The sequence below is a fragment of the Dermacentor andersoni genome, chromosome 2, assembly GCF_023375885.2.
Source record: "Dermacentor andersoni chromosome 2, qqDerAnde1_hic_scaffold, whole genome shotgun sequence".
Classification (NCBI taxonomy): Eukaryota; Metazoa; Arthropoda; class Arachnida; order Ixodida; family Ixodidae; genus Dermacentor; species Dermacentor andersoni.
In genome coordinates, this window is record NC_092815.1 from 233,118,745 (window position 1) to 233,382,035 (window position 263,291).

General features: G+C 47.8%; 2 protein-coding genes and 2 pseudogenes across 6 annotated transcripts in view; 1 reads left to right on the forward strand and 3 right to left on the reverse strand.

The window, feature by feature from the left end:
- LOC126539808 (uncharacterized) overlaps nt 1–40,219 on the reverse strand; it is a 94,664-nt gene extending 54,445 nt beyond the window's left edge. The window contains exons 1-5 of one of the 2 annotated variants that reach the window (XM_055075741.2): nt 40,131–40,219; nt 38,616–38,815; nt 36,100–36,273; nt 27,693–27,899; nt 25,931–26,240 (exon numbers count right to left, since the gene is read on the reverse strand). In XM_055075741.2, the coding sequence (XP_054931716.1) occupies nt 25,931–26,240; nt 27,693–27,899; nt 36,100–36,273; nt 38,616–38,809 (885 nt within the window). In that variant the 5' untranslated portion in view covers nt 38,810–38,815; nt 40,131–40,219. The remainder of the gene's footprint in view (nt 1–25,930; nt 26,241–27,692; nt 27,900–36,099; nt 36,274–38,615; nt 38,816–40,130) is intronic. The other variant, XM_055075742.2, reaches the window with a different exon arrangement.
- A 56,222-nt stretch (nt 40,220–96,441) lies between these two features.
- LOC126539943 (ATP-dependent translocase ABCB1-like) lies at nt 96,442–236,100 on the forward strand. 4 transcript variants are annotated; one of them, XM_050186762.2, is made up of 15 exons: nt 97,171–97,260; nt 105,855–106,029; nt 122,842–122,902; nt 136,563–136,726; nt 140,826–141,053; nt 164,821–164,992; nt 165,668–165,792; nt 168,163–168,358; nt 170,997–171,110; nt 172,040–172,153; nt 198,102–198,227; nt 203,038–203,241; nt 214,665–214,835; nt 215,006–215,170; nt 235,762–236,100. In XM_050186762.2, exons 2-15 carry the CDS (start codon nt 105,899–105,901, stop codon nt 236,023–236,025), a joined length of 2,235 nt encoding a protein of 744 aa, XP_050042719.1. In that variant the 5' UTR covers nt 97,171–97,260; nt 105,855–105,898; the 3' UTR covers nt 236,026–236,100. The 4 variants fall into 4 exon arrangements, with proteins under 4 accessions (XP_054931713.1, XP_050042719.1, XP_050042723.1 ...); XM_055075738.1 differs by lacking the exons at nt 105,855–106,029; nt 136,563–136,726 and having other exon boundaries at nt 96,442–97,260; XM_050186766.2 differs by lacking the exons at nt 214,665–214,835; nt 215,006–215,170.
- On the reverse strand, nt 143,921–144,100 carry LOC126540010 (U2 spliceosomal RNA; annotated as a pseudogene).
- Nucleotides 181,472–184,216, reverse strand: LOC140216225 (uncharacterized; annotated as a pseudogene).
- Nucleotides 236,101–263,291: the final 27,191 nt, after the last annotated feature.

Genomic DNA, 263,291 nt, shown 5'->3' on the forward strand with positions numbered 1-263,291 from the left:
TAAAAGCAGTGAAGAAGAAACTAGGAATTGGCAAGAATCAGATGTATGCCTTAAGAGACAAAGCCGGCAATATCATTACTAATATGGATGAGATAGTTCAAGTGGCTGAGGAGTTCTATAGAGATTTATACAGTACGAGTGGCACCCACGATGATAATGGAAGAGAGAATAATCTAGAGGAATTCGATATCCCAGAAGTAACGCCGGAAGAAGTAAAGAACGCCTTGGGAGCTATACAAAGGGGGAAGGCAGCTGGGGAGGATCAGGTAACAGCAGATTTGCTGAAGGATGGTGGGCAGATTGTTCTAGAAAAACTGGCCAGCCTCTATACGCAATGCCTCAAGACCTCGAGCGTACCGGAATCTTGGAAGAACGCTAACATAATCCTAATCCATAAGAAAGGCGACGCCAAAGACTTGAAAAATTATAGACCGATCAGCTTACTGTCCGTTGCCTACAAAGTATTTACTAAGGTAATTGCAAATAGAATCCGGAACACCTTAGACTTCCGTCAACCAAAGGACCAGGCAGGATTCCGTAAAGGCTACTCAACAATAGATCATATTCACACTATCAATCAGGTGATAGAGAAATGTGCGGAATATAACCAACCATTATATGTAGCTTTCATTGATTATGAGAAAGCATTTGATTCAGTCGAAACCTCAGCAGTCATGGAGGCATTGCGGAATCAGGGTGTAGACGAGCCGTATGTAAAAATACTGAAAGATATCTATAGCGGCTCCACAGCCACTGTACTCCTCCATAAAGAAAGCAACAAAATCCCAATAAAGAAAGGCGTCAGGCAGGGAGATACGATCTCTCCAATGCTATTCACAGCGTGTTTACAGGAGGTATTCAGAGACCTGGATTGGGAAGAATTAGGGATAAGAGTAAATGGAGAATACCTTAGTAACTTGCGCTTCGCTGATGATATTGCCTTGCTTAGTAACTCAGGGGACCAACTGCAATGCATGCTCACTGATCTGGAGAGGCAGAGCAGAAGGGTGGGACTAAAAATGAATCTGCAGAAAACTAAAGTAATGTTTAACAGTCTCGGAAGGGAACAGCAGTTTACGATAGGTAGCGAGGCACTGGAAGTGGTAAGAGAATACATCTACTTAGGACAGGTAGTGACTGCTGATCCAGATCATGAGAGTGAAATAATCAGAAGAATAAGAATGGGCTGGGGTGCGTTTGGCAGGCATTCGCAGATCATGAACAGCAGGTTGCCATTATCCCTCAAGAGAAAAGTGTATAACAGCTGTGTCTTACCAGTGCTCACGTACGGGGCAGAAACCTGGAGGCTTACGAAAAGGGTTCTACTTAAATTGAGGACGACGCAACGAGCTATGGAAAGAAAAATGATAGGTGTAACGTTAAGGGATAAGAAAAGAGCAGATTGGGTGAGGGAACAAACGCGCGTTAATGACATCTTAGTTGAAATCAAGAAAAAGAAATGGGCATGGGCAGGACATGTAATGAGGAGGGAAGATAACCGATGGTCATTAAGGGTTACGGACTGGATTCCGAGGGAAGGAAAGCGTAGCAGGGGGCGACAGAAAGTTAGGTGGGCAGATGAGATTAGGAAGTTTGGAGGGTCAACATGGCCACAATTAGTACATGACCGGGGTAGTTGGAGAAGTATGGGAGAGGCCTTTGCCCTGCAGTGGGCGTAATCAGGCTGATGATGATGATGATGATGATCTGCAAACATGATGCTCAGTAGGGATGAAAATACGGTCCTCCAGTTCATTGGATATGACTTGACGTGCCTATAATAAAGGGCAATAAGGCTTGTTATGGCAAGCTTGCCCACATTTCAATAATAACAAGAAAGTTCACTGCAGAATTGCATCTAAGCTTACTAAAAGTCATGAACTAATTTTCATTTATGCGGTGCGCAATGGAGTTCATTTTGTCAGACTCGACTACTGCTGCAGTTTGAAACCTAGCATTTTACATTGTTGACGGCATGTAAAAGTTTCAGTTAGACCGCAGTTATTAGTTTATCAGACCAACTCTTTTTTTGTGTACGACAGACGACTGGCAACACAGAATTAAAGCAACGTTTTATTTTGATACTTTATTTCTCTACTAAATATATTACAGCGATAAACACAATTTGATCAGCCATGCAGTATCACATGCACACATTACGCTTGTAACCCCCAGCGGAAGGGTGATTTAGCTTTCCATACGACATAACTCTGAAGCGCCAACTCATATTAGCAAATGCACAGGCATGTCCAAAACAATAAGCCTACGCAAGGCGCCCCTGCAATTGTATTTACACACAGCAGCTGTTATGTTCGATGCCGATGAATAACTCGCTGCTGGACAACTCACCGAATTCGTAGACATAAGCACCCTTTCAGATTCGCACCGTGCTCGAAAACCGCAACCGGAGACATAAAATCAGACATATAATCACACCATTTCAATACATGAGCAAGAACACTTCAGTCTTAGGGATAAACACCACGAGAGCGATTTAGTGCGCGACGGCGACGAGCGACAAAACTGGCCATCGCTCGAACAGATCGCTCGGTTCTGGAAATCTAGAAATCGTTGCTCTTCTCCCGGAAGTGTTATGAGCGACTAGCCAATAGCGCGAAGTCTGAAATAGATGTACAGGTGCCGACAAAAGTGGTATACTCCACGCAGCGGGAGCCGGAGCAACGGCAAACTGCATCGCAAAACCATCTACAGGCAGCATCTGGGATCGAGACAGCCAATGGGTGCCCTTTATTATCTGCAGGCGTGTCGCTTGACTCATGTAAATGTTCCGTGCTTCAGCTCGCCAAAATGCCGAGTGACGCCGCTGCTCTAGCTCCCGCAGCGTGGAGTATACCACATTTGTCGGCGCCAGTACATCGCTCAAATACTATCGATTATCGCACGAAACGAGCAAACGATTGAATTGTTACACGTGCAAGGATAAGAACCTACTGCAAGACCTTCGGAAATATTTAATGCTACTTTTTACAGTAAAATACATCAACTTAAATTACTAAAGCACGCGTCACGCCAGTTTCGACGCTTGTTTGCAGCCCTCATACCGGCAACACTGGCGAGGCGTCGCTCAATATCGTCGCTCGGACGGAGTATGACTTGTAGGCGACGAGATACCGCGACAGCCATCTCCATCGCATCGCTTGTAGCTGTCGCGCGCAAGATCTCTTATATGGGATTTATACGTTATTCAGCATAAAACACGGATTCCTCATGCGTTTTCAGTAAGTTCAAGATAACGCGCCCAACTGACCTCATAAATGTCTGCGGCAATGTTTCTAACTAGCACTGGTGCTGCACGTAACTTCAGTGGTCGCAGATTCCCCATGGGCGAGACACCATGAAGCGCGTGGTTTATTTATAAAGAAAGCATGCCGCCAGCAAAATGACGCCTTCTATTATGTGACTCCTTATTTCAACAGCATTCCGTGCACAATAGACTGCCAAATTGAATAAATTCAAACACACAAAGCGCACGCTAAGCACGCTCCGCATAGGCGAGGAATCATGGGCTGATGAAGAAACCATTTTAAGCGTCCTCTCGCCTCGCGTCTTATTCAACATATCATGGTTCTGGCAGAGTTTGCGATTTTCAAAGCTCTTACGGATAGCGGCAAGTGATAAAATTCCATGCAGTTATCGCGACGACTGGCTTTTTCGATTGACATCGAGAGACACAGCGCGCGTTGCCTAGTCCGTTGTCAATCGCGTCGGCTAAACGCCGCGACGGCTTCCTGGCGATAGCATGTCATATACGGAGAATGTGCACCAAAGTCAGCATTCACTTACCGTGAAACATTTGTTGTTATATCCAACGAATGACGAACGAATGTCGCGACGCGAGATGGCTGATACACGATCTCCCTTGGATGGCCTTCGTCGCTGCTCGCTGGACGGATCAGCTTTCTCTGGTGCTGTGTTGTTCCGCGACGTTGAGCGCGCGCGCGGTGCACCAACTCCGAGAGAAAAAGCAGAGCACTCGCTACGCGTTCCTTTGAACGGTGGCTGCATGTTCTCTAAGAAGCAAAACGGTGTGTTCTTTACTCAGCGTGCGTGACTGATGCATCGCCAAGTTCGGGGCCACCTTCCTACAGTTTAAGCAGAAGATTACGCTACGTTTTGTTCTCTATTGCCGCAAGAGTAGAACGGGCATTTTACTCTCACTATGAAGGGGAGAGTGAAAAGCCCATTTCACTCTCTCCTTTGTGACAGGGTCAACAATGCAATTAACTTCACTCGACATTTCGAGAGAGTAAAACAACGCTTTGAAGAGTAAATCGGCCACTTCACTCCTGCGTTACCCTCTCTAGTTTTTTAGTGTGGGGCTGCCATTGTGGTTGCCTTGGCCACAATATTCTTGGTCTTCTCAGGCAGAAGTCCGTGCACCGGAGGCAGCTGTTGAAGACGGCGACTTGCTGGATGGTCCGGGACTACGTTCGTGTTCTCTTTGCGGTCCGGGCTTGGACCACGGCTTGTCGGGGGCGTCCGGTACATGAACGAAAAGCACCTCTACCAGATGTCACGTGGAGTGACGTATGAAGAACACAGTAGCAATACTGTGAAAGACGAAACTAACTTTTATTGGGCGAGCCTGTGCCCACAAAAAAGGCTACACTTAAAGAACGGCGACAACGGCGAACATAATCGGCGATCATCAAAATCTGATGAGCCGGTCAAGCGCCTCGGCTTTTATAGATCAGTCGTCGAATGTTCCGGAGTAACCACTCGGACCCGCGTGCCTTCCACAAAGGTCTACACCATTCGCGTCGCGCATACGTACAAGAAGATTACGTAAGGTTCGGCGACCACAGACAGTGGATAGAAGCATCGATAACATCCTAGAAACTTTCGATACATGTAGAAGCGTTGTGCGCTGAGCGATAACATTTCTCACACGTTAAAAGCGCTCACGCGTAAAAGATAAACGAGTTGACGTGTCAACATGAACTCATTAACGTGAACGAGTGAACAGGAGAAAACAAAGATGTTAGGTGACATGGATCTAAAGAAGGCAGATACAACGGAGCGATAAACCTTCGGGTCATCATCATCAGCCTGGTTACGCCCACTGTAGGGCAAAGGCCTCTCCAATACTTCTCCAACTACCCCGGTCATGTACTAATTGTGGCCATGTTGTCCCCGCAAACTTCTTAATCTCATCCGCCCCCTGCTATGCTTCCATTCCCTTGGAATCCAGTCCGTAACCCGTAATGACCATCGGTTATCTTCCCTCCTCATTACATGTCCTCCCCATGCCAATTTCTTTTTCTTGATTTCAACTAAGATGTCATTACCTCGCGTTTGTTCCCTCAACCAATCTACTTTTTTCTTATCACTTAACGTTACACCCATCAATCTTCTTTCCATAGCTCGTTGCGTCGTCCTCAATTTAAGTAGGACCTATTTCGTAAGTCTCTAGGTTTCTGCCCCGTACGTGAGTACTGGTAAGACACAGCTGTTATGCACTTTTCTCTTGAGAGATAATGTCAACCTGCTGTTCATAATCTGAGAATGTCTGCCATAAGCACCCCAGCCCATTCTTATTCTCCTGATTATTTCAGCCTCATGATCCGGATCCGCGGTCACTACCTGTCCTAAGTAGATGTATTCCCCTACCACTTCCAGTGCCTCGCTGCCTATCGTAAACTGCTGTTCTCTTCCGAGACTGGTAAACAATATTTTAGTTTTCTGCAGATTAATTTTTAGACCCACCCTTCTGCTTTGCCTTTCCAGGTCAGTGAGCATGTATTGCAATTGGTCCACTGAGTTACTAAGCAAGGCAATATCATCAGCGAATTGCAAGTTACTAAGGTATTCTCCATTAACTCGTATCCCCAATTCTTCCCAATCCAGGTCTCTGTATACCTCCTGTAAACACGCTGTGAATAGTATTGGAGAGATCGTATCTCCCTGCCTGACGCCTTTCTTTATTGGGATTTTGTTGCTTTCTTTATGGAGGACTAGGGTGACTGTAGAGCCGCTATAGATATCTTTCAGTATTTTTACATACGGCTCGTGTACACCTCCATTCCGTAATGTCTCCATGACTGCTGAGGTTTCGACTAAATCAAACGCTTTCTCGTAATTAATGAAAGCTATATATAAGGGTTGCTTATATTCCGCACATTTATCTATGACTTGATTGATGGTGTGAATATGGTCTATTGTTGAGTATCTTTTACGAAATCCTGCCTGGTCCTTTGGTTGACAGATATCTAAGGTGTTCCTGATTCTATTTGCGATTACCTTAGTAAATACTTTGTAGGCAACGGACAGTAAGCTGACTGGTCTATAATTTTAGAAGTCTTTGGCGTCCCCTTTCTTATGGATCAGGATTATGTTAGCGTTCTTCCAAGATTCCGGTACGCTCGAAGTCATAAGGCATTGCGTATACAGGGTGGCCAGTTTTTCTAGAACAATCTGCCCGCCATCCTTCAACAAATCTGCTATTACCTGATCCTCCCCAGCTGCCTTCCCCCTTTGCATAGCTCCCAAGGCTTTATTTACTTCTTCCGGTGTTACCTGTGGGATTTCGAATTCCTCTAGATTATTCTCTCTTCCATTATCGTCGTGGGTGTCACTGGTACTGTATAAATCTCTATATAACTCCTCAGCCACTTGAACTATCTCATCCATATTAGTAAAGATATTGCCGGCTTTGTTTCTTAACGCATACATCTGATTCGTGCCTATTCCTAGTTTCTTCGTCACTGCTTTTAGGCTTCCTTCCTTCCTGAGAGCCTGTTCAATTCTATCCATATTAAACTTCCGTATGTCAGCTCTCCTACGCTTGTTGATTAACTTGGAAAGTTCTTCCAGTTCTATTCTAGGTGTACGGTTAGAGGCTCTCATACATTGGCGTTTTTGATGAAATCTTTCCTCTCCTGCGATAGCTTACTGGCATCCTGTCTAACGAAGTTACTACCGACTTCTACTGCACACTCCTTAATGATGCCCATGAGACTGTCGTACCCCGCACCTCTACCAGAAATGTTACGTGTGGAAAGACACAGACGAAATATGCTATTCGACGCTATTTACACTGGAGCCAGGCAGCCAGGCTGACACTCGCTCGTGCCAAGGGCACCGACCAACTTCGTCGTTCTCGCGGCGGCTCGTCTCTTGAGCATCGCTCAATGATATTTTAATAATATCTTCAACACTAAGGTGCTCTTCCCGAGTTAAAGCCGAGTACCTGTTCTGCAGCTTGATCCGGAATTCCTCTATTTTTCCTCTTACCGCTAACTCATTGATCGTCATTTATGTTCAAGTTTCTTCCGTTCCCTCCTCAAGGCTAGGGTAATTCGAGTTCTTACCATCCTATGGCCACTGCAGCGCACCTTGCCGAGCACGTCCACATCTTTTATGATGCCAGGGTTAGCGCGGAGTACAAAGTCCATTTCATTTCTAGTCTCGCCATTCAGGCTCCTCCACGTCCACTTTCGTCTAACCCGCTTGCGGAAGAAGGTATTCATTATCCGCATATTAGGTTATCGCTTTCTCATTTACCGTGGTTATTGAGACTTTGCGCCTCTTTCCGCGCTCGAGAGAGCGCTTGCCCTTCGGCGTCGACTACACCGGGGTTTTTGCGTCGACCTCCATCGTTCTCTCAGAGGCGCTGGAGGACCGAGAGTTGGGCGCCGAGACACGTGTCTCTGGCCTTGGGGTTCGCTTGATCTTAGCGCCCTGCGGGAGTGGTGTCTGCAGGGCCTTCGAAGAGGGTGGAGCAGTACTGCCTGCTTCCACCACGGTGGCGCGAGGGGTCACTGCGGCACCACTGCGCGTGGGCTCGAAGGACTCCGGAGGCCTTTGTGACGCTGCCCCCGCCTGCGTCACATCGGCATAACTTCTTCGCGGAAGGTACGATAGCCGCTTTCTGGCTTCAAAGAAGGAAATTTTTTCTTTCACAGTTAGTGCAATTACTTCCTTTTCCTTTTTCCAGCATGGGCAAGACAGCAAGTAGGCTGGATGGTCTCCCTTGCAGTTAATACAATATAGGGAAGAAGTGCAGTTTTCAGATTGATGATCATTGGAGCTGCATTTAGCACAGGCTGTTTGGCCTCGGCATGCATGTGAAGCATGCCCGAACCTTTGGCACTTGAAACAGCGTCTTGGTTTCGGGATATATGGTCTGACGTTTACTTTTACGCAACCTGCATCCAGAGAGGTAGGCATTACGCTTGTTCCAAATGTAACTATGACATGTTTTGTTGGGATTTCTTGGTCATTTCAGCAGATGACAATTCTTTGTACTTTTGTCACGTTTCGCTCAGGCCAATAAAGTCTTCCTCTGATATCACACCCCGGCTTGTATTCAGTGTTCTATGCAGTGAAAGTGTCAGTGTGGCGTTGCCAATACTGGTAAGTTCCGACAGCTTTTGCGCTTGATCTTTGTCATTTAGTTCGAGGAGGAGGTCCCTACTAGACATTTTTGAAGCTTTATATGTAGTTCCGATTTTGTCTTTCAGAAACTTGGCCACCAGAAAGGGAGAGGGCTTTCTTACGGGTATGGTATTTTCACTGTGGACGACACAGTATTTGGCAAATGACGGGGCGTTGCTCCGAAAGGAGAACTGGAACGGTGCTTCGGTGCGGCACCTTTTCAGACGCCGATCATAGACAGAAGTTTGCGCTGCGATAATAAAATGCGTTTGTTCGGCAACAGCACCGACCGCCCACCATGGAGCCCAACGAAGGGGACGCGGCAGAGCTTGCGGACAAGTCTGCACGACGTCAGTCGTACGCCGTCACTATAACCAAATATGGTGAACCCAAGGTAGGATAGCCACGCAAGGTTAACCCTTGCCGCCAAGGACAAAGAAATGGAAGAGGGAAGAAGACAGGAAAGGCCAGAAAGTGAGAGAGAAAGACGAAGATTCGAGGAGGGAGAGACAGGAAGAGGCGACTGCCGATTTCCCCCAGATGGGTCGGTCCGGGGCTACCGTCTACCTGAAGCAGAGGCCAAAGAGGTGTGTTGCCTCCACCGGGGCCTTAAAGGTCCGAACACCCGGCATCGGCTGAAGCCCCAGGATCCCCCTTTCCGCGGACACGGCTAAGCGGCGCACGGCTACAAGCGGAATGGTCCAACCCTCGTGTGCTCGGGTACGTGGTGTCGCAACACACCAAACATCTGCTGACCCAGACGGCCCTGCGGGGTCGGCGGGAGGATCACAGTGAAGTTTTCTTTTTATGAAATGTGCCGGCAGATAACTGTCTTAGAGTCCTTTTATGTAATTTTCTTTTGTCATTATGACGACCTAACCACCCTTGTCCTCCGGTTTAATAAAAATATCGTAGCCTGTGCTTAGGCGTCAAAGAGCATCAGATTCGCTTGTGGAAATATTTCTCTGGAATGGGGAGCGTGTCTTGTAAATGTCGAGCATGTCGCCAGAAACAGGTTTGGTATACAGGTCTCGGCATTTGTCCCGTTGCAAGGCAGGCGTCCAGTTTGTCGTGCACGGTTTAGCTGGGCGGCCTTGTTCGCTGGTAGCGCTGTAGTGAAAATATCATTTCAGTCTTAAATGTCAGAAGTTTTCAATGTCTTTCAATAATTGGAGTTCGTAAAGAAATAATAATTGCAATTCGAACAATAATTGCAATAATAATTCGTATTTCAATAACTGGAATTCGGACAGAAATTAACGCCTTTTGAAAGAACTCTTTCTTCCGAAGGCAGAAGCGTAACGTGAGAAAGGTTAACTATGATAGTATGCGGACGTCTCTGGTAACGTTTTTGCAATTGGCATTACAGAAGTTGCCGAACAGCTTGGTTTGGTAGAGCCAATTACTACTGGGATACTGTCCCGCAACAGTTTCTGACGTCTTATTTTGCTTAACGCGTTCACTTTTCTCCCTTTGTTAACATTCAGCAAATTTACTTCATGTGGGATAAGTTGGTCAACCAACGTATTTTCCTGTTTTAAAAGTGAGCTAGCCCATGAATCATAGAGATTTAAAACAATACGGTTTCGCTGAAGTGAAGCATCAGCCAGTATTTCTTGCCACGTACGATTGTTTACGGTTGATAGTTCAGAGGTAGCCCGGTTTACATGAACCCGATAACCCCTAGGGATTTTCGAGGCATTAATGTATTCTCTAAGAGTGAACAAATGAAGATCCGTAAGAATGACTTTTTCAGTCACCTTTAGGCACTTCAGAAAACATACAGAAACAGTGCATAAATTTGAAATACCAAACAAGTCTTGTAGTCACTGGTGACTCGGGGTTGGCTTAGTTCGAGACTTGCAGCGCGGGACGTGGGTTGGCGCTCTCTCCCTTCACATCGGGGTTCGCGCAGGTGGCTGTGTGGGATCTTTTGACGCGTGGTCTCACCAGGACGACGAGGCGCCCAGAAGACTTTGCATGTCGTACTTTGGAGTTTGCATGGTGGCACATTTTATATAAAACTTCCCTGTGGTCCTACCGCCGAATTCCTTTCCATAATACAGGACACCATAAATGTATTGGTGAAGCAGCACAAGGTCGACGATAGGACACCGCGCTCCTCGATCTCACTTAGTCCAATAACCGGATGCTTTTACCTGCTGCGCCAGATAAATAAACTAGGTAATCATGGCCATCTCATTGTTTCCGTCATAGAAACCATCACAGAAAACATCTCTCGTTACGTGGACAGTTTAATCAAATTTATTCCATCCACATTTTCTTCTTTCGTCAAGAATGCTAATGCTATTCTTAACGAAAAAGTAGACCGAACCGTTCCTGAAGGCTCGCTTCCGGTGACGATGGATGCCCCTTCGTTCTACACGAATATTCTCCATTGGCATGGCATTCTGGCCGTCTTAAACTCCTATGAACACCTTCAGTGTACTAGGCCGATTGACAGCTCAACCCCCGAGGTTCTGCTGAAGTTAGTTCTCGAGTTTAACAACTTCGAAATTAGCAGTTCTCATTATGTACAAATTAGTGGAACATCCAGAGGAATGAAAGTAGGCCCTAACTATGCCAACATCTTCATGGGAGTGCTCGAAAGCGCATCCTCTAAGTGTACGACTGAAACCTATGTAGTCTAAACGCTACACCGACGATATATTTTGTATTTTGACACATTGGGAAACAGAACTTTTAAACTTCATTGCGGCATTCAACCAGGAACACCCCGCTATCATATTCTCACATCATTAATCACTTTCTTCTGTACACTTCCTTGACGTCACTATTACTATTTCCGATGAACGCATAATTACAAAACTCTGCAAAAAAGCCAACTGATAGTCATCAATTTCTCCATTCTGAAAGAAGCCACGTGCGTCATTTCAAGACTACGATTCCATGTGGCCAGGGACAGCGCTTTAAGCACGTATGCTCCGAATAAGAGGATTTTATTTCTTCTTGCCAGTAAGCGAAAAAGAAATTTCTCAGCCCTTAATATCCGGAAATATTAGCGATGATGCGATACACCGAGCGGCCGGACACGACCGGATGGGCGCTCTAAAGGGAAGAAACAAGCCCAGTTGCTCCCGCGCGGCTCATTTGATACTCACGCAATCCGCGTCTAACACTAAGGTCTCAGGCATACTAAACAAACACTACAATATCCTTGCCTAAAACGACATGTTACAGGCCGTATTTCCTGAGCCACCTCGTGTCGTGTACAGGCGCTCGAAAAACATAGGTTACATACTAACTTCTTCGAAAATCGCCACTTCCAGCCCGACCGGTTGCAGTCGCTGCAAAAAACCACGTTCCACAGTCTGCCCTCATATGACACCTACGTTGACTGCCACCAGCACAGCCATCCAATTCACGTTCACAATTAAAGGCAGTTTCAACTGTGATTCATGTAACGTAGTGTACTTGTCACATGCAATACATAGGTCAAGCCGAAACACCTTTAAGGATCCGGTTTAATCATCACAGATCGCATGCGAAATTGCAAACAAACCAATCTCGAAACTGGTTAACATGCCGGGCCACTCATTTACCAACCTCAAAGTAACGATAATCGAATCTGGATTCCTCACCAGCCATGACCATGAGCTTCGTGAATCTTCCCTTATTCAGAAATTTTGAACTCTCTCGTCTGGAATAAATGAATGCAAAGGAAGGCTAACCTGTCTAACTTGAGAATGAGCACGAGGATATATTTACCACACAGTAGAGAGCATATGTGATTTCATCGCGTGTTGTTATTTGTTACACAAGTGCCTTTTGACGTATGTGGCTAGAAGTTATACGCTTAAGATGTCCATTTTAGATAATTTGGGGTCGCTCTTAGAGCTGCCATGCGCTGACATCACCCCTACGTATGTGTATATGTACGTCATTCTGTTTTCACTACGCAGAATCACGGAAACCACTGCCACTTACCTGAGAGTCATGTTTGGATATATTGCCACGTGGTAGTGACTGTGACGAACACAGTAGCAAATTTAAATGGCAAAACTAAATCTTTATTAGGCGAACTTTTCCGCTATAAGGCAAGTTACGCTTAATATACAACGATAGCGGCGAACGCAGTCGGCGATCATCGAAAATCTGATCAGCGGGTCAAGCGCGTCGGCTTTTATAGGTCAGTTGTCGAATTTTCCAGAGTAACCACTGGGACCCGCGCGTCTTCCACAAATTTCTACACCATTCGCGTCACGCATACACGCAATCAGATTGCACAGGGTTCAGTGGCAGACAGCGGATGGAACCATCGATAACATTCCAGAAACTTCCGACACATGCAGGCGCGTCCTGCGCTGTGCGATAACATTTGTTAGGGGGTGAAACGCGGTCGCCCGATAAAGATAACAAGTATACTTGTCAATACCCCACTCTTAAAAAGCATCGACCAGATCCTGCAAAGAAACGAAAGTAATAAATAAAAACACCCGTAGCAAAGAAGCAACAAAGTAAGAAAGATCGTCAGCGTGCGTAAAAGGGCTTAAGACGCACCACGTGGACCACTTCAGATCGTGCACGGCGCCGTTGTGAATGCGAAATGCCGCTTGGCACGACATCATAGTCCAGTTCACCAATATATCAGCTGATCTTGTAAGGCCCGAAATAGCGTCGCAATAGTTTCTCACCGAGTCCTCGTCGGCGTATAGGGGTCCAAACCAAAACACGGTCACGGGGCTGGTACTCGATGTAGCGTCGTCGGAGATTGTAGTGTGGGCTGTCGGTACGCTGCTGGCTCTTGATCCGCAGGCGGGCGAGCTGTCTGGCTTCTTCAGCGCACTGGAAATAGGTGGCGACGTCAAGATTGTCTTCTTCGGTGACATGCGGCAACACGGCGTTGAAAGTCGTCGTCGCTTTCCTGCCGTAAATCAGCTTGAACGGCGTGACCTGTGTTGTTTCTTTCACCGCCGTGTTGTAAGAGAAGGTTACGCACGGCAGTACGGCATCCCAGGTCTTGTGTGCGACGTCGACGTACCTTGCTAGCATGTCGGTGAGGGTCTTATACAGGCGCTCCATCAGACCATTCGTCTGTGGGTGGTAGGCAGTTGTCCTCCTGTGCCTTGTCTGACTATTGCAAAATGGCTTGGGTGAGCTCCGCTGTAAAGGCCGTTCCTCTGTCGGTGAAGAGGATTTCTGGGGCACCATGTCGCAGCAGGATGTTCTCGACGAAGAATTTCGCCACTTCGGCCTGCGCTACCTTTCGGCAGAGCTTTCGTTTCAGCGAAGAGGGTGAGCTAGCCCGTGACCACGACGATCCACTTGTTTCCGGTTATTGACGTCGAAAATGGTCCAAACAAGTCCATCCCGATCTCCTGAAATGTTCGGCAAGGAGGCTGGATAGGCTGTAGTATTCCCGCTGGCCTTGTCTGTCGTGTCATGCGTCGTTGACAGTCCCGGTACGTCTCGACGTAACGGGCAACGTCGGCGATCAGGCGCGGCCAGTAATACCTTTCCTGTATCCTCGATAGCGTCCGGGAGAATCCGAGGTGCCCAGTGGTTGGATCGTCATGTAGGGCGTGCCATACTATTGACGCAGCGCTGAGGGAACAACAAGAAGGTAGTTGGCGCGGACTGGTGAAAAGTTGTATTTTACTAGTAGGTTTATTTGTAGCGAGAACGAAGACAATCCTCGAATAAATGCCCTAGGCAGAACGTCGGTGTACCCTTCCAAATACTCGACCAGGCTCTTTTAGCTCCGCGTCTGCTCGTTGCTCTTGAGCAGTCTTCCGCGCTTATTATCTCAAGGAAGGCGTCGTCATTCTTGTCATCTTGCGGCGGCGGGTCAATGGGGGCGCGTAGTAGGCAATCAGCATCAGTGTATTCGTCCGCACTTGTAGAATAGAGTGATGTCGTATTCTTGCCGTCTGTGGCTCCACCGCGCCAGCCATACTGAAGGATCATTTAAGCTCGCTAGCCAACACAACACCTGATGGTCGCTGACGACATTGAAGAGCCTGCGATATAGGTTATGGCAAAATTTTGCTGTAGCTCAAATGATGGCGAGGCATTCCTTTTCAGTCGCAGAATAATTGCCTTCCAATTTTGACAGCAACCGGCTAGCGTAAGCTACCAACCGTTCAAGTCCGCATTTCCTCTGGACTAGAACGACACCGAGGCCTAGGCTACTGGCGTCAGTATGGATTTCTGTATCGGCGTACTCGTCGAGGTGCGCAAGTACCGGTGGCGACTTCATGTGTGGTTTGATTTCTTGAAATGCGCCGGCTTGCGGGGCGTTTCCCACTTGACCTCGACATCACATTTGTTAGATGTGTTAGCGGCTCCACGATGCATGAAAGTCCTTGACAAAATGCCTGCAGTAAGCACACATGCCAAGGAATCTACGCACTGCCTTCTTGTCGATGGGCTGCTGGAACTTTGTGATGGCACCTGTCTTTTGTGGGTAGGGGCGGACTCCAGGTTTACTGATGATAAGGCCCAGGAACAGAATCTGATCGTAAGCGAAGCAGCATTTTTGCGGCTTCGAAATGAGCCCTGATGACTTCATGGCCTCGAGTGCTGTCGGAAGCCGCCTAAGGTGATCGTCGAAATTTTTGGCGAGGACGGCGACGCCACCCAAGTAAACAAGACAGGTATGCTACTTCACTGTGTCTATCACACACTGCTACACACTGCTAACACTGTGTCCATGACGCGCTCGAACGAGCAAAGTCCGAACGTCATGACCTTGAACTCGTAGAGGCCGTCTGGCGTGATGAAGGCGGTCTTTTTGCGATCTCTCTCGTCGACATCTATTTGCCAGTAGCCAGACATGAAATCTATCGACGATAACTATTTAGAGTTGCAGAGCCAGACCAATGCGTCGTCTATCCGTGGGAGAGGGTATACGTCCTTCTTAGTGATCTTGTTCAGTCGACGATAATCGACGCAAAAACGTAGGCATCCCTTCTTTTTCTTCACTAAGACAACAGGAGGTGCCCACGGGCTTTTAGACCGCTGGATGATGTCGTCGCACAGCATTTCGTCGACTGCTTGTCTTATAGCTTCACGTTCTCGCGTCGAAACTCGGTAAGGGCTCTGGCGGAGTGGTTGAACGCACTCTTGGGTTACTATACGAGACCTTCATTTGAGCGATCGCCTGGCGTTTGTGCGCAGGTGCGAGTAAGAGCAGGCGTGAGAGAGAAAATTTGGGGGCTTTTGCTCCTTGAATATATGACTGTGCCTAGACACTACGGAGGACGTTTCTCAGCGTGTGTTGTAGGCGTTTATCCCTAGGCGGGCCGGCATTGTGGAGTGTGGTCGAGTTTGTCTACGCTTGGACAGTGGCTGCCGGCGCGGTAAAATAGGTGAAGCGGGCATTGACGCTTGATTTGGCGACCGCTGTGTCGGACAGACAGCTTTCTCGCGCCTTACGGCGATATACCTTGTAAATAATATCACACATGTTTCTGTGTGAGCAGTAGCGACTATAGTGGAGCCCGGGCCGCATATATTGAAAGTCTAGAAGGCAGAATGCCTTAACAACGGCGGTTGAACGCAAGTGGCTGAAAGGCCGCCGGTGACGATGACTGACTCAGCGCCAGCGCCGCAGGCGCGAGAAAGTCTGTCCGACGTACCTTCCGAGGCAATGTTCTGAGTGGTGTTGCAAAAATCGCGGGGCGCGGTAGTGTTGAACTTATCGTAACAAGTTCGCAGCTGGACGTAATTATATTTATTCAATCGTTCTTTTTGCTAATTGTAACAACGTTTTATTATTTAGCATTATTGGCGGCGCCTCCACGAAACAAAAGCGGCAACGGGGACACCAAAGCTAGAACCCGGAGTGGTCCGTGGGTTGGGGCTCGCCGACGCCTGCGCGTGTCAGGGGTGTATGAGATCGGCTGTCTGCGATAGCGGGCAGCCAATCTTTATGCGGACACCCCCTGGCACGCTTCGGCCTCCGCGGCCCCAACCCATGGGCTGCCCTGCTTCCAGCGTTGATCCCCCCGCTGCCTCTTGGGTGCCCTGGAGATCCTGCGCAACCTGCTTTCTTATAATCTCAGGTCGTCTCCTGAGGTCTCCGTTTGCCAGTTACATGTGGCCTCCTGGAGCAGTGCTTGTAAAAAATCCAATCTATCGTGGTGACGAAAAAGGCGACCCGCGACTTATACAACACCAGTTAGAACCTTGCCCCTTCAGACGCAGCGATCACCAAATTGGGCGTCCGTGCCCACGGCCTCACCACGTGTGCAGCGAGCCGCGGTGAGTCGAACTCTACGCACTTTCTCTCTCACTCCCGCTCTTACTCGCGCCTGCGCACGAATGGCTGGCGATCCCTCAAATGAACGTCTCGTGGTTATTATACGATGCTTTGCGACTGGTGTTTCTCGAATCCTCGATGATGTCGAAAAATTGGAGGACGCTTAAGCTTCGCCTTCAAGAGTGGAACGCGATAGCGTTATCGCACCCCGTTCGCCCGGCCTACTCAAACACGCTAAGCCAGCCAAACGTCGCGATCGGCACAGATAGCCGGGCCCCGACGCGCCATGAAGGCGGACGCGATCATGGGGCGAGTGGCGCGCCACGTGTCGGGGCAGCGCCGTAGATTACGAGGAGGGGGTCTTCTGTGTTTGCCGCAAGATGGCTCTGCGTGTGCGCAGAGCTCAGATGAAATGTAGCGGAAACGTACTTCGCTACTCGTGAAACTGCGACTTCTGTAAGTTACATAGTCATAATTACCGATATACACCGCAGTATAACTTTCTACGGCACGTTTCTAAGGCAACACCGCGTTCACTAGAGGCGATTTTGTCCCGTTTTGAAGGAACGAACTCGTGGCTGAGTGGTAGCGTCTCCGTCTCACACTTGCGAGATGCTGACTTGATCTTCGAGCAAACTCAAGGCGTGGCGACTACGACAGCTCTGCGGCGGTATCGCTTGATCTTCCGACATCGTTATTATTGCGAAGCAATACTACTTTAGGTCGCACTTCAGCCCGTTCCGTGGCGAGGCGGTGGTAGGCACCATTGACCTTTAGTGTGACCTCGCTGCGTGATGTCACACCACGTGACCTAGAGTGACGTCACACCAGCTGTGTAAAAACAGGGCCCCATCTCACGCCGTCGCGAGGCGAGGCGGTAGCCACCAACGGCGGCCTAACTCCCGCTCCTCTCACCAGGGGCGCTACGGTTGGTGTGACGTCACACCAGCTGTGTAAAAACGGGGCCCCATCTCAAGCCGTCGCGAAGCGAGACGGTAGCCACCAACGGCGGCCCAACTCCCGCTCCTCTCACCAGGGGCGCTACGGTTGGTGTGACGTCACACCAGCTGTGTAAAAACGGGGCCCCATCTCACGCCGTCGCGAAGCGAGACGGTAGCCACCAACGGCGGCCTAACTCACGCTCCTCTCACCAGGGGCGCTACTATTGCTTTGCAATCACCAGGCTTAACCAAGCTAAGCCACGGCCGCTTTTAACTTCGACTTCACGTCGATGATTGCGCCGTGTTGGTTCAGGAAGTCCATGCCGAGAATGACGTCTCGTAAACACTGTTGGAGGATAACGACTCCCACCAGCCCATCTTGCACGGTGTTTTTTTATTTATGAAGTGCCTTCTGGGATTTATCGCTCACGGCCGACGCCGACGCCGACGACACCGGCTTTTCGGCGACACGAGCTCCTTAACGCTGTCGCGTTAAAAGCAGTCTTTGTATCGTCGAAGCAAACTTCTGAGCTGTTGCTTCATAATCATGGGGAGACTTGGATTTATGTCAAAGTCTATTTCGGGAACTACGGTCGTCGGGCTAGATGAGGCAGAATCGGAAAGGACAAACGCATCGCTGGTTTCCAGAATGTCCTCGATGTATGCGATCGTCGTGCCCTTGTTGATGTGCTTGAACTCCTGGCTGAAGTTTGCCAGCAACACTTTCGATTTTCTTCCGTGCAGTCGAGTGATTCCTCTTGCGACACAAATTTCACGGTCGAATAGCAGACGTTGGTCACCCTCGATGACGCTTTCTACGTCTGCAGGTGGTTTGGTGCTGACGGAAATGACAATGCTGGAGCGGGGCGAGATGCTGACTTGATCTTCGAGCAAACTCAAGGCGTGGCGACTACGACAGCTCTCCGGCGGTATCGCTTGATCTTCCGACATCGTTATTAACTTCGACTTCAGGTCGATGATTGCGCCGTGTTGGTTCAGGAAGTCCATGCCGAGAATGACGTCTCGTAAACACTGTTGGAGGATAACGAAGGTGGCAGGGTTGGTCTAGTCTTGAACTGTAATTCCTGCAGTGCATATTCCAATCGTCGTTATTAGGTGTCCTCCAGCGGTTCGAATTTGAGGGTCTTCCCATGCAGTCTTCACCTTCCTCAAATGAGTGGCGATCAGTCCACCTATGACGGAATAGTCGGCTCCTGTGTGCACTAAGGCGGTGGTTGCATGGCCGTCGAGAAGCATGTCGAGATCGTTGGTTCCTTGTCTTGCATTGCAGTTATGTCTAGGCGTCGGATCACGACTGCGTTGTGTTGAACTGAAGCTGAACGTCGCATCATCAAGTCCTCTTTTGTCGGTGTATTCTTGACTTTATGGCTTCGTCGGTATGGCGGCGTCTCGTCGATGTATCGTTGAGATCGTCTTTTCGGTGCCTTCATCGGCGACGGAGGATCTTCGTCAGTTCGACGAACAGCAACCACACCTCTATAGGTTGCTGCTTAGTTTTCCAGATATGGGCTCGCAGACCGGCCCCGGGCTGAGCCAGTGTGTGGTCGTCGTGGCCGCGACAGGTAGCGGCGTGGTGACGGCGAACGGGATGGTCCTCGAGGGCTACACTGAGTAGCGGCGAGGTAGTCGGCGATATCGTGAGGTCGTTCGCCAACCTGTGGTCGTGGCGCGTTAACGGTGAACCCTCGCAGACTCATCTCCCGGTTTGGGTATCGTCGGAAAACGTGGTAATAGAGGTAACAGAGCGGGCGGTGGTCAGGGGCGCGCCAGACATCTGTCTTCCTTGAGTAGTTCCGCTGGACGACGGGTGGGCGAGCTGGCGGCGGCGGCGGCGGCGGCGGCGGCGGCGGCGGCGGAGGGCGGACGGCGGAACCGCGCCGTTACAACACCCTGTCGCGAGCGCGGAGGGTTAATTTGACGGCGGGCGACGGCGGCGTAGGTCACTGCTTCAGGCTAGGCCTCTGGGGATTCCGGTTGCCTTCTGGAAGTTCCAGTGACCACTGGATTTCTTCTCTTACAACATCAACGATCGAGGCAACCTGATGCTGGGATCTTGGGAACATCCTCTGAAGTTCCTCTCGCACGACCACTAAGATGGTCTCGCGTAGGTCGTCGGTTCCCAATGACCGAACTTCGGCGTAATTCGCTGTGCTTGCGTGGCGGTTAAATGGCCGGTTCCGCATTTCCAGAGTTTGTCGATGCTTGTGGCCTCGTAAAGAAACTCTTCAACGGACTTCGGTAGATTTCGTATCATTCCTGCGAAAAGTTCTTCCTTGACGCCACACATGTGCAGGCAAAACTTTTTTGCCTCACTCATTTCAGGTTAGGCGTGGCGGAACAGGCATGTCCTCTCCTGGGTGAAGATGCCTATGTTTTCATTGGGTAGCTGTGCTCTGGCTTCTAGGATAGCTTCCGCCCTTTCCTTGCGCACGACGCTGGTAAAGGTCCGCAGGAAGCCGCTATGGAACAGGTCCCACGTTGTAAGGGTCGACTCCCGGTTCTCAAACCACGTTCTGTCAGCGTCTTCTAAGGCGAAGTATACATACCGAAACTTGTCGTCCGAGTCCCAGTTGTTGAAAGTTGAGATTCGTTCATTCGTCGCCAGCCAGGCTTCTGGGTCTTCAGACGATGATCCATGGAAGGTTTGTGGGTCCAGAGGTTGTTGCAGGAGAATGGGGGACACTGGGGCAGCCATTGGGGTCGCTGACTTGGGCTTGAATCATCTGGTCTTCTCAGGAAGAGGTCCGTATTCAATTAGCAGTCCTTGCTGCCTACGGCTACCTCCTGGTCCTTGGCGACGTTGGTGTTGTCGTCGGGTTTCGGGCTTGGATCGTGGCTTTGCGGGCGCGCTCAGTACATGGACGCACTAGCACCTCCACCGGATGTCACGTGGTAGTGACTGTGACGAACACAGTAGCAAAACTGTGAATGGCGAAACTAACTCTTTACTGGGCGAACTTGTGCCCTCAAAGCAAGTTACACTTAAAGCACAAGGATAGCTGTGAACGCAGTCGGCGATCGTCGGAAATGTGATCACCGGGTCAAGCGCGTCGGCTTTTATATATCAGTCATCGAATGTTCCAGAGTAATCGCTGGGATCCTTGTGTCTTCTAGAAAGTTCCACACTATTCGCGTCGCGCATACATGCAATCAAATTACACACGGTTTGCTGACAGACAGCGGGTGGAACCATCGATAACATTCCAGAAACTTTCGACGCATGCAGGCACGTCCTGCACTTTGCGATAACATTTGTTAGGCAGTGAAACGTGGTCGGTTGATAAAGATAAACAAGTGCAATTGTCAATGTGTATGTTTGGAACTTTCCCACTGCCCAAATGAGGGAGAGACACTCGCGCTTGGTAATTGAGTAATTGCGCTCGGATGGAGAGAGAAGGCGGCTGGCGTGGGCGATAACGCGGCTGTGCCCACATTGCCGTTGGGCAAAAATTTCACCGATGCCGTAGCCACTGGCGTCAGGGGCCATTTCTTTCCGGAGCGGAGGCATCAAAATGGGCGAGAACAGGAGGCGTTGTGGGTAGCGTTATGAGATGCAAGAAATAAGTCGCTTGTTCAGAGCCCCAGCAGAAAAGAACGTCTTTCTTGAGGTTCGTCAGAGAGCGGGCAAAATGCGCGCAATTTTCACAAACCGGCGGATTTAAGAGCACAGGTCAATTAAGCTTGGTTCAACTTTGGCACAAGTTAGTAAGGGGAAATTCTGCCCAGCACCTTTTTACCGGGGTTGGGGCCAATGCCTGACGAATCTGCAAGATGTGCGATCATGGTTATTCGACGGTGACCGAAGTGGTCCTTGGACGAGTTGAGCTGCAGGCCAGCGGCGCAAAAAACAGAAAGAACAGGTCAAAGTCGTTCAAGACGGTGTGCAAAAGTTGGATAGAAAACGATGACGTCGTCCGAGTAGCACAAACAGATGGACCATTTCAAGAGACGTAAGAGCATGTTCATCATCCGTTCAAAGGTCGCCGGGGTATTGCGCAAGCCAAATGGCATTACCCTGAATTGATTAGGCCGGCTCGTGCGACAAATGCGGTCTTCTCACGGTCCATTTCATCCACGATAATTTTTCAATATCTGGAGCGAAGCTCTATTGAGGAAAAATAAGTGGCATCATGCAGATAGTCCAGAGCATTGTCAATGTCTGGAAGTGGATACACACAATTTTTGCTGATCGTGTTTAAATGACGATAGTCCACACAGAATAGCCGGCTATTATTCTGCTTGACGAGAAGAGGGGAAGCCCACGGGCTGGAAGAGCGTTTAATAATCCCTGTGGCAAGCATTTTGTAACTTCGCTCTGGATACCTTGTCGCTCAGACGGTGACACCCGGAAGGCTCGTCCGCAAACAGGTGCCGCATCGCCGTTATTTACACGACGCTTCACAACCGTAGTTTGGCGGAAAGGGCGATCGTTCAGGTTGAAAATGCAGAGGTACGACTCGATGGGGTCACGGAGCTCTGCGAGGTGTTGGGGCGACAGTTCCGACGCAATTATTTGCAGTCGTTGGGTGGGGCAGATGCATAAGGCGCTGAACGTGCACTGGTCGAAAATGGTACAGCAGATAGAGCGGCACTCGTGGGACGGTGACAGATAGCGTATGGCACTCATGGGACGGTGAGAGCGTGGCAAGATACATGCCTCGAGGAAGTACTTGAGGTTACTGCCCAAAATTTAATGCGGAAAGCGATGCTTGATTGCCCGCTGCAGAAACAATAGTGTGTGGCACGGGGGCACTGTGGGATAGAAGGACTGAAGTAAGGAGTAAGGACAGTCTCTGTCAGCTACAGGTGGGCAGGCTAAAAAACAGTGATGCAGGTTGGTGCTAGAGGTGGGAGGCGAATAAAATCCGCAGAAAAAAGCTGAGTTGGGGCTTGAGCTTGAAGGTCAACGGGAAGAGGTAGTTCAAGGTTTACAACACTGGTTATGAGTCAATCGGCAGAATGGGTGGTCCAAATGTCGAGTCCGAGGATCGCATTGTGAATGCAACGCACGAACGCTCTAAACAAAACGCACGTGCGGTTGCCGGCGACATTGACACGTGTTGTAAACATTCCAAGCAAAGCCGGCGTTCCACCGTCGGCCACCTGGAGCAGTCTAGTTGGAGAGGAGTAAGCACTTTCTTCAAGCGTGTTTGAAGCTCGGCACACTTGATGAAAGTTTGCACTCCTGTGTCAATGAGTGCTGTAATTGGCGAACTATCCACGTCCAGAAGGTTCTGATCAGTTGGCAGGGTCAACAGATGAATTTCAGGTCAGGATGCTAGAGCAGCGTCACCTCCAGGAACTGCCCCGGTTAGTTTCTGGTCGGAGAGCGGCTACGGTAAGCTGGGGACGGGGAGCGACGCAGCTGGGGTGAACGGGAGTGGCGACTATGTGGTGATGGCGAAAGGCTAGTTGGAATGGCTCGAGCGTAGTCATGTGCATCTTCAAGCTTGGTCAAGAGTGCAGGCGGGTGAGCATTCAGTGGGGAGCGGCGGAAATCGGCAATGCTTGGTGGAGACTGGACTGGCCAGGAACTTCGGCAGTGCCGGGAGATGTGGCCCACAGGTCCACAATAAAAGCAGATGGGTCTATCATCATGTGTGCGCCATTCGGCTGGATTGCGATAGCTCGGGTAGGGACCGTACTGGCTCCCGTGAACAGGGGCAGAGGCAGCAGACGACGTAAAGTCAGGATGGTTGGTGAAGCAGATGGACAGCAGACCAACATTGGCAAGTTCTTGGCAAATGACCGACTGAATGAGAGACAATAGCAGCCGGGAATCATCAAAGCACTGCATCACTGGCGTGACAGGACACGCTGCTTCAATTTACCGCCGGACGATAACTACGACGTTCTCGGAGGAGGTGGGCTCACGCGGAGGAAGAATGTCTTCGCACGTAGATAAAGCTGCGGTGTTGGGTAGACGGGTGCTCAACTATGCGGCGACTCTTCGCGTCTTCAAAGCTGTGACATAAGTTAATGATCGCATTGACCGTTGTTATGTTCTTGTAGAAAAGGTTAAGCGCGTCGACTGCGATACCTTTTGAAACGTGGCTGACCTTATCTGCATCTGCCATATTATTATCCACCTTGCGGCAAAGAAATATACGATGTCCTGGATGTACGCCACGTCATATTCAGTGGACGTCTGTGCACGTGTCCCAAAGGTTGTCGTGAGCAGCCCGTTGGCGGCCGACGGGCTTGCCGAGCAAACTTCGAAGCTTCTGTTTGCACTGGTCCCAACTTGTGCTGTTTTCTTTAGTTAGAATATTGTTTTAGCCAACAAAAAGTGTTATCCCACCTCTTGTGTGCGCTGACCCGTTCGTAATTATGCAACCAGTCATCGACCTGAACGCTGTCAGTTCCCGAAACATGCCAGGGTCGCGAGGCTAGGACAGGATGATCGTCGGTGGCGTCGACGAGGCCGTGGTTCAAGACTCCTTCGGATCATATGGCGGCGAGGTTACGCCCGCTGCGGAGCTCTGTCTTGCGCAAGTGATCCACCAGTGATCTTACGGGAAGGAATAAGCGCACGTCTATTTACAGACGGATTTCAATGGCTGATATAACATGCGTAGAGAAGCGATAGCCCAAAATCTGCTTTGTCATCTAGAAGGCCACCATCCATGTTCTCTTCTTCCGTCATTGCAGACTGTTGCGTTAGGTTATAAAATAACACGTAGGGTAGAATTAATTAATATACATGGCACTAGTGAATCTTTGTGAAATGCAGGTAAACAAGAAATAAGAATATGCCGAAAGTCAAATGTGAAGTCCAACTGGAATATGCAAGAAATTGCAATATGCAAAAGACAAAAGAAATTTACTGGTTTATGTTATGAAACCACACGCTCTTTTCTGCAGAGCGAAGCAACCTCGATTAGCTGGTATGTTTCGGTGAAGCCGACACCTTCTTTGAATGGTCACACAACCAGCATACGAAAATAGATGCTCACACGCTATAGATTTGCTGAAATCGACATGAACGCCATCGCATGAACGTCATAAGCGCGCATACTGTGCCACGTCTTTATCAGACTATTATAGTGTGCCTTGAATGACGAGAACATTTCAAGCCTCCGGCTTTGAGCGGCGGTTTGGCGTGTGCCGTGTGGGGTTGGCCGTCAACTCGCGAAAAGGATTAATCGAAAAGGTGTCATCGATTGAGTCAATCGATTGATAGGTGGACATCGATGTTAGCTAATTGTTTTAGGGATACATTTATTCAGTTATTCATTCATCGATATTAGCAACCCTTCGACAGAAATCATGGCACCGGTGCGAGGTGAGATACGCACCTGATCTTCATGTACACTTTGACTACAGTTATGTCGGGCAGTATCGCTTCACCTTCGGACAGCGTTATCGACTTTGACTTGAATTTGTTTACGGCACCGTGCTGACTCAGGAAGCACATGCCGAGAATTACGTCCCGTGAGTATTGTTGCAGGATAACAAAGAAGGCAGGGTAAGTCCGGTCAAGAAATATAACCTAAAAGCACTTCTTGTTGAGCTAGTTGGTAGGTGTCCGTTTATTTGGCGTCTTATATTTTATAATAAATATAACTCTTGCCGTACGGGTTCTGGTCGGCGTGATGAGGTGTCATGCAGCTGTCCGTATTTGAGGGCATTCACAAGCAGTCCTCAGTTTCTTCCCTTTGGCGGCAAACGGTGCGTTGATGACAGAGAGCCTCCTTTGTGGACCAGAGCGGTGACGTTTTGTCCTTTGATAAGAACGTGAAGGTCGGTGGTTCCTGACCTTGCATTGCAGTCAGGCCATGGCGCCGGGTCATGGCTGCGTCCTGCTGTCCCGGTGTTGTTACGACGCGTCCTCGGAATTTCTTGAGGCGACTTTTCCTTGGCTTCCAAGCGTCGTCTGGATCGACGCTTCGATCCAGACGAAACGTCATGGCGGCGTTTCGTTGCGGCGGCACCAAGGTAGCTCTTGCAACGTCGTCGGTGGCGGTGGTGGATCTTCCGCATTTCGACGAACGGCAACCGCCACAGGTTACTGCTGTTACTTTTTCGGGTATGGGCTAACACTAATCTCTAATAAGTATTCGCAAAGCCATTGCAAACTTGCAGGATGACAACATCAATGTGACGTGGTAGGTCTAATAAAACAATCCGGCCAGCCGGGCTGAAGCAATTTATTCTAGTTGATATAATTTTTTAACAACAGCGTCCTTTCACCTATCGGCCTTTATAATAACCATGAACCCAGGGTATGTTGGCGGAGCCCTTTAGAATTACCAAGAATGTCCGGTGAGACTAGGCTAATGCTAATTTCATCGTTTACGCTAAGCGCCCATTTGTTTTTGTTCACCAAGCAGAAGGTGATACGTACCAGCAGCTGCTGTTGTTGACCCGCTGCTGCGGCGGCGACCACGGGTGCGACACCAGCGCCAGCAGCGCCGGCGTCGCCGACATGCAGCTGCTGGTTCTCGAGAATCTGAGCCAGGTTGCGCACCCGTTCCTGAAGCCTGAGAACCCGCTCGAGGAGGCGCAACAGCGGCACATTTCCGCCCTGTGCCTCGAGCAGCGACATCAGCAGCCGAGACATGGCGGGGCTGAGCAGGTGACCCGCGCCATCCTCTGGCTGAGCGCTCACCTGTTGGACGATGGGCAGCGTCAGCTTGATCCAGCGCACGAATGTCCTGCGCACGCCGTGGGGAGGAGCGCGGTATACGCCGCATTTGCTGTACTCTGGCTAAGATGCACCGGCAGAAAAAACAATATGCATGCATGGACAACAAAGCCAGCACCCACTAACTTAATTAGGAGCTGTGGTGGCACATGTTTTAATAAAGGCTGTGAGGGAGAGCATCTCTAGCAGATATACGCAGCTAATAATGGCCCGACATCGAGAACACTCGGCTGGAAACGAACAGCGAAGTGCACGAAATGCTATCCCAATACAGTATTTAGCTAACGATGAGCCGGTATAATGTAAAACCTATTTAAATCTGATTTTATTCCAAATCGGCTACTAGCACTCAGTGATAAGTCCATATGTTTTCGTCTTTGCGCATATGGGCGTAGCACCTACCCATATGGGCTGGAATGGAAGTATCCTCGCCGATCCCGGAGAGCTAGCGGACGATTAGATGTGAAAACAGGTTGGAACAGTTTTATACGTATACCTACCCTGGACAGCGATGTTATGCCGCCACCGCGATGTCATTCAAGTGTGCAATAACATGAACATAGTCAAATTTTCAGAAGCGTCTCCACGGACTGCATCTTTGGACAGATAAAAGACGTCAAGATGTGTTTTCGCATAAGTACTCTGAACAAATCACGCTTTAACGGGTAGTAAACTGTGCAACTAGGCTTCTATTAGGTTTTCACAATCAAGAAGCGACCAAAAACTGTGAAACCTTCTGTGAAGCGCAAGCCTCTTTCTTCACTTGTATTTTCTCTGCGGCGTTTCATGCAAGCTTATAAGAAAAAAAAAATGTTGGTGTCATATGTTTGACGTTTTGTATACTCCATAACGGCATTGATCTTGCCAAAAGTGCACGTAAAGCTTTTCACACGACAGGATGGATGGCAATTTCAGTCGGTAGACGAGTGTGACGTACGTGGCTGATCTTCTACAAAGCGCGGCTGTAGCAGTTCGTTTGAGTCATAAATGTGCTTGGCGCAAGTCAGCGCCACTGAGCCACGCCATGCTCACCTGCCAACCGGGGCGGCACTCCGCCCCGTCGTGCGAATCCCGTTTAAAAGCTGCTTTTCCGGCCAGCTGTAGTCCTACAATGAGAACAGGGCGCACTTCCGTTTCGAGCACGGAACAGCGCATCTGTCTTGTGTTCTTCGGGTGCACTGGTTATATAAGTGAGCGCAATATATGGTGCAGCATAGCAGTGACAAATAAGAAAATTATCTGATGCATGCAAGCACAGAAAGACCAGACATATCACGGGATGCGCAAGCTATCTTTTAAGAGTTGTTCATACTACCGTTATTTTTTGCGAGTCGTTATGCTATAGGAAAAAAATTCATTTGTACATCGGTCGGGCTTCGCTTTATGCACACAAACTGACGGCCAGCATATTACTGCGACGTTAACTGAACAAGGCTCGCTCCTACAGATGACGTACACCCACCAGATCACATATGTATGGTAGAGTAGCGCCAGGGCCTGAAACGACTGGGCCAGCACGAGCACCGGGCTTAGTGGTGGTGGCGGCCACTTGGTGACACTCACGAAGAACAGGCACCACTCGAACGCGTGGTACGCCACGTCCATGGCGAACACGTACTTCCGGCCGGGTGCCGCGGAGTGCCGGTGGCTGCGATCCAAGGAGACTCCCCTGCTCACGTGTTGAGCAGAGGACGCGTCTTTGCACCCGCTTACGCACTTGGCAAGCGCCTCCGCGAGACTCCTCTCCGAAGCTGTGCACTCGTTGACACATTGCTGTCTTCGGTAAGACTTGGTGTCTGAACATTACGATGCTGTAGCCACCTGATGTCTTTAGGTTATACTGTTGTACTGACATCGCCATTATGGTTGCGTTCGATAGTCGTTTCATTTCTTAGTTTGGCCACAAGAGCCGCGATTGCCATCGACAACAGATCGTATACGTCGTGTCAGGAGCCTTCTGCGTCACTAGATCATTATCCGGGTTCATGAAGAATTGTTTTCTGGCGACTGAAAGCCGACAAACATTCGGGCAGGTTAAGGCGGACACAGGCCAAAAAATTGCAAATTTTAGCCGAAAAAACGTGTTTCCTGATTAGAGCGGTTTCAAGTTTCTTTGTTGTCAGAGAATGTTCCAAGTACATTTTTATCCTCGTAGGCGCAGTAGAAATGCACACAACTGCCTTTTTTCACCGGCCGGAGATTGCGCGAACGAGAATGTCCCGATTTACTGCAGCTTCGCCGCGCTCGCGTATACTCGCCGTCCTTCACTCACGCGCAGCGGCAGCGTGGCGAGGAGGAACGACGCGCTCTGGCCGATGCTCGCAGTGATTAGAATCACGCACAACTTCAAAACAAGGCAGCGATGGTCCTTCCTTTTTTTTTTAGCTGCCACAACTTTATCGTGCCACTTCTACCAGTATCCATTTCAGGCCGTTTCTATTAGCGCTCATCTCACTCAAACCGAAGCTCCGCTTTTTGGAGACTTTCTGGCTTTCCCATGCTGGTCATGTAATCGCTCCGCAATTTTTTCCAGCCAGTGCTTGTCACGGGCACTTGACAGCTCAAAAGTGGCTAGGAAAAAAAAAAGAAAGCTTGACGCTATTGCCATGGAACAAAGCCGAGCTTAAGAAGGCCCAACGTGTGCAGCAGGAAAATATTACCGTATTTTCGCGATTCTAAGCACCCCTCGATTCTAAGCACCCCCCTCTATTTTCGCGAGAAAATTGGGGAAAAAGTTTGCATGCGAATCTAAGCACCCCTTATTTGTTAGGAAGAGCGTGTAGCCAAGGCCGCCAAGCGCACTTGCTCACTCTATCATCGAGCCGGAGCCGTCGGAATCCTGAGGAGGCACGGAGTATGCGGCGCGAGTACGCCGCACAGCCGGACTGTACGGCTGTACGGCGAAAGCTGCAGAAAGCGTCCCCATCAACCATGGCAAAGTGGATTTCGGACGCATGGAAGCGGGTCCAAGTGGACGTTGTGGTCAAATCACTTAAGAAGTGCTCGATCCTAAACCACTTCGACGGAACGGAAGACGACCTGCTGTGGGATACCGAGAGCGGCGGTGCAAGCGGTGCGACGAACTCGAGTGGCAATGATAGTAACTGAGCATCCGACACAAACGGCAGGTTCACTGTCTGCACCGATTTTTCCTTTGAATGTTTGCAAAATAAAATGCCATTTCTCGCACCCGTCTCGTCGTGATGTCGCAGCGAAAAGAGGGAGGTGGGGGTCATTCTAGATTTTTCGAATCTAAGCACCCCCCCCCCCTCCCTTTGGGCATCGCGATCGTGAAAAGAAGGGGGTGCTTAGAATCGAGTAAATACGGTAGTTACGATAGATTCAATTTAAATAGGGTGACACACTTCAGAACTTCTGGAACCGTTTTTCTCAGTTTGCGTTTTTCCTCAAATGTTCGCGAGTGCAAAAGTTGTCGTTTTTAACCATCGTTCTTTTATTAAGCACTTTTACCTTGTCCTTGTTCTCGTTTTGCTCATCGTCTTGCATTTCCATCTCCCGCCCTCCCTGTGTTTTCCTTTTTTTAAGAAAAGGAAGACTCATCGCTTGGGAGCTTACTGGTGTAGAATTTTTTGCAAAATGTAACTGTGGACTCAAATTTTCAGATTACACAATTCTGTACGTGAAAATTGAGAGCTTGGTCTGAAGATGGAAGTTCAATTCCTGGTGAAGCCAATAATGTAACCTTAAAAAAAATAAAAACTGCAGTAATCGGACAAAACAACTTCACATTGGTGTAGTTTGGGCCTTTATAAAAATAAGTTATGCATAAGAATTCCAAATTCTTAAGCAATCCAATTTTCTTGTCATTTCAGAACGATAGTTTCTTAAACTGACCACTTCAGCATTTCAACACTTAATGAATTGAACATTTCAAAAATAGTAAGTGTTTGAAATAGTTTTCTATCATACTAACATTTGGCACGCGGCCGTCTAATGTATTCCTAAGCACATCCTCTAATTTTTATAGAAATCGAGTTAGCGAAACAAAAGTTCACTTCCGCGGGCCGTGTCCCCCCTTAAATTGAATAGCTTCTGCAGCGCAAAATTCATAGCGACAGTTTGTTCGCCCCTCCACACTCTACAGCAAAATGCGCAGTACATGACGTCATCGCTATGCCGCCAAGCGAGCGATGATTGCCGAGCAGTTGCAGAGCTTCCCCTTATATTTTATCGCAAGTGAGGCATAAATTCTCGGTAGCTCCTGGTATCGTGTCTCGAATGTTTTACTCTCACCAAAGCGAAGCGAAGCAAACAAGTTCTAATTTGACCAGAATCAATCACGCCCGCTTGGTGTGGAGATAAACGAATGTACGAATGTGATTTAAATTATTGATCGCGAAGGAGACTTTGCATGTGTTATTTATTGAGTCCTATAACATAAAACTATTCCGATCTGTATTTATTCTAAAATTTACGTAACCTCCGACGCAAGCTTAGGCCCAAACAATGAACCGTTCCTTTCCTTCGAGCGCTTCCGAACCTTACGTGAGGCCTCCTTACAGGGAAGGACCGATGGAGGAAGCAAGCGTACTCTGAAAGCTCCCTTCGGCCATCATCACGTAAGGAGCGGTTGTCGCATGCCTGGGTTCGAGATGATCTCTTTAAAGCTTTACGCGAACACCATTATTCTATTAAAAAATGTTGTATCGTCGCACAATATTTAAATTGAAGAGCTAATATAGAGGAACGTGGACGCTTTCTTCTAGTTTTGTTTACTAAAGTTAAAAAAAGTAGCGCATTACAGTGCAAAGCTTGATGTGCTCCAGCAACGCTGGCACGCCGGCGTCGTGCAACGCCTGGCAACGTTTCCATACCGCACGCGTGACTGAAACAAATATGCCTGGCAGGTGGGCGACATCGCGCATGCGCAAGCAAACGTCATGTGCTTAAGCAGTGAGGTGAAGCGCTCGTCCAGGGCCAGGAGCGCCGTAAGGACGCATGAAGGTAGCTTTGGGGCTACCTTATGCTGAGGAAGCACCAAGGAAGCCTTCACCGAGGGCCCCTCAGTAAGGAAGCTTTCAGAGTGACACTAGGTAGCCTCACCGCAATGAAGGCTTCCTCACTGAGGTAAGGAAGATTTCATTGTTTGGTCCTTAGAGCGACGACCCGAAGGGGTTGTTTGAACCACCTGATCAAACGCTCTCCTCGTAATAGGTGGTCACTTTGCTTTCAAGGCGAAGAACATTGCCTACCTTGTATTGTTCTTCCTATCTAATTGTCTGACAATAGCTCAGGAGCACGTAAAAGTGGAGAGGGTTTCACTAGGGCTGAACTAGCTCAGTCAAAGTAGGTAACCGAACGAGGAGGTTTGTGCCGGTGTCTGCAACTGGCCCCCTTCCTGTTGTTTACCTGCCGGTGGCTGTTCGAAAAATGGCGTCGGCGTGTAAGGGAAGGTTAAAAATTCCACAAAGATCGATCTGCACAGAACAGTCGGCAGAGCAATGTCGTATACGTAACGAAAGGCTTCGACAGCATTACACTGCTACGTAAAACTTTTTATTAAACGCAAATAAATTTGTTTTCCTCGGCAGCTCAGAGTAGCCAATGCCAGAGCGATCGGTGGGCAGACATCATCTTGTCTTTTCGGAACGCGGTAGTCTCTGGCTATCCCGAAAAAAAAATCAGTTTTGTTCGGCATAATAATGTGTGTTTATTGAGTAATCGTTATTTCGGCGAGGCGTGTTTTCGCGGTTTGGTGACGTCGCGTGGTAAGAAAGGTGAAGTGGGCGCAGCTCGAAATCTTTTGACGAGCAGCGGTGGGCTGATGGGAAAAAATGAGGAATCAAAAATATCTTTTTTCTTTTCTTCGGTGTAGTCATGCTTAATATATGTGTACACGCCATATCAGATGGGAAGCTTTCATGGTTTTCGTGACCTCGCTTTACAGACAGGCGAAGTAGGGATGGCTACAAAATAATTTAGACCAATAGTGCAAGGATGATTGCAAAAATGGCAATAGTTTGCAATACCTTCATTTACGTTATAACGCCCATGGGTACGACCTATAGATATGAACATACCTTGCAAAACAATGGAGTTAGAAAATGGGTCTTTGTTCATTTCTCTATGGGCTTACGTCAGCGGTACATCTGCGTCATATAAATAATTACGATCGCGGGTGAAACGTCTATTGTAAATGTGTGGCTGACCGACCAACCAGCGTAGGCAGTCGGACGAAGCCAGTCCATGTACTCGTAAGTTCCTGGTCAAAGGCAAAACGAAAACACCCTTTCTTTTGTGTAAAGGAAGCATGTTTTATAATATCTACTATATACGGGCAAGTCATCGGTAAGCTTTATAGAATTTTAAAAGATCGCCTATAGCGAATACCACAATTCTTGCCCTTGAGCTGTGTTGTTCGAAGAGGTGGACATTATTAGCACGAGAAATCTAAACACATACTCAACTAATTAACGAGAATTTACTAATGGACTTCTCGCTTAATTACTTTACGGCACATGCTTTGATTTTCGATTTGCGGATGGTAAGCTAGCACGACGTATCCACTTCAAATGAATTTCCAGGAACACGACAGCTCCGATATATGATTTCCCAAAGTGTGGGGTTAAGTGCATGGTCGTTCCAGTTACACTTGTGCTTCAGTGCATGATAGAGCGTTTTCTTTTTTTTTTCAAAGTAAGTGGAACGACAGTGAAATTTCACGGCGGGTTTGATGGTGCACATCTGAAACTGGTGTCACTCTGGAAATTAATTCCAAATGGATGGGCTTTGCAAGCTCACCGGCTGCAATTCGTAAACTACCATGTCTGCCGTAAAGTACTAATCAAGAAGTTAATCTTGAATATTTGATAATTAGCTGAATATGGGTTTTGATTTCTCGAGCAAGGTTTGCCCGCCCCCATGAATAATCCAGCTCAAGAACTAGAATTATGTTATCTGCAAAAGACTATCTTTAAGAATTCCGTGAAGGTTAAATATTTCACCCTCGTATGTGGTCACAACAGCGTAAAATATACAGACAATGACAGCAAGACCCGCCGCGGTGGCTTAGCAGCCATGGTGTTGCGCCGCTAAGCACGATGACGCGAGTTCGAATCCCGGCTGTGGCGGCCACATTTAGATCCCCAGGTGGTCAAAATTAATCGGCAGTCCCCCACTACAGCGTGCCTCAATATCAATTGTTGTTTTCGCACGTACAACCCCAGAATTCAAAGACAACAAGAAAAGCATAGGCGCAGGCTAACCTTCCCAGGGTAAACTCTAGTATGCAAACATAAATGCCCAGAAAGGTGGACACGAAAACGGCGCCGCGGTAGTTTAATGAGGAACAGCATCGCACGCTTAGTGCAAGGACAGGGGTTCGTATCCCACCTACGGCGAGCAGTCGCTCGCCCACTCCCCTTTTCATTTATTTATAATCTCTATATTTGAATTAAATAAGCATGTGAGTAACCGTATGCTTTCCGTGTTGTTGTTTTTGTCTGTTAGCTTTAAATTGCTGTGACTTCCGACAGCGGGGCCCTTCTGTTCCCCTTCTTCTCGTTCACTGCTGCAAGTACGTCACATGAACAAGGCCGATCTTAGGCACTTTGTGAAAACCGGTTGTTTAATGTATCTAGACCAAAAACACCACTCAGTTTCACTGTAAGGATTACTTCCATTTCTTCTTAGTTTCACTACAACACCCCATTCAAGGTTAGCAATACTGATGCAAAATTACGCCGCACTTTTTAATGAAACACGACTTTCAGTGTCCCACGGTAACTACCGCTTTGCAGTAAAGTCAGCTCAGCCCAAATAAGTAGTCTGCAGGCTGGATTGACAGCGAAAAACGAGCTTTCGGTTGCCGACTGACCATGCTGGCCGACCATTCCCTACTCCTTCGCTTCTATGAGGACGGCCTCATTGTGATTGTCGCGTCGACTTGAGGAATTTTTTAATCTAGGCTGAGATGCTGTGAGAGCGCCAAAAGACGCCGACCGAAGAGTAGATGTGGATTTCATGTCCTGGTTATGTCTTCTTTTCCTCTGCCGCTAATCTAGTCAGCACTACTCATATTTCTTCATCATATATTATACAAAAAACAAAATCTTGTGCAAGAATACCTCTGTTATTTAGTTATGACTTTCGTAAGAATGCTTCCTCATTTATTTGAAAACAAAAACAGGAACATTTTTTTGGTGCACTTCACATTATTTGCCTTCTGCTGTACGCTGGAGCTAAGGAAAGGTGAGCGAGGATTCCACACCCATGCAGCAAGCACAAATCTCATTAGCAGTACTAATTGCGCCAATTACGCTGACACACATATCAGGAAGGTCATTATAATAGTCCTCGTTTTAAATTTAACGCTTGGGTGCAACAACATGCGGTTCCGATGTTCTGTGTTCGATGTACATGCAAAAGAGCAGATGACACTTTTCGCTCCATTTCTCTGTGCCGCTCAAGATAGCATCGGCAGAGTGGAGCAGAGTGCCTTACCGTTCGGCGTGTGTAAGTGTAAGCGGAGACCTCGCAGGAGTAGGACAGCATTGCTTTGCTATTGCAGCTTTGCTTGCCATTAGAATGCAGATACCAAACATGGCGCGCTACGCATTCTGGTGAAAAATCGCTTCTTTTCATTCAGGTAGCACTATTGGTGTATAGTACTAGAAGACTCCATGCAGAAACAATGCTAGGACTATTTTGCCCTTCCCTGTTCTTTGCACGGAGCTACACAGCACGCTGATGTAAATTACCTTAATGCAAAATCTTTCGTTCGAATGGCAAAACATCATCTGTATGGAACTAGCGCAGCCCATCTATCATAGTTATTTTCCCTTTGCCTTTAGGCGTATTGAAAGAGCACCACCAATCCGTGCGCTAAAGAACCTAGTATCATACAATCACGACCGTTCAGACGGTTGACATGAAATCAAAGCAGGAAATGTAAGGTAGGGACATTGAAAATTGCAATATTAATAGGTATGAAGGCAGAAGTATCCATTAGAAAGTACAGACGAGAATTTGATATTCTAGTTCGAATAAAGTGAAGGCGGACTTATTCTTGACCTGAAATACGTAGGACAGGCATCTAAAGGTCAATCATGGCACTGTAATGAGTATCAAATCAAGACACCATAGTCATATTGCACCAAAAATTTGATGGAGTGATACACTCGGCTGACACGGGCAAGCCATCCTCCGAAACTGCTCTAAATACGGGGTCAAGAATCATGGTGACGAAACTGTAGAAATCAAGAGCATTTCTTTACTGCGAGCTGTGCACAGACTTTGCCCTGAAAAATAAGTGAGCTTACCGGACGTCCCGTATAACCTCTAGTTTATGACTACCGAAGAATGAAAGTAATGTTGGAAACGCTTGAGATCTTTTTGATGCCTAACCCACGTTTTTTTTCTCTATTGATTAAAGCATAGATCAATGCTAATTTTTTTCTTCAGGAAGTTCTGATCGGCACACTCAGAAATGCTCGCGCTCTTTATCACATTCTGAGAAAATTCATCCATAAAAAAATGTTTAGTGACGCGTTTTCTTTTTCTGCTTCATAACTTTGAAACAGATAGGGAGAAGCCTCCACTGCGTTCTTCAACATGGAGTTGACAAATCTGCACTGCAGAAGAGCTCTGAGCGACTATGCCGCGCATAGTGAAGCTGAAGGGATGAAGAAAAAGGGTGAATGCATGCGTAACATGAGGAATATAAGACAGCGGTATTCTACTTGTACAACAGAGACAATGAGATGTTTTCCTCATAGCCTGACTCCGTCTTGCCTTTCCGAAGACTCTTGTCGAAATTAAGGCAACAAAAAAAAAAAGTACGCTTTCCAGCGCTTGCGTCTGGTTCCCTGCAAAACGCCTCTGCTGGGAAGTAAAGTTTTAGAACTTACGTCACTAGGCGAAAGTGGAACTGGAAAAGGAAGAATTTCGCCAGTGGTACCCAGTTGGAATGAGGCTTCCGGACCGTAAATGTGAGAAACATGAACAGTGCCTGGACCCCGTGAAACAGCTCGTCGACGTCGCGCATCAGGAACGTCATCATGAATACCAGGCCGAAGCTGTCCCTGCGAGAGCATTATTGCAGCGATTGAAGACGCTCACAGCATTTCAAAATAATAGCATATGCTAAAGAGCGTGACAAAAAGAACATTTGTGAGAAATATCGGCATAACATGGTCTGTCGTGAAACCCAATGGGTTTCTAAACTAATGTGTTATTTTACTTCGATTATCACTGTTATAGCTTTGCAGTTAGTAAATCTCATGAATTCTCTTGCACTGGATCAACGTTACTACGTATTTTATATACTCGTTGATGTGCACTGTAGGTACAAGCTTCTAGTAAATACCTAGTAATATGTGTAGCACAATTTGGTGGAAGGTTTTCAAATAAGTCGATAAATAAAACTTAAGATCATAAAATACTAAAACTATACTAAAACACAGTACTAAAACTTTTGTACTGTGCGAGCCTGACCAAGTCACTGTATTGCTTGCCTTACAACATGCTCAGTGTACGAAATAACTTCATGGTAAGAGCTATTTCTTTAACCTTCGCGGAAAGCTGGTACAGCGCGACTGGGGGCGAGACAAATAAGTACTTGTCGGTGGTGCGTGACAAACACACCTAAGTGCTTGTTGCCAAGTGTACTTTTTATTCAAAGAGCACCAAACTTTCGTGGTCTGTAAAGAACGTACAAGACAATACAAGCGGATGTGTGCACTGCAAGTAGTATATCACGCTCTAACAGACATCTCCCGTTATAATAATGTGGCAACTGTAGGATGCTTGTTTGTTACTTAAAATTAAATTCCGGTGTTTTACGTGCCAGAACCACGACACGAGTATAAGGGACGCCGCAGAGGGGTTAACATCGACGACCAGCTGGTGTTTTTTAACGCGCACGTAATTGGCACGCTCATTGCCGTCGAAATGCGTCCGCCGCGACCGTGCTTTGATCCCTCTGGCTTAGAAAGCCGCTCTGCCACCAGAGCGGGCGCTCACATATTCACCTTCCTGGAATGGGCGTCTCAGCTAGACGTTACGATCGAGGTACACTCGCTGTTAGGATAGCTGCAAGTATTATAGCATAAATTTGCTCGGTTTTGAAATTTTGAAATTTTCTTGTCTGTGGAAAGGGGACTGCACGGACGTGCCTTTAGTGCTTCCAAGTGCAGAGAAATAGACAAGTTATTTCGCACTACATTTATATTCTGCAGAAAAAATTCTTGCAACGCAGTGTGACTGCAGTGTATTTGAATTAAGGAAGCGAAGATATTGAAAATTTAAATATGAGTTTCACTGTCAGAACAAGATAGACATCGTTAAAGTTCTGGCGAACTGTGGGCAGCGGCGCCATCTGGCGTCTGCGTCTACGCATTGTTACGATCGGCCTGCATGGGTACAGCTCTGCAAACCTATCTCAGCCCGCTGCAGTTGTTTCTATCAACCCGCGGGGGTGGCGTGCTTCAGAGAACAGGCGACGCCGGCAACGTTAACTGACCGTGCACCTCCTTCTGAGAACTGGCGACGCCAGCGCAGTTAACAGACCATGCACTTCCTTCGGAGAACTGGCGACTACAGCAAAGTTCAAACATGCGCCTCCTTGGTCGAGTCAACGGCGCCTGCAAGTCAAGCCACGTTTGGCGGAACGTGTATTGTTACCTGGTTCGCTGTCGACTTCATGGTCTATTTGCAGCAAGAGAGCTTCTCGGAAAAGGGTGTTTTGCGGTGCGTTTTTGCGGGCCGCGGAATTCTTCACAGTGTGCTGACAGTCGTCGCGGCTACCGCAGAAGTCAGCTCTGGATTTAAGAGGCGCCGCCTGGGGTCAAGCGTGTCAACCTGGCTACGAGGACCCGCTTAACTCGGTGGGTTCTGGGAAACCAAAGTGCGTACGTGAGTGTGCGAGCTCTCCCCCTCAAAGGCAGGTCGACTACGCCTCCTACGACTGTGGACGGTCTGATTGGACGAAGATTCGACAGCAGTTTTCCCTCACCTAGAATCTAGGGAGGACAGATTGTTTTTAAGCAGCAGTGTGCTCGACAAGCGGTGCTTGGAGGCTTGTGCTCGTGCGCTGTGTGAGCTTCGTGCTCCTTTTTGCAGTCATGCTAGGCTGTTGAAATGTATCTCCTGTTTTAATGTAAATATTGTAATTAAACCCTATACTCCTAGTTCTCGATGAGAGCAAGTTCCTCCCTACAACCACGTCCCAAGCGTGGGTGAGTTGGACGACGGTATGGGCCAGCTACCACATAGTTCATGCCCAACTACAACTCTTACAACTGGATGTCAGCGATGGGTACCTCCCTTCAACTACGTCTAAACCGTGCAACTGGTTGCAAGCGATGGGATCGCCCTCCAAACCTTACAGCATGCAGACTCGGAGCAACTCTAGTGCTACACTCACTTGACAAACAGTACATTCATGATGAAGCGCAGGTTGTACAGCAGAGAGGAGAGGAGCGTGTTTCTTTCCCTGAGAAGGCGCATGCGATTGCAGGTGACGCCGAGGAATTGGCGCAGGATGAAGAGCGGGTTGCGGGCGTGGAATAGCTGGTCGACCTCGGACATGAGACCGACGCTGTCCATCACCGCCTCCATGTTGTGCTGCGAACGAAACGCCTGATGAGCGCGAACGCCAGTGGTCGCCACAGGCGCGAGTTTGTCCTTTGAAAACATTTCCTGCCGAACAGCGGTGCCACAGCACCTCCGCACGAGGGTCACACGCAGAAAGAAAACCTGGATATGGGTGGCAGAACAAGGACGCTCCTCGCTTGGCTTTGTAACGTTGACTCACTTCATAACGAATGCAAATTGTGCTGCCCGCAACCTCGAAGATTTGTGCCCGGTGACGCACTCGCCGCCGGAGTGTTTATACTATAATTGCAACATGTTTTTCGCAAGTCACCTTTTTTACATCGGTCGGATGCCAGTGTGGAAGTGCGAGAAATGGTGAGACGACCTCGCCGCATGCAAATACACAATATGACCGGGAAACTGTTTCCATAGTTTCTTCTGTGCCATGGTTTGCGTTGGAGACGAAGATAGCAAATAGACATTTTCTTCCCCACTTTCATTCCAGGTGTTCAATAAATTGTGATGCTCTCAGGACGCGCCTCACTTGGTCGCCATTGTAAACAAGGTGAAGAACACGAGTGAGTGCAACAAACGAAACTAGACAACTAGAGAACAAAAACCTAGTCATTTATTCGAGAGGCTGTTTCCATATAGCAACGTTCGTCACAACAGAAACAGTGTTCGCGCCTTACTCAGAAAGGCAGGGTGAACCAAGCATACAAGTGATAGATCTCACACCATAGAAGATGAGTTTATCCTGATGGCTCCTACTAGCGATAATCTCATAGTAAATTTGTCAGAAATTAAGTTGGCTTATGCCTAACACCAATCCAAAGGTGGCCATAATTTTGTGTTGACAAGACTGAACTCTGACCTAGTTTGCAAGAGGTTGAAAGAAAGCTTGCATCCGCGTGAAGTATACTTTGCGCAGTCTTTGTATGCACAGGCAAATGTAAATGGGATCGGATTGACACTGTGCTTTAGCACCGTCGAAGAGTTTGGTTTTAATCTTGTATGATGCCTAATTACCAGTAACGAAGGACAAAGTGGTCGAAAGCCTCTATTCCAGCATCAAGTCAAAATCTTGGTGCGCTATAAGAGCTCAGCAGTCTCTGCATCGTCTATTTTTCTTTAAAAGCAAGGCACAAACTCGTCGTAGCCAGGAGAGATCAACTTGTTTCTGCGTCGCCCATCAGCTGCGTTTCATCGAAGGATGAAAATCAGGCATGGGCATTGTTTTTGCTGCTGCACGTGATATTCGAAGCGACTCAGAAGGTCTACGCGCTATCGCTGGCTTGCGTAAGAATTGTTAAATTTGACAAAATATGATATAAACAATCCTCACCTATTTCGTGATTTTTTGTCTTCTCTGAATTTTGACTTCGCCTTGAATTACGGTGCTTCCTATGTGCCAGCCATGATGAACGTCTTCTTGTCCTCTGAAGGCGTGGCTCATACCCACTATAGGGGATCCGCGAAGACTCAGGTGGATAAAGCGTAATTATGCTGGAAATTAAAGTTCACTTGCAATTTGGTGGCAACTGATAAGCTAAACGTGAGAGATGCAAGAAAATAAATGGAATAGCCTGAATTGAAATTGTGCTAAAGAATATGATAAAGAAAGACTATTTAACTGGGCAATCGCTTGGAATAAAATTCCTGGATGGTATTGCAGACATCCGCGTGCCTACTTCCGAGAGTAGAAGCTCCAAATGAAAGGATTGTCATATCCAGGCCTATATTGTGAATAGTAATTTGAGAGCTTGTTTTCTCAACGCACCAAAGCCTCCCCATTACAGAAAATGCAGCGGGGGGACATTCCTCAAACGAAGCTTGTGTAGGCAAAAATTCTGAGAGGGAATCCGACATTGTAACCGTGTGAGGGATACATTTTTAAGCCGGCGTGAATCGAATGATCCACAGCGCCAGGGTTATAGGGGGTGTCTATATTCAGACGAAGCAGTTACCATGGAGTTAAGAAAAAGTACGTGTGGCAAATCTAACCGACGTGAAATAGACCGACAACGGTACCACAGGAAGAACAGGGCAGTTAAGTAATGTCTTAGCCAATAAGTCCAATTTCAATCAGAAACAAACTATTGTGACCAGGCACCTAACATAATCTAGTACATTGCAAAGGAGCAGGGACTAGAAAATGAAATAGTCATAATCGAGAAGCGTTGGTGGATGCGGAATGGAAGAACTATGTAGATGGAGAATTGGTGACAACTGAAGCTGTAGTGTAGAAGCGTCTAATTTATTCAGGGAGAGAATTGCTGCTATGAGCTCTGCTGAAAATTGCTACAAAATCTGGCGGCCAAAATAGAAAGATCAATCAAATTTCGCGTAATGACTAAGTGCCCTTCCACTCTGTGAAGAGGTATGGCCAGCAAAGCTGTGTATGTGGGCCCCTTAACGACGAACTGCACCTCCGCCGTAAGTCGGCCCGGTATTGCACTATCTTCGGCATTGGCCCATTCATAAGGAGTGCTTAACGCCTGCTTCACCTCCGCCGCGGATCGGTGCAGTATTGCACTATCCTCAAGATAGGCCCACTTAAGATAAATTGTTGGTCTACGCGCGGACGCGATCCGCCAGATCCGACCCATAGACATCTTCGATGTAATAATGCCAATGCCTTCTTTTTCTTCACACTGTCATGCGTCAATTGCAATGACAAGGTTTGTCAAAATTTTCGTTAAGATATCTTGAAGTAAGCCATTTAGAGCGTGGCATGGGATTAGCTTAGCATTGTTGGGGGAAATATTATCGGTATATCAAAGGTTTCATGTAACCGGAGTAACAATTAGGCGGATATATTCCTAGACTTTTCCTATTATGTCGGCCTAGTAAGGACTGCCTAGTAAAAATTGCCTGGAATGTGTGAAGTGGAGACCAATGAGCCTGGAAGAAAATGCAAAGAGGAACTCCACTGGGGTTCTCTAAGTATGCGTAAGCATTGTGCCACTTGCTCATCTCCGCGCAGCCCGGTGTCACTACTAATATTATCAATTAGATCTAACTAATATAAACATTGAACAACCCTGATTTATTTATTTATTTCAAAATAGTGCAGGTCAACAGTTATGGCCCATGCAGGAGGGGCTATACAAGGCATGAAAATGCACTGTGACATAAAAAAAATGAACGGCAGTTTAAGAGATTGCCGCTAGCAAACAAGCAGGAAAATATGTATACACATACATATATACATATTTATACGTAAATACACATATAGGCACATATAAAGCATTCATTCACTCAAGCAAATGCTCTTCTAGAGCTTTAACAAAATTAGGGAACTGGAAAATGACCCCCGGAAGACAGTTCCAGTCGGAAACGGTCCTTGGGAAAAACTGTGGTTGAAGGTTTCAGTTCTTGCAAAAATTGGTTCAAGTAAATTACTTCCTGTGTGGTGATTGGATCGGTCGTTATCTACTTTACATTATATCCGACCCTTATCAACCCTTATCGGTTGTTCTCAATCTTATCGTACTCGATGCGATCCTTATCGTAACCCATGCATCTATTTATTTATTTATTTATTTATTTATGTATTTATGCAAGCTACCCCTAAAGGTCTCAGTACGTGGGGTACTAGATAGGGGGCGAGCACAGGCATTGGTCACAGGTTATACTTATCACCATCATCAGCCTATTTTATGGCCACTGCAGGACGAAGGCCTCTCCCTGCGATCTCCAATTAACCCTGTGCTGTGCCAACCGATTCCGAATAGTGTCTGCAAATTTCTTAATTTCCACACCTCACCTAGTCTTCTGCCATCCTCTATTGCACTTCCCTTCTCTAGGCACCCATCCTGTAATCCTAACGGTCCACCGTTTATATGACCTACGCATTACATGCCCTACCCAGCTACAATTATTGTCCTGATGACTATTAGAATATAGGCTTTCCCCGTCTGCTCTCTGATCTGCACCGCTCTTTTCCTGTCTCCTAACGTTACGTCTAACATTTTTCGTCACATCGCTCTTCTCGCGGTCCTTAACTAGTTCTCAAGCTTGTTGGTCAGTCTCCGAGTTTCTTTCCCATATGTTAGCACCAGTTAAGTTATGCCAGCATTTACCTGAACTCAACAGATCAGATATAAATCGTGAAACTATGAAAACTCATCAACAAGCCGAAAATACAGGATATTCGAAATTATAACGTAAGAAAGACTGAGGAAGCAACAAAAAGGGACGCACCATGAAATCAGCGAGAAGGAAACTTGGCTTAGGGCAAACCAAAATGTATGTACTGAAAGATAAGCAGGGTAATCTCATCAGTCTTTCGAAGATATAGTAAAAGCAGCGGAAGAATTCTATAATGGCCTGTACAATACCGAGAGTAGCCAGGACACCTCCTTAGAAAGTAGTAAAGAACATGTTACAGAGTCTCCTTCTATAACTTCTGATGAAGTTATAAGGGCTTTAGAAGACATGAAACGAGGAAAGGCGGCAGGTGAAGATGGAATAACAGTCAATTTAATCAAATATGGAGGGGACATCATGCTTGAAAAGCTTGCAGCCCTTTATACAAAATATCTCACGACTTCAAGGGTCCAAGAGAACTGGAAGAATGCCAACATTATATTAATCCACCAAAAGGCAGACCTTAAAGAATTAAAAAAAATTGTAGGCCGATTATTACTTACCGTAAATATAAAATATTCACCAAGATAAGCTTCAATAGAATAATGGCAACATTGGACTTCAGTCAACCAAGGAAACAGGCTGGTTTCATGAAGAGATACTCTGAAATGGATAATAAGGCAATCGAAAAATTCTTAGAGTACAATCAGCCTCTCTATATGACTTTCATAGATTACGAAAAGGCATTTGATTCAGTAGAGATACCAGCAGTCATGGAGGCATTACGTAATCAAGGAGTACGGATGCTTACGTAAATATCTTGGAAAATATCTGCAGAGATTCTATAGCTACCGTAATTCTCTACAAGACATGTAGGAAGATACATATAAAGAAAGGGGTCAGGGAAGGAAACACAATCTCTGCAATGCCATTCACTTCATGCTTGGTGGAAATATTTAAGCTATTAAACGGGAGCAGGGTTTGGGTATGGGCTAGTTGGTATTCCATAGCAATCATCACTTACAGCTCGTACATAGACAGGGACCAAAAGAACGACGAAGACAAGCGCTTGTGGTCTTCGTCGTTCTTTTGGTCCCTGTCTATGTACGTGCTGTAAGTGATCTTATTAAACGGGGAAGGCTTAGGAGTGAGGATCAACGGTGAATATCCCAGCAACCTTCGATTTGCACATGACATTGTCCTGTTCAGCAACACTGGGGACGAGTTACAAGAAATGGTTGAGGACCTTAGCAGAGAGAGTGTAAGAGTGGGGTTGAATGTTAATATACAGAAGACTAACAGACAGACAGACAAAGAACTTTAATGACAAGGTCCTGAGAAGCTTTGCCCTAGAGCAGAGCTGCGGGCCGCTCCCACGTGGGGACTAGTAGGCCGAGCCTAACCGCCGCATCGTGGGCTCTCTGGACAGCCCAAGTTTGACGTGCATATTCTGAGCTTCGGATGGCAAAGCTCCATTCTTGTTCTGTGATGCGATTGGGTCCCTGTAACGAGGGGCATCGCCAGAGTATGCGTGCGAGATTGCTAACAGCCCCACAGTCGGGGCAAGTAGAGCTGAAAGCCTCTGAAGTGATCGTGTGGAAAAGGGCCAGGTTTGGATAGCACTTCGTCTGAAGCATGCGTAAAGTGGACGCCAGAGGTCTAGCCACTTTGCTGTGAGGGGGAGGATAAGTCCTCCTACCTAGGTGATAGTGGGTAGTAATTTCGCTGAAAGTAATGAGAGTGTCCCGAAACTCGAGAACCCCGGAGTCTGAGCTCGATCCTGCTCCCGTGCGTTGGGTTAGTGCGCACGCTTGGGAGTGGGCGATGTCATAGTGATTGGGAAACGAGTCAAGCTGGGGGTCGAGGTGAGCCGGAAACCACGTGATGGTGTGCGGAGAGATTATCTTGTTCTTGAGAATCTTGTGAGCCTCCTCAGCGATGGATCCTGAAGCGAAAGCCCTGACCGCCGATCTCGAATCAGTGAAGATTTGTGATCTGCTGTTGTCTAGGAGTGCTATAGCAACTGCGACCTGCTCCGCTCTTGTTGGTGTTGAGCACTTCAGGGAAGCCGCATTCACTATCTGTCCATTGTGATCAACGAGGGCAATGGTGAAGTTAGACGACTGTCCATATTGGGCTGCGTCGACAAAACATGCCGAGTAGGGATCGTCCTTGGTACGCTTGAGGAGGGCGAGGGCTCTTGCCCTGCGTCTGCCTACGTTGTTTTGAGGATGAACATTACGGGGAAACGGTGCAACTCGTATGTTGTTCCTTTGATTTTCTGAAATTTCGTATTTACGCTCTTCCATGAGGATATGGTTGATCCCAAGAACTGCCAGGATCTTCTTTCCAGCCGGGGTACAGGATAGACGGTCCAGTTGGGCTGACTCCTGGGCCTCGGTTATCTCGACCAATGTGTTGTGCACTCCTAGTTGCATAAGGAGGTCCGTGCTTACCCGTGACGGAATGCCTAGTACTTTTTTATACTTTTTCTGATGAGCATGTTTAATTGTTTCTTCTCGGAGTTATACCAGTTGTGCATGGCTGCCACATGAACTATATGACTCATGAGGAAGGCGTGGAACAACCTGAGGAGGTTGTCTTTCTTTAAGCCTCCACGCCTATTCGAGACTCTGTTGATGAGTCTCATCATGTTTTCAGTCTTGGCTGTGAGCTTGTTGAGCGTCGTATTGTTACTGCCATTGGATTCGATGAACATGCCAAGGACCCGAATGGCGTCTACTCTGGGGATGGTACAGCCGCTTTTAGTGGGGGTTTGATGTTTATTTAAGACAACGGTTTCCAGCCTCGAGGTGTGGGACCTCTCCTGACTGGTCTGTAGAGGAGGAGCTCAGACTTGCTCGGGGAGCATCTAAGCCCCGTATTTTCCAGGTACATCTTTGTTTGATCTACAGGCTCCTGTAAGCCTAATTCAACAGCTCCTTCGCTTCCTCCGGTGCACCAGATTGTGATGTCATCAGCGTAGAGCGTATGATTGATCCCTTCTACGTTGGAGAGCCTTTGCGATAATTTCTTCATGGCGATGTTAAAAAGCAGTGGTGAGACTACCGCTCCTTGTGGCGTGCCTCTGGGGCCCAAATTGAACTTGTCGGACTTGAGGTCACCGATATTGAGCGTGCCCTTGCGATCCCGTAGGAACGAGCTTATGTATCTGTGGAAGGCGCCTCCCAAATTGAGCTCTGAGATGGAGTTCAGAATATGAGCATGGGATACATTGTCAAAGGCTTTCTCCAGGTCTAAGCCTAGGATGCTTCTTATATCTCTTGTGGTGTTGTCAATGATTTGACATTTGATGAGTTTCATCGCGTCTTGCGTTGACAGGGCCGGACGAAAGCCGATCATGTTGTACGAAAACAAGCCTTGCTTCTCGATGTGCTTAGAAATTCGATTGTGTATGACATGTTCCGCTACTTTCCCCGCGCAGGACGTGAGGGAAATGGGTCTGAGGTTTGAGAGACTGAGACACAGAAGACTAAGATAATTCTCAATAGCCGGGCAAGGGAACAAGAGTTCAGGATCGCCAGTCAGCTTCTTGATTCTGTGAAGGAGTAGGTTTACCAAGGTCAATTACTCACAGGGACCCTGATGAGAAAGAAATTGAATCATAAGAAGAAAAATGGACGAGCATGACGTGGGAATGTAATTAGTGGTGACTGAAATAAATTATCATGACGTGAATAATGATTATAAAGGTTATGGAAAAGTGACAGGTGGAAAATTTTACAGCGAACTGCTAAGTTGTCTAATTTAGCTGTAATGTTTAATGAGGTGACGCTGATGTAACGTAAATATTCTGAAAAAATCAATCGCACGGCATGGTTATGCAAGGCTTCACTGTTTCTAATAATATAAGCTTGTTCGGGATCTGAAAATGGCGGACGTGTATTCTAGTCTGGGATGAATTAATGTGGTGTACGCTCGTTCTTTAATATGCATTACGGCATAACATCGCTAAAGTGCACACTCATCCGTAAACAGCCTTATTTTAAACGTCAAGTAATTGCGTAATTGATTAATATAGGTTATAAAGAGTAACGGTACAAGTTCGCTGCCTTGTGGATTTCCAGACGTAACATCAGCATACCATGAGTTAGGATTGTTAACTGGTGGAAACTGAATTCTAGATTGGAGATAAACAGTGATCCATACAATTATATTAGGGCGACTGTTCAATTGTAAAATTTCAATAATAACGCGATCAAATGCCTCAGAAAAATGTAAAAATATTGCGTCAGCTTGAAACCCAGCGTGTATAAGTGCGGGTATCTCGTTAATAAATCCGGAAGGTTGGGTGTCGCATGAGTAGACCTCGGAAAAACAGTGCTGATGCTTGAAAGGAAAGTTACGGTCTTCAAGGAGGTCGATGACTTGACTGTGTATGATATTGACACGTGTACTTATCTGTATCGGGCAACCACGTTTCGCCGCCTAACAAATGTAATCGCACAGCGCGGGACGCGCCTGCATGTATCCGAAGTTTCTGGAAAGTTATCGATGCTTCTATCCGCTGTCTGTTGTCGCCGAACCTTATGTTATCTGATTTCATCGCGTGACGCGAATGGTGTAGAACTTTGTGGAAGGCACGCGGGTCCGAACGATTAGTCTGGAACATTCGACGACTGCTCTATAAAAGCCGACGCGCTTGACCCGCTGATCAGATTTTCGACGATCGCCGACTGTGTTCGCCGCTATCGTTGTGCTTTAGGTGTAGCCTGTTTTGTGGGCACAGGTTCAACCAATAAAAGCTAGTTTTGTCTTTCACAGTACTGCTACTGTGTTCTTTAACGTCAATACCACGTGACAATATGTTAGAGTAATTTACAAATAGTACTGGCTAAACATATGGGACCATAATTAAGTGCCGAAGCACGATAACCTCATTTGAAAATCGGTATTTAACTATTCGCCAGTCATTGGGAGTGCAGCCGGTTGATAGTGACTGGGAAAACAGAGCGGCTAACATGAAACAAATATTATTGAGCGTATTCTTTAAAATTTTAATATTGAAGCCTAGTTGATCGGCACTAGATGAGGTTTTAAGATTAGTTAGTAAGGATGAAACACAAGGCACACTGAGGACCACCTCTTGCATAGCGATTCCCACTAATGCCTTTATTGTAGGTGATGAGTTAACGTTTTCATAAGCAAAAATTGTTACAAACGTATTACTGATAAGTTGAGCGCAATCTGAATCGGGATTGCGAACACCACTAGAATCAGTGAGACTGTTGTCAGCGCGAATTCAAGGGTTCACTACAAGCATGAAGCGACGAGAATTTTTTAGCATGGATAGCAAGTTGTGAGGAAAAAAGTTATGGCGTGTAGATTTTAGCAATACCTTATGTTTTTCACACGCTTTGTATTTACAATGTGCACTCGCGCTACCAGTCTGTTCTTCCGGCCTGTACGGTCTCTTCTGTTTGTTATTGAGCCGCCGAAGCTCGTTGGTAAACCAGGGAGAACTGCTTTTGTAGGATAAGGATAACATAGGGATGAACTTGTCGACGAGGTGACTGAGGGTGTCTTGAACGAGGATCTAGTTCTGGGCCCGTATAACGTAAAACTATTTCAATCTTTTAATTCCAAGTGCACCATCACCCCTCGCTCGTTAGCCCAAATTTTTCAGGCAGCGCCCATTTTGCCTGCCTGTCAAGCAACGTCAGGAATGCTCAAAAGCCGACACGTCAAAGTGAAGTTTACGCACTCATTGTGCTTAATTATGCCGAACAAACCCGGCAATATCTTCTAATACCTGGTGACTGTCCCGTTCCATTTGGAAAAGAAAATGGCTGGCTTTTAGATATAGCGTCGGCGGTGGCGCCTCTTCAGCTCGGGTGCGGGAAGAGGGAGCCCAATGACGCGTTTGAGGTGCCAGACGACCTGTTTCAGCGGCACTTTAGCCTGAAGAAAGAAACTGTGCGGTAGCTGTGCGACGAAGTGGCGGAGGAACTCGGAGGCGTGAGTGCCAAAGCGCTGTCGGTGGAGCGATAAGTGTTGTGCGTGTTGCGGTTCTTCGCCACGGGGAGTTCTCAAGGCTTGGTAAGAAGTGAGGAGAATATTGACGTGACCCAACCTGTGGTCAGCAAGTGGATGCGACGTGTGGCGGAGGCGGTCGTCCACGCGACGGCCCGCAACAAGTGGGTCCACTTCTCGAGGCCGTCGGAGGAAAAGGCGGCCGTGAAAGAAGAGTTCCTTTGACGCGGCGCCATCGAATGCGTGTACGGAAGCCTTATCGCCATCATTGCATCGAAGGGCGAGCAGAAGGCGGTATTCATGTGCCGCAAGGGCTACTACGCCCTCAACACAATGTTCGTAAGTGTCTTCATTTTTTGTCTGATTTGCCCGTCATAGGAACGCGTGGCTTATGCTGTGCGCGCTCTCGTCAAATCTGCGACGCAGGCATGCGGATTCTCGCCGTCGACGCTCTGCGACTGGGGTGAGACCACAATGCCTACGTCTGAAGAAGTAGGTGGTTGCGTCGTCGGTTCCAGCAGGGACACATTACCAAGGCCGGCGAACACCACTTCGGTGAGCAGCGGGAAAAATTTATGCAGTTGCAGTTCAGGCAGCACGCAGTAAAGTGTGGTCGCGCGGTAAAAGAATATTGAAGCCCGAACTGCTTTTGTTATACTGGCTTGTTAACTATAGGCGCGATAGGGGCTATGTTCAAATTTTGAAATGGTATCTGGGCGAAACCAATTCACAGCACACCTGCGCTGTACTTCAAACTAATTTTTAAAATGTATGTAGAGTTAGAAGTATAGTGCACGTGTGTTGTCACATTCTTTTTTACACTGATATTTATTTATGAATGAGGACCCACAACTCCCACACACAACTCCCACAAAGAGCTGCCTTGCTGAAAATAGGGATGTTGCTATTGTTTTCTGTGATCACAGCTGCGTCAGGTGCTCAGTCTGTACATTCCTTTATTACAGTAGTAATAAAAGAAATCCTTTATTGTGCTGTAGTAGGTGTATGTTACATGACCCATGCATCACTCACTCAAGTTTGTGCAGATTATTTAATACTACTTTTTATGATCAAGCAGGTGACAGCGGCTACTTCCTGGAACCATGGCTCCTGACTTCGGTCCCAGGCCATCCTTGCACGCGCATTGCAGAATGCTGGTACAACACTGCTGACACTACCATGCGGTCCGTAGTGGAGCGGTAAATCAGCCTTCTGAAGCGCCGCTTCCGCTGCTTCCTGCGGTACCACGCCCTCCACTATGAACCGAACCGTGCTGCCAACATCGTTGCAGCATGTGCAGTGTTGCACAACTTGTGCTTTGATGAAGGTGACGACGTAACTGGTGATGTCAGTGATGACAACAACGACAGCAGCAGTGACGATGAGAATGGCGACGCCTTCCCACAGAGAGTTCCCCGAATAAGGGCAGCGCGTATAATGCACTTGAAACGCTGTGCTGCCCTGGACAATGTCATTATATCATTTGGGACGACTCGGCAGCAGCACCAGCACTACCTTCGAAGGGTACGAAGGCGGCTGCGTAGACAGCACCACCAACACCAGCAATAAATGTGTGTCTGACACTGCAGGCAGATGTTTATTACTGTTGTCTATACGCCTAATAGAGGGCAGGAACCAATGTGACGAAGTGTGCGCAATTAGTGGACAGCCTGCTGTATTTTTATCGAATCTGCTCAATCATAACCAGTAATTTCACGTATCCTGGGCCAGTGAGCTGTTACTGCTTGAGATGATTACATCATTCCACTGTGGCACTACATGAGAGCCTTTCATTTAGTAGCTGTGGATAAAACACCTTGCGCTCACCAGCAGAATGTCGTAGCCACTTCTTTGGGCAGCTGAAGTTTTCCAATTGATTTGCTTCTGCTGCTGCTGTTGCTTCTGTCATCTTGACGCCCCCCCCCCCCCCCCCATTTCGCTGCTGGCAGCACCGACACTGTCACCGCCATTTGCACTGTGCATGGGATGGCATCGGTCTTCGTCTCCTCGCTTCCTATTTGGCCGGCAGCAAAGCTCAACACTTTTTGCTCGACCACGTGTACCGTTCTCAGGCAGCTTCTAGACCCTGCGCAGTTTTGCCACACAGCCACCGCACAGTTCCTTGTCAAAAGGCCAAGTCATGCTGAAAACGGTCACCTGGCCTGTCAAACCCATTATTCTTCCTTGGAAGAGTGTACACTTGTAAACAGATGTAAAGCTGGAGGAATGCGAATTGTAAATATTCATTTCAAGTGCCAGTAACATTGTTGAAAATCATTTATCTATATCCAAACTGTAAATAAAAGAATTTAATACACTGTCAATGTCCTCTTTCATCAAAGTAAATGACAGAGAAGTACACAGAGCATGATTTCATGGCGACAAAACGGCAGTATGATATTCACTACATGGGACCCAATACACTGGCAATGGGCCTCTGGCACACATTAAATTACAGAAATATGACACGAGCCCAATGGTGTTTTTTAAGCTCATGCACACCATTTATCTTCATCCAGCAACTTCACAGCAAAAACGTTGTCTTGTCTGTTATGCAGTCAACATGTTTGTTGCACGAAATAGAATTTCTTTTCAATCACTAGTGCCATAATAAGATCACTATATAAAACAGCAGTCACATGTTTTTAAAGAACTACAGAAGTGAAAAAATGCTTGGCACTTCGATGGTCTTTCATATAACAATGGCTGCAAGTGCAGCCTGGTAGTTAATGTCAAAACAGTGGCCACATCGATCACTACGTTAGGCACATCACAAACTCTACTCAACTACAGTGGGGACTAGATTTTATCACTATCATCGGTAAGGACACCTGAAATATCACAACTATTACAAGTAACAGGCGCTTGGTGCTGAAAAAAATTCTAATACGACCAGTTGTGCATTCCGTAGGCACGAAAGACTTGGTTTTGGGAACATTACACATATAGCATGGAAGTTCAAGCAAGAGATTTCAGTACCAGTTATCATAGCAGACTAGTTAAATGCACCTATATGTCTGTGAGACAATGCAGAAGTTGAAATAAAAGTGATCGCATAGTGTACACCTTCCTTGAAAAAATAGTACACGCTGAAACATCGCAGAAACAGCAAAATAAAAGTACGCAACACCAAACCAAAATGTTGAACATATTCGACATATAATTCATACTGCCTGACTGGGAGAAACTCGCACTGCAAATAAAGCTACACATGAAAAAAATGAACTTGTAAAAAAATTACGTAGTAGCCACAGCAATTTTTCAGCTTTTGTGTGTTGTTGGCACTGTTTCCCCAGTGTACGCAAAACAGTCATATCCTTTAGTGCAGCATAGAAAAAACCATGCGCTTCCGTGTTTCAAGTGACATCATAGCACTATCAGGTTTCGCTGCCACGGTCACGCATCACCTGCGCATCATTTCACAAGGCTGACTACAACTCGTCACAAGAGTTTGTGAGGACGTGTGAGCACCACCACCAAATGCTGCAGCGTCGATTTGAATGGAAAGATAGGCCACACATGTACCTGGTCACACTAAAGGATGATATGGGAGGGGAAAGAACAAAGAGACTGTTCCTCATGGCCGAGGCGGCTCGCGGAGGCCATGCGCAAGCGCAGCCAGGAGCTGACGCAGGGTGGTCGCAGTGATGCCATCCCGCAAGACCCGAATCTGCGCTGCCAGCTGCTGCTGCACCACGCGGTATGCCCTCAACTCGCCCATCAGCTGCTGATGATGCTGCGAAACAGATTCATTTATTTCAGCTACAGGTTATGAAACGTAAATGTTTGTTTCGCAATGTTTGCAAGGTGTATAGTTTGAACAAGGTTACTCTAGACGCAGTGAGATCATATACATATGACGTGAGAAATGGCAGAGCAAACTGATACGATCTGTAATGTTAAAAACATGTTAAAACAGCAAATGCTACCAAACCACCTCTGCCCGTAAGAAGTCAGTGTTGGTGACTAGTTGAATTGATATACAAAAGACGATCACGCTGCGGTGGCACATGCAACCATGCAAATGTTTTGTAAGTCGCTATGTGACGGCCTGACATATCGGTTTAAAGAACACCTTAGAGGAGATATATAAGCGCGCATGAGGCAATGAGCCTAATTACTACAGATTCCTCTCATGTATAATCTGCTTGTAGCTTAAATTACGATTCACACTAATCCCCTTCTTAAAAATGACAACATGGTCAAGTTGTACGTACCTGCCTATTTCGCTCCAGCAGCATCTTATAGAAGATGGCGGCATCCGCGTTTGCTAGCTGCCCCTGCCGCGCATACTCATCTGCTGCCCTGCAGGCCGCATCCTCTAGAGGCTAGTTACGAGGTGGCCTGGGGGGCTGCTGCCGAGTTGATGGTCCCTAAAAATAAATCATTAAAAAGGATACAAAAAATTCTTCCGCCGTCCTGCGTAGAGATTTTACTTGTTCATTATCAGTTGGAAGCCCAGGGAAGAGTAATCCAAGCCAAAACCTTTGACAAATGAACACTAAATTTGGATAAATCAACAAAAAGACACCAAAGCATCATAAAATGCTACACTGATAGTAATTTCTACATGGTAACTTGTATGCTGCCGAAGCTGCGTTACAAACGGTATTAATAGTCAACAGTACGTAGTTCCATTTTTCAGTGATATTTAGGCAGGCACTTTGTCCTTGTAGGTAAATAAGATATATACATAATGTCTGTTTAAAAGTTCTTAGCAGACACTGATTTGTTGCTTGTTATCCGTGATCCGTTCGTGTTGCAATAGCTGCTAAAGTGCCTTACGTGCATAGCACAGGAACAGGACGTTCCTCCTCACCGGAGCTGTCCTGCTGGAACAATCAAACACAGTAGACATGATGTGATTGTTGAATAAGTTCCATCAACTGTTTGCAAAGTCTATTTCACTAATATTTATTCAATTTCTACAGAAAATTCTTAATGTAGCATGTGACATACTAGTGACCTAATGCTTTGACTACTAGTTACTAATGGTTTGCGGAGTAACGAGCCATGCAATCAATCACAAGGTGTTTCTTAACAGCATTGGTTTCACAGGTTATTAGTGCTAGTGGGGCAGGATTTTCATTTCTGGAAAGTACGGATATCATGGGCTAGCATGCGTGCTGAATTGCAAGAAAACAAACAGAAGCACACAACACCAAAATATTCACTAGCACCGAACGGTGTAGACGCCCCAAAACGGTACACATAGCAACAAAAATTGCACGCACCTTGGCGTCGCCCTCAATGAAATCCACTGGAGAGGAGTCTGGGCCGGTTCTTCCAAGAACTTGGAGCACCCGGTCCTCCAGCCCGCCCAGCTTTCCATCTCCCGTTTTCCTGCAAATGCATGAACATCGTGAGTTTATACGTTCAGAGCATATTGCTACCCGCGGGCTTGACCTCTTCTCCGCCCCCACCTGTGCCGCAATCTTGCGGTAGTCGTAGCACAGCCGCGCCCAATACAGTTGCCAGCGCCAGGCTTTTTTAACAGCCGGCCTCCGCGCCTTGAGTGTGGCAGCTACTTCGACCCAGAGAGTTTTTTTCTGAGCAGCACTCATACTTGGCGGGAGGCTTGGGGCGCCTCCCGCCAAGCACGGGTGCTGCTCAATAAACTCAATCAGCAAGGTGACCGTTCTTTTTCTTGCTCACAATTTTTGGCGGACCGCAGCGAATTAATACCAGCAAATCGTACCATTCCGCCTATCACCATGCCGTTAAAACATAACAGTTGCAATTATTTAATGTGTTGTTATATAATCATGACATAAGCACTCTCACGTGAAATTTAACACACTTTACTAACCAAAAAAAAAAGCTTTTCTCGTGCAAGTTATATCCAGCAGAAGTATCTGTACAGCCCGCAAGGGGACTTCATCACTGCGCAGCAGTCTGTGGCAGAAAAAAAAAATTCCCCTGTTACGGAGCACACTTTGATTTAAACCAGTACCTACATTTGGAGATGGTTACGATAATTCATACAAAAGGTTCGCTTGCCAGATATCTCTTGAGATGTACTGCCTTACAGTCTTCATAGCTTCTTGCTTATCCTATATGAATAAAAGCGAACGTAAACACCACGTGATCAACGCAGATGTTCAGATGCTACTGTTGAGTCATTAAGCACAAGAGATAATGATGTGTTTACTCACCGAGCACTAGGCTTTCAGTCTGCATGATGTTCGCAACTTCCAAAATTCTTCTCGGGTGAAAGTGTATCTTGCAAGCCAAGATTTCATCTAATCGGGCAGCATTACGGGCAAAAATACTCCAAGTGCGGCCCACAGAACCGATCAGCAGTTTTCACCTAGCCTACATCTTACCTGTGCGTAGCGAATTGGATTGGATGCGGAATTTACGCATATGTGGCTATGACTCGGAAAATTGAGATATCCGTGTTTACTTTCAACTGTGCTTCAACTAATTTTGCGTCAAAACATTATAAAACAATTTTGCATTCAGCAACGTACAAGTGTTCCTTTATTAGGCGTTTATGTCTAAAATATAGTGGCTATACGGGCCCTTTACGAGTTAAAAACAAGCAAAACATGCTTCCGGCAACGGTGGAGGCTGCTGATAGGGCTGATTGAAAAACATAGCGGGTTCCCGCCATCATACGCATAAACAGTCTCGTCATTCTGACTTCCCCACTTAGGAATAATTTCAGTTTGGAATAGTCTTACGTTATCGTGCCCCTATTCAATGGAGAGTGAATGAAACTCCCGCGGAAATTTATCTCGCAAAGCTGGTTATATAGTGTTAATTGGGCCAAAATTGACTTTACTGTAAAATCTTATTTTCCTTTTGGTAATTGTACACTTCCTACCACAATAGCTAATGCATCCGCTGATAACATCATCCTCAGCTATGCCTTCATCATGATTTGTGTCAGAAAATATATGATTTTTATTTAAAACGAAGTTTAGTATACTGTTAGAATTTTCAGTGGGTCGTGTTGTTTCACTAATGAGTTTTCTGTTAATGAAAATTAAGAGAGAAGTGCTGAGAAATGAATGTGCGGCTGCATCTGTGGCCAACACAGAGAGAGTCGACCAGTCTATATTTGTAAAATTGAAATCCCCAAATATGATAATTACTGAGTTCGGAGAGAGCGTGCAGATCTCGGTCAGCCTCCGATGATAGTCATGGGAAAATGCACAAGACATGTCGGCTGGACGACAAAAAACGCCAATGATCACACGAAATGCAGCATACTTAAAGGAAATTCAAGCACATTCAAGAAAAGAATCGGTAATGATGGGTGCGGCGATGAATTCTTCCTTTATTGCGATCAGCACATCACCCCGTCTACGCTGTTGTCCATCACAGCGAAAAAACTTGAAAACGTCATCATCATCATCATCATCAGCCTGGTTACGCCCACTGCAGGGCAAAGGCCTCTCCCATACTTCTCCAACTACCCCGGTCATGTACTAATTGTGGCCATGTTAACCCTCCAAACTTCCTAATCTCATCTGCCCACCTAACTTTCTGTCGCCCCCTGCTACGCTTCCCTCCCTCGGAATCCAGTCCGTAACCCTTAATGACCATCGGTTATCTTCCCTCCTCATTACATGTTCTGCCCATGCCCATTTCTTTTTCTTGATTTCAACTAAGGTGTCATTAACGCGCGTTTGTTCCCTCACCCAATCTGCTCTTTTCTTATCCCTTAACAATACACCTATCATTCTTCTTTACATAGCTCGTTGCGTCGTCCTCAATTTAAGTAGAACCCTTTTCGTAAACCTCCAGGTTTCTGCCCCGTACGTGAGTACTGGTAAGACGCAGCTGTTATACACTTTTCTCTTGAGGGATAATGGCAACCTGCTGTTCATGATCTCAGAATGCCTGCCAAACGCACCCCAGCCCATTCTTATTCTTCTGATTATTTCACTCTCATGATCCGGATCAGCAGTCACTACCTGTCCTAAGTAGATATATTCCCTTACCACTTCCAGTGCCTCGCTACCTATCGTAAACTGCTGTTCCCTTCCGAGACTGTTAAACATTACTTTAGTTTCCTGCAGATTAATTTTTAGTCCCACACTTCTGCTCTGCCTCTCCAGGTCAGTGAGCATGCATTGCAGTTGGTCCCCTGAGTTACTAAGCAAGGCAATATCATCAGCGAAGCGCAAGTTACTAAGGTATTCTCCATTTACTCTTATCCCCAATTCTTCCCAATCCAGGTCTCTGAATACCTCCTGTAAACATGCTGTGAATAGCATTGAAGAGATCGTATCTCCCTGCCTGACGCCTTTCTTTATAGGGATTTTGTTGCTTTCTTTATGGAGGACTACAGTGGCTGTGGAGCCGCTATAGATATCTTTCAGTATTTTTACGTACGGCTCGTCTACACCCCGATTCCGCAATGCCTCCATGACTGCTGAGGTTTCGACTGAATCAAACGCTTTCTCATAATCAATGAAAGCTATATATAATGGTTGGTTATATTCCGCACATTTCTCTATCACCTGATTGATAGTGTGAATATGATCTATTGTTGAGTAGCCTTTACGGAATCCTGCCTGGTCCTTTGGTTGACGGAAGTCTAAGGTGTTCCTGATTCTATTTGCAATTACCTTAGTAAATACTTTGTAGGCAACGGACAGTAAGCTGATCGGTCTATAATTTTTCAAGTCTTTGGCGTCCACTTTCTTATGGATTAGGATTATGTTAGCGTTCTTCCAAGATTCCGGTACGCTCGAGGTCATGAGGCATTGTGTATACAGGGTGGCCAGTTTTTCTAGAACAATCTGCCCACCGTCCTTCAACAAATCTGCTGTTACCTGATCCTCCCCAGCTGCCTTCCCCCTTTGCATAGCTCCCAAGGCTTTCCTTTCCTGTCCGAAAACGTGTGCAATCGCAAAGATGTTATCGTGAACAGTGTCGTTAAGCCCGATCTAGAAATGCTAAATAAGCCTGAAATGAATGGTTGACTGATGAGAGGGCAATACCATAAGCGACAACACTTGTAGCGTTGGTGTATAAAAAGGGGCATTTTTTATCTGCGCTCCAACACAATTTTACTGGGAAACCGGTAGATGAACCTGAGCGTGAGGAAACGAAGGAGCAATATTGTCACGTGGTAGTGACGGTTGAGGACACAGCAACAAAACTGTGAATGGAGAAACTAACTTCATTGGCCGAACCTGTGCCCAGAAAAACAGGCTACACTCAATGCTCAACGAAGACGGCGGACGCAGTCCGCGATCGTCGAAAATTTGAACAGCGGGTCAAGCGCTTCGGCATTTATACATCAGTCGTCGAATGTTCCAGAGTAATCACTGGGACCAGCGCGTCTTCCACAAATTTCTACACCATTCGTGTCGCGCATACATGCAATCAGACTACACAAGGTTCGGTGGCAGACAGCGGATGGAACCATCGATAACATTCCAGAAACTTCCGATACATGCAGGCGCGTCCTGCGCTGTGCGATAACATTTGTTAGGGGGTGAAACATGTTCGCCCGATAAAGATAACAAGTACACTTGTCAATACCCCACTCATAAAAAGCATCGACCAGATACTGGACACAAACGAAAGTAATAAACTAAAACCATACATCTAACGACACAATCGCCCTACAACACGACCTTGACACTATCGCTTCTTGGTGCGAAAAATGGCACATGCCTCTTAACCTCACTAAATGCAAGGCAATATCCTTCACGCGCAAACACACCACCGTACACCACACTAATCGCATTAACTCTGTTCCTATTGACCACACGTGTACTTACAAATATCTAGGAGTTCATATGACGCCATCACTTTCATGGGTGAAACATATTCAAACAATTCGCTGCGAAGCTTCACGCACACTAGGGTATTTAAGACGTAACTTAAAATCCGCATCGTCTGAAATAAAAAAACTAGCATATTTAACGTATGTGCGACCCAAACTTGAGTAGGCATCATTCATCTGGCATCCCTCACAAGCTTATCTCGCCGATGAATTAGAAGCCATACAAAACCGCGCTGCTCGCTTCATTACGTCACAATATTCAAGACATATTAGCGTAACCACCTTAAAACAAACTTTGTCTCTTCCACTGCTTGCTTCACGGCGCGTAACTTCTCGTCTTTGCCTTCTTCACACTTTCTTTTACTTCACCCATTCAGGACACGCCCTCTTAAAACGCCCGTTCAGAACATCATCCCGTTTATCTCACACTCACCCCCTGGCGGCGATAAAGTGCCGGACGACGGCGATGAGCAGCTCATTCTTCCCCCATGCCATAACACTTTGGAACGCACTCCCGGATGGCATTGTCTCGTGCAGCGACCGCAAAACATTTCGCGAAAAACTAAACGATTTTGATAACGCCAACATAACCACATGAACACCACATCTATTTGTTTATTGCCTTGTTGGTACTGTGTATATGTTCCGTTTTCTTCTTTTTTGATATCTTCTTTTGTACCTATTACAAGCAATGTGCACTTTATTATGTAACTTTCTTATGAAGCTGTTCGACTTTGATGCACGCCCCCCCTTATGTAATGCCTTCGGGCCCTTAAGGTTGAATAAATGAAATGAATAAATGAAATGAAACACCCGTAGCAAAGAGAGAGAAAAAATGAAGGAAGTTCATCAGCTTGCATAAAAGGGCTTAAGACGCACCACGTGGACCACCTCAGATCGTGCGCGGTGCCGCTGTGAATGCGAAATGCCGTCCGGCACGACCTCATAGTCCAGTGCGCCAGTACGTCGGATGACTTTGTAGGGTCCGAAAAAGCGTCGCAATAGTTTCTCATTGAGTCCTCGTCGGCGTATCGAGGTCAAAACCCAAACACGGTCACACGGTGCAGTGTCGGCTGTCGGTAGGCTTCTGGTTCTTGATCCGTCGGCGGGCGAGCTGTCGGGCTTCTTCGGCGCGCTGGAGATAGGGGGCGAAGTCAAGATTCGCTTCGTCGGTAACGTGCGGCAGCATGACGTCGGGAGTCGTCGTTGGGTTCCTGCCGTAAACGAACTTGAACGACTTGATCTGCCTTGTTTCTTGCACGCCATGTTGTAAGCGAACGTTACGTACGGCAATATACGGCATCCCAGGTCTTGTGATCGAAGTCGACGTACATTGCTAACATGTCGACGAGGGGCTTATTCAGGCGCTCCGTAAGACCATTGGTCTGTGGGTGGCAGGCAGTTGTCCTCCTGTGCCTTGTCTGACAGTACTACAGAATGGGTTGGGTGAGCTCTGCTGTAAAAGCCGTTCCTCTGTCGGTGATGAGGACTTCTGGAGCACCATATCGCAGCAGCATGTTCTCGACGAAAAATTTTGCCACTTCGGCTGCGCTGCCTTTCGGTACAGCATTAGTTTCAGCGAAGCGGGTGAGATAGTTCGTCGCCACGACAATCCACTTATTTCCGGAAGTTGACGTCGGAAATAGTCCGAACAAATCCATCCTGATCTGATGAAATGGTCGGCAAGGAGGTTCAATTGGCTGTAGAAGTCCTGCTGGCCTTGGTGGTGTGTTGCGTCGCTGACAATCTCGGCAAGTCTAGACGTAACGGGCGAGGTCGGCGGTCAGGCGCGGCCAGTAATAACTTTCCTGTATCCTCGATAGCGTCCGGGAGAATCCGAGGTGCCCAGTGATCGGATCGTCATGTAGGGCGTGCAGTACTTCCGGACGCAGTGCTGACGGAACAATACGAAGGTTGTTGGCGCCGACTGGTGAGAAGTTCTTCTTTACGAGCAGGTTGTTCTGTAATGTGAACGAAGAAAATCCGCGCTTAAATGCCCTAGGTATTACGTCGGTGTTCCCTTCCAAATACTCGACGAGGCCTTTTAGCTCCCAGTCTGCTCGTTGCTGTTTAGTGAAGTCTTCTACGCTTATTATTCCGAGGAAGGCGTCGTCATCCTCGTCGTCTTGCGGCGGGGGATCGATGGGGCGCGTGATAGGCAGTCGGCGTCAGAGCGATTTCGTCCGGACTTGTGGACTTGTAGATTACCGTGACGTCACATTCTTGCAGGCTGAGGCTCGACCTCGCCAGCCGTCCTGAAGGGCCCTTTAAGTTAGCTAGCCAACATAACGCGTGATGGTCGCTAACGACTTTGAATGGCCTGCCATATAGGTAAGGGCTGAACTTTGCTGTAGCCCAAATGATGGCGAGGCATTCCTTTTCAGTCGTAGAATAATGGCCTTCCTCTTTTGACCGTGACCGGCTAGCATAAGATATCACCCGTTCAAGGTAGTCTTCGATCTGGACTAGGACGGCACCGAGGCCTAGGCTACCGGCGTCAGTGTGGATTTCGGTATCGGCGTCCTCGTCGAAGTGCGCAAGTACCGGCGGCAACTGCATGCGTCATTTGAGTTCTTGAAGTGCGTAGACCTGCGGCGTTTCCCACTTGAACTTGACATCACATTTGGTTAGGTGTGTTAGCGACTCAGCGGTGCCTCAAAAGTCCTTGACAAAGCGCCTGTAGTAGGCATACATGCCAAGGAATCTATGCACTGCCTTATTGTCTATGGGCTGCGGGAACTTTGCGATGGCAGCTGTCTTCTGCGGGTCGGGGCTTACTCCAGATTTACGGATTACGTGGCCTAGGAACAGAAGCTCATCGTAAGCGAAGCGGCGATTTTCCGGCTTCAGATGGAACCCTGATGACTTGATGGCCTCTATTATTGTCGCAAGCCGCCTAAGGTGATCGTCGAAATTTCCGGCGAAGACAACGGCGTCATCCAAGTAAACAAGATAGGTCTGCCACTTCAATCCTACTAACACCGTGTCCATGACGCGCTGAAACATTGCAGGCGCGAAGCAAAGTCTGAATGGCATGACCTTGAACTCGTAGAGGCCGTCTGGCGTGATAAAGGCGGTCTTTTCGCGATCTCTCTCGTCGACATCTATTTGCGAGTAGCCAGACTTGAAATCCATCGACGATAAATAGTGTTTTAGTTGAACGTCTTTACGGTACGCTCCGCTCTGAGTGGCCCCGCTAAGCCAAAGCGGAGCGGCGGGCGATTTTCACGTTTTAGTTATACGTTTAGCGTAGCGGAGCGGACCGAAGGTCGATTCAAATAGGTCGCGAAGCTTCGGGCGAAAAGCGGTTCAGTACAGATTGTCACCGACATCAGCATGGGGGGTTATGCGAGCAGCGATTGAAGCGCGAATATGTTTGGAGGGAACAAATATTTGGAAAGAAAAACGCGTTTTTTAATTCAAGCGAGACACAGTTACATTCATTCAACGAAAATAAAATTCCTAGTCAATTTTGTATATTCGTGACGAGTTAAGAAAATACAAGTTTATTTAATTTTACTATTATTAATAAATGCATTTCTTTTCAGCGCCCATCGCTACAGGCGGCGTTGACACCACTATCACTCGCAATGGAATGCAAGTCCTTAAATTGGCGGAAAGGCGCACTCGTAAAGTTCACCTTTTGAAATACGCCCCCCTCACAATTGCGCTTTCTTGCTTGTCGAAGTTTGTCTGAATTTGATGACGCGGGTAGCTTCATCGCTTCTTAATCTCTTCAGTCAAAAGTAGTGAGTTACGACCTACAGATAATTGTGTAGTTGTTTTCGTGCGACTGCGCTGGCCGACGGGCTTGGCATCCGACAATAGGATCAGCACTCTTCACCTAAAGCTTTCGTCGGCCTCCATCCAAAGAAAGTATGTTCTGTGCAGGGATGAGATTTCGACAACGGTACGGCTGGCCTTTTCCTGCATAGCTTTCCACGCTGAAAGCTCGAAATGCCCATCAAGTCGGATGGCGGGGCATTTGAATATATAGCTCCAAAAGAAGGACAACAAAACAAATTTCGCGCCTTCGAAAACAAAATGACGTCACTTCTGCTTTTAACGGACATGGCGTCACATTATTTTTTTCTTCCACCGGAAGTGTTCGCACCACATACAGATGGCGCTAAGCCCCGTGAACAGCCTATGGACCGCCATGTTTTGAACGTATGGCCTCCTATGGAAGCTTCGCTACCAGGTATATTTACCTTGGCGGACTTTTCGTAGTTGCAGCGCCCTCTGGCCAAATTCAGGGTAACGAAAGAAAATTAAAACACCTATTGATCAGTTTTATACAGTAAAACGTATATATGTGTATTATAACTTATTTCTCCATGAAGTATGTAGACGTGCGCTTGTAATGCGTTACCGGTCCATTTTACCTAATGGAATATAAAGCGCCGTCTTGGGGAACGCCACGTGATAGCCAGTGCGCTTGCTTTCTGCATCCAATCCAATCCTTTCTGACGCCAACGCTAGCCAAAGTGCTGCGCAGCAGGGGCGCTATTCTGGGGCGCTATTCTGGACACGCATGGCGGCTGCACGGCCGCCATTATCCGCCATGTTTACTTTCTAATTGGCTGTCGAGAGGTCACGTGTTTTGAAATTTGTGCCGGGAAGCGGAAGTATTGCAACATGCAATTTTGCGTTTTCATCAAGATGACGAAACGTGACGTGGAGCTGCAAATTTTATGGACTAATACATTTTTTTGGTCCTTGGCAGCTATATTGCGATGTTAGCGCTTCAAAAAGAATGTGAGCGGTAGTGCGCAGAAGCCAGTGCAATGCATCTGCAATTGCGCGAATATGTGGTGGCGATCCAAGATGTGCGCCATGCCAGCTTGCTGATTGGCTGAAGGAATATCTCGTGAGGAGCGTCACAGGAAGGGCTGTTTCGTAAACGTCATTTTGACGATGCGTGACGTTGCGCTGGGCCGCCATTGCTGAGATTTTCCGCCATAATTTTTGCTGCGACGAGCCGCGCGAATTATGCTAATGAGCAGCCATATGCAATGGCAGCCTAGAGGAATGCGTATCGCCACATTTTCCCCGTCGTTTGGCACCACGAAAATCTTTTGTTCATAACGCGTGCTCATAGTATTTGCATCGCTCTCGGGTGGTGTTGACATTTGTGTTTGGGGCCATCATTTTTTAAAACAACGCGTTTATACGAAATAATATTGGTTGAACATAGCAAACTTTCGGCAATGTTGTCCACTTTTCACTGCTGCATTTGTATTGTAATCAAGAATAATGCCTTTTTGCACAATCAAAAGTTATGACAACGGCCTCTTTCTAATTTATAAAAAGAAATGTACGCAAGGCGGCGCCTTGAAGTTTCCTCCCTCGGTGCGAGTAACCAGCGAAATGAACAAGAGATGGCAGCGCCGGCGCTTGCGTCGCGCTAGTGGATATCTCTGGCGCGCGCAACGCTATCGGTGATACTCGGCCGTTTCTCAGCCAGCCGAGTCGGGCTGAGTCACTTGCGTTTCACGAGATAGCGATGACGTGGCCTAGAACGTGCGCGCATCCCCACTGGTAGGTCGCGTATGTTGTCTCAAGCAAGAAAACAAGCGCGTTGGCGCCAACATGCGATGACTCATTCCATTTTCCGGGGACACGCATCCCAGCTATTGAAGCAGACGACGGCTTGTACGCAGCAGACGACGGAAGCGAGAAGCCTTTTCGACGGAATAATCATATGCTTTGAGATAGCGGCTTTATTTTTGCTGCGGAGGAAAACTGTTTTGCTTTATCGATAACGCTACATTCAGTGCCTTCATTTCAGTTTCTTAGGCGAAACGTTAAGTTGGCGTCACGTTACGTAAGCAAAACTGGGCCACCAGCGCCATTTTGTTTGCGTCGCGCCTACGTCACGCACCTGAGAAAATGGCGGAATGTCCAGAATAGCGCCCCAGGGGTGCTATTCTCGACACGCATGGCGGCTGCACGGCCGCCATTATCCGCCATGTTGACTCTCTGATTGGCTGTGGCGAGCTCACGTGCCTTGAAATTTGTGCCGGGAAACGGAAATTTTGCGAAATGTCATTTTGCGTTTTCATCAAGATGACGAAACGTGACGTAAAGCTGCAAATTTTATGGACTAATAAATTTTTTGGTCCTTGGCAGATATATTGTGATGTTAGCGCTTCAAAAAGAATGTGAGCGGTAGCGTGCAGAAGCCAGTGCAATGCATCTGCAATTGCGCGAATATGTGCTGGCGATCCAAGATATGCGCCATGCCAGCTTGCTGATTGGCTGAAGGAATATCTCGTGAGGAGCGTCACAGGAAGAGCTGTTTCGTAAACGTCATTTTGACGATGCGTGACGTTGCGCTGGGCCGCCATTGCGGAGATTTTCCGTCATAATTTTTGCTGCGACGAGCCGCGCGAATTATGCTAATGAGCAGCCATATGCAATGACAGCCGAGAGGAATGCGTATCGCCACATTTTCCCCGCCGTTTGGCGCCACGAAAATATTTTGTTCATAACGCGTGCTCATAGTATTTGCATCGCTCTCGGGTAGTGTTGGCATTTGTGTTTGGGGCCATCATTTTTAAAAGAACGAGTTTATACGAAATAAGATTGGTTGAACATAGCAAACTTTCGGAAATGTTGTCCACTTTTCACTGCTGCATTTGTATTGTAATCAAGAATAATGCCTTTTCGCACAATCAAAAGTTATGAGAACGGCCTCTTTCTAATTTATAAAAAGAAATGTACGCAAGGCGGCGCCTTGAAGTTTCCTCCCGCACCAGCGAAATGAACAAGAGATGGCAGCGCCGGCGCTTGCGTCGCGCTAGTGGATATCTCTGGCGCGCGCAACGCTATCGCTGATATTCGGCCGTTTCTCAGCCAGCCGAGTCGGGCTGAGTCACTTGCGTTTCACGAAATAGCGATAACGTGGCCGAACGTGCGCGCATCACCACTGGTAGGTCGCGTATGTTGTCTCAAGCAAGAAAACAAGCGCGTTGGCGCCAACATGCGATGACTCATTCCATTTTCCGGGGACACGTATCCTAGCTATTGAAGCAGACGACGGCTTGTACGCAGCAGACGACGGAAGCGAGAAGCGTTTTCGACGGAATCATCATATGCTTTGAGATAGCTGCTTTATTTTTACTGCGGAGGAAAACTGTTTTGCTTTACTGATAACGCTACATTCAGTGCCTTCATTTTAGTTTCTTAGGCGAAACGTCAAGTTGGCGTAACGTTACGTAAGCAAAACTGGGCCACCAGCGCCATTTTGTTTGCGTCGCGCCTACGTCATGCATCGAAGAAAATGGCAGAATGTCCAGAATAGCGCCCCAGGCTCCGCTCAGGCAGTTTATCAGCGGACCAAGTTCCTCGCTCCACTAGCCCGCTTCCGCCTAAGCGGACGGCGCATGCGCATTCGCGCTTCCGCTCCGCTTAGCTGCTTAGTGGAACGTAAACACGCTCAACTAAAACATTCTAATATATAGAGTTGCAGAGCCGGTCCAATGCGTAGTCTATCCGTGGGAGGGCGTATACGTCCTTCTTAGTAATCTTGTTCAGTCAACGGTAATCGACGCAAAAACCCGGGCATCCGTTCAACAGGAGATGCCCACGGGCATTTAGACTGCTGCATGATGTCGTCGCGCAGCATTTCGTCGACTTGTGGCCCAATAGCTTCACGTTCTCGCGTCGAAACTCGGTAAGGGTTCTGGCGGAGTGGTCGAGCACACTCTTCGGTTATTATGCGATACTTTGCAACTGGTCTTTATCGAATTGTCGATGATGTCGAGCAGTCTTTGTATCGTCGAAGCCGACTTCCGAGCTGTTGCTGCTTAATCATGGGCAGACTTGGATTTATGTCGAATTCTGGTTCGGGAACTACAGTCGTCGGGGTAGATGCGGCAGAATCCGAGAACACAAACGCATTCCTGGTTTCCAGAGTTACCTCGATATATGCGATAGTCGTGCCCTTGTTGATGTGTTTGAACTCCTGGCTGAAGTTTGTCAGAAACACTTTCGTTTTTCTTCCGTGCAGTCGAGCGATCACTATTGCGACAGAAATTTCACGGTCAAGTAGCAGACGTTGATCACCCTCGATGTCGCCTTCTACGTCTGCAGGTGCTTTGGTGCCGACGGAAATGACAATGCTGGAGCAGGGCGGGATGCTGACATGATCTTCGAGAACACTCAAGGCGTAGGGACTGCGACAGCTCTCCGGTGGCATCGCTTGATCTTCCGACAGCGTTATCAATTTCTACTTCAGGTCGGTGATTGCGCCATGTTGGTTCAGGAATTCCATGCCAAGAATGACATCTCGGGAACAATTTTCGAGAATAACGAATGTGGCAGGGTAAGTCCGTTCATGAACGGTAATTCTTGATGTGCAGATTCCAGTCGGCGTAATGAGGTGTCCTCCAGTGGTCCGAATTTGAGGGCCTTCCAATGCAATCTTAACCTTCTTCAACTGGGCTGTATTGGGTTCACTTATGACGGAGTAGTTGGCTCCTGTGCCCACTAAGACGCTGACTGCGTGGCCATCCAGAAGCACGCCCAGATCGTTCATTTTTTGTCTTGCATTGCAGTTAGGTATTGGCGTCGGATCACGGCTGCGTCGTGTTGAACTGAAGCTGGAACTTCGCGTCGTCAAGTCGCCTTTCGTCGGTGTATTTTTGACTTTATGGCTTCGTCTGAATGGCGGCGTCTAGTTGATATATCGTCGAGATCGTCTTTTCGGCGTCTTTGTCGGCGGCGTAGGATCTTCGTCAGTTTGACGAACAGCAACCGCACCTCCATCGGTTGCTGCTTTTAGTTTTTCGAATATGGGCTCGCAGACCCGCCCCGGGCTGGGCCAGCGTATGGTCGTCGTTGCGGCGACAGGTAGCAGCCTGGTGACGGTGAACGAGAGGGTTGTCGAGGGCTCCACCGAGTAGCGGCGACGTAGTCGGCGGTATCGCGAGGTCATTCGCCAAGCTGGGGGCGCGGTGCGTTAACGGCGCACCCTCGGAGTCCCATCTCCCGGTATGTGCATCGGCGGTAGATGTGGCCTCCTTCCCCGCAGTGATAACAAAGTGCACGGCGGTTGGGGGCGTGCCAAACGTCAGTCTTCATTGGAATGCTGCGTGAGGCGATGGGTCGGTGCACTAGCGGCGAAGGCGGTGGTGAACGACGGAACTGTGTCCTCATATGGCCCTGCCATGGGCACCTAGAGGGAACGTGGCGGCGGGCTACAGCGGCGTACGTCATCGCTTGCGGCTGAGGCTGCGGTGATTCTGGGTGTACTCCGAGTTGTTGTTCGAGCTCCTCACGCATGACGTCGGCAATCGAAGCCACTTGAGGCTGTGATGAACGGAACAGCTTCCGTAGCTCCTTCCGCACGAACGCTCGGAAAGTCTCGCGCAGGTCGTCGGTGGCCAGTGACTGAACTCCGGCGTAGTTTGCGGAGTTGGTGAGGTGGTTAAATTGCCGGTTCCGCATTTCCAGTGTCTTAATGCTGGTGGCCTCGCAAAGAAAGTTGTCCAAGGTTTTCGGTGGGCTTCTATCCATTCCGGCAAAAAGTTCCTCCACTCCTTCACACCATGCATGAGTAGGCGTACTTTCTTCTCCTTGGACATCTGCGGGTCGGCGTGGCGGAATAGACGGTTCAGTTCCTCTGTGAAGATCGCGGTGGTCTCATCAGGCAGCTGCACTCGGCTTTCCAGTAGTGCTTGGGCTTGTTGTCGGCGTTCGACGCTTGGGAATGTCGGCAGGAAGCCGCTTCTGAGAGGTCCCACGTCGTTAAGGCGGCTTCTCAGTTTTCGAACCACGTCCTCACGGCGTCTTCCAATGCAAAAAAGACATGTCGAAGTTTGTCGTCGCTGTTCCATTAGTTTAATGCAGTGACTCTCTCATACGTCTCAAGCCAGGTTTCCGGGTCCTCGAATGTTGAACGGCGAAATGTTGGAGGCTCCCTGGGCTGCTGCACGATGGGGGACGCTGGGGCCGCCATTCGCGTTGACTGCGTGACGATCTTCCTGGTTTTCTCGGGCAAAAGTCCGTGCTCCGGGGGCAGTCCTTGCAGCCTGCGGCTACCTCGCTTGTTCTTGGCGACGTTGGTGTTGTCTGCCGCGTTCAGGCTTGGGTCCCGTCTTTGCGGGGGCGTCCGGTACATGAACGCAAAGCACCTCCACCATATGTCAACTGGTAGTGAAGGTTGTGGACACAGCAACACAACTGTAAATGGGCGAAACTAACTTTATTGGGCGAACCTGTGCCAGAAAAATAGGCCACACTCAATGCTCAACGAAAACGGCGAACACAGTTGGCGATTGTCGAAAATCTGATCAGCGGGTCAAGCGAGTCGGCTTTTATATATCAGTCGTCGAATGTTCCAGAGTAATTACTGGAACCCGCGTGTCTTCCACAAAGTTCTACACCATTCGCGTCACGCATGCATGCAATCAGATTACACAAGGTTCGGTGACAGACAGCGGATAGAACCATCGATAACATCCCAGAAACTTCCGATACATGCAGGCGCGTCCTGCGCGGTGCGATAACATTTGTTAGGTGGTGAAACGTGTCGCCCGATAAAGATAAACAAGCACACGTGTCAATATCATTCATCCCTGCGCCGGGAAACAAGAACAGCCTGGCGTTCATCGGTGTTCCACTCTTAAATGTCATTGTTCAAAAACAGTTTGTTGAAAACAAGACGTACTCGATGCCCTTCTTTTTTCTTTATTCGCGAGAACCGGAGAAGTTTCCGTCAGTTATTATGAGCGACTTCAGAGAAATCTCGCGAGATGCTTACTGTTTTTCTGCTTATAGCCTCGGGTCAACCAGTTGGTACCTCAGCTGGTTCGTTATCAATAAGGTTCGATAAGATCTTTATCAACCTTATCGCACTAGATCCGATTCTTATCAACCTCTATCTGTACTTATCAACCTCATCGAATAGGATCCAACCCTTATCAAGTATTATTCATCCTTATCACACTTATGGGACTCGATACAACACTTATGAACCCTTACCTGTCCTAATCAGAATTGCTCCGACCAATATAAGCCCTCGTCACACTTTAGCACCTTATCTATCCGCGTCAAACTATTATCAACCATAATGAGACTAATATAACCCGTCATCACTCTTTTTCATCCTTAACAACTCATTGATTGCTTATCTGTTAGTCTTGAACACCGCGAACCGAGTGAGACCTCAGAGATTGGTGGCATTTCAACGCCCCAACAGAAGGACCACAGAAACGCATCGGAAATGTGGCGTGTTTGACATTCAATTTTCGCAAATTCAGAATTTTCTGGCTGAATAGAGTGCTCCAAGTCAGCTCTACATGTTGTCCTAGAGATGGCTTTTATTCTACCAAAATCAAACCTTTCAACAAAGCCATCACAGAAACTGTTCTCCTTTGACATTTGTTTTCTACCGCCGGAACAACACATCCCTATGGTTGAGACATATTCATTTTCTGCGAGCGTGGGTGTTTAGCCCAGTGGGTTCTGAGTCTGGGGTCGTTAGTTTGAAACTCATAACCGCCAACGTTTCTCCTTCCGAATTTATCTTGTTTTACACAATAATAAAAAAAAATTTCTTATTAGCGATTCGTCTTACATGCCGGACAGACGGGTTTCTTGGTTGCACAGGTATAGAAATGCTTTAAAAAATATAAGTGCCCTGGGTCCGCTATCGGAAGAAGGATGATCAGCGAAGCTGTGTATCTGGGCGCTTTGATGGCGAACTGCACCTCAGCCGCCGGTACTATCCCGCACTATCTCTGGGATCAGCCCACGTATGGGGAGGGCTTAACGCCTGCTTCACCTCCGCCGCGTGTCGGCCCGGCATTGCACTCCAGGATCGGCACGGGGAGTGCACTCCAGGAACGTATGGGGAGTGCTTACCGTCTGCTTTACCTCCGCCGCAGGTCAGTCTCCCCGGTATTACACTATCTTCGGGTTCGGTCCACGTACGGGAGGGCTTAACGCCTGCTTCACCTCCGCCACGAGTCGGCCCGGCATTGCACTATCTTCGGGATCGGCCCACGTATGGGGAGTGCTTAACGTCTGCTTCACCTCCGCCGAGGGTCAGCCCGGCATTGCACTATCTCCGGGATCGGCCCACGTATGGGGAGTTTTGGGCTTACCACGCCAAGTGTGAGTGAAAACTTTATTGTAAATGTCTGGCAATTTGGGCGGGATGGGGCCATAAGCACCCCAGCCGAGGAGACGGCCTCGAGTCCTTGGACTCGTGCGGCTTCCTCGGTGTGCCGGACGGCCCACAGTTGATCAGCGAGGTCGTGACTGAGCAGGGTCGCCTCCCAAAGCGCCCCTCGGTTCGAGACTGCCATTTCTATCGGCACGAACATTTCCTTGGATGGTAGAGGTATACAGCTTCCGCTGTAAAATAAATGAAGCTGCAAGATTAACAGTGTTTGCGACCCGCTCAAAGACGAATTGTAAAGTCTTGAAAAGCATTGCACCGCAGATTTCGTGCTTTTAGCTACATGAGAAGAGATAGAGAGAAAGGCAAAGGAAAAAAGGGGAGGTTAACCAAACATTATCTCTGGTTAGCTACCCTGTACTGGGGGAAGGGCAAGGGGGCCCGATAGGTGAGAGAGAGAAGGATAAAAAAACTAAACACACACACGCACGTACACAGGAACTGTTTCTGTCGTCACTGTCACGTAGCCCGTAATGGCGTTCCTAGTCTTACCCAGTGTCACTGTACAATCATACGTCCCACAATGTACAATCACAATTTCTCAGAAAGTCCCGCGTCTGTTAAGCACCGCAGTAGCGCCTTCATAGCGGATCGCTCTGATTTTCGCGTAAGCCAGTTTCCAAGGATCTTGTTTTCTGTCATTGCGCACTTGTCCAGTTTGTCTAGGGTGGCTGCGAGGACTGCTCTTTGCGGGTTGAAACGAGAGCACTCACAAAGAAGGTGCGCGATTGTTTCATTGCACCCGCAGAAGTTACAAATTTGGCTGTAGGCCATTCCGATAAGGAAAGAGTACGCATTTGAACATGCTACTTCAAGCCATAGACTGACTAGAAGGGTACAGTCACGTCGTGGAAGCTGGGGCGGAATACGAAGCTGTAAATTAGGGTCCAGGGTATGAAGGCGCGGACTTGTGAAATCAGATGAATTCCATTGAGCTAATGTCAGCTCATGCGCAAGTGTGGAAAGTTTTTTTCAATGCGTCGGCTCTTGAAAGAGGAATGGCAACGCAGTTGACGCCATCATGGGCAGATCGGGCAGCAGCGTTTGCTCGATCATTGTCATGTATGCCACAGTGACTAGGCAACCACTGATATATTATATCGTGTCCTTCATTTACTACGCGATAGTGGACTTCTCTGATCTCTGCGACGAGCTGCTCATGTGATCCATGGCGCAGTGATGAGAGTACACTCTGTAGGGCTGCCTTGGAATCACAGAAGACTGACCATGCATGGGTGGTTCCTCCTGAATGAAATGAAGAGCCGCACGCAGCGCTACCAGTGAAGGAGCTGTCGTTGACGTTACATGAGACGTTTTAGGTGTATTTTGACGGATCGTGTTCGTATCACCACAGCGGCAGCTGAACTTGCAGATGTGACTTAGCCATCGATGTAAACCTGTACATGGCCACTGTGAACCTCATGTAAAGTTTTAATGTGGCCTGCTCCAGGGAAAACGACAGCATGCTGGCTTTCTTCATGATTCCTGGGATGGTGAGGCGTATTTCAGGTCTATGCAGGCACCATAAAGGTGAGCATGGTCTTGCTGCAGGCATGTAGTTCGCTGATAATGAGGTACGATTGTCAACAATTATACGACTGAAAGTTGCGTGTGGCCTTTCCGCGGGTAGAGAGGTAAGATTGTGAGAAGGTAGCCGGGCAACGTGCCGAATATGCACCCTGAGAGCGTCGGTTGCCAAGTACGTTGATATTGGGTGATCTCGAGCTATGACAATCGTTGCCGCTGTAGCGCACACCTCGGAACTCCGAGACACGTCCTTGGGGGTTTGAGCTTCTAGTCCCGGGAGCACATGCAGGTTTGTTTTGAAGGTGTTACCAAGCACAGGAAGGCTGTATCTTGCGTAACCGAAGAACAGGGCGTTATAAAGCTGCAGCATTGACCGCACCGATGTGCCCCATGGTTTTCCGCCGAAAAATTTGAGGAGATATATTATTGTCATTAACCTCTTCTTTAGATATTGTCACAGTGGGTAATGTAGGAAAAGGAGGACGATGATGGTGGCCTTGGAGACGACGAAGAAGAGTAGCATTATCGCTGCTCTACGCTTGCTGGCTCCGCCATTAAAAGCCATCTGTAAATACACGCGCGCTTCTTCCTTCCCGTAACATCTTTGGTGGAGGTGCGGGGTAATCACTTGCGCAAGACGGAGCTCCGCAGCGAACGTAACCTAGCCGCCCATTCTGCTCTGATTGACTGTTCCGCCGGCGTTGTACAACTTGACCTACCACTACCTGTCCCCTTGACCTTCCTGCTCAAGCTCCAACTCAGCTTTGTTCCGCGGATCTAATACGCCCGCCATCTCTTGCAGCAACCTGCATCCCTGTCTTAGCCTGCCCACCTGTACCTGACGGAGACTATGTCCTTACTCCCGCGACTTCAGTCCTACTTTCTCACAATGTCTCCTTCCCGCACACCATCGTTTCTGTTGCGGACAATCAGACATGTCTTCCCATCCTAAATTTCGGACAGTGCCCACAAGTACTTCCTCGAGGCATGTCTCTGGCCACGTTGTCACCGACGCACGAGTGCCACACATTTCCGCTCTATCTTTTGCGCCGTCTTCGACCAATGCTCATTCTGCGCCTTCTGCATCAGCCCCGACCGACGACTTTACAAAGATGATTGCACCGGACAGTGGGTCACCGGATTGTGACCCACTGTGTTTATGTGGTATTTCTCAGCGACCTTGTTGGTCAATTGGCTACCGTGGTTGAACAAAACAGATGAACAGTCTAAAGCCAGCACGCAGCTCCAGTTCCATCGATGCATGGTCAAGTGGGACGAGTATACTGGTCCCTCGAGGTAATTATGTTGCTCGCCTAGGCACATGTTGAGGCACCGGCCAGTCTGCTGCATGTACAGGCGCCGGCAAAAGTGGTATACTTCACGCAGCGGGAGCCGGAGCAGCGGCACACTAGAGTCACTGGAAAAAATTTCAGAGTACCGCAAAGGTCGGGATTTGACTGGCAACACTGAGCGGCCACCGCATATACCTTCCAAGCCGACTGCGTCGCGTGGAGGCCGCCGTGTTGGAAGAGCTTGATATTCAGTGACACATCTGGTTGAGTGTTTAACGAAGTACAAATACTTTGTGCCCGGAGATAATGGTTGCTAAGAACGAAAAGAAAACGTTATTTTGTGCGAAGTAATGCAGCCGGCCTCTTCCCTGGAAATGTCCCTACCGTCACTCTTTTATCGCCTTTTACCCTCTCCAGAATTGCTTCCTAGCATTGAGCCACGTTTGAGTCGCCGCCAATAATCACGATTTCACTCTCTCCTACCTCTCCCTGCTTTCCTTTGTCATTTTCCGCGTGATTCGGACTCGACAAGAGGCATTGACCCCTGCGCTCCTGCTTTTTCCGCGTGGCGGCCTCAAGGTCGGTGCAGCTCTTTCCAGCTAACCCCTCACCACGTTGCACGCATTCCACATACTTTGCTGGCACTCCCTCTGCTTTCACGTCAAGGTATTGTGTTCCACTTTCACGTCCATTCTCGTTCACAATGGCGGCCCTGTTCAGGTTTTCCTCGGCTGCTTCAAATCTTTTTTACTCCCTATTTAGCTCATTTTTGAGCTCTTCAGCCTGTTTGACAAGCTGTTTCTGGAAAGCCTCCATTTTCTTCGGCCTAGCATCGACATCACAGTGCGTGTTGTTTGACCCGATTCCGTCTCCATTCCCATCCGTCGCATCATCTGCCTTGAGGGACCCCCCGCACACTGCCCTGTTTCGCGGCTTTCTTGCCATGTATTCCACGGCTTTTTCTAATGCAAATACTATTTTACTATAATAGTGCAGAGCACGTGCCTTCTGGCAAAAACCGATACGCACAGGATCTAAATCCTTAAAATGTCGCAAATAAAATTCTCACCAATGTTTTAAAAGCAATCAATGCCGCAGAGGCTTAAGGTATTACATGTTGTCGCATGTGTTCAAACACGTGCCTACGCTCTAACTTTCCTACCAGAAGACACACAGCAAAACCACTAATAGCTATTAGTCTTGCCACTTCCAAGCTGCTATTTAGAGGCTATAAAGACTTAATGTCCCACCCGGTTGCACGTGTTGAAGCACGAGTCGCGAATGGACGCTCTGACTATCCTGCAAAACCAAATGTACACGACACACACCGACGCACACGAAAAAAAAAGAGAGAGCCAAAAAAAAGAAACCTACCCAATTATTATTTAAAGGCCAAACAAATCTGCAAATCAAGAACAGACGCAAGCTCAAAGCATAGACAAAAACTTATGATTTCGTCGCCGCCACGGAGCCCTAAAAAACCCGTCGATTAGCCACAAAATTCCGAGCCACTCTCCGTGGGACCGACGCCGACTGCGCCGTCTGTATACCTGTGCGGCCGTTGTGGCCACCGTGATGCCTGCACTAATAACCACTACAGCATGTTTTGTGCCATTTTGGGCCCAACTAGATACATACGTTGCGAGACAAAAAAAAGCATTGACATGCTTATATTGTACGCTATAGTTTAGCGCAGACATAAATTACATGACGTATTCTTGCTTTTGAATTGCTTATGCCGCATGCAGTCCGCAAAAGCATGGCCTTCAAGATCCGAGCAAGCTGGCCTGAGAAAGCTATCGCTGGGGTGTGATTTGAGCGTTTTCAATTTCGGTCACTGGCCTTAAAGACCTAAACGACATTATGCGCAGCCATTACCTGCACTACCTGCGGCGTCACTTCGTTTCTCTTTGAAGTAACTTCCTGCTGTCGTTTAAATGCAGCCCAGAAATTATTGACACGATCTCGGAGGTACATGTGTGCAGTGTATGATGTTTCCGTGCGCTTTGTAACTGTGTACATCGCATAGCAGCAAATATACGGTGGTATTTAATTTTGCTCGTGAGGCGCAGGTTACGTCTATGTGGTCCGTAGCTTGCCTTCGGGGCGGTGTGTTTATCGTGCGCAGATCGCGCTGATGTCGTCCATGCCTTTTGTGTGCATTGTGCGACCCACCAGGATCCCTCGAAAAAAAAACTGCACGTTTCTGCAGCGTCCATTTGTCGCTTTCGAGTGGTGTGTGCCTAAAATGTGCTGCGGCGTTCGATGAGTTCCCGCCCCAAGTGCTGCAGTCACTGCATTCCAGCATATAGATATGATGCGGCTGCTTACGCGCAGTTTTGCTTAGTGTTTCTTAGTCATCCTTGTGATTTACCTGCTTGTGCGATAGAAACTGCAATGCGCGCTTCCATGACATTACTTTGGTTGTTCTAATTTCGATTAGTGTCTTGTTCACCTTCGTCAATGAGTGTCTTTTTAAAGACGCTCTTGCTTAATAGTAAAAACCTCCGAAATGGGGTTGAAATAATCAGGCTTTTTATTCCTCGAAAGTGCGTGAGTGGTAATTTTAAAGAAAATAGTGATAAAGCTCAGTACATCGAACTAAAAAGCAAGATATCTAAACGTGCTACAGTGCGTGAATCTCACTACGATGCGTCAATATATCAGTATGGTCTCAGTGTGGTACGCCTCGCACCACATTAAAGGTAAATGCAAATGTCCAATTCACTCTGAAGTAATGTACATCACACTTTCATATTGTCACGGGTATAAAGCTATTTACATGGTGTATTTACAAATCGTATTTACACAGCTGCCGAGAATCCCGGGATGCTCTTGCCACTTCGTCCTCTTCACCGTCGACGACCTTGTTCTCGTTTTCCACCGTAACACGACCCCCGGCAGAAAAAGCACCGTCCCGGTGCTTCAGACGGAGCCGTCGGTAAAGGCATAGTAATGTTCAAGCCGAGAGACGTGTACGACGTCAGGTGATGTGGAACCGGGTGGCATGGTGGAGCTCTCGGGCATTATTACGTAAGTGACATCGGTCATTTGACGAAGAATACGGTAAGAGACTTGTAGCACGAAAGAAGTTTCTCGGAGAGCCCCACTCGGCGACAAGAGGACCAAAGTAGCACGAGAGAGCCTCGTGAAAAATATGTGTCACATTGGCGGTGATTGTAAGCGGGCCGTTGAGATTCCTGCGGAGTCAACAGACGAGTACGGGCAAGCTGGCGGGCATGGTCAGCGTGGGCGATGGCGTCGCGGGCACACTCGGTCCTCGAATCCTGTATCAAGGGGAGTGAAGTGTCCGATGGTATTACAGGGTCACGACCGCAGAGTAAGTAAAAAGGGGAACACCCAGCAATATTGTGGTGTGATGAAATATAGGCGAACGTGACATAAGGGAGTGCCACATCCCAGTCCTTGTGGTCGGGTGAAACGTACTTCGATAACATGTCAGTAATGGCCCGATTAAGTCACTCAGTAAGGCCGTTGGTCTGGGGATGATAGGAGGCAGCCAGTTTGTGCTTGGTAGAACATGAGCGTAGGGTATCGGCGATGACTTGGGAGAGGAAAGTGCGGCCGTGGTCAGTAAGGAGCTGTCGCGGGGCGCCATGTACTAAAATGATATCATCATCATCATCATCATCATCATCATCAGCCTGGTTACGCCCACTGCAGGGCAAAGGCCTCTCCCATACTTCTCCAACAACCCCGGTCATGTACTAATTGCGGCCATGCCGTCCCTGCAAACTTCTTAATCTCATCCGCCCACCTAACTTTCTGCCGCCCCCTGCTACGCTTCCCTTCCCTTGGGATCCAGTCCGTAACCCTTAATGACCATCGGTTATCTTCCCTCCTCATTACATGTCCTGCCCATGCCCATTTCTTTTTCTTGATTTCAACTAAGATGTCATTAACTCGCGTTTGTTCCCTCACCCAATCTGCTCTTTTCTTATCCCTTAACGTTACACCTATCATTCTTCTTTCCATAGCTCGTTGCGTCGTCCTCAATTTGAGTAGAACCCTTTTCGTAAGCCTCCAGGTTTCTGCCCCGTAGGTGAGTACTGGTAAGACACAGCTATTATACACTTTTCTCTTGAGGGATAATGGCAACCTGCTGTTCATGATCTGAGAATGCCTGCCAAACGCACCCCAGCCCATTCTTATTCTTCTGATTATTTCCGTCTCATGATCCGGATCCGCCGTCACTACCTGCCCTAAGTAGATGTATTCCCTTACGACTTCCAGTGCCTCGCTGCCTATTGTAAATTGCTGTTCTCTTCCGAGACTGTTAAACATTACTTTAGTTTTCTGCAGATTAATTTTTAGACCCACTCTTCTGCTTTGCCTCTCCAGGTCAGTGAGCATGCATTGCAATTGGTCCCCTGAGTTACTAAGCAAGGCAATATCATCAGCGAATCGCAAGTTACTAAGGTATTCTCCATTAATTTTTATCCCCAATTCTTCCAATCCAGGTCTCTGAATACCTCCTGTAAACACGCTGTGAATAGCATTGGAGAGATCGTATCTCCCTGCCTGACGCCTTTCTTTATTGGGATTTTGTTGCTTTCTTTATGGAGGACTACGGTGGCTGTGGAGCCGCTATAGATATTTTTCAGTATTTTTACATACGGCTCGTCTACACCCTGATTCCTTAATGCCTCCATGACTGCTGAGGTTTCGACAGAATCAAACGCTTTCTCATAATCAATGAAAGCTATATATAAGGGTTGGTTATATTCCGCACATTTCTCTATCACCTGATTGATAGTGTGAATATGATCTATTGTTGAGTAGCCTTTACGGAATCCTGCCTGGTCCTTTGCTTGACAGAAGTCTAAGGTGTTCCTGATTCTATTTGCGATTACCTTAGTAAATATTTTGTAGGCAACGGACAGTAAGCTGATCGGTCTATAATTTTTCAAGTCTTTGGCGTCCCCTTTCTTATGGATTAGGATTATGTTAGCGTTCTTCCAAGATTCCGGTACGCTCGACGTCATGAGGCATTGCGTATACAGGGTGGCCAGTTTCTCTAGAACAATCTGCCCACCATCCTTCAACAAATCAAAAAAAAAAAAATGATATCACGGAGTAGGAAACCTGACACGTCCGTTGCGCAGCTCGTGGGAAGTGCCCGAGTGATGGCATAGCGCGTCACGTAATCAGTAGCGACAGCGATCCACCTGTTGCCGGAGCTGGACTCGGAGAAAGGGCCAAGGAGATCCAAACCGACGCGAAAGAACGGCTCAGGTGGAATGTCGATCGGCTGTAAGTACCCAGCGGGAAGCGTTGCTGTCTTTTTGCGAAGTTGACAGGGCTTTCAAGCAGCTACATAGCGCCGTACGAAGCGTGCGAGGCCGGGCCAGTAGAAGCGGCGGCGCACGCTGTGGTAAGTGCGAGCAAACCCAAGGTGTCCGGCAGTTGGGCCGTCATGGAGCTCCTGAACCGCGGTTGAGTGGAGGTGTTGAGGAACGACAAGGAGAAGGGGAGAACCGTCAGGATTAAAACTGCGTCGGCACAATAGCTCGTCGTTGAGAACGAACCACCGTAACGATGGATCAGTAGGAGCAGATTCCATTAGGTCAATGAAGGTCCTCAATGTAGCGTCATGGTGTTGCTCGTTGGCCATGTCCGAAAGCTGGGAAATTGAAAGAACACTTGCGGAAGCGTCCATATCGGCATTGGCGGGCGTGTGTACAGGGTAACGGGACAAACAGTCGGCGTCCTTGTGTAGGCGACCAGACCTATACACCACCGAATAGGAATACTCTTGTAGCCGCGAAGGCCATCGTCCAAGCCTCCCTGTGGGATCTTTTATGGACGAAAGCCAACAGGGAGCATGGTGGTCCGTTACAATAGAAAAGGGCCTGCCGTATAAAAAGGGACCAAACATTAGGCGCCACACAAATAGAGGCTACACAACAGCCAAACATTCACGCTCAGTAATAGAGTAGTTGCGCTCCGTAGGTGACAAAAGACGGCTAGCGTACGCGATGACACGTTCATGGCTGTGTTGAAATGGTGCCAAGACAGCACCGATTCCGTGGCCACTGGCATCGGTGCGTACTTCTGTAGGGGCTGAAGCAGCAAAGTGTCCTAGAATCGGTGGGGTGCTGAGCATGGTGGTAAGGCGTGAAAAGGCGGTGGCCTGAGAGGATCCCCATGAAAACGGCACACTTTTCTTCAGGCGGTCTGTCAGAGGGCGTGCTATAGTGGCAAAATATTTAACAAAGCGCCGGAAGTAGGAGCAGATGCCCACAAAACTTCCGACATCTTTTGCGGACCGTGCAACAGGGAACTCTTTCACTGCGCGAATTTTCTCGGGGTCCGGTCTGATGCCAGTCGCATTGACATGTCCAAGAACAGTAATCTCACGATGGCCGAAGTTACATTTGTTGGAGTTGAGCGGCAGACCGGCCTTGCGAAAAACGGCAAGTACAGCTGAAAGGCGCCCAATGTGGGTGCTGAATGAGGGCAAGAACACAATAACATCATCTAGGTAGCAGAGACAAGTCGACCACTTGAATCCTTGGAGTAATGAGTCCATCATAAGCTAAAAGGTTGCCGGAGCGTTGCATAGCCCAAAACGCATAACTTTGAAGTGGTAAAGACCATCAGACGTTATAAAGGCAGTCTTTTCACGATCTAGATCATCGACAGCGATTTGCCAATATCCGGACCGTAGGCTGATGGATGAAAAATACTCTGCCCCGTATAGTCAATCGCGGGTGTCATCGATACGAGGTAGTGGGCAGGCGTCCTTCTGCGTGATGCGGTTGAGGTGGCGGTAATCAACGCAGGATCTCCATGAGTAGTTCTTCTTTTTGATAAGCCCGACAGGAGACACGCAGGGGCTCGACAATGGTACAATGATGTCTTTAGCTAGCATCTTGTCTACTTCCGTTTTGATGACGTGCCGCTGCGAAGCTGAGACTCGGTAGGGTCGCCGATGGATGGGTCGATTATCGCTTGTATGTATACGATGTTTGACAAATGATGTCTGGCCTAAGGGTCGGTTGTTCAGGTCGAATATATCCTTGTAGGAAAGTAATAGACTGCAGAGTTGTTCAGACTCCGCAGGGATGAGATTCGGGGAGATCATGTTCCTAATGTCGTTGTCAGTACGTTTGGCAGACCCGAAAGACTCATAGGAAGTGTCGACGGCAAAAGGCTCAACGCAACTGACTTCTAAAGCAGTGATTGCAGCCATGGTTATATCTTTAGGCAGAATCTGCTTAGCGAGCCCGAAATTCATCACAGGGAGGTACGTGCGATTGTCTGTGACCCTCAGTATTGTAAGCGGGACAGTAACGCTGTGCGTCAGAATGATGACAGTTATGGCAGCGGAGAGGTAATCACCATCGGGAACTGGCGTAGAAGGCGAGATTTCGATGTACGTCAGAACCTGCGGTGGAACGTGAACAAAATCAGTCGGTCTTAGGCGAATTTCGTGTGGTGTTGGAGGAACGTCCATTAGAGGTAGGTCAAGACGCACAGTACATGAAGAACAATCGATGAGCGCTGAATGGGCGGAGAGGGCGTCTAGGCCTAGGATGAGGTCATGGGGGCATTGGTCAAGCACAGTGAAAACGACGACAGTATGGCGGCCGGAAATGCTCACACGGACAGTACAGATTCCGACCACGGTCACCGTGCTACCGTCACCGATTCGTACGAACCGAGTAACGGCAAGCGCAATAATTTTCTTTATATGGTGGCGTAGGCGGCTGGTCATACTCGATATGTGTGCTCCGGTATCTATAAGGGCTATGACGGGTGTACCATCAACGTGGACGTCAAGATGGTTATGCCTTGTATGCAGCGTCAAAGGAGGATTTTGTGGCGAATCCGACATCGCAGCACCACATCGAGGTGCTGCATTGTCTAGTTTTCCTGCTGGGACGGTCCTGCGTAGGTCTGCGACGGCGAGCGGTGAAGCTGGGGCGGACGTGGCTGGCGACGCTGAGGCTAGGGCCAGCGAGCATAGCTGCGAGTCGAGGTAGAGGCGTCGGAAGCATCGTAGATGCGACGGGGTGAGGAACGTTGGGGCGAACTTGAATTCCGGAAGGTGTTTCGAGGGTGGGACCGCCAACGGCTCTGGCAGTGGTGGGAAACGTGACCGATTCGGCCGCAGCAGAAACAGATCGGCCTGTCGTCAGGTGTACGCCAATCCGAGGGATTCCTGGTAGCATAGGGATAACGGACACTCTGAGGTGGACTGCGATAGGACCCAGGCATAAGAGCAGGGCGGGTGTCAGAACGACTCAAGGAGCAGGCACTTGGAAGACCCATTTTAGCGATTTCCTGACGAACCACGGACTGGATCAGCGATATCGTCTCAGCAGTGTTGTTCCAAGACGTCTGTTGAGGTGAGGCAGAAAACGCTTCTTCGAGTTCGAGGCGTACAATTCGGGTCCCGTTTTCGCTTGGTGGTGGCGAGCTAGATTGGTCGGTACAGGAAGCGGGCGCTCCAGCATTTTGTAAACTGATTGTATATACGGTGACTCCTCGCCTGCTCTAAACGGCGGCATTCCTTCATGATGGCGCCGGCAGTCGATACGTTTCTGAATACCAGAAGGTTGAATGCGTCGTCCACGATGCCTTTGATAATGTGTCCAGCCTTGTCCGCCTCTGGCATGGACTTGTCGATTTTATGACAGGGGGCTACGACGTCCTGAATGTAGGAGACATACGACTCGGTAGCACTTTGGGAACGAGTGGCGAGTTGTTGCTTGGCGGCTAGTTGCCGACCGGTATGATTAACAAAAACGTCGGACAGCTTTTCTTTGAACAAGTCCCAGCTGGTTAGCTCTTCCTCGTGTGTATAAAACCACGTTCACAGTGTTCTGGCGACGTAGAACACGAACACGGCCAGCATTTTGGTCGGATCCCACCTCCTCACCTTGCTGAGGCGCACATCTTCAACCATCATTCCACGTCAACACCATCGAGGCCAGTGAACTTGCCGGGGTGTTGCGGCTGAGTTAGAGTAACGTACTGGGTATGCGTAGTCGGCATTGCAGCTGCAGATGCGGTGCCTTCCACTGGAAGCATGGTCCCAGGCACCTCCACCCCGCACCTCGCACCCCGCACCTCCACCAAAATGTCACGGGTATAAAACTATTTACATGGTGTACTTACAAAGCGTATATACACAACAGCCGAGAATCCCGAGAGGCTCTTGCTACTTCGTCCTCTTCACCGTGGACGACTTTGTTCTCGTTTTCCACCGCAACAATATAATTTGTTCAATGTACAAAATTTTCCATGGGTGCACTGTTGCCTTTCAGAGTTAGAAAGACAACTTGAGATATTATTCAGCAGTATTGAACACCTTCTTTTGAATGTTTATAGAGTGCAAATACATATCCATCCTTAGACAGACCGCACTTTAGCTTCTTTATATGTCCTATAAACATTCCTCTATAGATGTCAGTACATATGATGTCATACGATGGCACATTTCGAGAATGGGAATGGAAAGCCAGTCTACAGACTGCCTTTCCAGTCTAGAAGTGCTTAAAACGTTCTATAAACATTCTTCTATAGAATGTTGTACATATGATGACAATAAACTCTCATAGACCGCTTATAGAGGGTCGATCAATGCAGAGTCAGTCTATAGACAAGCCGCACTAGAAGTGTTAAAACGTTCTGTGCACATTATTTTATAGAATTTAGTACTGTAGTGAAGAGGAATGCCCGGCGCTGCAGCCAAATCGCAGTCGTCCGGGAGGCGCGAGCTCGACATTGCCTGAGCTGCTCTGGTTGAGACACGCTGCCTCCTGCTCTCTTGCACTGTACTTAGATTCTGGTGAAGGTGCTGCGGTTTTCCCGAACCGGGAATTACGCACCCGAACTCTGCCATCCGTCAAGCCTAACGACCCCGGCCCGACATCCCCACCGGTTACTCCAGCCATCGTATGTGCCGGTGCCCAGCGTCAGCGGGATCCTGATAACTTCAGCGGCACCAACGAGAAAGACGTTGATTGTCTGGAATCGTATGAACGTGCGAGCAACACCAACAAATGGGACGATCCCCTGAAGCTTGGCAACGCGATCTTCTATTTATCGGGCGTCGCCAATCTGTGGTTCAAAAACCACGAAGCCGAGGTGCGCGTTGTCTACAGGTGTGGCCGCCGCCACAGCGATGCCGACGCTCTTTCCCGTTCGCCAGTGTCAACCGAAAGCGATGCCTGCTTCTCTGCCGTTGACTAAGTGCTTTCGTTCCCAGCACGACGTGGCTTCGGAGCAACGCAAGGACACCTGGATTAGTGCTCTTATCCGCTTCCTTTTAAACCCTTCGACTGTTTCTTCACCTTCTCGAGCTTTGCGCCGTCAAGCATCTCACTTCGGAATTCGGGATGGGCTTCTCTATCGCCGGAATTACGCCTCTGAGGCCCGCAAGTGGTTGCTGGTCATATCTCGACATCTTCGCAGTCAAATATGTTCTGCCTTCCATACTGACCCGCAGTGTGCACATGCGGGTGTCTTCAAGACGTACACCCGGCTTCGATCCAGGTTTTATTGGCGTGGCATGTACACCTTTGTGTGCAAGTATGTTCGGTCGTGCCCTCAGTGCCAACGCCGCAAGGTCCCTGCTCAGCATGTCTCTGGTCCACTCCAGCCAATCCTTGTCCTGCCAGGCCCTTCGACCGCATTGGCATTGACCTGTATGGACCCCTTCCAAGCACGGCTTCCGGAAATCGCGGGATAGTCGTCTCCATCGAGCATTTGACGCGATACGCAGAAACAGCCGCTCTGCCTGCTGCCACCGCTCGTGATATAGAATTCTTCCTCTTGAAAAACTTTATTCTCCGTCACGGTACACCTCGCGAGCGTTTGAGTGATAGAGGACGTGTCTTCCTCTCCGAAGTCGTAAACGAGCTCCTTGCTGAATGTTGCATCGTTCATCGCACCACCACCGCCTACCATCCTCAACCTAATGGTCTCACGGAAAGATTTAACCGCACCCTTGGCGACATGCTCTCCAAATACGTCGCCTCTGATCACACTGATTGGAACCTCATTTTGCCATTCATCACGTTCGCCTACAACACTGCACCACAGGCTACCACAAAATTCTCCCCATTCTTCCTCTTGTATGGCCGTGAACCTTCGACTACCCTCGACACAATTCTTCCGTACAGACCCGACTCATCCGAATGTACGTCCATCTCTGAAGCTGCCCGCCGCGCAGAGGGAAGCCGTCACCTCGCCTGTTCCTTTACAGCCGTCGACCAATGGCAACAAAAATCTTGGCGTGACGATGATCACCCGTATTGTCACTTTCGTCCGGACTCCTTTGTTTGGTTTTGGGTTCCTGCCTTTCCTGCTGGACTCTCATCCAAGCTAATCTTCAAATGTCAAGGACCCTACCGTGTTGTAGCGCGGACATCGCCTGTGAACTATATTGTCGAGCCTGTCACGCCACCTACGGACCAACGCTGTCGTGGTCGTGAAACCGTCCACGTACAACGCCTGAAGCCGTATTACGACCCCGTGATTCTATGTTCACCATGAGTCGCCAGGATGGCTCCTTTTCCTATGAGGGCGGGGGGGGGGGGGGTGAAGAGGAATGCCCGGCGCTACAGCCCCATCGTCAGTCGTTAGGGAGGCACGAGCTCGAGATTGCCTGAGCTGCTCTGGTTGAGACACGCCCTGCCTGGTCTCTCTTGCACTGTATTTATATTAAAGTACATATGATATCAAAACACCCCCGATAGAACGTCTATAGAGGGCGAATGGTGGGCCATTCTATAGACAGGTCGCGTTAGAAGTTTTAAAGACATTCTATCAAAATTGCTTTATAGAATTTATTACATATGATGTCAATACACGCTTCATTGCACATTTATTGTGCGTGAAATGACTGGTTTCTATAGAAAGATTTCTGTAGACTTCTTATAGTGATTTTGCGCAGAAGAAACCATAGATCGCGAGTTCCTCTAGAGTTTGTTTTGACTCCATAGGAACTAATTAGGAGTTGTAAAGGAACTCTAAACCCATTTTCATTATTCGGACAGCTTAAGGACACCTCATAAGGCCGACGGGAATCCGCACGGCAGGAATTACAGTTCAAGGCCGGACCTACTGCAACGCTCATTCTTCTCCAATAGTGGTCGCGAGACGAAATTCTCGGAATGTACTTCCTGAACCAACACGGCACCATCATCAACCTGAGGTCGAAGTCAATAACGCTGTCCACAGACCAAGCGATACCGACGGAGAGGCGTTCCAGCCAGCGTGTCTTTAGTGTACTTGAAGACCAAGTCAGCATTTCGCCTCGCTTCAGCATCGTCATTTTCGTCGGCAGCGAAACACTCCCAGACGTAGAAGGCGTCATCGAGGGCGACCGACGTCTACTGCTCGACCGTGAAGTTTGCGTCGCGAGACAGATCGCTCAGCCGCACGGAGGGAAAGTGAAAGTGATGCTGAGAAACTTCAGCCAGGAGTTCACGCACATCAACAAGGGCGCGACGATCGCATACATCGAGGAAATTCTGGAAACCAACAATGCGTTTGTCCTCTCGGATTCTGCTGCATCTAGACCTTTGACCGTAGTTCCCGAAGTAGACTTTGACATAAATCCACGTCTCCCCATGATTAAGCCGCAACAGCTAGGATTCTAGGATTCGACAAACACCAGTCGCAAAGGATCTGATAATAACCGAAGAGTGCGCTCAACCACTCCGCCAGAGCCCTTACCGAATTTCGACGCGAGAACGTGAATTTATACGACAAAAAGTCGATGAAATGGTGCGTGACGACATCATCCAGCCGCCTAAAAGCCCGTGAGAATCTCCTGTAGTGTTGGTGAAGAAAAAGGACAGAACCCTACGTTTCTGTGTCGATCACGCAGAAGATCATGCAAAAGGACGTGCACCCCCTCCGATGGATAGACGATGCATTGCACTGGCTCTGCAACGCTAAATACTTTTCGCCGATGGGCCTCAAGTCTGGCTACTCGCAAATAGAAGTCGCTGAAAGTGATCGCGAAAAGACCACCTTCATCACGCCAGAGTTCACGGCTATGCCATCTTCACTGCGTTCGGCGCCTGCAACGTTCCAGCGCGTGATGAACATGGTGTTAGTAGGGTCGAAGTACCATACCTGTCTCCTCTACTTAGATGACGTCGTCGTCTTCGCCGGGAATTTCTGCGATGCGGCTTGGGACAGTACTAGAGGCCATCAAATTATCAGGACTCACTCTGAAGCCGGCAAAGTGCTGCTTCGATTACAATTAACTTCTGTTCTTAGGCCACGTCGTCAGCACATCTGGAGTCAGCCCTGATCCACAGATGACATCTGCAATCGCTAACTTCCCACAGCGCACCGACAAGGAGGGATTGCGCAGATTCCTTCACGTTTATGCTTATTACAGGTGCTTCCTTAAGAACTTTTCGCGCATAGCAGAGCCGTTAACCTTTCTCACAAAAACAATTGTCGATTTCAAGCGGCAAGCGCCGCAAATGAAAGCATTCGAAGAGCTTAAACAGCGCCTGCAGTTATCACCATTGCTTGCCCACTTCGATGAAGACACCGACATCAAAATCCACAACGACGCAAGTAGCATAGCCTCAGCACCGTTCGAGTCCAAAGGAAAGACGGAGTTCTAAGATGCACTGCTTGCGCTAGCCGGTAGTTGTCGAAAGTTGAAGCCAATTATTCTACGAAGGAAAAAGAATGCCTTGTTATCATTCGGACTACCCCGAAATTCCGCCCTTGCCTATGGGCAGACCCGTCAAAGTCGTAAGCAAGCATCATGCCTCCTGTTGGCTGGCAAACCTAAAGAACCCTTCAAGACACCTCGTACGATGGAGTATGAGACTCGGGAATTTGACATCACCGTCGTCTACAAGTCGGGACAGAAGCACTCTGATAACGACTGCCTATTACGCTCCCCTATTGACCCGTTGCCGCAAGGCGACGAGGATGGCGACGCCTTCTTGTGAATGATAAGTGCGGAATAATGCACTGAACAGCAACGAGCAGAGCCGGAGCTAAAAAACCTCGACCAAAATTTGAAAGGTAACACCTTCGTTGTCCCTACGTCATTTAGGCGAGGATTGTCTTCGTTTTCGCTGCCTAACAACCTACTCGCAAAGAACAAGAAGGGCGTTGACCGAGAGCGCGATTTTTATTAATCTTATCATAAGAATCCAAGAAATAAAGTCACCAAGGACAACACACGGAAAATTACTTGTACTTACTGATTGCATTAAGAAATGATATATTAATGGAAATGAAAGTGGATGGAAAAACAACTTGCCGTAGGAGGGGAACAATCCCAGTCTTTGTGTCAAGCGTGCGATGCTCTACCAATTGAGCTACCACGACGCCGTTTTCCCATTCACTTTCCGGGGTATTCATGTGTTACTACGGCCACCTTGGGAGTGTTAGCCAGCGCCATCACTCACAAACCTTGGCAGCGGATGTGGAACATCCTGTCTGCCGCAGGCGTCACGAGAACGTGATCGTTTTGGCTGAAGGCAACTGGTCAATAAACCCAGACATGCTATTTTAAGGCATCAATGTTGCCGTATACGAGACCTTCGTTATGTAGTGAACGAGAAGAAAGAGGTTTAACCGAGGGGCCCCAGTTTTGTTAATCATACCATAAGAAGCCGCCAAAGACGCCAAGGACAACACAGGGGATATTACTTGTACTTACTGATTGAATTAAAGAAATAATAAATGAATGGAAATCAAAGTCGTTGAAGAAATAACGTCTCACCATTCCCCACCAACTTGTTCCCACAGCACTGCGTTCTGAGGTAATGCGCTTCGACATGACGATTCGACCGCTGGGTACCTCGGATTCTCCCCGACGCTATCGAGGGCGTTACATTATTGGTCGCGCCTGACCGCCGACGTCGCTCGTTACGTCAAGACATGCTGAGACTGTCAGTGACGCAAGACACCACCGACAAGACCAGTGGGATTACTGCAGCCACTCGAGCCTTCTTACCCATCACTTCAATAGATCTGGATGGAATTGTGGGTCTCCCCGCTCACGAAACGAAGCATGCCGCTGCCTACGTCTCTCCCTACCGGGCCGTACCCACCTCCGACTCTGCGTCTCACCCAGACACCTATGTTCTTACGCAGCACCGTGCAATTCTAGGTCGCACCTCACGCCGCCTTTACCCAGACCTTGCACGGGGCCTCTCTTAAGAGGATGAGCGACTTCAGAGACGCTTGCATACTACACCTTCTTGTGTCTTGGGCCGTCCAGCACATCATGCGGGGCATACACGGCTACTGTGCGCATTGTGGGGTCCTGGCCTACCGCTATCCAGTGATTGCAGTATCCCCCTCCATACCCGTTCCTTTTTCATCCCCCTACCCACAAGAGAGGCTTCGGAGGAGTTCCTGCTTGGCTGCTCTGCACTGGAAGCTCAACGCTCCTACGTGGCCCGCGCCCGAGCGACGATCATCTCAAGTGGACTTCCAGAAAAGGGAGACAACCCAAGTGCTCACGTTGGCGTAACTCTCTGTACTTTTCTGATGTCTGAAATGTTTCTCCACCACCCCCACACGCACCCACACACAAGCACTCACACGCACGCACGCACACGCACATTTATATACCGGTTGTTTCAGCAAACACCTTCAAATTTTTTTATGCATTGCCTGCGGCAGATAGCACAATTCTAGTCCGTGAGCTGGCATACACGAAAAAGATGACATTAGTTGCACATTAAATTGAAATGCATAATCGACAAATAAAGAATCCCCAATTAAGCTTTTAACTAATTACATTATGACACATTGCAATCTACAAGTTCTAACCGGAAAGCACGCAACGCGGATCCACTTGCAACAAATTCTCAGGTTGACACCAGTTCTAGGTATTAATTCCCGAACTTTGCGGAGAAATGCATTGGCGTTCTAGTTGCTCTTGTGCTTTAATGCGTGAAACGATGTTTTGGTTACAAAGTAAGTGGAACGACAATGCATTTTCGCCGCAAGTTTGATTGCACATATCACGTAAATGGTGTAATTCATACGATTCTTTTGAAGTAGACATGCCTTGCAGTCTCACCAGATAGAATGCATAAATTGCAATCTGTGACATAAGGTAATTAGTTTAAAAGTTCATTGGTTAATTTATGTTAATTAGTCGATTAGACATTTCAATTCGTTGTGCAAGTAATGTCCACCTATTCGAGTAGACCAGCTCAAGGACTAAAATTGTGCTACCTGCCGCAGGCGAGTTAAAATTTTTTTGCAAATGTTCGCCGAAACACCATGTATTTGACCACACAGACGTGTTTCACTGGAGATACTTCATTTTTTTGGTTAAGAGAGCTCGCAGAGTTACACTCACAAAGACGCCTCTACATTTTTCTTTTGCATGCACAAAACCAGTAAGAGACAACAGGCCATGGGAAGAGCAGACGAGACGGTAAAGTGATAGCAGACGACAGCCATCGTCGCCAAGCTAGACATGCTTGTTTTAATCCCCAGGCTAACATCAGTCATGGGCGAAAAGACATCACTCACACTTTTCAATCGCATTGTGCACTCTTCCTTCTATATTTTACTCATCTTACTTAAAGGAACTCACAAACAATTTTCATGGTACCAATATTTTTCAGTGCAATGCAGGCTTACCGGTAAGAGTGTCTAATCATGAAGTGCTAACGCAGAAAACGCCATGGAACATTTTTATCAGAATTTTTCGTGCTGCAGTGAGAATGTTGTTCACGAGAAGCATGCTGAAAACGGTGATAGGTGAGTGCGATAACAATTATACGCTGGCATTAGTGGGAGGCAGGCGTCAAGTGTGGCGGTAGCTGTAACAAAGTACGATTTTTGTTTATCAAGTCGATGTTCCTGCGGTTCATGTTTTCCGAATTTTTAGATAATTTCTGCTATAATAGCTACGTGTTTTCGTGACTTCCTGTCCAACTGCTATGGTATTTACCAAGTCAAAACTAAAGCAATCGGATCGAAAACGAAACGACATCTTTATACGTCATATGAAGTTCAGCGAGTTAAGTGCCGTTTATAGTCCGACGTAACGCCCGCGCGCGCGCACGCTACGTCACGTCGGCGAAAACGACCCCTCTATAGTCGGGCGCACCGGCGCAGCCAACGTAACCGGCGGCTTCCGACGCGCCCCGACGGGCCCGGCGCCGATATGGCTCCTGAGCCATTCGCGCGTCGGAGTCGGCGGAACTCTCGCACCACAATGCATTGCGCGCGAAGAAAAAGGCGCCAACACACGGAGGCAGGAAACTAAGGAGAGGCCCTACCCCCTCCGCGCGCTAGGAGAAAAGTGTGGCGGAAATGACGTAGTAGGTTCTCATTTTTTGCTGCTTTTTTATTTTATTTTTTTGTATGGCCACGCCTTTAGGGCCACAGTGGCGGCGTTGTTATGGTTTTGAGCGCTCACACGTGTTGCTCTGGTAGGTTTCGGGCCGTGGCAAAGGCGCTGAGTGGGCGGGTTTGCGTTAGTCACCGTGTCTTGTTGCGCTGTGTTACTTGCACCGTGCTCTGCCAGATGTTGCGCGAGCGCACGCGCTCCGCGCGCGACACCACGCGCAGCGCGGCGTGGTTTCGCGAAAGATGTAAACAAGAGAGGAGGGTGGCCCAAAAGGCGGAGCATCGCCATGAGCAACGCCAAATTCCGGCTTCACTTTTGCTTCACAAAGAGTGACGTCAGGGCCTCTCCTTAGTTTCCTTCCTCCGTGGCGCCAACACAACTCCGCAGACGCCTTTTGCGGACGACGCGCGACTTGGCGAACCTTCTGCGCATGCTCCGAAGATAGCTGCTAACGGTGCGCGCGTTGAAGTATAGAGGGGATGGAATCTCGGCTGGCGTAGCGCAACCGACGCAGCGTGACTGACCGCGAACGACGCTCGCCCGCGCGCCGATAACGTCGGACTATAAACGTGCCTTTACCGTAGCCACGCGTGCGTTTTGGTTTCTGAAACATAGAACCTATCATTTATGCTCGCCCTATACTTGTCATACTATACCGATCCTGGTACATACCTAAGGATAACGAAACGACCATGAGAACCCGCCATGGTTGGTCAGTGGCTGTGGTGTTGGGCTGCTGAGCAGGAGGCCGCGGGTTCGAATCCCAGCCACCGCGGCCGCATTTCGATGGAGGCGAGAACACCCGTGTACTTAGATTTAGGTGCACGTTAAAGAACCCCAGGTGGTCGCAATTTCTGGAGTCCTCCCCTACGGCGTGCCTCATAATCAGAAAGTAAAATTTTGGCACGTAAAACCGCATAATTTATTTTCTTTAACGACCATGAGAGCACCAAGACTTAGGCGGCCGTTTAATGACCTACATGACACACGCATCATGATATTCATGTCATGACCGATCATTTATGTTCGCCATAAACACTTGTCATACTGTGCCAATTTTGGCAAATACGAAGTTAACAAAAGGACTATGTAGAGCACCAAGACGTAGGCGCCTAAATAAATATGTAGACAGATACTGTCAAAGTGACAAATGTTGGCCAAGGAATGCTTCGTATTTAAAAACTGGAGCGTCTCCGCAATAAGGGTCTCTGAGCTGCGACTGAGTTATCTGAACAGATTGGCGTGGAAGAGCTCTACCGATACTTTAAAATCAGCAAACTGCAGCACATCATTCAGGCTAGAGTAGAGAGTTACGCCCATCGTTTCTCCGGTGCAGTCTACTCGACGGCCTGAACCTACGGCTGAACCACGAGCTGAACGTGGCTCCCATGCCTGGCGGCGATGTTCCCCTTTCTGCCCGGATACTACCATAAGAAAAGGAGTGGCTGCAATGTCGTGTGATTGTGATTCAACACCGTTTCAATGCTAAATAACAATTCCGCTTGCTCCCCGAAGAGCGAGCGACGAGCCACTCGGGCTGACCGAGACACTGGCGCTGTGTTTACAGACGCGCCCTGGGGCCCCACGTTCCGCACATCCGTCATCGCATTCGTGGCTTCATTTGGCAGCTGCACGATGCCAGGTCGTCAACCACAGCACACGGCGACAAGATCTTTCGAACTGCAGACGATATACTGGGCTCTTGAAAACACTTCTGTCACTTACTGAGTATCAGCCACGAGATCTATGGCAGTAGTGTGCAGTGTACGCGGACCCGACGGAGACCGTGAAACCTGTGTCTCACAGGTTTCACGGTTTCCGTCGGTCCAACGGTCGTGCCCGTATCTTATCAAACTACAGTCTAGATATGCACCACCTGCATAATATCGAGGTGCGGGTGTACTGCATGCTGCCCACGATGCAATGAGTTAGCTTCAGAGACTCCGCTTGCTCGACCGCGGTTGTTAACGCACGTCAGCTGCTGGTACGGGAGCGGTTAAATCTAGAGGTTAGGCGACGCGTGTGCTAAACCATAGCGCCCCACAACCAGCCGTCGATGTTTACCAGGCGAAGCGCAAGTCCTCTTACACCGGGCACCACCTGGTGGCGCTACACTCTGGCCGTACTGCCAAAATGAAGACACTTTCGGAGGTGTTCCTCCGGTAGTGTCCCTATCGACGGCAATGTTCGCATCATATGGGTGGTATGCTCTACGGACCGCTGCGCGGATATTGGACACTTGTTGCGGTATTGTTTAGGCCTTGATAAAAACTGTGATCAATGCTAGCCCAAGAATGTCCGGGCCTTCAACAACTTTCTATACCCTGTAGACGAAGCACGCGGCGTGCTAATTGCGCTGTGAAAATTTCTTGTAGAGGCTGGCCGGCGGGATCAATATTAGGATTTATGTACTCTTCCTTCCCTCCACCCCCCTAAGTAATCAGCACCCTGCGCGATGAAATATGCGCTAATTCATTATTACACCGTCGAGACCATGGTTTAGGTTAGTTGCTTCCATTCTCGAATAATTTCCAATCGCACAAAGCCTATGTACGTTCCGATAATCTGTTGTACACCAGCAACCTGATCAGCCTTGTACTTGTTCCTGCTGAGCGAGCAGCTGTTTACATAACGCACCATACACTTCTCTGAGCGGAACGGCCGGTACAGGTCCTGCAAAATCAATATAATGCCACTGCAATGCTTTGTTGATGCTCTTGGTAAAGCATAAAGGCCAGAATACATGGAGCGAACTTTCACGACGAAGTTCGGGCGGCAGAAAATCTGCCGCGGCGCGACGCCGTATGTTCGTCGGGCTGCGCTACATGGAGCGAAGACAGGCCGGCCGCCGCCGGCGAGTCGTTGCGTTGTTATCAGTGTGGCTAGACGAGGCAAATGCGCTGTCGTGAAACACATGACAAAAAAAATCCTTTAACGACAATTATTATCGCTTTAGAATTACGGAACAGTCTAAAAACGCGTAAAATATTGTTTAGAAATGATTTCTAGTCTTTTTTATGTGTTTGAGACATTCATGTGCCGATGTAGTTTAAAGAAAGCGGCGATGCTATGCGTTGTGGCAACACTGGGTGGGTAAACAACTTTCGGCTCCTCCGACTTCGCGGCTCTGTTCTGTGGCTCAACGCGCGCGCGGCGGAAGCAAGCAGACCCGAAAGTAGCGCACGTGAGCTTGTCTAACCATGGCTGTTATTAACTTGTTAAATTCCAGCCGCGCCGCTTTGGATGCCATGAATACGAAAAGCGGGAGACCGGCGTGAACGATAGAGCGGGATCGGGATACACGGACAAGCGGGGAAGCCTAGCCGGAAGTCGGGGCGGATAGTGAGACCTGATTGGCTCGCTTTGGGGCGCCGCTCGTTTGCCGCTTCCGGTATCGTCGCCGCCCGACGAACTTTTCTGCGCCAGCTGGATCGGCGGCGAACGACGTTTTCTCCGCCGCCGCGCGTCGCGCGTACGCCGCCGGGCGTTGAACGCCCACTATTCGTCGCATATTCGCTCCATGTATTCTGGCCTTAAAATCTTTCAGTGGACAGAAGGAGGCTGTTCTCCGTCAGTTTCATTCCGTGTGAACGCCCTCCATCTCCCGGAGACGCGTCGATGATTACGGGGCTTCAATTCTGTGCACCAGGGAGTTGAAACGCCGATAACAGCGCTACCTGCGTTCCTCATAGTGCAGTAGCAGTTGTCTGGCGTGTTGTGTCACGCCTTCTCATCTCCGGGATTTGTTGCAACAGTGCACGCAACTATGCTCCACGCTGAGCCTTGCTATGGCTTCCAATGCTTTGCGTTCGGGCAAAATTGCCAGTTATTAACGCGACAGCGTTAAGGAGCTCGTGTCGCAGAAAAGCCGGTGTCGTCGGCGTCGGCGGCGTTGGCCGTGAGCGATAAATCCCAGCAGGCACTTCATGAATAAAAAACAACTTGCAAGATGGGCTGGGTGGGAATCGAACCAGGGTCTCCGGAGTGTGAGACGGAGACGTTACCACTGAGCCACGATATTTTTTTTCTTTATTGCCTCGCTTTTCACAGAGTTTACGAGATCAGAAGAACAGATTAACAAGATAATAGTGCCGAGAACCGTCAGCTGTTTGCTGACTACAAGCCATCAGTATTTCGGCATCTGCTACAACATTTCTAATCTTGGAACCCGCTCTGGTACATACGACTGCACCTTCTGCACTTCGACAAAATGGGACACCGATTCGCAAAAATATTCGCGAACCGGTCTAGCGTCAATATCCGCATTGTACAGCCGTCCGAGTTCGCCATATACTGTGCAGGCCCAGGAGCATAACCAGATCGAAAGGCACACCATCGTCGTTTTCGACCGTGAGATAACGGATTCCGTGCGGACTTAATGGCAACTCTTTTTTTCAAGGTTCTCCGTAAGATGTGCCAGAAGAACACTCCACCCCAGCAATCTAAAACACATGCTCAATTGTCTCTGGTTTTTTGCATAACAAACAATGAGTACCCCACGGAACAAATAAACCCTTGTCTTCTAACCATGTTTTAACAGGTAGGGTTCCTGTGTGCAGCTTAAAAAAAAAAGGTTTTAACCCCTGGCGCAACTAGCATTTTTTTAACGCGTTTCAAAACATCTTTTCCTTTGCCTGCACAGTATAATTCACGATACAATGGCACAGGAAATAACACATCCACAAGGTCCTTGTACAGTTTTTTGCGTGACACATCTGTCAAATATTGCAAAGAAAAACGCACCGATAAGAAGCGGAAAGATGACACCACTTCTTTTAGATATCCACGTACTGGTCCTTGCTGACAAACCGAAGACACAACAAACTCTGGTAGCACGTTACTATGGTATATAATGCAAGTTTTGCATTGCAGCAGGTTAAATGTACAAAAAATGCACAGAGTGTTCGCGGTCTTTATGTGGAGCTCTCTATGGGAAAAAACGAGCCGAACAAATCTGTTTAAAAGAGGGAGTGATGGTGGGCTTGGTCTAGTGCATCTGTATGTTAGACAACTCGTCAGTCGATTTGTTTTTCTCAGAGATGTAGATCATACCTTTCTCAGAACTATGATTCCACTGAGCCACGAGTTCGATGCTTCAAAGCGGTAGAAAAGCGCCTCTAGTGAACGCGGTGTTGCCTTAGAAAGGAGCTGTTTCTAAGGCTCAGGCGTGCGTCGCTTGCTCAGGCGCACATTTCGTTGTCGCGCCGAACGCTGCGTTGCTCGACGCTCACCGCGTCCGATGCGGGGCACGTAGTCGCTGCACCGTAGCCCATTGTCTTACACCCCTTGGCGGGTCGACGGGAACGTTGTCGCGTTCCACTCTTGAAGGCGAAGCTTAAGCGTCCTCCAATTTTTTGCTACTTTCTCGAATTTTCCGCCAATGGAAGGCGGTTCATTCTGCTGGGGGGAGGGGGGGGGGGTTTATGCGTTGCTCGGTTGCTTCGTCAAGTAGCGACGCTATTTCTAGCTCCGAATGCCACTCATGTGCGTGCGCACCGAAGGCTTCCACGGACTCGGTAATAACCCCTGTAATTTAATCATCCTCATCGCAGGTCAGCCCTGAGTAGAGCGGAGCGATTTAGACCGCCATGCCTTCTACCAAGATTTAGCCAGTTTTAGAAGTTTGATTACTGGCTTGATTTGATGTCCTGTAGATAATGTTCGATGTGTATGCTAAAGGTGGAGAGGCGCGGAGCATTGGTGCAGCGTTAGGCGTGATTCAAACATCCACCAAGCGCCCCGTCCCGTCACCGTCACGGCACAGGCGTCTGTCAGGAGGCAGTTTGCTAGCCGGTTTCTCAACGATGGCGGTCCGGTCACGTTGACCACGTCAGCGGCGTCCTATCTTGGGGGAGCGACCGGTGAGTGAGAAAACGCTGTCTCACGATGAACGCCGATGTCGAGACGGTGACGCGACGAGGCGTTTGGCGGCTGTTTCAATCAAGCCGGCCGTTTAAGTTGCCGAACAATGCTTCCCGAAAACTGTTGTGCTGTACTGTTTCAACCCATTGTGGGTTTATTGTTTTTCTATCTGAAAGCTTCATACATGGATTTTGGCGATGGTGATTATGGTGATTTCCAAGCTATGCTACTTACCCACTATAGAGGATTGGCCAAGAAGCAGGTGCTCTGTAGGCCGAATATTGCGGCACTAGACGACGAAGATGCCTTGCCTCACGAGCTTTCGACGCGCGCACTCGGCGTCCAAGTGTTCGAGCGATCGTGACCGGCCGACATTGTTGCTCGACCTACCACAAGCTTCGGCCGCCTACGCGCTTCGACTTACAGGTGAGTGTCGCATTCACCGCAGTCCTTTTCCGTTGGATCTGACTACAGCGCAGGAACAGCTTGTCTGTTCCCCGAGTGTGCGGTATCATGGTAAAAAATTGCGCGCGAGGACTAATCTCCCGCATTAGGCCTCGCTTCTCCTTCCAATATGTACTAGTTTAACAGAGGTAGAACGAGAGAGGAAAGGCAGGGACGTTAATCAGAGGCGAGTTTCCGGATCGCTGCCTTGCACTGGGGTGGGGGATATAGGGCTTGTTAAGGGGGAAAATAGAGAGAGAGAGACGAAACAGCAACAGGTCACAGAAAAGGTGTTCCAGTCACAGGCGTGTACGCAGGCTGGTCGATCTGAAGAAGCGCAGTAGCGCTTGCACGACCTTCCGATGCGATTTTAAGTGGCGTCGATGTGACACTTTCCTTTTTTCTAGCAGAGGCTGGTCACCCAAATGGTTAAGCACGACGGAAAGCCATTTACTCACCATCATGGCTAACAGTATAGCTGTTACGTTATATGTCTGCTTTCACGGTAACAAATCCCTCACCAAGTTTATAATTTAAGAAAATGTGCGGAATGTTAGCGCCAAAGTGCAGGCAAATTTAAAAGCGTGTGCATTAAATAGGCGTTAAATTAAGATTGCTAATCCTTCGTTTTACGCCCACTGAGCATGCATTATGAAACGCTAACAAAGTCTCCCCGCTTCCCTTGGAACAGCAAAAATGGCACGGCAACGATTTGATAAATAAAGAAAATAGGGGAATACTACGAGTGCCGTGTATTCAAAGTTTGAAGCTGTAGAATAATTATGTACTTTCAAAATAATTATGCATACTCGGCAGGGATTGACTTCTGGCTATGTTGGTGCAACATCTTTGATGTAGTATCTGAGTGCGAATGGAATGGAATGGAATGGAAAACTTTATTGACTCTTTTAAGGTTTTAGCGGTTCGAGGCCGAAGTCTTCATTCTTGAAGCTTGGGTCCTCTTCAGCCATGGATGGGCCCCTAGTCCAGGGCTCCACTGAGCCGGACTGCCTCGCACGCGTGCGCTATTAGAGCTCTTTGAGCCTCTAGCTCGCGGCTGGTGAGCCAGCTCTCCCATTGCTCCGCACTTGGTGTTTTGTGTTTGTGGAATGCCTGGTTTCTTGTACACTCCCATGTAATGTGGTATAATGTTGGTTTAGCTCCACACCACGGACAGGTTGCGCTATACTGCGTGGGGAACATCCTACTTAGTATGTGTAAGTTTGGGAAGGAGCCCTTTTGCAGTCTCCGCCATCCTGCGGCCTTCTCCTTTGTTAATGCTCCTTTGTTGTGCGAATACTTTTTTTCACACGAGCACAGGAAGGGACACAAACAAGCGCTTACTTTCAACAGAATGTTGATTGGAAGCCGGATCACTGTTTTATATATGCCATGCACCAACTCATGCGTGCACAGAGAGGAATTCAAATACGATAATTCTTTGTTTGGTAAAGATAGTGAAGGCGTGTTAACATCCTGGCTTCTCAATAGTTATACTTTCACTTATTAGTGTAGTTATTCCTTATTTCTGTTTGCGCACAACGAAACATTCTTCGAAGAGAGTCGAGCAACCACGCGTGCTGCTGTCGGCTGCTAACGAGCCATCACTCCTTTTTTTTTTTACATTGTTGCAGTGCTCTCTGAGCCTATCATTTAGGCATCGCCCTGTTTGCACGACGTAGTATCTACCACACGATAGTGCTACCTGCTATACGACGCCTTCTTTACTAGATACAAACAGTATTCTATGGTTCTTGCCACAGGCTACCCTTTTATCAATAACTGGGTTGTTGCTCTTGCCTTGTTTGCTCACCTTGTTCGGGGACATGAAAACCACGCTAACGTTTGGCCGAGCCTTTCTTTATGTGGCGGGATATTTTCCGCAAGTATGGCATAGTGGCAAACTTTCTTCGGCCTCCGAAGACAGCTGTTTTGTAGTTCTGAAATCTGGAAGGTCGTCTCCTGAGAAGCGCTTCCGCAACCGATACCAGAATGTGGTCGGGATAACCAGATTGCACGAGGCGAGCCTTTTTGGCTATCAAGGCTGGTCCCTACTAGATGTCAACAGGACTTTTTGAGAGCGTTATGAAGGCATTGGGGGGAGGTGGGGGGGGGGGGGGGGTTGAGGATGCTGCTCTTACCAATTTCGAGTGTGAGGAGCTAAATGGCCACAAAGGTTTATTTCCCCTAAGTTCATAAAACCAGCAGGTGAGGTTTGCGTCAAAATGAAAACGTAAATTTCGGAACCTCATAGACCTCATTGTCACTTGGAACTTCATACCTGAGTTCCAAGGGCCGCAAATATTCTCAAACCAATCTTAGTACGTTAGAGGCTTGAGAATCCAAGAAGTCTGTCACACTTAAGTGAAAACAAGTTGTCATCCACGTATCTAAAACATTTAAAGACGTTTGTGCCCGTAGGACGCGTCAAGAGGACTTTGTCAAGACTGGATAAACCCAAATCGCTAAGCATAGGTGCGATAAAAGATTCAGTTCAATTGCCTTGCTTTTGAATAAAATGTTTTCCATCGCCTTGGATGTACGTCGAGTAGAGGTACACGGTTAAAAGTTCCAAGAGATGTCTGGACGAAATACCCGATGCACGTTTGCAATGAAATCAACCAAACCGTGTTAAAGGGCCCCTGAAACGGTTCGGAAAAATTTTGTAGACGGGTAGGGTACAGCTTAAGTAGAACATTCGCACCACAATTTAAGTGAAGCGTTACGTATTAATGGAGCTACAAGCGATTAGAAGTTACCCTCCTCCCCAGCCATGCTTTTCCTCCTCAACTCGTTCGCCGAGCGAGCGGGGCTAAGCTCCGCCTTCACTGGTCCTGCGTCACGATGCGATGTCACATCGTCCACTTCCGGTTGTTTTAAGCCCGCCCCCGCCCGCGCGAAACCTCTCCGCTAGCCGCTTGGCTGTCGACCCCAAGCGAGAGCTATCGAAGCAGCGTGCGTTGCGAGCATTCTGTCGTAGCGCCGAACGTGTTTGGTATTCCGTTAGCCACAGGCAAGCTGGTCATATCGGCAAATGACTGGAGGCATAAACTCAAGCTGATGAAGGAACTTTGGCGCAGACGTACGTGAGCGGCCTGATGGGTCTGCACGGTCTAGACACTTGTTGGCGCAGCGCTTAACCAGCCAAACACAGCGCTAATATTGCTCTAACCAAGTGTAAAACATTTTAAACATTTATGAAAACAATGTGTTGATGATTACACTCCTGCGAAAAATACGCACCAGCAGCAAAAAAGAATACGCTTCGTTGCTGCTACTGTGTATGGTTGAGCTCTATGCCACCAGGTGGCTGCACCGTGCAGACCATTCACATTTGCCCTTCTGCTCATCTCGGCTCATCCCGTTACGGCACAGTCAAGCGGCCAGACCCTGTCCCTTTGCGCTTACGTTTGCCCTAATACGGGACTCGCGAAACGCTAGTGCGTTAGTAATCTTCCGGTGTAAAGTGACGGCCACAAACGCGAAAATCCTGGCGCCGATCGGATAGCGGCAGTCCGATGCGCAGCAGCCAGTTCGCTCGTACGCTGCCCTGCAGAGGGACACGATGTCGCAGCTTGACATATTGCCAGTCACTACGTTTGCAGTCCACAAGGCAACAAAGTCGAATCATAGTGCTCGCGAAAAGACTGAGACCAACTGTGACCGCGGAGCTCTCGTCAAAATGGAGTACGTTGTAACACAAGCAGACGACACTTGCTGTGTGCCGGAAGTGCTTAAGTGTACTGAAAAATTGTTCTTGTGCATTCTCTTTCTGCTACTTTCTCTTTATAAAAACGAATTAACTAACATTCCAACTATTACGAAGATCATTTGTTTACCATAAAGTTAGAAAAATTATCGATCACGCGCCCTGGTCAGCCAATCAGATAGCTCGCCCACGTGACGTCATATGGGTTATTTGCATCATATGGGTAGGGGCGGCTTAAAATTCCGCCGAGCAGTGCGCTGCGATCGACAGCGATGTGCATTTTTAAAACCTTATAATAAATTACACGCTTTACGCAGAGCACTTAGATGTGTCAATTAATGATCAGAAGGACCTACTCTAACGACTCGGTACGTTTGTAGAAAATCGCCAAAATCGTTTCAGGGTCCCTTTAAGGCATTCTTTATGCACACAAGCAATGCGTCACGGGGCAAACAGTAGTACAGGTCCTTTATATCTAGAAAGAGGAGGCAAATATCCTGATTAGGCTAGGACGATACGACGTTGTAAACTTCTTGAGACTTTTCATCAGCGGAGGGGTATCTACCTCCAAGATATTTAGCTTGTCTTGCAAGGGCTAGGTAAGGGTTTTTTTGCAACTCGTCTGTTTCAAACACTATGACCCGAGGGGTGTTTCCAGCGCATGCGTCTTCGCGCTAAGGAATACTTGAAGGAAATCTTTCTTGCATTTCCCCATAGTTTGCCAGCACGTTGTCAACAAGAAGTCTCTCACATAAGTCTCTAGCTGTCTTCTTGGTTTTTGAGATGCGCACATTGGCTGGACAATCAAAAAAAGCAGAAACCGCTTCATTGGCTTTAGACATAAATAGACGATGCGACACTGCAGCGCATCCTCCCTCCTTATCTGTCGGGAGTACAAACGAATCTTCCTTAAGAAAAGACTCAACGCCTTTGATACGAATATTCGAGGATCTTCGCTTACATCGGGTCAGGACATTGACTCCTTCTGAAATGCAACGCGATTCCTCTGAATCAACCACACGGCAGGAGACACGACGCACATGGCACAGCAGTTGGGCAGCAGATTGTTTGGGCTCTACCACCAACTTGGTTTCCTGGGAAAGCGCGTTGTAAACGCCACAAGGGATGTTCGAAGGCTGCAGCGTGTGGACAGCACTTGTGGGCGTCTTTTGTCTTCGATGAGTCTGCGCTCGCAGCCCGGGGGCAACATGGTTCCAAGTATAGACTCTTGGTCGGCAAAGCGAAGAAAGTTCCGGAGTTGACGTTTTGCCTCCTCCTCGTCCAAGCTGTCGAAAAGCAGGGACGCCAACCAATGACGATAAACTCCAGCTTGTCTGTAGCATTCCGACTTCAGAATCTTGCTTGTCCTTTTGCAATTTCCAGTCGAAGGAACGAAGCCGCAGAAGAGAAATCTGACGTCTAGATTTAGGTGCACGTTAAAGAACGTTAGGTGGTCGAAATTTCCGGAGTCCTACACTACTGCGTGCCTCATAATCAGAGAGTGGTTTTGGCACGTAAAACCCCATAATTTAATTAAGAAATCTGACGTCCTCGAGGAGTAGGCCATTTCGGATGCAAAAAGAATAAGTACGGGCCCGGCACGTTGCAGCGGCAATGAGCGTGTTGATGGCTTTGGATCTGGATAGGCACATACAAAGGGGCCATTTGTTCTTGAAATAAACTTGGTGACATTTCGCCTTGTTGGTGCGGCATGTTTGGCGTTTAGCGCGAATATTTTTTCAGGTGGACAAAGGAAGGAGCACACACAAGGGGGTAAACTTCAGTAGAATGTTTATTGGAAGCCGGATCACTAGTTCGTATACGTCATGCATATATGCCATTATATATGACTGATGCTACGTCGGACAAAACGGCCAATGTCAAAATGATAGGCTCAGAGAGCCCTGTAAAAATGTGAAGAAAAGTGGGGATGGCTGGTTAGCAGCCCACTGCAGCACGTGTGGTTGCTCGTCTCTTTTCTAAGAAGGATTCGTTGTGCGCAAGAAAAAAGGAGAAATAACCGAATAACAATTGAAAGTACAACTTTTGAGAAGCTAGCCCAACATTGTGTTAGCACACCTTCACTATCTTTAACAAGCAAAGAATTATGGTATCTGAATGCATCTCTGTTTGCGCATGCCTGAGTCGTTGCCCGACATATATAAAAAAGTGATACGGCTTCCAATAAACATTCTGTTAAATGTAAGCGCTTGTGCTCATCCCTTCCTGTGTTCGTGTGATAGAAACGTATTCGCGCTAAAATACTATATCGAACATTAATACTCGTATTCCGCCAATTTGAATGCGTAGTACGCGCAGCGTAGAAGGAACTAGATGAGCAACCACGTTGTTCGTATATTGTTGATGCCGGAAGCGTGTCGTAAGTAACGAGCGATAAATTTTTACACTGTGGGGGTTAAATACACCCTTTGTAGAATATTACACATTCAAGCGATCCAGAGTGGCCCACTTCCGTTGTTCGCAACGTTTTCCAGGGTCGTAAAAATAATGTACAAGACAGAACGCAAATAGAGAAATGTTAAGTGTTAGTTATTACAACAGTGACACATTCCTGGCTTAATTGGAAGCGTTGCAAGTAGTTACTGAACGTTGCCTTTTTCCTCATTTTCGTGCGTTATAAGGGGTCTTTGTTTTACCCAACACCCCCGGTAAACTAAACAAGGCGCCTTGTTTGCCTGAAATAAGGACAAGCTCTAAAGTGTTTCGGTTTATTACGGCATCTGCAATGGAAGTGCTCCGCAGCGTTGTCTGTTTTACGAGCGGAGCAACATTTAGCAAGCAGCCCCTTCGTAACCACAAATGCCACCAAAATCAAAGTTAGCGCTTATACACAGCTCGCGCAAGGTAGACCCCGCAAGGGCCGTAGTCGCCACACACGCCACCAGGAAGAACTCTGGAGGCCGCCAGTATGTTTGTTTGGGATTTCGGTGCTAGTATTGCGAACAGAGACTGCGTGTATAATTAAGGAACCCGTACCTCTGACAGTGCCCTCTTTCCACTCTTATGATTCACGGCACGGCCATGCGCTCCACCACAATACTTTTAATATGTTTCACCGCATAACACACTTACATTGCAATGAAGCTGACTACAAGTAACCAGTTATTATGCAACGCTGATGAGACCGTCGCCTTAAATTCGACGTGTAGTCTAGTTGTCTTTATTTGCATCACCAATGTGCCATCATTTGCAAATTTTGATGAAGATTTACGAGAAAACTGACCCAATTGTACTACCAGTAATGCTGGCTCCATAGCTAACTATCGATGTATGAAACTCTGAGAAATTAGCCGTTCGGTTGTTCTAAACCGACTAGCGACGTGCATGCGGCAAGTGGCTGTGGACACGACGCCATGGTCGCGCCACTTTTCCCCCTACGAACGCAACCTCGCTGCTGCTTTGTACGCAGAAATAAATATCTGCGCCGTTGCGAAGGAAGAATTTCGCATAGTCAGGCTAGACTTTTTCTAACTCTAAGGTGCTCGACTTCAGTGCGTACGATTTACGCGTTCAAACACGTCAGTTATGTAATGTATTCCCGCTTCCCGTATCACTGCTGCCAAAGGGGCAAAAGGGTTTTCGAATTGGCAGTTATTGTTGTTGTTTTGTTTTCGTACAGCTGTCATCATCATCATCATCATCCTCATCAGCCTGGTTACGCCCACTGCAGGGCAAGGGCCTCTCCCATACTTCTCCAACTGCCCCGGTCATGTACTAATTGTGGCCATGTTGGCCCTCTAAACCTCCTAATCTCATCTGCCCACCTAACTTTCTGTCGCCCCCTTCCCTCGGAATTCAGTCCGTAACCCTTAATGACCATCGGTTATCTTCCCTCCTCATTACATGTCCTGCCCATGCCCATTTCTTTTTCTTGATTTCAACTAAGATGTCATTAACGCGCGTTTGTTCCCTCACCCAATCTGCTCTTTTCTTATCCCTTAACGTTACACCTATCATTCTTCTTTCCATAGCTCGTTGTGTCGTCCTCAATTTAAGTAGAACCCTTTTCGTAAGCCTCCAGGTTTCTGCCCCGTACGTGAGTACTGGTAAGACACAACTGTTATACACTTTTCTCTAGAGGGATAATGGCAACCTGCTGTTCATGATCTGCGAATGCATGCCAAACGCACGCCAGCCAATTCTTATTCTTCTGATTATTTCAGTCTCATGATCCGGATCCGCCGTCACTTCCTGCCCTAAGTAGATATATTCCCTTACCACTTCCAGTGCCTCGCTACCTATCGTAAACTGCTGTTCCCTTCCGAGCCTCTTATACATTACTTTAGTTTTCTACAGATTAATTGTTAGTCCTACCCTTCTGCTCTGCCTCTCCAGGTCAGTGAGCATGCATTGCAGTTGGTCCCCTGAGTTACTAAGCAAGGCAATGTCATCAGCGAAGCGCGAGTTACTAAGGTATTCTCCATTTACTCTTATCCCCAATTCGTCCCGATCCAAGTCTCTGAATACCTCCTGTAAACACGATGTGAATAGCATTGGAGAGATCAACAAACTTTCATTGCATGTTCCAGTGCAGTGCAAGGACTCTGAGGTCATTTTCTAACTGGCGTTCATACGCAAAATTTGGCATGGGATCGCGTTGTATGGAACGATATGTCTACAATATTTCTGGTTGAGGACGTCAGGTGTTAGACTCAGTCACTGTGTTGAATCTAACGTTTAAAAACACACCTTCAAAGAAGCCGTGGATTAGGAAGTTTTGAAGTAAAGGAAGATGGCAACGTGTGGAAACGTTTGCTGGGCGCTGCCGCATTCCAAGTTTCTTTTTATTCCGAGTGCTTGTTTCCATTGGATTCTGCCATTCTCATTTCGCCTTTTCTACAACCAGGTCGGCCACGCAGTTAGCACGCGTGGCTTTGCACGGCGTCAGCCATGGAAACTGCGACGAAAACGAGCGTTTCAGGGGAGACGAGCAGCTCGGCTACCAGCGCCGCGGTCGGAGCACCCACCACGACGTCCGAACAACGCGGCGAACAGGAAGCCTCGCAGGGGGACGAATCAGAGTGAGCCGATACAAATAGCAACCACGGTGCGCTATAAAGCGTACGTGGTTTAGATCAGCGCTCGCGGTAAAATGGTTTTAGTATACGGGGTGGCCCGGCTAATTTGGGCCAGAGTTTTAAGAAATTGGCGAATGCCACGTAGCTGGGCAGAATCAACGTAATGTTCCTTGCCGTCGCTTGAGCATACTCAAATTATTTCTTTCAGCCCACTTAATTGCATAATTAGCCCTAATTAATTATTCAATTTTTCAAATATTATAATTAGAAAAAAGATGTCAATGAGAAAATTGTGCATCGACATAAAGAGTGCCGACAGAGCTTTCTGTTGCCCAACACTTGCTACAAAGGAATGTTTTTCCGAGCGTGAAACGCGTGCGGAAATTGCCGCGCGACTGGCCGCGTATTGGCGGGCTTCTTTCACCCTTCCATGTAGCACCTATTGAGCAACAGAAAGCTGTATCGGGAGTTTTTCATGTTGCTGTATTGTCTAATTTGAACATTCGAAAAGTTGATTAATTAATGAAGACTAATTATGTAATTACGTAGAATTAAAAAAATAATCTAAGTATGTTTAAGCGACGGCAAACAACGTTACCTTATTTCTGTCCAGCTGCGTGGGATTCGCATATTTTTAAACTCTGGCTAACGTTAGCTGTGGCGCCCTTATAACGCCAGCATATACTTAGAATAACGGCATAAATGTAAAGGAATGGGTGCAGTGAAAATTCAAGACTCGGAAACAACGCCGGGAAGCGGAGCATAGCTATGGCATTGTTACGTCAACGCTATGAATGGTTTCGTGCATAATTTCTCAACTAAGACCTGGAGATAGAACTGTGGCGCTGCAATAGTACAGTAAACTTCAGAGTCATGGCTAGTCCACACAGTTTTGCACGCGTTTTTTGAGGAAGCACTCTGCTGATGTTATTGTTCTTAATGCAGTTGGTGTGTAGCAAGCACAAAACACTTCTTCAGAGTATACAAATGTTTCATGTTCTAAATTTATTTTATTAGGTTATAAATCCTGTATAAATCCCGGCACTTTGTTATGTCTTTCGTTAAATTTGAGATAAATTGTTAAATGCGTTGTTCGGAAAGTAAGTCACCTTACTAATAACTTCTATATTCTCGAATTTGTTTTTCATAATGATCAGTAAACCATGCTACGGCAGAAATTGGGGGCTATGTGTGCATATGACTACTTTTCTTTTACAACAAATTTGCGGTGAAAAACGATGTTCAAGACATCTGCTTTAAACTCAGCAAGATCGGGTTTGCAGCAAGACCCAAACCAACATGGGGACCTTAAGGCCATCGGTGTAATCATACTGGACATATGATGCATAAATAGGCACTGTACAGGTGCGCACACTACAGCTCCAGATTGGCCTCCGGTATCCCTATTATCAAGCGCTGCAGTTGCGAGTACTAACCTAGCCTAGACGCAAGGAATAGTCTTTTTGCAGCGATAGCTGTTATTGGCCCACTGCCCTGGTCCTTCTACTGTCCACCTGTGTGCGCCGCCGCACGTCGCTATAGATCCAAAATCCTTAGCGAGAAAACAACTAAAAAAAAAGCATTTGTGCTGCGAGGATTCAAACTTACGACCAACATATCGAAAGTCCGGGATCCTACCTCTCAGCCGCTATGCCGATGCTACGCCATTGGAGAATACTGGTCCTGGTTGGCGTGATCAAGCCAACAGCTGCCATGATTGGCTAACACCCACTCTACATCATGTGTATTGGAGAGATCGCGTCCGCGCTTTTCGTGCTCTAGCACGTTGCCTTCCCTCTTGCAGAGGCGTTGCTAAATTAGGTTTTCTTCTACATGTAATGTCAACGCTTAAGCGTGTCTGCTTTGTCTTTGATGGTCTTATTCTTCTAGCGTTCGGCTTCATCTCAAGTATATTGAATGACAATGACGTAGTCTTGTTATTTGGCGTATTACTTGGGTAGCCAAAAGGTAAATTTGGGAAGATTAGAACGAATCGAGCACTAAGAGGCTCAAGGGTTGTTTTGGTAAAGACCAATGTTAAAGTCCGGATATGTACGAGGAGGAAGAAAAGGCGAGTCTTTGATTCACCACTGAGAGAGGCAACTTGCTCAAATAGGATTCACTTTTTTTTACTTTACGAAAGGAGGTTACTCAATGTACCTGCGAGTGTTCACTGCAACAAGCACCACAGCAAATTGTTAAAGGCTTAAAACACAATATACTTTGCCAGCTGTCACGTCGCTGCTACACGTTACAGGCGATACTGTAGCATTTCTAATACGATTGGCATTCTATGGACAGTTCACATAGTTTGCGGTATGTTTGTCTCTATCTAACCCTTTTTCCTCCAACTTGAGTAACTGGGTTGTCTATGGTCTGATGCGTATCGGGCAGCTGTGCTGAGGGAACCGCGTTCGAAACCAACCATTATATCAACTTCGGTCACTCGGTATGCGCCACTCTTGGATGACAAAATAACGTGGCCCAAACATGATAAAAGATGATTACAGTGCGTTAGGATTCAATCAACATAGCCATACATTGTATTGTTACCGCCGAAACGACTTATGTATGAGGTATGCATGGCGTGTGTTGCAGCGGGACTCCTCTTCTGCTCTTCCGTGAAAACTCTCGTCGCGATATCGCGCCGCTGCCACGAAGCCTGCGCGTCGCTCCCGAAGTACATGGCACACCCATGGCGTGGCGTGTAAACGCTGAGACCGCGAGCAACAGGTCGCGCCTCCCTCGCGCTTCCTTTCGGACAGGCTGCGCCATCTAGTAGCGCTGCCTTGAAGTTCGCGCGTGGCTTCCGAGATGAGGAGCGTGGCGCGCCGGCGCCTGCAGACGCTGAGAATGATTCCCTCGCTTGTCGCACACATCATGGCACATACTTAGTGGCCCAATATGGAGAGAGCTTCATTGAAAAGCGGCACATGGTTAGTGCCTTTCAGGCGCACCCTGCTAAAGCATTGGGTTGCTGTCCTTGAGGAACGCTTGTGACCTGGGATCGATTCCAGCTAGCGTCGAATAAATTTAGGGGATCTTTTTCGTCATTGTAGAACGGCACACTCCCAGTGGCACATGCGTAGCCACTCAAGTTGTCGTCAAAAGGCGCTCATTGAAGAGCGGCACGCACCTGTTGGCCAGTAACCCAAATTGGCATCAAAGAGGTTCATTGAACAGACCGAGTGGCACATACCCAGTGCTCCAGACGGCGTCAAAAAGTTCCATTGAAGAGCAATACACACCCCGTACCGCATATACAGGGACTCATGTGCGCGTGATAGAGGCTCGTTGAAAAGCGAAACACACGTACAGACTGATGCATACTCAGTGACTCAAGCTGGTCCAACGGTTGGTTTCCAGCCCTGTTCCTTCAGCACAGCTTTCCCGAAATATTCGTCTATGGACCACACAGTGACCCAAGTCGGCGGGAAAAGGGTTAGATACAAACATGCAAACATACATATACGTACACAGGTACACTGCCTCCGCAAGTGTGCGAATGATGACGCATCAATTTATCCGGTAGTGGGCGGAATCAAACCGGTATCAAACGGGCGCAATTAAACACCCGGACTTCACGGCGACATCGCTAGGTTCCACTGAATCTTTATTCATGCGTTAGCTTTTTAGTGTAGAGGAGGAGGAGGAGAAACATTTATTTAAAAAAAATAAAGGACAAGCAGGTTCTCTTTGTGCGGGAGGCGCCCTTAGTCCAGGGCTCCTGCGGCTCTTGCTGTCTCCCGGGCCCGCCGCGCCAGTTGCTGGTGCGGCGGGCCCGGGAGACAGCAACTCGACAGCAGTGCGGACCCTGCTAATTGTGAGGGTCCGAACTAGTCAGCACGGCCTCCTACTGCTCGGGTGTGGGGTTGGGTGTTTGCGGGGCCGCCTTCACGTTTGGGCACGCCCATGTGGTGGGATATAGGGAGGCGTAATCATTACAATGTATGTATGTATGTATGTATGTATGTATGCTTTATTTCCACAAAAACTAAATACAGCTTTGCGGGGGTAAAGTGGGGAAAAAAGCTGCTCGTAGCAGCTTGACCAGCCCCAAATACCCTCAATACAAAGAGGACATTTGTATGAATATAGTGTAGGGTGTATTGCGTGTAGTCTGCTTAAATGGGGGTATGTGTTGGTTTGTAGTTGTCGCCATGTTACGGCGTCTTCACGTGAGAGGGTCTTGTCTGGAGGTGGGTATTGTCGTCTGTTCAATCTGTGGTGTAGTATGGCGTTGTATTGTAAAGGTACGGGCTCCATGGATGCGGCCGTATCCCTCTCTTGCGGCGCCCGGGAGGCATGAGCTCGGGCAACAGCGTGCGCACGCTGATTTCCACGGAGGGACTCGTGTCCTGGAGTCCACACTATTTCAACGTCCGGGAATTGGGAGGCTTGTTTGAGGAGTCGGTGGGCGATTGAAGATATTCTGCCTCTCGCCTAGCTACGGCAAGCTGCCTGGGAGTCAGTAATAATTGTGACGTACTCGTTGGTCAGACTAGAGGCGATGGCCACGGCGATGGCTGTCTCCTCCGCCACGAGGGCGCTGGCAGTGCGGACCGTCATCGAGACCACCTCTTGTAGGTTATAGTCGTCAACGCTGGCCGTCATGGCTGCTTTTTGGGGGTACTGCGCGGCATCTGTGTATAGTGTGGTGGGGAGACTGCCATATTTTGTCAGTAGAATTTTCGCGCGAGCTTGGCGACGATCGGCATGATGTTCCGGGTGCATGCTTCTGGGGATAGGGGCTACCTTTATGTGCTCCCGGAAGTCGGGGGCCAGATGAATTGCTTGTTCGTGGCCTTTGCCGTATGTGGGGTAGCCTAGGCACGCTAGGACTGTTCTGCCTGTTGGTGTGAGGGCTAGTCGTTCTCGTTGGCTTGTGAGGTGGGCGTCTGTAATTTCTCTTATAGTATTATGGACTCCTAGGGCTTCAAGCTTGAGTGTCGCTGTTCCTGGTGGTAGGCTGAGCGCTTGCTTGTAGGCTTTCCGAAGAAGTACGTCTAATTGATCTATCTCCTTGGGAGTAAGGGGCAAGTACGGGGCAGCGTAGGCCATGCGGCTGATTATCAGGGCCTGGACGAGCTGTATTATGTCTTCTTTCAGTCTGTATTGTTTGGTGGTGATACGGCTGACCATTCGCATGATTTGGAAGGTGGTCTGCTTGAGTCGTTGGATGGTGTATGCGCCTCCGCCGTCCTGTTGTATGTGGAGTCCGAAAATGCGGGCGCGGTTTACTGTGGGTATTTCTTTGTCGTCGAGGGTGAGTGTGATGTGCGGTAGTTCATTGAGTTTTCTTGGTGACTTCTGTCGAACGACTAATAGTTCCCACTTCTCGGGGGAGCACCGGAGACCACTCGTTTTTGCATATTGCTGGACGACGTCGGTCGCTTGTAGAAGGGCTTCTTGTTTCTCTCCTTCGGAATCGGTGGTGGTCCAGATAGTGATGTCATCGGCATATATTGCATGCCTGATTCCTGGTATTGCGTTGAGTTTGTCACGTAATTTCATCATAGCAATATTGAAAAGGGTGGGTCATAGAACAGCACCTTGTGGGGTTCCTTTGTTGCTGGTAGGTAACGTCGGGGTTCTGAGTGAGCCAATGCCTATTGTGGCTGTGTGGTTGCTTAGAAAGGCGCGTATATAATTGTAAGTATTACGACCTCAGTTTGTGAGGCTTAGGTTTGTAAGGATGGTATGGTGAGCCACATTGTCGAAAGCGCCTTTGAGATCAAGAGCTAAAATCGCTCCGTTGTTGTGCGGTGAGATGTGTTCAAGGACTTGTTCCTTCGGCTGAAGAAGGATGTCGTGGGTAGAAAGGTGGGGCCGGAATCCGAACATTGTTTCGGGAAAGAGGTCGTTGGATTCTAGGTAAGGTTGAAGCCGGTTCAGAATGACATGTTCCAGAAGCTTGCCTAGGCGTGAAGTCAGTGAGATTGGTCTTATATTTTCTAAGCTGGAGAGTTTGCCTGGCTTCGGAATGAGTATGATGCCCACGTGGTTCCAGTCTGCTGGTAGCCTAGCCGCTTCCCAGTGATGATTAAAGAGGTCAGTTAGAGATTCAATGGTGCCATCATACAGATTGCGCAGGAGCTTGTTATTTATTTTGTCCTCGCCTGGGGTGGTGTTTCGTGTGCGTGCATGAAGTGCTTGTTGCGCCTCAGTGATAGTGATCGGCTTGTCGAGGTCGTAATTGTCGCTCCCGTTGTAGGTTGGAGGTTGTCCTTGTGCGGGTTCGAAATCGCCTATGTACCGCACCCGCAACTCCTCCAGGATTTCGTCATCAGAACCCGGATGGCTGTGGAGGATACGTTGAATTGTTTGCGGGCTAATTGCCTTGCTTTGTGTGGGGTCAAGAAGATGGCGCAGCCGCGACCATGTTTTGGCCGTGCTAAGATTACCCTGCAACTTGTTGCATAGTTGTCGCCAGTTGTGACGGGTGAGCTCCCCAGCATAAAATTCCGCGATTGCCGTGACTTTCGCTATACGTAGTTTCAATTTACGATTATGTTTTTGCGCTTCCATCTCCTAACAAGGCCTCGACGTGCTTCCCAGAGGAGAAGAAGGTGCGGGTCTACGGCCTGTATGTCTGTGGTGAGTGTGGTTGGAGGTCTCGTACCCACTGCTCGAGATCCGTAATACCCATTGAGGAGTCATCCGCTCGCTCTTTGCGAAAAGCTGTCCAATCTGTGAGTGTTATCTTTTTATCGGGTGGCGTGCATGCGTAACGTTCAATGTGGTGGCAAGTATGCAGTGGTCACTGCCCAGAGTTACCTCCGTGTTGTGCCAGGCAGCTTGTTGTATCCCTTTGGTGAGGGTGAGGTCAGGGCATGTATATCGGGAGACGCTGTTTCCTAGATGTGTGGGGTATGCGGGGTCTGCGAGGATGGTGAGACGGTGCTGCTGGATCGTGTACTGGAGTGCAGTGCCTTTTGATGTGGCCGTCGTGTAGCCCCATGCCTGGTGAGCCGCGTTGAAGTCGCCTACAATCAGCAGACTATTATTTTTGGCTATGCCAATCGCTTTAGTGATCAAGTAGTCGAACTTGGCCTGCTTCTGCTTGGGTGGGCTGTATATATTCAGTATGAAAAGGCTCTTTCGGCTTCGTTGGAGCGGCAGGATCTCAGTTAGGTTATGATCGACGTCACTGCCGTTTATTGTGTGTTGTGTGGTTGTGAGCGTTTTAGCTGTAAGTGTGGCCACGCGGCTTTCAGGCGTGGTGGTATGTGTGTTGTAGCCAGTTTGAGTTGGGTGTATGCCTGTTTCCTGTAGTGCGATTACGCTTGGTGTCGTTTTGGCGTTACTTATGTACTGTCTCATTGATGCTTGCTTGCGTTTGTAGCTGCGACAATTCCATTGCCAGATTATGAGTGGGTTTCCGTTCCTGTGGTTGGTTTTGCTATTCGTCCTGGCTGACGGGTGGATCGGCAGGGTTTCCCTGCTCTACTTCCTGTTGTACTAGTGTTCTAACTTTCTTGCGTCGCTGATCTTTCGCGAGCCGTGTTTCTTCAATAACACTTTCCAGTTGCTGGATGCTTTGTTGCATCGCTAGAAGCTGCCGTTGTAGTACATCAACTTTCTTCTCGACTTGTGCGATTTCTGTCGGTTTTGCTGATTCCGCGAGAATCATGGGTTCAGAACGTTCCGAAGATGATGGCATTGAGGGTGCGGTTAATGGTGTGGAATGCTGAGTGGCAGTACGAGTGGCGTATAGTTCCGCAATCTGCGTGCAAAGTTTGTTGTTTTCTTCTCTGATGGTCTTTAGTTCAGCTAGAATTTGCAGTTGAACATCAGTATTGTGTATGGTTGAAGAATAGTGTGGGGTGGGTGCTGTGTGCAGACGCGATGAGAGGGTGTTGTCTTGGGGGACTGCGTGAGAGGGGAAAAGCCGTGCTAACCAGCTCACCGCTTGTGATCCCGGTACAGCAGGTCCGCTGAGGTTCCGGGTCCCTCCTTGTTGGTTCTGCGAGCAGGAGCGAGATCTGGAGCGGGAACGCTTCCATTGCTGGTCTGTACGTGACTGAGACTTCGACCGTGAGTAGTCCCTGCGGCTGGTCCTTTGGGATGCTGAAGATGCCTTCTTCAGTCGATCAGGACACTCCTTGGAAGCCGTAGGATGAGGCCCCTGGCATAAGGCGCACCGGTGGTGACAGAGGTGGTCCTGAGTGGGGTTCCGTGTCCCATATAGGGGGCATACGTTTACTTCTGGAGTTGGGCATACATCGGTCCGGTGGCCGACTTGGTGGCAGATGCGGCAGAAATGAGTGGTTGGTCGGTATGGCTTGCATCGTACTTCACCGCTGTAGTATCGCACGTAGAAGGGTACAGCCTTGCCAGTGAATGTGATCACTGCCGCAGCGGTTTGTCCGAGCATACGGGCATGTAAGATTTCTCGGCTAGGTGCATAGAGCCCGCTAAGGAGGACTTCTGTGGGAGTTCCTGCGGGAATGCCGTGAATGACCCCTTTGACGGAGCTGTCGGGTGCCGCCACATATGCCGCGACTACAAATTCTCGACCGTCCAGCTGAATTGTAGTGATGCGACGGATACCCATAGCTAGCTCTTCGTTTGGTGTGCTAGCAATAGCGATGTTTTGTACAGGGTCAATTCTTACAGTAAGGGTCCGTACGTGCTCAGTAGTGGGGTGCTGACATGCCAGCTTGATGCCTTCAGCAATCTGTGGCGTGGTCCAGGTGGCAAGGTTGAGTCCTTCTCGGGGGCGGATGATTACCTTGAAGTCATTTCGGGGCAGCGGTGGGAGTCGCGCTTGTCGGGGAAGCAATGGGCGTCGGGGTTGGAGGGGTGGATTGGTGGGAGTCGATGTTTTCTTCCGACCGTACTTAACAGTGAGCCAGTCTCCGCCGGCAGGTTCATCGGGAAGGGGGATTTGTGCGTGCTCGAGATTCATGTCGGTGCCATCATTGGTGGCCATTGGTGCGCCGAACTGGGTCAAGGTCTTCGGCTAGACTGTACCCGTCGTTAGGCTTAGCTGGGCGGGCGCCTCTTGCGAAGTTCAGAGTCCGGTAATTCGTGGAGCAAGCGACTCACAGTATAGCTTTCGGTGTCCACGTGTTCCGCTCGACGTAAGGAGTCGATTGAGGCTGGTTGTGGCGGCGCTGACGTCAATTATCCAGGGTTTAGCGATGTAAAGGCGGAACCCATGTGCGGTGCAACCGTGCGCAGCCTCTTCTTCTTCTTCAATGTCTTTAGTGTACTTCACGCGCTTTTCGGGATATGTTTGTACCTATGTTTGTTTGCTTGCTTGTTGGTTTGTTTGTTTGTTCGTTTCTTTGTTTGTATATAACCATTTTCCCACCTACCTGAGGTACTGGGTGTTCCGTGGTCGAATAGTCGTAGTCAGGCGGCTGTCCTCAGGGACACAGTTCGGAAAGAACCATCCGGTCAACTTGGGCCACTCAGTCTGAGCCAATGCTCACGCACGTGCCGCTCTTTAAATAAATTCTTTCACGCCGACATGGGTTACTGCAGGTGCGGGATTCGGTAGGTACCGCTGTTCGAAGAAACTCTTTAATGCTGACTTGGAGCACTCGGTACGCACCACACGATCTGTGTTGGTCTTCAATGAACCAATGTTACGCCAACTTAGCTAACTAGGTATGTGCCAGTCTGTATATGTCGCTCTACAATGACGACAAAGATGCCTTGAATTATTCCGATTTTGAGTGGAATCGAACGCACGTCACATGGGTTCATCGTGGATAGCAACCCAGGGGCCCTATAACGTAAAACTATTCCAATGTGTTTTTATTCCAATTTCCTGACGTGAAATTTGCTTAACATGTGACGCAAGCATCGGGCGGTGACCCGCAGGGTTGTCCCAATAGACCAATCACACACTCTCCTCGTTCGTAGGCGGTCAGTTTTGTTTGCTTGAAAAACGAGTAACGTTGCCTACACTGAGCGGCTTGTCTTATCTAATTAGCTGCCAAAAGGCGAGGAGCACGATGAAATGGACAAGGATTCGATGGGGCCGAGGCACGGCATTGGAAATCGATAACCGCATGAAGACGTTGGTGCCGGCGTCTGCGATTGGTCCACTTTCCCTCACCTTGCGGTGGCTCGTAGACAACCTCGGCGGCATGCAACGGCAGCTTAACAATGACGCTAAAATGTATCCTCAGCAAAGAGTTGGCAGAACGAGGTCGTAAACGTGCCGAAATTGCTCGAAAACGTCATGCGGCCCCGCAATAAGTTTTACTATACGCTAATAAATCCATGCTTTCCGATAGGTGCGAGTAGCCAGTGCCTGGGCGATTGGCGGCAGCCATCTTTTATTCCTTTCGGAACAGGGCAGCCTGCGGCTATTCAGAAAAAAATTCAGTTTTGTTCGGCATAATAATGCTTCTTTAACGCATACACGTCACTTTGACGCGGTGAGTTTTTGCGGTTTCGTAACGTCGCGTGAGAGGCAGGTGAAGTGGGTGCAGCCCGAAGACTTCGCCAATAGCTGAGGGCTAATGGCGAAAAGGAGTCGAATCAAAAATAACTATTTTTCTTTCGTTCGGTCACATCATGCATAATAGTGTGTACACGTCATATCAGATGGGGAGGGGACTATTGCGGTTTTCGTGACGTCGCGTGACAGAGAAGTGAAGTGTGAGGGGTGGGGGGGGGTCCAAAACAATTTTGGACGTATCGCGGATGGCTGATTGCACAACTGGAATAGAGAAGTTTGGAATAGTTTTACGTTATAGCCCCCCAGCACAGGCTGCGCCACAATTGCAATGGGTATGTGCCACTTTCCAATGAACATCTTTCACGCCAACACTTTAACGAGCTGCGCCATGAATCCACTGGGTATATGCCACTCTTTAATGAACCTCTCACCAATTTGGGTCATTCAGTATCTGCTATGAGTGTGCGGCAAACGAGGGAATAATTCTCAGCGTTCGCAGCCAATGGTGCGCCACGCTTCTCGTCTCGGAAGCCACGCGCACACTTATCGGCAGTGCCACTAGATGGCGCAGCATGTCCAGGAAGACGTCTGAGAGAAGAGCCCCATTGCCGCATGACGCGTTACTCGGCACTCGCACGCACCGGCACGCCGTGCATTTCGTAGGCTACGCGCAGGATTCGCGGCGGCGGTGCTATACTCTGTTTCGGTAGTTCCGTGCAGCACTGTGGAATTTACAGGCTTCATCGACCAGTCAGGGGACGAACACATCTTAAAGGTGCTGTTCCGTGCCCGGTCGTCTGCTAGGAAAATAAAATAATCATTAACCAGTAGTTTTCTTTTCCCTTGTGCATATTGCGATTTCTTGCATATTTTAGTAGAAATTGATAATAATAATCATCATCATCGTCAGCCTGGTTACGCCCACTGCAAGGCAAAGGCCTCTCCCATACTTCTCCAACTACCCCGCTCATGTGCTAATTGTGGCCATGTTGTCCCTGCAAACTTCTTGATCTCATCCGCCCACCTAACTCTCTGCCGCCCCCTGCTACGCTTCTCTTCTATTTTTTTTATTTAAGAGGAAGCTTTAGCTCGGGTGCTCCTATCCAAATACATGTAAAAGGAGAATTCGTTTTCCTCGGCAACCACTGCACCAAATTTGACGAAGTTTGTTGAATTTAAAAGAAAAACTTAATATCTAATGACTGTTGGTCTTGAATTTTCGAGTTAAGTCGTCAATTTGTTATTAAATATTGGCAAAAATCAAAAATTTTCGAAAGACGAAACTATCAAGTTTACAACTATGTAACTCAACAACGATAAATGATAATACAATTCTGTGAATTGTATCTAATAGTACATCTAAAGCGGACAAAATTGATGTTACACATGAATTTAAAAAAATTTGGTAATATGGAAATACAACTTTTGCAGAACCCTTGTAACCAGCCTAACAAATTCACGTAAGATGTAAAATGACAAATTGAATTTGTCCGCTTTGAATGATCTAATGGATGCCGTTTACAGAACCGTGATATCAGTTTTTTATGCAGAGCTATGAATTTGTAAACTTCGTGCTTCTATTTATTTCAAACTATCAAATATTTGAAAATTTTTTAAGAAACTTCGAGCCCTACATCGAAATTTCGCTGCCAACGGTCACTAGAATTCAACTTTCTCTCTCAAATGCAACAAGTTTCAGTAAAATCGGTCCAGGGGTTATTTCAGGAAAAACGTATTTGCGTTTTACATGTATTTGAATAGGCCGCGTCGGAGTTCGCCCCGAGCTAAAGCTTGCTCTTAATACTGTAGGCCTTTGCACAGGCCCAAACAGGAATTGGATTGTAAAAATACATATAGGCATGGGAAAAACAGGAAAAGAAGAAAAAGAAAAAAAATATCGAAAAGAAAAGGAAACTACCATACAACAGCACTGGCATTCATCACAAGACACTTTCTTTGTTTCTCATGAATCAAGGAATAACAAAAGGTCCTCAAAACAATTCCATTATTAGTCGTATCACATTCTTGTAGTTATCGGGGATCAATAAAACACAACTATTCAGCACATTGCAATATTTACATTTGAAATCATAAGGCAGTATACAATCACACGTGCACTAGTGTCCAATCATTCAACCAACTCATCATCTTTATACTACGCGCTCAAATACTTTCATCAGCAACCAAAATAAGTCATCCACAGAATCTGATTCTACAATTTCCTTTGGAATTTCGATTGCCCATGCAATCTCATGGAATCCAGTCCGTAACCCTTAATGACCATCGGTTATCTTCCCTCCTCATTACATGTCCTGCCCATGCCCATTTCTTTTTCTTGATTTCAACTAAGATGTCATTAACTCGCGTTTGTTCCCTCACCCAATTTGCTCTTTTCTTATCCCTTAACGTTACCCCCATCATTCTTTTTTCCATAGCTCGTTGCGTCGTCCTCAATTTAAGTAGAATCCTTATCCTAAGCCTCTAGGTTTCTGCCCCGTACGTGAGTACTGGTAAGACACAGCTGTTATACACTTTTCTTTTGAGGAATAATGGCAAGCTGCTGTTCATGATCTGAGAATGCGTGCCAAACACACCCCAGCCCAATCTTATTCTTCTGATTATTTCAGTCTCATGATCCGGATCCGCGGTCACTACCTGCCCTAAGTAGATGTATTCCCTTACCCCTTCCAGTGCCTCGCTACGTAAACTGCTGTTCTCTTCCGAGACTGTTCAACATTACTTTTCTGTAGATAAATCTTTATAAACACCCTTCTGCTTTGCCTCTCCATGTCAGTGAGCCTGCATTGCAATTGGTCCCCTGAGTTACTAAGCAAGGCAATATCATCAGCGAATCGCAAGCTACTAAGGTATTCTCCATTAACTCTTATCCCCAATTCTTCTCAATCAAGGTTTCTGAATACCTCCTGTAAATACGCTGTGAATAGCCTTGAAGAGATCGTATCTCCCTGCCTGACGCCTTTCTTTATTGGGATTTTGTTGCTTTCTTTATGGAGGACTACTGTGGCTGTAAAGAGCTATAGATATCTCAGTATTTTTACATACCTCTCGTCTACACCTTGATTCCGTAATGCCTGCATGACTGCTGAGGTTTCCACTGACTCAAACGCTTTCTCGTAATCAATGAAAGCTATATATAAGGGTTGGTTATATTCCGCAGATTTCTCTATCACCTGATTGATAGTGTGAATATGGTCTGTTGTTGAGTAGCCATTACGAAATCCTGCCTGGTCCTTTGGTTGACACAAGTCTAAGGTGTTCCTGATTCTATTTGCGATTACCTTAGTAAATACCTTGTAGGCAACGGACAGTAAGCTGATGGGTCTATAATTTTTCAAGACTTTGGCGTTCCCTTTCTTATGGATTAAGATTATGTTGGCGTTCTTCCAAGATTCCGGTACACTCGAGGTCATGAGGCATTGCGTATACAGGGTGGCCAGTTTTTCTAGTACAATCCGCCCACCATTCTTCAACAAATCTGCGGTTTCTTGATCCTCCCCAGCTGCCTTTCCCCTTTGCATAGCTCCCAAGGCGTTCTTTACTTCTTTCGGTGTTAATTGTGGGATGTCCAATTCCTCTAGAGTATTCTCTCTTGTATTAGCGTCGTGGGTGCCACTGGTACTGTATAACTCTCTGTAGAACTCCTCAGCGACTGGAACAATCTCATCCATATTAGTAATGATATTGGCGGCTTTCTTTTAGAACTTCACCTTTCACTTTTTCAATTTTTCTTATTTCTTTTTTAACTGTAGAATACAGGAATTCACTAGTGCCAGGTAACTTGTTTCATTCTGCCCTAATATCAATTTTATAACTTCTTTTCAAAGGGCACTAGTGCCAACTCTACTTCGTCTTTAAAATAATAAGAATTATTCTATATTAAGCTTTATGAGCCTCTTCAGCGACCGATGGCGGTGCTACGAACGGTGCTCCGATGACGTAAGTCGACGGACCCGCCTGTGCCGTCTGCTACGCTCCGTCCATAGAGCAGCTTCACTTTGCGTGCGTTTTCTTGCGTTCTGAATGCGTCTTGCGTAGTGCGGCGCTCTGCAATTACTGTCCATTTTATTTTAAATGTTATTTCTTTAAGTGACAGCATTAAGAAGAAAATTGGAAGCTTTAATACTGGGGTTTTACGAGCCAAAACCACCATTTGATTATGAGGCACGCCGTGGTCGAGCACTACGGATTATGTTTGACCACCAGGGGATGTTTAACTTGCACCAAATGCACAGGACAGGGGCGCTTTTGCATTTCGCCCCCATCGAAACGCGGCATTAGCAAAACCACAAACGCTGTATATTTAATGTGTATGCTATATCGCCGCGCTATGTGGTAGCCCAGTGGCTATGGCGTGGCGCTGCTAAGCTCGAGGTCGCTGATTCGACCTCGGCTGCGGCTGCCGCATTTCGATGGGGGCGAAATGCGAAAACGCTAGCGTGTACTTACATTTAGGCGCACGTCAAAGAACCACAGGTGGTCAAAATGAATCCGCAGTCCTCCATTACGGCGTGCCTCATTGTCTTATGGTGGTTTTGGCACGTAAAATACGAGAATTTCATTTCTTGAATAAAAAAAATTACATATGATAACAACATTCGCGGACAGGGTCAAGATCGCGTGGCTGAGTCCCGAGCTAGTAAATGATGATCTACGCAGTTTTTCAATGGAAACACGATCCCAAGACTCATTCATAAAATTTGCGTCGGCTAGTAGTTGAGTACGAATTTTAAATTTCGCTCACAATTCTATAGTCCCTTGATGTTGTATATATAAAACTTTTTCGGACGAGAGAACTTTTTTTTTTTTTTTTTGAGAACCGGTTTATCTCGTAGATTAGTTGCACCATGCTCTATCATGTTTCGCAACCGTCACGCACGCTTTGCAGCATTTTTTTGCAAGTAAATCTCATGACCAGTTTTTAATCCAAAACTATTGTTTGTTTAGGGTAGCATAGGACTATTTCTGTTCAACCCATTTTCGGGCTACCAGAGACAACTCGGAAGACATCACTTCATCAGCATAAAAATAAACTTACTGTTATAAAAAACGAAAACGCAGGAACGCCTTTGAATATTTTATTCCCCATTTGCACGCCTATCCTCACTTTCCCTGCCATTGTTACTGTACTGCAACATTCTGTATAAACTGTTACGTGAAGCTGAAGATTCCTTGAAAAGTACATACGTGTGTTTTGACTGTGTTAATGCGCCCTACAAGAACTTCGATTAATAGTTAATCGATGAAAAAACCTACATAGAAAGTGGTTGTTCGATTACAGGCTAAAACGATGAATGATTAATCGGTAATAGAATAAAACAATTACTCGACCATTCCTAGGGTAGATGTGCATAAGCTAGCTAAATAAGTAAGCAAACAAGAAGTAGCAGCCGAGACAAAGAACGCGTTCGCATTAGTAGACAGCTCCCCGGATCATTTTTTCTTGCAGAATGGCACTGAGACATATCCGACAAAAACATGCTTGATAGAACCGAGTATTAAAGATGGCTTTATCTCAAGTACTATGTCTATTGGCCAGAAGATAAGGGTTTTAGTTGTTGTATGGTTAATTTTTACCGATCACGTTTTACTCCAGGTAAACGGTCTCTCGGATACATTCTTAGCACTTTCGACCTGCGGTTGAATTGTTGGCGCTGATAAAAAATATGCTGCCGTCGTGTGCATAAATAACGTATTGAGCGCTGCTATCGATCTGTGGTAAATTATTTTTAGTATAAATTATGTAAATAATGAACAATAAGGGTCCCAATATACTGCCTCGTGGAACATCTTCATGTTTGGATTTATTAGGTGAGGATTTTTTTTATAAGTACCATTTGTTGTCGGTGTTGCACATAACTTGATACAAGTGATAGAAACATGCCTTGGAAGTCTTAACGTTCGATTTTTGAGAACAAGATGTGGCTGATACGAAAATAGACAAATATGCGGAGTGTGTCCATTAGCTTTTCGACAGCATCTAAGTATCTTCGTGAGCAAGGAGCGCAATTTCTGTTGACCGTCCTTTCAGAAAATCGACTTGCGAAGCTGACACGATACTACGTTTGCATGTGACCAGCTGTGCCATAGGGGAGGAGCCAGGGATGAGCTTCGCTCTGTAGACGTGCCGAATGTGACGCGTCTCGGCGGTGGTAATGCGCTGTGTCGCCACACTGCTCCAACATTAATAGCAACAATGTCAACATTCATACACTCATCGTGAGATGCGCTCTGCCGTATTTCGTAACGTGAAAAGCGAATGTAGAATTGTACTTTGGCAACAATATTAAAAATGATTTTTAAATGAAAATTGCGCGTTTCCAATCCGCATCACACTTAAGAAAAATTGTATGCATGTAATTTCTTGCGCCTTCCAGGAAGAAGAAACCAATCAGCAAATTTGAAGAGGAAGCCGAGCCAGCTCCATTTTTGCAGCTGGTAAGCACGGTTGAAACGTTTCTGGAGCATTAACTGATTCTTTACTCTCGAAGAAAAGCCAGATAACTAGCTGGATACATCTTTTTTTTTTTTTTTTTTTCAGCGACGAGCGTTGCAATCCAAGAATACCGCCAAAGAATCTAGATTTATATATTTGTTTAAGTCTGACCTTCACATTGGAACCTGCGTCACGAATAACGTGGTCTTCTTGGGCAACCTTGTGATATTGTTACGAATGTAGAATGGGTTTATTTACAGTGAAAATGGTAGAGAGGACATGGGACAGTCCGAAATAGCCGATCACACCGAATACCTCGCACCGCTTCTTCTTTCTCTTCTACGCTCCTCCGGTGCGGCGTTGCATTTTCCTCCGGGGCAGACGAAGCTCACCGAGCGAGCCAGAGTGCGCGTTGATGGTACGATTTCAATTGCGCGACGTGCACAACTTGTGCTTTGCGTGAACGGCGGTTATCAGCCGTCACTTTAGCGATGACATAGGTCCCTTCACTCAAGTATTTGAGAATGAAGAACGGGCCCGAATACTTGAAAAGAAGCTTTTGGCAATGTCCTCTTTTCCGAACCGGTGTCCACAGTCACACGAAGTCACAGGTGGCGAATCTAACGGACAGACGTTGTGCGTCGTAGCGAGCCTTAGCATGAGCATGCGACGATAGGGTTCTTAGCCGGGCAAGTCGACGTGCTTCTTCGGCACGACACAATATCTGCGTGACAGAAGCACCGTCTTTAGCTGAAAAAGGAAGTATGATGCCGAGAAAACTTTGAGGATGGCGAGCGTAGAAGAAGAAGGTGCGTATCCTGCGACTCCATGCTTGGCTGTGTTGAAGACATACGTGATAAACGGTAATACGGCATCCCAGTTCTTGTGATCCGCTGAGACATACACTGAAGGCATGTTGACGAGGGTACAATTGTTGCATTCGGTTAGATTTGCGGATGGTAAGGCCTGGAATGACCATATTGATTTCGACAAAGGCGTAGCAACTCTTCCACGACGTGAGCGGTGAACTGCCGGCCGCGATCACTTATCACCACACGAGGAGACCCGTGGTGGAGGATAATCAAATGCAGAAACTATTCCGAAGCATCGGATGCTGCAGCTGAGACATGTGGAATTGTTTCAGTACAACCTGTTAAATAATACACGCACACACTTATCCAGCGGCAGCCAGTGGAAGACTTGGGGAACGGACCAAGTCAATCTATACCCACTTTCTCAAAAGGTGAAGTCGGCGGTCTAACCGGCACACAATTATCGAGCGGCAGCCAGTGAAAGACTTGGGGAACGGACCAACACATAACTTTCTACTGACAAAACAAAACAAACCCTTATGTGAGAAATGTGGAGATGCACTTACTATAAATCACATTTTATTCTCGTGCACACAACTCGAACGGCTAAGGAAAAAATATTTTACTGTATTTTACAATGAACGCATTCCCTTTCATCCCAGTTTGCTTTTAGGAGATAACCCACTAGTAGAAACTTCATCTGTTTTTAGTTTTTTGAAAGACGCAGCGATCCTAAACGAAATATAATATATCACAGAACTACTAATTCTAAAAATTATTACCCAGTTTTTTCAAGCATCTTATGATGCACCTATCCCATCTTCTCAGTCCTGAGAAGAAGGCTGAGGTCTTCATTTGGTTTGTTGGGCTCCTCAGAGTCCTTGTCCGGACAAGGACCTCGCCGAGGATACCCAATTTTGAAATAATTTATACCATGTGTTTGGCGCATGATAGCCTGAGTTGCTTATGCGCCATAAAACCCAATACAATACAATACAATACTATACCCACTTTCTCAAAAGGTGAAGTCGGCGGTCTAACCGGTTGCAGAGTTACTGCAGGAGCTGCAGTCGGTCGTTTGTGGCGTTGGCAAACATCACAGATGGCGACATACTGCTGAGTCCATTGAGGCCAATAGAAACATTGTCAGATGCGGTGGAGCGTTCAATAGAATCCAAGGTGACCAGATGTAAGGTCGTAGTGCATGGCCCGATGTACAGCAAGGCGCAGGCATTTTGGGACGACGAGCAGCAGTGAAGCACCATTGTTTGAATAATTCTTGTGGTAAAGCAGACGGTCACGAGTCAGAAACGGCGTAGCTCGGTTAGATCTATGGGCCGCATCAATAATCGGCTTTAGTAAAGGGTCGCGCTGTTGTTCTTTCTTGAAGATGGCAAAGTCAGGAAAGTCCGGCGAGATTGTAGTGAAGTAGTTGTCGAAATCGTCATCATCAGTACCCTCGCTCTGAGAGGGAAGACGAGATAAGCAGTCGGCATCTGTGTGGCAGCGATCACTCTTATCAGCAACAGAAAAGTCGAATTCTTGAAGACGCAAGGAGCACCAAGCCAACCTCCCGGCTGCGTCACGCAGTCCAACGAGCCAGCAGAGAGAATGATGGTCGGTGACAATCTTGAAATGGTGGCCATACAAATAAGATCTGAACTTGTGGATGGTGAAAACAACAGCAAGACATTCCAGTTCCGTGACTGTATAATTGCGCTCTTGTTTCGTCAGGGCACGACTTGCGTACGCGACGACGTGTTGGTGTCCGTCATGAAACTGGACGAGCACAGCACCAATGCCCACACCACTTGCATCAGCATGCAGTTCAGTGTGAACACCTCCGGATCGATATGGCGGAGAAGCGCAGAGGGGAGAAAAAACTTCAGCTGCTAGAAAGCAGTCTCGCACTGAGCGGACCATATGTAGGGAGTGTCCTTGCGGAGCAGGTGAGTCAGTGGACAAGGAGGCGGGACGAAGACTTTAATAAAACTGCGAAAAACAGGAACAAAGGCCCATAAAACTTCTGAGGTCTTCACTGTCTTTGGCTGCTTAAAGTTGTGAACAGCAGACATTTTCTGGGGATCTGGCCGTTGTAAGGATTGGAGTCGGGCATGAATTAGATGGTAGCTGGCCCATGCCGTCTTCCAACTTATCCACGCTGAGGACGTTGTTGAAGGGAAGGACTGCTTCTTATCGAGAACGAGGAATATGGGTTCATTTACAGTATCTACATGAGGACGTTGCAGTTCATCAGTCTATCATGACTGCGAGAGAAAGCACACTGAGCAGCCACACAACAGCTGCTTATAAAAACTCTGTCCTCCCTAGATCCCTAGGTGAGGGAAAACGTTCGACCAGTCATCGTAGCCGAGCCGCCTTTCAGCGGGAGGGCTTACACACACACACACGCACTTCCGCACAGGTTTCACGGTCGCCACCGAGGCCAGAGTGGCTTCGCAGAACTGAGCCTTACGTCTGGAAAGGTGCCGCCAAATACGTTCCCTCGGGAACTCCCCGGCTCACAGCAGACCAGGTCGGCGCTGGCGAGTTCAGTAACAAAGCCTGGTTCGTCGACCTCATCTCGGCATTCCCGCGACAGAAAGTCGCTGACGTGGCGTATTCTCCTCCTCACACAGTAAACTTAGTGGCGCCGTTCGGCTAGAGAATGATGATGGCTTCCCAGAATATGTCAACGCCGCTGCCGCAGCTGGCTGGCAAAACTTTGCATGTCGGCACCTCAGCAGGCCGTTCTTAACACCGTATACCGTCCTTGTCGACGAGATATCCCAGCACAAGGGCTTGACGCTCACTGAAACGACACATCTTAGAGTTTAAAATGAGGCCAGCCGGCCGGATCCAGTCCAAAACAACGCCCAGCCGCTGGTTGTGCTCGTGGAAAGGTCGGTCGAAAATAATCACGTCACCTAAATAACGCATACAAATACCCCATTTGAGACCACTGAGGATGGAGTCCATACATCACTAGAAGGTTGCTGGGGCATTACTTTGGCCAAACGGCACGACATTAAACTCATAGAGTCCGTCAGGCGTAACAAAAGCGGTCTTTTCTCTGTCAGACGGGTGCATCGGTATCTGCCAGTACCCGGACCGGAGGTCAATCGACGAAACGTACGATGCAGAGTGAAGGCAGTCAACAGCATCGTCAATGCGTGGTAAGGGATACACGTCTTTCTTTGTGACGGCATTCAGCTGGCGGTAGTCCACACAAAGTCTCCACAAGTTGTCTTTGCTTTTGACTAGTATAACAGGAGCTGCCCAAGGACTGCAAGACTCCTAAATAGCGCCTTTCTGCAGCATGTCGTCGACCTGCTCGGCGATCACTTAATTTCCGTGGGAGATACGCGATAAGGTTTCTGAGGTATCGATGTCGCTGGTCCTTTGTTGAAGCGGTGGTGCCTGCAGGATTCCGGCAACAGCCGAGAGCGCTCGCGTTGCTTAAAATCAAATACTGACGTGTAGCAGGCGAACACTTGTTGGAGTATGTCCTGCTTGGAAGACGACAACAACTTATTTATAATACGTCCCAAGTGATCCGAATAGTTGGGCAATGGTCGATTGATGTCTGAACACGCTGCAACTGTTCGTACAGCAATTGTGGCTTCCTCCTCAAATGTTGCCAATTTAAGTCCCACTGGCAGGGCAAGAAACTCCGTAGAAGTGTTCCCTGTCCACAAGAAGGCGCGCCCGTCGATGGCTTGAACAATAGATCGAGGGACGAACACATTCTTCTTAATCGCGTTAGGATCTGGCTCGACAAGAGTGCTGAATGAACCTATCCGGGCACGTGAAGAACTCTTGGGAACAAAATGGCTGTCCTACATCTTGAGACAGCGAAAACACGTCGGCTTGAGCGGTCTGCAAATCACAAAGTATGGCGATCGGCAACGTGCTCCTGAGTAAGATCTATCCAGTGTCACAGTCAAGTGTAACGCTTCATTCACGTAGGAAATCTATGCCTAAAATAACATAATGAGTTGCGTGGACCAATACAGTGTACTCGGCTCCAAAGCTCTGTCCTCAGATCGCAACCAAAACCGAACGAACACCAACAGGGCGCAACGTTTCACTGCCAACTCCACGAAAAGTTTTTTTGCGATCCCACGCGAACATAACTTTCTGTCCTAAGTGACCTCTCAAGCGAAAGCTCATAACAGAAATAGCGGCACCCATATAGGCAAGAGAAGTAGTATTTACACCGTCTGTACAGACACACACCTTGTTCTTCAGCATAATAACAGACGGAGGAATTGGTGAGCTTGACCGTCCCGCGACCACACCTCCATCGGCCGCACCAGCTAGTTTCCCAGCTGTGGCGAGGAAGGCGACTGACGACGACGCAGGGATGGCGAACGGCATAGTTGGCTCGGTGGCGGTGTAATGCTGCGCTCAGAGACAGCGGACTCATCGTGCGCTTGGTAGGACAACTGTTGCCACAGAGGATGGACTCCAAATCACACGGGCGCATTTTTGTGCACACAAGCTGTGTACACCGAAAAATGTGACGCTCGCTGACGTCACATTTTTGTGACGCTCGCTGGCGTCGGCCATGTTTCTTGGCTCTGGTGGTAGTCAAGCCAGGCGTCTGCTTCTTCAAAGATCCTGTAGGACTAAGTTGTCCAGGGTGACCAGCACCCAGCACTTGCACCACTTGTTACAAATGAGGAATGGGTTTGTTTAGAGTGAAAATGGTAGAGAAGACATGGGGATGGTCCGAAACAGCCGATCACTACGGAAACCTCGCACCGCTTCTCCTTTCTCTTCCATGCTCCTCCGGTGCGGCGTTACAATATGTTCACTAGCTATCCCTAACCAAATATATTTTGTTGCTTCTTCTAAAATTACGTGTCTTCTGAATGACAATTCCGCACACTAAGCTGGGGGCCGGGCTATTTGAGGACTGCAGAAAACTGTGGCCTGTGCCATGATCTGTGGTCGAAGAACACTACTACACCAAAGGGAGGCTGACGAGGCACGTAGCATATACACCGATATGGGCTTTGAAAGTGCTCGAAAACCCTTTACATCGTCTTTCTGTTTTTTTTTTATTGCGCCCTGCGCTGTGCATGTGTGTTCTTTAACGGAACGCGAGTTCCGAAGAGTGCCTGGGCACTTAAGCAAATTGTACGCACGAGTTGGTTTTTTCGAGTTTCTTTTGCGGGTTCCTGTCGTATTTATGTATAGGTTTAACCGACAAGACAAGAACACAATTGGTACTAAATGCAGCAAAATATACCTACCCATTAGATTACCTCCATCAACAATTGTTCGTTTCCATGGTAGAGGATTGCTACCGGTATCCTTTGAGCTAAACAAATTTGCCCGTGAAGTACACCACCTGATAAGTGTTTTACTTACCCAATTCGCCTGTATACTCGCGCCGGTCATTTTTAAATATCAATTTTTTTTTTACGCCTCCTTTTCGTAGAGATCTTATTTGGGACTGCCTTATGCTTTATAGTGCCTCGTTAAAGTAAGACGAACGTCAACCTGTACATCTTTCAATACATACAAATAATATCTGAAGGACTGAAGTGAAGGTATCTTTCTCGCTAAATTTCAGTAGTATTTTATTAATGAAACACATAAAACACTTGGTCTTAGACACCTTGTTAATAAGACTGCTACGCATGTTTCAAATAAACAAGGTGCGGCAAGCACGAGCTGCGGCCACGGGCGCTGCTCGCACAGTTGCTGCCATGATGCCGAACGAGTCCGACGTCAGGGCCTAAATCCCATCGTTGTTTGCTGCATTTCATTGTGGCGCCGAAACCCACCCGGTCGTCTCGCCTTCGCGTTCCGGGAATGGAACAACTCCGCACCAAGCGCGGCCCAGGCCATTGCTACGATCGACGCCCTGTTGTCAGAACGCCCCGCCCCTACGGGGGTGCTGCAACAGCATCTCGAGCTCGTTTTAGCGAAGCAGGCGGAGCTCATCGAGTTCGACCGCGCGATAAAAGATACGCTCACGGATGAAGACGTGGAAGCGGAGCTGACCGCAGCTTTCGAGTACGAAGAAAAGGTCTGTTTTATCAAGACAAGCATGCGCCTCGTTACCGAGTCGCGTCCACCGGTACTGCCTGCCTCCGTGGACTCCACCGCAAGTCCTACAACGCAACTTGCCTCTACACCACACCCAGCTGCTCCTTCCGCATCGCCCTGAGTGTCGCCCGCGGCGTCGTTCTCACGCGTTGCTCTGCCCAAGCTGCAAATCCCGCTCTTTTCTGGTGAGCGGCACGACTGGCAAGGCTTTTGGGACCAGTACCAGGCAAGCCTTCACGGCAACGACTCGCTATCCAAGATGGACAAATTTAAATATCTGCTCACATACCTGTCCGGGTCAGCTAAGATCAATTCAGGGTATCCGGCCCGCCGCGAGGCCAACTACGATTTCGCCATCAAGTTGCTGTCTGACCGGTTCGGCCGTCATGACATGCTGGTCGATGACCATCTCGGCCACCTACTCGCAATGACACCAATTTGTAGTTCAGTAGATATCGACAAGCTTCGCAATCTCTATGATGAGATCACTTCCTGCACTAGCGCACTCGAGGGTCTTGGGGTTTCACAAGACGGGTATGTGCTGCCGTGATGCGGCGCGTCTTCATGAAGGCCTTACCGCTGGACCGCCTGTGCCGTCAGCAGCTGAAAGAGGCTTCATCGTAGAACCACGCTGACACGCCAGCGGTTACAGAATACAAGTCCCAGCAAGTGAAATATCTTATGACTTTCTAACGAATTCAAGCAGAGGCGAGGGAGGAAGGCTGTCTTCCGACCAAGCCAACTCATCGTCCAGCCAGCGACATCAGCGTGAATCGCGACTTCTGCAGCTAAACCCGCCCTCTGCAGCGGCTCTACAAATTCAAGTAAGATCGTCGTACACGCGTCCCCGCCTTCTGTGCAACACGTCCGACCAAACAGTTCAGGAATGCTCCACGTCATTCAATTGAAAAGGAACGCGGAAAGCTTCAGATGCGCAGGCGTTGCTTCCGCTGTGCCAAGCGCAAACGCGTCGCCAGTGAATGCGGAAGTGCCAGAACTTTGCACTGAACTTTGAACTTTACAACACTTGGCGTCGCTGTGCAACGTAGGTACCCCCAGTCAAAACCAATCACAGCGTCTAGGCAACGCGTCTGTGCCGTCAGTACAACGTGCAAGCGGGATGCATGGAAACCATCAACACACCACCTCTAGCGACATCTGTGTGTACGAGTAGTATTGGGCGCTGTAACGTAACACTATTCCACGCTTTTCTATTACAATTCTGCAATCATCCCAACGCAATTGGTTAAAAAGTCTCGAAGCGAAAAGCTTCACTAGGCTATATATATATATATATATATATATATATATATATATATATATATATGTGTGTGTGTGTGTGTGTGTGTGTGTGTGTGTGTGTGTGTGTGTGTGTGTGTGTGTGTGTGTGTGTGTGTGTGTAGTCAGCACCGCGCTTCGCGCGAGCCGGCGTATGTCTGAATTGGCTCCGTAAGCGTGCTCGGAGTCGGCGCAGGTGGCCACTGCCGCGTGCTATGCGCCATCGTTTGACATTCGCCGCAAGCGCGTGTTTATCGTGGAGGCGGACTATATAACCGCTTGCCAGAGAATATGCGTGCGCATTCAACATGGAAGAAGAAGAGAGTGATACTACCGATACAGAGAGCTGTGTTGATGGCTGTACAGAAATCGCAAGACAATGAGCCCAACAATGATGAATAAAGAAGTTTAATAATGCTGCATAACTTATGGTATATATCATTGATAAGCAATTTGCATAACTTCACAAGGCACACGTATAGCATAACCATAAGCTAACCAAAGCATATCCATAAGTGAAACCGTAAGCATAACCATAGGCTAAATCATAAAGCATAACCATAAGCTAAACCATAAGCATATAAATAACTTAAACCATAAGCATATCCATAAGTGAAACCGTAAGCACATCCATAGGCTAAATCATAAAGCATAACCATAAGCTAAACCGTAAGCATAACCCTAGGCTAACTCATAAAACATAACCATAAGCTAAACCATAAGCATCACCGAACCTTTTCGCTTCCAGATATCCAGGCTTAACCTTAGCTAAGCCCCAGCCAATTTTTTTGGACTACCCCCACTTCGCCTGGCTGTCACGGGACGTCACGAAAACTGCGATAGCTCCCCATCTGATAGAACGTGTGCACACTGATTATGCATGATCTGACCGAACAAAAGAAATATATCTATTTCTGATTCGACGCCTTTTTGCCATTAGCCCTCGGCTATTGGTCAAAAGTTTTCGGGCTGCACTCACTTCACCTGCCTGTCACGTGATATCACAAAACCACAAAAACTCACCGCGTCAAAGTGACGTGTACGCGTTAAAGATGCATTATTATGCCAAACAAAACTGAGTTTTCTTCTGAATAGCCGCGTGCTGCCCTGTTCCCTAAGGAATAAAAGATGGCTGCCGCCGATCGCCCAGGCACTGGCTACTGGCACCTACCGGAAAGCATGGGTTTATTAGCGTGTAATAAAACATTTGCGTGGCCGCGTAGCGTTTTCGAGCACTTTCGGCACGTTTACGACCTCATTCGGCCAACTATTCTTTGCTGAGGATCCATTTTAGCGGCATTCGTAACCTTCCGTTGCATGCCGCCGCGATTTTCGACTAGCCACCGCGAGTTAAATAAAGGAAAGCTAACCAATTGCAGACGCCGGCACCACCCTCTTCGTCCGGTTATCGATTTTCAGTGCAGTGGCTCGGCCCCATCAAATCACTCTCCACTTGAGCGTGCTCCTCACCTCTTGTCAGCCAATTAGATAAGACAAGCCGCTAAGCGTAAGCAATGATATTCGTTTTTGAAGCAAACAAAAGTGACCTCCTATGAACGAGAAGAGCCTTTGATTGTGTTCATACAACCATGCGGGTGACCGCCCGATGCTTGCGTGGGCGGTTACACAAATTTGACGTCAGGAGATTGGAACAAAACATTTTGGAATAGGTTTACGTAATCGGCTCCCTAGACTCATGCCCGTATTCCTACAGACGGGCAGAGATTGGGCTGTTGCACCAGTAAGGTCAATTTTGCTGCGGTTCCTTCCAGACACGGGCAGTCAGCGCACTTTCGTTCGGCAGGGGGTTGTTCGAGCACTTAATTGTCTCGTTCAAAGTGTGGAGCGCCTCAGCCTATTCACCTTCGGGAAAACGCGTCGCCCTGTGACCCTTACATGTGATTGAGTGCCCGTCACACTCCGGAGCCAGCACAGTACCAATGAGATCACTATAGATGCCCTCGAAGTGCCGGAAATATCTGCGGTTACCAGTTCACCAGCGGATGGCGCGATCATCACCATGATGACAAGCCTTTGTCTTTCCAGCCCTTTCTCTCCTCTTGGCCCGTCCTTTCCATCAAACAGTGGCATTAATCTGGACTCCCGCGCATGCGGGCCTTGCCGGAAACGAGGCGGCTCATGCCAGTGCCCGAGGATTTACAGTCCAGGCTCAGGCATCAGATGCGTCGCACCTCGCCACGGAGGAGGCGCCGTTTACAGCGCGGGATCGACTTATTACTTACCACGACATCTGCACACACTACCGATTAGACCGCTTAACCTTTCCGCCACTCATGGGCAAATCCCCGCGTAGGTGTGAAGTTCTGTGGCAACAGCTGCAGACTCGCACCTTTCCGTCCCCTTACCTCCCCCACCGCATTCATCCCTCCATTTACCTTTCTCCTTCTTGTAAATTCTGTGTCGCTCCCAAAGGAGACTTAAACCACATCATGTGGGGGTGACCTAAGCACCCCCTTCCCCCTTTTCTCAAGCAATTAATATCTAGTGAGGAGCAGTGGGAGGCTGCCTTGCGCAGCTCCAGGCCCGATCTTCAGGAGGCCATCCTGGAGTGGGCTGAGTGGATAAAAGAGGCCTACTTCAAGTTTTTCCTCCCCTCACCCTCTATTCCATTGCCCCCTTCCCTTTAAAGAGGGATAAGTAAAGTTTTTCATCGTCATCATCATCATCTCGTTCGCGCTGATGCAAGCCCTGAAGCAAATACTTACCGAGGAAACGAGATCAGAATTCTCATTGGCTCCGATATCTGCTGGGACATTGTAACTGGTCAGGAATATGATTATCGCCTCAAGTTACTGTAGCGCAAACCTGTTTTGGATGGACAATCCAGGGAACCCTTGACATCTCCCCAGGTTCAACTGTACAAAGCACGTCATCGGTCTTTGGTACTGGAAAGCCTCCCACAGACGATGCACCATTGAAAGTAGTCAGTTCTGTTATGTTACACCTGAATACAGTTGGCATACGAGGCATTACTGAGGAAGGTAACTAACGCAAGTAGAAAGCTCCTCACGTCATGGAAAGGACCGGCACAGCGCCGCAGCTCCTTCATCGCTTACCAAGCTTCCGTACAAGAGTGATCCTGCCCAGGGAACAAGCCGTCGCCATGGCTCAAGGCCATTGCCAACGATGGCTTCATGTACTCCGGACGGTAATTCAGCGACGAGTACAAGCATGGCAATACACAACTACGTCAAGAAACAGGTGTACGAGCGCCGCCCTTCCGGAACGAATGCCGGCGCACAACGGTCAGCGCTCAATCAAAGCTCAGCATAAGTGGAAACACAAGTCCTGCACAAACGCTGTGTCGAGCCACAAGAGCGCCTGCGATGGAAATTCACTTGGCGCCTATACACTTCTTAGTTGCCAAACGTACAACGTGTTTGCCTCAAGAGTTGAGCGCCACGCTGCTCAAATCAACTTTAATTCAACATACATCGACAAGCTTTAACAGACCATCTCTGGAAGCTCTGGCGCAAGCAGCGCTTGTACTTCTCCGGTCTGCACACGAGGAGACGCCGAAGCTACCACAACCACTTCAAGTTGGAGACACCTGGTGCACAACGACGATTTTCTGCCTATCCTGTGGAAGCTGGCCCTGGTGGCGGAACTGCTTCCTGGTCGCGACGGCATCGGTCGAACGTGCTGCCTGAAGCTGGTGTCTGGCTCCGTCATAACGCGTGCCGTGCTAAAAAGTTCCTCGTCGTGAAGCCGGCAGCCTTTAGCAAATTTGTCGGCTGGCGGAGTGTTTCAAAGAAAGAAGAAGGTGCGTCGAGCACGAGCAGCGGCCACGGGCGCTGCTCGCGCAGTTGCGGGCATGATGACGAACGAGTCAGACGTCCGGGTCTGGGTCTGATGCCCGTCGTTGTTTGCTACACTGCGGACTATTCCGGATTACGGTGGACAAAGGAGACCCACTTATACTGATAATATTTTAACTTGCATCCGCTTCTCTCTGGAATTTGATATCGAATTTCTTTTTACAGCTGCGAATATAAAATAAAGAAGTCACAGTACCGCCTGAAAGGCGAAGCATCAATTGCATAAAGGGAAAATCAAACATCCACCCGTTCGCAGCAATTGCTACAAAGGAAACCCATGCGGGTTCCTCGAAAGAAAAGCCTCATAGTTGAAGAAAAATTCGTCCTGGTCCGGGACTCTAACCCGGGACCACCGCCTTTCCGGGGCAGCCGCTTTACCATCTGAGCTAACCTGGCGGCTAGCATATGGCAGGGCGAAGTCGAATTTGTCGACAACACGAAGCAAAGGCAAGAGTTTGACGTAGTAGTTCTGCGGAAACCCGCAAGGTGGAGAGAATCAATTGCATTACTGCATCAATTGCAGTAGCAAATTAGTAGACAGCGACAGGAAGTTGGGATAATAGTTTTAACAGCCTATGAGCTTGGAAACATTCGCTTACTAACTGAATTAACGAGCATGGTGACAGCGCGCACAAGCAAAGGTGAACACATTACACTCGATGAGCGCGGACAGTCGCTGTCGAAACGCTGCTGTGAGCAAGCGCGGCACTAGCAGCGAGTGAAGTGACGTTTTTCTATCGCTTCAACGTTAACGCAAGAGCGGCGAGAACACAGCGCGCGCAAAGGTATGAGCCGTCTGCAAATCCCTTTCAGATACGGCGCGCGCTCCCGTTAAATTTGGCCGAGTCGAAGCCACCCCCACGTCCTTCCCGCGCTGCCTCCCCGTTTTCTTCACTTCCGTGCAGTCGCTTGAGCCACGATCGTTCCCCTTGCGGCGGGTCGCGAAATACGCAGTTGGTGCCGGAGCACAACGCCTCCCCTCCCTCCTTCCCTCCCTCATCACCACGGCCTTTCGCGCTAAGGAAGACTGCGCGTTTGCTCTCCGCTTTCCTCCCTCGCGCGCGCCAGATTGAGCCGCCTTCGTCGGCTCCCCACGCGTGCTTCCACTCGCACATACAGCATACGGCGATGATGTTATCGCCCTTGGACCTTATGCCGAACCACACGGCGACGGCATAAATGCTCCTGGAATGTCCACGCAATTGCTGTCGCAATAAAATTTCGCAGATATATTCCTTCGAACCACTAAAGTATTCGTCAAAACAGCGAAGTTGTAACGTGCATGGGCGTAAGGGGTTTCGACAAGGGATTCAAGTTCCTGCTATTCCCCAAAATTCTATACATAAATACTATACTGGAAACCATTGCCTCGCAACCTGTCTCCGGATAGATTGTAGGATAAATTTAGGGCTCCTTTTCAGAGCTCCGGGACTTTTGTCGAGTGCCGTCTGCAGCTGATTGCTGTGAATACGGTCACGACTCGAAGGCTTTTCAAGCGTTTCGCTATATATACTGGCTTAATCACTCGTTGCTGTCGCTATGCTCGACGCTGTCTCAGCTGTTTTATGCCATTCACTATGTCCGTATACAAAAATCAGTGCCGAACTCTGTTACACTTGCTGTGCTGTAGAACAAGTTCACCCTGTTAAGTACCCATTGTGTCGGTGCAGTTCAAGTACTCTTCGTTCAAGGACCGCGCCTTCACGGCCATTGGTTGCGCTGTCGCCGTGGTGACGGGCTTCGCCATGCCCACTCTGATCGTGCTCATGGGGCATCTTCTGCGCAAGTTCATCGTCTTCCAGTCGGTCGCCGGCGAGCTTTGCGGAAACCAAAGGTGAGCCTTTCTTCCCCGGTCTCCGTGTATCCTGTCACTACAGCAACGCTCACCTTGTAGGATAAATTCAAGGTGAACAGAAGAAATCGCTGTAAATGGAGATTGGAGAAATGTTTGTTAGCCGCGAGGGAGGGATAAAATATTAGCCGAGGCGTGTCGGTGTTTACATGCCAGCAAGCATGGGCTATATTACACTCAGCTCTAGACATCACAAATCGTTGCCTATAGCTGTTTTACACCTGGGAGGCCGGTTTGGACTCCCTGCAGTTATCAGATGTGAGTCGCGACATTTTATTTCATCCCCTAGCAGGTATTGATCCATCCGGATGGATGAAGACATTTTTCACTACTGCTACTTGCCTTGGCAACTTTGGTTGCGTATGCCATTGTTATTGTCGATAACGTCTGTGCTGACGCATACACTCCTTTTTACACACATTCCTAATTGACTGTGGTCACATCTTTCTTCGCTTTCAGTTCTGCTGTAGTACCATACATTTACGTTTATCATGCGAATGAAACGTAAGTAAAACAGAAAACTCGCTGCTCTTTGCAAAATGGTAACTTGCATCGGGTGGTGCAGTAAAACCTACTTGGACTTGTATCCTATGAAGCGGCTCAGTGCGGGCACTTATACTTCTTGGCGATCCAAATCACTTTACACGAAGCGCTCCAGTGCAGCAACATTGACTTTACCACGTAAGCACAATGTGAATCGAATAAATCGAATGGTTTCAACGAATAAGCATTGGCGACATTGGATTGCAGGAGACAATTGTTTACCGCAAAATGGGGCGCTCGGGAAATGGCCATGGTTAAACGAAGATCGCATTTTTTATTTGAAGCAACCGCAATGTGGCGCACAGCATCATGCGGACGGATGTTTCCGAAGCTGAGTTCTCTAGTGTTTCTGCCGTTGAATACATGTGCTTTGGTAGTTGTATGCAATGACATGTTGAGGTGCATAACTGCACAAAAACGATTGTTAATGAGCAGTTTGATAGTAAGCAGGTAACATAAATTTTCGCTCTTATTAATCAGTAATGTAATCAGGCCGCAGTTCTTAGAGCCTACTTTAAAGGGTAATCCTCTGCTCTTGTCCTTTAGTGAAGGTGCCATCCATTGCTGTGAATTACTAAGCATTGTTCAGATTAAAGGATATGCGTCGATAAAGGCAAAGGCAGCCAAAAATATGAAGGATTTCTCGCACTCAAACTTTATGTAAATCACAGTCGTGCTCAATCGCACAACGATGCCAGTATCAATGCGACTAAGTAATTTCGCAACGAAAAGTTAGTCCAACTAGGAGCACTAAAGATCTTTGTATGCCTGTTTTCGCAGTTCTGTGAAAATAATGTCACTCACAAAGTTTATATTATTAGGAAATGTAGGAATTGTTAATAGTTGCGTAAATGCAAGTTTTTAAGTGTATGCCAGGGGTTAAAAAACGTTGCCAAACCCTCGTTTTCGGCTTGTTTAAGCACGTTACGTGAAACGCTTCTAAACTTTACCGGCTTCCATGGAATAGATGGCGGTGATTCTATATTTAGAGGAAATGTGAGCCATGCTATATGTGACATGTATCAGACCACTGAAGTGTGCAAGTTATTTTGGGCTTTCAAAATAATTACTTATTTCTCGTTTTCTCCCAATTTTTAGGCGTTATACAGCCCGTGTTGATTGTTTTCGCAATCGTCTCAGGGACCTCTGCGAATCATGTCGCTTATATTTCGTTGCAGTGGCAGTCAAGCCTTGGCTGACGTGCGATAAGTGCTTTATTATTGAAGGGTAATACAGCCTTGGTAGAAAATGTCTCATCCAAGCATTATAGAGCCCTGCTACGATTCCATACAACTGTTGGAACTCTGTTGAAATCTTCCATTTGGTATTGTGCTCAGGCATAAATCTTCGAATAGAGGAATGTTACCTAAGGCGCAGAATAGCTGAAAAATACGCAATCACTAATGCATTTTTTTTAGTATGCGGCGGACATAAAAAAAAATGCGGATGTTATTGTTAGCATGTATTACGAGTGGTCATGTCTTGGTCGGAATACTGATAGTGTAACTCAGGCATGTAACATGTTAAGAAATCGATCCGCCAAGCCTTGACCACTTCATTACGATATCCTTAAACCTCCATTAAGAGCCAGTCTTATTTCCATTAGCCCAGTACAATCTCTTAAACGATGTTATTGGCACCCGCATTATGAAATCAAAGTAGCCTTCATTGACGTGTGTTCATTACGTCTGGCTACAGACGTATTTGGGGGCATTATTGTGACATTCTGAGCTTCCACATCACCGCATGATTTTAACGCGATACCGTTATAGGCCCGCGTCGCAGAAAATCCGGCTCCAGAGTCAGCGCCCCGCGCCCCGCGTCGAACGTCGCGTCGGCAAAAGGAATGTCCAACCAAATTCCGAACCCAACCACTTCCCTACCACCAAAGTTGCTCATACCTTGTCTTTCATTCTTTACAAAGTTATTCCTCGGAATGTTGAGAACGGCAGCCCACAAACAAATGTAATGAAAAAGAAAAGACGCTGACAGCGCATATCTTCTATGTTAGCTCTTCTCAGACTGAAATATTAAAAGTGCGAAATAATAACAGGAGATCGACCCACGCAAGAAGCCGCGTTTCTACCGAAAAGCTTGTCTTCGTGCATGAAGTTCGCAGCCAGCGTTTCCCTGTAAACGTTACGGTTACATAAGCTGCAGTTGCCGGGTAGCATGAAAAGTAGTCAGGGGTCTTTGAATAATATCTCGTTCCGCTGTTAAAGGAGAATTTTAAGCCTCTTTCAAATTTTATTTTGCACTTTCAATATTTAATTGTCTCAGAAGATTAGGGTTAAAAGACATGCGCTGTGAGTGTTATGTTTCATGATAGTTATTCCTGGGCTGCAACTCTCAAAATTCTGAAGAATAATTGATTCCGGAATGTAAGATCGGATGTGAGCCACTTTCGTAATGAATAGTCTAGCATAGTCCGGCACAGACTCCACAGGCTGACTGGCGATCATAATTACTGTTTTTTTTTTGTTTTTTTTTTTGCAAGGCTATTCAGTATTAGCTTTGTTTTCTGCGTATTACTCCATGAACAATACTCTTACACTTTCTCCACAGAGAAAGAAATTCAACAAGAGTGGACACTCCCATAGAGCCTAGCGGACGAATTGACTGCAGCGCACCAAGCGGATGGGATTAACACCTTTTGGTTTTGGGCGGCCGCGTTTTGAACGCTAGCTGGTACACGCCATACCCCTCCACTGATAGGCGCGGTATTTTTTTTTTACAATGCAACGAATGATATGTTGCCGAGTTACATGCAAGTGCAGGAATAGTGATGAGGCAGATCTTCGCACTCTTGACGCGAATGAAGAATTAGCTTTGTCATTCGGTAAGATATGGCGCCACTTGCAGACAACGTGGCGACGTTTGAGGTGTGTTGCGAGTCTTGCATAGATACCCTATTTTTGCGTTTATGACAGGACAAAGTACTGCTGTTCCACTCTCCGTTTTACGTTATTTCATGCAATGCTTGCTTATTGCAACACTCATTGTATCCTTTTGCATAGATTAAGAAAAATTCCACAAAAAACAGCTTTACGACACAGCAAGACTATATTACATAGTAGAAATGTGTGCGGCGTGCTAGATAGCGTGCTTATTTACAACAACGCCTGGCGGTAGGTTTACAAGTCACCCTACTGCAGGAACTGCGCTGGACCAATTCAAGAGACATGAGGGTTTTCCTGGGGCTACAGCGATGATACCATGATTTGCGCGTACCGTGTAATGTATAAAAAGAATGCAGCTAAAAGAGAATGCCGTCTGTGTTGTCATCCTGACTGACTTACCCTGCCCAGTACATCTGGAGGAACTGCGAGCTTTATTCTCTGCAATACAGCAACAGCTATAGCTACAACTGCTTTATACCGGAAGTGTGATCATTTATAAACGCTAGAGTTCCGAGAATTTCGCAAGGCGTCCAGGCTGCTCTGAAAGAGCATTGCGCGAAATAATTAAGACATGCATGCAGTTTTTAGCTGGGACATGCCGTTATGTGATCGAAGCATCGTCATCTTGCGCTGCGCAGGCTGACCATCGGCCGTTTCCAGAGCGAGGCCAAGGAGATCGCCGGTCACATGGCCCTCGTGGGCCTCGCCATGCTTCTCAGCAACGTCGTCATCGTGGGTAGCCTCGGCATGTCGGCCACCAAGCAGTCGTCCCGCATCCGCTATTACTTCATGCGCGCCATCCTCCACCAGGAGGTCGCGTGGTTCGACACCCACACCGCCGGAGACGTGGCAGGGCGGATTACCGCGTGAGTGGCGACTGCGACCAAGGCGCTCCTCTCTCTGTGCGAGAGATGCTGACCGTTCATGCCATCTCGCGTTGTTGTTATAAGTGAACGTCATCAAGCGGTAAATGGTAAGAGTGCGAAGACCCCTGCACGCTGACGCGACAATTGAAAGGTCCGCAGCGCCTCTTTTTGATATCGTCTGTGCGTTCCGTGAGACTCGCTCAGAGGTTTCGCTACGTAGTGGCACACTGAAGACACAGAATGATTCGCACTAGGGTAAAATATCTAAGGTAAGCATGAGAACAGGGTCATTCACTACTTTTCAGCTGGTCATGAAACATTCGTGTAACGCTACGGGAGAGGCGCCAACAGTGGGCGCACCTAGGCACTGCCGCAAGGAGAAACTGGACTCGGAGCAGACGCCGAACGGACGCCACAGGGTCGACTGCCTGTACCGCCGTGGGAATATTGTCGACACAACGTGCAAATCGCCGCCCTGTTTCTCTACAGTGTTCAGATACTTAAGCGCGAATATCGAAATAGCTACAACGCCTTTCATTTCCAGGTTCAACTGCGTTCGCCAGCAGCGGCCTATTTCATAATTAAAAGTGTACACTTGGACTAAACTAACAACGCTAACCAACTGATGAACTAACCAAACAAATAGGTAACTACTAAACTAATCATGAAACTAATAACCAACTAACCTAACTCATCTAACAACTACATTAACTAGCTAAACTCAATAAAAACTAACGTAATAAACTACAATAACAAGGCCAACTCAGCCAATAAGCTATTTACATAACTAACTAATACACCAACTAAACAAATCAAAGACAAAGCAACGAACAAAACTAATTTACTCGTCAATTAAATCTAACCAAAGGATTAACTAAGTTACAGAACTGAAATAACAAAAACGTTCACTAGTAACTGGCCTAACTATAATAACTAAGCAAATATAAATAAATTACTAACTAATCAGCTAATAACTATCGCACTCAACTACCTAAGCAAACATAACTTACTTATCCAACTAACTAGCTAGGCAGTGCATATCGATACAGCTGAAAGAAACAGTTTGTGCAAGGAAGGCTAAAACACAAACGCATCACACATTACATTACGTTGCCAAAATTTCCCGTTGCATGTTCACTCTACAAACAAGCTGAAAAAAATGCCCTTCCACTCTGTGAAGAAGGATGACCAGCGAAGTTGTGTATGAGGGCACCTTAAGAGGAAGCTTTAGCTCGCGTGCTCCTATCAAAATACATGTAAAAGGAGAATTCGTTTTCCTCGGCAACCAGTGCACCAAATTTGACGAGGTTTGTTGCATTTAAAAGAAAACTTTAAAATATAGTGACTGTTGGTTTCGAATTTTCGATTTAGGTCGTCAATGTTTTATTAAAATTGATAAACATCAGACATTTTCAGAAAACAAAGCTATCAGGTTTACAACTCTGTAACTCAGCAACAAAAGATGATCTCACAATTCTGTGAATTACACCTATTAGTACATCTAAAGCTGACAAAGTTGATATGTCACACATGAAGATAAAAAAATGCAGTAATATAATAATGCAGCTTTTGCAGTCCTCTTGCACACGTCAGAAATTCCCGTAAGATATAAAATGGCATATCGAATTCATCCGCTTGCAATGATCTAAAGGGTGCCGTTTACAAAACCACAATATCTGTTTTTTATGCACTGCTATTAATTTATGAACTTAATGCTTCTATTTTTTGCAAACTTCCGTATTTTAGAAAATCTTTTTAAACAAATTCAGGCCCTAAATCGAAATTCCGTTTCCAGCAGTCGCTAGAATTTAGCTTTATCTCTCAAATACAGCAAATTTCATTAAAATCGGCCCAGGGGTTATCTCAGAAAAACGTCTTTGCGTTTGACATGTATTTGAATAGGCCGCGTCGGAGTTGGGCCCGAGATAAAGCTTCCTCTTAATGGCGAACTGCACCTCCGTGCGGGTCGGCTCAGCTTTGCACTCTCTTCGGGATCGGCGCACGTTTTGTGTCTACACACGGACACGATCCTGGGGGAACTAGCCCTTTACGGCTTCGCTGTAAAATGTGGAAGGGGTGCCTTGTGAAAGATTTGTCGGTCGCACAGCCGGGCCATCTATAGCACGCCACATTGTGCACCTACTCACGCCAGTGCCTCTGGCGCTTTTTGCTGTCCCTATATGCAACTTTCACGGAATTTTCCTGGCCAGATGAAGCGTATGGAAGGATGCCGTTAAGAGTAAGGTATGCTGAATCAGATGGTACGTGTTCGTATTAAATATTAAGCGAAGTTTACTCAGAAACCCGAAGGCAGGACACGTTGACACGAGCGCAGCCTTATAACAAGTTCCTATGTAAGATGTGCTCATGCCAACATGCCTTTGTCTTCGTACGTGAGCTGCGCTGAAATTCCAGTATGATGTGTATTGTGGTACAGCGTATATAAAGATCAACGAGCGAATCTTGCATATATTAAACCTAAGATAGTCTATACACTTTGAGGCTGTGGGAGAGCGCACATAGAGCAGTGTATAGGAAATGACGATTCTTACATCTGCCACACTGCAACCAACTTCGCAGCTTACTTTGTGCTGTATCAGTGCATATGTCCCTTTTTTATATAACGTGCTGAGATTCTAAACATTATAAATCAGCACGACACCGAGATAACGGAACTGCGCAAGCATGTGGATGTGCTCGAAGCCCATGAAAACTTCGTGCAGTTTTAACGGGTGAAATTTGACGTGCATTGTAAAGAATGAAGCGATCGGAGTAAGAATCTGATTTTACAACGAAGCTGTATATGACTAGGTTCTGGAAAAAAATTGCGTGCCTCTCTCGAACCGTGTAAATCGAGAATTTCTCCCCATACATGGGCTGATCCAGAAGGTAGTGCTATACCAGGCCTACCCGCGGCAGAGGTGAAGCAGGCCTTAAGCACTCCGCCAACTTGCAAAAATAAGTTTAATGTCTTAGGTTGAAATAAAACCCGCATCAGATATTAAGCTTGTAAGGGCAGAGGCTACACTTTCACTCGCGTCGGCTATGTCTACGTTCGCACCGCCCTCTCTTTGTCGGCATTCCAAGTCCTTGCTTATCTCCTTTCCTTTCCTTCTGCTCTGCCACGGTGGCGGTTCCGTAAGCGTGCTGCCCGCCAGGACCGTGAGGCGGAAAGAAATGGGAACCGTCCATATGCCCTCGATCCCACGTTTCACCACAGCAGTGGCGCGGCTTCAGAGGGAACTTGTGGGGAACCAATTTTGGGTGGCCTGTGTTGTGTGTGACCGCTTGAGGCTTTCGAGTGACTTCACAACCATTACTGCACTGCGGGATGTCGACCAATGCACGATCGCCTTGGCTACGGTGAAGTAATGTGTGCATTCGGAGTGCGGTGAGGTGCGTGTCTGTTCTACGTGCCGGGATTCGTTAGTAAAAGATAGCGTGTCACGTTTCGCAACAATAGATGGGCGTGTATAGCCCCCGGTGCTTCATCATCCTCCCAGGCTCAACATCGTGGAGGAGCGACTAGTCATGCCTCGCCGTCCATTTATCTGCATATGGTACTTTACGCATGGAAATGGACATTTCGCCATTAAGGTACCTCATAAACAGCTTCGCTGGTAATCACACCTTCACCAAACGGAATGCCACTGAATATTTTTGTTTGAATTTCTGTCTTTTAAAGTGAATACACACTTTCAAAGGTGTCGTTCATTAAACGTCGCCTCTTCTTCGGCCGAACACATGACGCGCGGCCCGCTCCCACTGCCGTTCCTTCAAGGCAGACTGCTCTTCGTCAGAACGAATCAAACGCAGCATCTCCACCTGACTGCCACGCCTGAACTGGCGGGAAACGGCGGACTCCCGAAGCGAGCGAACACGCCATCAAACCCTTTCCTTCATCCGGATGGAGGGCATGCCTGTGATTGGCTCGCGCCTTGCGCTGCGTCTACTTTCTTCATGCATATTGTCACGTGGTGGTGACGTTGAATAACACAGTAGCAGTACTGTGAACGACAAAACAAACTTTTATTGGGCGAACCTGTGCCCACAAAACAGGCTACACTTATAGCACAACGATAGCGGCGAACACGCTCGGCGATCGTCGAAAATCTGATCAGCGGGTCAAGCGCGTCGGCTTTTATACAACCGTTGTCGAATGTTCCAGACTAATCGTTCGGACCCGCATGCCTTCCACAAAGTTCTACAACATTCGAGTCACGCGATGAAATCAGATAACACAAGGTTCGGCGACAACAGACAGCCGGGTAGAAGCATCGATAACTTTCCAGAAACGTCCGATACATGCAGGCGCGTCCCTCGCTGTGCGACTACAGTTGTTAAGCGGCGAAACGTGGTCGGCCGATAAAGATAAGCACACGTGTCCATACCCCCCTCTTAAAAAGCATCGGCCCGATGCTGCAAACAAACGAAGTTAATAAACAAAAGCACTCGTAGCAAATAAAAGAACAAATAAAATAACGAAGTTCGTCAGCGTCCGTAAAAGGGTTTAAGGCGCACGACGTGGACCACTTCAGATCGTGCGCGGCGCCGCTGTGAATGCGAAATGCCGTCTGGCACGACCTCATAGTCCAGAGCGCCAATACGTCGGATGACCTTGTAGGGTCCGAAATAGCGTCGGAGTAGTTTCTCACTGAGTCCTCGTCGGCGTATCGGGGTCCAGACCCAAACACGGTCGCCAGGCTGGTACTCGACGAAGCGTCGTCGGAGGTTGTAGTGTCGGCTGTCGGTCCTCTGCTGGCTCTTGATTCGCAGGCGGGCGAGCTGTCGGGCTTCTTCGGCGCGCTAGAGATAGCTAGCGACGTCAACATTCTCTTCGTCAGTTACGTGCGGCAGCATGGCGTCAAGCGTCGTCGTCGGGTTCCTGCCGTAAACCAGCCTAAACGGCATGATCTGTGTTGTTTCTTGCACCGCCGTGTTGTACGCAAAGGTTACGTACGGCAGGATCGCGTCCCACGTCTTGTGTTCGACGTCGACGTACATTGCTAGCATGTCGGCGAGGGTCTTGTTCAGGCGCTCCGTGAGACCATTCGTCTGCGGATGGTAGGCAGTTGTCCTCCTGTGGCTTGTCTGGCTGTACTGCAGAATGGCTTGGGTGAGCTCTGCTGTAAAAGCCGTTCCTCTGTCGGTGATGAGGACTGCTGGGGCACCATGTCGCAGCAGGATGTTCTCGACGAAAAATTTCGCCACTTCGGCTGCGCTGCCTTTTGGTAGAGCTTTAGTTTCAGCAAAGCGGGTGAGATAGTCCGTCGCCACGACGATCCACTTATTCCCGAATGTTGATATCGGAAACGGCCCCAACAAATCCATCCCAATCTGCTGGAATGGTCGGCGAGGAGGTTCGATCGGCTGTAGTAATCCTGCTGGCCTTGTCGGTGGTGTCTTGCGTCGTTGACAGTCTCGGCATGTCTTGACGTAACGGGCGACGTCGGCGGTCAGACGCGGCCAGTAATACCTTTCCTGTATTCTCGACAGCGTCCGGGAGAATCCGAGGTGCCCAGCGGTTGGATCGTCGTGTAGGGCGTGCAGTATTTCTGGACGCAGCGCTGACGGTACAACAAGAAGGTAGCTGGCGCGGACTGGTGAGAAGTTCTTCTTCACGAGCAGGTTGTTTTGTAGCGTGAACGACGACAACCCGCGCTTAAATGCCCTAGGGACAACGTCGGTGTTTCCTTCCAAATACTCGACGAGGCCTTTTAGCTCCGGGTCTGCTCGTTGCTGTTTAGTGAAGTCTTCCGCGCTTATTATCCCAAGAAAGGCGTCGTCGTCCTCGTCCTCTTGCGGCGGGGGATCGATGGGAGCGCGCGATAAGCAGTCGGCGTCGGAGTGTTTTCTTCCGGACTTGTATATTACCGTGACGTCATATTCTTGGAGTCTGAGGCTCCACCGCGCCAGCCGTCCTGAAGGGTCCTTTAAGTTAGCTAGCCAACACAATGCATGATGGTCACTGACGACTTTGAATGGCCTGCCATAGAGGTAAGGGCGGAATTTAGCTATAGCCCAAATGATGGCGAGGCATTCCTTTTCAGTCGTAGAATAGTTGCTTTCCGCTTTTGACAGTGACCGGCTAGCATACGATATCACCCTTTCAAGTCCTCCTTTCCTCTGGACTAGGACGGCACCGAGGCCTAGGCTACTGGCGTCAGTGTGGATTTCGGTATCGGCGTCCTCGTCGAAGTGTGCAAGTACCGGCGGCGACTGCATGCGTCGTTTGAGTTCTTGAAATGCCTTGGCCTGCGGCGTTTCCCACTTGAACGCGACATCACATTTGGTTAGATGTGTTAGCGGCTCCGCGATACGTGAGAAGTCCTTGACAAAGCGCCTATAGTAGGCACACATGCCAAGGAATCTGCGCACTGCCTTCTTGTCGGTTGGCTACGGGAACTTTGCGATGGCAGCTGTCTTCTGTGGGTCGGGGCGTACTCCTGATTTGCTGATCACGTGGCCTAGGAATAGAAGCTCATCGTAAGCGAAGCGGCACTTTTCCGACTTCAGAGTGAGCCCTGATGACTTGATGGCTTCTAACACTGTCGCAAGCCGCCTAAGGTGATCGTCGAAATTTCCGGCGAAGACAACGACGTCATCCAGGTAAACAAGGCACGTCTGCCACTTCAGTCCGGCTAACACCGTGTCCATGACGCGCTGAAACGTTGCAGGCGCCGAGCACAGTCCGAATGGCATGACCTTGAACTCGTAAAGGCCGTCTGGCGTGGTGAAGGCAGTCTTTTCGCGATCTCTCTCGTCGACTTCTATTTGCCAGTAGCCAGACTTGAGGTCCATCGACGAGAAGTATTTAGCGTTGCAGAGCCGATCCAATGCGTCGTCTATCCGTGGAAGGGGGTACACATCCTTCTTCGTCATCTTGCTCAGTCGACGATAATCGACGCAGAAGCGTAGGGTTCCTTCCTTTTTCTTTACCAGGACTACAGGAGAGGCCCACGGGCTTTTCGACGGCTGAATGATGTCGTCGTGCAGCATTTCATCGACTTGTTGCCTAATAGCTTCACGTTCTCGCGTCGAAACTCGGTAAGGGCTCTGGCGGAGTGGTCGAGCGCTCTCTTCGGTTATTATGCGATGCTTTGCAACTGGTGTTTGTCGAATCCTCGATGACGTCGAAAAGCAGTCTTTGTATCGTCGGAGAAGACTTCTGATCTGTTGCTGCTTACTCACAGGAAGACTTGGATTCACGTCGAAGTCTGCTTCGGGGACAATGCTCATCGGGGTAGATGCGGCTGAATCCGATAGGACAAAGGCATTGCTGGTTTCCACAATTTCCTCGATGTATGCGATTGTCGTGCCCTTGTTGATGTGCTTGAACTCTTGGCTGAAGTTGGTTAGCATAACCTTCCACTTGCCCTCCGTGGAGTCGAGCGATCCCTCTTGCGACGCAAATTTCACGGTCGAGCAGTAGATGTTGGTCGCCCTCGATGACGCCTTCTACGTCAGCGGGTGTTTCAGTGCCGACGGAAATAATAATGCTGGCGCGCGGCGGGATGCTCACTTGATCTTCGAGCACACTCAAGGCGTGGTGACTACGACAGCTCTCCGGCGGTATCGCTTGATCTTGTGACAGCGTTACCGATTTCGACTTCAGGTCGATGACTGCGCCATGTTGATTCAGGAAGTCCATGCCGAGAATGACGTCTCGTGAACACTGTTGGAGGACAACGAAGGTGGCAGGGTAAGTCCGGTCATGAACGGTAATTCTTGCCGTGCAGATCCCAGTCGGCGTAATCAGGTGTCCTCCAGCGGTGCGAATTTGAGGGCCTTCCCATGCAGTCTTAACTTTCCTCAACTGGGCGGCGATGGGTCCACTCATGACGGAGTAATCGGCTCCTGTGTCTACTAAGGCGGTGACTGCGTGGCCGTCGAGAAGCACGTCGAGGTCGGTGGTTCTTTGTCTTGCGTTACAGTTAGGTCTCGGCGTCGGATCACGGCTGCGTCGTGTTGAACTGAAGCTGGAACGTCGCGTCGTCAAGTCGTCTTTCGTCGGTGTAGTCTTGGCTTCCTGACTTCGTCGGGACGGCGGCGTGTCGTCATTAGGTCGTCGAGATGGTTTCTTCGTCGTCTTCGTCGGCGGCGGAGGATCTTCGTCAGTTCGACGAACAGCAACTGCACCTCCATCGGTTGCTGCTTTTAGTTTTCCGGATACGGGCTCGCTGACCGGCCCCGGGCTGGGCCAGTGTATGGTAGGCGCTGCGGCGACAGGTTGCGGCCTGGTGATGGCGAACGCGACGGTCGTCGAGAGCTCCACTGAGTAGCGGCGAGGTAGTCGGCGATATCGCGAGGGCGTTCACCTCGCTGCGGGCGCGGAGCATTGACGGCGAAACCTCGCAGTCCCATCTCCCGGTATGGGCATCGGCGATACACATGGCCGGATTCTCCGCAGTGATAGCAGAGCGGACGGTGGACGGGGGCTCGCCAAATGTCCGTCTTCCTCGCGTAGGTGCGCTGGGCGACGGGTGGGCCTGCTGGCGGCGGCGGCGGCGGACGACGGAATTGCGTCGTTGCAGGGCCCTGGCGTGGTCGCGGAGGGGGACCTTGACGGCGTGCGACGGCGGCGTAGGTCATCGCTTCTGGCTGGGGCTGCGGTAATTGAGGTTGCAACTCAGGAACCCCAAGCGATCTCTGAACCTCATCTTTCACGATGTCAGCGATCGAAGCTACTTGAGGCTGCGACGAAGGCAGGACCTTGCGCAGTTGTTCGCGCACAATGGCCCTGATGGTCTCTTGAAGGTCGTCCGAACCCAGTCCTTGGATGGCATACTGCGGCGTGTGCCCCTGGCGGTTATATTGCCGGGTGCGCATCTCCAGAGTTTTCTCGATCGTCGATGCCTCTGCAGAAAACTCAGCCACAGTCTTCGGTGGGTTACGAATAAGTCCGGCGAAAAGGTCTTGCTTGACGCCGCGCATCAGGAAGCGAACTTTTTTCTCCTCCGACATTTCCGGGTCGGCGTGCCGGAAAAGACGGGCCATCTCCTCCGTGAAGATCGCGATCGTCTCGTTTGGCAGCTGCACTCTGGTTTCTAGTAGAGCTTGGGCTCGCTCTTTTCGCACGACGCTTGTAAACGTGTGCAAAAAGCCGCTTCGGAAAAGGTCCCACGTCGTTAAGGTGGCTTCCCGATTCTCGAACCACGTCCTGGCGGCGTCTTCCATTGCGAAATAGACATGCCGCAGCTTGTCGTCGCTGTCCCAACTGTTAAACGTAGCGACCCTCTCATACGTCTCGAGCCAGGTTTCCGGGTCCTCGAATGTTGATCCACGGAACGTCGGAGGTTCCCTGGGCTGCTGCAGCACGATGGGGGACGCTGGGGCTGCCATTGGGGTAGCGTTGTCCTCAATCTTCTTGGTCTTCTCAGGTAGAAGTCCGTTCTCCGGGGGCAGCTGTTGAAGACGGCGGCTTGCTCGATCCTCCGGGACTACGTTGGTGTTCTCTTTGCGGTCCGGGCTTGGATCACGGCTTGTTGGGGGCGTCCGGTACATGAACGAAAAGCACCTCCACCAGATGTCACGTGGTGGTGACGTTGAAAAACACAGTAGCAATACTGTGAACGACAAAACAAACTTTTATTGGGCGAACCTGTGCCCACAAAACAGGCTACACTTATAGCACAACGATAGCGGCGAACACGCTCGGCGATCGTCGAAAATCTGATCAGCGGGTCAAGCGCGTCGGCTTTTATACAACCGTTGTCGAATGTTCCAGACTAATCGTTCGGACCCGCATGCCTTCCACAAAGTTCTACAACATTCGAGTCACGCGATGAAATCAGATAACACAAGGTTCGGCGACAACAGACAGCCGGGTAGAAGCATCGATAACTTTCCAGAAACGTCGGATACATGCAGGCGCGTCCCTCGCTGTGCGATTACAGTTGTTAAGCGGCGAAACGTGGTCGGCCGATAAAGATAAGCACACGTGTCAATATAAAACCCCACTTTGAAGTGCGCCTATCATGAACCGACAGAGGCTGAATCGGTTTGCGTGGTGGTCTCACAGTCCGGAGGTCGGTGGTGCGAATCCGCAGTCTGACAAGCAATTTTTGTTTTCGCGCGGCTTCAGCTTTTTCGTACGGCAACACCGATGCCGACACGAGTGAGGCAATACAAGCTTCGCCTAAAAGGAATTGTACTCACAACTTAGAAAATTCGAAGGTTCTCGCACATGTATCCAAACAACAATGTGCGCATGGCATCGACCGCTCAGTACACCTTTATCACTGCCTGCAATTCAACGCACGGTCGAAGCTACGGTGCCAAATTGTTCACCTGAGGCATCGCAAGCACCTCTAGAATAGCACAGACGGAAAACTTGCTGAAAAGCACCAACTTAGACGTTGTTCGACAATGGATGACTGTACTGCAAATGAAGATCCAAGAGCGAGTTTTGTAGATGGTTTCTGGTTGCATGTTCAATTTTTCTTCCCAGATAGCACAGGAAAAGAGTAATAAAGAATCGGCGAGAGCTAGTAGTGCCTCAGAAAAAGTAACATTGCGCGCTATAAGGCTGTTAAAAGAGAAATACTTAAGCGGCCGGGCCTCACGCCATGCACTTGCCGACAGAAGAATCTTGGCAGCATCTTACACTCTTTTAACACGTGAATGCGAAAGCCTGCTGCACACTTGGTAATGCATTAAGTTATACGATCGGAGGGGTCAGACTTCCTGCAAGGCATGACGAGCCGCAGTGCGAAGTACACGTGTGGCAAGCCGTTGTCTGCGAACTTCGGCTTCCTCTCTACGCTGCGGTCTTGCATCGTCGCGTTTCTGCTTTCGCATTTCGGCTTCTTTGGCTCGTTTTTGACGCTTAGCTGTGGCTTCGCGCGCTCCTACAACGGGGTCAGACTCGCGCCAACGACGTGTCTCTTCGACTTTACGTTGCATGTTCTCAGCAGAGGAAAGCAACACTGGCGGTCGAACTATTTGCTCCCGCTGCTTCGCACGTCAAATCAAATCAAATCAAATCATATTTTATTCTCCAGCAAGTATTTCGATGGTCACCTGGGCTAAAAGCTGTACGAACAGCTTGACGAGGTCCAGGAAATCATTACATGGCAGCAGCAGACAGAGCGAAATAACAATAGCAATACAGAAGTAGTCATTAAATCAAATCAAGTACAGCAATCAAGTACAGCATCAAATCAAGTACAGCAATAACGCAGAAGTTTTCTTATATGACATATGAAGAAATACGGATTACATGTGCACAAAGTACGTTCGCAGTTGTTTTCGACAAAAACCCGCAGTATCTTTATGTTTATTGAGAAAATAGAGAACACCTCGCACCTCGTTTCTCGCTTGGCGAGCATCTCGACCATAGCGTACCTCCGAGGGGTGTATGCCATGTTTTATTGGTGGTTGGGATGCTTGTTTTGAGCTTTTTCTTTATATATGCTGTTCTGTGTGTTGTATGAGTGATTCCACTGAATGTAGGAGCCATTGCATTTTTGTATGCTTGCGGGGTATCGGCCATTGCTGCTGATGATAATTTTTGTACTACTCGACTAGACACCGCGTCAAGGGGGTATGACTGACTGCAACGAGCCACTTAAGGTTTTCGCCTGAAAATGATCGACGGACGGACAGGTTGCTATTTGTTCTCTATTTAACTGCTGCGTAATTTATAATCACTTTTTCTTTATTCTGCCGCCCTGCATGTTTACGTAGCCTATTGCGTGGCGAGCTCTCTTCTTTCAGATTTTCATCTTTTTTTCTGTTGTTGACGGCGGTGCTAGTCTTAGGTTCCCCTAGGAAACCTTCTTCATTGCTAGTATCCGTGCCCCCCCCCCCACCCCCCACTCCCCCCAAAAAAGACAAGCAACTGCGTGACCAGCCAGTCGCGCGCCCATTATTTGTCCAAGTCTGTAATTGGAGCGGATCCCGTCTCGTTCAAAACCACCACACCTTCTCACTTCCCTGTTTACTTCCACAACCTCGAAACCCTTTTCTCACTCGCTCTCCGTATAGCCTCATTAGCGGCCACAATCGCTCTTTCTACGTTAATGGGGTAACGTAGAGGTACCTCCGGCACCGTGCACACCACAATCTGCATCCGAGGGCATATCTCGTGGAAGTCTATAGGCCGCGTGCACCGCCTATAGAGGCGCCACTGATAGCCACCTAGCGGGCGCTTCCAACAATACGCGTGGGAGCAGTAGCAGACGACAACGCTTTGCAGCAAGGGTGACTAAAGTTCGCGGCTGCGATTTGTCCTTGGTTCGGGCGCCAGACTGCTTCTTCTGCGGTGACAGCTGTAGGGAAGACGCAGACCTCTGTGGGAGAGGGTATGAACAAGATGTTACCGGTGTTTGGGGCAACATGGTCCACATACGCGCCAGGTGCGTCCCGCAGACAAACGCCATGAAGACCATTTACATGAAGTGGAGCTCATGTAAACTAGCCGACAAATTTTGTTGACTAATGCGATGTCTCGACCGTTTTTTTTTTTCTTTAATTCTACCCTTGCCGTAATGCTGCTTCTGTACCTCAATAATAAGCACCCGTCGTTAGTGCAGACTTAGATAACAAATCCGCACGGTGCGATGTCTGCATATACCGTTGTGATTTTTCTGCCGATGAATACATGTGACGCCGCCGAATAAGTGTAGTGAAAGTCGCCTGAAGTAGAATAATTGCGAATTTATTGATAGAAACGCGTACATTATAGTCAACGAAGCCACCAAACGCACGGGTTAATAAAAGCGCTGTACCGCCGATGAACTGCCGTTCGCGCTGCAGTTTTTGCAATTTTAAATTCCCTAAGGGAACTGCTTGGAAACGTACAAAGCTATAGTGTGACTAACATTGCAGTACTTTTTTTAAATCTAACTAGAGAGAAGGGCCACATGATATATTTAAAGGCAGAGCAGCGCCAGTCAAATTAGATACAGCGCTCGCGGCAAGGCCGGGTTTAGTCCTATGCGGCGTAAGCATAATAAGAAATAATTCAGCTGAGTGCAAAATTCACTTGCAAGAAGCGACTACGTTGTGAAACAAACAAATCACTCGGCGTGTTAAGTCTGCTCAGACAGCATCAAGGTATGATGACGTGACGCGAACTACTCAGCGAAAAATGGATCAGCGAAAAATAGAACAAAAATACCATATGCAGTAACTATTAGCAATTCTCGCCCTGAGCTACCTATTTTCTAAACACATTTCCCAAAAATCCACAATATCTAAGGTGCCCTCGGGCGAAATTAATAAAGCTGTCAAAGAAGCACTTGCTTGGTGTCATTCCGATAAGACACAGCGTGATTTATACCCTTTACAAACGAGGCAGGGTGAAAACCTCGCAGCTCAAAAGAATCAAGAGTTATGCATGAAGCAACTAGCAACAGTTAAACATGGGCGAAGCCACGCATAAAATAAATGTAAAAACATGAAGTGCGCGACAGCTGGTGCGAGGATTTACCGGGCCACATAAAACTAACAATTTCAGTTCTTGCAAACTTCTGTAGCTTAACATGCAAAACAATGCGCTCATGCAGTCGTGCTGCCTATCTAGCCCAACGCGGTAAAGAAGCGGAAAACAATATAAGCGGCAAACGGCATTCCGAACTTTAGCGAAATGCCTTTCAACCGCATGTTGCACTGCAGACGAACTTCGTCGCTTACCCGTCTAACTACAATGGAGTAAAAAAATAATAATAAAAAAGAAAGAACACCGAAGCGACAAAGGAAAGGATGAGAACAAGAAATTTCGCGCCGAAGCTACGATCCATTGCCACCGTTGCTCCTGCTGATGAGGCTTTGCGGGGAATAATTAGAACCGTATCACCGGCACGTTTTTGCCGGTATTTGAGCCCCCCCCACCCTGCAACAATTCTTCTTCGACATTCTTCGGAAGCTTTGGCCATCCCACACATGCGAAGGGTGTTGCTTATTTTGCTCTGAAAACACAAATAAGACGGAGAAGCACTATCAGCGACGCAACAAACTACGGCGTGCTACGGCGCGCTGCTCGCTCCTCTCCCATGCGTTCTGCGCAAGGCCGCCACCAGTGGCGCGGCCATCGGCGTGCACGCCGCGTATACCCTTCGGCAAATGCTGTTCTAGTCTTGGTCCTTTTCTCTTCAGCTCGTCATTTAGGCCGCCTGCTAATACTACAAGGTTTCGTCCCTGTTCATTATCCGCGCGCTTTTCTCTAGCTCGCTCCATGACAGAGCCCAATGTGTGCCCCGGAATTGCGTCCCTACCGCCACTGTTTGACGATGATGATGATTTATCGGCATCCCCTTTTAAACGGGGCGGTGACAAATCACCACCTAGCCTGCTTAAGTTACTCGGTTATGCTATCAATGATTTTCCTTCTAGCATTCTTGCATAATCTGATTTCTCTATATACCTTGTACCGCTGCCTATGCCTGTAATGGATCCGCTCGCGCTAAAGTGCAGAAACATCTCTACCTAAAAAGCGTGGACACAGAATGGAGAAAGGGGTCCAGGAAGACAACCAGGAGTTAGTCGACCAAGAAAGTCGACTTGGATGCGCAGAACAGAAACGAAAAAGACCATGGGGATCTATAAGAATGACTAAAGGAAATTGGAAGGTAAATTTTATCATCAGCAGCCTATTTTATGTCCGCTCCAGGACGAAGGCCTCTTCCTGCGATGGCCAATTACCCCTGTCCTGCGCCAATCGATTCCAACTTGCGCCTGCGAATTTCCCCTAATTTCATCACCCCGCCTAGCTTTCTGTCCTTCTCTTGGCACCCATTCTATAACTCTAATGGTCCACCATGGTCAATACATGGTCTACTGAGCTCCATTCTTTTCTCTTAATGTAAATTAGATTATCGGCTACTCGCGTTTCCTCTGATCCACACCGCTCTCTTCCTGTCTCTTGACCTTATGCCTACCATTATTCGTTCCATCGCTCCTTGCGTGTTCCTTAACTTTTTCTCGAGCTTCTTTCTCGACCTCCAAGTTTCTGCCCCATATGTTAGCACGGGTAGAATGCATTGATTGCACACGTTTGTTTTCAATGATAAGTGGTAAGCTTCCAATCATTGTCTGGCGATGTCTGCCGTCTGCACAGCAAGCCATGTTTATTCTTCTGTAAATTTACTTCTCATGGTGAGGGTCCCCGGTAAATAATTGACCTAGGTGAACGTACTCCTTCACGGACTCTAAAGGCTGGCTGGCCATCCTGAACTCTCGTTCCCTTGCCCGGCTATTCAGCATTGTCTTTGTCTTCGGGATATTAATCTTCAGCCCCACTCTTACGCTTTATCTGTGAAGGTCGTCAATAATTTGTTGCAATTTGTCTTCAGTGTTTCTGAACAGGATATTGTCGTCTGCAAGCCAATTGTTGCTTAGGTATTTGCCGTTGATCTTCACTCCTAAGCGTCTAAGCGTTGACTGGTTTAATAGCTTGAATACTTCTTCCAAGCATGCAGTGAATAGCATTGGAGAGATTGTCTCCTTGCCTGAAGCCTTTCTTTTGAGGTGCCTTTGTAGTTTTTTTTTTTGCTTGTGGAGGATCAAGGTAGCTGTGGAATCAATGTAGATATTTTCTAAGATATTCACGTATGCTTCCTGTACTCCTAGATTCCGTAATGCCTCTATGACTGCTGGTATTTCTAATGAATTAAATGTTGTTTCATAATCTATGAAAGCCATTTAGAGTTCCCGATTGTACTCTGCAGATTTCTCGATTACCTGATTGATAACACACATGTAATTCAATGTAGAGTATCCCTTCCTGAAGCCTGCCTGTTCTCTTGGTCGACTGAAGTGTTGCTCTTATTCTATGGGAAATTATCTTGGTGAATATTTTATACAATACTACAAGTAAGCTAATGGGCCTAAAATTTTTCAATTTCTTAACTTGGATTTGTTTTCGTGGATTAATATAAAGCTGGCATTCTTCCAGTTCTCTGAAACCCTCGAAGCCGTAAAACAACGTTTTTCAAGCATTATGTCTCCACCATCTTTTATTAAATCGACTGTTATTCCATCTTCTCCTGCCAGTTATTTCCTATTCATGTCTTGCAAGGCCCTTCCAACTTCACCGCTAGTTATAAAAGGAGCCTCTGTAACCTGTTCATTATTACTTCGAATGGAGGTAGCGTGGCTACTCTGGGTACTGTACAGGTCAGTATAGAATTTTTCAGCTGCTTTTACTATATAATCAAAACTAGTGATATTAACCGGCTTACCTTTTAGTGTATACATCTTGGCTTGTCCTAGGCCAAGTTTTCTTCTCACTGTTTTCATACTGCGTCCATATTTTACCACTTCCTCAGTCATTTTAAGTTATAATTTCCAATATCCCTTACTTTCTGCTTGTTGATCAGTTGTGACAGTTCTGCGAGTTCTGTCTGATCTCTTGAGTTGGACACATTCATTCTTTGTCGTTTCTTTCTTAGGGCTTTCGTTACTTGGGAGAGCTTACCTACTGGTTGTCTTGATGCCTTACGTCCTACTTTAATTGCTGCTTCTGAAGCCAGTCTAGTTAGGGTAAATCTGTAAGTTAACACAAAGGAAAGCGCTTTGATATTTGAGGCTAGCGCTGGTTGCCTATGGACAAAAACGTACAGAAGCAAATATTCGCAATTAGATGAGGCATGTGTCTAATGCAGCGAAAATCCGGCGTGCATTTAGCACATCCTAATGGAATGCGAAGGGATTCACCCAGCAAGACCAGTACGTAATATACATATTGACACGTGTGCTTATCTTTATCGGCCGACCACGTTTCGCCGCTTAACAACTGTAATCGCACAGCGAGGGACGCGCCTGCATGTATCCGACGTTTCTGGAAAGTTATCGATGCTTCTACCCGGCTGTCTGTTGTCGCCGAACCTTGTGTTATCTGATTTCATCGCGTGACTCGAATGTTGTAGAACTTTGTGGAAGGCATGCGGGTCCCAACGATTAGTCTGGAACATTCGATGACTGCTCTATAAAAGCCGACGCGCTTGACCCGCTGAGCAGATTTTCGACGATCGCCGACAGTGTTCGCCGCTATCGTTGTGCTATAAGTGTAGCCTGTTTTTGTGGGCACAGGTTCGCCCAATAAAAGTTAGGTTTGTTCTTCACAGTATTGCTACTGTGTTCTTGAACGTCACCACCACGTGACATCTGGTGGAGGTGCTTTTCGTTCATGTACCGGACGCCCCCGACAAGCCTTGATCCAAGCCCGGACCGCAAAGAGAACACATACGTAGTCCCGGAGCATCGAGCAAGCCGCCGTCTTCAACAGCTGCCCCCGGAGCACGAACTTCTACCTGAGAAGACCAAGAAGATTGTGGACAAGGCAACCCCAATGGCAGCCCCAGCGTCCCCCATCGTGCTGCAGCAGCCCAGGGAACCTCCGACGTTCCGCGGATCAACATTCGAGGACCCGGAAACCTGGCTCGAAACGTATGAGAGGGTCGCTAAGTTTAACAGTTGGGACAGCGACGACAAGCTGCGGCATGTCTATTTCGCATTGGAAGACGCCGCCAGGACGTGGTTCGAGAATCGGGAAGCCACCTTAACGACGTGGGACCTTTTCCGAAGCGGCTTCTTGCACACGTTTACAAGCGTCGTGCGAAAAGAGCGAGCCCAAGCACTACTAGAAACCAGAGTGCAGCTGCCAAACGAGACAATCGCGATCTTCACGGAAGAGATGGCCCGTCTTTTCCGGCACGCCGACCCGGAAATGTCAGAAGAGAAAAAAGTCCGCTTCCTGATGCGGGGCGTCAAGCAAGAACTTTTCGCAGGACTTATTCGTAACCCGCCGAAGACCGTAGCTGAGTTTTCGGCAGAGGCATCGACGATCGAGAAAACTCTGGAGATGCGCACTCGGCAATATAACCGCCAGGGGCTCACGCCGCAGTACGCCATCCAAGGACTGGATTCCGGCGACCTTCAGGAGACCATCAGGGCCATTGTGCGCGAAGAACTGCGCAAGGTCCTGCCTTCGTCGCAGCCCCAAGTGGCTTCGATCGCCGACATCGTCAAAGAAGAGGTGCACCGATCGCTTGGAGTTCCCGAGCTGCAACCACAATTACCGCAGCCCCAGCCAGAAGCGATGACATACGCCGCCGTCGCACGCCGTCAAGGTCCCCCTCCGCGACCACGCCAGGGCCCTGCAACGACGCAATTCCGTCGTCCGCCGCCGCCGCCGCCAGCACGCGCACCCGTCGCCCAGCGTACCTACGCGAGGAAGACGGACATTTGGCGCGCCCCCGACCACCGCCCGCTCTGCTATCACTGCGGAGAAGCCGGCCATGTGTATCGCCGATGCCCATACCGGGAGATGGGACTGCGAGGCTTCGCCGTCAACGCACAGCGCCCGAGGGAAGGTGAACGCCCTCGTGACATCGCCGACTACCTCGCCGCTACTACCTCGCCGCTACCTCGCCGTCACCAGGCCGCTACCTGTCGCCGCAGCGCCGACCATACACTGGCCCAGCCCGGGGCCGGTCCGCGAGCCCGTATCCGGAAAACTAAAAGCAGCAACCGATGGAGGTGCGGTTGCTGTTCGTCGAACTGACGAAGATCCTCCGCCGCCGACGAAGACGACGAAGAAACCATCTCGACGACCTAATGACGACACGCCGCCGTCCCGACGAAGTCAGGAAGCCAAGACTACACCGACGAAAGACGACTTGACGACGCGACGTTCCAGCTTCAGTTCAACACGACGCAGCCGTGATCCGACGCCGAGACCTAACTGTAACGCAAGACAAAGAACCACCGACCTCGACGTGCTTCTCGACGGCCACGCAGTCACCGCCTTAGTAGACACAGGAGCCGATTACTCCGTCATGAGTGGACCCATCGCCGCCCAGTTGCGAAAAGTTAAGACTGCATGGGAAGGCCCTCAAATACGCACCGCTGGAGGACACCTGATTACGCCGACTGGGATCTGCACGGCAAGAATTACCGTTCATGACCGGACTTACCCTGCCACCTTCGTTGTCCTCCAACAGTGTTCAAGAGACGTCATTCTCGGCATGGACTTCCTGAATCAACATGGCGCAGTCATCGACCTGAAGTCGAAATCGATAACGCTGTCACAAGATCAAGCGATACCGCCGGAGAGCTGTCGTAGTCACCACGCCTTGAGTGTGCTCGAAGATCAAGTGAGCATCCCGCCGCGCGCCAGCATTATTATTTCCGTCGGCACTGAAACACCCGCTGACGTAGAAGGCGTCATCGAGGGCGACCAACATCTACTGCTCGACCGTGAAATTTGCGTCGCAAGAGGGATCGCTCGACTCCACGGAGGGCAAGTGGAAGTTATGCTAACCAACTTCAGCCAAGAGTTCAAGCACATCAACAAGGGCACGACAATTGCATACATCGAGGAAATTGTGGAAACCAGCAATGCCTTTGTCCTCTCGGATTCAGCCGCATCTACGCCGATGAGCATTGTCCCCGAACCAGACTTCGACGTGAATCCAAGTCTTCCTGTGAGTAAGCAGCAACAGATCAGAAGTCTTCTCCGACGATACAAAGACTGCTTTTCGACGTCATCGAGGATTCGACAAACACCAGTTGCAAAGCATCGCATAATAACCGAAGAGAGCGCTCGACCACTCCGCCAGAGCCCTTACCGAGTTTCGACGCGAGAACGTGAAGCTATTAGGCAACAAGTCGACGAAATGCTGCGCGACGACATCATCCAGCCGTCGAAAAGCCCGTGGGCCTTTCCTGTAGTCCTGGTAAAGAAAAAGGACGGAACCCTACGCTTCTGCGTCGACTATCGTCGACTGAACAAGATCATGAAGAAGGATGTGTACCCCCTTCCACGGATAGACGATGCATTGGATCAGCTCTGCAACGCTAAATACTTCTCGTCGATGGACCTCAAGTCTGGCTACTGGCAAATAGAAGTCGACGAGAGAGATCGCGAAAAGACTGCCTTCATCACGCCGGACGGCCTCTACGAGTTCAAGGTCATGCCATTCGGACTGTGCTCGGCGCCTGCAACGTTTCAGCGCGTCATGGACACGGTGTGAGCCGGACTGAAGTGGCAGACGTGCCTTGTTTACCTGGATGACGTCGTTGTCTTCGCCGGAAATTTCGACGATCACCTTAGGCGGCTTGCGACAGTGTTAGAAGCCATCAAGTCATCAGGGCTCACTCTGAAGCCGGAAAAGTGCCGCTTCGCTTACGATGAGCTTTTGTTCCTAGGCCACGTGATCAGCAAATCAGGAGTACGCCCCGACCCACAGAAGACAGCTGCCATCGCAAAGTTCCCGCAGCCAACCGACAAGAAGGCAGTGCGCAGATTCCTTGGCATGTGTGCCTACTATAGGCGCTTTGTCAAGGACTTCTCACGCATCGCGGAGCCGCTAACACATCCAACCAAATGTGATGTCGCGTTCAAGTGGGAAACGCCGCAGGCCAAGGCATTTCAAGAACTCAAACAACGCATGCAGTCGCCGCCGGTACTTGCACACTTCGACGAGGACGCCGATACCGAAATCCACACTGACGCCAGTAGCCTAGGCCTCGGTGCCGTCCTAGTCCAGAGGAAAGAAGGACTTGAAAGTGTGATATCGTATGCTAGCCGGTCGCTGTCAAAAGCGGAAAGCAACTATTCTACGACTGAAAAGGAATGCCTCGCCATCATTTGGTCTATAGCTAAATTCCGCCCTTACCTCTATGGCAGGCCATTCAAAGTCGTCAGTGACCATCATGCATTGTGTTGGCTAGCTAACTTAAAGGACCCTTCAGGACGGCTGGCGCGGTGGAGCCTCAGACTACAAGAATATGACGTCACGGTAATATACAAGTCCGGAAGAAAACACTCCGACGCCGACTGCTTATCGCGCGCCCCCATCGATCCCCCGCCGCAAGACGACGAGGACGACGACGCCTTCCTTGGGATAATAAGCGCGGAAGACTTCACTAAACAGCAACGAGCAGACCCGGAGCTAAAAGGCCTCGTCGAGTATTTGGAAGGAAACACCGACGTTGCCCCTAGGGCATTTAAGCGCGGGTTGTCGTCGTTCACGCTACAAAACAACCTGCTCGTGAAGAAGAACTTCTCACCAGTCCGCGCCAGCTACCTTCTTGTTGTACCGTCAGCGCTGCGTCCAGAAATACTGCACGCCCTACACGACGATCCAACCGCTGGGCACCTCGGATTCTCCCGGACGCTGTCGAGAATACAGGAAAGGTATTACTGGCCGCGTCTGACCGCCGACGTCGCCCGTTACGTCAAGACATGCCGAGACTGTCAACGACGCAAGACACCACCGACAAGGCCAGCAGGATTACTACAGCCGATCGAACCTCCTCGCCGACCATTCCAGCAGATTGGGATGGATTTGTTGGGGCCGTTTCCGATATCAGCATCCGGGAATAAGTGGATCGTCGTGGCGACGGACTATCTCACCCGCTTTGCTGAAACTAAAGCTCTACCAAAAGGCAGCGCAGCCAAAGTGGCGAAATTTTTCGTCGAGAACATCCTGCTGCGACATGGTGCCCCAGCAGTCCTCATCACCGACAGAGGAACGGCTTTTACAGCAGAGCTCACCCAAGCCATTCTGCAGTACAGCCAGACAAGCCACAGGAGGACAACTGCCTACCATCCGCAGACGAATGGTCTCACGGAGCGCCTGAACAAGACCCTCGCCGACATGCTAGCAATGTACGTCGACGTCGAACACAAGACGTGGGACGCGATCCTGCCGTACGTAACCTTTGCGTACAACACGGCGGTGCAAGAAACAACACAGATCACGCCGTTTAAGCTGGTTTACGGCAGGAACCCGACAACGACGCTCGACGCCATGCTGCCCCACGTCACTGACGAAGAGAATGTTGACGTCGCTAGCTATCTCCAGCGCGCCGAAGAAGCCCGACAGCTGGCCCGCCTGCGAATCAAGAGCCAGCAGAGGACCGACAGCCGACACTACAACCTCCGACGACGCTTCGTCGAGTACCAGCCTGGCGACCGTGTTTGGGTCTGGACCCCGATACGCCGACGAGGACTCAGTGAGAAACTACTCCGACGCTATTTCGGACCCTACAAGGTCATCCGACGTATTGGCGCTCTGGACTATGAGGTCGTGCCAGACGGCATTTCGCATTCACAGCGGCGCCGCGCACGATCTGAAGTGGTCCACGTCGTGCGCCTTAAACCCTTTTACGGACGCTGACGAACTTCGTTATTTTATTTGTTCTTTTATTTGCTACGAGTGCTTTTGTTTATTAACTTCGTTTATTTGCAGCATCGGGTCGATGCTTTTTAAGAGGGGGGTATTGACACGTGTGCTTATCTTTATCGGCCGACCACGTTTCGCCGCTTAACAACTGTAATCGCACAGCGAGGGACGCGCCTGCATGTATCCGACGTTTCTGGAAAGTTATCGATGCTTCTACCCGGCTGTCTGTTGTCGCCGAACCTTGTGTTATCTGATTTCATCGCGTGACTCGAATGTTGTAGAACTTTGTGGAAGGCATGCGGGTCCCAACGATTAGTCTGGAACATTCGATGACTGCTCTATAAAAGCCGACGCGCTTGACCCGCTGAGCAGATTTTTGACGATCGCCGACAGTGTTCGCCGCTATCGTTGTGCTATAAGTGTAGCCTGTTTTTGTGGGCACAGGTTCGCCCAATAAAAGTTAGGTTTGTTCTTCACAGTATTGCTACTGTGTTCTTGAACGTCACCACCACGTGACAATATTCCAGGAGGGCTTGGATTTAGCGTAGACGGAAGTATAAACCGGTCAGAAATTGAGATGTGCAATAGCCGTTTAGAGTAGCGATGAAAAAAAAGCAGCAAATAATTATTAAGAGATGGTTTAGGACAGCTGTACTGGGCATCTTCAAGGTTATAATTCCCGTGTATTCAGTGTCCTCAGACAATTTCTATAGTTATTGCCCCAAAAACAAAGTTTACGTGGTACCACTGACTGTTTAAGCCACAAGTAAAGACTGTGCTTTAGTTTGTAGTAATACTACACAGACAAACATCGTAAAGCTTATTGTTCTGCAAGAAAATGTGCTTATAGCAATTGCAAACGCACCTTTCGCAACAGCCTTTCGACCCTTTTTCTGGGTTTACAGCATTATGCACTGATCCAACTTGTACTATTACCGCTTTTTGCAACCATAGAAGTCATATAATGAACATGCTACACGAATCCTATCTGATATTTCGCACCTTCACACCAACACTTACTCTTACCCATCAATACACCATGAAAACTGGTTGCCACCCTCACGAAATAGTTATGGTTTGCTAACTCTAAAATACACCTTTCGTAATAAACAGGTTTATATTATCCCACCCAGAACCGCGCAATATCGCACAGTTAGCTTACAAAAGATATTTCCAGTATTTCCAGTTTTGGTTTTGCATTGTCCAGCTACTCTTCTTTATTTTGTATCGAAAACATGTGTCACGCGATGTTATTTCATTTTTTCTGTTCAGTTCATATTCGACTGTGCAGCTTTTTTTAAATAATTGTGCACGTGCACACATTTGTGTACGATTATTGCGTGCGTACCGCCGCATATTGATGCATACGTTGGAGGAAACGAGCACTGTCAAGCCACTACATAGTGCCGTTTCGTCCCTTCTCCTCAGCCATGCATATACAAATGCGTGTCTGGAATAAAGACTGTGTCGACTATAACAGCAGAGCAAGATCCGTTGAACGGCGATAGTTTCAGCTTGACACCGCCTGCCGCGAGCCGCCCAATATTTACTTCGTCAAGAATTTCGCGTCCTTTATACATTCCAGATATGCAGCTGAATGTATTGTGCAATTACTCGCGTGGTGTTTGCAGAGACCTGGAGAAGATCCACGATGGTCTGGGCGAGAAGATTGGCATGTGCCTGTTCTTCTTGTCCACCGCGTCGGCCTCGCTCATCTCGGCCTTGTGGCACGGCTGGCAGCTGACGCTCGTGCTACTCGCGCTCGTCCCTTGCCTCGTGCTCATCACCACCGTCATCGCCAAGGCAAGGGCACTGCAGGAGAACGTTATCTTACTCAACCAATTGCACACTCCTGTGATGCCAGAGCTTTGTGGAGCCGTGCTGCACAACGTCATTGCACGGTTTTTTGAATTAGCTCTGGCTGCGTCCAAGCAGGGACTCGAAAGAGCACGGTGTACCACTACGGCATGCTTATTAAGCCTCGAACCAACCGTGAACACAACTGGAGCTGTGGTTTCATCACAGGAAGCTGTAAGCATGCAGGCAAAGAGACACAATTGTTCTAACGCTGTTGAAGCCAGCATGCGCACAGGCCTACGCACGGTTCTTTGATCACAGCAGTAGCTTAGAATACAACGGCATAAAAGCTGGTGAGTTAATTAGACTAAGTACACTGATCTGCATATCGCGCTTAGGGTCAGGCCTATTGATTGTTTTTGTTAGAGTGTAGTAGAATTGTCTCATTAGAGACCGCAGCTGCATAGTATTTATCCGTGACGCTACATGGCGTGCGCTACTGAACCCTCTAAACTGCGAGATACATGCCTGCGAGTATGTGTCATAACACAACCCGTAGGGACGGCAGCGCTTCTTTCAGTTTATTTTTTCTCATGGAAATTATTCTGAAAACCTGACAAAAGAAAGTCGCAGGCACCTTTTTTTTAAACTTTAGCCATGATTCTGTCCTCTCGTGCTTAGACCCAGAGCAAGCTGGAGGCCGAGGAATCGGCCGAGTACCGCTACGCGGGATCCGTGGCTTTGGAAGCGATCACCTTCATCAAGACCGTGATCGCCTACGGCGGTCAGCATAAAGAGATGAAGCGGTGAGTGGACGTCAACGCACTTTAACGGTCGTGTTGTGTGTAATGACTGTTTCCTAATAACACTGCTTATTTGCATTCTTTTTGATCACACATTCTTCCGAGTTGCCAATCTTATTGATAAGCGCTGCATGGTTGAGTGCAACAAATTGATGTAGGTATAATAGAATCAAGAGGCACACGGAGCTTTACATTATGGGGCTCAGATATCAAGTCCCAAGTTTTGTGGCTGACAAAACGATCACTTTCTCCTAAGCAGAACATTTTCATCCTGTTTTACATACTGCTAAGCACACATAGTGCGAATAATATTAGCGGGCGTCGCACGTTATGAGGAGAAGAGTGATGGAAATATACTTACGGTAACAGGTCCTAATCTCTCTTCAAACCCCTCGATCGTGCGGTCTGCTCTGGTCTTCGCCCACACGCTTTTTGATTTTGGCAGTTCATGGGTGTGAATCATGACCGCAGAGCGGTTATTGTGGTAAAAAGACTGGAACGCCTCCTCTTCGTGACTGTGGCATTTGTTCTACAGGGACGATTTCTTTATGTGCTGTGTTATGACAGGCCAGCTGCCTTCTGGAGAGTAGCCATTCTTCACTAGTCGCTGGTTTAATTCAATGACCCGTTCAGTACCCCGTTCGCGTCCCCATAGGGCGCGAACGTCCGGCCCGTGCACCTGTGAGCACAACGTATATGACGAGTTCATCAGATAGTTATTCATTAGTGAAGGTGTGTTTGCCACATATAAACGCATAGAATTAAATGCCTCCCGCACGAGAATTCATTGAGGAATAAGCCGTTGAACAATGCGATTGCTTGCTAAAGTCAGCCAAAGCTTACTTCCATGTTTCTTGGCCTGGGTTCCAATTCTAGCCAGCACTGAAAACAATCTACGTTGACTGCTAAGAAGACAACTTTGATCGCCAGTAATGAAAAGCATCTGGAAGACGTGTTCGTGTCTTGACGCAGCCTTGCATTGGCAAAGAATAGCTAACAAAGGCACGCATTGAAGCTGTATATGAACGCTTTGAGAAAAACGGAACGTAGCTCACATTCGGTGCATAATGAAGATTTACTCTATTTTCTTGTGAGCAGGTAACCTTCCCATCCAGTTTTCAAACAATTCACTCAGCCGCCATCTTGTTTAGACAGCAGAGAAGCCTTCGTCGTCTTTAAATTCGATGCTGTCCTCACAAGGCTATCGTTTCTACCTCAGAATGTAAACTGCATCTTAGGATGGCGACTGGGTTTATTGTTTGACTGGGCCTATCTGTTTATTCAGCAGCCTACGCTGACTATTTGAACACGGCCTTAACCGATGACCACTGCGCCGCCGCGGTGGAGAATCATGATACTGAACAGGGTGACAGTCGGAGAGGTGCGGGCCGCAGACCGCAAGTGAAAGGCGCAAAGATGCGACGACGTTGATCAGACATACGCTGACAAGCTTGTTCCGCTATACTCGTTACAATTTCGAAGGTATTCCTGGATTACTAACGTCACCCTAATGAAATTATAGAGCACCGTGTTAAAAAAGAATGCATTCTGTCAACAGTAACGAGCAGCGAAACATCAAAGAAATCCAAGGACTACGCGTCAAGTGTTTCGACGGACAGCGATGGAGCGAATTAATCGCAGAGTGGACGCGCTCACCCCGAAACCGTTCACACACTGTAACCCGAACCATTAGACACGCGTTAGAGGACGGGGCGTTCGCTTAGATTCATTTTTGATTACCTTTCAGTTCGCTGTCTAGTTGGTGTTTTCCTCTTGAATGTCTTCTATTGAAAAGGAAAGTGTTGTCGTGGGCCTTGCTGTGGTACTGCTTTTCTCGTAAGCGTTTGACAATTATCAGTGTCATTACATCGCGAATAATGCGAGCGTTGTGATATGGCAAACCATTTAACGCCACAACAGCGGAGTGCGTGCCTAGGACAAAATGAAGGTAAAGTGCGCGCCGTCGGCCAGTGGTCCTCAGACAGGCGTGCTTATTCTTGGAAATACATCATTGTTCTGTTCTTAGCCTACCGCTTCTCTACCACATAGTCATATCTTTCAGTCTGTGAGTGGCAGCAGTGCGAACGGTGGCACAAGGACTTTAGTTGAATAACAGAGCCGTTGGAGACTTTCCGGAAACTTAGGGAAATGCGTAAAATGATCTCCGTGACGAGCCCTAGTTCTTATCATGATAGACACGCATTTTTGTTTACTATTTGTATTTATGTAAAAAAGGGGTTACATGTATTAGTACTTCTACTTTTTCTTTATTCCCTGTGCACCCTCCCGTACCCAAGAAAAGCAATCGTGGGTTGTAGTAGAGGTCGAGAAGACTCGGTGCACATTTCACTAACCAGCGTTCCGTCGTCCCAGCTACTCGGACCGTCTGGATCGTGCTACGCAGACGGGTTACCGCAAGGGCCTGGTTGCCAGCATCGGCGTGTCCGTGATCTGGACCTCCATCTTCGCCAACTACGCTCTGGGCTTTTGGTATGGCATCGATCTTATTGTTGCAGACTTCGAGCTCCCGCCCGGACAAAGAAAGTACGAGACTAGCACGCTAATAATTGTGAGTACACTTAGCTGTACGTATACAGGTGCTTGCTTGATCAGCGCAACCACCACCAACGCAAGCAAAAATTGTGGCTGTAAGTCAACTCCCCCCGAACGGTGGCCTGGACATAGTGCCGGCGCTGGAGTCTACTGAAGAGCGTTTGTGGTGGTCGTCTTCTCATGTAGTTTGTAAGAGACGCCTGTGTCACTAGCTACGAATATTTACTTCCCAAAGGCTATTTGCGCAGTATCACTAATACTACTTTCGCGGAAGCTGTCGCATAAAGGTACCGGCACTAGGAGCGCCTCTAATCAGTTTATTCGTTCGTTGAATGTTTCTTCCAAACAGATCATTCGCTGCCCATGTGAAGCGCAGCCAAAAACCTGAGCCATGGATAACCTTGACCTTCTATACCATGTTATACAAAACAAATCAGCATGATGTCTCATGCTGATTTTGGCATATATCTCGAACCACTGGTTGCTGAGACAGGTGCACACATTTTACAGCGAAGCTGTATATGGCTAGCCGATTTCTCCGTGCGTCCATCTGTCGGTCGCCTGTAGACTCAAAACTCCTCCTGCGCAGCCTCATGCGCAAGTGCGGAAAAAAGAGAGAAAGCGAGGCGAACGATTAGCCAACGCCACCTAGATGGTACGAGGCCTGTTTACTCCGATCCATGCCGTCATGCTACCTGACTCGAAATTTCCATTCACAAGGCTGGCGTAATCAAAGTGGTGACGTCAAAGTAACTGTTGCCTACTCGGGAGCCTTCCCATTAGATTCTGTTGCAGTCGGACCAGGTAACATAACGTCATCGGAGTGAAAAAACTTTGCGCTATCTAGGTGGTGTTGGGTTAGCTGCGCTAGTAGTAACGTCGTTGCTCTCCGTCGCAGCCGAGCGCGAGCGCATGCAAAAATTTCTCTCCAGCTCCGAAATGGGCAGGTGATGCGTCATACGTACTTCTTAGGAGCAGGCAGCTTTCGATCAGCAACGCCGTGAGCGAAACCAGGAACAAACTCGTTTACGCCGTGCCGATGCTGCAGCCCGGGCAGAACAGGCTCGTGCAGCCGAGCGCAAGCAGCGACTGCGTACCGAGGATCCAGCAGACCACAAGCCGTCGTTTAATGAACTGTCGGGATCAACCCAGTGATAAGCACCGGCACCGAACGTTTCAGCTTCGCTGGTCAACCATCTGTAGGGATTGCTTGAGCGGTGATTTCATTATCATTATTATTATTACTGTTAAAGATAACCTGCAGCGCCATATAAGCTTATTGCAAGGTAGGGGGAAGGGGTGTAAAGAGTATGAGAATGCACACGAATGCACAGAGAGTAACCAACAAATTCCAGAACAAAAAAAGCAGAATGCCTGCGATAATTACAGATCGATTAACTGTATTCCTAATTAAATACAGCGCTACAGAAAGACAATGGACAAGAACGAAGTGAACACTGACTTTCAACAGCTTTTATTTGAAGAAAACAAGAGTCAACAAATTATGCGCATGCATAGATTGCACGCTTAAAAACATGCCTTCCGGGCTCAAACTACACGCTTTGTGCAAATATCCCTGCACTCTCCTCCTTCCACTGTTTCCACACATGCACACATAACATTAGGAATAAATGAAAGTGAGAAAGGAAAAGGGAAGACCAATGTGGGGGCCACTACGCATAAAAATAATAAAATAATGTTGTTATTTCTTGCCGCCTCTTTGGGTCTTGAAATAAATACAGCTGAGAGCCGGCACCGGTAAGCGGCCTACGTGCTCACCTCGTTTTTGTCAGTTGTCATTGTCTGCGCTTTGGTTAACAATGAAACCACGCCAAATTGCCTACCATCAGTTCTTATGCTCGTAAGCGTAGTCAGTACGCCTGTGCATGCACTGGAAAACCTACAATGCACACCGAGACACGAAATCTCGAAAATTTTCTGCGATATAGCATTACATAACAGCTCGGGGCAACTCATTGCGCCCTGTATGTGGGCAACAAGACCAACTTGCGCACACATCAGTGTGACAAGAGTACTCGCGAACTTTCATTGCATCATCTCAACGAGCACATGTCGCGTGCGACGGTGACACGTAAAGGTTCTTAGCTATTCCCGTTTTACCAGTGTTTATCTCAAAGAAAAGTTGAAGTTTCATCTGTAGGCGACGTTTCTACGTTTCCACGCCTGAGCTTTATTTCGGAGGCGCTGATGCGACAGTCTTCGTTCACGAAGCGAGTGGCGTGATTCTGAACACGTTGCATGGCGAGTGACAGCCCAGATGACCGCGCAACCCATGCTGCGCCGATGTATTCTGCGATTGGATGTATGTTACTAAAGTATAACTGCCCGGCAGGGCCTACCGATAATTGCGTATAATAATATTAAGCACACCATATGCTCCATTAGTTATGTAGCATATATGCTTATACCAGGCCACGTATCGGGAAAGTAATCGCTCAAGTATTTATAGTGGTACATATTTTTATGCGTGTGGAACACTGCTCGAAAGGCATATTAGCCCAGTTGATAACATTGTAGTAACGCGTCACTAAGGCTTAAGGGTGGAATTGTGCTTCCTCTCCTAACTTCATACTCATGCGCTTGAGGCGGTACAGTATGTCTTCTATGCTCGTTTGTTTCGCTTCTTTCTACAGGTGTTTTTCAGCGTTCTCATGTTCTCCATGAGTCTGGGACAGGCGACGCCGTACTTTCATGCATTCGCCAATGCGAAGAGGGCCGCCGGTAAAGTCTATCAGATCATAGATAGGGTGAGTATTGGTGTTCGGCAACCGTAGCGCAAGCCGCAGTGGAGTGACACAACTGGACTTCAGGAGTGTGCACTTCAAGGTTATCTGACGTAGGCACTCGTTCACCTATAGTAACTAAAACATAAATATAATTTTTTCAGACATGAATTTTGTCCACATCTTTCGAACTAACAGTAAGAACTGCTTGAGTTTTGCAATCGGCGCAACCATGCATTTCAAGATCACTGACCTTTTATTTTGCTTAGAACATATATATATATAGACAATGTGGCATAATTGCAATTTTGTCGTTTCTGTCGGCTTAATAAAATGAGAGTAAGTGCCGCTGCTGCTGGAATTTATCGGAATTTGCCGCAATACTGCTGGAATGTAATGATAATAAGCGCGTACCTGGTCAAACTAGTGCGAAGCATCCGGTTGCGCTTGCTTTTATAGCTTTGCAGTTCAAAAAGTGCTACACTGAACTTCAATGTTACTGGCTCTTAGATGTCATCTGCGGGGCACAAAGCGACCCCGCATTTATTCAGTAGTCAGAATAAGTGGACTTGAAAATCTCAAATAAGAGGAACTACTGCTGCGGATACGACCTTCACTTTCCTAACTGTTCTATTACTTATTCATAACCGCCAATAGCTGGAGAACAATGGAGCCTTCGTGTTGAAGTTCTCACTGCCAGTCATTAAATAATTCTTTCTGAATATTTGCCGTATCTACGTGGCGTGCCTTTCTGTTCTTTACTCCGCAAACGGCAGGCTGCTTCCTTTCTCTCATCACATAATTGAAATTTTGGAGCATTAATGAAGCAGTCACTCATAAGCTACTATCGTAGCTGCGAGGCACTGCACCCGCTTGCCAGCGACGATACCGATGCTGGAACAGCTAGCGTAACGCGGCCTCCTTCGACACGCTCTTTTCATCCACACGACCAGAAACCCGCCATCGACAGCAGGTCGACCTCAGGGCTCAAACCCATGGAATTCGAAGGTGCCATCCAGTTCAACGAGGTCACATTCTGCTACCCTTCGGTCACCGCCAGCCCACCGGTGAGTCGTCCATCTAAGCATGCACTGGCGTAATCAGACAGTGCGGCTCGAAGCTGTGCTGCGATGATCACAACGAAACTATTCTTTCAGTATAAGTTCTAAACGCCCATAAGGGGATATTTAACATTCTCACTATATCCGGAAGCTCTGGATTTTGTTTTGTTGTGATTAATTTACTTATCTTCTCCTCCGAGTCTGCTCTGTCAGGTACTGAGTAGATTTACGTTTGCGACACAGCGCAAAAAAAGCAATCTCAGAAGACTCCGTGGCAATTAAAATCAGAATAGGCTTTTTGGCGGTCATCTGACAGCTCGTTTCACGTAGGAACCGGTGAAGATGGCTGCTGCTGTAACAACTAACTGCCCATGTCGCCTCCGCACCAAAGGGCTCCGTCTGCAACAAATGACCGTGGTCATGTCGAAATTATTACAGCAGTGTAGATGCGTTTTTCCAGACGCACGTGTAGCCATGTCTCGTGCGTAATGGCAAAAGATTATCATAATGTCACCTTAGCGAGGAGACGATGAAATGATAAAGCACGAATAAGGGTGCAACGCAAGCGGTATGGGAGCAGCGGATTTTCTCTACGAAAAATTAGCGCTACAAAAAACGTCTTCATCGCAGCAGCGTCACAGTGTTGGAAAGTACTGTATGCGTTGCAGAGTGCATTACACCGTTTTAAGCTGCAAACAAAGTAAAAGAAGACAAGGGATGGATGAAAACGTAGTCGCGGTTCGTGAGACTCTGGACATTTTACTAAAGGTGAAGGAGTGTCACGAGGTTATACCAGCGCCAACTAAAACATACGCAAAGAAAGAGAGACGCGAGCGCAAGCGCAAGGTGAAGTGCAGTACACGCTTTTCCCATCGTTACGCCACGCCACGGTGAACTTCTTGCAAAACGATCAATGAGGCTGTGTGTCGATGACTGCGTGACTGCTCAAAGTTGCGCTGAAAAAAATTTTTCAGTGTCATGAGCGAATGCATCACGCAGCGTCGAACAGCTGCCTAAGCGGTCACATGAACTTGAGTCCGAAGGAATGTGTAACGCACCGCAATGTATATCGTATGTCACAAGATGTTATATCGAGAAGAAAGGGGGGTTAGTCGAGGGGACAGATTTTTATTAATCTTGTCATCAGAAGCCAACAAACAAGGTAACCAAGAGCAACAAAGGGGAAATTACTTGTACTTACTAATTGAATTAAAGAAATAATAAATTAATGGCAACGAAAGTGGATGAAAAAACAACTTGCCGCAGGTGGGGAAGGATCCCACGTCTTCGCATTGCGAGTGCGATGCTCTAAGCACTTGAGCTATCGCGGCGCCGTTTCCCCATCCACTTTTTTGGGTATTCATGTGTTACTACTAGAACTAACCTTGGCAGTGTTAGCCAGCGCCATCACTCACAAACCCTGGCATCGGATGTGGAACATCCTTTCTGCCGCAGATGTCACGAGTATGTAATCTTTCCGGGTGAAGGCAACTGGCCAATAAACCCGTTCATGCTACCTGAAGGCATCAATGTTGCCAGATTCGAGACCCTCGTTATGTAATAACGAGAAGAAAAGGGGGTTAATCGAGGGGCTCTATTCTTATTAATCGTATCATGAGAACTCAGCAAACAATGACACCAAGGTCGACATAGGGGAAATTACTTGTACTTACTAATAGAATGAAAGAAATGATAAATTAATGGCAATGAAAGTGGAAGATATGTCATACGTAACATATGCCATAATATACTGCAAGTTGCGCATTTTACTACGTCCAGTGACACGTGTAGTTCCACTATTCGCTTCGAAACTATGGCTGCCGGGGCAAGGCAAGCAGTCCAGGGTAAAGGCATCTTCTTCCAACGTGATATTGAATTTAGGGCTGAAGCATGGATCAGGAAAAATTGGGGCAACATCCATCTCGCGATGACTGTCGACGGTAATGCGTTGGCATTGAATGAATATAGCTACACAACCGTATTGCCAACGTCGAAACGAATTATGTATGAGGCGTGTACTGCAGCGGGACTCCTCTTTCGCGCTTCCTTAAGAACACTAGGGGCCATCTAGCGCCGCCGCCGCGAATCCTGCGCGTACCCTCGGAAAGGCATGGAGTGCCTGTGCGTGTGAGCGCTGAGAAACGCGTCATGCTGCAACCAAGGCCCCTCTCTCGCGCTTCTTTCTGGACACGCTGCGCCATCTAGTGGCACTGCCGAGAAGTCCGCGAGTGGCTTCCGAGACGACAAGCGTGGCGTGGCGGTGCCTGCGAACGCTGAGAAATTGTTTCCTCGCTTACTAAGCATTCAGTGGCACATACTGAGTGGCTTGAGTTATTGACTATTGCAGCTGCCACACAGTCCGCGGCACGGCCTTTGCGACTTGCATGCTCGAAGAGGTTACTCATTCCTTTTGCAGAATCGAGGCTGGCACTTGACAAACATTTCATGCCGATACGCGTGGACAGGGTTAACTTAAGGTTTATCACTCGCATCCCCTTGAAAGGGAAATGTTTTAAAGTAAAGAAAGCTTGTTACTGGGCTAGTTGGTACATAATGCTAATGAAGGAAGCAACGCACAAAACCGACTAGCAGGAACGGACAGACACACGGATTGACGCTAACTTTCAACGAATTTTATTTCCTGAGACTCTTCAATTCAGCACGTATTGGTCAGGTCGACCAATACGGCTGTGCACATTCAATTAAAAAAACTTGAAATGTGTAGAACAAAATTATGGCACTACGAAAGTCCACGCAATAACCTCTTTTGAATACCAAACAATATGACGTATCAATCGCGCACGCTTTACTTGTAGAGGCAATATAAAGCGCGTGCGTCAGCTATCTGGCAATGCAATCTTTGACTTTGCATGGAATCATAATCTGCTGGAGATTCGGAGAGCACATGCGGACTCCACAATTCTGCAGTACCGTATCATTTCATTTCATTTATTTACTCTCAGGGCCGTTCGGCGTTAGAGAGAGGAGTGGGTATACAAAAATGCAAATGGCTATACACGAATACATTTTTAGTAGACAGGTTAATGAAGATGATCATATACAGCAGACTTGAAGACTTCGGGTACTGCGATGGACACGACGGAGGCAGGAAGGTGGTTCCTGTCCGCGCTTGTCTTCGGAACAAACGAATCAAAATAAAGATTAGTCCTGCAGCTTCGCACGCCAACTTTGAACCGGTGGTCCATGCGGGATGAAAAGTTAGGAGTAATAGAGAGTGATTGCTTAAGAGTGTCAGTGGTGAAATATATTTTGTGAAAGAGGCATAGTCGAGAAATACGACGGCGTAAGGAAGGGTCAGGAAGATCTAATGTTTTCTTCATTAGCGTTACACTGGCTGAACGAGAATAATTGGAGAGAATAAAACGTACAGAACGATTTTGGATGGATTCGAGGGCTTGTATGAGTGATTTGGTGTGAGGATCCCAAACGGAAGAAGCATATTCTAGTTTCGGGCGCACAAGAGTATTATATAGAAGTAGTTTTAGGGACACAGGGGCCAGGGAAAAATTACGGCGAAGGAAACCAAGTGTGCGGTTAGCATCATTAGTGATATGTACAACGTGCTTTTTTCCATGATAGGTTGGCAGTAATGTATACGCCAAGATACTTATAATCAGAGACTGAAGTTAAAGAAGAGTTATTAAGGAAGTAGGTGCATGAAGACTGGTTAGACGTGCGCGTTATTCTCATTGCTTTGCACTTACCAATATTTAGTTTCATAGACCAGGTGTGGCACCAAGTGGAGATCGTTATCCACATCAGTTTGAAGAATGGCTGCATCAGAAGGTTTAGATATTTGTCTATATATTACGCAATCATCAGCATAGAGTAATTTGTGAGTCAATGGAATGAGGCAGGTCGTTAATATAAATTAGAAAAAGCAGAGGACCTAGTACGGAGCCTTGGGGAACTCTGGATATTACGAGGCATACAGGTGAGTCACAGTCATTAATTGAAACGTACTGGGTACGGCCCTGCAAAAACACTCGATCCACTTTAGTCATGATCAAGGTTTAGTTTACTAAGCTTGAGAAGTAGTAGTTGATGTGACACAGTATGAAATGCTTTAGCGAAATCTAAAGAAATGCAGTCCGCAAGTGATGAACAGTCCAAAATGGAGAACAAGTCATTAGTAAACGCGACCAGTTGAGTTTCACAGGAGTGGTGTTTGCGAAAACCATGCTGATTAGGTGTGAAGAAACAGTTCGATTCTAGATGCGACATTAGGTTAGAATATATTATATGTTCGAGCAGTTTGCATGGAATTGATATTAATGAGATAGGCCTGTAGTTGTGAGGGCTATGAACATCACCAGATTTAAGCACCGGAACCACCTTTCCCACCTTCCCGTCGTCCGGCAACATGGCGCTCTGCAATGACTGAGAAAAGACATACGACAGTATAATGGATGAATAAGTCAGGGTATTTTTCATAAACTTGTAGTTAATACCATCGGTACCAGCTGACGATGAAAGTTTCGCAACTTGAATGAGTTTACAAATGCCTACCCAATCGATAAGGATAGGGTCCATTTGAAAGAAGTCAGGTGCAGAAATAATAGGAACGTTTATTGGTGCGACATGTGAAAAAGGTAATGAAAATGTCTCATTGAGTAAGATACAGCACTGTTTATTTGATACGAAGAATCCTCGATCGTTCTTCAAGTGAACTTCTTCGGATTCGCACATGCCGATAACATTCCAAAATTTGCGTGGATTTGAAGAGGGAAGGGTTGAATGAAAATAATTGTGTTTAGCACCGATGAGAGCACGTTTATATTCCGCAGCTGTAGATTGATAAGCCAACCTTGCTCTGTCAGTCATAACTTTCTTGCAGCGGCGGAACATGCGCTTTTTCCTGTTTAGTAAGCGTATTAACGATAAGTTGAACCACGGCGCACGCCTCTTGCTAGATATTCTTCGTAGCGGAATATATTTATCTAAGAGTGCTTTGACTTGCATTTGAAATAACCGCCAGCTCTCTTGCACTGTGCGTTCCCAGAACAGTGGCAAGAACTCGTCAACGAATTTTTCCAAAGCAGTATTAATGGCTTGAAAGTCTGCTCTCCCGTAATCGCGGATTATTTTCGAATGTTTCGATGTGCGGCGTTAGCGCGATGGCGTAGTAAAATGGATTGTAAGGTGATCACTTAGACCTTGCAGTAGCGTTAGGGAAGAGACCGAATCGGGATAGTTGGTGAGAACAAGGTCGAGTACATTTACACACGAAGGGGTAACGCGAGTTGGTTCTTGTACAAGCTGGGAAAGATTAAATGTAGAACAGAGGTCAATGAAAGCTATACACTCGGATGAATTAGTAGTTACAATGGGGTTAGAATCGGTACACTGAATACCTGGAAAATTGAAGTCACTCATAAGAAATATTGGCGCTTTCGGGTATCGAGACAACTTACAACTTTGGTCAGACTATCATGGAGTTCATCATAGAACGTGGTGGCAGAAAGCGGAGGCCAATAACATGCACAAACAATGACATCGTGATGGTTTAAGGTAACGCATGTACACAGAAATTCAAGCTCTGATTGGATCGGGACAACGTAATAATTTGTCTTCAGAAACGGCAATCAAAACACCGCCCCCTGATCGGTCCCTTCGGTCGTGTCTGTACACTGTATATTTCTTTTCACAAGAAAAGAGTTCACAATTCATGACTTTACTTGACAACCAAGTCTCGGTTAAAACGATATCGGCTACGCACGTGTCCATTAAACATGCCAAGGTATCACGCTTCTTTAATATACTTCTGATGTTCGCAAGAAGGAATGAATAGTCGCCGATGTGCTTCGTCTGAACGGCCGGTGATTCCTAAGTCGGAGCACTATGAGGGTGTGACACATTGGAAGTTGAAGCATTATCGGAGGCATGTGCCGGAGGAAAACCAGCAACGTGTTGCGGATCTGAAGAAGATACGTGGATACCAGATGCAAATGCGCTAGGGGAATCTATTTCACAGACGTTATCAGTTTCTTTGCAGTAGACGTAGCATTTTTTGTTAATATATAATCCATTATATCTTAGGTTGTAGGGCTGTGTGGTAGCTTTGGCGAAATCTATCAGCTTTTTACGTACCTGCCTCGTTGTATTACAGAAGTCCTCTTGTAGAGCGACTCCCGTATTTCTCAGTTTAGACCTGTGTGCTAAAACATTCTCTCTTGTTTTAAACGAAGCAAACTTCACAACTATAGGAAGATTTCTGCCAGTAACAAAGGAGCCAAGTCTATGCGCTCGTGAAATTGCATCTGCAGGAAGTTCTAAACATAGATGATCTGCAAGAACGGCTCGTAGGGCTTCTTCAGTGTGGGCCCAGCTTTCTGAAGGATTGTCTTTCAAACCATACATAATTAAGTTTTCGCGGCGGGAACGGTCCTCAAAATCGTGAAGGCGTGCTTGCAGTGCATCGTTTTCACCTCGCACTATATTAGCAGCAACGCGGTGAACATCGGCCGCATCCACATTGTGAGTGCCTTCGAGAGCGCTTACTTTCCCTTCAACAGTTGTTCATCTCGTGGTGATATCAGACACTCGTTCTTCCAACAGCTTTTGACTAGCTTTTACCTCGTCAAGTGAAAACATCACTTCAGCGTGTCGTGCCTCCATCGTACTCGCGAGAGCATTTATGACAGCCAGTACTTCAGCATTGCCCTTGTCAACTTTATCGGGACCAGGGTTTTGCTCCACATCACCGGAAAATAGCAAGATCTTCAACACTTGAAAGCAATCCGCAACCACAAGTTCCAAAACATGTGGGCGTGGGACGAGCAGCAAGCAGCGATTACTCGAGCGTTTAGAATGCAAGGAATATGAAGTACCAACCTGAATAAAGAAGAAACATGTCTTTAGCCGCGTCTGCATACTTGCTGCCCGCCAACGCCCACTGAAAGGTGCGCATGATGCCCGGTCGCATAAGTACAGCACGTCCGGTGATGTCCTCAGTGGTGTGGTTGACCAGCCCAGAGGGAGCACTGGTGCTGTTTCCAGGCGGAACTTGGAAAAAAGAATTGGATAATCATCTGCCGCCGTCAGCAGCACGTTGCGGGCGATAGTATTCATTTGGTGCACCACGATAGCAGGTTGATCCGTCAAGGCAATGGGCCAAGTCCAGGTGAAAGCCAGAAACTGGATAAAGAAGAAACATGTCTTTAGCCGCGTCTGCATACTTGCTGCCCGCCAACGCCCACTGAAAGGTGCGTATGATGCCCGGTCGCATAAGTACAGCACGTCCGGTGATGTCCTCAGTGGTGTGGTTGACCAGCCCAGAGGGAGCACTGGTGCTGTTTCCAGGCGGAACTTGGAAACAAGAATTGGATAATCATCTGCCGCCGTCAGCAGCACGTTGCGGGCGATAGTATTCATCTGGTGCACCACGATAGCAGGTTGATCCGTCAAGGCAACGGGCCAAGTCCAGGTGAAAGCCAGAAACTGGATAAAGAAGAAACATGTCTTTAGCCGCGTCTGCCCGCCAACGCCCACTGAAAGGTGCGTATGATGCCCGGTCGCATAAGTACAGCACGTCCGGTGATGTCCTCAGTGGTGTGGTTGACCAGCCCTGAGGGAGCACTGGTGCTGTTTCCAGACGGAACTTGGAAACAAGAATTGGATAATCATCTTCCGCCGTCAGCAGCACGTTGTGGGCGATAGTATTCATCTGGTGCACCACGATAGCAGGTTGATCCGTCAAGGCAATGGGCCAAGTCCAGGTGAAAGCCAGAAATTGAATAAAGAAGAAACATGTCTTTAGCCGCGTCTGCATATTTGCTGCCCGCCAACGCCCACTATTGTTTGCTATTGAAAGCGCATATACCGTCGCGCAATCATTACACAGCATCCACTGCGCCTGATGTACGACTTCTAACAATGCGGAATTTCATAAACAACATCCGTTGCGCATTTTACAAACGCCTGAGCATGCTTCTTGTGACACCCACCACCAGTCTCTTTCCCTTTGACGGGCGATTCAGTGGCGTAGGCCAGCAAGGTCGCGAGGGGCAGAAAAAGCCATGGACGCAGTATACCTACTCGCTATCTCTTGAATTTGTAGGAATATTCAATTCATCTTCCATTGAAATTTGACGATTAAATTCTTAAATTAGGTTCAATTTTTTAAAACATTCGGTTGTATTAAAGTATGACTGCCTCCAAATCCGGCGCTAAACAACTGCTCCCAAGGTTGAAATTTAAAAAAAATGTAATTACTGTGTCTTCAAGTACGCAGTAGCTTACTTGCCAGAAAACATTTCCGCTTGCAATGCAACCGAAAAGAAGGACAAGGCACTTACGTGGCCGTCTTATATAGCTATACAGAGCTACTTATCAGTGACATCACACACACAGGCACGTGTGTTTTATCTCAGATACAACAATTCAAGACCTCAGTGACGTCAGAGTGCCGCTGCACGCTCTATCTAAGGGGTGATGACACAACACTCCCCTGTAGACCCTGTACAGGGACGCCTTCCCCTTCCTCGAAGTCCCTCCACGCACCTCGTCGCTGATTTACCGACTGCTTTGTTCGCTTAAGCTTTTCTTTCATCCTTTGCTTGATATCCAGATGGAGAAGGCTCAACCTTGTCCTAGGTTTCCACGATAAGAATAACTGTGCCGGTGCGTCTTCAGTAACCCCCGTTGGTGTGTTCCTATAATTGAATAGGAACTGGTCGATCCAGTGCTGGAGAGACTGTATCTGCCCATTTATGTGTTCGTCCATGACCTGCTTAAAAAGATTTAAGTCTGTACACAACGCTCCAAGCTGCCATTCGATGCCAGGTGATAAGGAGGCAATTTAATGAGCCGAATGCCATTCCGTCTCATGAATGTCGAGAAAAGTGCTGATATAAACTGCGGGCCATTGTCTGTTACCACTTCATTCCGCAGCGCGTGCGCGACAAATAGTGTGCGCAGTTTGTCTTGTCTTTTCGCTACTAGTTGACTTTATGACAAACACTTCACCCACTTTGAAAAGAGCTAACTAGCACTAGAAACCAATGCTGGTCACGATGAGCAAAATATAAGTGCACACGCCCCCACCGGCGCCTAGACGCTCCCCGTGACACTACAGCAACTTTGGGTGCCGCATTTTGGGTCAACTGGCATGTGACACATTCCTTCACTGTTTGTTGAACGCCTTGCGTGATGCGCGGCAACCACACGTGGCCTCTAGACAGCATTTTCACGCGTGCCATTCTGCGAACAGACGTTGGCACTATCACTAGATTTTCCCACGTCACGCGTTCTCTGTCAACAGAAGGCTCACTTCGTCGCACAAAATAAGGCGCCAAAGCGTTATCAGACACTTTTGAAGGCCAGCCGACCTGCGTGTAAAACAACACCTTTGATAACAGCTTGTCTTTGCTTGTTTCCCCTCTAATGACTTCCGCCTAGAGTGGCAGCTCGTTCAGCATAGAAATATCTATGTACGCGTCACACACGTCGTCTGTGTACACGTCACCTGTGTTCTGAAGCGGCAGGCGTGAAAGTGCGTCAGCGTTGCCGATATTCCGTGATTTGCGATAAACCCATTTGTAGTGATAAGCAGCAATCTGTAAGGCCCAACGCTGCACGCGTGCCGCCGACATAGCAGGAATCGGCTTACCGTGTCCTAATAGCCCCACTAAGGGTTGATGGGCGGAGTAGATACCAAATTTCCGCCCGAGAAGGTACTTTTGAAACTTCTGTAGCCCGTACACGACAGCCAGGGCTTCTTTTTCGATATGGCTGTACGCCTGCTCCGTCTTGGACGCAAAAGCGATTGGTATTTCTTCAGACCCTGCCTTGTGAAAAAGGAGTGCGCCTAAACCATACGAAGACGCGTCGCAGACCAGCCCTAGCTTCTTGGAAGGGTAATAGTAGGTGAGTACGGACGCACTCAGCAGCCAGCCCTTGGATGCTTTGAAGGTTTTTTTCTGAGGAAGCCGTCCATTTCCACTTAACATTTTCAGCTAGCAAGTCATATAATGGTTTAAGCTGTGCTGACAAGTTCGGCACGAATTTCCTATGGAAATTTAGCAAGCCTAAGTAGGCGCGTAGTTCTTTCTTGTTTTTTGGCGTTAGTGCTTCTTTGATAGAGCGCACTTTGTCTTCTGAAGGACGGATTCCTCTGTCATCAATCACGTGACCCAAATAGGTCACAGCCTTCTAAAAAAAAAACTTGCATTTCTCCTTCCGCAATTCCACACCCCGTTCCTTGAACCATCTCAGCACAGCTTCGACCTTATTATAGCATTCTTCCATTGTTTCTGCTGCTGTTAACACATCATCAAGATAACATGACACGCTGTCTAAACCTTTTAACATGCCATCCATGACGGCTTGGAAAATAGACGGAGCACTTGTTATTCCGTACGGCATACGAGCGTATCGAAAAAGGCTTGGGTGGGTGTTCACAGTGACCAAAGGTTGCGAATCAGGGTGCCGCTGTAACTGTTGGTACGCTGTAGAAAGGTCAAGGACAGTAAAACATTTGCATCCATGCAGTGCGACAAAAATATCTTCCAACGTTAGGAAATGGTAATAATCGCTTCTCAGACAAGGGTTTACAGTCACTTTGTAGTCTCCGCATATGCGAACTTTGTGGTTATTTTTGGGTACGACTACTAGGGGCGTAGCCCTATCACTTTGGGGTACAGGCACCAGTACTCCCGATTCCACTAGTGAATGTAATTACTGTGCTACGGCGTCCTTGACTGCAAATGACACAGGTCCATGCTTACAGAAGACACGTGTACGGCTGTCTTTTAGCACTAGGTTCACCGATGTGTCAGCTATCAGTCCTAGTGCCGGCTCAAACAGTTTCGAAAATTTTTCGATGACTGCGGCTGATTTATAAAGACCGATATTACACACGCTCGTCCAATCCAGCTTCAAAGCCTCTAGTCAATTACGGCCCAACAACAAAGTGTCACAAATTTGTGGTGTTTCGACCACAATAAAGGCAATTAAGGCCGCGGTTTGGCTATAGTGCTCTACGCGCACCGTCAACTTGCCTGTAATTGCCAGCGGGACACCTCCGTACGTTTTTAGCCGTAACCTACAACTTTCTAGAGGTACGTCAGACCAATATTGCCGGTACATCTGTTCTGGTACGATAGACACAGATGCTCCTGTGTCAACTTGCATTTTGACACACCTACCTGCTACCCTAACTTTCACAATATTGCTACCGTCATTACGCTTACATGAAAACATATGGCTCAGCAAAATATCGTTCTCACCACTTATACTGTCCGAGTCACCGGAGCCTTCTAAACCAGTGCTCTCTTCAAGGGCGTGTACCGAACGTGGCGTCGTTCTGCAGACCCTTGCCAGGTGCCCCACCTTTTTGCAGGCACGGCATCGATATTAGCGAAAGGGGCAGGCTGCGGCGGTATGCGTTGATCCGCAACGGAAACAGTCAGTTGATTCGGCTTGCCGCTCCGTGTTCTTGCTCGCTGCCCTTCTAGTCCATGCGGTGGCCTCGGGTTTTCTTTGTTGGGGTTGCTAGACAAGGTTCACCTCACTGAGGTCTTTAGGGTGAATCTTCCTTGTTTCGGTGCGAGCGAGTTCCCCGCTTTTGGCAAGGTCATAAGCAGCTTGGAACGTCAGGGCACTCTTCTTGAGGAGCTCGGCTTGTGCTGTTCCGTTTCTCAGTCCGGCCACGAACCGATCCCGCAAAGCGTCATCCAGGAATTGCCCGAACTCACAGGATGCAGCCAACCTTTTCAGTTCTAATGCAAATGTAGCAGCTGGTTCGTTTTCTTGCTGCGACCGACGGTTCAACCGGAATCTTTCCGCTATCACCAAGGGTTTCGCTGAATAGTGCCCTTTGAGAGCCCTGACCAGTTCGTCGTATGTTTTGGCTTCGGGCTTCATTGAGGCCAAAAAATTCTGCAACATGCGGTAAGGCTGTTTTCCAATGGAGGTCACATAAGCGGATACCTTCAAGTCGTCACCGACCTGGGTGGCACGGATGTAGTGTTCAAAGCGTTCCACATTAGATTCGAAGCCTTCGTCTCCCCCCTCCGTGAACGGCTCGAAGTGACCGAAGGAAGCCATGCTGTGGTAGTCCGCCTGCTGTGGTAGTCCGCCTGCTGTGGTAGTCCGCCTGCTGTGGCAGTCCGCCTGCTGTTCCCAACTTGCTGGAGCCGCAACCAGCGCTTCAGCCGTGGCCCGGCTATCGTACGCTATGAGAATTCCATCCTCGTCGCCACTGTTACGTCTTCAAGTACGCAGTAGCCTACTTGCCAGAATACATCTGTATTGCCATTTCCAATACAACGGAAAAGAACCACAAGGCACTTACGTGGCCGTCTTGTAATAGCTATACAGAGCTACTAATAGGTAACATCACAGACACGCATACAGGCACGTTGTTCTATCTCAGATACAACAATTCAAGACCTCAGTGACGTCAGAGGGCCACTACACGTTCTAAGGGGTGATGACACAACAGTAATTACCGATTTTTCGTACGTATTCTATTTATAGACAAATTACTACCGACAAAGTATGTTTGCCTCCCCGAAGAACTTGCCTTAAATGTTGTGCACGCCTGTAAACCTATTACAGAAATCTGTATGGTCTAAATCCAAACACGCAGTTGTGTTGACAATGTATGTCTCATCGACTCATCACTTATTGTATATATTTAGTGGTTGAATGGCGGATTTTTTATATGTAATTCTTCTCAATGTTGTGGTGGATGACATTTTCCATTCAGGGAAACTTTTGCACCATACTCAAACCTGCCGCGCGGTGTTATGGCGACTATACAGCGCTCTGTCTCAGAGCATGACAGGGTAGTTGTGGCTGCCGGCCGCAGGGGCTAAGCTTCGGCAGTGGCGAAATGCAAGAACTCTAGTCTGCCGAGCATTACTTCCGCGTAAAAAGAAAGCCGCAGTTTCGCCCGAAAGGCGAAGCATCGATTGTGATAGCAAATTATTGGGCAGTCGTACGAAGTAAGGATAGTAGCTAGCTTTATCGGCCATGTACACTTGTAAACGCAGGCATACCAACTAAATTAGCAAGCGTCGTGTAACGCATACACATTTTCACTCGATGACCGCGGAAACTCGGTGTCAACGCACTGCAGTGTGGAAACGCGGAAGCAGCGGCGAGCTAGTTGATCTTCGTGTAGCCACTCGCATCAACGCAAAGTACGCCGCGAAAAGACAGCGCAGACTCTGCACGTGTGGCAGATAGCTTTAGACATACAGCGGCCCGGCGAGGCACGCGCAGGCCCCCGAGCCATCCTGGGGTGTTCATATAATTATAAATAATATATTTATATATGATATATAAATGCGCCTGGGGTGTTCGTGTAATTGCTTTCGCAATAAAAAAATTTGGAGCCCTGCACATGTCTCTCTCATAGCCAAACAGTTGCTTTTAAGCGGTAAGCCCCATTTTCCAGTCCGTCCAGCCATCCGCTTATATTACCCTCCTGCTTCAAGTAGTCTTGTTTTGGATACTCAGCTTGACGTCTTGAAATAAAATTTTTAATGGGGGTTTCAAAGTCACCGTTAATGTTGCAACGGGACTCCGGCGTCTTGAATGGGTGCCAAGCGGTACACGATACATCCAAATCCCAGCCGTTCCAAGAAACAAATCATGCCCTTGACCCACTGCTTACTGTTCTCTTCCTCTTCTTTCGCTTGAATCTTTCTTCGTTACCGTTACACTCGCCGCTCCCTCTCCCCTCGAGTTCACGCAGGAGAAAGAGCAGTTCAGTACAGGTTTCACGAGGGGCGTAAAGCTTCATCTGGGTGGCAGGAGTAGGAAAAATGCGTTTTCGATGGTTGTCATCAAGTTCGGGTATTGAGGCTAAACGAAACGTCACAGGACCCCGAGCTTCCACAGCATGGAAAGGGCCAGAAAACCGCGATAAGAGTTTTTCGCAGCGCCGAGGAAAACGCAGTGCCCGTCGAACCATGACTAAATCGCCCGGTTGGAAAGAGCAAGCAGGACTTTGCTGAGAAGAGGTATTCAACTGCGCTTGGTGGTGCAGTATTGCTAGCCGAGCTCGGAGGCGAGCCTGGCGCAGGGTTTCGCTGGAGTCCAATTTTGCGGGGCATTCTCGCAGAAACATGTCCAAGCCAAAAATGTGTTCTTGCAGTAAGCTTGGCGCCCTCCCATAGATCAGCTGCAATGGCATGGCGCGAGTAACTTCCTGTTGGAACGTGTTTCGAGCGGAAACTGCAGCCGCGACGTAGTCATCCCAGTCGTCGTGTGTGGGACAGACGCAGGAAGAAATGGTCTTTTACGGTGCAGTTGGTGCGCTCGACTTGTTCATTTGTTTATGCATGTTGAGGGGACGCTGTAGCGTGTCGTATTTCATGTTTAGGCAAACTTTTGAAGGCCCGCGGCATAAATGCCATGCCACAGTCGAAAATCAGCAACTTCGGCGTGCCATGTCGGAATATCAGGCACTCGTTAGTAAAGGTCATGGCATAAGCGGCTGCACAATCAGGGACGGCTCGAACTTCTACCCACTTAGTCAGGTAGCCCACGGCCACAATGAGAAATTTGTTGCCATACTTGGTGCGAGGAAACGGGCACATGTGATCAATGCCCACGGTATTGAACTGTTCGCTAGGAGGGGCAAGGGCACAAGTTGTGGGTGTGTGACGACTTTACGAGCTTGACCAATTGCGCACGTACATGTAGACATCGGCGCGCATGCCAGACTACCAAAACATTTCCTTAACGCTAGCCAGAGTTTTTTGCTGATCCAGATGGCCAGCAGAGAGGGTGTCGTGACACATGAAAAGTATGAATGGTCGCATGGCCACAGGCACCACAGACAGGTACGATTCACTTCTTGTACGTTGATAATCAAGGATGTAATATCGGACTGTATAAGCTGATAAAAGCATCTCGAGGCAGTGTTTAGATGTAATGGTATCAGAGGGGCACCGGCCGATGCCGCAGATTTCGGTGTCTTTTGGTTGTGCAGCTCGAAGATCGAGTAGTGCCAATGTCGGCGCAGAGTAGTTATATCGACAGGGTTACATGAAAGGTAGTCGGCATCTTGGTGACAGGAACCACTACGATGAACAACCGTGAAGCTGCAGTCTTGAAGTTTGAGTGCCCACGGGGCACGTTTGTCATTTAGGTCTTTTTTTTTTTTTTGTTTGGAGCCAGCGCAGTGCAACGTTGTCAGTAACAAGAATAAAATGCGTGCCATAGACATAAGGCAGAACTTGTCAGTGGCCCAGACTACCGCGAAGCACTTCAGTTCTGAAGCGTGGCACCGACGTTTTCGTTCACTGAGGCGGTGACTGGCATAGGTCGTTCCCTTCGGAGTTGGATTGTAGAATAACCGCCCCAAAGCCAAGACCACTGGCGTCAGTGTGGATGATGCTAGCGACGTCTCTTGATAGTGTGCGAGTGTCGTTGGAGCTGTCAGGACCGCGATAATGCCCTGGAATGCTTATTCTAGGTAGGGGCCCCAATGCCACTCCTGAGTTTTCTTCAAAAGTTCATTGAAGGACGCAGCGCGTGCGGCGAAGCCAGGAATGAAACAGCGGGAGTAGGAGCGAAGCCCAAAAAGTCTTTACTTGTTTGTTCGTTGTAGGAGGTGGAATGCTTGCAAAAAGATTGTAGCTTCGAAGGATCAGAGCTTACGTCAAGGGCACTGACAACATGACACAAGAAGGTAAATTCTGAATAGCCAAAGAAACCCTTTGAAAGCATTATGCGGAGCTCACCATCACCTACAGCGCGTAAGACGAGCTGCAAACGTCGGTGGTGTTAGGAAAACGTGGAAGCGTAAACGATGATGTCATCCAAATACACCAACGCCATCCACCACTTAGAGTGTCAAAGGACCCGGTCCATCATTCGTTGGAACGTTGTAGGTGCATGAGAGAGCCCAAAAAGAAGGCCGTTAAGTGGTACAGGCAGTCCGGGGTGATAAAAGCAGTCTTCGCGCGTCGCTCTCGTCGAGCCAGACCTCCTAGCAGCCGCAGAGGAGGTCGAGTGTAGTGAGAAGTTTGCCCCATGAAGCCGATCTTAGGCGTTATCGGAAATGCTGTTTAGGTGGCGATAGTCTACGCAAAATCGCGTAGTGCCGTCTTTATTTCTCACGAGAAGAACTGGGGACGACCATGGACTTAACGAGCGAGGTATGATGCCAAGCTGTAACACATATTCCACTTGTAATTTCAGCGCATTCAGGAGCAGGAACACGACGAGGGTTGTGTCGAACCGGTGCATGGGAGCCAGTGTTGATTTTTTGACGAACAAGAGTAGTACAGCCAAGCTCGGTAATAATGCCAAGCAGCTTCGAAATTTCACCAGCAATGCTTGGATATCAGGCTTCACAGATGATGTTATGTTTGGGCCAAAATGGAATACATTCCACTCAATGGAGTCATCGCCACTCTCTGGAGAAGCACAGCGTTGCACTGTTGTGAGGATGGAGCAGGGCTGAAGGGCGGCCCCGGACGCTAACACAGTTCCAGAGTGTAGGTGCAATTGGCTGTCTGATAGGTTGAACACCAGGACAGCAAATGCAGAAGAAGAGGAGCGCACTAAGGCGCGTGGAACGGCAAATTCATTGCCCGGTCGCGAGCACATAGTGCAGTCAACAAAGATATCCACATCTAAGCGTGCGTCCATGTTGCAACGAACGGGTACCCACGCAGCAGAAAACAAGGGTATAGTCACGGTCAGGGGCGTAGCCAGGGGGGGGGGGCTTATGGGGCTTCAGCCCCCCCCCCCCGAAATTTTTTCGTGCTGTCCATGCACCGCCGACCAAAGCAACCCCCGGCGCCGAAAATCATTCTGGATTTTGTCTAGAACGTTTTTTTCACGCTCGAAAAGACATTTCACCGCGAAAATTGAGAATTTGGGCTGGATTTCGAGGCAATACCCATGCAGTGGGAGTCACATAACGCAAGCAGCCCCATCCGAGTACAACGTTTCAAGGGCATTTTGATGGTGAACGGGCTCGCCGCGGTATCTACACTCTATCGTGGAATCTACGGAGCGCGTGGATGTCAATTCCGGAGCTTTATGGGTATAAAGTTCTCATAAACTTTTCATGTGAAAGGTGCATTGACATTTCCAAACAGGTGCTTCCGATTTTCAATTGTGGAACTTTGTGGGTTTAATGTTCGTATAAATATTTGACGCCAAAGGTGCATTGACTTTTCCAAAGTCTTACATCGGAACATACAAGACAAGCTAAATCAACACACTATCAGAGAAGTTGACAAAGCTCGCAGCGAGGTCCGATGAGACTAAGCGTTGTGGTGGTTCATTCGTGCCGTTATGTCACATAAAAACAATATCAACATTTTTTTTCACCAGCGCCAAAGCATCCATGTGTAGACACTAAAGCCAGCCAAGGTACCTACGTTATTTATTTATTTTTTCTACTTTGACCTTCATTTGCGAGGACACATTGAGCTTCTTCATTTTTTTTTTTTTTTGTTCTCGCTATCCTACTCGCGGGCTGCCAGAGCCAGCAAGAGCGCATGCATTTTTCTTGTGTTACCCTGACCACCACGGGGGCGTACTTCGGTGTGGGTTCGGTTTTCTCTGGCCGAGTGCATTTTCTCCTGGCAGAGTTTTGGACGCTTTCTAGCTAGCAGACGAGAAAACGAAACAATGGTCGCTGCCGCCATCACTGTGGAGACTCGACGGATTGCATCGCGTTCGCTTGAATGCAACTTCTCCAGAAAGTCTTGTCTCGCCAGTGTAGGATACCGAGCAGTATGCGCATGGTTCTTGGTAGACCAAAAGTCTCGCGTTCTCTTCGATATTCTTTTGGTAGCCACATTATGTACCCAAGGTAGGCATTCGATTGTGAAGAACATACTTTCCTTTGCGTTTTTTTTTTTCATTTCGGTGTCCCCGCCCCACAAAAGGAAAAAAAAACATTGTTGCGGCGCAGCGAATTGTCGCATGGTGAAAGTTCGATTTGGTCACTTCTTTTGCGGAAAGTAATGGGCCATGGGACGCTTCAGTTGCCCGATACTCTTATTATATCATCAATTATATGGACACTCCAGCGCATTCCTGTCATCGCCATCGCCCTCATGTTTCGTATAAAGTCCAAAGGCGATAACATCGTGACCGCGCTCCGCCTGCTGTATGTGCCAGTGAAAGCGTGGAGAGGGGGGGGGATGGCTGAGCCGACGATGGTGGCTCAGTCTTGTGTGCGCAAGGGAGAAAAGTGAGTAGCAAGCGCGCCGCCTTCCGTCGCGTGCGATACACCGGGGTGAGTGGATGGAATCAGGGCGAGATCTAGGGTTCTGTGAACCTGTGATTGCACAACATGTTTATTTGCCTTGTTTGACGCATCATATACCGTGACTTTTTCTCAGATACGTAGATTTATTGGAGACTAATGCGTATGTTTAAATATCTTGTTGCGAGGCAGTGAGCTTTGTTTCCAGTGGCACGTTTTTCCCCTTTATCAAGCAGTATCTTCGCATTTGTACATTCCATTGTATCTTCGCATTTCTAATGTATGAGGGCGAGCCAAATAAAAGCGAGCCTACCCACCCCGCGCAATAATGGTTCGGTTCATAATCTGCGAGGCATGCGCCTAGCACATACTCTGTACTCGATCCAACATTAAGTATTCGAGCGCCATCACAGCTTCGCCGTGGAGACTGCATCGACTGTGGTTGGGCGTTGCCGTTACCAAAGCCTATGCGTTCCGCATAGGGATGACCGACACCCCAACCTGGGACAACTGCGGCCATGAAGAATCAATTGACCATATTTTGTGCGCCTGCCTGCAGTAGTCTACAGAGGGAATGCTTTCGCCACGAACTTGACCAGCTGGACGACCAACCGCTATCGGAAAAAGTATTCTACACCATCGAAGGGACCTAACGTCACAGAAGAAGGCCGTGCAAGCGCTATTGCGCTTTTTTGCGATCTGCCGGCCCTTGCGAACGTCTTTAACTAGAACGCCTTTTGTGTGTGTGTCTCCATGTGCGCGTGTTTTCTTGTTTTTTTTTTAGCGTTTTCCTCTCTGTCATCTTTCTAACCCCTATCTCCCGCCCCCCAGCGTAGGGTAGCAAACTGGAGACTGATATCTGGGTAACCTCCCTGCCTTTCTTCTTTATTCTCTCTCTCTCTCTCTCTCATTTACAAAAGTGACACGCAGGTGTGAGGATAAATGCTCTTTAATGCTCTTATACACTGGGTTGAACATGGTTGCGTGACGTAATGGGCGCTCCAGAACTTGAGCAGCGTGGTGCCTAGAGGTTTTTGACAGCTGAAGGTGTTTCCCAAAAAGAAATTAGTCGCCGTATGGCTGCCGTGTACATTGAACATTGCATTTCATTGGCCACTGCGATGCGTTGGAGGAAACAGTTCAAAGAAGGACGTGAAAGTTGCAAAGACGATCTGAAACCGGGCGAAAGCCATCATGCAATCACTCCTAACAAAATGGCAAAGGTTGATGAGCTGATGAGACAAGAACGGAGGATAAGCATCGATGAACTGGGCGACCGTCTGAACATCAGTCACGGTTCGGTTCACGCCATAATTCATTAACATCTCGGTTATCGGCTCGTGTGTGCGCAATGGATGCCCAAGATGTTGAACCACCGCCAGAAGACGGAGAATTTCGGCGCTGCCTTGACTTATCTGATCTGGTATGACAAGGAGGGCGACGACTTCTTGTCTGCAATTGTGATCGGGGCCGAACCATGGTGCCACTATTACGGGCCTGTAAACACGACGGCAAAGCTTACAGTGGAAACATTCGAATTCACCACGCCCAAAGGAAGCAAAGGCCGTCATTTCCGCCGGAAAGGTGTTGACTTTTCTTTTCGATCGTCAGGGGCCATTACTGATATAATTTGCTAAATCTTGAGAGGCTATCAATTGTTTCCGATATTGTGAAACGCCGGATCGACTGCGTGTCGCAATCAAGAACAAACTACGTGGAAAATTGTCGAATGGGGTCATCTTATTCCACGACAATACCCGTCCCCACGTCGCTGATGTGGTTAATACAAAACTGTCAAAGTTCAAGCGGGAAACGCTGCAACATCCGCCATGCAGCTCAGACCTGTCGCCTTGCGACTTCCACATTTTGGAGCTAGCGAAAAAACAGCTCAAGGGAACCAGATTCGTGTCGGACGATGACGTGAAAGAGTCAGTTGCAGACTTTTTGAAGCAGCAACCCAAGGAGCTTTATGAGATGGGAATCGCGCGACTCGTTAGTCAATGGGACAAATGTATAGATGCTCATGGAGACTACTTTTAAAAAAAGTACCCTTTTTGTCATATATTCACATTGGCTCACTTTCATTTGACTCGCCCTCGTTTATTTTGCATAACTCCTGCTTTTTATACGTGCTCTCTTTTGCGACTACAATTTCGGTGCAATTACTCACGATACACGACCGGTGACAGCTTCTCCTGCGTAATACATTGGAACAAATGACTGCGTCATTGAGATTTTTCACTGGCCATTGCATATGTACAAGAATCTAAACAAGGATCTTGAATGACAAAGTTTCACAAACATATTTGTCCTCAACATGTGCATTTCATGGCCTTTACATTTTCCATTTCAGCGGAATGCACTGCTTTGCTGGTTTCGAATTCATGTAGTTCTAAAGATCGTGTGATATTTTCTTTACTTATTCAACAGACAAAAACATGGAAGCGTTGATATCAGTTATGTTGGACACAATTTTTTGCACATATGAGCACATTCTTTTATGAAAAAATACATGTTTTACTTGTGCTGACAGTGCGTAGCGTTCAAGAATTCGTTTGCAGCATATTTGGGAATGGCAATGCAGTTATAATTCATGTATTTGATCCCTAGACAAATTATTTAAGAGGAAGGGTTAGCTCGGGCACAACTCTGACGCGATCTATTCGAATACATGTAAAACGCAGAAACGCTTTTCTGAGATAACCCCTGGATCCCATTTAATGAAATTTGTTGCATTTGAGAGAGGAAGTTGAATCCTAGTGTCTGTTGAAAGCGGAATTTCGATTTAGGGCCAGAACTTTGTTACAAAATTTTGAAAAATTCGAAAGTTCACAAAAAAAAAGAAAAGAAAAATAGAAGCACGAAGTTTACGCATTATTAGCTCTGCATCAAGAACAGATATCGCGGTTCTGTAACCGGCATCCATTAGACCATTCAAAGCGGACATATTCGATATGTCAATTTGTATCTTACGTGAATTGGTTACGTTATGTACAAGGGTTCTGCAAAAGCCGTATTTCCATAATACTTATTTTTTCTTTTTTAGATTCATGTGTAACATATTTTGTCCGCTGTATACGCCAAATTTGGTGCGGTAGTCCTGGAGAAAAACGAATTCTCCTTCTACATGTATTTACATAGGAGCATCCGCCATAAAGTTTCCTTTTAAGGATGAGGCCGAGCTGCAACGTGAGCCCCCCCCGAACGAAATTTCTGGCTACGCCACTGGTCACCGTAGATGTTGCCAGGCACAGGAAGAGAAAGCGGTGGTGGTAGGCGAACATGATCATTTTGGGAGACCTTCGGTAGAAGCACGGTCGTTAGCGCACATACTCATGTATCGAGGGTGCGTACTGCATACGCTGTGCGATAAATGATTACGCAACGACGAAGTGTCATTGCTCAGAAAGGAGCGAGCTCCTGCGGCGACGCGGCTGTCGAACTTAAACGCACAGCGCTCGCACGAGGACAACACTGATGTGCAACTGCGTTGGCTGCCACATCAAGTGCCGGATCGTGAGGGAGCAATCCCATTATGCACACGGCGTGATTAAAATCCATGCGTACATCCAGTGTTGAGCACCAATAGCAGCCAAAAATTAAGGGTGCGCATAGATTTTGCGCCAAAACGAATGGGACACTGACACTTTTTCCGAAAACAGTCAGTCATCAAGTTTTTGCCCAGGGTTGGTAGACGAGTTCCGTCAGCTAGCCCGAGGCCGGCTGGAGCGACCGTAGCTGTCTTGGATGGCACTGAATAGGGAGCAAATTTGGTGTCGTGAAATGAAAAGCTGCACGGGTGTCCACTAAGGCTTCAGCGTTTTCCGGCGGCTTACCTTGCTGGACTTGCAACGTTGGCATACCTCTAAACGGGCCCACTGAGAAGGAGACGGATTGGACGACTTACGCGGTGAAGATTTCCGACGAAGGGGTACGACGCACAGGCTCGACTGTAATGGTCGATCTCGTAGCACTGATAGCAGCGCATTGTTGGAGAGCGCGGACGGTATGCGTCGGAGCGACTGGCTTGGCCTGCTGACGCTTGTTGACTTGGAAAAGGGCGGGGCACTGCAATGGAGCGTCCCACTATGTGAGCTTCCGAGGCAAGAGCTAAGGCAGCGCGAACTGCAGACGGGCGGGCGAGGCGGACGAAACATTGAACGTTGAGGGCAGTGATGACGTCCATCCTTCTGCTTGCCCTTCTCTTCCTCTTCTTTCACTTGCAGCGTTCTTCGTTACCCTTACAATATAGAAGTAAAAGGCTTCAAATAAATATTTATAATTTCTACCATCCAGGTCCCTTCTGTAAGAAACGTACATGTACATGTTCTCATGTAAGCTGCAGCAGTGGCGTGCTGGCTACGTAATCATATATTCATGAACCAGCCAGCTAAAATGCGCACTCTTCTGCTTACTGGCTGTAACGTTCTACTTCTGTGCACGAGGTCGTAGGTTCGATTACACTCAAGCAGTGGCCATATTTCGAGGGAGATGTAGTGCAGAATTGATCATGTACTTTAATTGAGGCGTACACTAAAAAAAACCAAGTAATCAAATATATTATGGAGCCCGTGACTACGGCGTCTAGTATGCAGGGTGTTCCACCTAAATTGAGCCTAACATTAAAATTTGCAGATGCTACTTAGCTGGAACGAACCAAGGTAATGTTGTTTGCATAGCTTGGAGACAGATTATTTTTTTTCATTCCTCCTAACTATATAATTACTCAGCAACTAATCAACCTTTCAAATATTATGATTAGATGAAAAGTGTAAATGAGAAAATTCTAGAGCAACATGAAAAACTCCCGATACAGCGTTCTGCTGCACAATACGTGCAATACATAAGTGTTTTTCCGAGCTCAACAAAGCCCGAAATTCACGCAAAATTGCCTCCCGACTGGCCGCTCGGGGCACTTTGCGTGTATTCGTGGGCTTCTGAGTATCTCCAAGTGACGGAAAACAACATTACTTTGGTTCTGTCCAGTTACGTGACATTTGCATATTTTTATGCGTTGCATATTGCAATCACTCAGATCAGCCCTTGGGAGCGGCCGGGCAGCCACCATTGGGGGTATGAGCCATCATAGTGGCTCATACCCCTACACTAGAGTTTTATGCGTTGCATATTGCAATCACTCAGTTCAGCCCTTGGGCGCGGCCGGGCAGCCACCATTGACCTTTAGCGCAACCACGTGACGTGACGTCACGACAGCCGGAGGAAAAGCTGGGCCCCAACTCGCGCGGTCGCGCGCGGCCGCAGCCACCACCTTTCTCCCTCTCCTCCCGCTAGGGGCGCTGCGCCGGCACGTGACGTCACGGACCGCGCAATATGCAACGCATTCTTGGCTTAACCAAGCTAAGCCTGGCCATTTTTAATGTTTGGCTGAAGTTACGTGGGATACCCTGTGAAGTCGCAATGTTGCTTTGTGGCGTTGAATCCCACGAATCAACGTTCTCTTCTAAAAACGTTCTCTTCTCGGTGGCAGGACGCAACATCGAGAAAACAACCAACTGCTTCATTGGTTGTATAGGTCGATTCGAACACACAGCAAACAGTTCACATGCTCTGGTCGTCGAGTATTAAAATAATGTCTTTTTTTTATACCAAAGCCACAGTAACCTGACAGCAATGAAGCGGTTCATATAAACGTCTATACGTGACGTCTCGTGATCGTAGTGGGTGCGCTGTTCTTATTCTTTGCAGCGGAAAAATATTGGCAGGATGTACATCCTACCAGCCAGCCGAACTCGAAGTCGTTAAAATAATTATTTAGCCTAATTAGAACCGCAACACTGCCTTAGCAGAAAAATTTCATTTTTCCTGCAACCTTGGCCCTATTTCGGCAAAATCTGTTATGTGATTTTGGTCTGGAATGAATGCTACTCTGAGTTTTACCATTCACCAGTACGTCCGGCCATGGAGCAATGATTGCACGTTGGTATTTTCTCGTGCAGCCTGGTCATAAATGACACGTCTTCACAATGAGAAGAAAGGGGGTCAACCGAGGGGCCCGATATTTATTAATCATATCATGAGAAGCCAAAAAAAAAAAGACATTAGTGGGATCTTGATGAGGGCTAGTTGGTTAATATTTAAAACTGAGGTTAAACATTTGTTTCATGTCCTGGTTTTATTCGCGCTGTTTAACCTCAGTTCTAAAAAAAGACACCAAGGACAACATAGGGGAACATTACTTGTACTTACTAATCGAATTAAAGAAATGATAAATTAATTGCTACGAAAGTGAATGAAAAAAACCTGCCACAAGTGGGAAACAATCCCACGTCCTTGTATTACGCGTGCGATGCTCTTTAATTTGTGATTTTGATCAATTCATCATTCTATCAAATTTGTCATTTTTATCAAATTTATCATTTCTTTAATTCAATTTAGTAAGTACAAGTAATTTCCCTTATGTTCTCCTTGGCGTCTTTGTTTCTTGGCTTCTCATGATACGTCTTCACAATGTCACACGCAACAGCGGTTTACCTATGTGGCAGATTATTATGCACACGTTTGGGAATCACGTTTTACACATGTGTGCAAGAACGAAATAATTATATTTAGTACCCATCTACACGCGGTGTTAAACGCTCACCTAAGGGACCGTGTATTATCAGTTACGTGTTACGTACTCAAGTATTCTAAAAACAAAGGCTCTTCGCACAAGACTGCGCTTGTAAGGCTTAACACAGCGGGTTAAACAGCATAATCACTCTGCTGCAGCAGAAACTGATGCGTAGATTGTGTTCAGGCTTCTCTTAGACACGGGTGTCTGAATAATAGTTGGCCACAAAAAATAAACACCGAGTTCCCTCAAACATACGGTTCATCATATTATTCGAAATTTCAACCTGCAGTAATTTTCGCTACCTTACACAGTGATCTGTTAAATCCGAAGCGTCATACTTTTGCAGAGTGATAAATGATATGATGATAAATGATAAATGATGGTAAATTGGGTGTTCCCGTGAAACTCGTGCCCGCTAAATTCGTAGCAAACTGTACGTGCGATTATTTATGAATCGTCGCTTCATATGCATGTTGTCCAACTTGCACTAGCAATGCGCAGATACTCAGTGAAACGTCTCTGTTGTTTTCAGCGCTGTATTCAAGCTTGTAGTGGCTGATTAACGGCGGTTAACCTTGTAGTAATTGAAAATAAGTTACGGTTGAGTCAAAATCTTCAATCCATAACTTCCCCTTCTTTCTTTTCTGCTTAGTAAGGCGTACGACCCACATTAGCGCGCTTTAGAAATAGAGATGAAACAGTGCAAACACCGAGCATGACTTGGTCATGAAGGTAAAATTTTGGGGAGTTAGACATACGACACATAGCTTCAGACAAAAGGCTTCATAAATTAAAGCAAATGATACATATCACATTTTATAAAAAATAAAGAGCACTAATGTTTGATTGTTTTAGCACACACGAACCATCAGTTTTACACTTGCAGAGCTATGCATTAAGCAGGGATCCTATTTTGTCGTTCGATTAGACTCCTGCCAGCGCCGTTAAGTTAGCGCTGTGGACAAGGCTTTCTAACGGATGTTCCAACATCAACGTGTTTTGATTCCTCACAAAACGTCACGTGCCACTTGGAAATTGTGCTCTTGAAGCACGTCTAAGTAAGCTTTCCTCTATAGCACAATGCATTACTCCTTACGTAAAACACCTTAATTTTGGCCTTCGCTACATCGAAAAAGTTATAAATAAATATTCTGCTTATATCATCGCAGGCGCTGCAGAACTTCTCGATGTCCATCGATCCCGGAGAGACGGTCGCTGTCATTGGCAGAAAGAAGTGTGGCAAAAGTACCATTGTCAACCTTCTGCAGAGGTTCTACGATGTCACTGAGGGGCAGGTGATGGAAGCTATATGTTACCCAGCTAATGTACCCGCATGTACGATCAAAAGAATGCAGTAGACCGGTCAACAAAAAAAAATAAATGACATAGGGATGTCTATTATCAAGCTACGAACTAGCTCACGTTTGTAGTTTTCCAAATTCATCAGAGAGAAAGCGCTTACCAGTATTAAAATGTCGAATGTATGATATCTTCTACGCTGAGTATGATAGTTAAACATTTAAGCACAGGATACTTAACGCATTTACTATAGTAGCGTCTTGGATACAGAAGAGCGAACTTTCGCTTCTGGATAGTTCAGTAAACAATTTCTAATGAGGATGTTAGGTTATAGCTAAAAACATTTTCATATATATTTTTTTTTTATCTACGCGACATGGTCAGACATAAAGGTGAAGAAGTTGTTGTAAATTCCGTGAATGCGGAACTGTATTCGGGAATTATAAGGTTTATGATAGCCTAAGATGTTTGCCTGGCGGGCGACCTGTGGTGTTACTCCAGCTGTTAGGTGAAAGTTATGTTGCGCCCAGTGTTCACGCACACATTAACGGCACATCCACTGAATTACACACACGCTCAACCTCCTTCGTAAAATCTGATTATTGCCCGTAGTTCTAAAAATGTTGGGAGCGCTTTCGCCGCACGCACCGCTCAAGTAGTCTTTTGCCACGGGCTACAAAAGTCCCGCAGTTTTAGGCCGGAGTTGTGGCGCACATGCACATGAGATGAATATTGGCTGCACGTAGCATTGTCTGGTCTCATAGGTTATGAAAGGAGAAGAGCGCGCTTTGTTACCTCTGAAGTATTTTTCGTCAAAACATTGTCTAAATACTACGATTAGGAATAGATCTATTCAGTTTCATGGGGCTACGGCGTCCCTCAATTACTGGACCAGTTCGTGGATGAAACACCTTGTGTGAGCGTTTGAAATCAGCCTCACATGCTATCCTGAAAACCAACTAATCAATGACAGCCATCATGGTGCGGATCTTCATAAGCCAGGCTCACCGGGTGCTGCTTCTGGTGAAGGCTCTCACGTCGAAGTCGCAAGTCTGACAAGTCTGAGTTTACCAGCGGCAGCGTGCACACACAGGACGTGACCGCCTTGCATCACTCACATTGGGCACTAGTCAGCTGTGAGAGATTTTATGGGAAATCGAGTTCCATAATTTATCTCGCTACATTTAATTTGGCAGCTTTCTTGGGGAAAGAGTGCCCATCATCCATGGGCCAAAATTACGTGAAAGTTGCGTGCGCGAATATGTAATTATGATAGCGCTAAAGTATCTACTAAGTCGCCTCTTTCCAAAGATCACCATGAGTCCGTGTTCAGTTCATTGAACGTTTGTTTGCTTAATTACTATGAATCTGGGGAGCCGGTACCAGGAAAATGAGCTGTGGCTGTGGAAGATCAAAAGTCATTGAATGAGAAACAAATGGTTACAGATTGAAGCTAATATCTGATCAGAATTTGTACATTGCGTTGTGCTCTGGCTTTGTAAAAAGTGTTGTGTGTTCATTACTGCGACAGGAAACTTGCCCATCTTCGGAAGTTACACTGCCTGTTATAAAGAAATAGCAAAGCAGATGTTCTTGTTGACGGGTTTTATTCCAATAGCAACTACGTGGACCCTCCAGGCGAATTTCTGCCGTCGCCGTCATGTTCCGTATAAATTACAAGCACGACAACATCGTCGCCGCGTGCCGTATGCTGTATGTCGAGTGAGAGCTTGCGAGGGTCAGCTGACGATCGCGGGGAAGAAGCGCGCCTAAAGCCCCTTAAACTTCCTAAAGTAGTGCCACGCTTTGAAGAATGCCGCCCCCTCCTCGCGTGCTCTGGCCGTGTGTAGTGATTATTAGGTGAAGGGAAGAGAGAAGTGCAGTGCCGTAACTGTCTCTCAAAGGAGGACACCTCAACAGCACTGCACAGGGTAGGGGAAGTGGGGAGAAAAAGATTAGAGAGAATGAAAGAGGGCGGAAAAAAAAAAGACAAGAGGGTTGAAAAAGAAGAAGCAATGCGGGGCTTATAGCCGCGCTCTCAGTTGTGTTTCGACAAAAAAGTCGAGAAGGGCAGCAAACGCTCTCTTGGCGATGGAGGCGTGGACTGCGGGAAATAGGAGTTCTGTCTCCGTGTTGCAGGGTAGACCCACTCGACGATAGGAGCTCTGGCCGAGGCCGACGCCTCGTCGCTATTGGCCTAATAGCATTACGTGGGCCCTCCCGCCGTGCATGAGCGCAATTTTTGCTCGAGAAGCGTCTACGGAGTGGCGAGGAGCGAATGTTGGCGCCCTTCACGGAAGAAGGAAACACAGGAGGGGCCCTGACGTCACTCTGTGAAGCTAAAGTGAAGCCGGAAGTTCGAGTTGCTCATGGCGTTGCTCCGCCTATCGGGCCAGCTCACCTCTCTTGTTTACATTTTCGCGAAACCACGGCGCGCTGCGCTCAACCAGGCTGCTCGGACGCGCGCGCTCCGAAGCAATACTAAACAATCGTTAGCACGTTAGCATGATTCCGCCAAAGAGGGCAAAATTTCCCGCGGATATTCCTTCGTCCTTTGCCATTGCCGTGGCGCGGTAGATTGCGTACAGCGTTGCATGCGCGTTCATTTCACGAGCTTTCATTAGTTCCTCCTGTCCCACTTGGCCACAGCAACATCCGGTAGAGCACGGTCGAGATAACGCAGCGCAACAAAACACGGAGACCAACGCGAGCCTGCCCGCACGGCGCCTTTGCCACGGTACGAAACCTACGGAGCAAAGCAACACGTGTGAGCCCACAGAACAATATCAAAGCCACCATTGTGGCCCGAAAGGCGTGGCCACAGCACCAAAGAAATAAAAAAACAGCAAAAGATAGAAGCTACTACGTCATTTCCTCCACACTTTTCTCCTAGCGCCCGGAGAGGGTAGGGCCTCTCCTCAGTTTGCTTCCTCCATGGCGTCGTTGCTACGCTCGAGCAGTGTAGGCGGCGCCACGGTCGAGGAGGGAGCCTGAAAGAGAGGAGAAACGAAGAGGATTGAGGGCGGAGGAGGAGAGTTTCACTACTTCACGAAGTTTAAGGGGCTTTAAGCGCGCCGTCTTCCGTCGCGCGCGAGGCACCGGAGGGAGGGAGAGACGGACGGAGGGGTTCTACTGCAGCGGCTGCTACGTATGGCGCGGCGCCCTACCTTAAAGGCGACTGCGACGTGGACAAAGTGCGCGGTTGCGCGGGCCTCATCTTCAAAGCGATCTGCTATGTGGACAAAGTGCGCCGAGTGCTCGTAGCTTCGTATGCGCTATGCTTTCGACTCTTAATTCGCGCTGAAGCGAGACGCAGCACGAAGGATGATTCGCTCACTGCTGCTGCCGCGCTTTATTACTGCAGCGTTGTGACAGCGAGTTTCCGCGATCATCGAGTGAGATGTGTTTGCTTGCTTGTGCGCGTGTGACGCTGTGCTTGTAATTTAACACCCTGGCAACAAGCGCGAGCAACTGATTTGCACTCGCGATTTGAAGTTTCGTTGCGAGGATGACGAGAAAAACGTTTTTCTAACCAGTAAGAACAGTTCTCCATTATACCTTAATGACTTAATGACTGGTAGCACGTATGGAATCCCCTCCGTGCCACCTTGTAAAAAAATGAAGTCATAGCGTGAATTTCCGAATGCTTAATCCTGGAATAACGGCGCTCAAAGAATGTCCAGATGCCGTGTCACTCTTTGACTTACATGAATGACTTGACTGAGTGACGAGCAGAATACCTGCTGTCACGGTTTATTTTGCACACTGAGTAAGCAAGTGACATGCTCAAGTTAGTGCAAATAATAATAGTTTCTGTAAATGGCTTATAGCTATCTTATTTCAGAACAATGCGTTGGCTGCCTAGTTGGTGTCAATTCATGAATACTTTGTTTAGCGCAAAACAACAGAACTTCTGAACAAACTTCTGAAGCGCCTTGTCCTGTCGTCTTTCTAGTGTCTGTTGTTCTGCGCTAAACAAAGTATTCATGTATCTAACTTAGCTTTCCGCTTGGTAGATGTACCACTTCGCCTTTCGCCTACGTTTTATTTCATGGACAATGGTGAACTTAGCTGAGTAAAAATTTTTCCCAAGGATAGCTTATGAAAACTTTTCGGTGTTATAACACGAATGATATTTATTTGTATTGCCACACGAAATACGAAGATCATTTACGATATTTCTGTGTAGTATAATGGTACTTATAAGCGCCATTCATAATTGAAGCTGGGTTTGCTAGGCGAATGAAATGCTTGTTCACTGTTAGCGCTAACGCAAAATTGTCTATAGGATCTTACATACTTATGGGAACTAATTTCACATAGATGTGAAGAACTACTTGACCATAATGGAAATATTATTAAAACATCCGAAAACTTTCATAGCTTAGCGTAAAGGTCGCTCTCATGGCCAATTCTGGTGTCGCACTCAAAACAAATGCTTCTAATCTGGAATCAACCTGGATGCAAATAGAGCCTAGGCGGAGCCCTTGTGCGAAGAACTTGCTTGCCTCACATGAAAAATGAACCCGCCACAAGGTAGTATTCATCCTCGTAATAATTTGAAACAAACCAAACGTAGCTGAATTCGGTTTCCTCCTTATTTCCCGGTAATCACCTAGAAGACCTGGCAAAGATGATCGCTGTAAATGCTGCTAGAGCCAAAGGCGTCTGAGCCTTATTATGAAGAAAAATTATCCTGTCGGTGTTTTCCACCAAAACTGCGGGGGTGGGAGCTTTTATTAAAAAGGCTGATTTCCGTTTCGGGTCTCGCCGAATGTGCCTACAATTGCGCACGCGTGTACGCAGATCCTGGTGGACCAGAAAGATCTACGCGCGTACAACATCGGCTGGCTGCGCGGCCAGATGGGCGTTGTGGGCGAACGGCCCGTGCTGTTCGACGCGACGGTGTCGGAGAACATCCGCCTCGGCCTGGGCACGGCCTCGCAGCACGACATCGAACAAGCGGCCATCGCCGCCAACGCGCACCACTTCGTGCTCAAGCTGCCCAAGGTGAACCGCTCGCTTGCGCCTCGAGAAACGCCGAGTGTTATGTGTCTTTCTGAGATTGCGGCTGGCGAAGTACTGCAAAGCCTTAGCCAGACGTAAAGCATCCAGGCGTGGTGTATTCGGCCGATCATTTTTGTACATATCATTGCCTACGCGAGATTTCGCAAATACTGGACGTGTTTATGCATAGGGCGGATGTGAGTGGTGCCGAGTCACACTAAATCTCGCGAAAATGACGGTATTCAAAAAATCTTTGGGAATACTCCCCCCGCTGACTTGTATAGAGCCCAAATGAGGCTTGTGGAACCGTGTATTTACGAGTCAAGTGAAAATCTTTTTCGTGTCTAGCCAAGTCTGGACAATCGGCTGCTTTACCATCGTGAGTCATGATGTTCTGTGTCGAGAGAAGGAAGCGCTACAGTGATCACTTCCCCCAATACAATGATAATCACCATCATCAGCCTGGCTACGTCCACTGGAGGGCAAAGGCCCCTCCTATACTTCTCCAACTATCCCGGTCATGTGCTAATTGTGGCCATGTTGCTGCAAACTTCTGAATCGCATCCGCCCACCTAACTTTCTGCCGCCCCCTGCAACGCTTCCCTTCTTTCGGAATCCCTTCCGTAATCCTTAATGACCATCGCTTATCTTCCCTTCTCATTACATGTCCTTCCCATAGCCATTTCTTTTTCTTGATTCCAACTCAGATGTCATTAACTCATGTTTGTTTCCTCACCCAATCTGCTCTCTTCTTATCCCCCCCCCCCCCCCTTAACATTGCACCCATCATTCTTCTTCCCATAGCTCGTTGCGTCGTCCTCAATTTAAGTAGAACCCTTTGTGTAAGCATTCAGGTTTCCGCCCCGTAGGTGAGTACTCGTAAGACACAGCTGTTATACACTTTTCTTTTGAGGGATAATGGTAACCTGCTGTTCATGATCTGAGAATGCCTGCCAAGCGTACCCTAGCCTATTCTTATTGTTCTGATTAGTTCAGACTCATGATCCGGATCCGCGGTCACTACCTGCCCTAAGTAGACGTATTCTCTTACCCCTTCCAGTACCTCGCTACCTATCGTAAACTGCTGTACCCCCCCCCCCCCCCCCCGAGACTGTTAAACATTACGTTAGTTTTCTTCTGCAGATTAATTTTTAGGCCCACCCTTCTGCTTTGCCTGTCCAGGTCAGTGAGCATGCATTGGAGTTAGTTCCCTGAGTTACTAAGCAAGGCAATATTATCAGCGAATCGCAAGTTACTAATGTATTCTCCATTAACACTTATCCCCAATTCTTCCCAATCCAGGTCCCGATGCAATAAGGAGTACTATATGTTTATTTATCAATGTGACAGTACTTAACACTCGACGCGCGTTTTCACCATCGTTGTTGGCCCCTCGGAGGGTCATGCCGTTACTTTGTCAAACGCACGCGCAACTCGCGCGTTCGAGGTTTAGTGTTCAGAGACGCACATTGGCGTTTGGCTGCAAAAGCGGCGAAGCCAAGTGGACGTGCTGTCACGCTTCGCACAATCGGCTCTGCCAAAGCCAGGGAATGGCTATCACTGCAGGCACGTTCGTTGTGCCTACAGATATCGGTGTTCACGCTGTGAAGCTTTGTGCGTACCACACCGTGGTGTGGTCAGAGTGATCAGAGCGCGATCAGCCTAATCCTTTCAGTGGGCGCCGGCAGACGATCACGGTGTTTGTCATTGGTGTTAAAGGGACACTAAAGTGAAACAATAAATCAGTTTAGACTAATAAAGCATTGTTTGAGAACTCTGCAGGCAATAATTTAAAATAATAGTTTGATTATTAGATAAGAAGATGAAGGTCGAAGTATCAGTATTTGAATTTGGCGTCGAAACCGCGACGCCGGTACGTCAGTGTGACGTCAGGGATTCCGAAGTATGCTTTCGCATTTGGGCTGCGTTGGCTGAGTAAAGCTTCCCGAAACTTGCCATGTTTAATGTTTGATTCTGTTAGAACACAATGTAGTCAATATGTACCGCTATATAATTAAGTAGGCCCTAGAAGATGCCATCAAAATCCATGACGTCACAGCCACCAGGTGCGGGAACTTCAAGGAGGCGTCGCCACCCGTCTTTCGTTCTTGCGCTTTTTCTGGCTTACCAAGTGTCTTATCATAATAAGAGTGGGATTTTTGGCGTCGTAGGGAAGTAATTTACTGATGGCAGAAGAAATCATTTTTCTCTTTAGTGTCCCTTTAACAACCGAGTCGCGGCGCCAGTAACACCACTGCCGGCGCTGCTCGTAGCGCCGGCGTTGCGACACGCTCGGTATCTGCCAGGGCACTTCGCCGGCTGCCACGTAGTAGTGCTGTGGTTAGAAAATAATGACAGGAAAGAATGTGCTTCGTGGTACCTGTAAAGAAGAACATACTAAGACATTTAAAGAATCTTGTACGGATAATGACCGCATGTTCATTATTTGATTCTATAGTTCTAGGTTCCAGGGAGAAAAGCACTAATTAAAACAGTCAGTCCGAGAATGAAAATATATATTTAGTTCGGTAATAGTTCTGGTGGAAGTAAATTTAACACGTGTTAAGTATTCTTCAGCAAGGCGTATCGGGATGAGACGAAAAGAGCACAGAAGTTTCAGGCACTCAAAGCTGCATCTTTAGAAAGAGGCTTGTGAGACCAAGGGGGTCTACATGAGGAGGTGGTGAAAAGCCCTTCTCGTAGCTAGGGTGCATGTGAAGTAAATGCCCTTTTCCTGGGTCGATTATATTCTATTTGTCTAAAATGGTATAGGAATACCTACAGGGGTGCCATATCCTAGAATTGATCTTACAAGAATATTGTAGGTTGAGTAATTTCGAAGCTATTTGCGTGGGCGACATCGATACCCGATGTTTCTAATACGATTTTCCTTCTTAGCGTACTGAACGCATATTACGGAGGTTCGCGCTGTATCTCTCTATGTCTGCAACCGTTTTCCCGCCTACCAGGGTCTCTGGGTAATCTATGGTCGAATGGGCAGCGTGTCGGGCTTCTGTGCTCGAAACCGGAACAGGCTCGAAACTATAGGAACAGGTTCGAACTCAGAAGCTGGCCCAACTCGGGTCACCGGGTATGTGGCACTACGTGCCTATGTGCTGCTCTTCAACGAACCTCTTTGAAACAGTATAGAGGCAGGCGGGGACATCGCAAAAGCCACACACGTGATAGCGCGCGCACTCCATCCGCACAGCCGGGGCACAGCCTCGGAACTATACGAGGTTGCAAACACTGCGGGCACGGGAAGACTGAATACTAATACAGATAGACTGCGATCAGCCTTCAAAGACATCGTGCACCATAGTAAAGCAGCAAACGAAAGCATTGCACAAAAGCAATCATGTGAATTGCATGGTGTTTCGCCAAGCTAGTGGCTTGGCAAGCTCTCTTGGCACGTTTTTTAACAGCGGAGCTGTTCTAAGTCGAGCCTTCGCCGTCCGTTGTAACGCAGTGGGGCAGAGCGCGCGTCAGGGGAGGAGAGGGGTATAGGTGCAGGTGTATCGCCGGCACGAGCCCTTCGCCCCATGGATTCCGCCCGGCGCGAGCGGGAGCGGTAGCTCGCACGAAAGCGGCAGCACCGACGTAGCGCAAATCCCGAGAGGCGCATGCAAAGCGCTAGCGGAGGCAGGCCGCAACGGCCGAGGATCGAGAACGGGAAGCGCAAGCCTTTTAAGAGAAGGTAAACCAAGCCAAGTGCCAGCAGAGGCAAGCTAACCCCCAAATTCGAGAGTAGGAGGCCTAGGAAAGATGTCGACGCAGAGATTCCTTCCACCGAGGGTGCCGAGGGTGATTCAAGAAAGAATTCCTCGACCGTGAGTGCGGCCACACCTTCAGATTGTGTGATTGACTATGGTTTGATAACAATCTCACACAACTGACGTGTGTGCGCAATCCGAAACCAAAGTTCGAATCTAGCAAAACGACGACAACGAAAAAAATAACTCATGAAAATCGCGCTAAGCAGCAGTTAAAATTTGACCACCAGCTTCATTGTTTTCACTGCGTGGAACTGGCTTTACCTATTTCTCTTCGTGAAGCGCCAGCGCCAGGACTCGAAATCTTTCACGTGGACCGCATTTTAACTTTGCTATCGTTGGGAAATGAACCGAACGCGCAGGCGACCGGAATTTTTCTCTGTGTGAGTGAGCCAAATATGCAGCCGGCAAAAGCGGATTCACAGGACTGACGACGACTGTGGGTCGCTGGAACGACGTCTCGCTCCGTCCATCACCCCAAAATTTTCGCGATGATCTTATGTAGGAATGATATTTTAGGGCGTGCACGCACTTGGTGCAAGTGATGCGCAAAGGGCGACATTTCAGTGCCCGTTTTGTAACAGTACCGGTCTCGTGGTAGCGAAGAGCGCAGCGTTTTAATGCCTAAGCATTTTAAGCCTGCTTTCCCTGGTTTGGCGTGGCTGCCTGGCTGCTGGGTCGGTCGCTATCTCGGCGGATACATTTGTGGATATATATAGGAAAATTATACGAATATACTAAATACCCGTGAACTGGCTTGTATAACTGTTGCATGCTATGGGGGCGCACCTCTGATTTGTGTGGGTCATTCCACGCCAACCGTCCCAACCGTGGCACTCGGGGAAAAATGATTTCTCTGAAATAATTACGAAACAATTGCACGTATATTAGCGTTACTTGCACAGCATTCTCCCAAATTATTTTGAACGGAAAGAAAATTTGGTCATGTGAGCGCCATTTGAATTTCACAAAATGATGGAAAACCAGGGTAGAAAAACAAATTCGCCAAAAATCCACCATTTCGCGCAATATTTCAAAATTTGAGGTTTTGCATTGCCTGAGCATTGTTCTTTCATTATAAAACAGTTTCACAAAATAACTTTATATTTTTTACTCCTTAGCACCGAGGCGAAAATACGCAAATTGTATCATTTTTGCGAAATTATTAACAAAAGCCGGTCAGGGGAGAAAACGTGGAATTTTTTTTATGACTTTGCCTAAAACCTTCTATCTTGTAAAATTTTATTTTCTCCGATGTACTCCTATGTACTATGCCGCCCACCTCGGACGATTTTACCGTCGGATCATTTCTACTAATAAAGTTTATTCCTCCTCCTCCTCCTGTGTACTGCTCACAGGCTCCCAAATAGAAGCCTGAATTCGGCAAAAACACTATTTTGGCTTATGTTTGGACGTCAGTAACACGCTAAGGAGAAGTATGGGAGAGGCCTTTGCCCTGCATGGGCATAACCAGGCTGCTGCTGCTGCTGCTGCTGCTGCTGATGATGATGATGATGATGATGATGATCACGCTAAGATGGTCCTTGAAAAAATAAGCAGAACAGCGGATATCAACGAGGATAACAGCTTTCGCCACGACAATTTTCATCAAAGAAATTTCCGTTTTCATTGAGAAAAAAAATTTTGAATTTGAGTCCCGCCATTGCATTACTTTGCTTCGTGCTTCAACTTCACCTGATAGCATGTTGGAGGGAAATACAAACCAGGGTGGTGCGCATGGTTAAAAGCTAAGTTGACCAAGATTTCGTAAGAATTTGAATCTGGAAGGTATGCTCACTTAAGTCAGATCGAAATTGCGCATCTTCCATGCTACCGGAAATATACATACGCGGACGCCTACGTGTAAAGTAGTAGAGCGGGTCACAAACCACTTTCATGAGGTGAACCGAAAGCACCACTTGAACGACACACGTTCGGCCACCTTCAAACCAGTGGAAACAGACCGATTATTTGGTGGATATTTTTGATAGGGAGCTTTATTGAGCACATTTCACTAGTTCTGGGATATCTAGCTATAATATTGCTCTTGCTACTTCGGGCCAGATAGACAGTAGTTGGCAAAGCTATTATGGGGACATGAACCACCGGCCCTTTGTGATGCCACGCCTCAGGAGACCATTTTCACGGACTGCTTTAATAAAGGTAATCTGAGAAAATGAAAGTGATTTGTGGCCCGCTCTACCACTTAACGCGTACGTAGCCGCATAAGTTTACTTACATGTATATGGAAGTAGGCAATGTCGATGTACCTTAAGTAAGCATACTTTCCAGATTCAATTTTTTTTTCAAGTGCTTGTTATCTCGGCTTTTATTCCTCACCACACAACCTACCATGTGCAATACCATGGTTTGTACTTGCCGCCAATATGCTGTCACTTGAACTAGCACGAACCAAAATAATGCAATGGTGGTACTCAAATTCAAAACATTTTTCTCGCTGAAAGCGCAAATTGCTTTCATTAAAGTTTTCGTGCCGAAAGCTGTTATTCTTGTCAATGATATCCCCTCTTCTGCTTATTTTTTCATCGAACACCTCAATGTTCGATGAAACGATGAAAGACGTTGGTGTATTACTAACGTCTACACATAAACGAAAATAGTGTTTTTGCCAAATTCAAGCTTTTATTTTAGAGCTTTTGAGCAGCACATAGGCGAAAATAACATTTCAGACGACAAAACCTTTTAGGGGCAGTTATATAAAAATAATTCCTTGTTTTCTTCCCTGACCGTTCTTTGTGAAAATTTCGCAAAAGCGCAACAATTTCTGCATTTTCACCTTTTTGCTAAGGAGTAGAAAATATGAACTTATATTGTGAAACTGTTTTAAAATGATAGAACAATGTTCAGGCAATGCAAAACCCAAAATTTTGAAATAATGCGCAAATGGTCGAGTTTTGACGAATTTATTTTTTGCACCTGGTTTTCCATCACTTCGCGAAATTCACATGGCGCTCACGTGGCGAAAAATTTTATCCCGTTCACAATATTTTTAGCAAATACTGTTCAAGTAATGCTTATATGCGTGTATATTTTTTCGTAATTTTCGAGAGAAATTATTTTTCTTCAGCGCCACCGTTGGGACAGTTGGCGTGGAAAGAACCACGTTACAAATAACTTCTCACATAAAACCTGCACATATAATCTTGGCTCACACGGCATCTCTGGATTACACTGATCTGTTAACGAAATGGTGGAATTCTATTTAACAGATTCCTTTATATTCTTTAAATCAGCCACGCAGTATGTGCCATTGGGTGCCTACCCGTTCCAGGTCAATCCTCCACAATGAATACGTCCCACTGAGACAAAAGATGTACACAATCCCTCAATGTTGCTTAATACATGTACTTTTCTGTGCATACAGCTATTAACACCACTATTTCCTCAACAAGCACATTACATAGTCTTTGTCCGTGTGACAACTCTGCGCATACGCCTCGCACTGTGCATCCACCTTATTTGGCGTTTGTGTTTCAGCACAGCTTGTAAGCGATACAGTGAATAAACATGAAAAATTCATTGCGATAAAGTTGTGACCTTTGTGGTCGATAAACTTTCCATGAAATCGTATATTGAATAGGATGAAGGTAAACAAAATTGTACGCGTCGCCATCAGTTCTAAACCAGTTAGTCTCACGCTTCACTAAAACTTCACTTCACATGTTTCTAACATGTGTGTTGGATCTGCGTATTTTTTTAATCTACCGTCAACCTTGAAAGGTTTATGACGATGTTTTTCTTTCTCTTCTGACATACTTCCTCTTGCTCAAAAGACGTGAAATAGAGGAACATTTATTTCCTTTGCCCAATGAGGTGATTAGAATTTTCCGGTCGCTTCACGGCAGAGCAAATTTACTCTGATGACCGTAGGGTTGAGATGCGCGGGCCGTGAGGTCGTTGCAGCAAATGCCCTGCTATCCCTTCGTCAAAAAAGGAGCGAGCGTTCGCTATGGTGTAGGCGCTGCACTTGACTCGTTCAGTTTTTTTTTACATTACAGTGGTGAAATCTAAGTGCAATGAGTATCAAGAGAGGTTAGACGAGGACGGTGGAGCATTTATGTGTTGTGAAGATCAGGAAACTTGCAGAACCAACACAGCTGACGAACGATCGCTCGGAGTGGCCATCGCACCGGAGTGCACATGAAAATAGGAAGAAGCAAAAGGAAAGAGAGAGATAAATTAATTGAAAGAAGGCAGAGAGGTCGGCCTGAGCTAAGGTGCTCTAGCCTGCTACTCGCAAAAGGAAAACTTTTCTTGCCGCTATTAGCGCCGAACGTGAAAACCTTTAAGAAGACAAGACTCTACGTACACTGTAACCAAGAACGGTAGTTTCTTTTTCCTTTCGGCCTAATGGCAAACAGCTTGATTGCTTCCTATTTTATTTTATTTTTTCTGAGCAGAGTCACCAAACCTGCATTATAGCTGTGTTGTAGAGACGAATCTACCATTCAATATTCTATGTAAATAGGCGATTGCCTGTTCGGCATTCGAGCAAATTCCTTGAGAGAGTATCATTAACATATATGACGAGTGTATTCGGAACATGACTTCTTCGCTGCGCTTCTTCTTGTTCCAGCTCATGATTGCCTAGCCCTAGAGATGTCCAGACTGGGCATTTCAACTTTATCCGTATGCCTTAATTTTTCACTCCGTTGAGTGCGCGCGTTCCCTTTGCTCACGTAGAAATTTTTCTGTTTTTCTGCATATGAAACATGCTGGACTGCATGACTTACGCTCACTTTATTATTCCCACGCATCTTTGTGTGTGCACGCGTGCGCGTTTGCTGCAGTATATCTTAAACAAATGTCCAAAGAAAGCATGTAGCGCACTTAAAGGGAAGATCCAGGTAATTGTAACTTAAAGTTGGTTGGGAAGAGTTATACAACGATCCGGAAAGCGTAAATACTCAGGGCGGAACGACTGCACATATAGAACCTTACTTAAGAAACTTAAATGAAGTATACTTTGAGAGCTACATAGCGAGAATGAGAAGAAAGGGGGTTAACCAAGGGGCCCGATTTTTATTAATCATATCATGAGAAGCCAACAAACAAAGACACCAAGAAGAACATAGGAGAAATTACTTGTACTTACTAATTGAATTAAAGAAGTTATAAAATAATGCAATGAAAATGGATGAAAAGACAACTTGCCACAGATCGAAAACGATCCCACGTATTCGCATTAAGAGCATCGCACGCGTAATGCGAAGACGTGGGATCGTTCCCTACCTGCGGCAAGTTGTATTTTGATCCACTTTCATTGCCATTAATTTATCATTTCTTTAATTCAATTAGTAAGTACATGTAATTTCCCTTGTGTTCCTCTTGGTGTCTTTGTTTGTCGGCTTCTCATGACATGATATTGCAAATAAGTCTTTGGAAAGTCCCGAATCCATATTATAACTGCTAATGCATCCATCATTCTAAAAGTATGTCCGCAACATTCCTCCAACACGACAAAACATGGGCAAGAAGCCGAAAGCAAACAATGAAAGCGACTTTGTTAATTGAAGAAAACAAAAACAGCTATAAAAGCAGAATAAACAAGCTATAACATTCCGGCAGAAAATGCGAGGAATTTCGTTACTATAATCACCGATATCAGTAAATATATTGCTTTATAATTGGCTATTTCCCTCAATCTTAAATTACGTTGGTGTAGTATGGGGAACAACTCATGCTAACATTTCAAAACTGGTTACATGTACTGCAAAAGTGTGTAATTATTTTATTTTTTTAAAGCACCAGGTTCAACTACTACCACAAAATTGTTAAGAAAATCGTGTATGTATTTACCATTGAGTCCTCGTGTAATTTCCGACTTTGTCGTTACTATAAGCTCAGTATATGTAACAAGGAAACTTTATTGACAAAGCTTGCTGGACAATAAAGCAAAGGCATAAAATATACTACCCGCAAACCCGAAAACTGGCACGGTAATCGGTGTAGGACAAACTATGGAAAACCCAACGCTCCGTTTTATGCTAGCTATAGTATTGAAAGAACTGTTGTTACCCCCCCCCCCCATGAGCGTCTTAATTTACTCGCAATTTCGTATTGTGAACTGCAGGATGTTTTCCTGGAAGATCTTATTTCGCTAGCCATTGCTCTGCCCTATTCACCTTATTCCTGGTAATGTTACTTATTGGCAACTAAATAGGAAAACTGATGACGCAAATGATTGTTTTTTCACTCCTCATGTACAACTGTTGCCTCTTTCATATTTCATGATTTTGTTATAATTAGATGCCCCGAGTTTCGGGGTGTAAATGCCATTTTTTCTTTCTGTTGCAATCTGATAAACAGCTGCTAATACAGGGAGCGCATATTCACGTTAATCCGCGCTTCGTGCGGCTTTTTGTCTGTGCTGCTGCCGTCATGTAGCACGATGCCGAATAAACAAAATTGAAGAAGTTAAAAAACAAAACAGGTGGGCTGTATCGTGGACACAGCCACGATGAGGTACATGAAAGGCGTGCAGCAGACGGCGTATGCTCACTATAGGGTACAGAAATGACGCAACCAAATGCTCAAGTTACATTTCTTCACGCATTAGAAAGCTTACATGCCTGACTTATCTTACAGCTAGTGGGCGTCTTAGTGTATAACTCCACAATCGGGCTTCCTCCGTTCGAAGTGGGCCTGTTTGTTTCGAAGAGGGGGTCCGGGCACTATGGTAGAGATTTGAACCCCCTACTGACGACGGCCGAGGTTGCCCTGCACCGCTCGAACCTGCCGCACTCGTAGGTGGTCGAGGCTCCTGCGCCTGCCTCAAGTCTACTGCGCTTGGAATCGCTACGGAGGCGGATACATTCCGCCGTGGTCAAAGGGGTTGGATATCGCTATGTCCTAATGCCCGAGTCTTTTCGCAGTATTTATGGACTGTATGTGTCAAATTCCGGGGACTCATAGCCGAACAAAGATGACATTGTTCCAATAAATTGCGCATTTATGGGCCTCCTAACTCTTGATGAGCACGAGTATGAGTTTGATAAAATATGCCTACTACGGCATACCGAGGTCTCTTAAACGCAACCATTCGAGCTAGGATGGACAAAAGTGCTCCCTATCTACGCGTCTCTGACGTCACGCGTAAGGCTAAATTTAGTCCCGATTACGTCATGTCTCTCGCGATAATGGCGTCATCTGTTCACGTGACAGATGCATGATCAAATAACGGCTTGTTTTCTCAACAAGGCGATAGCAAATAGGTGCACTCGGTAGTGCGGTTGCAAAGATATAAACGTTAATGCTGTCACACGTTTTCATTACATGAGCAAGCGACTTCCTGTGACCAAACAGAAAGAAAGGACACCGTGAACGCTCACTTCTATAGCTACTGGTTGCATTCTTACGTGTCAGTCCAACTTGTCTTTTTGCAGTAAACAAGCCTTCTATTCCCAATTCAACTCTGTCTGGTGGTTCTGACGAAAGTTAGGCATGCAACCAGAGGGCTTGGTGTAATGGGCGAACTGTCTTCAGCATGGCTCGCGTGGTCTGCAGTGGCACAGTAAACATCCCTGCAACTACACGTATTTAAAAGCCACAGTTACGCAGTGACAGCGAACAGTGCCGAATGTGCTGCGTTCTGTCGAGTGTCAGAACGGGAAGGAACGTGCGCGCGCGCAGAAGTACGACACGATGGTCGGCCCACACGGCCACCCCCTGAACGTGAGCCAGACGCAACGGTTGGGCATCGCGCGCGCCCTGGTGCGCAACCCACGCATCTTCCTGCTCGACGACCACCCGGCCGCGCTGGATGCCGACACGGACATGGCGCTGCAGGTGGCCCTTGACAAAGTGAGCAACCGCGGCACCGTTTGAGCGATGAACCTATCTTGTTTGTGTGTCTCTTTCCACCATCGTGTGACAACGCGCTGACTTGAGAATGACTTTCAGTGCTGTATCGTGTGAAGCTACGCAACACTTCTCTACGACTGGTATTAGCCGCCGCTTCTCATCTCGACCAGGCTCGCGAAGGCCGCACGGCGCTGATCATGGCGCAGCGCTTGTCCACGATCCGCTGTGCCGACCGCGTGGTCGTGCTCCGAGCCGGCCGCGTGGTGGACATGGGCAGTCACGCCGAGCTCATTAAGAAGGGTTCGGCACCATACATCGACCTCATCACCACGCAGGTACCGTATTGCTTCGCTCTGTAGCGGGTGTACAGCAAGCAGTACGGGGCTGTATTTGCCAAATGGGGGGTATAGGGGAATGAAGTTAACTTCGATTCACCTCTGCGGTTTTACGTGCGAAAACTACGATCTCATAAGCTTGCCAAGGTTGACGACTGGGCGTGTTGGTATAGCATATTAGAGGTTGGATTGCGCAATATTTTTACGAGACACACAGAAGAGACACACACCACAGAGCGCTACTTGCAACTATCGTTTTATTCCCTTGTCAGTGGAATAAATACAGGAAGATACTCAGGGGGGAGGGCGGTAGGGACCAAAAATTAAACAAGAAACAAAAATAGTTTTGGCGAACATTGCCATCTACCAATGCCAAGCCGGCTTTGTCACGTGATCGTTTTTGATGCACTCGACATCACACAAAAAAAAACCAGGATACGAAATTTAAGATTGGCGCTTGAGGAAATCTAATTCCTTTGCACTAAGGGACCCTGAAGGCGTGCTCACGCACATACTTCCCAAACGCGCAATCTCAGCGGCTTCGATTATCTCCCTTGTGATTTGGCTGACATCTTTGCTCACAATCTTACAACTCTGAAAGAGTGGCCGACATCCGCAACCTCTACAATGTATCCCAAGGTGTCCGGTGACTGTCCTTGAAACGTTATAATCATGTTCCTTTAATCTTTCGTTTAAACATCGTCCAGTCTGTCCGATGTACTTTCTGCCGCACTGAAGTGGAATGGAATATACCACTCCCTCAGTGCAGTCGACGAACTTCTTTCTGTGTTGTGTTTCACAGCCTCGTTTCTGTGTGGCACCTGGGTTAACCTTTGCACAAATGCTCAGCAATTTATCTGGTGCGGAAAACACCACTTTTACCTCGCATCTTTTACCAATTTTCTTTACTCGGTGCGCGATCGAATGAATGTATGGCATCACCACTATTTTATCTCGTGTGCTTGGATCGCTAGGCTCCTTCCCAGATAACGGTGCACTGGTTCCGATTTCCTTGAGCAACCATTGTGCCACAGATACTAATAGATAGGAAGGATATCCTGCCTCCGTGAGCCTGCGCGTTTGCTCCCGAAAGCTATCAGCAATGCTATGATGGCACGATTTTCGCAACGCACTTCTGTAACATGACTTAACTACGCCTCTTTTTACGATTTTGGAATGCGCAGATTCGAAGGGCAAAAGAGGCTTATTTGCGCGCGGTTCGTACTGCCAACAACAATGACTGGAGCCCAGACTTAGTTTTAAGTCAAGAAACCTAATTGCTCTACCGTCTGGCTCTTCACTTGTGATCACCAATGGCTCTAGCCCCTCTCTGAAAATTCTCTCAAGGTGTGTCAACAGCGACTGATTTTTGTTGTCAACGTTGTCCACTAAAACTAAATAATCATCAACAAACCTGAACACACGAGCTACCCGTGAATTCATGAGGCGTGCGGCTAGGGTTCTGTCAATGTTGACTAGGAACAGGTCACTCAGAATCGGTGCGATAGACGAACCTATACATATTCCTTGTTTTTGAAGGAAAATGTCTCCATTCCAAGACACGTAGGTGGATTTTAAATACATGGATAACAACTCTAAAAAGGCTTCAACATGCATCTGTGAATCATTTTGAAAGGCAACGTTTCCGTATTTGTCAATACATTGTTCAATGCACAGCAAGAGCTCTTTGTGAGGAATAGAGTAAAATAAGTCTTTCACGTCAAAAGAGTAAGCCAAATACCCCTTGTCAGAATGTTCTCTTAGGAACGCAATAGCTTGCTCAGAGTTTTTTATTAAAAAGGGGTCGTCAACTTCCAGTAATTTTAACCTGCTCTGCAGGAACGAGGCTACCGGCAACTGCCAGGTGTCTTTGGCAGTGACAATTACCCTAAGCGGGCAGTCCACCTTGTGGGTCTTTGCTGAGAAGAACATTTGTAAGCTTAATTTTCTCTTTTTATCAATAGACTTGTTCAGATTATCCAGTTTCCATTTGGCGCACAACTTCCTAGCTTCATTTTTTACTTTAGACAAGCAAACACTGGTGCGGCAATCAAAAGTCCCTCTGATGGCTTCTGCTGCTTTAGATAAATACAATTCCTTAGGTAACACCAAGAAGCCTCCTTCTTTATCCGCGGGAACTAAAGCCAACGAATGCTCCTTTAGGAAGGACACTGCTTTTTTGACAGGAACAACGTTCTTAGGTGTCTTGCATCTCACCAAAACGTCGATGCCTTCGGACAAACAGCGGTCAGTTTCACTTTCCGGAGCCAACTTGGAGACGCGCTTGACGATACCCAGAAGAGCTGGCGGTGAGAGCTTAGGTTGGACGGCAAACTTTGGTCCCTTCGAGAGAACGTCCTTGATGGGTTCAGGTAGCACCACGTCGCCTCGTAGGTGGATAGGACCCATTGAAGAGGCGGTCTTTCGCTTCATCGACGCTCGTAGCTGCGAAAGCGTCTGCATCCACATGAATTCAGCTGTCGCATCGGCCAGGTTCCTAAAACTACGCCAGTCACGGATGCCTCTGTGTGAACCCGACCCATGCACACGTAAGAAGAGGCAGTCCATGAAGAAACGTGCTTGCTTGTGGCATTCGGAGTGCAGAAGCTTGCATACCCGCATTCCCTTTGACTGCGACGGTGCAAAGCCTCCGAAGAGAAGTAGTACTTCTGGAGGTAGCTGGTTCATCCGTATGTGGAAGGCCAGGCTTCGTGCTCGGCAGATGGCGACGGCAATGAATGTCACGAGAAGGGTAGGGTGAATAGAAAGACAATTAAAAGGGCCCATTGAAGAGGAGATGAAACTTGCCAAGGTTGACGACTGGGCGTGTTGGTATAGCATATTAGAGGTATATATAAACCATGCTTCCAGTATATTATTTCCTGCCTGCTACCTATCGGGATGAAATTATTTCTATCGTGAATTTCTATAACAAGTCTAGGCTGGCGGATGCCAGGCTGTTGCATCTGTAATTGCATTATTTCACAACATATCTTAAATATGTTGATACAAGTATGTGGAATTTTTTCCGAATCACTTGAAAGTTGTTCGCGTCAGTTTAGTTCATAGGGGTGGCTTATAAATCGCCTAAGCCATTACGTGCCCATATCTGTCTTATATTGATCTTCAACGCTTGCAGAACTTTTATATACACGCGTATTTTAAATTTTATTACAAATGAATATAAATGTGCAGCCTTCTTTTTTTAATGAGTCAAATCCACTTCAACAAACTTTGAAACAACGCAATAATTTGTTATCGCCGAAATGCAACGCTATCCAATCAATAATATCTTTTACATGTCAGCTAAAGCAACTTTACAGAAACAAGTAATAAAAAATACGCAGCAAATTTAACCAATATTAGGACATAAAGTTGGCATTTCACTTTACGATTTGAAACAGTCGATTTGACGCGGTTTTGGCCCGAGAACTGATTAAAATGACGTTCAAAAACGGTCCAATGTGATTTCAGTAGCAAAACCATTAGAACATAGGAAATTATGGGCACTGCTATGCTTCATGAACACTTGAAATAATATTTGCAGAAAGCGAAATCGTCTGCTTGAAAGCTTATCTGGAACCTGCTTTGTGATGAACGTGATCTTTTTCTTGATCAGCATTGAAGGCTGTAACTGCATAAGGAACCATATTTGCAACGAGACTGCCGCATTGCATCAGTAACATCGTGTGGAAAGCGATCTCTTATTGGGCGAGCGGGTTTGCCTCATTTCGATCCACACACCAGCAGGATCTGGCTCATGTTTGACCCAAGTACAATATTTGCACATTTCTCGCTTGATTTATTTGACCCATTTTGCTGTGATACTTCTTGTGCTGTGATACTTCTTGTGCCATTACAGCTTATCTCACATAGTTTCGGTTTGTAGATCTGGCTCATTTTGCTGTGATACTTCTTGTGCCTAGCTCTTGTGATACTTCTTGTGCCATTACAGCTCTATCTCACATAGTTTCGGTTTATAGATCTGGCTCATTTAAAAAAAAGGTGCCTTCATGGTAAATCAGCAATATGAATTTCAAGAAGGGAAAGTGGATGGAGGTTATATTATTGGAAGTTATATTTCGAAGTTATATATTGGAAGTTATATTATGGACAAGATAATCAACAATTCGAAAACAAATGTTTACTTATTCGAATTTCTGGGTACTTTCAAAAGGCATTTGGCAGCATCAAGCACATTGTGTTGTTCAGTACACTTGAAGTATATGGTATTATAGATGTAGCGCATTGTCTTGTACATAGCTAACTTCACTGTAGATCTCAGTTCACTTACCTACACGGTACTCAATCTGATAAATGCATTAATAAATATGGCGTCCCACAAGCTTCAGAGTTGGGCTATCTGTTTATACTACACAATAAAAGAGAGGTGAACATACTTTTTTAATGTGCTTGCAGTGAATGATTAGTTTTGCACCCCCTGAATACGAAAATCCCACTTTAACAGGCCGCAAGTCACCGCAAGACGCTTTAATTTAGTAAAAACGAGCAGCACTGGCTGCGGCACATGCCGCTCGTCGGTTAATGGGCTCTGATGGCGAAGGTAATCGTGACGACATCCTAAATGTCGACGAAGAGCGGGATTTGAATGCAGTGCTCTGCGACCCCTGTATTGACCCATTTCCTCGCTCCCGGTTTTACGCCTCTGCGCTCGACGTGCGAGTGGGGCGGAGCTTCAACGAGAATTTAAATGCAGACTGCAGCATCTGCTGCGCGCAGAATCGAGAAAGTAACTTCAGGGGTTCAATTATGCTGTGGCAGATTTCCAAACCACCATGAATCTTCCAAGTTCAGCTTCCCTTTAACGATATCGCCGATATTGCGATGACTGATCACGTACTTTATATGCAGGTGACACTAGTGATTTCTTTTACGAAGAGAAGTACAGGAACTCTAAACCACGCAAATGGCCATGTCAAACGCATAGTTGCACCAACTTAGAATAGGGGTGTCAAGTAAAAAACTAATTATAAATGAAAAGATGATGATCTTTATGCTTCTTTTTTGCCCGATGAATGAAGGAATAGACAACGATGTGAAACTAAAATACAATGAAAATATCATTAAACTTGTAGACTGCCATTCATTCTTAGGCGTTTCTTCTTAATCGAATTTAAGGTGGTCTCATCGTATTAATACCGTTTGAGGAGTGAAGAGCGATCTATAGGCATGTTGAATCGCCCCCGGAGCTTTGGGCAGTATAGATTTAAGAAACATTTTCAACCATTCATTCTTACTTAGGCTACTGTCCTAGTTTGGAGAACATGAAATAAAAGTGATAACAATAAATTACCTTTTTTACAATGAGGAGCAATCAGGTTCATACGTGCCTGGGTGGAACACGGACATATAGCGAAACAACCACGATGTAAGAAGAACAGGCGCTCCGACGCCGTGGGGGCCGCTGGTGCGAAACGTGTCTCACTATTGGTGGTGTTTCACGTTTGCACCGCTGCACGGCAGCACACGCTAGGAGGCTGAGAAAGCGGGAAATTTGAAGGTGTAAGCAGTTGTGTAAGCGTCGATTCTAGGAACGCTAGCGGAAAGATGCTGGTAGAATGCGCAGAAAGGAATAAGCTTTGAATAATAAACACCTTTTTCAGGAAGCCTAGCAACAGAAACTGAACCTGGAAAAGGCCTAATTGTGAAACAAGAAATTAAATTGACTTTATACTTTCTGCTGACCCCAGCATAGTGCAGTATGTAGACGAGGTTAGTGAGGGATAGGATTCACCGCAATTTGAAGAGAGAAAGAGCGAAATTGGTCAAGAAGAAGCAGGTCAACCTAGAGGCAATAAGGGTAAAAGCAGACAACAAATTCAGCCTGGTACTTGCGAACAAATATACAGCCTTAGAACAGAGAGATGAGGATGATGATGTAGGGGTAATGAATGAAACCGTAACGAGGCTGTCTTCAGAGGCAGCAATCGAAGTGGGAGGCAACGCATCAAGGCAAACAGCAGGCAAGTTCTCTCAAGTAACAAAGGAACTAATAGAGAAACGACAACGAATGAAAGTGTCCAACGCAAGAGATAATAGAGAATTCGCCGAATTGTCAAAACTGATCAACAAAGCGAAAATGAGTGATATTTGAAACTATAACGTGAGAAAGACTGAAGATGCCTTAAAAAATGGACGCAGCCTGAAATCAGTGTGAAAGAAACTTGGCATAGGACAAACCAAGATGTATGCACTCAAAGATAAGCAGAGTAATATTATCAGCAATATCGAAGATAGAGTAAAAGCAGCGGAAGAATTCTGTACTGACCTGTAGAGTACCCAGAGGAGTCGGGAAACCTCAATTAGAAACAGCAATGAACAAGATACAGAAGCTCCTCCTATAACTAGCGATGACGTCAGAAGGGCTTCGCAAGACATGAAACTAGGATGAGCGGCAGGAGAAGATGGAATAACAGTCGATTTAATCAACGATGGAGCAGACAAAATGCTTGGAAAACTGGCGGCTCTTTATACGAAATGTTTATCGACTGCAAGGGTCCCAGAAAACTGGAAGAATGCAAACATTATACTAATCCACAAAATGAGAGATGTTAAAGAATTGAAAAATTATCAGCCCATTAGCTTACTCCCAGTATTATATAAAATTTTTACCAAGATAATCTCCAATAGAATAACGGCAACAGTGGACTTTAGTAAACCAAGGGAACAAGCTGGCTTCAGGAAGGGATACTCTACCATGGATCCCGTCCATGTAATTAATGAGGTTATCGAGAAATCTGCAGAGTACAATAAGCCTCTCTATATGGATTTCGTAGGCGTAGGCGTCAGGCAGGGAGATACGATCTCTCCAACGCTATTCACAGCGTGTTTACAGGAGGTATTCAGACACCTGGATTGGGAAGAATTGGGGATAAGAGTTAATGGAGAATACCTTAGTAACTTGCAATTCACTGATGATATAGCCTTGCTTAGTAACTCAGGGGACCAACTGCAATGTGTGCTCACTGACCTGGAGAGGCAAAGCAGAAGGGCGGGTCTAAAAATTTATCTGCAGAAAACTAATGTCTAACAGTCTTAGAAGAGAACAGTAGTTTGCGATAGGTAGCGAGGCACTGGAAGTGGTAAGGGAATACATCTACTTAGGGCAGGTAGTGACCTCGGATCCGGATCATGAGACAGAAATAATCAGAAGAATAAGAATGGGCTGGGGTGAGTTTGGCAGGCATTCTCAGATCATGAACAGCAGGTTGCCATTATCGCTCAAGAGAAAAGTGTATAACAGCTGTGTCTTACCAGTACTCACGTACGGGGCAGAAATATGGAGGCTTACGAAAAGGGTTCTGCTGAAATTGAGGAAGACGCAACGATCTATGGAAAGAAGAATGATAGGTGTAACGTGAAGAGATAAGAGCAGATTGGGTGACTGAACAACCGCGAGTTAATGACATCTTAGCTGAACTAAAAAAAAGAAATGGGCATGGGCAGGACATGTAATAAGGAGGGAAGATAACCGATGGTTATTAAGGGTTACGGACTGGATTCCAAGGGAAGGGAAGCGTAGCAGGGGGCGGCAGAAAGTTAGGTGGGCGGGTGAGATTAAGAAGTTTACAGGGTCAACATGGCCACAATTAGTACATGACCGGGGTAGGTGGAGAAGTATGGGAGAGGCCTTTGCCCTGGAGTGGGCGTAACCAGGATGATGATGATGATGATGATGGCTTTCGTAGATTACGAAAAGGCATTTGATTTAGTAGAGATACCAACAGTCATAGCGGCATTAAGTAATCAAGGAGTACAGAATGCTTACGTAAATACCTTGAAAAATATCTACAGATGTTCTACAGCTACCTTAATCCCACACAAGAAAAGAGCAGTAAGATGCCTATAAAGAAAGGGGTCAGACAGGGAGACACAATGTCTCCAATGCTATTCACTGCGTGCTTGGAAGAAGTATTCAAGCTATTGAACTGCGAAGGTTTAGGAGTAAAGGTCGATGGCGAATATCTAAGCAAGCTTCGGTTTGCCGATGACATTGTTCTATTCAGCAACAATGCAGACGAGTTACAACAAATGGCTGAGGACCTTCACAGAGAGAGTGTAAGAGTGGAGTTGAAGATTAATACGCAGAAGACAAACATAATAATAAATACCTGAGCAAAGGAACAAGAGTTCAGGATCGCCAGTCTGCTTCTAGAGTGTGTGAAGGACTACGTTTAGCTAGGTCAATTAATCACAGGGAACCCTGACCATGAGAAGGAAATTCACAGAAGAATAAGAATGGGTTGGATCGCATACGGCAGACATGGCCAGCTCCTGAATGGAAGCTTACCATTATCACTGAAAAGGAAGGTGTACAATCAGTGCATTTTACCGGTGCTTACATATGGGGCAGAGTCTTGGAGCCTGACAAAGAAGCTTGAGAACAACTTAAAGACCGCGCAAAGAGCGATGGAACGAAGATTGCTTAGGCAGAACGTTAAGAGAAAGAAAGAGAGCGGTTTGGATCAGAGAGAAAACGGGTATAGACGATTTTCTAATTGACATCAAGAAAAAGAAATCGAGCTGGGCAGGTCATGTAATGCGCCTGTAGATAACCGTTGTACCATTAGGGTTACAGTATGGGTACCAAGAGAAGGGAAACGCAATCGAGGACGACAGAAGTCTAGGTGGAGCGATTAAGTTAGGAAATTCGCGGGCGCTAGAATCGGTTGGCGCAGGACAGGTGTAATTGGAGATCGCAGGGAGAGGCCTTCGTCCTGCAGTGGACACAAAACAGGATGATGATGATGATGATGACGACGACGACAATGATGATGATGATGAAGCAATTGTAACTGTACCCAAAGTGCAAAACAATATTTATCAGTGTTCCTGCCCTTCACTATAATCATTAAAATCCCTCAGGCGCCGTAAAAGACGATAATGACTCCGACAGTGCAGTCGCGCAACATGCTCTAGCCGACGGCATTTGTCGATCCTTCGAAGCGATCGCCGACAAGCGCCGCGGGCAGGCGATCAGCTATTAGTTTAGTAATGTTCGCTTCACAATTGAGAAATCTATCATCATCGTTCTTGGCAAGCAGTTTAACATTCAGACGAACAGCCTGAATCGCAAGAGAGGGAAGGGAGGTCTGCAACTCGAGCTGGCGACGTTTCCTGGTATGGGCGGATTGTAGGCGAGAAGTGATTCGAACCAAACTGCAACAGCAGGTCTTGCATGTGCAAAGACAGTTTCCATGTTCAGTGAAAAGAGTCGATTGCATGGTTCGTACGATGCTCTCGAACATGGACACCAAGTCCTGCGACCAGGAGTGTACAGATGTGACAAGCACTTCGACCCGGCGTACATCACAAGTTCGTGGAGATCGGTACACAATAAAATTTAAGAGGGTCAGAACGGTCTGAACATAAGGTTCTTGGTAACGCTTCAATACGCTGAAACAGCACGAAAGAAATCAGACAAGAAAAAGGGGCAGGACAGGCACTTTCCTGTTTGTCTTTCTTTTCTCACTATTTTTTGTGCTGTTTACCCCATAATGAAGTAGTGCACAATAAATTTGTAACCATCAGTACGTCCAGAAGAGCGAACTTGAGAAATATGGCTCAGCTAAGATGCACGTCAAAGAAGCCCAGGTGGGCATAAAGTCACCCGCTACGCTGTACATCTTCATCAGAGTGTTTTGTTGGCAACCAAGAACCCTCAAGTTATCTTTTTAGCGTTCATGATAATTCTTTGAAAAGTAGACACGTTACTACCAAGGATACCACGGCAGCATGGTTTTTAAGGAATTAGCTGTCTCACAATCCGTGGCTTCTAGAATTTGGACCTTCTGCATAGAATATGTATGCGAAACGAGCTATGCATCATTTTTTTTTCAGTATAAACAGTGAAATATATGAATGTTTACTTACTTTATTAGGTGAAGGCGCTTCTATTTAATCGGAGACTAATCCTATGGCGCACTCCTCAGAACCCTGCTTTGTATGAAATGAGAGCGGGAACGCTGCGTATTGTTACAATAGTAGCACCGGTTTGTTGAAGCAGAAGTGGCGAAAGTAATTTAGGTTACTAGTAGATTCAGCAAAAGACGAACGGTAACTGCCGCATTCAGAGAAATACCATACGATTTTGTTTACAAAAGGTAAAGGCCTAAGCAATTATAAATCTCATTTTACGATTTAGTAACATAAAAACAGTGGATTAAGGGTTGTCGCTCTAAAAAACCGGCTGCAAAGAGCGCTCCCAGCGCGGTGGCCAGGGAATATCCGGGCACCGGCGGGCCAGCCCCCTGCAGTCCCCTACGGATGGATGTTATGAGCGTGCCCGTTGGAACGGGGCGGTGGGTTGCGCCACCAAGATCTTGCTTTTGGACTGCCTAATGTCCTACCTAGGTTTTAAAAAAAAGAAAAAAGAAGAAAAGAAGAAAAAACACGAACTCCCACAACCAAATTTCCCGACCCCCTATTGTGAACTTTGCTTTTGTACGTCTCCGTTCTTTGTCGTTCCCCTACCTTTCTTCCACCAATCTTCCAATCGCCTCTTACTAACCTCTATTGCGGGCATGTTTACTTTGCCCCTGCTCTCGCTGAACCCAAGGGCTTCAAGGAGGCCAGTGGTGCATAAATCGACCGCTGGGCAGATGTCTTCACATACCAATAAAACATGCTCAATCCTTTCCCTACCTTTGCCGCAGCAAGCACGGATGGATGGATGGATGAATGGATGGATGTTATGAGCGTCCCCTTTGGAACGGGGCGGTGGGTTGCGCCACCAAGCTCTTGCTACTATGCTGCCTGATATCCTACCTAGGTTAACCGATGAAACAAGAAAAGAAAAAAACACTATGAACTAACACGTCCAAATTTTCTGATCCCCTATTGCGAACTGTGTTTTGTACGTCTCCGTTTTTTGTCGTTTCCCTACTTTTCTTCCACCAATCCTCCAATCGCCTCTTACTAATGTCTATTGCGCACCTGTTTGCTTTACCACTGCTCCCGCTGAACCCAAGGGCTTCAAGGAGGCCAGTGGTGCCTAAATCGACCGCTGGGTAGACGTCTTCACATTCTAATAAAATATGCTCCGTCGTTTCCCTAGCTTTACCGCAGCAAGCACATGCTTCTTCTTCCTTCCTATATCTCGCTTTATAGGTGCGTGTTCTAAGGCATCCCGATCTCGCTTCGAAAAGTAATGAGCTTCCCTTTGAGTTATCATAAATGGTTTCTTTCCTGATTTCGTTTTTTCCTCTTAAGTAGTTACTCATGGCAGGTTTCTTTTCCATTGCCGCCACCCATGAGATTAATTCCGCCTCTCTAACTTTCCCCTTGACCTTCTTTGTTGCTGTGTTGCCCACCCCACCGGCCGCATACTTGCTGGTAAGCTTCCTAGTTCTTTTCCTCCACTGTGAATCAATGTTTTGCCTGTACAGATACCTGAACACTCTCCCAGCCCATTCACTTTCGTCCATATTCCTCAGCCGTTCTTCATACTCAATTTTACTGCGAGCTTCCCTCACTTCAAAACTAGTCCAGCCCATATCCCCCTGCACAGCTTCATTTGTAGTCTACCCGTGAGCGCCCAATGCGAGGCGACCCACTGACCTTTGGTTCCAGTCGAGCCCTGATTGTACCCCTGATTTAAAGCAAACAACCGCATTTCCAAAAGTAAGTCCTGGAACCATTACCCCTTTCCACATACCTCGTAGGACCTCGTACCTATTGTATCCCCATAGCGCTTTGTGCTTCATTATGGCTGCAGTTCTCTTCCCCTTGACTGTTGATTTTTTCCTGTGCTTCCATATATCCATTGCCTTCGTTTATCCATATACCAAGGTATTTATATTCTGTTACCCGAGGTATTTCTTGGCCCTGAATCTCCACTGTCTGTTCACTGTTTTCATTGAATACCACAACACCTGATTTTCTAACACTAAATTTCAAACCTAAATTGTTGCCTTCCTGTCCACAGATATTAGCCAGACGTTGCAAATCACTTTGCTTGTTAGCGAGCAACACAATGTCGTCCGCATAAAATAAACCTGGGAGTTGCTGCTCTATTACTGTACCTGTCTGTTTGTATGAGAGATTAAACCCGATATTACTTCCTTCTAGCTCCCTCTCCATCCTCACCATGTACATCATAAACAGCAGCGGGGATAAAGGGCACCCCTGCCTAGTCGCGCCTAGACACCTAGACACCTAGTCGCGCGCCTAGTCGTGCCTAGACACCTAGTCGCGCGCGCCACCTAGTGGCGGCCCAACATTAGTGAGACGCGCCGCGCGCTTCCGTCGGAGCACCTCTTCTTCTTACACCGTGGAAGCAACATTCCATTTTTGTGTGTCTGGAAACTCACTCACTCTTTCTGTGTGTAGACGTTTGCTGGGGTAAAGAGATACCACAATGCCTTTATCGATCGTTACCTAAACAGAAACGTTGTTTCCAATTGTTACGTGGATGTTGCGAGTATATAAAAAACTATATTTACAACATACATACCTACATATATATATATATATATATATATAGGATGAGTCCGAACAGCTAGGATTGCTGACCACCAACATCACGCAGCAGCCTGCGTCTCCGATCTTCTTCTTCCTCTCTCTTCTCTCACCCTTCCGTAACGGGACCCCCGTGTGGCGAAGCGCCATCTCGGCGCATGGCAGGCGAAGAATTGAGAGCGAAGTATGGCTTCAGCCGAGAAACGTGCACGACGTCGACAGGCGTCAGACATTAGGATGCATCAAAGTGTAGCGGCGAAAGCTCGTAATTGACGTCGTCAATTTGGCGTAGGACTTCATAAGGCCCTGTGTAGTGAGAGAGAAGCTTCTGGGGGAGGCCAGCCCGACGATATGGTGACCAGAGGAGCACCCAAGCACCTGGTGCGAACTTAACATCGCGATGGCAGCGGTCGTAACGCTTTTTCTGTATATTCTCTTAGGCTAATAAACGACATTGGGTGACTTGACGTGCCATGCGAGCACGATCGATAACTTCACGAGAGTACTCAGTTGCAACAGGTGCCACAGAAGGGAGCATGGTGTAAACGGCAGTGTGTGGTCGCGACCATACAAGAGATAAAAGGGTCGATATCCTTCGGTGTTATGTCGGGACGAGTTATAAGTTAACGTCACGTAAGCCAGCGTGGCGTCCCAGTCACGGCGATTGTTGGAGAGGTACATCGACAGCATCTCTGTGATTGTTCGGTTGAGACGTTCCGTAAGACCATTCGTTTGTGGGTGGTAGGCGGTGGACAGCTTGTGCTCAGGGGCACAAGAGCGGAGGAGGTCTTTCACAACTCGAGAAGAGAATGAGCGGCCGTGCTGGAGAATGACGTCGTGAAGGAGAAAATCGGCGACGACAGTTGCGCAACTATTCTGCAACGCTTTTGTTATCGCGTAGCGTGTCGCCTAATCAGTAGCGACGGCGATCCACTTGTTCCCTCTAGTCGTTGTCGGAAAAGGGCCAAGCAGGTCAAGGCATACGCGAAAGAACGGTTCAGAGGGAACTTTAATGGGATGGAGTCGTCCGACAGGTGCCAAGGGTGGCTTCTTCCGGCGCTGACACAATTCGCAAGTTGCGACATAACGACGCACAGAGCAGTAGAGACCCGGCCAGAAGAACCGGCGTCACACACGGTCGTATGTACGCAAGTCCAAGGTGTCCCCCCGTCGGTGCATCGTGAAGTTGTTCGAGAACGACGGGTCGCAGATGACGAGGAACGACAAGCAGCAACTCAGGGCCGTCAGGGTGGATATTGCGGCGGTAGAGGATGCCGTCCTGCAGCGCGAACATGCGGCACGTGCCGTCGGTGCTGCCAGATTGCACTCCGGCGATGACTGACTGTAAGAATTCGTCGCGTTGTTGTTCAGCGTGCATGTCAGGTCATGTCAGTCAAAGCCATCATGCTGGTCACCGGATCATGCGCAACAGGATCGGGGGGATCCACGGGGTGACGCTAGAGGCAGTCAGCGTCCTTGTGGAGGCGTCCAGTCTTGTAATGGACAATAAATGAAAATTCCTGGAGCCGCAAAGCGCAGCGACCAAGCCGACCACTCGGGTCCCGGGGCGAAGACAGCCAGCAGAGTGCGTGGTGGTCTTTGACAACCGAAAACATGCGGCCGTACAAATACGGCCGGAAATTGGCGACAGCCCAAACTACAGCCAAGCACTCCCGCTCGGTGATGAAGTAATTTCTCTCGGCAGGTGGCAGCAGGCGGCTGGCGTAAGCTATCACGCACTCGCTAGCATTCTGGTGTTGGGCGAGAACACCGCCGATGCCATGGCCGCTGGCGTCAATGTGGACTTCGGTCGATGCACAAGGATCAAAGTGGGCAAGTATGGGAGGGGTGGTCAGAAACCCGATGAGAGTGGTGAACGCGTGAGCCTGCTCCGGGCCCCGTAAGAATGGCGTGTTCTTCTTTAGAAGATCTTTCAAAGGCCGAGCAATGTCGGCCAAGTTTTTGATGAAACGGCAAAATTAAGAACACAGGCCGACGAAGCAGCACACGTCAGAAGCAGAACATAGCACAGGAAAACTACGAACGGTGCAAACTTTTTCCCGATCTGGTTGCACACTTGATGCGTCAACAAGGTGTCCCAACACGGTAACCCGACGGCGCCCGAATTGACACTTCGTGGAGTTTAGTTGGAGGCCGGCTTTTCTGTAGACTCTTAAGAATTGCACGAGTCGGGTAAGGTGGCTGCCGAACGTGGGAGAAAAAACAATATCGTCGTCAAGGTAACAAAGACAGGTGGTCCAAATGTAGCGCCGCAGAAGAAAGTCCATCATACATTCAAATGTCGCAGGAACATTGCATAGGCAAAATGGCATGACTTTGAACTGATATAAGCCATCCGATGAAGGTCGTTTTCTCGCGGTCCATTTTATCAACTGAAATCAGCCAGTAGCCGGATGCCAGTAGATCAATGGACCAGAAGTATTTAGCACCATGCAAGGAGTCCAAGGCGTCATCGATGCATGGTAATGGGTAGACTTGTTTTCGCGTGATCTTGTTTAAGTGGCGATAATCGACGCAAGAACGCCAGGTACCATCTTTCTTTTTCACAAGGACGACAGGCGAAGCCCAAGCGCTGGCTGATGGCTCGATGACCCCATTGCGGATCATTTTTTCCACTTCTGATTGGATGACTTGACGTTGAACATGTGGTACAGGATAGGGACGCCGACGAATAGGATTCGTATCTCCAGTGTTTATACGGTGGTGAACAACAGAAGTTTGGCCTAATGGCCTGTCGCCGAAATCAAATTGGTCACTGTACGATTAAAGCAGGAATCCGTGGCCGTGGCCTGTCCAGAGGTGAAGTCAGCTGCAATCATTTTCGTGAAGTCATCCGTTAAGGAACCAGAGCTGTCATCTGCAATTGGCACTAATAAGCCACTCTCAGCATTCAGATTCTCAATGTCAAATTAGCAACCACTAGAAACGCTGGCCAAGAACATGCCGGCCGGAAGCACTTCAGGGCACAGGCTGTCGTTATTAGTAACCGTGACCAACGTATGCGGAACAGCAACGTTCCGGTTAAAAAGCACGTCGATGATGGGGTGAAGCACATATTCACCGTCAGGAACCTGTGGCTGGGCGGTCAAAGTGACGTAAGTAAGTGCCTCGAGTGAGAGACGCACATCCTGAAGCGAGCACAAGCGCGGTGGGGCGGTACTCGGAGCATCGGCGAGTTGAGGCAGTTCTAACTGAAGAACGCTGGTCGCGCAGTCGATGAGAGCAGAATGAGTGGATAAAAAGTCTAATCCAAGGATAACGTCGTGAGGGCAGTTGTCTATCACAGCAAAGAGAACAGAAGTAGGGCAGCCGGCTATAATTAAGCGCGCAGTACACATTCCAAGAACAACCAGCACGCCGCCGTCAGCCACACGAAGCACTCGGGCAGCTGCTGGGGTGAGGACCTTCTTTAAACGTCTATGTAAGCTAGCACTCGTCAAAGAAACGTGGGCTCCAGTGTCGATGAGTGCTTGGACAGGTACGCCGTCTATTTTAACGTCAATTACGCTACTCCTTTTGGGCACAGACAGAGAATTTGCTGCAGGAGTAGGCAATGCAGCACCACCTCCGATGGCTGCATTTCTTAGTTTTCCTAAAAGTTGCGGCCAAAAGGCACAGGCGACGAAAGGCGACGTGGCTGCGGCGAACGGGAAGATGGGCGACGTGTTTGCGGTAAGCTCTGCTGGTATCCGCGCGGCGATGGTGAGCGGCTGTACCACGTGTTCCTAGCAGAGTTGTCGGCACTGTTAGACTCGTCAGTGGGCCAAACATTGCCTGTATTTCCATTAAAACGGCTCAGGTTGTGCGGCGTGCGAGGTGTTGAGGGCCACGAGTTGCGACAGTATCGGGCGACATGACCAATGCGGCGACAGGTGAAACATATCGGCTGGTCGTCCGCAGTTCTCCACTCTGTCGGGTTGCGATAACGTGGAGAGAAGCGTCGGCGTGGAGCGAAAATAGTAGAAGGACGTTCGTTAGCTCTGGGATTGGCGACAGCACACACACACTGTAAACTAATGTTTCAAGTTCCGGGCGAACGATGGCTTGTGCAAGGGGAACTGAAAATGTGCTGGCATCACGGCTAAGCTAACAGAGAATTGAGGGAGCCATCGCATCCAGTTCACGTCTAATGATTCGCACCACGTCCTCTGATGGCGACGCATGCTGCTGTGCGGGTTGAACATGACGCGTTGACGTTGCGGCAGTATTGGGAAGTCTGGCGAATGCTTGCAAGACGCGTCGGCTTTTGGCCTGCTCGAATTGTCCGCACCCTTTAATGATTGCGCCAACTGTAGAGCAGCTCTTGCACATGAGCAAATTAAACGCGTCGTCAGCAATGTCCTTAAGCACGTGCCCGACCTTCTCAGCTTCTGTTATGTTGTGATCGGCCTTACGACAAAATGGCAGCACGTCCTGGATGTACGAGACATATGACTCCGTGGGGGATATAGCACGGGAGGCCAGTTCCCGCTTTGCGGCAATTTTACGGCCGGCTGGTTTGCCAAACAACTCTCAATTTCTCTTTGCATTGATCCCAGATGGTTAGCTCCTCTTCGTGGTTTTCGTACCATACCTTTGCCGTGTGTCTTAGGTAGAACAACAGGTTAGCTAGCATAAGCGTTGGGGTCCCATCTGTTGGTTCTACTCACGGGTTCGTACAAGGCTACCCACTCTTCAACGTCGGCGCCATCGGTCCCGCAGAAAGTTCCAGGATCCTTGGGTTGCAGAACCACAACCGAAGGCGAGAGTGACGTAGGTGGCGACGGTGACGTTGGAGGCGGCTACAGGTGTTGATCGCGCGTGCTCACCGTCATTCATTGTGCGAACGGTGATGCGACGTCCACTGCGGAGCTCCGTTTCCAGCCCTGGTACCCAGCACCTCTCACCAATATGTTATGAGGATGTTGCGAGTATATAAAAAACTATATTTAGAATATATGTACAGGATGAGTCCGAACAGCTAAGATTGCTGACCACCAACAACACGCAGCAGCTAGCGTCTCCGATTTTTTTCTTCCTCTCTTTTCTCTCATCCTTCCGTAACACAATCTACGCATAACTCGCACGGTTGTATAAAGATTGCGTACAAATTATGGGGGAAAAAGACTGTACTATCAAATCACGAATTTATGTGACGAGTATCGTAATCTGTTAGAACTAGTGAAACCGCGTCACACAGTTAAAATATTTAAATCTAAAATGTTATGGCTCTTCCGTTGTAGCACTGCTGTAAATTAAACGTTTTGGCTGCTGGTTGACTGCTACACAGTTCTCTGGCTTGGTTTGAATGTTATGCGGTGGAGTTTTTAGGTGTTAGATGTTCATTATATTTTACGTTTCGTCTTTATTACACTATTTGCTGTAAACTGTAAACAAATTAGTTGTAGCTAAGAATGACAACACCAGTAATAACCTGAATGAATTATGTGTATCTTATACCCATAATTCTTGTTTGCTTATGCAGATTTTTGCTGCGTCTGGTATTTTGTCCACTGAATATGTCATATAATGTTTTGTGCTATTCTATGTTTTGTCTCGCCTTGCAAGACAGGCCTGACGCAATCGACACTATGTATGCGTCATGAGAGACAGCTAAATTCTCTTATGTCATGTAGACTGACTTGGATGATGTTGCCTATAAACAGAGTGCTTACACCCATGTTCCTTTTCGCAGCGCTTTCATATACCAACGCAGGGGCATAGTGACCGCTCATATCAGATATCAGCTTCGAAGCACTGCTCTCTCGGGGTACGCATTACAGAGCTGGAACTTGTAGCGCGACGTGGCCCAGCTCGTAGGGGCCACGTCGCGGGGAAGTCGCTCTAGAACTTGGCGAGCGCAGGCCACCCCCCTCTCTCTTTCATCCGAAGGCGCCGTAAAACACTCTCCGCCCCCCAAAGGGCCAAAGGTTCACCCGATAGGGCTGGGAGATAAGCGGCAAAACGGTGAGCACTGATTCTCCTGGTCACGCCTTTCTTGCCGGCCGGCCTTGTCCATGGTGCTCGACTAGAGGCGGGTGCACTCTCATTCGTGGCTCCCGTTCTGGAGATTACGGCAAGAAAAGACGCGGCTCGCCCTACATGCGTGTTCGTATGCGCCGGGTCACCCTCGGAGGCTGCATTGAGCTGTAGGAACATTGTCCCGGTAACAGGGTCGCCGGGAGTCATGCTCCCGCATAGCGGCATGTTACCGCGTTTCATGTTACTGTTCTGTCGCCCACGAACGGAAGGAGGTAGTCCACGCCAAAGTAGCTGTCTAATAAACACCTTCCTTGTACTCTGGGCCTTGTCCTTGCGGCGCTGTCTTGCTCTCGGTGAAGACCGAACGAGCATCCGCTTTGAGCACACGAAACACACGCGCATGAGCTGACCGTTCCCCTTAGGCTCGGATCCTCGAACCAGCGTGGTGGTCTAGGTGACTCCACGTGGCGGACCACGTGATAGGCCGCAAACTGCAAATAATAGTGCCAGCAGCAGCATTAGTAGTAGTAGCAGTAGTAGTAGTAGCAGTGGTAGTAGTAGTATAGTAGTAGTTGTTGTACAATAGGCAACCTATGACCTAAATTTATCCGCCAAAGCGTTGTTCGCTGTCACACGCACACAACACAGCCGCTGACAGTGGGCCGTATAACGTGGAACTATCCCAATATGTTTTTATTCCAATCTCCTGACCTCAAGTTTGCGTAACCGCCGACGTAAGCATCGGGTGATCACCCGCAGGGTTTTCTGAACAAGCCACTCAAATGCTCGCCTCGTTCATAGGAGGTCACTTTTGTTTGCTTGAAAAACGAATAACATTGCCCGCCCTGAGCGGCTTGTCTCATCTAATTGGCTCACAAGAGGCGAGGAGCATGCTCAAGTGGAGAGGGATTCGATGGGCCGAGACACTGCACTGAATATCGATAATCGGATGAAGAGGGTGGTTCCACCGTCTGCGATTGGTCCGTTTCCTCTTACTTGGCTTGCAGTGGCTCGTCGACAATCGCGGCGGCGTGCAACGGAAGCTTAAGAATGACGCTAAAACGGATACTCAGCAAAGAAGAGTTGGCAGAACGAGGTGATAAACATGCCGACAGTTCTCGAAAACGTTACACGGCCACGCAAAAAGTTTTATTGCACGCAAATAAACCAATGCTCTCCGGCAGGGGCGAGTAGCCAGTGCCGGAGCGATCGGCGGCAGCCATCTTTTATTCCTTTCGGAACGGGGCAGCCTGCGGCTATTCGGAAGAAAATTCAGTTTTGTTCGGCATATTAATGAATCTAACGCGTACGCGTCACTTTGACGCGGTAAGTTTTTGCGGTTTTGGGACGTCGCGTGAGAGGCAGGTGAAGTGGGCGCAGGCCGAAAACTTTTGACCAATAGCCGAGGGCTAATGGCAAAAAGGCGTCGAATCAGAAATAACTATTCTTGTTTTGTTCGGTCAAATTATGCATAATCAGTGTGTACACGTCATATTAGATGGCGAGCTATCGCGGTTTTCTTGACGTCGCGTGACAGAGAGGTGAAGTGGCAGTGATCCAAAAAAGTTTTTGACCAATCGCTGTGGGCTCATTGCAGAATTGGAATAGAAAAGTTTGGAATAGTTTTACGTTATAGCGCCCAGTGTATGCCGAAGCCCGCGATTATCGCGCTGCAACGCGTCGCTCAAAACCGGATGCGTGGTTGCGGCAGGCGTACGCCGATGCTTCTCAACGACCTGAACAGGTCCCGCACCGCGACGTTCGCCAACGCCGTCAGTCGGCGCCGTCTTCGAATAGTGCCTGCCGCGGGCCGAGAACTTCGGGCACAGGTCAACGCCTTTGTCGGGTTAAGTGCTCCTGTATTTATTGCACAAGTGATCGAATTGTAGCAGGCTGCCTACACGCAAATATGCACACGAACTGCAGCACTGGGCAGTTCCCCGACCAAGTGTCAGTCAATGCACGTGTGGTCTCGTTGAGGGATCTCGTAGTGTCTGCTGAACCTTTATTTCGCAATCGAGTCTCGCATTCAGTGCCCGTAGAGGTCACAATAATGTTCTGATAATTTTGATAGGTGCTGTAGGCTGCTGCGGTGTGACGAGGACCTCCGACTCCGTTCTCTGACGCAGATAAACGCGCAGAAGGACGACGGCGCCATGACTCCGCCCCAGAATCGGCTGATGGTTCGCCGGGCACGTGCTCTGCCGCTCCCGCAGCTTCGTCCGCAGCCCATCCTGCGCAGGAACTTGCAACAGGGCGACGTACGTGCTTACGATGACCACGTTGCTCGGTTCCATTGCGGTGCTACGCCGCGCGAAGCTCGAGTGGGGCCAACGAGAACGCTCTATCGTCGGTTTCACCGCCTCCACTTAGCCAGCAGACGGCAGTTGTAAACTACCTTTACTAATTAAGAGAGAATGCTCACACCACGAAAACGTATAATGTAGTCAAATAAACAAATTGTGTAGAACCTACGACATGTGTGTTCTGTGGGTATCTATGTTAACGTCATGCATTCGACCGCACATCGCATACAATTTTGCGTGTTCACAATGTGCATATTTCACTCGTGTATTGCCCTTCCGGTTGCTGCTCTCGACGTTTGTTTAGCAGAAGCTTGACGACGTTTTCTTCGCGATATAAATTGTTCCGGGCGCGCCCAAAGGTCATCCGACGCAGACTGATGCATACTTTCTGAGCGCCCACCTTTATGCACAAGTGTAACGCGCACTTCACCAACGCCACCTGTAGAACGCCTAACCTCACGAAGAGTGCGAAGCACGATGCATCACCGCATAGAGAACGTTGATGCACTCGCGCTCACCGCGGAGCTTGCTGCGTACGGAATGAAGGGGAAACCCTTGGCATCGCTTTCACTCACCTTTACTCCTCAGCGTGGAGTGCGCGGCTACTTGGACGATGGAACAAAAAGCAGCTGACTCATAAATTTTCGCCTTAATATAACCGAATATACGTGCAGCTTGCGGGATCCGTTTAGCGCGGTCTCTATGCGGTACGCAATGCAGTGAAGAGTGTGGGCGGATATGCGGCTTGCCAATCATATCCAAGTAATGTCCCGGTCGTGCAGTTCACGTGTGTCGTCCCCAGAAATTATCGGTGGCGAGTTTCGAAGCAATCGCCACTTGTGGCACTATCCGTGCATTCTTCTCGAGATAGGCCCGTGCTGACGAGACTGGGCGCATATGACCTAGCAGCTGTCGGAAAAGAAAAGCTTTGTCAGCAAAACATGCGGCACAGTGCAGTAGAAAGACGTCTTTCTTTTTTCGGGAAAACAGGCGGTGGATGATTTGCTAAAATAACAGAAAGAACACGAAAAAGCGGGCGCAAGTCAGTGCGTCGACGCGGCGCCCGACACGTTCACGCACGTTCCTCCAACGTGGTGGCGTGCCACGCACGGACAGAGTTGCACGTGGTACATGCGGGAGGCATGGCAGCGCCCGGCTGCTGCTGATGCATGTGTTCGTTCGCATACAAGTCGCCCTCGTCTAAAATGGCTAGTCGACCGCCCGATCGTGACGGGACGGTTCACTAAGACGCACGATTTGCTAAGCGTTTAGTATACTGCAGTGTCTACTCTCTGATTGATTGAAAAAAAATTTTCTCCACCTGCGATGCATTCGTGGTATCACGGCAAGGGGCCCGGTTCCACTTTTTTTTTTTTTGCGGAAAGTCTGACTGGCACGTGAGAAATGGAGATGGAAACATTTCGTTCGTATTCAAAATGCGATGTGATGCTGATATGCCAAGTACACAACGCACTGCCCGCGATTTCGTTGCAATGTCACCGTCCAATTTGCCAGAGTGGTTTAACTGACCTGTGTGCCGGCGAAGAAGTGTGCTGATTAAAAAAGCAGACATATTCCACAAGCTACTGTGCGCACTTCTCTCTCATTCTGGCGTTTGTTGTGTGCCCACGTGTTGTCCCTTAAGTTCCCGCACTAGGCGTGCGCACAGATTATTTTGTACGCGCCTGCGTGTTAGTGCGAGTGCCGGCATGCGATGCGGGACGCGTTCGTGAGACTGCATTCTGAGAGGCGTACTCTGTGGTCACATGGCAGTCGCGCCCTGCGAGTCCCGATCGCCTGGCGGAAGCTGTCGCGGCGAGTGGCGCTAAGAAGGCCGCGGCGTCAGGGGGGCAAGCTGCTCCGGCCCAATCACCCGAGCTGGGCAAGGAGTGCGAGTCGCTGACCGCCAAGCTGACCGAACTCACCAGACCCGAACGCAAGTACATGGCCGCCGGATGCGTCTGCTCACTCTTCATGGGTCTGTGCATACCCGCGTACGCCATCTTCCTCGGAGACATGTTCCAGGTATGTGTCTGTACATTGCCTCCTTTACTAGATGCCTACCGCAGGAGCGAAAAACAAGCGGCCAAACACTCTCCCTTTCCTCCTCTCCACTGGCGTTGGTCGCGAGCGCCACAAATGGCTGGCGGAACCACTGTGCACTAACTCGCGTGGCTTCAGAAATTTTCATCACGCGTGCACGCCAATCTCGAAGGCCATTAACCTCAATCATAGGTCAGCTTACGTTTGCAGGCATTGCAGGCAACCGCTATTTTATAGCCTGACAACGAGCCTTCCAAAGCACACCCAACGGATCGTGCCGATCGTGGTTTCACCGCGGTACCGACGGCGTAAACACTATGCGATGGGTCACGAACCGTCAGCACCGCCCGCTGCCTGTGATGATAGTAGAGAGTTCTAGTTTAGCGGACGCAAGCTGCTTGCGTACGCAAGGACTAGGGGCGGCGGTGGTGCGCATGCGCAGAAATAGGCTTAGGGGTCTGCGCATGCACTGTATCGTGGCCCGTAGTTCTTGCGTACGTAAGCAGCTTGCGTCCCCTAATCTAAAACACTCTGGATGGATGGTACGAGCGTCCCCTTTGGAACGGGGCGATGGGTTGCGCCACCAAGCTCTTGCTATTCTACTGCCGAATGTCCTACCCAACTTAAACAATAAAAAAAAAAAACTATGAGCTCCCACAACGAAATTTTCTGAGCCCCTATTGCGAACTTTGCTTTTGTACGTCTTTTGTGGTTTCCCTACTTTTCTTCCACCAATATTCCAATCGCCTCTTACTAATCTCTATTTCGGACATGTTTACTTTTCCACTGCTCTCGCTGAACCCAAGGGCTTCAAGGAGGCCAGTGGTGCCTAAATCGACCACTGGGCAGACGTCTTCGCAGTCTAATAAAACATGCTCCATCGTTTCCCTAGCTTTACCGCAGCAAGCACATGCTTCTTCTTCCTTCTTATATCTCGCTTTATAGGTGCGTGTTCTAAGGCATCCCGATCTCGCTTCGAAAAGTAATGAGCTTCCCTTTGCATTATCATAAATTGTTTCTGTCCTGATTTCGTTTTTTCCTCTTAAGTAGTTACTCATGGCACGTTTCTTTTCCATTGCCGCCACCCATGAGAACATTTCAGCCTATATGACTTTCCGCTTGATGTTCCTTGTTGCTGTGTTGCCAACCCTACAGGCCGCATACTTCCTGGTAAGCTTCCTACTTCTTTTCCTCCACTGTGAATCAGTTTCTTTTTTCCTGTACAGATACCTCATCTCCCAGCCCATTAACTTTCTTCCATATTCCTCAGTCGTTCTTCATACTCAATTTTACTGCGAGCTTCCCTCACTTGAAAACTAGTCCAGCCCATATCCCCCTGCACAGCTTCATTTGTAGTCTTCCCGTGAGCGCCCAATACGGGGCGACCCACTGACCTTTGGTTCCAATCGAGTCCTGATTGTACCCCTGATTTAAAGCAAACAACCATATTTCCAAAAGTATGTCCTGGAACCATTACACCTTACCACATACCCCGGGGCACCTCGTACCACTTGTATCCCCATAGCGCTCTGTGCTTCATTATGGCTGCATTTGTCTTCCCCTTCAATGTTATTGTTTTTTGCTGTGTTTCCATATATCTAGTGTCTTTGTTTATCGGTATACCAAGGTACTTATATTCTTTTACCCGAGGTATTTCCTGGCCCTGTATTGCCACGTACGGTCTGTTCACTGTTTTCATTGAATACCATAACACCTGATTTTCTAACACTATATTTCAAACCTAAATTTTTGCCTTCCTGTCCACAGATATTAGCCAGACGTTGCAAATCCCCTTGCTTGTTAGCTATCAACACAATGTCGTCCGCATAAAATAAACCTGGAAGCTGCTGCTCTACTACTGTACCCGCCTGTTTGTATGAGAGATTAAACCCAATATTACTTCCTTCTAGCGCCCTGTCCTTCCTCGCCATGTACATCATAAATAGCAGTGGGGATAAAGGGCACCCCTGCCTCAGTCCATTGTTGATATCACCTTTCTCCTCGCTCCTCATCCCTGCCCATTCAACGCAAACGGTATTTTCTAGGCAAATTTCTCTCAAAAGCTGTACATAATCGTCACTTAAGTTCAGTTCAGTTTTATTTCCTTAAAGACCTCTTTGATAGGGGTATTACATAAGGTGCGGGTACACTTGATGATGCAACATAAACACGGGTATACAGGAAGGTTGTACAAGAAAGCTACATTTTCGCAAGTGCATAAAAACAGAAAGAATAACGCGTGAAAAACGCAGGTTATTTTTCAGCCAACAAAGACACATTTTGAAAAAACGATGACGGGCAAGTGATTTCAGCGACGTCTTGGGGAAGGGCGTTCCGGTCTGCTGCTGTGCGGGAAAAAAGGACGAGGCAAAAGTAGTTGTATGGGAGCGTTTCCGTAAGATTTGTAATCGGTGCCCAGTTCGTAGCGATATGCCTGCGGGTGGTGTGATATATCGCTCGGGAATTAGGGAACTGTAAAAGAACTTATGAAAGAGGCAAAGACTGGCTGTAGCGCGGCGACGTGCAAGGGGCTGTAGATCATATTTTCCTCTTAAGGATGATACGCTTACGTCATATGAGTAGGATGAATGAATGTACCTGATGACGCGGTTTTGAAAGGACTCGAGCACGTTAACAAGATATACTTGATATGGATTCCAGATGGGTGATGCGTATTCAACTTTTGGTCTGATAAGGCATTTGAAAGCTATGAGTTTTACGTTCTGCGGGGCCTCACGCAAGGGTCGTCTCATGAAGCCAAAAGTTCTGTTGCCTGAAGAAAGTATGTTAGAAATATGCGCACCCCAACTGAGATCACGAGAAAGTGTGACGCGCATATACTTAAATGATTCTACTGATTCTATGAGTACGTTTACTATTGTATAAGAGGACAGGAGAGGGTTACGGCGGCGGGTAAAATATATATGTTTACATTTGTTAGGATTAAGAGCCATCAGCCAATGTTCACTCCAAGACTGCACGATGTTAAGACTTTGTTTTTAGGTGTTTTCGTCAGTAGCATTAGAAACTGGATGGCAAATCACGCAGTCATCGGCGGAAATTTATATCTTGCAAGATACGTGTTGGGGTAAATCATTAATATAAATTAAAGAGAGAAGAGGACCGAGAACTGATCCCTGAGGGACACCAGAAGTTACCGGGAGGAGGGTGGATGATTTGTCATTTACAGAGATGAATTGGTAGCGATCAGTAAGGAATTCTTCGAGCCATTTGAGTACGTCACTGTGCAAGTTCAGAGAAGAAAGCTTTAGTAATAAGTGGCGGTGAGAAAATTTCTCAAAGGCCTTTTCATAGTCCAGAAAAATAACGTCACTTCGTTGGTTAGAGTCAAGGTTTACATGCAAGGTGGTGCAGAAACAAAGCTAGTTGCGTTTCGCTGGAGAAACCCTTACGGAACCCATGCTGTGCCGAATGAAAAAATTGATTCCTGTCCAAATGATTCCTGATCAAGGAGTACATGACGTGCTCCATGACTTTGCACGGAAGTCTAGTTAGAGAGATGGGTCGATAACTTAGCGGTGTGTTCTTGTTACCAGACTTGTAGATGGGAACGACCTTATCCACCTTCCAGTCGTGAGGCATGGAACCTGTAGAAAGTGACTGCGAGAATATGACACAAAAATGATGAAGAAATATATTTTGTATTTTTTAGCAGTTTAGAGTTTATGCCATCTATACTTGCTGAGGATGAAAGTTTAAGATTTTCAATTATGCGCAACACACCATCAGGATAAAACACCACGCTCGGCATGCTAGAAGCTATGTTGCAGGGGACATTAGACAATGGAATGTTATTATCATCAGAAAATACTGACGAAAATGCGTCGTTAAGTATGAGTGCGCACTCAGTTTCAGCCATGATTCCCCCCATATCATTAACAAGAATTCTAGTGCGTGTGTTGCCTGGGTCGATAACTTTCCAAAATTTCTTGGGGGTTGTCTGTTAACTTTTTAGGTAAGTCATTATTGAAAAAGGACCATTTGGCATTGCGGACAGCACGTAAGTACTTTCTCTCAGCGGCGTAATATTTATCCCGTGAAGTTGGGTTTTGTCTCTGCTTGGCATTACGAAAAAGCCTTTTTCTTATTTTCCAACCTGTTTAAATTGTTATTGAACCACGGTTTCCGATGATTCTCACGGAATGTTAGTTTCGGAATATACTTGTTTGCTAGTTCATTCGTTTTATTTTTTAAAAGTTCCCAGTTATCTTGAAGAGATCGTTCATTGAATGAGGTTTCAAAGACTGGAAAAAAAGTGCACAGTTCTTCATTTATAGCTTCGAAGTTTGCTTTTTCATATAGGTTGATAGTTTTGCTGGAAAGAACACGCGGTGCTGGGGCAAAGTCAAATGTGGCATGAATTACACTGTGGTCGCTGATAGGACGAAGGTAGGTAACCGATGGTGATGTCTCTGGATGGTCAGTAAGTGTAAGGCCCAAAATGGTTGCGCAGTCGCGCTTGACGCGTGTCGTCTCTGAAATAAGCTGCGACAAGTTAAAATTCAAGCAGATGTCGACGAAGTCCTTCGCCTCTGTGGTACTTGTTGCGGAATTCAGGTTATTCCAATCAATAATGGAGAAGTTGAAGTCACCGAACAGAAGTTTATGAGCGGTAGGATGGCTTGCTGTAATCTGGCATAAAGTGCTGTTAAGTTCTGGTGAGAAGTTTGGATTACTGTTAGGTGGCCTGTAGCACACGCCTAGAAGGACATATAGAGAGGAAGAGCGAATAAGAAGCCATAGTATTTCTAAGTTTGAAGAAATAATCATTGGTGTACAGGATAATTCACGACTGCAAGCAATAAGAACGCCACCCCCGCGTGCCCCTTGACGGTCACAGCGATAAACATCTAAGTTTGGCAAGTCTTGGACTACTTTGTCGTCCCTAATTTCACTTGTCAGCCATGTTTCCGTTAGAACTAGCAAGTTGCTGTTAGATGATGTCACGAGATTTGATGTTGCGTCACGTTTGGTAATGAAACTGCAGGCATTAGTGTAAACAACAGATAAGGAAAGGTTCTTAGGGGCGGAAGGGCGGTTATTAACTGCACGTATTTTGTGCAATGATTGCTACTGAATATTTTTCACTGATTTCGTCAGATCACCGTATTCATAGCGCTGGTAACCGATAAGGAGTGTTTTGAAACACATGGAAAAAGGCATAGATTGACTTTTAGCGTAGGCGATAAGATGTTTGCGGACGTTCCGAACTGCGGGTGAAAAACCTTCGCTCACGCTATAATCTGTGCCTTTCAGTTAAACAGGCTGTTAGACAGGACTGATTCTTTGGTGTTATATGACGCAAATTTGATAGTGATGGGACGGTGCCGGTTAAGTGAATATCGACCAAGGCGATCAGCACGTTCGATATCTTTGGACTCAAGGTTTGCCTTCATGATATCCGCCATTTCATCAATGATCAGCTTTTCTGATTGTGCGATAGTCTCTTTTGGGTTAGTGTCTGGAAGGCCATAGAAAATTAGATTAGTTCTTCGGGACCAGTTGTCTGCATCGTCTAGGCGATTTTCGAGGCCGGATACCAGGCTGGCAGTTTGAGCCACGGCAAATGTGACAGCTTCTAATTCATTTTGAATTGGTATCATGGCCTGGTAATGATGTTCCAGTTCAGTCATTCGTTTGTTTAAGTCTATTAGAATCTCGTCGGTTTTGGAACTTCACTGATTAGTGTATTCTGACTAGCTGAAATCTTTTGCAATTCTTTCAACACATCATTCGTGTCGGGTCCCGGGTTAGTTTCAATGTGGCCAGAGAGCATTAGTAAACGGCAAATCCCTTAAGCCTTCCCCTTCCCGAATATCCCACAAAATGTTGCGGTCTACGTTGTAATAACCTCCTCTGTTGTATAAAAAGGCCACATATAACGGTTTGCTTTCTACTCTTAAGATTTCAATACACTGAGTACGAAGAAATAAGATATCAACCAAGCGCCTACCTGTTCTGAAGCCATCCTGAAGTTCTCCCAAAATGCCATTCTTCTCTGCCCATGCTTGCAGCTTTAATTTGATTGCCTGCATTGCTAGCCTGTATATTACGGATGTAATCGTCAACGGTCGATATGATTGAATTACATATTTCTCCTCCTTACCTTTATAAATTCATTTTACTTCGCCAACTGTCTAGTATTCGTCTATTTTTCAAATATGTTTTCACTGTTTTCACCAGAGCTTCCTTACTTTTTGTTCCTAGTTCATTAATCAGCCTAACGGGAACCTCGTCTAGTCTTGTGGCTGTGCGCTTAGGAATTTTCTCTTCGGCGGCTTTCTTCCAGTTCAAATTTGTCAGCGGCAGCTCCTTTTCCACCTGGCTCCCTGTCATTCTCCTTTCTTCTTCAAGTACAAACTCGTCATTGCCTTGGAAAGATTCGGCTGTTATTTTTCGGATGTAATTTATTGCCCCTTCTCCTTTTAGTTTGTTTCCATTTTCGTCTACGATATGTTGTATTGTTGTCGACTTCCTGCCTAATAATTTTATGTGGTTCCAAGATATTCTAGGTGCGGCCTTCTTTTTCTCACGTATTTCTGACAACCAACGTTTACTTTCACCTTTTATCTGTGATTGCACCCCTACTTGAACCATAGACCTTTTCTCCCGGTATATTTCCCATTTACTGGCTACTTTATCCTGCGGCAACTGCGCCTTCTTTGCCTGCCTGTGCTCTCGGGATGCTTCCTGTCGTTCGGTGATCGCTTCTCGTATCTCCCTGTTCCATCAGCTTTCCGTTTTTTTTTTCCTTTCCAAGGAACATGTTCCTTCTCTTTCCTTATTTCGGTCGTTATTACACTTAGAATCTCACTGTATTCCCACTCTTGACCATTTGCCAAGTTCTTCCTCGACTCTAGTGACTATATTTGTTATTTGTTCAGCGTTCAAATTTGGAGTAGCGATTTTGCACTCCTTGCTCTTTTTCCCGACTACATATCCCATTTTCAAAATGACGCGCTTATGGTCACTCCCTATGCTGCTATACCCTTCCTCATCAATGACCATTTTCTCAACTTATCATGAATTCCATCTGTATAGCTATTTAAATCCTGTATGTGCGCGTTCATGTCTCCTGATAAGATAATTTCAGCATCATTCCCGAAACCATTAGCGCTCATGCATTCCACTAAGTCTTTATTCTTCTCTATGGAATTATTTCCGTTACACAAATACGTAACGCCCAGCCAAGTTTTTTTCCCACTCATTGTACCTGATAACCAAAGCTGCTCTTGACATTTCTAATTTACTATTTTCCATTTGTCTCCCTGATGGATGAGCATTCCGACTCCCCCTCCCTTTCTTTCCGACTTAGTTCTGTTGCACCCTTCCCAAACATAATTCTCAGTCACTGAAGCAAGGTTTGAGTACGGGCTAGTTGGTATTCCATGGTATCAGTCATCGCTTCATCATCAGCCGCCAGTGATGGTCAATCACTGGCGGCTCTTCCGAGTCTCTAAGGTGCGTTTCTGTAACCGCATACTCTTCTCTATTAGTTCTTTATTTAAATGCTCCTCAATCTCTAACCATTTTTCATTTCTTCTGCCGCCCTGCATGTTTATGTAGCCTATTGCATGGCGAGCTCTCTTTGATGCTTTCCTCCTTTTTTCTGTTATTGACGGCGACGCTATTCTGAGGTTCTCTTGGGGACCTTCTTCAATACTACCTACTCTGGCCTCCTGAGCGCCCGTGGGCACCCTAAACAAGCATCAGCGCGACCAGCGAGTCTCCAGCCAACTTCTCGTGCGCGCTGTAATAGAAGTGGATTCCGTCTCGTTCAAAGCCACCACACCTTCTCCCTCTCTTGTTTACTTCGACAACCTCGAAACCTCTTTCTCGGCTCATTTTTTTAATATCGCCTCACTAGCAGCCACTACGGCTCTTTTTACGTGACTGTCACGTACAGGCACCTCCAGCACAGTGCGCACCACGATCTGCAGCTGAGGCGACAGCTCGCGCAAGTCGCCCTCTCCCTTCGCCAAGCGCTGGGCTAGTCCTGTCCCTTTCCTGTTTAGGACGTCATTTAGCCCACTTGCTACTATGACAACGTTGCGCGCGTGGACATTTTCCGCCAGCTTTGTTTTTGCTCGCTCCATGACAGAACGTAGCATCCACCCCGGGAATGTCACTACCGCCACTCTTTTATTGCCTTTCACCCTCTCCCTATTTGCTTCTGAGCACCTAGCCAGGTTTGAGTCGCCGGCGATAAACACCATTTCACTCTCACCTACACCTCCCTGCTTCGCTTTGCAATGACCCTTGCGCTCCTTCTTTTTGTGTGTGGCGGCCTCAAGGTAGGCGCCGCACTTTCCAGCTAACCCCTCACCACGTTGCACGCATTCCACGTAATTTGCTGGCACTCCCTCTCCTATCACCTCGGGGGACTGCGTTCCATTGTCACGACCATTCTCTGATGTCGGTCGGGAGCGCCACTTCGTCACGCTTGTTCACAACTGAGGGAAGCTCCGTTGCGCTGGGAGCGCGAGTCATTCAGCATGCATCTAGTAAAGGAGGCAATGGCGTGTGGTATGCTACAACAACCGATTACGCAGGCGCGACAGTTGTTAACCGTTGGGCCATTTTACATGCGAGGGCTACACGCGAAGCTGTAGCAGCATATGCGTAAAAAAATAACACAGGGCAATGGTAATCTGTGCACATCTACTTATCTGTAGATGAGAAAAAAGCAAAGCTATGCAAGCCACAACAACGTTCCTTGGGCGCGTCTGGTCTCTTTTTGTCCCTCAGCACCTTCATTGCTTAGGGCCTGTGAAACGAGCGAGAAACGTGGCCGCGCTTGTTGGTATACTGGAGCTGTCGCCAGCCACGTGATAACCACATGCACTATTTGTCATTACTTTCGTTCTATCTGCAACACTCTCCAGCCCCTGCTAGTGTGGTAACATTATTCGTTTGAGGTATCAAACAGATTTTTTTTCTTAGTGGTGCAACAACACGAAGTCAATCAACAAGCCAGGGAAAGCATAGGGCAAAATTAACTGTTGAAATCGCATTTAGAATAAGATTGAATAGTAGAATGGAAACGTAAAAATTCAGATGTAGCTCAGATGCGGAAATCGTAAAGATAACGAAATGAAACGTGCACGAAAAGGAAACTTGCCGCAGGTGGGAGCCGAACACATACGTTAGCCGCCGTGGGCGCTATGATGTGTGATGTGATATAAGCCCAAGTGTCGCGTGTTCGGCTGCCAGCCGCATTTTTCATGGAGGGTCGAAAATGCACCTCGGAGAATCCTACGTGGCCAAAATTAACCCGAACCCCCATCAGAGTATGCCTCGTAATCGGGTCGTAGTTGAGCATGTAAGACGTCAGACTTTAACATTAACTTTATGTAACGCATATCTCCAGCGCGTTACGCATGTCGTGCTCTGCCAGCTCAGTTGCGGTGACGGCTCATCTGGCTAGACCGCCTCTTTAGGCATATGTGGGCGTCTCGTAGTAGGTGAACTGAAGAACAGGTCAATAAACCCTCGCGTGCCACCTCGTAGCGTCAATGCTGCCAGCGTCGAGGCCCTGGCTACACAGAAGGCATATACAAAAAAAAAAGCGAACAAGCAGTTACTCTTTACTTCCGGTGAAATAACTGCGAGTAAGTCTTCAAGGTGGAAGCGCTTCGTGCGTTCGGCTCAATAGTTGTCGCGCTAATGATCACCGCGGCAGTCTAAAAGCGCTTTTTGATCGTTGGTGCCGGGTCAAAAAAAAAAAAAAAATCGAATCCGTTGCTGCGGGAGGAGAAGAAAGGCGGTTAACAGAGGGGCCCGTTTTTACTGCGGTAAAGCGTCACGAGAACGTGATCTGTTTGGGTGAAGGCAACCAGTCAATAAACCCACACATGCTACCTGAAGACATGAATGTTGCCGGATTCGAGACCCTCGTTATGTAATAAACGAGAAGAAAGGAGGTTAACCGGTTAACCCGTTTTTATTATCATAAGAAGACAACAAACACAGACCGTGTCAGCGTTTATTGGCTTTTTATAACACTGTAAGTGTTTGTTGGATTCTTATGATATGACTAATAAAATCGGGCCCCTCGGTTAACTACCTTTCTTCTCGTTTATTACATAACGAGGGTCTCGAATCCGGCAACATTGATGCCTTCAGGTAGCATGTGTGGGTTTATTGACCGATTGCCTTCAGCCAAAAAGATCGCGTTCTCATGATGCCTGCGGCAGAAAGGATGTTCCACGTCTGCCGTCAAGGTCTGTGAGTGGTGGCGCTGGCTAACACTCCCAGGGTTATACAGTGAACTCTCACTTGAGTGAACTTCAAGGGACCGAAGGAAATAGTTCACTTAACTGAAAGTTCATTAAACCGAATATTCACTAGACCAACGTAAGACATGATATACAGAGTCAAAAGTTTGAAGTGCAATTCATGGAGCAAAAGACATGGCATCCATAGTGTTAGAAATGTGTGAAATGGAATTTTTACATAACAATGAAAAACACATCACGTGGGTCGTTTGTGTGCGCACGAGGAACCGACGAGATTGGAAAGAAAGAGACTACGACCATGCCATGACTAGCCTGTCGGAAAAAAACACACACCACGTGGTTTGTGGTGTGACAGATCGCCGCTTTGCTCTGGCGGCGTTGTAAGCGCCAGCGATGTTACTTTGTTCATTGCCTCGAGACTGCATGTTAGCTCGGGTTGTGCGTGCAACCTCGAAGGCCATGCCTCATCGCCGTTCTTTTTCCGCGCCGCCGCTTTGCCCCAGGGGCGCTGTAGTGCCAGCGACGTTACATTGCCGCTGGAGCGGCGGTTTGAAGAGGGCGGGCATCGCTTGCGCCTGCAGTGAAGTGCAGTGCAAGCCTTGGTCCTCTGAGCGAGTTCGTTAAACTGAAATATTGACTGTTCCGAAATTCGTTTAAGTGAAACAATTTTGCATAGAATCTATAAGAAAACTGCCGGGAATTTTTAAAAAGTTCGCTATTCTAAAATATTCGATAAACCGACGTTCGTACAACTGAGAGTTTACTGTACTAGGAAACATAAGTACCCACGAAAGTGAACGGGGATACGGCGCCGCAGTAGCTCAATTGGTAGAGCATCGCACGCGAAATGCGAGGGTTGTGGTATCGTTCCCCACCTGCGGCAAGTTGTTTTTTCGTCCACTTTCATTTGGATTAATTTATCTTTTCTTTATTTCATTTATTACGCATAATTAATTTCCCCTGTGTTGTCCTTAGTGCCAGTGTTTGTTGGCTTCTTCCGATATTACTTTGGGAAGGCGGCAGGTACCAGCGCGGTCTTCACATTACAGTCCATCTGAGAAAAGCCATCGATGAATATTATGTCTTGTTGCTGCTTCTTTTTTGCCGCGCGCAATTCGTCGTGCAAGTTGCACCATCTACATGTTCTAGACTTCAAAAATGGAACGGCTCCTGCCCACGGCCGCCATCTGAAAAGACAAGGCGCACTCGCGGCGGTCTATAGGTTCACGATGCATGTTTTCGTTGGGTCAGCACAATGCGACCAGCCTCTACGTCGCAGGGCTTGAGCACTGGCAGCCCGGAGTCGATCAAGTCCATCGCCTTGTTCTACTGCTTCCTCTTCCTCCTCGTCGGTGTCGTCACGGGAGTCTTGGCCTTCGTCCAGGTGAGGCTCTCTTGTGACTTACGCCTGGAAGTGCGCAATGCGCTCGCTTGACGCTAAGTTGCGGCCATCTATACATTGGGAGGCAACGCACACAGGACTATGTAAGTAAAATACCATATCATGAGAACAGCTGCTTAATGGAATGATTCCTCATGCGAACGTTAAGACACAGTACAATATTTAATATTTTTGCATCTTGTGTCCAAAGAGGGTTTTCTCGGTGCTTCGAAAATCGCAGACCGCATCGGACAGTGGGGGCTAGTGAGATTAGCGTGGCTTTGACTTCTAAATTTTGGTGTCGCTGATCCGCACACTTGTACGTAATGCATAATAAATAATAAAAGTCAGGTGGAAAGAATTTCCAGTCGCAGCTGGATTATTAAGCCGGAAATTTTATCCAGTTATAACATACATTCCTCCAGCTGGGATTGGAAGCCTTGATTCATCAAGAAAACAAAATCTCCATCTGGAAGATATTGTTACAGGTCATTCCCGCATTCTGAAGAACGTGCTCGGTAGGATGACCAAGACGATGGTCGAAAAAGCACGTTCGTGGTTGTTATTCTGCCACCTTGGCTGTGGCTGTTCTGCGTACGTATCTTGTAAATATTGTCACGAGAGGAAAAGCCAGTCAGTCAGTTCTAAGCGAATGGTCGTTTACAGTTAGCTTTTGCAGCAGCTACCACGCACACTTCTTCTTCCTCGACTTCTAGCGTAACTAGTGCGTGCCATTACCCCTCCCACCAAAAAAAAAAATAACTGAATAAATAAAGTTGCGGAGATGTTAAATGCCACAAGGAGAAAATAAAAGAAGTGAGAAAGACAACGGACGTGACGACAGGGGCCGCATCACAAAGTTTGTGGATGAGAGTCAGCGCGAATGGTAGGGCTTCATCCTGGTAACGTGATCAATGTCAGAGGAACGTGGTCTACGGGAGTGGTGCGAAGTGTCGGCTGGAATAACTTCGTAGTTGACAGGACTTAGACGACGCAAAACTATGTAGGGGCCAAAGTATCGGCGCAATAATTTTTCTGACCGGCCTCGTTGACGTATAGGGTCCAAACCCATACAAGATCTCCCGGGTTGTATGTGACGTCTCGATGCCATATGTTGTATCGACGAGCATCTTGACTTTGTCGGGATAGAATTCGTTGCCGCGCAAGGTGCCGCGCTGCTTCGGCACGCTGAACAAAGGCGTCTGTATCTGGTGCGGTAGGTTGAGACGAAGTTGGTAGGAGCATCACGTCGAGCATAGTGGTGACGTCGCGTCCGTAGACCAGACGAAAAGGAGGAAACCCGGTGGTTTCTTGTAGCGCAGTGTTGTACGCGAATGTCACATATGGGAGCAGTTCGTCCCAATTTTTATGATCCGTGGCAACATACATGGAAAGCATATCCGCAATCGTTTTGTTGAGACGCTCTGTTAAACCGTTAGTCTGCGGGTGATACGCAGTTGCCGTACGCTCGGACCTCGGACCAACTGGGCAGTGAAGGCCGTACCACGGTCTGTGATGACGACAGCGGGAGCCCCATGTCGAAGGACGATATTTTTGATAAAGAAGTTAGCAACATCTGAAGCAGTAGCTCGCTGAACGGCTTTTGTTTCGCAGTATCGCGTGAGGTAATCGGTGGCGACAACGATCCAGCGGTTATCAGCCGAAGACTTGAGAAATGGGCCGAGTAAATCCATCCCGACTTGTTCAAAAGGTGAACAAGGAGGTCGGACAGGATGAAGCAGACCGGCTGGTTTCAGTGGTGGAACATTGCGACGCTGGCAATCTCGACAACTTCTGACGTACTGCTTCATGGTGTTTGTGAGTTTTCGCCAATAGTACTTCTGCTTGATCCTCGCGAGAGTACGCGTGAAACCAAGATGCCCGGACATTGGTTCGTCGTGGCATGCACGTAGAACGTCGTCGCGGAGAGTAGCGGGAACAACGAGCAGGAAAACGGTTGCCGTAGGGTGAAAGTTCTGCTTGTGTAGGATGTCGCCACGTAGGCAGAAAGAGGACAAGTAACGCGCGAACTGCCGGGGGGGTTGTGGGCGGCTTCCTTCAAGGTATTCAATCAAGGGCTGGAGCTCGGAATCTTGGCGCTGCTGTTGAGCAAGGTTTAAAGACGGAAGAGTACAAAGGAAACCAGAATCGTCGTCAGTATCTAGTGGTGCGGGTTCAACGGGGGCGCGGGAGAGACAGTCAGCGTCAGTGTGTTTCTGGCCAGACTTATAGACGATGGTCACATCAAATACCTGCAACCGAAGGCTCCATCTTGCAAGACAGCCTGAAGGATCGTTGAAATTCGCCAGCCAGCAGAGAGAGTGGTGATCGCCGACGACACGGAAGGGGCGTCCGTACAGGTATGGGCGGAACTTCTGGATAGCCCATATGACTGCCAGAGATTCTTTTTCAGTTGCTGAGTAGTGTTTTAAGCAGCAGACAAGGTTCGGCTGGCATACGCAATAACGCGCTCAGCACCAGCTTGAAACTGCACAAGTGTCGCTCCGAGACCAACGTTACCAGCATCAGTATGCGCTTCTGTGTCAGCCTCGGTGTCAAAGTGACCAAGGATCGGTGGTATCTGTAGACGTCGCTGAAGGTCGTGGAAGGCGTCGGATTGTGCCGGGCCCCAAAATGTGACGTCGTTCTTGATGAGTCGTTGCAAAGGTTTGGCAATTTCACAAAAATTGGGTACAAAACGGCGGTAATTGGCACAAAGCCCTAAAAATCGCCGGACATCGTGTTTTGTCTTCGGTATCGAGAACAGAGCAACTGCCATGGCTTTGTCGGGGTCAGGGCGCACACCGGTGCTGCTGACAATATGACCTAGAAATTTGAGCTCCTCGTAGCCAAAGTGACATTTTTCGCGGGCTTCAGGGAGAGGCCGGCGGCGCGGATAGCTTGAAGAACCGCCTCAAGCCGCTGGATGTGTTGTTCAACCGTGGTGGAAAAAACAACTACATCGTCTAAGTAGACTAAACACGAGTTCCACTTGAGGTCAGATAAAACTGTGTCCATCATGCGTTGAAATGTGGCCGGAGCGGAACACAATCCAAAAGGGAGGACCTTAAATTGATAGAGACCGTCGGGTGTTATAAACGCTGTTTTTTCCTGGTCCCGTTCGTCAACTTCAATTTGCCAGTGCCCACTACGCAGATCCATTGACGAAAAGTAACGTGCACGTCGCAGGCAATCGAAGGAGTCGTCAATTCGAGGAAGTGGGTAAACGTCTTTTTTCGTGATCTTGTTCAGTTTGCGATAATCGACACATAATCGTAGTGAACCATCTTTCTGTTTAACTAATACAACAGGTGAAGCCCAATGACTTGTCGATGGTTGAATGACATCATCGTCGAGCATTTGTTTAACTTGATGACGAATATCATCCTGTTCTCTCTGCGACACGCGATAAGCGTGTTGGCGAACAGGTTGGACGGTCGGTTAAGTGATGATTCTGTGTTTGAATAAAGGAGTCTGTTTCACCTTCGACGTGGTGGCGAAACAGTCGCTAAATGATGATAGCAGAGTGAGGAGCCTCTTCTTCTCGTTTTGGTCTAGCTGTGGGTTGTCGTTGATGTGACTGGTCAAGTCCACATCGCTGGGTTCCGGAATCGAGATTGTCGTTACCGAAGCACAGGCGTTGGACTCGGCCACCGTTTCAAAGTAGGCCATGGTAGTATCCCTCGCAAAGTGCTTGTATTCGCCACTGAAGTTGGTAACTAGAATCGTGGTTTGCCTATGTTAGAGCTCTACGAGACCTCGTGCGACGCCGACTTCGCGATCCAGCAATATGGTGAGGTTACCTTCGGCGATGCCTATTCCTAGTTGCTCTTGGGGGCATTCAACGAGGACGAAGATGCTACTTTGAGGCGGTAACGTGCCGCAGTCAATGACCACGCGTAAAGCCGCGCGGTGATGTTCATCCTCCACACTCGAATCCGAAGAAACATAGTTAGAAAAAGTGACTAACAAGTCACGAAGGTTAATGATTGCCCCATATTCCTGGAGAAAATCCATGCCCAGTATAACTAGAAGAGAACACTTGGGCCGCACAAGGAAAGACGCTACGAAAGTCGAAGTAGAAATTGCAAGTCTGGCGGTGCATCGTCCAATGGGTGACATGACGTGTCCTCCGGCCGTAATCAGATGTGGGCCGTCCCACGCTGTCAGCACCTTGCGTAGCCGAGTGGCCAGTGAGGCACTCATAACCGAGTAGTCAGCTCCCGTATTGACAAGTGCAGTTACCGGATAGCCGTCGATAGAAGCAGTAATAGCAGCAGAAGTTCTTTTTGCTGTTTCGAATCAAGGCGTCAGCGGTACGTCGCGAGGAGATGGCGTCGGCGGAGGATATTTGACGGTTCGCATGACAGCGGCCTCACCCCCGCAGGTCGCCGTTTTCAGTTTCCCCGGCGCGGGCTTCCACCGTTGACTCCAGCGGAATCAAAGGCGGGTCGAGCACGGTTTGGTGACGCGTACCGACGAGGTGAGGGCGACCGTGACTGTCTTCGCTGTGGGGCAGGAGGAAGCCGGTTACTTTCTAAGTATTGCTCGATTTCGTGCGGGCGTTCGCCATAGCGTGGGCAACGGGCGTCCGGATGGTATCCCCGCACACCAATCCGTCGGCACTGGCAGTCGCGATACATGTGACCAGCCTCCCCGCAGTGATAGCCCAACGGACTGTTGTCGGTGGCGCGCCATACTGTAGATTTGCGCGGACCAGGATGAAAGGGTGTTTGCGGATGCGTGCGGTGGATCGGACTTGGGGAGTGTCGAGAAACCCAGCAGGCGGCTGCGAAAAACGGCCCGTCGACGGCGCGCCGGCTCGAAGAGCATCCGCGTACGAGAACGTGGGAGGTTCGGGTCGTGTTGGTGGCGAGGGATGAACCACTTTGCCGATTTCTTCCCGAATGATATCCGTAAGAACCGCGGCACTGCGAGGTGCCGGAGCCGATGCATAGGACTTCTGCAGTTCTTCTCGAACGATTTGTCGTATCAGCTCGGTAAGGGACTCCCTGTCATCATTTGCAGGTACGAGAGAGCATGCAGCCGTCATGGTGGTATGGCGTTCATACTGCGAGAGCCGCTGCCGAAGCATACGTTCCATGACTGTTGCCTCACGAACGAACTGAGAGCCTGCTGTAGGAGGATTGCGCACGAGGCCCGCGAAAAGCTGTTCCTTTACGCCTCGCACTAACAGACTTCTGGCATTAGTGGATCTTCTTGTCTTCTGGCATTAGTGGATCGGCCCGACGGAACAATCGCGTCATGTCTTCGACGAACATGGCGACGGTTTCGTTTGGCATTTGGAACCTCGAAGACAGTGCCTGTTCGGCTCTTTCTTTCCTTTCGGGAGTGCTGAAGGCTTCGCAACGCAGTCGGTAAAACTCCTGCCAGCTGGTAAATGAGGCTTCGTGGTTCTCGTACCATACTCTCGCCGCGTCTAAAAGGGAAAAGTAGACCTTCTTCAACTTACGGCGATCGTCCCAGTCGTTAAAGGCGGCGACCCGGTCGAAATGGTCCAACCAGTCTTCAACGTCCTCAAAGGCGTCGCCATGGAACGGGTTAGGCGTGCGAGGCGCGTTGAGAATGCATGGTACGGCAGCATTTGGGATCCCCTCGGTTTGGCTTGCGGTAGTTGTTGACATCTTCCTCACGGAGCTTGCCAGGGGACTGTATTGCTGTGCAAGACCTTGGAGGCGACGGCTGCTTCGATAGATTTCTGCCGTCCCCGAGGTACTGGCGTCGGTAGCTTCTGGTTCAGGACTCGTAGGCATACGATGGATGCGTACCCAGCAACTCCACCAGTTTGTCACGAGAGGAAAAGCCAGTCAGTCAGTTCTAAGCGAATGGCCGTTTACAGTTCGTTTATGCAGCAACTACCACGCACACGTCTTCTTCCTCGACTTCTAGCGTAACTAGTGCGTGCCAATATAATTTTGCCTACTCTTTACCTTCGTCGCATTTTTAGAGGAGGTGTGGGGAAAGAACTCGTTAAGACGGAGCTCCGCAGCGGCTGTCGCTTAGATTTTTTTCACGATGGCCGAGAAGGTGGCCACTTCCTCAGCGGTGGCAACGTCAACAGTTGTCCTTGCGCATCAAAAAGATCCAAGCACGTTTTGCGGAACTTATGACGTCGATATTGAAGCCTGATTGGCCATCTAAAATTGTGTAAGTAAAAGCAATCGATGTGACGATACGGTCATGCTCTAGACCAGAATTCTTCCAGCCAAATGGTACCCGATTACACTCGTAGATGACAAACGGTGTGACAAACGCCGCAAACTTCTTAGTCTCTTCTTTCAGTGGCACTTGCCAGTACCCCTTGCATAAGTCTATACGTGAAAACCATTCGCATCATCCAGTCTCGTCAGTGATATATGTAACCTATACTAAGGCATCGGGTACGGAAAAAGGTGGTCTGCTTGTTTATCATTCGACAATCACTGCACATTCGGAACCCATCTTCCTTCGGTACAATGGTAATAGAAGAAGCAAAACAGGATATCGATGGCCTAATGATCTCTGCTTCTAACATGGCTTGAAGTTATAGCCATACTTTTTTTCTCGTGGCTGAGGCTGTACGGCTTTTTTTCTGACGACTGTGCTGTCGCCCGACAACAACGGCATCTTAATGACGGTTGTGGCTTCGCGATATAGCCCAATGCAGATTAGCTCGGGGAACATCAGCGGCACGTCTTCCTCGCATGATGGCTTTCGTTGGTCGGGTCTCTTCGTCAAACATATCTTGCTCAGTTTGGTCAATGGTCACTTCGTCATTTCATGTCCTTCATATCAGGTCGTGATAAAAAAAGGGCGAAGTTTACCGCTGACACGACAAGCGCTTCCACCTGGAACTTCTGACGTTCAAACTCAAGCGCTGCTGTTGTCCATTTATGGTCATCCCGAGATGAACCATCGTAGCTACACATACGAATAGGCTTCCGGATATGATGCTGGTTGACTCCACTATAGTTTAATTAATTAGGCTCAGGGAAACACCAGTGTCAATCAATGCTGAAATGTTTCGGTTGTTTACAAGCATCGGCACTGTCACGACGCCTGATTTAACAAGGAACGCCGTTAGTTCAGCATATTGGTGAGGTTCTGTGGTGCCTGGACTTTTGGAGGTATGGCTCATTATGAAGTATCGAGCCTCTCCTGGATTTGTCGCTGGGTCTAGAGTTGTCACTCTTGTCTCTTTTGATGACACATTACAATCTGTCGTCATAGCGTACGCTAGTGATTGAAGCAGCTGGTCCATTGTGCTGGGCGACCTATATAGAATTTGTTTTTGGCACACTCTTGTGATGCCGTGGATAATGAGGGCGATAACTGATGATTCTGGAAGTTTCGGCTCGGCTGTACAAATTAAATGCCACTTTTCCAGTACATACTCTCTGATGTTTATTGCTTTCTGTCAGTAAGAATATGGCGTTAGTCCAAAGTTCCGCAGCACTCTTTTTGAATGCTCGAGAGAAAGTCTCCTTCCACACATTCTTTGATTCATTCAACTGTGAACGTAACCGAAGATCGCACCATTTCCGTGCGTTTCCTCACGGAAATGCCCGCGTGTTCTGTATGCGACCCTCGTCAGTCAACCATTGGTTCCTGGAGCAATCATACTCATAAAAATGAAGCCAGGTACGTACACCGGACCAATTTCCATCAAATATGTCGGGTTTTAAGAAAGGCTGTTGTCTCTTTCTTCCAGATCTTGACAGCGTAACAAGATCTACCAGCTGCTCCTGCTGCTTCATCTGGCATTTGTGAAGGTCAAGCAGTGCGTTCAGAACAGTTACATCACTGTCTGGCGGCGTTACAGCTCACTGAGTTTCATGGGTTAAGATCGGTCCTTTAAAACAAGTCTGAGACTCATCTTGTTTATTGGAGACAGGAACGGTACCTTTAGTGAAGGAGTCGTCAGCCGTGAACCTAGAGGCACTTGGAATGCTCCATAGAACATCAAGCGTGGTGACATCCTCCAGTGGCCCGGCATGTTGGTCGTCACTTGCTTTGTAGCCTTCAATGGTAGTTCGTCCCTCGTTGAACGCGACGTTCATCTTCTTCGCCACAGGTTCCTGTTTTCGACTGCGCAATTGCAAAAGCTCTCTAGGGTACTGCAGATAGGACCCATTTATTGCTACATTACTCCGGCTAACCTCGTCGTCTTCTCTCTCTCATTACCCCGCTGGCGACATGGACCACCACATTTTGCTTACAAGGAACAGCGAAGGTCCAATCCGAGAACCATGAAGCTGAAATTGGAAATTGGGATTCTTACAATCAAAAATGTGTGATCTTTTTGCAAATGTCATTGGTGGTACGGCTATGGCAAAGAAGGCGCTGACGTCGCGTGCCCAAACATCTATGAAGTCCTACCATTCTTAGATACAAGATACGGTGACCGTTTGTGGCAAAACGGAAGACGGCATCACGGAGTCAGAAAAAGTCGGGCATGTTTGAAAAGGGATAGCAGATGATGCATTCAGTCTCCTCATCTGCAAGGACTGCATCATGGCCGACTGCATCGCATGGAAGCGCAAGCATGTTTTAGGTAGCCAAAACCCGACGCATGCCTCATTAGTTCGTACAACTGCCCAACACGACAGCAACATCGTCGTGGAAAGAGGTGCCTGCACCAAGGTGCCGCTAACCACGGAGCATGTGACAAAAATTATCCTGCGCACAATTGAGGCTACGTATCCTGCTTCCTCGTGCTCCGGCGCCTTTGAGTCTACGTCCTCAATGATACCACTCGTCCAAGCCGTTGTTCGTCAGGAGCTGTCTAATGATGGCGTGGACTCTATACAGTCGCTTCCTCACGCCCGACTGACCGTTTCCAAGTTTCCTATGATTAAGGACGGAGGCGTCCGCTACGTCGTCGCAATCCAGCCGAGTGGAGGACTGCCGATGACCGGCCTATTTGCTTTAGCTGCCATTGTATAGGCCACGTCGGCCGCAATTTCAACAGCCGTTGGCCTTTGTCTCCTCATGCGCCCTATGCCCATAACCGTTGCCCTGAGAGCAAACCAGACCGTTTCGAAACTCACCTCGCATAATCGCGTGCCACCAGTAATGACGTCCCCGCCATGCTATACCGACGCTCACCATCTCCGCGTGGACACCACTCCTCCTGTTCGCCGCTCCCTCGTAGGGCCGTCATCTCATTCGTCCCAATTCCGCCGCCCGCCGTCGCCGATTGGACGTCTGCCTCCGGAAAGCTAGACGATGCAGCACCCGGAGGCGACGTTACATTGATGAGCTGTCTGCGAAGTCATCTGACAACACTGCCGACTAGACATAACCTAATAGACGTCAAAGTAGATGGTGCAATGGTCTACTCATACTCGGCATGGAGTTCCTAACATCCCATTCCGCCCTGTTTCATTGAGTAAGTGGTGTGCTCCGGTTCTACCTGCCCCTTCACTCTTCGCCCACAAGCCCGCCACGTCAACCACGTTTGCGCTCCGTCGATCGCATTCCACTGCCAGTTCAAGCCGTTATGTACGTGCACTTGGTGACCCTGCCTTCCATTTCCGATTGCAATTACTTGTTAACTCCAATATCCGATGTTCTATTAGCCCGAAATATTGCCGTTCCCTACACCTTCATTACATATTTTAGGGTGAGCATTGCAACTGTAGTATTGGACAAGGAGGACGCCGCAGGAGGCAAAAGCGATTGACGCGAGTTTAGGAACGCTATTCATGTTTGCGACGTTCTCCGACGAAAATTCCGCTTTTTTTTTTTTGCTCCAAGACCGAAACTGGACGCGCATACAGTGCTGGCAGCGGTTCGCACGTTATTCCCGACAACGAGTTCCTGACATGAGGCTTCCAATGTTTCATCGTGCGTTCTTACTGCACGAGGTTGTAGGTCTCTGAGAAACTATATTCGGAAGTTAAAATCATGAGAGGCACGCTCAAGCGATCAACATGTTGGCGTAACGTCGTAAAGGACCCAAACGAGGCGAGAAGCATTACGTTGGCAGTTCTATTCGCGCTTTTCGGCCGCCCAGCTTATGTATCAGTGCAAGAAAAAGTGAATTTTTGTCGGCCGGTATTTTAATAGCAGATGCCGTTTTCAAGATCGGGTTAATTGCGTTTGCTTCTTGTGACGTCTACCACCAATGTTGTCATTGCAACGTTGGTGTTAACACCAGTAATCAATAAGTTATTTAACCAATCTAATGGACTGTTAGGTAATGGACATTTAGGGTCGGCGGTACTGAAAGAACGAATAGTAAAGAAAGCATCTTCGCATCACTTAAACTCCACTTTAAACAAATCTGTTTCAACTAAATAGTTCGCCCGGTGTGTATGTATATACGTACATGTGAGAGAGAGGGGGGTGAAAAGGCTTGATGCTTGCCCCTATTTGACAACTAGTTGGTACGCCACTGCAGACCGCGGCACAACATGATGGAGAGCTCATTATGAATAATCCATGAGGCAACAGTGTGCATCGTGCTCGCATAACCACTTCTCAGATAAAGGCGTCACATAGCTTAAAGCGCCTGTCGTATTCTTTCTGCCTTACGCAGACGTTCACCTTCTCTGTGGTGGGCGAGAACCTAACCCGGAGGCTTCGCAGCATGACGTTCTCGGCCATGATGAAACAGGTGAGAGAAAACACTAGCCTCCTCGAAGTACTCCTGTTTATCTCGCGTTGCACATTACAAAGATAAGCTTTATTTACCATACCCCTCATGTGAAACCCCATTCTATGGAGTCTCTGAGCTGTGGGGCTTCTATGGGGCGTTTGAGCCTTCCGCGGATGCTCATCACATGTTCACCCTTTTCACAAGTTGGTTGAGCAACAAAAAGGCAACCCGACTCCTTGTGAGAGGTTTGTTTCGCCCTTCGCTAGATCTACGTTCAATTTTTTTTTCTAAAGAGGCCTTGATTACCACACGCCAATCATTCATTACTTCAATTTACTGATTATTAGTGAAGTAAACATACATCAGGAAGATTGCTAAGGACCACTAATTTGCTTTTGCTGCCTTTGTTGTACTTTGTAGACAACTCTATAAAGTAGCAATATTCGCCGGTACTGTGAATTATTTGGGTATTGATCATCAACTTACAAGGCATAACACGATCCAGTCTCGATACGTTCGCCAATTTGTCTGCCGCGGATCCGATTGCTGATATTTCCTGTAAACTTATTTTCCCCCGCATTCCCTGAAGTGGTATTGCTAAGGATCCGTAATCTAATTTTGCTATCTGTACCGTGCTCAGTTAGGCGAACGAAACAAATACGGATCTTTAAACCCACTCACAGGACTTGGCGTGGTACGAAGAGCTGGAGAACACACCCGATGCTCTCCTCGGTTCCCTGTCCACTGACACGGCCCGCGTTCACGGAGTAAGTACTTTGCCCGCGTAGGATAGGAATGCAATTACTCATTTCGTAACCACTGATGGTCAACAACAACAATAATAATAATAATAATAATAATAATAATAATAATAATAATAATAATAATAATAATACCGATTGCGATAGCAAATTAGTAGATAGCTGTACGAAGTAAGGATGGTAGATTTATCGGCCGTATAAACTTGTAAACATTCACTTACTAACTAAATTAACAATGATACAATTTGCACGCGTGACTCAACGAGGACGTAGAAAGAAACAGACACACGGAGACAACGCTGCCTTTGTGTGTCTGCTTCTATGTCCTTGCTCAGTCGCGCTTACACGCTCTACCATGGATTCAAACAAACTTGCCCGTCGTCGTGGTTTAACTAAATGAACCAGCGTGCTGTCACGCGCGCACAGGTAAAACATGAACACACATCGCTCGATGACAGCGGAAACTGTCTGTGAAAACGCTGCAGTTAGGAATCGCGGCAGCAGCTGCGAGCCAATTCAACTCCGTGCATATCTTGCTTCAACGCGTACGAAACGTCGAAAGCACAGTGCATACGATGCTACCTGCACCTCGCGCACTCTGCAAACATCGCAGATCGCTTTGAAGATGAGCCCCACGCGAGCGCGCCTTAGCCACGCCGCAGACCGCTTTCAAGACACGCAAGCGCCGGCAACGCGTCCCTACGGCGTCCGCCAAAGGCGTCTACTACGGCGTCCGCGATTCGCGTGGCCAACGCCGTAGTAGACGCCACGGTTGTGTCCACTCTGTACGGTACGGTGGTCGAGGAGGACATCGAGGCAGCATAGCAGCCGCTGGCGAAGAACGCCCATCCTCCTTCGCCTCACCCCGCTGCGTCGCGCACCACAGGAGAGGGCACGCATCTGGGCCACGTTCCTCGCTCGCGCACGCGAGATTGAACCGCGTTCGCGGGCCCACCCTCACACGCTTTCACTCAAACGAAATCTCGCGGCGACGGCGACGCCGATGGCAGAAATATGCCTGGAGTGTCCATATAGTTGCTATCGCAATAATAATAATAATAATAATAATAATAATAATAATAATAATAATAATAATAATAATAATAATAATAATAATAATAATTCGGCAGAGACACTTAAGACTGCTTGCGTGTGGGAATGCGAAAGCGTTATAGTCGCTTTGGGGAAATGTTCTGCCAGTTCTTTGTCCGCGCAAGCTCTCGCCTGCGTTTTAACTCCACCTCGGGGGAGGACGCTAGGGGGCGCGATGTAGACAAGTCGCCTTCACACCAAGCTCCGACGTAAATGTCCATGTCTTCGGAAGTTTAAGCCCTAAAGTGAAAATTCAAGAACGAGAAGAACCGCGAACACCAGGGGATCACGAAACTACCACCGTCACCACGGTAGGACCACTTCTCTACTCTCTGCAAAAGTTTGAATTTTCGAGGCGGCGACGCCGCCACCTAAGCCTAGCGCCTAGGGTACGCAACGGCGCAGCAACTCGCATAGCTGCTGCGCCGGCCCAAGCACGATGAAACCACGGGCAGCGGCTGCAGCGTCGGCGGAGACGCCGGCAGAAGAGAGAAACGCTAAGGGAACGCAACGGCGTAGCAGCACGCACTGCTGCTCCGGCCCAAGCATGACGCAGCCACGGGTAGCGGTTGCAGCGTCGGTGGAGACGCCGGCAGAAGAGCAAAGAAACGGAGTCGCAACAGCTGCGGAAACTGCCGGAAGGGGCATCCAGCCAATCCTCGGATAGAAATCATGCAGAAAGACCTCTCCACGCATGAGAGGAGGAAGGAGAAAAGATGGACGTACGCGCTTTCGTCGATAAAAAAGAAACTCAAGAGGGCTGGTGCCGCTCTATAGGCGGAAGATACGTCCCGGGGGAGAAGGTGGAAGAAGTATTAGCAAGAAGGGAACGAGAACCCCTAAATCTGAAGAAAAACGAGGCCATGGCAGAGAGGACGGTAGACAAGCTTCAAGTTCGCCTGCCATCGGGTACAGAGAAGATTATCCTCCGACCAGCAGGAGGAATTGACAGCCTAAAGAAGAAGCTGGGGGTTCTCGCCGGAAACGCCATCCTGGAGGCGGCCGGGCTACTCCCCATGGCAGAAGAGGACATTGTCTTCAACAAAAGCAACCAAACAATCTTAATATCAACCCCGAACAAGGAAAAGGCAGAGGCTTTCGCCAAAATCAAGAACATCCGAGCCGGAAAAGAAGATATCGAAATGTCTGCCCACCAGGCGATGCCCGAGGGGGGCAAAGGCGTCATCTACGGGATTAACCTAGACTTGACGGAA

Bases quoted from the DNA above. Each gene is read 5' to 3' on its own strand.
- LOC126539943 (XM_050186762.2), top strand. From the start codon at position 105,899: ATGGAAACTGCGACGAAAACGAGCGTTTCAGGGGAGACGAGCAGCTCG. The intron at 106,030-122,841 runs GTGAGCCGATAC...TGCGCCTTCCAG, and splicing joins TCGCAGGGGGACGAATCAGA to GAAGAAGAAACCAATCAGCA. The intron at 168,359-170,996 runs GTGAGTACACTT...TTCTTTCTACAG, and splicing joins AGACTAGCACGCTAATAATT to GTGTTTTTCAGCGTTCTCAT.